The following is a 288,358-nucleotide window of genomic DNA, read 5'->3' on the forward strand; positions in this document are numbered from 1 at the left end:
CTAGAGGAGCACAGGACACAACAGCAGGCGGGAACCCAAACTGCAGGTGCCTGGGAACAAACACCATATCCAGGCCCCTCCTAGGGCTGCCCCAGGAGAGCCTCAGCCCCAGTGTCCAGGTGTGAAACCCATCACCATGAGTCATCTGGGGCAGCTTTCTGGATCACTTTTCAAGTGCTGTCAAGGGATAGGACATATGATGGGATGCAGGGGAAGAGCATTTTGGGATTGCACAGGACATATTATGGGATTTGTTATGGGAGGAACCAAAGGCAGGAAAAGGGGGGGATTTAGGTGATACGGAGGAGGGACTGGTGTGGGAAAATAGGGGCGTTAGAGGATAAAAAGGTTGCATGAAAATAATTGGCTGGTTGGTATGCTTGTCTGTGCTGGATCAGTGCGATCTGTCCTATCTTCTCATTAAATCAGTTTCTAAATCCTTCCTGGGCGAGAGCTCTCGGGGGGGGGGGGTGTTGTGTGTGTGTGTGTGTGTGTGCGCGCATGTGTGTGTGAGCCCGGTAGACCTCCATCCTGCTCAGCCACAGAGGGGAGCAGGATGAGGCTGTTGGTGCTGTCAGTGTGTGTGTGAGTACTCTGTCTGTCTGTGTGGCTGGCCGTCTACATATGTGTATATATATTTATGTATAGAAGTGGTGTAAACATATGCTCTGTGTGCGTGCCCCTACTGGGGATACATCTTTTGTATGTTTTTAAACTGAGCACTAACATTACATCAATGCATTTTCTACAATTATTTTCTGGATTTTATAAGGAAACAAATATGGGGAAAGGAAGGATGTGTATGTAGGACATGGGTAGCCTGGACTTGAACTTTATTTTAAATGGGCCTGACAGAATTTGCTGATGGAATGCAGAGATTCTTGAGCTGGCGTGACAGGTTGTTCAAAGTTTATAAATTGCAACAGTGTTAGATTAAGTCTTCTTAAAATTTATTTTCTTGGAAAATATGCTGAGATCCAGTGGCATTTCTTCCTACTATTTGCCTTACTAACCAGTATTTTGTGTTGTTACCCCAAACGCATTCCAGCACTTCAGCAGTTTTAGAGTCCCCCCAAAACATTTTCCATTGTTTTTTCCACAAGTAATACAAAATGCAGGGGTTTCCATATTCTGAAGGCCTTCCTTTTAGATCCCTGCATGAATTGTTCATATGTATTTTCATCTGACCTCAACCGTAATCAAGAACCCTGTTAAAATATTTATCAGGGAAGCTAGTGAGGTGGAAAAAAGAAGTCGTGCACTGAAGACTCCAAGATCCCTTTCACTTATTGAAGTTTCTGTGGTGTTAGTCCAGTTTATCCCTTTAGCTGTCTTTTCTGCTGAAAAGGCACGCTTTCAAAGCTGCTGAGCTTTTTCAGGCCTGTTGTACTACTGTCTTTTGTTGCATGACAAAGCTGCTTCTTGGCTCACAAACTGTAATTTCTCCTCAGTGTTATAGCATAGGTTCTTATTTTTATCACACTAGCAGCGCTGAGCCATGAGACTGATTGAACCAGTAGACTTTAGAATGAGATATATTAAAATCCTCACAACCATGAAACATACATTTAGTTATAATAGTGGTTATATAGTATTCTATGCAGTTAGTTTGGAATAAAGGTGAGATGGTTTAATACCCTTGATACACATTTAATCAGCCAAAATGCTGCTGTACTCTAATATACCTTGTTAAATTCGTTCAATGGTAATAGTTATGCAATATAGAATGATGGAAAAATCAAAGTAACAGAACCTCGAAAGTTCTGTTAAAAGAATATTACTGAAGTTATTCATAGTATATAGAAATAAAGGATCAGACCAGACTTCTGGTCAAAAATAACAGGTCTTGGAAAATCACATCTGTCTAGAAATTACTGACAGTAACTTTCTATTCGGTGAGGGATTTTATTTATGAGTATGCCAAGATTATGCAAGCATAAGTTCATACAGACATTTCACAGATTTATGGGTATTGTTCCTGAGACAATCATACAGAAGCAATTAGATGCAGTACATTTCTGAGAGGAGAAAAATACAGTGGGTGAGGTTGTTCTGCAATAGGAAATAGTTACAGCTCTGCAACTGTGTTCTGTCTTTCTTTGATCCTCTGGGCATGCATCTGCTGTGGTTTCAAATGGTTTAGACTTTGCAAAGCAAAAGTGGCAAGGCTGAACCAATGACTCTCTTGTCTACAGTCACAGGAGTGCTGGGAAATTCCCATGGTGAGGTCCAAACCAAATGTTTCTGTATGAGAGCCTGTTTGGAAGGTCTGGAGGTTGCTGCAAAAGTACATGGCCCCTTTGTGGATGGATACTGTTGCTTCCTTATGGAACCCTGGTCAGTGGGAAAGGAAGAACTTTCTGATTAATTAACTAGAGAAAGTGTAAGAGAAAATGAATGGAATTTCCTGGGACCTGATCAGGAGCAGGGTAGGTATTGTCCAACATATACGTTCCCATTTTGCCTTTCCTAACTTAGATTACTTGATTCAGTATTACAGATTTCTCCTGTTTTCTTTGTAAATAAATGCATTTTATGGAACAGAATGAAAGGAGAGTCTAAAAATAAATGAAAGGCTACGTTTCTCCTGTTGAGAGTGCTATTAGCACTTGTAAGATATTCGGATGATTTCTGAAGCTTAAACTGTAGATCTCCTCATTGTATGCTTTAAATACTAGACATCTTAATGGCTCATTAAGCTAATATATGTATGAAAGAATAAAGGTTGCATTATTCTCAATTAATGTAATGCAGTTTTAGAGGCAAATGTTTTATAGTATTCAGTGTAATGAACTCAGCAAGATCCCCTCCCCTTTGCTGAGATTAATTCACACACAGAAAAGAAATGAATAGGTATTTTATTCGGCCCCAGCTGAAGAGCTACATTAGAGACTCAAATAGGGTTAAAGACAATGTAGCTGACTACATTATCACCAGCTATGTCCATTGGCACATCTGCATCACTGAGGTGAAACCAATGTTTTACCACAGTGCGTGAGACTCCCCTTAGCAAGAAAAATGGTAACTTGGCATGCTGTATAGCATTGACCTTCGTCCATCTTGCTACCAGAAGCGAATACTTACCACATTTTGATGAAGTTACATGGAATTCTCCTTGGCTAATATCAAGGCATTTAAATCAATTAAACAAATCCATGTTGTTCATATGCTTTAATGAATTTAAATGATCTTTATGGATTATATTTTATGTAAATGAAGATTGCCTGATAAAGATACGCAGAATGAGTCCCTGCATTACTGGCCAGATACTGATCTCTCTGATATACTGAGTACTGACTGACATTTGGCACTGTTTTCTGTGGAATTATCCCTGAGATACAGAATTTCAGCCTAGGTAACTATATTTACATGAAATGATTGTTACAGACCTCTCAGGAACTTTGCGTGTTTAGAAGTCATCATTTATTTATGTGTTGATTAATGTTGCTTAGTGTGCCAGGCACTAGGAACTAACAGCTTTGATAGTGTTCCCAGCGTGTAAATAAGGTCTTGGAAATACCATTTTCTGGCTCCACTGGTTAGCTGAACATTGTATGTGTTTAGCAGACTGGGAGAAAGAGAATGGACTTGCAACAACTTTAATATTGTGAAAATACTAAAAAGATACATACTTACCTGTATATCTGTAAAAGTGACAGAGAAGATGAGTTACAGTTAATACCAGAAAATTTGAGATTCAGTCGAGTGGGTGAAACCGAATCTGGTGATGTTGTCAACTCAGGCTTCCAAATGAAAGGGGAATCATTTACTGTTGTTTAAAATTTAAAAGTGGGAGGTTGGTAGACTTCATTAGATTTCTAACACTCTGTTTTAAATAGCTACTATGACAGGCAATGCCTCTGAACATATGCACGATAACAAAGTAGTTTGCCCTGATCAGACATATCACAATGAATGTTAAATTAATTTGCAACATTAATACACTCCTGGAATTACAATTTTATTCATTCAAAGCTCTGGATACATTGCTGACAGTCCCTGTGATTTAATTCTGCAGAGTCATGATTAGAAATTCCAAGGAGAACAAGACATGCTGATTATCCAAAAATCACTTTCATTGTTACCTGTGGGGAAATGCTGAAGTGAAACTTCTCTCACAGAAAGCAGAGGTAGCTGCATATTTATGCAGTGGTGCCTCTTTAAATTTGTTTTTCCTTTGTTCATTTTCCTGGGTGAGAATGTGGGCTCAGACGTGAAAAACAGTAACTACCCTTTTCTGTTACTGCTTAACGCTATAGAACTGATTTTTTTGGATGTACTAAGCTCTTTATTTCTTTTAATTACTGGGGATCTTATTGTGTCCTCCCCAAGAAATGGGGGTAACTTTTGATTTAGTTTTGAAATATTTCATAGAAAAATTAGAGCTTTTCTCAAGTCCTTACATAAAAATACTTATGGAACTTGCTTGAAGTGTTTAAACAGGGCTTGCTTATATGGTCCTGAGAAGAAAAGAGGTCAGGCAAGCAAGAGTGGGGAATAATTAAAGGAGTAGTTCTACTGTTGCTGCCGTAAGAAACTTCTTGTTTTGGAGATGTAACATTTCATGTCAGAATTAAGTTATTCTAGTCTACGTATGCTTTAATCTACTGCCAGGTATGTAAGTGTCATAGCAATCACAGTGATGTGCAGGTGTTAACACTGCCATTTTTCTGTGTGCGTCGAAAATGATGTCCTGGTATACAACTGCTTTTGGTTCAACTATGAATTAGAGCTGTGAGAACTGTGAGATCCTCCTTTCTGCTGTGCCTTGGTGAACCAAGAAATCTCTTTAGATTGCAGCTATAGTCTAGCACATATGCGAGGTATTGCAGGGTTTTGGTTTGCAGACTACTGTGCTAAGATAGTGCCAGGTTCCATATGTGCTCTGTGTGTGTATGGGTGTTTGTATGTATGTGTATGCGGAGTCACTTGCTCAAGTGTTCATCAGACTTGCCACTGGAAAATGAGTCACAAATACTGGATGTTCCTATCATGTAGCATCCTGGTGAGGGACTGGAGACCTGAAGACACAGTTCCTTTCTAAGAATGGTACAATTATGCCTGCTTCTTTATATATTTTAATGAAACCATTAAACCAACAACAGTAAAAGATTAAAATGGAAAAGGTGGTAAATACAGGCAGTTCCTTGAGTGGCTGAGCTAATGAATTCTACTTCTTTATGGATCTGTGTTTTGTGGTTGGATGCCTTAGTGTTTAATAAGGTAGAAACATTTCCTGCAGATGAGACATTCATAATGGCTCTTTTCACTGTGGATTATCTGGAGTCTAATCAGAGTAAAGTTCACTTTGAACCCTTTTCCTTAATGAATGCACTAAATTGTAATAATCTCTTAAGAAGCTTTTTTAACTTTAATAGCATGGGTATGGATACTGTACTGATACTTCACAGTTGACAGCTCATCTCTTGCCATCTAGTAGAAACAAATTCACATAGGAAGAGGTTAGGAAGAATAACTGCAAATTGCCATTTGGAAACTGTAACATAAGAGAGCAAATCATAAAAATAGATTTCTTTCATGAAGTAAAACAATAGATTCATTAGTAGTTTAAATAACAGTGAGTGATAACATAACTCAACCTGAATTTTTTGCAGTAGGAATACCTAAATGGTAATTTAGTAGAGATTAGCAATAAATTGTTGCTGTTCTTATTTCCAGTGTGGGAATGATGATAATCTGTAGAAAACATGAGGATGAAGAGTGAAAAATAACAAAACAAGTCATGCTTACTTACTATAATTTAATTTTTTTTTCCTTTTGGCACTGTTCATGTTTGACTTGTCTTTACTTTCTGCAAATAAGATGTATTTTGTAGTTATAGTAGTTCAACATGATTAAATGCTTTTTAAGATACAGATTAATGCATCTGAAGGCACATTGGTGACTAACAAATATTTTTGTCCCTCTGACCTTGCTCCTTGTGGTAGTGTCTTCATTGGGATGAAGAAAATACGCATTTAACTACATCTTAGTTCACCTGTAGCAACTAATACCAGATAAAATCCTCATTAAGACAAAGTTAGTTTGTAGTTTTAAGCCAAGTTGGCAGCTTTAAGTAAACTCTTGTTCCCTCTGGGCCCTCTGATGTTGTTGGCTAACAAAACTGCAGACTTGTTTTTCTCATCATCTGATTAATAGTGTCTATTTTTCACTCTATCAAGCATCAGTAACTTTGGGTGTCTAAACATTGAAAGTCCTCTGATAAATTAGTTACCATGAGCCAATAATGCAATTATTTTATATTTTCCCAGGGAGTATATAGCCTTCTTGTTTGTGCAGTACTTCTTCCCAAAAAGCTGAAAAGAAAGAATTTTGTACATGTAGGGTTCAACTTTGAGTCATTTATGTACTCAAAACTTCTATTAAAGCAGGTTCTCAATCTTCATTTGCTCATAGTGCCTTGTTCAGTAGTAGGATTTTATTAATACCTAATGACAAAATATAAAAAGTCCTGATGTGGATAAGGCAGCTATAGTTTTCATAGATATTGAGTCATTATGATTGGATTTCAGGTTGATCAGGGCTTCTTGTATAATGTTGGTTATGGCTTTGGGACAACTGAGTAGAATTCAGTCGGGTTTTAAAAGCAAGCATTGGAAAATGCCCAAATGCCAGGTCTGTGCTGGTGGTCAGCCTGTGCTTCCCTCTGGTTGAGGCACTACGCTCCAGATTTCTGGTTACAGGACCCAAGCGAGGGCCATGTCCCCTTAGGTAATCCATGAGGACAAAAGAATAGGCTCAGTCCCTTCCAACCCCAGCCAACAGCCAGGTAAGCCCTTGCAGGAAGGGCATTAATCGAGGATAGCCTTTGATGTCTCATCTATGGGCTTTCAGTGACAATGTCAAAGTTCCCATTTTTTGTTCTAGTGCAGAACAAAAATATGAGTCAAAACTTCTGTGTTTCTTGCAAGATGCAGTTATGATTTTGATTAGTGTTTTCATCATGAAATGATGAAGAGAAAGTAACTTTACATTTTGCAATTCTGGTATCATTTCAGTATATGACTGAGGAGAAGATAGTGCTGAAATATTGAAAGGTGTCTGCTTACTTACATGAAACTGATTTGAAAATTCAGTGCCTATTTATGAAGGTAAATTCAGTTGTGGATTCTGTGGTGCCCGTAGATTAAGTCTCCTGGTATTTCAGTGCTTGGATGAAAACCTGTAAGTACTAAAAGAGCTGTTTGAAAGGTAATTTGAGTTATTTTACTGGGGGAAGTTTATTGGCTGACAGTCTGAAAATGGGTCAGCTCTCATAACAACCAGTCTTGAGTATATCTGTTGAAAGTTGATACTTCATTTGGAGAAAGCCACAGTTAAGCCAGAGTTAAGTATGCAAACTCTTTTCAGAAGACCAGAGCCTGGAAACTGTCTTGCTGTGACCACAGATAAGTAATGAATTTTTTTGTAGACACATTCACCATTTGCTTATGCAGGCAATTGAGGCCTGTGGTCTGGGAGGTACTCTGAAACCTTTAAAAAAACACCCAAAGCACTACATAATACAATAGTGTCTAATTTCTCCCTTTCCCATTTCTATCTTTCTTTAAGATAGAAGAATGGACATGGGTTTCTAGAGACCAAAAAAGGGTCTGAACAAATTTTCCTCAACTTTTGATTTAGTTTTTTCTACAGTCAATGAAAATTTGCATTCAGAGAGTCAGCAGAAATATGATCTAAGCCTATACAGTAAATTAAGGTTTAACATAATGATATCCTGACGATTATTTGGGTTGTTTTCTTTCCTAATATTTATATTAGAAATGCTTGAAGTTTTCCTCTGAATAGATTAGAGAGGGGTACTTTTACACTAACCTCCTGGCATCTCAGTACTTTGTCAGTATGATCTCTATGACCTGCTCTATTCCTGGTCTGCCAAGAATATTTCTTTCTTTAGGACCTAATCCCAACCACATATCACATTTGTAGCTTGCATAAAATAGTTTGCCTGCTTTCTAGCTACATTTGTGTTTGGCCGCAGGTCAGATTGCACCATTAAAATAGTGGAGATTTTCTGTATTTTATTTTCTTGCTAGCATCAAGTCCATTCCTTTCTTAGGCTGCTATGGAGCTGGGATGAGATGCTGGGGTACCAGATATTTTTTTGAAATGAGCTCCACAAGAAAGAATAGAGGGAGAGGAGAAGATGGGAAAAGATGAAATAGCTAGAACAGAAAGATCTCCTAATCTCACAGCATGATTGAAAAGACTTTTAGCTGCGTCTGAACTACAGTGGTGTATCCTGGTCCCTTGACTGTCCAGACTTAGCGATTATTGGGAAATGCTCCCGCTTTGTTTCTCCTGCGTGGCTTAGTCTCCTTTCTGTGCGGTCAAAATTTGGAGGGTCAGAGGACTTACACAAGGTCCAGGTCTAGCTGCAGGGTGGAACCATGGGGCAGCTGGAATGTGCATCTAGAACTGCAGTTTTGGAGATACTTTCAGGTACCATGGATAGATGTTTGGGCTGCAGACTGCTTGGTTATTGAATAATATATAAAACTCAAAATCCTTTCTTTCAAATGCAATTATTCAGATCAATGCCAAGAAGAGACTGGGAGAAGCAGTAAGAAGGATGTGGGGTTTGTTTTTAAGGAAAGAGGAGGGTTGGGAAAGTGAGGTAGAACAGGAAGATGGAACAAATTTAGATTTATGTACAGTGCTACACATTCAGAGAGGGAATCCTTAGATTAAAAGCTGAAAGGGCAGAAGTTCTGCAGTGCAGTGAACTGTGTCTTGAGGTAAGTGTAGCACAATGGGGTTGTGAAGCTAAAGTGTGCCTCTCAGCTCTCTCATAATAACTATAATCAGAATGCTCACCAAAGGGCCGAGTTTGGTCTTCCATTTTTATTTCATTGTAATACCATTCAGATGTAGAAATCAAAAAATAGCTTTCCATTTTGAAGATGAGGAAATCATGTTCCTTATTTTTTGAAAGGTAGAAATGCTCTATTATGGTTGCATTTGCAGCAAAACTTTGCCTGTAAAAAAATTAGTTATTTCCATGACTCATCTTGAAGGATAATTCCCAGTACAACTTAAATTTTCTCTCACAGTTTTTGGGCTATAGAAAAGTTCATCCACTTTAGGCAAAAAGGTGCTGGGGTCCAAGCTAGCTTGTTGTTTGCTAGTAAGTTGAACAAGAGATTCCACTACCTCTGAATATTAAGCTGAGGTACCTAGGCTTGACTATCCAAAAAAAGGCTGCTGAATCTTTCCATGGTTCTGCTTTCCATCCTGCAGGCAATAATGTTTACTCACCCTTGTAAAGTCATTTGAGGTCTTGTATCTATGACAGTGCAAGTAGTAATTAGCAGTAGTGCTGAACAGAGAGGAAAAAAAAAGGCTTAGAAGCACTGTATTTCATTTTTTTAAAAAATAATGGATTCTGACTTTATTTGCATAGCCAAATGATTTACTTCTGTACACATTGTCTGCCAGAGATCCCTGTATAATATTGTCAAGTAATGAAATCTAAAGACACTATGGATTATTGTTTTGGTATATATGCAATGTTCAATGTAAAGTGGTTTCATGCAGAGAACTGAAATGAGACACAGATGATTCATTTACACATTTATTTACTATCCTGCTTATTCTATCAGACTGAAATGGAGAACAATGCATTTATTTTACAGACATTTGACATAAATTAAACAGATATTTTGATGTTGAACAATTGTACAGACTACAACATGCATATTAATATGTAGATTGGTGCAGAAATATTTAGTTGATCAGCAAAATCTAGTATGACAAAAATAATAATCACATTTCCTTTTTTATGAAGTTAAAATGCGGCTGATATGGAGACATTGATACGAATACCACTACATGTGAGAAGTTGTTAGTCTAATGGAATCAGATGGTTAGCTGAAAAAATAAAGCTATTGTCAAACAGTCTTATCAACAAGAAGAAATTAAAATGTTTCTAACAAATACAATAATAATGGAAAAAAGCATGTTTGATGCAATTACCATTGCAAAATGCCCTATTATTCCCCTGCCCCACCCCCAAATACAAACAACGCATGAAGCAAAAGCAGCATATTCTCCCACAAAATGTCCGGGGCATTTTGTAAAGGCAGATGAATGAGATTAGACAAGATTTATCACATACACTGTTATCTCCTAGTGACAGTTCTTTTAAAGAAAGATATGTTGTTAACATAGCAATTTATGATGAAATGTTGCTAATTCTGTAAAATTGAACAATAGTGAAGACACTGCTATCGCGCCAAGAGAACTTGAAAAAATACTGTTGTGCTTTTTTTGTTTGCAGCATTCAGAGCATTCACAGAGGAATACAAAGTAAAGTTCATTAAACTCAATAAAACTAATAATAGTCATGCTACCATATCTATGAAACTAACACAGTAATAACTTATAAACATGATTTAGTACATATTTTTAGTTGATATTTACAGTGATCTTAAAGCAATAGGCTATGTATTCAACTCTCAGGTTCTTTGTACACTAATCCCTCCACGTTTCAGCTTATCAGCATGGCTCCTTTGACTTTTGAAAGTTATATAGGTAAAACTGCATAACTCTCTGAAAATTTAGAGGTATGAATCCAGAACTCTGCATCCTAGCAGAAGTACCCATGATTGTCCCCAACGGTGTTTTTTTCTTTTTTTCATTTTGTAATACCTGTTAGAAACTGCTCCTTTTGCCTAAAGCTATAATATATTGCCCTATCCTTCAGTTTTATACAGGCAGAATTCCCGTTGGCATTCTGCTTAAGGACTTCAAGAACAGGCATAAATGTTTCGTGTTCTGAACCTCCATTGAGAGATGCTATCTGAGCAAAACTTAGAGCGAAAATATCACTATAAGACATATGTCCTTCACCTTGAAATCATTAAAAAAAGTAAGATAAGGAATAGGCTTTTTTTTTCTTGCATTACCTTTTACAATATATGTCCTAGACATCAGAGCAACTAAGCACACGATCAAAACCCTACTAGCCTCCCAATTTAAATAAATTTCAACTGGTGATCCAAATGGAAAGATATCTAGACATGGTAGATCAGCACAAAATACTCAAGCTGGGCTTCTGATCCTCCATCACTGCTTAGCCGTTTGCTTTTATTCATACCAGTATAAACTAAGAGTTACTGTTAAGTGCAGTAGGGCTACTTGCAGTCAGTTTAATCATTCCACTGATTTAATGATTTTGGAGTGAGAGTTGATCTAGTGCTGCCTGTACTGTCTTAATCAAATGTAACAACAACTTTAGAGTAAATTGACTATAGAAATATGCGTGGTGTGTGGCCCAAACTGCAAAGCACAACTATCCAAGCGTTATCAAGAATTTATTGTTTAGATGATTCCACCTGGGTTAAGTTGGAGAACACGCTGGGGACAATTTCATCTTTGGCTATATATTGCTTTTTTTATGCGATACCACTGATGACAATGGCAAAATTTGCTTGAGTAAGGGATTTAGCCAAGACTACATGGACTGGAGGTAATAACCATGGTAGAGATCATCTGTGTCTACATTAGCAAGAAATACAACACAATAGAAGCAGATTTGTTGAGGAAAACAGTTTGTGCTGACAATTTACAGTATGTGTATCAGGGGTACTGTTTTGGACTACCTCTAGTCCGGTACCAAGGCCCTAGTGCTTCGTACTAGTTGCAGCACAGGAGGTGACCTCATGGAACAAGTTTTCTGGTTCAGCTTCATCTAAAAGTAATCCAGTTTGCATGGCCCAGGATTGCTCTGTGATGTGAACCAAAGCACGAGAAGCGGGAGTAGCTGAGAGACTAACATTAAGGGAGCTCTCCTGATTTCCACTAAGATGCCCGTGTAAACATAGTCATAGACTTCCAGATTTAGAAGTGTACATTATTCTTGCTGATGTTAAATATGTATTTAAATACTTATTTGAGGTAAAAAGTTAGCCTAATGAAATTAATTACCCAGACTGCTCTTAGATTCAGGGTTTACATTAAGCACAGGAATACAGTCAATGTCTAAGGTAACGACATGCCACCATTCTGTTTGGTTCATAGGTATAGTTAGGATAATCTTATCTTTTTGAATTAAGTGTTAGCTAATAGCATGTTCTTTAGCTACTTTTAATTAAAAAGAGCAATAATATTTGTGTGCTACTTCCTTGTTCTACAATGGGATCCATCTGGATCTATGTTAGGTGTCATAAAAGAAAATTAAATAGCAATCAATAATAATATAGAACTATAAGGTATCACTGCTGTTTTGGAAGAAATCTCCCTTGCACTAAAGGGTAATACTTCTTAAATACCGTAACACAACATTTCCGAAAAATATTTAAACCTGCAACAGAACAAATACAAAGACAAGTATGTTAGTGCACCTGCAGATGTCACATGGTGTATGATTACTGAACAAGAAACCATCACACGATGCAAACAATTTTGTCTCTGCCTGCCAGTCACCTAACCTTTCTTCATTAAGGAAAATGGACAGAGTAGCTGCAAAGGATTTGGCTCCTAGAACACCTGATCTGTTTTAGAGTATGAAAGCATTTCAGCTGGAGTTTAAACTGAGTACCACTAAGTAATAAAAATGTATTGGACAAGAGACAAGTATTCACACTTACACTGATGGCTTTCTTAATAGCATTTAGTAGTCAACTGCTTTTACAAAAGCTCTTGCAAAAGCACTGAACAAATGCACTGAGACATCTTGCACTGGAGGAATCGGAGCATTTTAAAACTAGAAAACACGTGAAGCTGTGAGATGGTGTGCCTACAACAATAACGGAGAGAAATGGCACTCAGTTCTTCTTGCTCTTTGGTTCAAATGCAATAGAGTCCATCTGGCCATTTGCACCAGACTAACAAAATGCTTTCCTGATAAACAAGACACACCTGTCATCTCATTTGGTGGGTTGTCTTTTGACTGCTCCCAAGAAGAAGAGAAGGTTGGTGTTTGGAGGGTAATAGGAAAAGATCCAAAGATCAACAAAGATAAGAACACACAGTATCTTCTTTTTCAGCAAAGTCTTCTGAAAAAATGATTACAGATCAGATGTTCGTGTAGCAGGCGAGTGCATAATAACATCACTGAAAATCTCAGTAGAGACCTGTTGGTTCTAGGACAAAAATTAAGATGGGGTAGGACTGGAATTAAATCTTTTGCTACTGGCATTTTTACCTCAGTAAGTGTGAACAAGGACAATTTTATATATGTTTTATTGTATCTCTTGTTTTTATAGTCTATTAAAATATGCCTTGTTTACTTAGTTTTCTGCCTTTCTTCCCCCTTTGCTGTATTTGTATTTCTTGCTTATTCTGTGCTGGCTACTTTGAAAAAATCATACTACTTGCATTATTTTGCTTTTAAAATATTTTTTGCATGATCAAAATGTTAAACTTTATTCTCTATCCAAATGATTCAAAAATTATAAGAATAGAAAATAACCAGTCAGGTAGGCCCTGGACATTTTTACCAGGCTGACTGTATTTGCAACAGGGCTTGAAAAAGACAACGGGCTTTTGTACTGGACTGTGGTTTAGAGATGAGGTTGAAGGATTTAGTTAAATAATTTGAAGGTAAGCATTGTTTCAAATAGACCTAAGGAAACAGAAGCTCAGTCTACATGTTGCAGAAGAGACCTACTTTTAAAAATGTAGTTGCTTTTCAAGGAACAAAAAAATGTTGCTCAGTGTTACCTGTTAGGAAAAGACCCAACTGTCATTTTGATTTATGTATGTTATAGGCAAAAATACAATTTTCTGTACACACTTTTGGTTATGTAATATTGTGCTAAAAAGCTCTTCAAGTCAGTTGCTCTAGTGTTAGATCAGATATCACCTCTCTAACATCACTAATGTTTGAATTTTGAGACCCAATTTTGAAGTGAGGACACAGTGCATTAGATTGCTGCATTAGCACAGAGGCTCCTACGTTCTATACAATGAAGCATTAAAAGGCCTTTTGTGTTTTTATTTAAAAAAGTGTATATTATATAAATTCTGTAGTGCAATAACTTCCTAGACTGTGTTACATTCTTTACATTATATGCTTCCCCTGTAAACAGCTTTCCTGTATGAACTTCCTATGCAGTTTGTGCGATATATTATCCCCCCCCCCCCCCCCAGATTTGGATTAATGTGACTATTTACTCAAAAATTGTTCTGATTACTCTGTGAACATCTTTTGAATGTGTACATTTGGTTTCATCATTGAAAAGGAATTAAAACTTTGATTCAGGATTCTGCAGTTTGTATAAAATATAAAAAATAGATTGATTGCAAAGCTATCTCCCTGAACAATCTTCATTTTCCAGTGATATGAAGAGTCAGACCCCTTTCAAGTGCACAGGGGAGTAACTTCATCTTTAGACTCCTGAAGTTGTTTTGAAATTCCACAACTGTTGGAGACTGACTCCAGAACTCAAAACCAACCCTCCCCTTACTGTGGTGAATGGGTAGCAAGTCTGAAATGGCTTCAAAGTTTTAGAAAAACAGAAAAGTATACTCAGGTAATTTTGCATAATTTGCTACACAGCAGTTCATGGTGAATGAAGTGATCCTGGACTGCACTTCTTACATGGGCTGTACTGGAATGAAAGCTAGGTCCAGTCCTGCAACTGCTCAAGTAAATGTTTTGATCAGGAATTATATATGAGCTAGGTATTCCGGAGTGGATCCCATGTATGCAATCAAGACTGGAAAAAACAGGTATCTAAACCTGTGCTTCTGGAAATAATATTCAGCATAGTCAAAAGTATATAATGAAATTATACCCAAAGCACTTCTAAAGCTTGACCCTTTTGCTTCCAAGATTTCAAAAAAATACATCATCTGTTAATAAAGAGAATTGCATTTCCTTTGCTTGTACAATTTCAAAATAAATGTGCTTCTTTGAAAACATTTAAAATACGGCAGTCATTAAGGGCCTGGTCTTCTCATCTGATTTATATAGTTAAAAATCCTGTTGATTTTAATCAAGAGAGAGAGAGACTCTTGCCATCTTCATCTATATTTCAGTCAGTCCCTTTTTCTGTCAGACTCCCATTGGTTTCAGGGGAAATTCATTTGCACAAGGATCGAGGCTTTGATTTCACCACTATTGAATTAGTGATTTTAATAGGACAGAATCAGGTTTGCATAAAGTTTAGCTCAGGAGAGCTTAAGGAATCAAATTTCTGCTCCTGCACTACATTCCCTATGGCTGGACTCCTCCCTTTCCACAAAGTGGCACAGATCTGAGGAGGCTTTTCCAAAGCGTAAGGGTCACCTGGGAGAAAAAGCACATGGTAGGAGCACAACACAGACCTCAGTCTTGCCAGAACAACATCATTATCTTGAATGGGATTTTTCTGTGGATCCAGAGCATGGGATCAGATCCTATTTGGACGTAATTTGGTCTTCATTAGTTCACTAGGATGTAAAGGCAGATCAAACAGGCCCATGTGATTTCATAAAACTGCACATAGAAAATACAGACCAACACTTTAGGCATATAAAAATTGACTGGCATTTAGTTTTAGTCATTGAAAATATCTAGGAAGAAAAAAATAAATATAGAAGATTAATGACTATAAAATACTCAAGAGCTAAGTTTTGGAACAGTGAGACACAACATGATTGAAAAAATAATAGGTAAAATAGGTAAAACTGAATGCAGCAACAAGTTGCAATGAACTGCAACTGAGGACGAAAAAATTAATTTTTATTTTGAGAATTAATGACCAGACATTGTTCAGAAAAAATAACATTATATTTCCAGTTTTTTAAATGACTGAAGAGACACCTCAAAGTTACCTTGTTATGGAAATCAGAAAACTTTCTTTTTTTTTTAAACTGAAGGATTGTCCTGTGCTCATTGTTTGGCTCAGCCACCAGAATACATATTTTGGGGCTTTTCAAACTTGCCTCTTCCCTGGGCCAAGCTTGGGTGAGGTCTGTGGCATCAGCCCAGCCATTTCAAACAGAGGGCAATGTTGCAACAAAAATGCTTGCTCTTTTACATTAGATGCATTAAGTGCCTGACTTTTACTCATTTAAGTGACAGAAAATGACACATGAGTAAAAATTAACCTAGGTCCACTATGGGAAGTAGACTCCTGCTGTTACAAACCACATGTTGGTTGGTCTAAAGTGCTTTTAAAGCTTCCATTCTTGCTGTCTCAGTGTCTTTGTAATGCTTGTTGTTACAGCGCTGACCTGGAAGAAGCATTCACTCCCTTCTATGCACAGGGAAGTGAGAGGCCTGATCTCTGACAACAAGCCCGTGGAGCAGCGGGGAACTGATGCTAGAATTTCTAAACACCTCCTCAGACTTTTAACTGCTGGACCCTCTGGCTATTAGCTGCGAAGCTGGACTGCTGCTCTTACAAAACTGTTGTAAGGGAGTATCCAATTTCAGCAGAAAATCAGAGGACAGCAAAAAAATACCTGTATTCTGTTTTCGTAAAAAAAACCCAAAAAACCCCAACATTTTGTAGGACATGCCTGTGTAATGGAATACTTTTGCTTATGATTAATGAATTGAATAAACTTTGATTTAGGGAATTAAAGCGTTCTATAGGCTTTTTTATATTATAGCAGAGGAAGCTATTGGTGCTGGATAAGAAACTAATAGCTTTTTTCAGAAGGTGGTTAGATGGGTACTTTGCAATGAAGGCTTTGATTCAGCATCTTTCTGGAGAATATCAGAGAAACCAAAGATGCTTTGGCAGGATTGACATTTCCCTTTATTTAAGTATAGGGGAAAGCCTATATTCCACTTTTGGAACAGCCATGGGTGTATGGGTTGAGGCAAAGTTGGTGAGTCAGGTGATACCTTCTGTCAGTCCAAATGATTGAACTGAAAAACACAGACAAGCTTCAGGGCATGCAAGACCTGGAGCAAGTCACATGTACTTGAAGCATGTTTCTTCCAGCTATACGATCTGTGATAATAAAAGGTACTACTTCCTCCTACAAAGCTTGTCTCTTATGTCCTTACACTATAATAGCTTCAACAACATTGCCATTATTGAAGTATGGGCACTGCGTGTAAAGAAAAGGGAAAGAGAGCTCAAAGATCATGTAGAAGCAAATATTGTTAAATCAAAGGAAAAAAAAGAATGTGGGTAATATTTTTTTTAATACCAAGTTAAAATAAATATTCTAAGAGATTGAGAACTTTTGGATATGTCTATATAGCCATTTGGCACTATTTATTGCCACAGAAATAACCCTATGTTTTTTTATTTTAAAATGGAACATTTGTTTTCTTGGTTATGAAATGTTGGCAGTTTTCTATAAAAATATCGAATGCTTCAAGTTCTGGTCATTAAATCTTTGCTTTTCCTCACAGGATCATTAATTAAACTGACAAATGCACTAACTAAAGTTATGCAAATTAAAAAAAAATCATGATTTACAGCACAGATAAACTAAAATACTGTAGTTCTTAATTAACAGATATACTCATGAGCTTTTTAACAGAAAGCAAGATATGTGAGATGCTTTAAGTAGAAGTTGCAATTTTGCAACATAAGTCTGTACAAATCCTCCAGGCAGCACGCTGTGAAGGAAGTACCTGTGTCCCAGGAAATGCTTTTTCCATAAATCCTTGTTAACAGTAGCTTTCCCCCCAGCCCCAAACTATTTACAAATATATGCATTTTGCAAGCTCAGAGCACCTTGTTTCACATCTTTATGAATGCATGCATTGACATTTCATCCTTTCATGTGCAAATTCTAAAATTCATTGTAACCAAGAAAAGAAAGAAAGTTAAGAGTTCAAAATCTGTCTACAATCATAAGTGAAAGGATCAAAAATGTCAGATGTTGCAGAACACTGGCTCCTAACAGAGCTTTCTTTATTTTATTCACTGTTCTTGAGTAATTTTTTTCCCTTTTTTTTCAGTTTGTTACAAAAAGCAGTCTTTTTTTTTTTAAATTAAACAGTATTTAAACTAAACAACTCTTCATGCCATGCAAAAATAACATTTTATGCACTTTTCTTGAGGCTTTCCATGTTTTAGTTCATAGGCATTACTAACTGTGTTTTAAGAAAAGGTATTTTTATTGCTTTTATAACTAGTCACATGCTAGTTTCGCGTGTGGGACAGTAACCAGTTTCTCCTGGACTTGAATGAATTTCTGGGGCAAATAAATGGTTTTCCATTTTGTGACCTTCTTGGTTACTGTCTTTCTTTACCTCACCCACAGCATGGTAAATGTCTTGGGTACAGTTGTGGCTCATGCTTTTGGGCGAAGAGCTGACCTGTGGCTCTTCTGTTAAATGGTTGCCATCACTGTGTTTATCCCCACAGCAATTTGTCTTGATATCCTGTTGTTTTTCATGTTTTATACCATGTAACTCCATAAACTCTTCTTCTTCTCCAGTGTCTATTTCAGTGAAGCTCTTCCTCTCTTTTGAAGGGAAAGTGAAAATCTTTTGTTTGGGAAAGAGAGGGGATGATTTTTTAACAGGTCCCTGACAAAGCACTGATGCGTCAGCACCAAGTAAAGGTCGTTCACCTTGGGGTGAATTTTCTTCTAGGAGAATGGTGCTGATGTGCTGAGGGGTGGCCTGTGTGAAGTCTGCTCCTGCCATTACTGGCAGCGGCCTTGCAGTGCTCGGTGGAGTTTGTGGAGCACCACCTCTATTGTCTTTAAAATTAACTTTAAGTGATCTAGATTTTAATGGGTTACTACCTTTCAGAGAACTTTTGGGGCTTTCCATGGCAGTGTCTAAATGCAAATGACCATGCAAAACAGTTTGGGATCCACTGCCGTCACTGGTAACAGCTCTGTTGATTGGATTATAGTCAAAGGTGACATCGGTTGGAGAAAACATTCTGTCTTTTGTGAACGGTATGAACTGAGAACTCCTTGCTCTTTGGTTGTCTTCCAGGTTAACAGCATCAACTGGAAATCTCATTTGCAAGTGAGAGCCAGGAAACAGAGAAAGGGGAGACCTCTCCGTTTCTGTGAAGTCGGTCGCACAACTGGCAAAACTGTCGATACTGGATGTGCTTCTCATGTCTGTTATGATGTCCGTAGGTCCAGTTGGCAGCGGATCTCTCTGACCTGTAACTTCTTCCATTTCTATTTCTTCCCCATACACAGGTGGCTTTGCTGACTGGTCTTGGTAACCAGCATTAAGATTAGGCTGAGACTGAGTTTTAGTAATTTCATTATACAACATCTCCAGTTTTTGGGCACTGAGATGCTGCGGGCTGGAGGATGCTGCGGTGTTATTTAATTGCTCCTGGGAGTCTTGTTGACTAACTTCTTGGTATTTGTTCTCATAAGACTTGCTTGAGCTTGTTTCAGACATTGTCCTTCTGGCCCATTTCCACCGGCTTGGGGACAGGTGGTTGTCATCAGGTGTCTCCTTTGGATTGGCTGCTTCTCCAGGCTTACCTGAATCTACTGCTACATCTATCATTTCCATACTGCGAGCAAAGGCGTCTTTCAGGTTCATGGAGACAATACTGCCATTTCTTTTAGCTCGCTCAAGTGCTTCTCTCCTCTTAATTGCCTTCTCCTGTCTTTTCTGCTCCTTATAAAACTCTGAGAAATTGTTCACAATAATTGGTATGGGCAGGGCTATGACCAGCACTCCAGCGATACAGCAAAGTCCTCCAACTATTTTACCTAATAACGTCTTAGGATAAATGTCACCGTATCCTACAGTAGTCATAGTGATTGTTGCCCACCAGAATGATGCAGGGATACTGGTAAATTTTGTGGCATCCTCATCCTTTTCAGCAAAGAATACAAGACTCGAAAATATCATTATTCCCATGGCTAAAAATAATATCAACAAGCCCAATTCATTGTAACTCCGCCTGAGCGTAAAACCTAAAGACTGAAGGCCTGTTGAATGTCTGGCAAGCTTAAGAATCCTTAGGATCCTCATAATACGAAATATCTGAACCACACGTCTGACGTTTTGGAACTGCAGGACACTTTTATTGGACTCCGTGAGGAAAATGGTGACATAGTACGGCAAGATAGCTAATAAGTCAATGACATTTAACGGGCCTTTGAAGAACTTCCACTTATTTGGTGAGGACAGAAAACGCAAAAGGTACTCCATGGTAAACCAAGCAATACACACAGCTTCAACGTGTGCTAGCTGAGGGTTGTCATTTGGCTGCCCAAATTCATCTATTTCTTGAAGCTCTGGCAGTGTGTTAAGAGACAAAGCAATAGTGGACAGTACGATGAACAGAATGGACACAATGGCCAAAATCTGTAAAACAAAATAAACAATGTTTTGGTTAGACTGATACAAGTGTATTTGTCAGGGCTTGCTTAAATCCTTTCAAATGTGCATGTGTCGAATAAACTCAGAACGGTGGAAGCTGCTTTGGCTGCTGCATTCATTTTTTTTATTTTAATGTTTTGATTTTTGCACAGAGAGAAAACATTAGAGTCATCGTAGACATGGTCAAAACCTGATGGTTTTACTGCCTGCAGTAAGCCAACTCATTTCAGAAAGCAAGCCATGACTGGTCTTACCATTTTTAAATTACAATGGGAGGTGATGTTTATTATTGCAAGTTACCAAGTGAAGGATATAAAATTCCTGCTAATGTGCAGAACGTTATTAATTTTCTGCATTAAGTGTAATTATGTAAAACTTTACACAGTGCTGAGAAGTCACTGGGAAATACCATGTGTAAGCTGTCAATTTAGTACTACATAGTGCACACCTTCCTAGCCATGCATAAATTTATGAGCCAAAAGTCAAAGTTAAGAAAAATAAACAAGAAGCATTGTTCAGGAGAGTGGTCCTGCCAAATTGTCACATCTAGACAAATTTCAGGTGCTACAAGAATTTAAGGTATTGGCCCTGAATTAGGTTGAGAGCACAAGATTTTAAAAAATAAGCAGTAGTGTGAAGGTGAACCCAGTTTCTCATCATGATTAAAATGTGTAAATAGACGAATGCTTCCTAGAAATAACATTTCAATTTCTGTTTCAGGAGATAGGTTTTCTGAAATATTTTGTCATTCACTTTGATAAAGTTCAGGCACCTCCATACCTTACAGTCTTCCGTTTAGAGAATAGCTGGTCATTCTCATTTACAGAACCAATATTACGAGAAAAGAAATTAATCTATCAGAGAACCTAATGGTTTTACTACAAAGTTTAGTTATTTATACTGAAAGGGATATGGGCAGCTTTGAGATAGTGTGTGACGTGTTAAACTGATGCAAAAGTTATTATAACACTTTACTTGGAAAAAATACATTGTTTTGGTTAGAAGTCCTAAGTAATTCCAGGTTTCTATTAGAAATACTAAAATAAATTGTTTTCTGTTTTAAAGCTCAGTTTAAGCTCAATCATAAAAGCATTTGCTCTCATTTCTCAGAAATGGTACTGTGTAAATACATTTGGTGATGTTTGGTGTACTTCCAAGGACACACTAAGTCTGACAAAATTGCTGTTAATACCCAGGAAGAGTGAAATGCAGCTAATCAGAATGCAGGTGTGATGAGTATATGGGGAGAAACTGGTCACAGTGGTGATAACAGCTCCAGAGATGGAAAGGCCACCTCACTCTAACTCGGAGAAAAATAGCAGTAAGCCTGTTTCAGCTAGGAGTTACTATGCACATATTCAGCTCTCTAAGCACAAATTTAAATTGCTTATGGTGTGAGGGTCCATATTTGGCATCATCTTGTACTTATGTGCTATCTTTGCCCTTTTTCAGCTAATAATAGTACAGAACAGGTAGCACCTTTCATATTTTGAAATATTCTAAACAGATTGGTATCATCTCTCCCTACCAATGCTGCTTCTGCCTTTTTTTTTTTTTTTAGACATATTTATTGGAGGAATAAGATCCATTTAGTTCTCCTGCTGAGTTGTGGACCATGTGTCTTCATCCTTCATACAGCCCATTCAGAAAACATATTCTGGTTAATCTATCCTATTTAGAAAGGCTATACTTCCCGTTAAAACGATAGTAAAAGAAGCCAATTTTAGTAAAGAATGAAGACAATAACACTAGGCAGGGCTGAATAATGAAATTCGTGAGGTCCTGTAGCTAGGACAGAGGCAGACAAAAGGCAACACTATTGGAGAGCCGTAACCACCTTTCAAACTGTGAAAGTTGCCTGTATCAGATTTCACTGTGAAAAAGTTTGAAGCTTAAATAAAGTATACTAGGTTATCCACTTCACTGAAATGACTGTGAAATAACTAAGGTGTGCTTGAGTTCTCCGACATACTCCTCAGTAATATAAGTATACTTTGACAAGTCAAAGAACAAATAAACATAGCACAGATCTGAATTGCTGAGCTTGCAGTTTTTGTCAAACTGATTGCTTCCTCATTGGGGCCGGCATCACAATGTAAATAACAGCATAGGAAAAAGCTGTACAATACAAGGACACAATTACTTGACATGCATTGTTCTTAAAAAATAAAATAATGAGAATGTATCTGCCTGATTGTAATCAAACTGGTTTTAATTAGGAAACTCTGGCATTTCAGTCTGTCATAGGGCATTTATTTTATGCCTAAATGTTCACCAGCACACAAAAGGTCCTAGAAAAGAGGTGAGTCAATGTGTAGCACCCCTTCTTACACTATGTCACAATGCTAAAACTCCGTGCATGTACAAAACTTCCTGTTCAGAGTTGCCACCCAGGGTGTTTTATTGACAACAACGAACTATCTGTTTGTTCCAGCCATTCATTCATATGCTGGTAACATGCAAGCCTGAACTCTGCCAGCTATTTTAATAAAATCTACAGAATAGCAGGTCTGGAATTTTAGTGTTTTATACACATCATCTATAAGCACGAGACTGTTCTTGGCGAAAAAAATTTACAGCAAAAGAAAGTCTTTTGGTTTCTTCTAATGTAGGAATCTCAAGATTTTATTTGTCTGGGACTTTATTGTGTAATTAAAGTTGTGCATCATTCCACACACAGTATGTTTTAATTATTGCAGTTGATTAGATTTTACAACTCATTAGGCAAAGAATGGCAGGGGATCACTAGGAAGAACAACAGCAACTATGAGAAAAAGAAGAAGGGACTCCCTATTATGAATCTACATAAAGAACACTTTGCAGATAGTATTACGCTGGTAAATCCTCACAGACCAGATGTAGCTTATATTAACAGAAGCACTGAGTTTATAAGAAAGGCCTGTAGCAATCTGCTCCGTTAGCTATGCTGATACAGAAGAGTAAATAAAACCTCTGCTGACTGAATCTTTACCAGCAAAACTTCCAGTGTTCTAGGCATGTCTCTGGAACTGTATTCTGGACTGAAATGCCCAGAAAATGCCCAGAAAATTTTTCATACTCCAGGTAATCAATCTATGACCACAGTTTAGCTATATAATTCTTGACATACTATATTTAAACTTCATTTCAGAATATAACAATATATAAACAATATTCTGCTTAAAGGAGAGATTCTGGCAGTTTATGTCATTTAGCTATGGTTCTACAAAAACATAAAAATCCAACTCCTATTAAACTTTAAAAATATCTCCTTATAAACTGCAAAATGCTTCTAAAAGAATGGACATATTTAAATTCCTTTCTTATGGGCTGGCTATCATCTGCTGCTGATGCAATAATAGTGAAACATTCCTTGAGTTAATGATGCAGTCTTAACAGGCTGCTCCAGGTACTGTTGTTTCTGATTTTTGTGGGGGCAAGAACTGGTAGCAATCTGAAAATGCAGTGGTTTCCCAGTATTAAATTGCTACTAAAAACTGGCTTTTTTTTCCTGTGCATTCATCTCATTACTCATTATTGCCAGCACTGTCAGGATTTCTGCATTAAATGAGCATACAAACTGAGGCAGAAAACAAAGGTGTAATGGAGTAGGCTTCAAATTGCTCCTTGCAGTTCTGCACCAACTGATACTATGAAAAGGCTCCTGACATAACTGACATGCCAGTGTTATTGTTATATAAAGCAGAGAAAAAGTATACATTAGGTTCACACTAAAGTATAGCTACTCAGGGAAAGTTCAGTTGACCCATATCTAACAGCCTGTGCAATATATTTGATTAATATAGGTTTCAATCTGTAATCAGGTAAAACTGTATTAGTGATGTTGTTTTCTTAGTTTTTGTTCCAGGGCAGGATAACAGTTTCTGGAGAACTGTATCACGTTTCTTGGGCATTTTTAGCTATATATTCTCAGAAGCATCTGCTCTTGGAAAAAGGTGTCTAGATGTAGATTTGGGCAGATAGATAGCTGGAGTTGGTCTAGGTTCTTCAGAGAAACCTGAGAGCTACCACGTGCTGTAGCCAGCAGGCCATGCTGTATCTTGCATAAAAGTGTCCGTAGCCTGTAGCACAGAGCTCCCAGCTTGCGCCCAGACAAACCACTGACTCACAGCCACACTGGCAGAGGCAGAAGGTCAGAACATGGAGGTTTTACTTTCAATCAGGGACTAAGCCCATGAAAGTGGAAGACATATTTGTAGGCTTGATGGGAAGTTTATGGAAATCAGTTTAAATCAGGAGCATCCTTTACTGTCAACAGTCTTCAGATTGTGATATTGAGTTTGCAACTGACTGGAACAAAAAGTTTTGCTCACTAGGAGCACTGTCTTGTACATTTGCCTAAATCTGTATGTGTCCTGTTCTTGACACCTGGGACTATCCAAACGAGATGTTCATTGGAGCAGCAAAGACAAGACTACAAATTGAGCTACCTTCCAACTATAAGCATTATCACATGAGGAATTTCAAGGATAGTCAGGACTTCAGTCTGTAGAGATATTTAGGGGAAGGGGCCATTATACTTTCCTTCAGCAATGCAAAGGAGAAGCATATTTTTACATTTGTACAAACTGGATATGTACAAGGATATTTTATCAGCTAATAATAGCACTTATCAGCGCAGGTCTATGGCATTGCCTTCGGCAGCTGCCACCGCCGTTCCTTGCTAGACACTGCAGAAAAAAGTCATGAGACAGCATCTCTGTCCCTGGTCTCTTCATTGTCTCCCTTCATTGTGTCCCTGGGACTTCCCAGTTACAAGCATCACCTCTTGCTCTGGCCCACGATTCTACATTGTGCTGCTCTGCAGAGAGGGCTGTATTCAGCTCGCGCCTGCCTGCTGGCAATTCTGCACTCAAAATGTGTACCTGTGTGTCACAGCTCACATCATGAACAGTCTGGCAGACTTAGAAGTCTGTTACTTTGAATCTGAGGTTTCAACAGGCCACACTGAAAAAGTTCAACAAAGAGGCAAGACATTTTTCTACTGATAACAGGGTACGGCCCTTACTGGCTAATGCTCTTTATTAACATAGGGTCCTTGGCCAGGAGACATGAAAAAGGAGCCAAATAGGGACAAACCCTACTTGGATTTGGTCCAAACTGGAGCGCGATGAAGTTACGGTAAGCCTTAAGCATGCCAGTTCTAGCCAATCTTAATAGTTCTGCAACACTGAAAATTATGTAAGAATAGATGTATTGTATATGTTTGCAAATATTCCTTGTCTTAAGTCATGGAAAAATTAATCGCCAGTTACTAAAATTAGACCTAGGTACCAATGTAAAATTATCCTAAAACTATTACTGAGAAATAAGTAAGACACCAGCCTCCAGGTCAGGTACTCTGACCTCAGCCCCTCCTTTGTCATTATTAGAGCTGAGTCAGTACTTGCAAGAGTGAAGACGGAATTTCATTACATAGTAAGAAAGAAGTTTATATCATTCTGTCATAAAGTCTCAAAACAGACAACTTTTGTAGTTGTCTTATAGGGTCTGCAAACCATCATTACAAGTGGAAAATTGCTGCTACTTATGCACATCTACTTTTTCAGAGTACACCTTTCATCTCTTTTTACCTCTCTAGCATAACCTCTGACTGCAGACTCCTGGCACAGGTCTAACAGCTCCACATAGAATACAGTGTTTAATTTTTGAAAAATAAGATGGAGGAGAGGGGAATAATTTAACAGAATAACATAAATTTAGTTCAGCTTACAGCTCTGTCACAGTTGCCCTTTCAGAAATACATCTGATAATGGCTCTGACAGCACGTGTAATCACTAAACAGCTTCTCTCTGCTACTCTTGATCTCCTTCCTTCATGACATTATTTAGAATTCTGACCTTTCATTTCCATTTTTTCCTAGATCATTATTATTAATGCTTTTAAGGACTCAATTTGAATGCTCTTTATTGGTCTTTCAGGGATATTCATTAAGCCTAACATTAACCTCCATATATGAAGGTTAAGCTTTTAGTGTTGTACTTATCTGGTGCCTAAGTGATGCACTGTCTTTTCTTTTTGTCTCTTTGCACTGGGATGAATGTCACCTTAAAAGCTTAGTCTAGAAATGGTCATTTAGGAGGTTTTCACTAAAGATTTCATGACTAGCTCCATAGACACTCCCTATCATATCTTTAGATATGAGAAGTGGCTACTAGTTCATCAGTAGATGAGCAGCCACTGCTCTGTCTTCAGCTTGACAGACCCAAGTTCCCATTAAGCTAGTGAATTCAAGTACTTCTAGGTCTTTATTCATGGCTCTATGAAGTTCAGTGGTGACTCTACCTAAGTAGTCATTTCTTAAGTGGCATATGTCCGGGGATGTGCTGTCCTATCAAGATCATTCAGACTGGGAACCAGTATGTGTAGTAGTGAAGCTGAGGGCAGGTAGTCAAAGGGACTTCCTTTGCTTCTGCAATGTGCTATCCTTCAGGTCTGTGTCTGAGGAGGCTCAAGGGAGGTAGTAGTTTGCTGCATACCAATTCCAGTATGCATGGGAAACTAATGATGATAACATCAGCATGATCATAATGGAGATAAGTCTAGCGTGAGGGATAATAACAGGTAGTTATGCTGAGATTTTACCATTAGGTCACTCAAACATCTTCAAGCACCGCTGTATCTAAGCAAAGTATTTTGAAAATGGCTCCAGTAGGTTTACCTGACCTGAGAAACTACTACTGCCTTGGCACATCCTTTACTTCAGAAGTTCAGTCATAAAGCCTTTCTGTGTAGCTGGTATTATTCCTGCTCGAGAGCCCTGTGTGAACTCCAGTTTTTTCACAAAGCCTTTCCATATCTATCCCTCTTCCACTTTGTGCTGACCTTCCTATTCCATAGACTATTATTTGCCTTAGAAGACCTAGACTCTCAGAAGGGATAAATCTGCTTAGGAAAGGATCCTACGTTCTTTGAGAGCAGCCTGGTATACTTCTGGCTTAAATTAATAGTAATAAAATACATCTCTCCTTCATTCTGTTATAGGTAAATTGCTGTTTTTTGTATTTATGGTATTAGCATAACAGTAATATAATACATCCCTCCTGCACTCTGTGGTGGGCAAACTGCATTTACTTAATGACTTGATTATTGCTTTAGAGAGAGATGACCTCGGGGTTTGCACCACCTAGAATTTCAGCATCAGGATTTAGTAAAATGTGGGCTTGAGCATTTGATTATAGCTGAATATGGAGGTGGCTTGGTATAAGACAATCTTCCAGTGGATAATATGGGAAAATGAGAACCCTGGGAATGTGGACTGAGTCTCTATGAATCTGAACACAGGGGCCATTAAAGTCTATTAGAACACTAGTAGCACATTAGCTACATAGTAGAAAATCAAGTAGAACATTGCTAATATTTGCCAGAGGTATTTACTAAATATTGTGACCAAAAAGTGGTGAAAGAGATCTTGGAGACCAGAGAAATTGCACTAGGCACAAGTAATAGGCAATGGATTGCAAGTGCGACTATTAGCTGGATCTTCAGCACTACCCTGAAGAAACCTGCTGTAATTAATTATGAGCAAAAGTTGAGGATAATACTGGGGGTATCTGGCAAAGATAGGAGACCTTAAGTAGTCACACATGAAGGCAATCTTCATAGGTTGAGAAGAGACATATGTATTCAGTTTAGCATCAATGAAGACAACCCTGAATACTGTTTATTTAGCACAAAGCTAATGAGCATTACTTTGGGCTTGTTAACAGATTAAAAACCATATCAAGTCAGTTATAATATTTTTTTGTTGAACAGCAAAAGGCTATCTCAGTTGGAGACATGAAATCAATTATTTCATGACAAATAGCAAACTGCCCACTAGCACTTAATGTAGAAGAAATGGCAGATCCAGAGTCAGTGTAAGTGAATTGCTTTATTTTTTTCACTAGGAATTGGATAAGCCCATGAATTTGTCTGTCATGTTATTGACAGAAGCGGAGCTAGTACCTGCTTGAAATTATAGTGTAACTAGTTTAATCAATTAAATCATTTAATGTAATGTAGGTTACAGTGAAAATAAAAAGTATATCTAGCTAAGCTTTATTTGCTGTGTATCAATGGGGGAAATTTAACTCTACATTACAGATAAGCACAAAAAATTAACTTCAAGAGTCATGTTAAAGGCTTTGGTTATAAAATAGCTTTATGTCTGCAGAGCTTTTTGACCTCCCTAAATATTATTTTTAGATGAAGCAATTTGCCCATCTGTGTAAGAAAAGTCAGCTAAATTTATCAAAAATAAATGAGATGTCTTTAATGAAGTCCCTGCATGTCCTCATTCAGAAATTTTCTAAACCTTTTGACGATCACAGCTGGCATGTTTCTTATGTGTAGGTTGTGTTTTGTACTAGCTGTCTACATTTTCGGGTAGTGAAAGCTGATTATTATTACTGAGATGAATATACTAGAATCTTCAAAATTTCTTTCTGAGTCATGACAAAGAGCTTGCAATTTCCAACTCTTTTGCATAGCAGACCATATGCAAGATCTGTTTTGCACTATTTGCATGCACAAAATATTGAATTAATTACCAGGAATTTAATTTAAAAAAAACCCAAACCCAAACACCCCCCCAAACAAGGAGGTTATCTCCAGCAAGCAGCTGGGCTGACTGTCCTACGCAAAGGAAACGAGGGTGGGAGCGGGGCGCTGGGACCCAGCGGGGCGGGCCGCGCCCGGGAGCTGTCCGCCGCCCCGGTGCTGAATGCGGGCCCTCGGCAAGGCGGATGCAGCGGTGCGCTGTCGTGGTGCACCCACATCCACTGTAGAACCCTTTTATCCTATCACCTTAAAGACATGAAGGTATGGGAAGTATACCATTTGTAAAGACGATACTGGCGAAATAAAGATAATGCTGGCACAATATTTGTTTCTCAGACAAAATACTATTGAAGTAGGCTGGAAAATGTCTCCAGAGGTGAGAGATTTCTTTTTACTGCTTGCCATTAAATAAGTTATTAAAAACACCTGGCAAATCATGGCAGAGCTAAACAAGCAGGAGCAATGAAAAACCAAAATGCAATTGTTTAGCTCTGAGAGTTCTAGTATAAGCTGTTGAATGGATATAATGGGGAGAATCAACACACCTGATGTACAGATTCATTCTGATGCAACTCATTTTGATATTAACATTAAACTTAAACCAGAAAGCTGGATGTAACTGACTTCAAAAAGAAATGCTTTGGAAATTAGAAAGTAAATTTCTTGGTTCTCAGTGTTTGTATTTGCCATTTCGTTTTAACGGAATTTGTTTACAGCCAAGACCTCAGATTATTAACCAGGACTGTACACTTGAATCTAATTTGCTGACAACCATATTAAGATTATTGTTTAAACTATTTTCATTCTATCACCTTTTTAACATTGACTGACACTGTCTTTCAGTAATATAATACAGTGAGTAAGGATGACGTCCCACCTGAAGAATGCTGTTATCTATCAAAGAGATTTGCTACTCAGCCTTACTTGAAATTATGACAGGCACAAAATTCAGACATAATCTTTACACACACTTTAAAAATAATTTTTTATCTTGGCTTCATGTCAATTTCTATATATATTTCAGAACTGCAGCTCTATATAAAACATCTACATCAATCTATAAGTTTATATAAAGCTTATGCCAATATTTCCCACACTTGTGAAATCAGAGAAATTGTTAGGGAAATGAATCCAGTCTGTTGATTCCTCTTTTGCAATATCGTTATGTGTAGTTAAAGGCCTGCATATCTTAACTGTCTTCTTTTTTACAAACTGTAAGGTGACTTTCCTTTCTTTCTCCCTTTTCCCTGTAACCATTGTGGACTTCCGCTGGAAATATATGCAATATGATACTTTTTCTCATAACTACATAGGCTCACACTTATGACATTTAAAATATTAACTATAGCTTCAACAGAAACATATGAATCTTTCATATCATACTCTGTGTTTTAGGATGATATCAAATTCTAGCAGACATTGATTTATTAGTTATGCTCAATTCATGCTTCAAAGACTATGCCCATAACCATGGGGACTATGGATTTACTTAATATAAATTAAAAAAAAAAAAAAGGAAAAAAAAGAGAGAGAGATCAAGCTGAAGAAAATAGATAGACCTGTTTATCAGCCTTTAGTTTTTTACATTTCTTGGAGGGAATTAATCCTATCCCATTGGGAGAAATTGCCATCTATACATTTTTCATTCACAACCTAAAAGACTTAATTCTCTGTGGAGTTTTTAGCTCCTTGAATTAATAAAATTTACTACAAATATAACTAAAAAAGAACATTGATTTAGCTTTAGAGTTAAGTCCTGATATATAATATTTTTATTTTATGCCTATTTTAAGTCATTAAACAATATTCAATTCCCCATAATTCATATTTTCTTTTTGATATGTTTTATTAAGAAAATATTTAATATGCTTTAATTTATTTTACAGTAAATTTAATTATTCTAACGACACAACAATCTTACCAAAACATACTGATAGCACAGTCATCAAATAGTATGATGATCACTTGATAATCCATTCATAACTTCCCTATGAAAGAAGGAACTGCTTAATTGTTCAATCTCCTACTGCTATTTTAAAGTATTTTTTCTGTCCATGGTTCACTCCATATTGCTCTTGATTAACTTTCAAATTTTAGAATCTCTTTTCTGAAATAAACCCCTAAAAGTTAAATACAGTGTTAGGGAAAGTTAATTCTAGGGAATGGAAAAATGTGCAGTAGTTTAAATAAGATTCTAGTCTTAATCCAATCAATAAAGAAAGAAAATTGATTTGGTTAGATGTAGATGTGTTTTACAAAAATTTCCCACCAATTTCAGTACCATAAAGACATGTTATTGAGAAGCAAAGCTGACAAGAAACTGAAAGAGAAGAAACTAAGTAGTTAGTAAAGCCAAAGTATTCTGTAAATGTAAAATAAAAGGGTGGATTCACAGGTTATGGCTACACTGCAGACTGGAGCCCTATTTAGACTAGTTCTAAATAAACCATCAAGGACAGCGAAACCAATGTAGTTGTTGCAGCATGGAAATTGTGATTCTTACATAAAATATTTAAGCAACTTAAGTACTAGCATCATCAGAAATCAGGTAGAGAACTTAAGTGAGGGCTGTTTGGAGTAACACTATAGCAGAAAGCAGTCTGCTGAATAAAATCATGGAATTCAACCTCTGATTTCCCCCACCATGATCCAAAGCAGCTGGAGAGCTGATTAAATTAGTTGGGTGAGAGTTAGCCCAACACAAATCATTTGGATGATAGAACTTTTATAACATTTTTGCCTTCATCTTGTTTCTGTTAGAAAGGATGTGGTTCAGGAAGAATGGGTTTTGCCACTGATAGCTAAAATGGCACTCTAGAGCACTAGACAGCTTGGTGGAAAACCAGGATACTTTAAGAAAGGCCTAAACTAGACACAGATTCAGAGAGCCTCTGAAGGTGCAATAAATATTCATCCTGCACATCCTGACCCTATCAGATAATGTAAGCAGCTAATATAATCAGATCTTATTGCTATTACTTGTAGCGAATCCAGTGATTATTAACTTCTACTCTTTCAGCTTCAGCAGCTCCTGGAATTCTAAACATTCAGGAAAAGATGGAGTCAGATTCTTTGAAAGCTGATGCAGAGGATGGCCAACCTTTATTGGAGTGCTCCTATTTTGGACTTTTTTTAACCCATGGGAACACACTGCTGGTAGAGCTACCATGATAAGGCTGGTGGGATGCATCTGGGAACAAAGCTACACATTTTGAGTAGACTTCCTTACTCTCCTTTTCAAATTTGTCTTTCATGTGGTAAGAATGTTTGTTTTCTCCAGTGACTTCGAACGCTATGCTGCTAGGAGTTTTACCTCCTGCTGTGGCTACACAGCCAAAATTTGCAAAGGTAGGCATTAGATTGAGAACAGTTCTTTGGCCAGGTTGGATGCTGAGCAACAGAGTTCAGATGCAGAATTTGGGTTAGAAACTCTTCCTTATGTTAGATGTCCTCCCAGAATTACTTTTGAAACTTCATCTGTAATACTCCAGTTTCAGGCCTTTATTAAGGTATGATGTATTCTGTAACACATCTGCAAAGTACCAATGCTCTTCAAAGAAATATATAAATGTCATCACATCATATTTAGAAAGGTCAAATTGTAATTGAATAAAGATCTGATGCACAGAATATATTATCTATTGTTAAAAGGTACTGCTTATGCTGCTGTGAGCTCAGACTAACAGCATACTAGATAGGAAAATGCCTCTAAGTTATGCAAACCTTCCAATTTAGGGCTGTTATTTTAGACTCCGCTTTTAGCACTAACTTAGGCAGGTGCTGAATAGGGTGTTCAAGGAAAGTCTGTTTTGTCCTAAACTGTGGATTGGCCAGAAGCAAGGCTGCATATTCATTGCCTTACAGAAAAGACCAGTTTTGTCCAGTCACATATAAATGTCTATCAGGCTTCAAACACTCAACGGTCTACCTGCGTCACGAGGCCTGGTCTTGTTCTTAGGAAATCAAAGGGAAATTTGCTGTTGCCTTTAACCAGAGTGCACAAGTGGAGTTTGAATATCTTGGTAAGCTTTATTTGCAATGTGCTTATCACCAAGGGAAGAAGGCTGTCTATGTAAAGTAGAGCAGGTTTTGGACCTCAGCAGTGGAGTGAGGAAGCAAAGGAAGGAAGTCTGACAAGCCTTAGTCTAAGTGTTCCACAAAAGATGCTTTGATATTTTTCCTATTTTGTATTTTAACCAGTAGATGTCTCTGTTTTATCATGCAGTTATTGACAAGGACACAATATTCCTGTTGTCACAACACGTATTTAGTAAAAAACCATTTGTTTCCCACTGAATGAATATACGTGAATGTAAAAATGCCGTCTTAATGCTCTTGGCATAGCCTGCTGATTTTCTGACCAACCTAAGCCCCTCAAAGCTTTAGTGAGAGCTCTAGCTGCTAAGCAACTTTAAAATTTATCCTTATGGAAACGTCCTATAGGATTTTAAAAGGACAAAAGAGGAATTGGTGAGGTTCTATGGACGTTCATCTAAAAATACAATAAATTTAGTATAGCTTCCTTTCTCACATGGGAAGGCTCTCTGAAGCAGCTTACAGAACAGTATGGAGTATTTGATTTCTACACAATGCCTCAGGAAATTCCAAGCTGTGATAGATTAATTATCTTCTCTGCTTCATGAATGTGTAAGATAATATTATTTCTGTATCTATAGCTATCAGGAGTAATAATGTAGATGATTTGAAACATTCACACCTAACTGAAAATATCAATGTGATGCAATTCTATTCATACATTTGTATTTTCCTCATCATTTGCAAAACATATAGTATACAAATTTAGTTTTTCTAAAATCTTCACAGAACAGATCAGCATTTTTAAAATTATATTCAAATTATATTAAATACATATAAAAATAAGATATACAAGTTCAGAAATTATAACTCCTTGAATTTTAGGAATTGTCTAAGAATGTGATAGGTTTCTATTGTTTCTTGGCTTTACCCTTGTTGTCCTATGGCAGTAGTCCATACATTTAGTATCAGGACCTAGTTTTTTGTCTGTTTTTCCTGGGTATCTTTAAATTTGAGATCCTGGATTAGCTCATCAGAGAGAAAAAAACTCTAGATTGGATCTGCACTGAGCTCTGAACTGCATCAGAGCTTTTTGTTTGTGGCTTGTTCCATCCTGGTCAGGTGGTCCCTTGGTAGAAATCCCTACAGAAACTGTTAGGATTTACGGTTGTACCTCACACTAATTAAATTTCATAAGTATATTACCTTAGAGGAGAAAAATATTGCCTAGTTTAGATGATAGCTGTGCCCACAAGAACCAAAGCAGCACACTGCGGCTTTTTTTTGCCATTGAGACCCAGGTCAATGTTGGAAACAGAACTTCTCCAGCTGGAGGGAGCACTACATCAGAGATAAATGATGTGTTACTGAGTTCCCCTGCATGTTCACACTTCCACACATTGTGGCTGTTTCTCCTACTGTTAAGTGGAGCCATAGGTGAGCTACTTTTAGAGCATAAGCGTGGACTAAAATGCACTGTGATGAGAGGCGTGGATGGCCAGTCTCTAAGAGTCATTAGTCCTGTGTCACTGGTTCCACCTCCTCAGAGGGTGGCCATTTCCAGGAGCCAAGCAGAACATGAAGTAGTAGAAGGAAATATCAGGCCTCACCCTGAAATGACTTATTAGACACAGCTGTTCCCCAAATTTATGGACAATGAGGAGTTGATTGTAGAAGGGGAAATCGGTGTTGAATAGTTGCAAAAGAAGGACCAAATTGTCTGTTGAATCTTCCTGATTGCCAAACTGATGGCCAGGCCACAGAAACCCCAGAGGTTTCCATGACTGCAGCTATACAGCAGAGTTTCTACAGCTCAATCAAGCTTAAGACAAGAAATAAACCTGAAAATAAATTTGTCAGGTATGAACAGCTATAATGCAGCTATTTGCAGCAAGGTTATGGACAACAAAATTCATCTTCAAAGAACCCTTGAATATGGAACAAATACTCCCTGAGGCATAGCCAGAGTATAATGTATCTTTCATAGCTGACAATTTCATAATATATATGTTTTTTTCTCTTAACTGCCAGCATCTGGCAATTTACGATAAAGACTTGGAATGGAGACTTTGGGGTATTTACAACTGCTTCTATCTACACACTGATTACATCTACTTCTACTTCCTGAACACCACATAAAAAAACCAACCACCACCAAAACCCCAAAAATTTGCTGTAAGGGCAATGGGATTCTCTATTTTGCATGACCTTTATGATAAGGCATAGCACTGCACGAGAAAGTCATAACGACAAGAATTTGTGTTATTATTCAGTCAGAAGTGCTGATCAAAACAAAGTAAATATTTTTTTAAATATCTTTTACTGTGGAATATATATGCCAAAACCATGTGACTTCTAGTAGTTTACAGATAATCATGGCAGTACTTGAAAAGGACAGTATAATTCAGGCACCAGTCAGTTACACCTAGAATAAACTGGAACCACTGTGTATAAGGAATATATGTAATATTAGTATATACTGTTATGTATGGTTTCTCTGAGATGTAAACATACAGCTATGTTCTTTCAAAAGGATTATTTATTATTGATCTTGCAATTTATAATTGCTTCTGCTTTATTCTGAGTCCTTCATGCCCAATTAGTTTTCTGTGAATAATCTAATGAGAAACACATTTTTTTTATGGGAAAATACCTGTTTTACTACACCTATAAGCTAACTGACATTGATGTATTTCACTGCTATTAATAGAAACATGGCAATGGCACCATGGCTGCAGTTTGGTTTTCTTTGCAAAATGATTTATCTTAGTAGTCATGGAAGTGCATGCTTCTGTAATTGTCCCACGCTCCTTTAAAGGGTAAGAATTGGGAGGGAGGTGATTTGTTGCCTTCAGTACTATATGTTTGACATTATGACAGAGAAGTTAATGTTAGTTTGAAAGCAAGTAAGTGGCAATACTGCTTTTGCTGTCATACAAGATGCAGAAATGCATGTGATGTGGAGATTAAGGAGTCAAAGCATAGGAATATTTAAGGTGCTTATCAAAATTTGGGATCTTGAGTTGTGAACTGAATTTTTCGGCATCTAAGAAAACAGTACTCATCTTTGAGCTCCTGTTTATATTTACCTCTACCAGAACACATAATATCTCATCTTCTGTCTTAATAGTAATATTTCAAAAGAAATCTAGTTTGACATGAGACTGGGATTATTTAGAAATACACAACTCTATTAACTCACAGCGACTGAGGGAAAGATACCATCCTCCATCAGCCCTAACATCACCATCTGTGGATACCTTTATGCTCAAAGGATTAGCTCCCTGCTTCATTTCCAAATCCTGATTCACTTCCAGGCTCCTTCTGGAGGCAGGTAATCACCTCCCTCTGAGATGAGGCCAATATTCAATATCCAGGAGAGCAATATGGACAAAACATTGAAGTCTAAAAGCAGGAACAAGGATGTTTAGCTGTTTCAGAGCAGCATGATTTGGGTAAGAAATTCCCTAAAGACATGAGAAATCGTAAAAGAGGAATACAGTTTCCAAATCTCTCTCAGTGGAAATCAAAGATCCAAACAGTAAAATGGTGCCAGTAGAGAAAGTGAGCAACAGATGCACTTTCATTGTCTGATCCTTCCACTTACAGTTAGTCTTGCAACATGATGAACATCATTGCTAACATGAAAATGTGCAACTAAAAATGCATTGAAAGTGTTAAACATCAGCATGTTAGTAGGATCACTAGCTGCACACCAAATCTGGAAGCTGGGATGAAAGGGATTAGGTTTTTTCCTTCACATCAAAGGAAAACATGTCTCCTCTGAAATACCCTGTCAAACAGAAAAAGCCGCAGTCCCCTCTCCAATACAAAGCATTGTTCTTTTTTTCAAATTCGTTTACTTCCTAACTCGATAGCTGGGAAGAAAAGCAATATTTATTTTGGAGTTCCCAATTGCTTTTGAATTTGACAAATTACTTAAATTATTTACTTATCAGATTTAGTTTAGGAATGAACTGTATATTTTTTCCAGAGGGTGTTAAAATTGCTGAAGAGTTTCATCAATTTTCCATTAATGTGTAAGTCAGTCAGTGATAATTACTAAAGCAGAGGCATCATATTAACCTCTTAGTACCAGAAGTTGGGATTAGCATATTACCACTTAGGCAATGTAAGCCTTGGTCCATTGGTGACAAGAGATTGAACTGCAGCATGCTGTGCCTGCTGTGAATGAATTTACTATACCTGGTCAAATATATTTTCTGCAATGCAAAAATCCTTACCAGATCCACAGAACTCAGTTGGAATATCCTCACTAACTTTGAGCCAAAGGCCCATGTAAAGCAGGTGTCAGGGATCAGAATCCTACCTCAATTTGCTGTTTCTTAAACCAAACTCAAAAGAGTGAGCCTTTAGCTGTTTCTTAAGTTTTCTCTTTCTGCACGCTATACAGTAATTACTGGTTTTTTGCACAAGGCGGTAAATTTCAAGATATTTAGATGCACTGAAGCATAGAAGTTAGAGGTAGATAAGACCTATTAAGCCATGTGGAATACTGCTCTGATAATGTCACATAAAGAAATATGCCTTTTGCTGACTGACAATGCTGGAATTGACCAAATAGCTAAAACAAGAATATATTTGTGTGGCTGTAACATTACCAGCATAATATATACTTTTCTGATCAATAATTTACACATCAAGATATGCTTCAAAATCTGATCACCACAGTAATCCTAACTGTAAGAGGCCCATTGCTTTAAACCAAAATCTTTAAGAAAAAAGACAAACCACCCTTTAAAAATTGACTTGGTAGAATTATGGTAGCAGCAGTACAATTTTAAATTCAGGGACTGAACAATTTTTTTCAGTGAGATAGCTGGCTTAAACAGTTATCATTCATTTTTTTCTTCAAATTATATGCAGACATTGCAAGTTAGAAAAGAAGCTGCAAATATATAGGCATTTATGTTGGCATATATGTTGGCATTTTCTGTTATTTATTAAACATGTCAGAATTTTCATGGGAATAAAATTATGAAAGGAATTTGTTGTTCTGCATTACTATTGGCTTAAGCTTTGATGACCTGTGAGTCATCAAAACTTACAGTTAGGTCCTGAAATTGAAAATTAGGTGGTCTTTCTAGATTCAAGCTGTTTAATTTTCAAGAGAATCAAATGCAAAGAACTCCTGGGGAAGGCTGTGGAATATCATGTCTATGGCCTCCCTTTTCCTAGCTATAAATGTCCTATTGTATAAAGCTTCTACATAAAAATACTGTATAGTAGCTGCCAACTTTACATTGGTCTTATGAGACTCAATTAATTACATTTGGCATTCGATAAACTTTCAGAGGTCAGCTCCCATTTAAATCACAGCATCTTGCTGGCTCTTTTTCTTACACAGGAATGAAAGACAGGGTTATTGTTATTGTTCATGTCCTGCCACACAGGCACTTGGGGGTGTGCTGGCCGCAGTCTAAGGACTTGCATTGATATTCTTACTATCAATTTTTAAATGGTTCTGGGAATGATACCACACTGGACCAACTGTTAGCATTAACCACAACTGTGCTACCTCTCCAAAGTACTGGTTTGCATGACATGATTTTGTGGCATTGGATAGCTTGTTTTCTTTATAATTCCTTATTTACTACTATTTACATTGCGTTGCTGGAAGAATGTAGTTCACTTTGAAGTGGGCTTTTTACAGACAATGGGCAGACTCTTGTCTGGATCTCGATTAAACTTGATACTGAATGAACACAATAAATAAAATGGAAAGATAGGAAGATGGGGATGCTGTTTTTACTGGTCAAAGCTTAGTAACACTTTTATCTACTTTACATAGTTTTTATATGAGTGCCTTTAGAGGGAATGAAGGCCTTTATGAATTCTGGGCACTGCGTAGCAGTAAGTGCTCTTTACATGGTTAAAAAATACAATTTATTATTTTCAATGATTATTAGTTTTACATATGATTTATATACTTAAGACTTCTTTGCAACAGTAAGAAAGGTAATAATTTTCATTTCCTCACAGTAAAATAAATACAATCCTCAAAGATGAGGGCAGGGTTTGACATGGGTAAACTGGTCTAGGGGTCCAGAGTTTCTGTAGTTCAATTGGTTGGAGTGGCTTATATTAACTCTGTTCACTTTCTCCCACATCTCTAACAAATATCAGATAGTATTTCCAACAAATCATTGGCTTTTCCTACTCTTCGCTCCTGAAAGGCACTTGTTTGCAGAAGTTCTGCCAAAAACATGAAAACATTAATAACGTATTTATTTTATACATCTTCCATGGCAGAAAGAAACTGTAAGTATCCCATTTGAAGAAAAGCCTATCCACAAACTGGAAATGAAAAGAAAAAAAATAAAAAATAATCCTTTTCCTCTGCTCTCCACTAGCCTGCCAAGCTGGAAGACTGGCATTATTAGTTATTCTCGCTGGACATGTATTTGTGTGTGGTTATCTATCTTAACTACAGCATCTACAAAAGCAGAAACCTTAATGACCTTAATGCAATCAGGAAAGGAACTTCTGAATCCTTTCAGTACAAATGCCTTATTAATGGCTTTTACAGCTGATCTGCCGAATGCTGAGTTGAAACATATGAGAACAGCTGATATTATGCTGATAGACAAGAGGTCAAATATCTACAGGGTCATGTATGTTACTGCTGAAAGCTTAAGCAATTGCTTGCATGCACGGTTATTTATAGCATTGAAGAGTGAACCAAGAGTATTGGTATCTGATCCATATCTGATACATAAAGCAAACTGAATGCCAACTGAGGGAACAACAGATGCCCATGAAGCTCGTCTGGCTGACAGATGTCATTTGAATAAAGTTTATTAAATATTAATGGCCACTTAAGCAGATTTCCTCTGCTAGTTTCTCTCTGGAAGGGTCACCAAATCCCAACTGATCTGGGCTGCATTATAGTCCATGAAATGTGCCTATGCTGCTTCAAGGTCTAGGGGAGGTTGCATCTCAGGCCCTTCTATGAAGAACCTTCTTCTTTCTAAATCTCCACAGCTGTGGAAGTTAACTCTCACTTGGAGCAGGAAGGGCTCCCAAGTAGCTGTGGGACAGGGATAGTTGGCTGTAAGAATCAAAACTTCATGGTAGGAATAAAACCAGCTCCAGACCATCAGAGGTCCTGGTTAGATGAGAAGTTCGAGTTCATGCATTACTTGTATAGGTTTCCCTTTAGCACATTTTTAGGGTTGAGTATCCTACTTTAAAAAAGGTTACTGGATGCAAACATATGCTGTTTGGTTATGAATAAAACAATAGTAAAAATGCTATGCTTAGTTTATGAATAGAAGTAAAATGACTTTGCTTGGTCCGGGGGTTCTTAAACTGTATAACACTTAGCTGCCATGAAAGATGCATAAATAGTGCCTAGGAAGCCAACAGCTTCCTTCTGTGCAGAAATGTGACGGAACTGCTGCTGTTGCTCCCAGCATTACCACAGAGATGGTACGTGAGAAAAATAAAGTTGGGGACCTCCGGAAGCCTTTGTCTTTTGTAACACATAAAACTATGCAGTTCAGAACAATGGGCAGCATCTCTCCAGGACGCATGCAGGAGGCTATGCAGTGTAGAAGCCGGAACTTTACCTATAACGAGCCACTTAGCATAGCAGATTTTGTGGTAGCTTCTCGTAACAGAGTGAAATACATTCCCCCCGCGTGAGCTTAATTTTAAAAGACATCTGCTTACAACTGTAAGTGATAATATTTTGCAGTGATAGGGAGCATTTGAATCACAGGCAAGAGACTGGAGCATTGGCTGTGACTACCTGCAATTACCATTTCATCTCTGTCTTACAAAGATTTCATTCCAGATGTCCACAGCTGTTCATATATTTGTGTACTGTACAGATGAGGATGACAAAGATATCCGCTCAGACTACTTACCTCTCACAATCTTTAGATACTTAGAGTAATCTAAAATGTACAAAATGTACATCTAAAACAGCAGAACATTGTCTCAAGATTACAGACTGCAGTAAAGTCACCAAATCTCAGATTTACTCTTACACAAAACTGCTGTTCACAAATCCCTAGATTTCATGAAAGCAGCAGATGGTGAAAATACATTTCTAACTCATTTCTGTTCTATGCAGTGGGATGAATTCTTTTTGCTCTCCTCATAAATATCCCTCCAATACAGTTCTGATGTTATTTCCAAATGACAAAATTGTTTATGAGGTTGGCGTTTCTTTCTTCATTTGATTTTTTATTGTTTTTGAAGTGAAGAACAAGTAAAGCTTATCTTCACTTATATTTCAAATGCAGCATGTGTCCGCATTCATTATAAATAATATACATATACACACATATATGAACATACACACACACACATATGTATGTACGTATGTACACTTATATGGAGAGAAATCCCTGCTAAACATCTTCAAATCTGAAAGAGAAAAGCTTAATTTAGGCACATTTAGAGTTGTGGGCTACATTCCTGGCATGGTGCTAAATGCAATTTACCAAGCACTTTTTGCAATGTTTTATTATAAAAAAAATTGCAGATGTGCCCAAAGTAACAAAGCGGATTGGTTTGAAAGATGTAATGAATTTATGTCAGCTCTGAAAGCCTGAGTCAAACATCGTATTCCTGGAGCTTAATTTGGATTGCTAGTGCTTTTTAAAGTAATTAAGGGCATACAGTTAGGAAACATTTGAACTGGGCTGGAAATACTCTACTGGAAAATACAGTTTTGTTACACATCTTTTCTGCATTGTGTCATGGTGGCTTCCTTTCTTTTTTACTGCATACTGCTTTGCCCAAGACTTGCACTTCCTGTTATGTCAATGTTTTCAGCCCCCATGGATTCCTGCGAGAATCCCACCTATGGGAGAATGGCAAGAAAGAAAAGCTCAAAAATAACAAAGAAAATGCATATGTTCTATGTTAAAAACCCATGAGCTCTGAGGATTTCAGGTAGATACTTGTATAATAAATGCATACAGGGTGATTCTTTGTTCATTCAATATGACGAAATACCTGGAAGACACACACACACCCCCCACCCCCCCACCCAGGTTCTGTTGTGTTTTTCCAAAAAAATCAATTCACAGTTTCCCTGATTTGCTTCACCAACCTCATTTCATTTCAACAGTTCTCTTCATGAGGAAGATGGAATAGAGATCTTCTAACAGTTCAGCTCCAAATTCAGTTATACAGAAATATTTCTAATGTAATATTTTACTGTGATTTATACCCATTTAGCAAGGCCAAGCATTAATAGATAGAATCAAGAGAAAGAGGAAAAGAATAAAATTATTACTAGACCTTACACTAGACCTTTTCTTCAGAAAAAGCAAAATAAAAGGGTCTCAAGACTGACTTGTATATTAGAACGGTTATCCAGATAATATTGATAGGTCAAAATTAGGAGTATCTACAGAATATTGAATGAAGCCTGGAGGTACTTCACCAGTGCTTTAATGTTCATTATGAATCATAAATATTGATCACTAGAACAGATGGGTAAGCATTTATTGAGGAAAATTCTGAGTGAAATGAACATGAAATAACTATTTTCTCCATGCCTTCTCTTTTAATGGTAAAAACCCCCTATTTTTTAGAAAACAAATGTCTCAGATACCCATTACAAATGTGAAGATTTTCATTTAGAGGGAAAAGCTTTTCTAAACAAACTTCAAACAGTAAATTTCTGACTCTCTCCATTGGAAACTAAGAATTGAGCCTTAAGTACCTGGAGAAAATACTAGTATACTTCTGGGGGTATTGCATCACTATGTGGACTCTGGTGATCTGAGTCACCTGTTGCAATGGTCAACTTCTACCTTCCCAATTTTACTACCACTTTGCCTCAGGTGGATGAATCTCAGCACACATGTTTAACAGATCCATCACAATGGTCATGTGTTTCAATACACAGCAAAGTAATACCCAAATCCTTGAAAACAAGACTGGCTCAGCACGTCCAGCACATCACCTTCTGGGGCACTTGCACATGCTCAGGTGTGGAGGTACCATCACAGGCACAAAAGGAAGAGTGCCCGTCTTCCCACTACACTGAATTTAGGGGGATGCCATTGTGACAACAGTTTTAAATGAGTTCAACAAAAGGGTGTGAAGTTTAGGTGGAATGAATCTGAATTCTGATGTTTATGACATTCCCTGGTACTACATATAATCACTAATTTGCATATGAACTATAAAAAAATTAAGATTAAATAATAAGCACAGCATATTGACCTTCTCTTAGCTTGTAGATAATCTATATAGAAAGAGTAAAATTAATTTTTCTAATTGCAAGAGAATTAAGTATTATTCAGTGGGGTATCCTCAAGGTAGATACATGCAATGGTTTCTACTGTTGAATCCTTCCCAAAACAAAGTTGAAAACAAAACTCACCAATCTATGTCAGAACCAGGATTTTAAGGATCAGAGAATCCCTAAGGTTGGAAAGGACCTCTGGATATCACCTAGTCCACCACCACCAGCCCCCAGTGTCACAGCAGGTCATGGTCAACTACAGCAGGTTGCTCAAGGCTGTGACCAGCCCTGGGCAACCTGTTCCAGTGTTTGACCACTCTCACAGTAAAAACATTTTTTCTTACATTTAAAGGGAATGTCCTGTTTTTTAACTAGTCCTGATTGCCTCTTGTCCTGTCACTGGCCATCACTGAGGAGAGTCTGGATCCATCTTCTTTATCCACTCCCCCAATCAGGTATTTGTACACACTGATAAGATTCCCCTTGAACCTTCTCTTCTCCAGCCTGAACAGCCCCAGCTCTCAGCCTCTCCTTGTATTACAGATGCTTTAATCCCTCAGTCATCTTTGTGGCCCTTTGAAGAACTCACTCCAGTCTGTCTGTGTCTCTTTTGCACTGGGGAGCCCAGAACTGGATACAAGACTGCAGGTGTGGCCTCACCAGAGCTGAACAGAGGAGAAGAATCACCTCTCTCAACCTGCTGGCCACACTTATCCTAACACAGTCCAGATGCTGTTGGCCTTCTTTTCTGAACAAAGGTACATAGCTGTCTCATGTTCAACTCGGTGTCCACCAGGACCCCAAGTTCCTTTTCTGCAAAGCTGCTTTCCAGAGAGTCAGCCCCCAGCATGTACTGGTGCCTGGGGTTGTTCCTCCCCAGGTGCGGGTATTTGCATTTTTCTTTTGTTGAACTTCATGAGATTTCTGTTGGCTCACTTCTCCAGCCTGTCAAGGTCTCTCTGAATGGCAGCACAACCCATTGGTGTATAAACCACTCCTCCCAATTTTTTTTCATCCACAAACCTGCTGAGGATGTTCTCTTTCCCATCATCCAGGTCATCAATGAAGATGTCAAACAGTATTGGTCCCAGTATTGACCTCTAGGGTACACCACTTGTGACTGGCCTCCGGCTGAACTTTGTGCTGCTGATTACAACCCTTTGAGCCTGGCAGTTCAGCCAGTTTTCAGTCCACCTCACTGCCTGCTTACCTAGCTTGTACTTTATCAGTTTGTCAGCTAGGATGTTATGGCAGACAGTGTCAAAAGCCTTATTAACATCCACTAATCTTCTCACATCCACCAAGATAGTCATATCATTGTAGAAACATATCACAGAATCACTAAGGTTGGAAAAGACCTGTAAGATCATCAAGTCCAACCATCAGGTTAGTTAAGCATGATTTTCCCTTTGTAAATCCATCTCTCAGTCACCTTCATGTCCTTATTACAGTCGGAAACAGCTTTCAGGATGATTTGCTCCATGACCTTCCTAGGAATTGAGGTGAGGTTGACGAGTCTGTATTTTCTCCTTCTTGCCCTTCTTGAAGATATGAGTGACGTTTGCTTTCTTCCAACCCACAGGAACCTCTCCTGATCACCACAACTTCTCAAAGATAATTGAGGGTGGCTGCATGGTGACATCACCTGGGTTCCTCAGTGCTTGTGAGTTCATCCCATGAGGTCCCATTGACTTGTGCATGTCCAGTTTGTTTAAATGTTCCTTTATCCGATTCTCCTCCACCAAGGGTAAGCACTTCTCACTCCAGACTTTCCCAGGGTTCTCAGAGATCTCAGATTGCTGATAGTTGATCTTATCAGCAAAGGTCCTCTGTGCTGGCTCGAACTGCAGCTTCAATGCTGCTAATGTGAATTGCAGTCTTTCACTAGTAGTGGATAGGTTGGAAGAAATTTTTCTTGACATTTAAGTTCTAGGCTCATTTTTTATAGCCATTAGTCAGAAAAGCTTTATTTTTCCCTACCAGCAGTGATTTGCATGTAGAACTCTGAAGCATAGCACTGAAGATGTGGGGCTATCAACCTCAGGATATACAGCAACTTTGAAGGATTGGTTCTTTGGTAAACCTAATACCATGCTACCACATCTTCAATGCTATTAGTTCTGAACTATCTAGGTTAAAACCGTCAATTTCTATACATGTGATAATAACTTCTACTACTTTTCAGAATTCCCCCAATAAACAGATAAAAGGAGGAGGGTAGCTCATAAATAAATAATACAACATGTGGAAAGCAGTTACCATAATTTTTGGGTTTTAGTGCTGAAGAATTTACACTCTGAAGACCAGTTTTATGTTCCATGTAGAAGAACATCTTGTTACCACAAAGTACTGGAAGTCACACCTTCTGACTTGCTACATATGGCAGAAATTGATTTTAGCACAGACAGTAAAAAGCCATAGCAAAATTATCATAACTATAAATTGTATCTGAAGACCACCATTTCTCCTTTTGTGTGTCAAGTGGTAATACAGATAATAAATTCAAACACACTTTGGAATGAAACAATTTAGCAGATAAGATGCATAACTATTGAAACGGTTTCCTGGAACACAGAATGGCCAGAGTGAAAGTAAGAATGAAACACAATTATGATAAAAAAGACTACTCAGGAAATTACTGTTTGGAATTTCCTGAGACTCTCTTACAGCTTTTTCCATGCTGTGCTAGGCTGATTGCTAACAAAATTTTTCTTTTTCTTACAGACGCCTTTCTCTCACTGTTGTTACCTGAAAACTGATAAGGAGAATATATTATATCAGGCAATGAAAAGTCTCTTCACCAAAAAATATTTCCCAAAGATTTGTTTTGAGCTTTTCTAAGTTTAAACAAGAGAACAAAGTCCTACCATAACAAAATTAACTTCTGCATGCTCATTTTTCATAAGTTTTATTCATATCGTGGAAATAAATCACTGATAGGCAAACCTCAAAAAGATTCAGAGGCCATATCCAAAAGGATACTTAGAAAGTCATGAGGAAATCAACTGAATGAAGACTTTCCCAGTATGCAGACCTGTGGCAAGGATGTGGGGCAATTGTGCTCACAGTACTTGTGCAGTGGGATTATCTGAGTGGGTAGGCATGAAGGGAAGCAATTGGGTGCTAGGCTTCCGCACAGTCACAGAAAGCTTTTCCCTTTCAGCCCTGCTGTCCAGCAACAGTGGTTAATGCCAGCAGATAACAGCTATTAACGCAGACTGGGATGAGCAGAGGGGTTGACTGTGTTTGCTGAAGGGCAGAGACAAGTATGAGCTGGGAACAGATGAGGCTCAAAAGAGAAAAAAATAGGAAGAGATATGCTGGGGCAGAGAGATGGGGTCTTTTAGAACAATATGCCATTCTTCTTTGAGATACAGACATTTTTGTTAGAAAAATTGGGGGCTTGATTAAAGCACCCTGTGTTTGAAGCAGGGCTAAAAGCTACTTGCTTACCACCGTATTCACTAAACAGCTCCTTTTAGTAATTTCTGGTTAGAAAAATAAATAACTGACATTTCTGAACTGTCATTAGTGCAGTATGATATTTCCCCATGATGGCATATGGACATAGAAATGAGCTTGCTTGCCATTGGCTGGAGCATACACTTCATTTTCTAAGCCTTTGAATATATTTACCTTGTAGGACTGTCACTCTACAGCACATACCTAAAGCCCCAAGGTCATTAATAATCTGATATGAAATATATAAAGTTACTGGAATAGAACATTGTCACCAGCCAAATTACAGTATATTTCTGACCTTGTGTCTTAAATATTTATCATTGCTGTAAGTAGATTTGCAGGGCTGCTCTTTTTGAGAATATGAAGAAAGCTGCAATGAAGGGAAGCTTGTCACTTGTTCTATGAATAAATAGAGCACTTCAAGATCCATCAATCCAATGCCTTCCCAAAGCAATAAATTCAGCTTCAAAAGGAAAAACCCTTCCACCTTCATTGCAGATTTAATTTGTCATCATTGTACATGTATGTTTGGTTTGATGGTTTAAAAGCAAATTCTTAGTGACACAATTTGGCATTCAATAGCATTAAAAAATTATCTTTACAAAATACAATGCTATGCTTCACTTTGAAATCTATGTCTTTTTGCTCACATCTATTTCCAGACTTTATTAGGGTGTGTGGTAGAGAAATCCCATCAAATCAATCAGAACTTCTGAAGATAGGTTTGTCACAGTTGTCATTCATCCTGCTTGGTTCTGACTCTGTTTCACATACCCCAGAGAAAACACCCTAATCCTTCAGTGAAAACACCGTCACCCTTCTCCTCTTGGTTGCTTCTTGCAAGAACAAGAGGTGTCTCATACTTTCATGCCCTATAGTACATCTCAGATATGAAAGACCACTGAGTATGGTCATGAGACAATACACTGCAGAGGTCAGTCCCCATGGGAAGGGAGTGGTAAAATAATTAGAAAGGATAGCATATTTTTTGCAAGGGATTGTCTGCAAGAAAGCCAAGTCTAAGCTGAGGAAAGGGTCGCATGAATCCTATGAGATTTTCTCCTCTCTCTGAGTTGAACGACAATCTAATTAATCAGAAAGCCTCCTCATAGGCTTGATGGCTATTTGGATGGCTATTTGGACTGCTATTTGAAGCACATCATTAACATTTGCCAAAAAAGACATGCTTAGAAAACCTTCTTGCTAGCATTAAGTTTGAATACAGCTGTGTACGCCTGTTACAGACACACAGACACAGGTTCTGCTCTCAGTCACGCTGCAGCACAGAGGCTGTGGATATTAACAGAAGCAAAACCTGGTTCCTCATAATAATTTGTAAAATAATCTGTAGCTTTGGTTAAATGAGAGCTCCACATGGCTCAACACCTCTGAAAAATACAGGTCCATAACATGTCACATCAAGCCATCATAAAAGAATGCAGCTAGGAAAAGAGGAAGGGGGAGAAAGTGATGTTGGTCAGCTGGTGAACAGGGTGCAAGGGACAGAGTGTGTGTGCGTGTATGTCTGTCTGGGTGACTTGGTGAGACTGCTGATGAGATCAGAAGCAAGAGCAGGAAGCGACAACAGTTGCAGGTGGCACTTAATGCAACCCCACGGTCCTGTGAAGGTCTGGAACTTAAAGCTTGACTGGCTACAAACATGACAACACAGGAGAGAGAAACTGGAATGGCTTATTACTACGCACACCAAAGAGGCATTTTGTGTGATTTACATGTAATTGATAGAAGCATATTGTCTTTTGACAGCCCACGCAAATCATATGGATCTTCCTATGTCTCATAGTTCGCGATTCAAAAGCACAAATAAACAATGTAATATTAACAGTCCTGAAATACTGTCATGGAAAGCGCAGACGTGCACAGTCAATATAAGACACGTAGTTTCACAGAATATCTTCACCATTCAATAGCATGTACATTTGCTGGGATCAGACATTTCCTCCAGGCTTGCACTAAGCACAACTGCAGCAAGGAGTTAATTGCCAAAGTGATAAACTATGTTTTTAAAGTCTTACAGAATCCGAAACATCATCCTCTATAATACAATACAATGACAAATTCCCACCCCTCGTGTCTTTTGAGTACTCCCTTTGATGGTTCCCTCCAATGCTGAGTAGTATTCACAAGCACATTAGTTGGTGCATTTTTGTACGCATTTGTGTAAAAAAACAGTAAGTTATATATGCTTTGCACTGACACCAGTGAGACTCTTGTCCTCCTGTGCTCTGTTCTCTTGTGCTCTATCACGGCTTTAAGGTGCTATGCCTCATTACAATTTTAGCCTCATCAGATCAGCAGTTGATCTTTTCCTTTGTCATGGAAAACTCCATGCATATTCCTGGAGCTATACAAATGATAAATAAAAATCACCTAGTCACTAGCTGGTGCACAGCAGAAACTCTCCATGCTAAATTTTCTAAAATTATAATCTGCCCCTAGGTATTCATTACTGTCAATGATCAGGCCATAACCTGGATAAGCTTTGTGGAAGGATGTATTTTAAGAAGTTGAGAGTAAATACATAAATAACTTAACTTCCAGGTTTAGGTAATAGAAAAATAATCTGTACAGAAATCTTGCTTTACCTCTCTAGCTCTACCTCTATCCTTTTAGGCTCTGTTTCTTGAACTTTAAAAATTCATCCTCATATCCATGATCCGTGTTTGTTTTAATGGCTTAGTATCTAATGCATATCATTTAATAAAGTAATAATGTAATAAAGCCTAAAAATGGTTCTTTTCTAAAATACTCTTGAAGAAACATCAGACAGTTTATCATCCTGTACTAGGAAAGAATGAGTAAGTGCTAAAAGGGGCTCCACATCCTTACTATATATAGAAATCCTATTACAATTACCCTTAACTGTCCTTTGCCTCCCTGTAATAGTTTCCTCTGTGTCCTCTGCACCTCCATAGGTAAATACAGTAAGATGCCAAGGTTTGTCTGTGTATATAGAAAGCAGAGGCAACCCCAATCCACTTTTAGTATATAGTTCATTTCCAAGCAAATAAGTACTATCCTTATCCTCATCTTCACCTTTGTTTCACAGTTTGTATGTGCAGTGACAGTTCTTTATGCTCTATCTGTTTTTACATTTTGTCAGCTGAACTGTTGCTCAGAGTATCCTCCATTGACAGATCTCATATTTGGAGTACAAAGCATTCAGAAAAGAGTCGGGCAGCATTAATACCTTCAGAAAGCAAATCTGTGCAGAATTCATGGCCTGCATAAGGAATGAAGGTAGTTTTTAGTGAAGGAATGTTAGCACATCCCACAGATGGATAATGGTTATAATAATCATCAGTGCATCTAATCACATTTTTAGCAGTTCTTTAAAAGCCTTCTTTGTTGCCAAAATTTTTTCTTCCCCTCGCTGTAAGTGCAGAGCCTGTCCCTTTCCTTCTGAAGATTAATGGTCAGTTAACTGCTCATGGCTGAGCAAGGCTCATTAAAGCAATATTCTCTAATCATCCACAACACTGCCAGTCTCTCCTTATTCTAAGCATATAATTTTGTGGAAACAGGATCAGAGATTAATTGAGTCAATTAGCAGCTAGATTTGCAGACAGTTTGGGAGACCTGAGATTTCCCACTTACTGTATTGATTTGTGTGCAAAATGGCATCTAATTTTCCACACTTCTAGGACTGGCAGGCATCCAGTCTGTTCTTTTTCCATCCTAATGGCTAAGAAAATGTCATGTGATCTTTGCCAATAAATTGAATTTTTTTAATCTCCCTTCTGAATCCAGTCATTCTATTTAGGTACTTGGGGGTTTGTTTAATACATTTTTCAAAAATCAAGCTCTGTTGCTAAAATACACGCCTGGCCAAGCTTAAATCTAAGACATTAGCTGTAAATCAGCAAGTTACATTGCTTTTCCAACTAAAAATGGGCCAACATTTGTACTAATTGATAACCTGTACATTTCTGGTGAATCATTGCTTTTTGCAGAAGAGGATTACGTAACATAAAATTCCTCAGTATGTAGATATATTTTAAAAGTTTTGGCTTGGAGAAAATACGCTGTTCTTTTTCCAAGCTTCCCTCTGCTCTCTCTCCCCAGATCTGGTCTCTGTTGTTCTTTCTCTCAAGGCAGAGCTGACACAACTGATGGATTGCTTTCAGCCATTGACAGATCATGACCTGGGACTGGGTTTCAAGCATCCAGAAAAGCACTGCTACTGTTTTCCTGGTGTGCTTAGTCATGTGTAAGAAGGACACAGAAATTGTTCTTACACACGTACAGCTGAAGGACCCTTTCCCAGTTCTCCATAATCCAACCCCATGCTGTCTCAGGGACTCTGTTAATGCTGTTTTGCATAACATACTAACCTCCTCACTGCTGAGGAAGACGATCCCAGCCAAACCATATTCTCCTCTTGCACAGGCAGAAGTTGTACACTTACTGATGACTCTGCATTTCTGTAGATTTGTTTGACCTGATGTCTCAGGAAAATGGTTTTGGACACAACTTTTCCTGTAAGCAGCAGAATATTGTGAAGACCAGCTTTTTATGTTAATGAGAAAAGGAGTGGACATTCATGTGTTTCTATGAGAGACTGCCACACTACTCCATTTATTTCTAGTGAAACAGAAACGAAGGAAGGAGTAGAACAAACTTCAGAATCTGATCCAGATAGTATTTACGTCATTGAGAAGTGGCTGACTGATTTGAATGGCCTTTCATAGGGATGAAGTAACCTTGACTACAGAACTGAAACACCTCCAAAGTCATAGAGCATGACCACCTGCTACACCTACAAATGGGACTATGCTTCATCAGGCCATCAGGCTCCACCTACACCAGGTCATATTCTTTGTTCCCCTGTTCCTTCTGGGAGGATGTTCCCGAGCATTACAACTCTGGTAGAAACGTTCTTCTAGTTTTCAGTTTAAATTCATTGTGAACAAATGTATAGCAATTCGTTCTTGTGCCAATATGGTTAAAGTAGCTGTCTTCCTCCCTGATATTTACTTCTGTTATTTGCTTATAGATAGTCTTGGAAGGCTAAGCAAGCCTTTCTGAAGCTAGGCAAGTCCTTTAGTCTGTTGCAATAAAATAGGGTCTCTATTGCTCAGATTGTAATAGTAACACTTCCTTGCCCTTACTTCAATTACTCTTGCTTGAGCAAGGAATCAGATCCTCAGTGTCCAACATTTTCATCTAGAAGATTTTTGCTGTTCATGTATCTGAAAAGAAATTGAGAGTTTTAATCTGCTTGTTTAGTAAGGTTCCCTAACAGCCTTATTATCCACCTCCTCAGTTTTCCACTGGCAGGTACTATTATTCAGCAGAGTGGAGAACAAACAGAGCTAATTGCTGGAAAGAAAGAAAACAGAAATAATGCAAGATTGCGTGAGCTGGTGCATTAGTGAATTTCCTCATCACTTCCAAAGTGCAATTCAAAGCTCTGGGCTGGTTACGCACATAAGTTTTTGATTCCTGGGGATTATTTAGTGAAGGTGGCGGGAAATATGCCATTGTAAGAAAGCACAGCTTTCATTTACTTAGCGGGTATAACAGATTCTCAGCTACTTTGTGTAATCAGATTTGCTTCTTTAGCTAAATCATGATATCATGTTAGCTTTCAAAAATACGTGAAACCTTGTTTCTAACCCCAGCAGTTTTCTGCCTTTTCCTCACCTGTTAGAAAAGATTACAAGCTTGCCATTTTCCTTTCAGGCCTGCAATAGGAAAGCATCTTCTGTGCCAGTTTCTTTGAAAGAAGCATTTGTAACAGATTCCTTCTTTGTCACCTCTTACTGGCTTCTGTTATCAACTGCCCTTTTGCTCCATGGCAGGCAGGTAGGTACTCTTTAAGGTGAGAAAGCACTGTAAGAGGAGCACTAGGGAAATGGGAAACTTTCAGTGGGATGAACGAACTAGAGTCAAGTGCAGCAGAAGTTCTGGTGAAAGCTGACCCCAGAGTTGCCATATGACAGATAGTGCATAGCCACTTATTAAAAATAGCATGATTAGCCTCTGTCTTTCTCAAAAGAGAATCAGCAATGCTATGAAGGTATCTGAAGTCTTGGCACTATACTGAAGAACAGCAAAAAGTAAACTTTTCCAAAATTATGCATCTTCTAACAAAGTTAAAAGTTTTCTATTCAGTGAAGCTGACTATTTTACACAAGATTAAGGGTTCTAAGGATCAGGAATACTCAATTCTGTTTTTGTATAATATTGGGGACACAGTAGACATTCAATATTACAGGCAAAGAAGAGAAGATCCTTTAGGTAAAAAGACCTCAGTGTATGAATAAAGGTTCCAAACAAAGTGCAAATTCCCCTTTCAGCCTCTTTAAACTACTCACACCCTCCAAAGTTGTAGCAAAGACCGTATGTCTCAGGTTTGTAGCTTTCTATCTCTGGAAGTGTCACTTGTCTTTTATTTCTAAGCTAATCTTTGCTATTGTGCTTCACTGCTAATGGGGTACCAATTCAGTAACACACTTGAGCCCATCTGGTGTAAGGGAGGTGCATAAACCTCTCTCAAATCAGTGGGATGTAAGGATTTTTCTGAAGTGAAATGCATTCAGGAATTTTACTCAGTTCTACTGTATGAGAGTGGATATTAGCGGTGAATTAGAGCACATGGCCAGAGCCAAAAGAAAGCACCTGCAACTGGATTGAGGTAGACATTAGTCACTGAAGTCCAAAATGATTTAAAAAATACACTGCTTAATGAACTAGCTGGAGGTACCTAAACTCTTTCGGTGTCTTCCCTTCCACTTCAAAGTCTCCTTGGAGAGACTGCACATGGGCAGAATGAGCCTGTGTGAACCACTACGCTAAGCTGCCTCTAAAGAAACTAAGCAGACCGAAGCTTAAGACCAGCAAGACCAGGATGAGAGTGTCACAACGTGCACTGCTGTCCTGCCTCTCTGCCAGCCCTGACTGAGAGACCTCGAATTTTTCTTCTGGTGGAAACCAAGGCACAGGGGACCTGTGACGCAGCGGGAGGGAAGGCTGCGGGCACCCTGGTCTCATCCTGATACATAGTCAGGCTGTAGCTGGGATGCACACCTAAACCTGAGGGCAGGACACTGCTTTTGCATTCCATAGCTGAGTTGCAGTCTGAGGTCCGGAGCTGCCAGGCAGTTTTTCTTTATTCTAACAAGAGGCATCTCCTCTGATATACAAACCCTATAAAGCAGCAAACCTGTGTCCTTTGTCGTGACCTCTCTGTTTAAGGGCCTCCTGTTTAGAAGCTGATGAAATTGTTTGGGGTAGCTTGTCATTAGCTTTGATTTTCTAAACTGAACCAACCTCTTAGCAACACAAGGAACACAAGGAATTCAAAATTCAGCTGCACTTGTTTGCCCATCTTAAAAGGTATGCTGCTAAATACACTGTAATGTAAATGAGAAGACAAATTAGCATATCTGACCACAGACAGTCATTCCCCTAAGAGTGGTGTGTTTAGATACAAATGATTACTCAGTAATGAAGTAGCAGCAGTAGCGATGAACCTATTTCCTCAGTTCCAATTACATAGGCTCCAAAAAGGTGTAAGCTATGTTTCCTGAAAAGCTAATTATTCTAGCAAGAGCACTTTCTGCATTACAAATAACTTAATCCCTACAGCAATAACTGAGCTGAAGTAAATGTGACAATGTTTTTCCCACAGGGAAAGGCATTTGCTCCAAATTTTTAACCATTCAAATACTGAAAAAGCTCATTTTGCCCCCTTGAAAATAAATGCATTTTGATAAGCAGTTCAGATTTTGCAAGATCCTTGACCTCTGTCTATTTAGTTATACATTACAATGACCATTTTAATCACTTTCAGATTTTTCAGAAGATACCGCTTTTGATTTTTTATCTAAAGTTAGTTACTCATTACCTTTAAAGCACCTTAATAAATGCTTTAATATTACTTATAAAAGGACTTTAAAAAAAACAGTCTTAAAACTGCAACAGTTACTGGACTGAACAGTTCTTCATGTAAACTTAATGTAGCAATAAAAATTAATAAAGTAAAAATGATCCAAAGTACATTGCTCTGTTATAGCCTATTTCCTAGAAGTAAAAGATATGCTTACCGAGAGCTGAAAGGCTCCCCAAAGTCAAGAGGTACAAAGGGGAATCTGGCATTGTGTTCTAAGCCCTCTGTTTAGAGGCACACTGCACAAGACTGGGCAAAGTTTTAAGGCTGCTGCTTTCCAAGTGCTGCTAAAAGGCAGGATGCTGAAGTAGGGAGATGTGTCTGGGGTCATATGGAAGACATTGACAAACCAAAGTCTACAGAAACTGAAGAAGGTATTTTTGTCCCAGCTTGCTTCACTCTTGAATGCTAAAATAAGGTGTAATTGATTGTATTTATAAAGATATCCTCCCTCTTTCAGCTCATATGCTCTAGCCCAGGCACTCAAATGACTGGACAAAGTGCCATTGTGTGAAGAGCCCGAGTATCCTTATAGCGCATGCTGAGAAACAGCCCAGCAGCCTCTTCCAAAGAGCGAGATCAGTTATATACAAATCATCACCACGTCCAAATTCTCAGAAGACTTGCCTGCCAGCCTACAGAATGAAGTTACCAATTACCAGAGAGGGAAAGAAAAATGTTTTCTAGTGGTGTGAGTTCAGCATGAGAGATAAACTGTGCTCATCTCATACAGTAGCTGCCACCAACCAAAATCTCTAAGTATTATTCTGTTCCCCTCTAGCATTAGCTCTCTGGTTTTCATCAAGCCACCCAAACTGTTTCCCACTCTGCAGAGCACAGATAGATACTCTTTTATTTATATCGCAGAGATGCTGAGAGGACTAATTAATAAAACTGTTTACCAATCAAGTATTTTTAAGGTGAGGAGCACAAGGGGCCCTTATTCACCCTCTCAGCTATACATGTTCTTAGGTTGTCTGGTTAGTTTATATTGCAAATTAGGAGTAGAGACTATTTTAAAATAAGCAAACTAGCTTGTGTGCAGCTTTTCTTCCTAGGGTACTTACTATGTAAGTATTTTCGTACTTAGCATTATGAAGAGGATTGATAGAACTAATCCAAACTCTTCACATAAAATTAAACAACATGAAAATGAGACGACATACGATTTATAAAATATGAAATTATGAATAAGGTTGGAGCTTTATGCCTAGGGTAATAAGCACAAGAAATACTGAATTTTAAACAGAGAGGACCAAAGGGCATGATGGAAAAAATAAGAAAATGAAAATAGTTGGGAAAAGAGTTCGGTGCTCCTTTGTTTATCCGACATACAGTCCTTATGGATCCATCTGGGATATTTGACATAACTGCCCATGATAAAGAAAAGAAACAGCAGTTTGTCGAGAGGTTATAGCCTTTTCATAACATTGGCATGCTGCACTTGGTTTTTAGTATTGCAATTTAACCAATGTAAAACTTGAACTGAGATGGATGAGACTTTCATTTAATTTTCTCTTTTACAATCTGATCCCTATTTCTTAATCGAAAAACAGTAAAAATAAAGAAAAACAGAACAATATAATTGTTTTGCAAACCATTAGATGAAGAAATATGTATGCCATTGGCTAGGTAATAGCTTTCTGGGTACTAATGAATACTCAAGATTCAGTCTGGTAGTGATGCAGCATAGGAATATGGCAAGGAAAGAAAATACTAAATGCAATGTGGAAATCAAAGACTTGAGGTGAAAGCAGAGGGAATTTTAAAAACAATGAATATGTTAGTGGAATGGCAGATGCAGCCTCCTGTAAAAACAAACTTTCACTGGTTAAATTTAAGAGCGTATTTTAAAATCACTTTACTTAAAACAGTGAAAACCTGTGAGGAAAACCATACTTTGATGTGCTTCAGGCTTGATCCAACAAGGTGTTTAAGTTAAATCAGTGCAAGTTTTTGAGCAGACCTAAGTGCCATGCTTATGATTTACAGTCCACCTTCAGCTTTCAAGCCTTCATTCCCCACAGGCCCTGACTACAGAAATGCCTGATATCTCCATAACAAGCTTTAGCACTGAAGGATGCCAGCTAAAGCAGGGTGCAGAGGCAATGTTTACCTCAGCATCACAGCCACTGCAAATGTGTCAAGCCTGGCCACTGTGTGTTACACTGTACCCTGCACAAAGCAGAACCAAGTGAAGGTCCCAGACTTCATCTTTTCCCAGCAGAAAAGGACCTGGGGATGTTGATTGACAGCCAGCTGAATATGAGCCAGCAGTGTGCCCAGATGGCCAAGAAGGCCAATAGCATCCTGGCCTGTATCAGAAATAGTGTGGCCAGCAGGAGTAGGGAAGTGATTGTACCTTTGTACTCAGCACTGGTGAGGTCGCAGCTGGAATATTGTGTTCAGTTTTGGGCCCCTCGCTACAGGAGAGACCTAGAGGTGCTGGAGTGTGTCCAGAGAAGGGCGACAAAGCTGGTGAGGGGTCTGGAGCACAAGTCTTATGAGGAGCGGTTGAGAGAGCTGGGGTTGTTCAGTCTGGAGAAGAGGAGGCTGAGGGGAGACCTTATTGCTCTCTACAACTACCCGAAAGGAGGTTGTAGAGAGGTTGGTGCTGGTCTTTTCTACCAAGTGACAAGTGATAGGATGAGAGGAAATGGTCTCAAGTTGTGCCAGGGGAGGTTTAGCCTGTGTATTAGGAAAAATTTCTTCATCAAAAGGGTTGTCAGACATTGGAACAGGCTGCCCATGGAGGTGGTTGAGTCACCATCCCTGGAGGTATTTAAAAGACATGTGAATGAGGCATTTAGGGACATGGTTTTGTGGTGGACTTGGCAGTGTTAGGTTAATGGTTGGACTTGATTACTTAAAGGTCGGACTTGATGATCTTACAGGTCTTTTCCAACCTAAACAATTCTATGATCTTCAAGGCATCTCCTCACTGAAAATGAGTATTCAAAAGTTGACTTAGGCATAAGGTTGTAGACCACAGCTGGCAACTCTTCTCCTCAGGTGGAAAGGAATAATGTTGCTAAAGCTCATCTCTGCAGATAATAGGACTGGCACATTCAGACATTTAAATAAGAGTATCAGACACCTCCAACCTGAAATAGAGAGCACACTTTTTTTTACCTTGACTTCTTACATGGGTATTAACGACATCTCTTAGTTAATGTATATGAGTTTTCAAAACAACACTCTCAAGTACTCACTTCTATCTCTGGGGAAAGGATAGGAGAACAAACACTGTCTGTCAGGCATTAGATACAGTGCTTAATACAAGATAATAAGGTATTTCAATAAATGATAAACATAGTCTGAAAACCTATAGAGAGCCAACACAGAGGAGCTTAAGATGTAAAACACTTGGAAGAAAATAACATGCAAAGTTATTGGGATGGAAGAGGAGGAGGGCAGGGAGGGAAGAAAAAGAGTGAAGGAAGGGATTGAGACAAGCATTTTTAAATAGTTTCTCTGTATTTCTCTGATTTTCTGCTTTCTCCATTCATTAGCCTTTCTTTTAATTGACTCAAGAAGCATTTGACTGCGCAGAACATGGAATGGGAGGAATGAAGAGAAGTGCCCTTGAACCATACTCAGCTGCAGAAATCACCTATGTCTGTCTTCTGGTTTTCAGTATCAGTTACCAAGATCAAGTAGGTAGTTTTTTGCCATCTCTGGTTAGACAGCTCTATTTAAAATGGCTTGTTCCTTTCCTAATGTATAGTCCACTTTCCATAAGAAAGGGCTGGATGGCTCTGGACAGTAAGCAATTCCACCTTAACCTTGAATGTGTTTTGTTACTAGGGCAAGGCAGATTGCTAGTCTAGCATTATAGACAAACAAAAAATTGTTTGACAAAAGAAGACACCTCTTTTCCATGGTGCTTACAAGGGGACCAGCCTTGATAATTAAGGAGATGGCAACTATCCCTCTTCCGAGCTACTGGTAGAATTCCTCCCAAAACCCTAGCTTCTGCATGGCCACCCAACAGCATGCCCAGGGGCTGGGAGCCGCACATCTGTGGGACAGAGCTTTTAGCAGAAGATCATAATCTTGTGCTTTGTCCTTCTTTGCTATGAGGGCATGTAAGGTGATCTTTGGCTTTGGCCAGTGCAGACTTAGAAACTGATTCTATTATTACTGACAGAGAAATGACAGGGAATGCACGTAAGATTTATTGCAGGTCATTAATTCACTTACATATGACTGTGTAGAAAGGTACTCAACTTTTTTTTTAGGAAAAGACCAGTATATCACCATTTGGGAAGATCTATGGCATTACACTGCATCTCTGAAGACATGACAGATGAAATCTAAAGTGATTAATATTTCCCAACAAGAATTTATCACCTTAAGCAACAGTTACTGAAGAATGGATGAGGAAAAAGAGAAAACTATACTGATTCATGAAGCAACTTCTCTGGAGGAACTTGTGATTCATCAGAGGTTAAATCACTGAAATGACAGGGATCCTGTAAAATCTTTATTCCGATTGCTTGCTCCCACCAAATTGTGATAAAAATCTGACAGTTAAAAGCTTTACAGGATGGCTTTAATGGAAGAACAGCCTCTCTTCCGATGATCTCACATTTTAAATCCAAGTTCAACAGTATACAAGACAGAAAATTGTTTTTCCCCAGGTTGCAGCAGTTTTAAATCCATTCTGGCTAACTTTAACCAGGTTCAGCAAACTTTTTAGTCCAAGGCTTTCCAAAAAGTAGCAGCAGAATTGAGTGGAAACGAAAGCAGTAGAAATACTTCATGAGCATCACTTTTAAGTATTTTGGTTTCTTACCTAAGATGCTGGAAAAACGTGGAAGCCAGTTATACGAGGCAAACGAATAAACTACGGAATTGCTGGAAAATAATTATTTCTGATAATAAATTGTCTTATATTGCCTCCCTTGCAATTGTAGCACATACACGCTTTCTACTGTAGTAGCCAGTTCTTTGCTTTGATTAATGTCAGCAAAATTGAGCTGCCAAGAACTTTTCCTCAGATAACTGAACTTACCATTTCAAAGCGGCATTCATCTGCACATGTTCTGCTCTCTGGCTTTTTTGCAGAAGACTGGTAGGGTCAACAAGCCACAGGAACACCAGGGAGCAGCTGCAGACACGTTGCCTGGGCACGTTTCTGCCCAGCGCAGCCTGCTCTGTGGGCTGTGCTGGCTCCATCTCTGCTCACTCCTGGCCCCCTCAACCACCACTGGAGTCTCCCCAAGAAATTCCCCAAGCATCCCTGCTAGCACCAGCTGCTGGGGAACCAAACATGTTCAGGCAATCTGTTCAATTACCAGAGATTATGATTCATTTAAAAGCACAGAGGTGAAAGGCAATTAGTATTAGTGGTGACATTAAAGTGAAATTCTTCTGGAGAGGGAACACTAAGAGAGAGACACATTTTGGCTGATGTTTTTCAGCTACCAATACTATTTCTAGATAAAAATAAGTGATTCACTCTAAGCATTTTTGTCACTTGTTATTTAAAGGGAATTATTGTGGCTTGGCATTAGTTCTGAGGTACAATTAATAATGTTTAACATAATAAATACGTAAGATCCTCTTGGAAAACAGATCCATAGAAAGGGCAGGCAGATGGAGGTCTGTGCTGTTTTGTTGTATGTCCAGCATTACTTACATTTGGTAACTACTGAAACCCTTAAGCTTTGAATCTGCTCTTTCTCTTATGAAATACTGTGAGATTAGGAGGGTTGCACTAATCAAGTGCCAACACTAAAAAAACAACACCCATTGTGAAGCATCCCATGAGGGTCAAGTGAAAGATGAAGGAATTGCCCCAAATCCTCAAAGACAGATCATAAGTATATTTTTCTCTGGTTAGTAAGATTTCTAAAATATCAAGGTAAAGGTGTTTCTCTGTACTTCAGTAACTGATCCAAAAGAGAATAATGCATTAGTTAACATGAACAAAAATTTGGAGACATAAATTGTTCACACATTTTTTTAGACATCACAAAGCTTTTATCTACATCCTTCTGTGCCTAAATACCTTTGCCAGTTTTCTTATATGCCAAGAAATACAGCAACAGGACTCTTGAAATATTCAGAGTTGAACTGGTTTTGTAAAAAATTCAGTTTTCACTTCTTGAAAACCTTTCTTTGTGTCATTTTCGAAGGAAATGCTTTAATTTGGTATTTGGAAGTTGTTACACTTTAAAATAATAAAAAATATACTATGAGGTGCATCTTTTTAAGGAGAACAAAACATCTCTTTCATTCAAGATGACTTTTTTCACTTTAATATTTTCAAACATGAAATTGAAAAATCTACAGCTACTAAATTTATATATATATATATTTTCACAGAGTCCCAATGACTGTATTGATATTTACGCTTCTAACTTGCTTGGCTTAGTGGAAAATCTATATCCTCTTTCTAAGTTCTCCAGAGATAAAAGAGAATATTGCTTAGAGAAGTGCTAATGTTAGTTCATTAGAGTCTTGTGACTTAAGCTGAATACGTGGTACATTTTACCTTTGAAAAGATTACCCCCATATTAATAGAATTTCCTAAACAACCTTTAAGGAATATCACTTCTATCACTATTATCTTACCTCTTTATCGAAGGCAAAGCCCATGAGTGGTTAAAATGAGGCCAATTTTGCTACATTAAGAATAATGATTATCAGCTGTATTGAGGATAAGACTATGCCACCTTATATTAGCTACTTGAGAAAGAATAATATAATTAACAAAGCTTCCTCTTCTCTGAGCCTAATTATGTCAATATAATATAATCTGATTTTAAATGACCATTTTTTTTAATCTTATGAGCCAGAGGCTGGCTGGGTGACTGGAATTTGGAAGAAAAATCTTTAGTGTGATATATATGCCATAAACGGGATGCATTGAAGCCAACAGGAGCTCTGTATCAGACTCAACTGAGAAGTGTGCTCCAACTGTGAACAAAGTTCAAGGTTGTTTACTGGCCTCTTGGCTAGTAAACATGAGCTAGATTCTGCCATGTAGCGCGGTATAACATTCCGAATATTACAGAAGTCACCAAGGAAAAGAAGTACAGCACAGAATTGGTCATTGACTAAACATTAATTTCGGTTTTGGTTTAAGCATGAGCACAATTAAGATGTAATTATCAGAACAAAGAACCAGAAATGGAAAATAAAGATCTTGAACCCGCCTCATCACTCTCCTGTGCTCCCCTCACTACAAAATGTTCTGGGACTGGAAGTCAGCTATAAGCAAAAGTTACAAAGCAAGAACTGATTTATTTTTTTTTCACGTGAATGATTATCAAGACAAAATGGAGAAATCCCCAGAATATCTCCACCCCTGGCACACTCATTTCAGCAGAATGCTAGAGGGCTAATGGAAGATGGAGGTGAATGAGTTTGTAAACCCACTGTGGATTTTCTTGTGTCTTTTACAAAAGTTGAAACAGAATTCAGTGGAAACTTCAAAAGCCAAGACTCATCTGAAAGGCTGACATTTTGAAGGCAGGAGTATCCGTGCAGTTACAGTATTTCAGAATCTGAAAGTATAAAAGCATATTCTCAGTCCCCCATAAAAACCACCGATTTTCAGAGGTACAAGCACTTTCATCTTGCTTTTGCAGTTAAGAGACCTCAGCAGCTCTGAAATTCAGAAGAGGGGATTTTGTATTGGGCATGAAACATACAAGAAATGAACCTTTAAAATGCAGGTTCAGAAAAAGACCTTAGCAGGGCTGGATTTGAAACCCATTTACATTAATTCCTGATTCAGAAACACATCTCTAAGACTGTTCTCTCATTTGAAATCAAGGGTTTAGAAGCGAGTGTGTGATGGATATATCACAGGAATAGTTACAGAAAGCTTTCCACAGAGGTCAGCTTTTAGGCCTAACAGTCTTGAAACTGTTGCTTTGAGCAGCAGGGATTACCAAACATCTCAAGATATTCAATGTAAAGATGCAGTTTTCGAGGCCAGTCAAATAGATGCAAGTGTCAGCTTTTAACCTTCACAATTATAATGAATAGTTTGGAAATGTGACAGTCACAGCATGATTCAGTGACCTCAACACAGGCATCTAGTGTCATTTTGGATGCCCTACAAGACCCTGACTGGCCTGCAGCTACTGCTCCACAAGGGCATGGGTCTTCTGTTGCTCCAATGTCACGTCTGCAAGACTCATGCAGATGACCCGAACATCCCCCCAGGGCCTCTCAAATGATACTAGATATCTATATTTAGGCAACTGAATGGAGTCTTCTGTGTGGAAAAAAATGCAAGCAAGAGGACCGAAAACAGATTCCTCAGATCCACAATTATTTTAAAATTGTTATAATTATGGGAAGCTCACCAGTGATTTCAGAATGCTTCAGCTGGCAATACTGGAGTATGCAAAGCAATTTTTCAGATGTCTGCAATTAATTAGCCACTGGAAGTATTCAGCAGTCTTCCCTTTGATGAACATTTATAGAGAGGATAGCATTTTGGTGCAATTCTTCCCCTAACAGTCTGCTTGGGAAACTGCAGGGTTTTGTGAAAATTTTGGACTGACTGCTTCAAAACCTTGACAATATGTTTAGTCTGCATAAATGAGGGAAAACATATTTTGTTTCGTTCAGCATGCTCTGAACTTTCACAGTTACATAATTATCTGCTCAGATGGTCCCACAGTCTTATTTTGAGTGAAAGGGAAACTGGAAATGTTGATAAAATAAACCCAGGCTGGAAGCTTGGCAGCTCTGCCATTTGTTAGAGAGAGAAAGACCGAGGTTCAGGACTTCCTTTAGCGTGGGATATTTTTCACTGCAAACCTTTCCCTGACACAGTCACAGTTAGCCGCTATAAGGATATAAGAAATGGCTGGATTATGCTTTTCTGGTCTTCTCTTGAGGAGAGGTATGATGAGAGGGTTGAGTTGCATCCTGTGGGGCATGCTGAAATGCTGGCATTTCGTAATGCCCATAATCTGAATCAAAGTGCTTGATCTGACTTTCGAAGTGAAACATCCCAGGATTGTGTTTCAAAACTTTAAACTCTCAGAAATTCTTGTTTTCTCTTTCCCAGTACCTTGTACGTAAAACTATGGTGACAATGATTTCCTTTGCAAAGCACTTAGGTGATACTAATGCTATGGGCTATTTAAGACACAGGTATGATGAGTCAAAAGGTACAGGTATGATCTGAGTCAAAACAAAATGATAAAAATAAAATTGAATTAAAACATTCAGATGCTTTCCTGTCAAATATTTTGACAAACCTAGTCCATGCCCATGAAATGCATTTCAGAATTGCCCTGTGGGAAACCTTCTGCTGGCAATTCTCTGAAAATTATTTCACTCGTTTGTTCTGCACAAGTCCATACGTTAAGGTGCAGTTGTATAGGAAATGAAAGGTTTTCCTCTCCAGCTCTTTGTCTCAAGACTGGGTTACAGCAGAGGTGTCTAGTTTCATATCAGCCAAAACAAATACGGTCCGAAAGTATAACTGCTCTGCATCTGTAGTCATTTTACACCCTCGCAAAGAGTGAAATCTGCCTCTGAAACTTTGGCTGTAAAAGCATTATCTTACATCCCTTGTCCCTAGGTGTAAATGCTGTCATGGCGCCCAAGGCAGCTGAGGCTTGCATCATTCATTTTTTGTGTGTGTACCAACAAGTCTAGTCTTGCTGTTTACAATTTCATCAATGGCCTCTTCACAGACAATTTATTCACAGAAAAATCCAAACTGTCTCCTACTGAAGCAGCAATACAGAGATAGGCTTTAGGCAAATCTAGAAGGGAATGCAAACACTGTATTTTCCCTTGCACATACACAGCAATGTGACTGCTCAGTATTCATGGGTGTGGAAAGTGCAATTTGATACAGGCTTCTTAACTTCTAGGACTGCTAAAGAAATGCATTGCTTTTGGCTCCTTGCGTCTTAAGTAAGTTTCACAGTGAAACTTCTCCGCTTACTTCAGATTCTGCCAGTTTCATACCTCCTTCCTTATCAGAAAGGCTGAATAAGACTGTCAAGGCCGTGAGGCACCGCCAGCCCTGCCGGTCCCTGCTCAGTCTCCCCAAGACCCACACCCTGCCTATGGCCCCACTTCAGCCCCCCGGGGCTCCCTCCGCCCTGCCCAGGGCTCGGGACCCCATGTCAGCCTGCTAGGGCCATCAGCCCTTGCCCCAGCAACGTCGCAGCAGGGGTGATCTCCGGCTCCCCACAACCCCGCCATGGGCTCTGCTGAGCCAGGCCCACCCGTGGGCCCATGGCTCAGCCTGGCCTTGGCCTGTCACCATCCCCAGGGAGGTGCGTGATGTCTGGGGCTGGGGCTGCCCCCGTGTCCCCCCGGCTGCCCTGCTCCTGGCTGGGGTGGGGTGGGACGAGCTGCCAGGCCCTGCCCTGCCACACCTGCGGTGCCCTGACAAGGGCCTCTAAACTCTTATTAGTGGGTGAAACCATGACAGAGTGAATCAACACCTTCATATGGTATTTATTTGGAAACTCCTCATTCTGGAAATGGTTTAAGATGTAATGGTCCCAGTGGATAATTACTTCAGTCACATTACTGGAATACCAACCTTTTGTGCTGTTACTCCATGTCATTTAACTGAGGCCAGGAAATAAAGTCTACTTTCTCTCAGGGCCGCAAGAACACATCAGGACACGCTTTCGCAGGACACTGCCCTCTCCTTAGAGCAGGATAAAGTTAACTTTAAAAATACAATCTGTTTTCATGCTGCATAAGGCTCATGATTAAACATGAATTTCTCATATTTGTTAGAGCCTGGGGCAGTCACCAAGCCCCAATTGATAAATGTTGCTTAAATGAAAAGATATTTTTTTGTTCTGCTCCTGGCAATTAAATAATGATGTGGACAAATCTCTGGCAGGGTTATTGCCAGACCCTACAGACTTTCAAATAGCATTTTTTTCAAATGGCAAGATAACAATAGGTCAAATCACTAATTTTTGGCCCAGAATCATATCCCACAAGGATAAAGCTCATTTCTTTATAACTCCTACATGAGACTGAAAAATTTTCTGTTTGATTTTGAAAAGCATACCAGGAACACACAGAGCTGAATTAAGCAATAGGTATATAGACCCTGATACATGGTATTACTGATGAGACATTTTGTTTTGTGAAAACGCCTCAGGGCCTCTGACAGGACCAGGTCCTGTGGTGCTACGTGCTATGAGCATGTAGCAATATAATCGCATCTGCTCGAAGATTTTGCAGTCAGAAAAGGAGTTCGAAGCACAAAGGACAGTATAATCCCTGTTCCACATCCTGATGAGTTAGGCCTAAGAAGTGCCTTGGGTTAGGGTGAGAGGGGAATAACTTACTTCATTTTTGTGGAGGCTCTAGTATTATATTATAAATGCCATGTCATGACACAGGATGTTATGTAGACAAGCTCGCTCGTATTTCCAGTTGCTGGAGCTGGGAAAACTCTTCTTGATGAGTAAGTTAAATTCTTTAACAGTTTTAACTTTTAGTATTAATCATAATGGTAACGATAATAAAGTTCATGATAATAGCAGCATTCTATAATTTACGGATCTAAATATAGCAATTTCCTGAGGCTCTGACAGTGTGAGGTATTAGTCTTTCCTGACTGGTGTACTGAATGGGGCTTTCTGCTGTGAGCAGTATGAATCATGGATTTAATATATGTAAATTCTTTAGTGTAAAATCTTTCCATGGTTTACAACCTGGCTGCTTAGACTCACAGTCCACATTTGATGTGGCTATAATAAGGAGTTATGCAATATTCTTCATGGTGGCATACCATAAAGGGAAAAGGTTGTTACAGAGGAAAGGTAGAAGTTACATGTTCCTCTTTGTAATATGATATTAATGAAAATGAAAAACAAAAGCAATCTCTACAAGCACTACCATTTTAAATTTCTGAGTCATTAGCTTTCTAGTACAATAAGCAATAAACATAATTTAATAGGCAAAGCATAACAAAGCAATCTTCCTGATACATGTTTAAGTGATTAAACAGAGGTGATCAGCAGATTTCAAAATGAGAAATCATCTTAAATAATAATGTAAACAGAATTGCTTCACTTATTAGCTTAAAATTTCTATTCCCAAGAAACTATGTCTCACTTCCCAAAGAAGACATATTTAGAGAAGATATACATCCTGTTTCTGCCACAGTGAAAACTGGGAAAAAGAAGATGCCCAAACCTCTGCCTTATGTAAAGGCTATTGCCTAACCAAAAAAAGAACAGACTGTTTTTGTAACAGCTGTAATGTGCTGTTCCCTAAGAGGTGACAGGAACATGTTTGCAGAACACACAGCATGCCTGTGGAAAACAATAATCCCCTTTACTTCTTAATCTTAGGGAGAAAGTCTGGAGCTAAGAAGGCATACCTAAATTTAATCAGACTCTAGAATTTAATCAATTTTGGGTAAGTTTAGATCTCCCTCCGTGTAATCTGGCATCAGGGTGGTGAGACAGCAGTCTTATGAAAGGACATGGACTACTGAAGTAATGAGCTGGCGACCACAACTTGACCTCAGATTGCTTCTACATGAGCGACATTCTCGCCTGGATGCTGGTTTCTGTAACACAGAAATTAATCCCACAAATCTCACCTCCAACCTGCTGTTCACTGTTCCTACCCGCGGGCAGTACAGGGCTTCTCACCCTTCAGTCCCAGGGAGGGACACAGACACCATTGGGGCAAGCTCCCTGCACTGCTACCCAGAAACTGCTCAGAGGTACCCCAGAGTTCCCCAGTGTGCAGTGAACATTGACCGGTTCCAGGGTCCTCCTAAAAACAAATTTACAGACATCAGCTCTGCAACTGCATGGCCTCTTTCTCCTTTCTTACATGCAGAAGACAATTTCTCCATTCCACTATATCCTTTTTTCAAGAACCCGACCCATCTTCACAGACTATTTATGGTAGTAATAACAGCAGGCATTAGCAGCTTTGCCTGGATGCTCTCTGGATAACAAACAATGTATGGGACTCCTGTTGGCAGGCTTTTGCTCCTTACCCAAGCGGAGTTTGTTCACAGTAGTCTAGAAAGATGCCTGTACACGGCACAGATGTACCTGTTTCTTTAGTACGCCGTAAGTAAGATAATCTAAACAATGAAGTTCAAAAGCATTTTTACTCCTGAAAAGGGGTGGGTCAAGTGAAAAGTTGAAACATTATTTTAGAGTTATCAAAAACCAAATGTAGGACTGGACTTTTGAAAAGGATCAAATCTGAAGAAATATGAACTATCCAAAGTCCTGATCTAGAACTGAGTTTTGGGTTATGAGCCAATTTATAGAAATTTCTATTTCTCATCACCATAAGTAAATTACAAATTCCCCTTTCTTTTAAAAAGGTCTTTTTTGAGAGAGAGAGAGAAAGTAGAAGAAGTGGCATAAAGTGCTTTTCTTCCTTCTTTCATACAAATTTACCAGAAGTTACAAAGGACAGTTTAGGTGTAACTACACTAGCATGCAAAATCTTTTTATCATAATCATTATCCTCTCCATAAAACACAGTGCTTTGTATCCTTCTGAGGAATATTATGTGAAGTTTGCAGGACATAACAGTGCTACATCAGTCATAACCTCAATACAAACGTCAGAACTCAGTTTGGTCTAAATTGTCTACTCTAATAACATAGCCAGTGGCATTTTGCCTGAGCTACACCAGGAATATGTGTTCTTTATGATTCAATAACAAACTGTTTTTTTTCTCTTCTTTTGTCAGTGATGGGCTAAAGTGGTTGATAAATGGAATAGAAAGCAGTCTCTGAAGTACTACTGTGATGGGACTTGACAGATATAGCTGTGGAATGAAGTCAAGATCGAGTGAAGAGCCTATAAATCCAGTAGATTTCCAACTTCATATTAAAATCTCTCCATTCACAGATGAGGGCTAGCACAACTTCAGAAACAGGGAAGCTTTGTCTGTAGGCAGAAAATGTGTGGGAAGCGAGTGCCTCAGAGAGTGTGTACCGGAGAAATAAGGCAAGGTAGAGAAAGTAGGAGGTTTGGGACAATGACACAGCTGACTACCTAATCCAGGAATGAAGCTCAAAGCACAAACATTTGGCTTGAAGTCAGCCTCCAATTACCGCTTTGTGAATGGTTTGAGCTTTGCCATATTCATTGCTCTGTTTTATGTGAAACCCTATCAAAGTCTTCTCAGCGGCTGTGGGCATCTGAAGTGATCAAAAGGAGCCCAGCCATGTGAAATAAGAACTCTGTATTCCTTTAAGAATACATGCTTCTACCCTGTGATCTAACGCATCGTTGAATATGTCATCCTTCACTTTTCTAATGCTGGTTTTAAGTTTTAATTTAAATATAATTAAATTTTTAATGTAATTTACTTCAAATATTCTTAGTAGCAAAATGAGGTATAGGAATGATGATAGCAATGTGCATTTTGAACTGAAAATAATGGGGTCCTGTTACATCAGTCTATGCAACAACAAGAGAATAATCATCAATCCTTACTACAAGGTCGTTACGGATCTGTGCCATCTCTAGCATCACTTTAATTGCTTGTTCTGAGCAAATAGATTGGTTTTACTTCCACTGTAAAAAATAACAATGCTTACAGTGTGTTTTCTTGTTGTAACTAATTTTTCCATATACCTTTATATCACAGCCATCTGAACTGCTCTGTGGGTGCCATTAGTCAATGCTGGTAACAAACAATAATCACTCTCCTCTATTTCAAGTCATATGGGTGATTAAGAATGGTCCTGATGGTCTTAGGTCCAGTAAAGAATAAGAAAATTACAGGTAGTTTCCTTTAGTTTGTGTCATAAAGACCTGTGGCAGGACAAGAGAAGTTCAGTCCACATGGTTGCTATGAAAGCTACATCTCCACAGACTATATGATTGAAAATACGTCAAAACCTGTTATATCCCAGAAGTAGGAATTTATTCTAGTATTGTTCTCTAAAAACATTTTGTGGAAGCAGCTTCAGCAGCAAAGGGATTTTCCTTCTAAACTATGACAAGCAGTTTGGGGAAGCAATTCATACGTTTGTTAATACACCTCCTCAAAAAATAGATGTTCTTCATTTTCTAGAACTTTTTATAAGACAGCACTCTGGTACCAATGCATCAACCCTGTGTCCATGGAAATGCATGGAAATCCTAGCTGAATGAGTTTTAACTGGATCAATGTGTCTCTGTGATGTCTGCAGAGAAGACACCTTATACCTACAGAGCCTCAAGTGCCCTCACCCCAGCAAATGAGATAAGAAATCACTGCCCTGCAAAGCAAAAGGCAAGCCTGGAAAAACAGGGTCTTTGGGCAGGGTGGCAGTGTACTACATGAGTGCCCCTGTTATAAAGGCGTTTTAGGCTTTAATTACAAACTTAACATCTGCTTCCTCCAAAGCTCACTTGGGCTTTGCCTGACTTCATCCAAAGCCAAAACCCACCAGCCCAACCTCCCCTTTGGTTCTAGCAACAGTAACTTTCTCACATTTTCTTTCAGGCAGACAAAATGGGAAGTGTCAGACAATGAGCTTTGGAAGGAAGAGGTACTGCCTGCTGAGATGAAAAAATTCAGGACAGAATGGCGCCTCTAGCCATTAAGCCCAGATAGTCCTCTACCCAGTAAATGCTCTAAATTCCTAGCAAAAAGGAACACCCCCACCCCCCCAGTTCCACACCACTAAATCACTTCTTGGGACAGTTTATTCTGGGGTATTGCAGGCCTGAAATCATTAATGTATTACATGACAGAGCAGTGGTGCTACTGTAGCTGTGACAGTCTAAAGATACATGGCACAGGGTTTGCGGGGAGAGATGGTATCTTCTACTAGATCAACCAACACAGTGTGAAAAAAAGGATAAGCTACTGAGTGAAAAAATTGCTTTTTCTGATGACTTGATATAACCACTTTTTTAGCCTCTAAGAACTGCTATAACTGAAAAGTATTTGCCTAGGAATTATCACCATTTCTTGATATTTGATTACCCTGTGGTCATACAATAATTATTTCTACAGATCATTTAGTAATATATCATGTTTTAATGACAATGATAAGAACAAACATTTAATGAAACTTTAAAAATCAAAGGGAGTGTTGACATTTATCCCGATATTGCCAAGATTTGCTCCAGTTTTCCACTGTTCTTACTAGTTCCAAAGGATTTGTTCAATGTTTCATTATTTTCATACCTCAGACTGTGGTTCATGACTGAAGGATCATGAAGAGAATAAAAGAACAAAAGGGGGAGGATAATCTTTTTTGAAAGAGGAGTCAATTATTCATTTGGGTCAGCTGTTGTAATGAATGATGTCATGTATATCTGACTTAGCAACATGATACAAATAGCAAATACTGTTCCACAGAGTGCAAAATACTGTAAATTGTGTAGATAACAAGTTTTTAATGACTAAGTTCACTTGGTGCAGCAGAGTCTTAGAAATGTTCCAGTAAATGTTGTTTACATCATGAAAAGTGCACATTAAGTACAGTACAGTTTACCACTCTGTACTCACTCCCTGCATTTACAGGAACACCATTAGAGAAGAGATTTGAATCCTGTTCTAATTACCTCACAAGTAAGAGACGATTTTTATCAACGTCCAGTGAAGGGAAATTTTGCTAACAGTGTAAAGTTAAAGTGCTACAAAGGAGCCTAGAATTTCTTAAGCATTTTGTCCTGCACTTGAACATAATAGGCTGCAATTTAACTCCAGGTTAAAACTGGAATTGCAGCTATATAAACCCCAAAATGTTTCATTTTGTTTGACCTTCGATTTGCTATTATAGAGCTAATCATGAATATTTAGTGCATTTTCTTCAGAAGGAAAAAAAGAACATAAATACAGAAATATGCATTTTGTTAAGAATAAGACAGAAACATGGAGAACAGAAGTAAAATTCTGAGTCACCACACTATGACAGTAACTTTTAACTTGTTCAGTCAATTTTACACACGTTGTGACAACGTAACTATGATGGTATGGTATCCACATCTACTACCTTTGGAAATCAGGAGCATTTTATTGTGATTTCAAGGGGATTCATTACATATTCCATTCTGAAAATGCTATGTGCAGCCTGAATACACTGTGATTTATATAACTTAAATTCCTTGTTTCCAGAGAGTATTTGCTGATGAAGTGAATTGTAAAAATCTATCAATTACAGCAATGGCAGGGTCAAAGTACTAATTATACCCTTGACTAGAGAGTGACTTTACAATTGCATGCTGATAAATATGGCAGCATCATTTGAAATATTTTATTTAGACAGAATTAAACCATTTTTGTTTCACTTCTACTTCTTAACTTCATAATTTGTTGTATAAAGTTTAAAAAAATGAATAAATTAATTTTGAAATAGAAATCTTTTCCATTACTGAACAGTCGAAAAGTTAATTTGGGGGTTTTTTTGGTTTTCTGTTAAATCTGTATTTTTCAATGGAAGAATGTTCTGTCTGAAATTTCCTAATTAGCTTCAGCAGTAGGTAGAGTACATAAAAGTTGCATGGCAATTAGTACCCTTCTGAGGAAATTTTGCATGGCATGACTATTTTATGTTTCCTAGTATATTGAGGAAAATCAGAGAAAACATTTAATCCTAATTATATTTCTCCCAGTAAATTATCTTAAAGTTTACAGATGACTTTGTCTTGGCTCATTATCACAAACCCCATCCTGCATTAAATGGTTAAAATTCTTCCCAGTGTCTTGGCTTTCCTGATCCTGGTTTCCGAAAGTTGCTGTTAGTCTGTTTTCACATAGCCTTGTTATCTAGTGATCACAGGTTGCCTTCGCTGTGATTTTTCTCCACTTCCCTGCCAAGCATGTTTATCCTTAGACAACACTTCACCACTGCTCATTGCCACTTTGTCAGCAATTTGCACATGCCCATTCAAGCACTAAAAAGAAATCCAAAGTCTAAAATTTTGAATGAAACTTTCTCAAACAGCTTAAAATAAGCAGTAGGGTGCCTACACTGGCTACATAAAAGAAATTGAGAATTAACTCTTTATTGATTGCTAACGCATTGATTAAATGTTTGCTAGCTGTCCTTTCACCTCCACTCTATCCCTTTAGCCATGGCTGATTACTTACTCATCAACCTTTTGAACCCAATCAGCCACCACAGTAATTATCAGCAGTCCTCATAAACCCCACTAACTTTGTAACAATACGCTAGGGACATTTATTATGGACCTTGCAATGATGAGCAATACACACAGCGGTTTTACCCCACACTTGAATTGCTTCTTTTTGAATGCAGACAATCTGAGCCACAAAAGCAATTTTGCACGCAAAATGCCATTATCACCGAACTTGTGTGGAGAGCCAGGGCTGCAACAGGGGTGTCATCTCTGTGCCTCTGGGTGACTTGGAAATCACATTCCTGCAACAGAAAACTCAAATCACAGAATCACTATGGTTGGAAAAGACCTGTAAGATCACCAAATCCAACCATCAACCAACACCACCATGCCCATTAAACCATGTCCCTCAATGCCTCGTCCACATGTTCCTTGAACACCTCCAGGGATCATGACTCCACCACCTCCCTGGGCAGATAATTCCAGTGTTTCACCACTCTCTCAGTAAAGAAATTTTTCCTAATATCCAGCCTAAACCTCCCTTGGCGCAACTTGAGGCCATTTCCTCTTGTCCTGTCGCTAGTCACTTGGGAGAAGAGACCAACACCCACCTCTCTGCAATACCCTTTCAGGTAACTGTAGAGAGCGATGAGGTCTCCCCTCAGCCTCCTCTTCTCCAGACTGAACAACCCCAGTTCCCTCAGCCGCTCCTCATAAGACTTGTGTTCCAGACCCCTCACCAGCTTCGTCGCCCTTCTCTGGACACGCTCCAGCACCTCAATGTCCTTCTTGTAGTGAGGGGCCCAAAACGGAACACAGGATTCGAGGTGCGGCCTCACCAGAGCCGAGTACAGGGGCACAATCACCTCCCTACTCCTGCTGGCCACACTGTTTCTGATACAGGCCAGGATGCCGTTGGCCTTCTTGGCCACCTGGGCACACTGCTGGCTCATCTTCAGCCAGCTGTCAACCAGCAACCCCAGGTCCTTTTCTGCAGGGCAGCTTTCCAGGTACTTGTCCCCAACCCTGTAGCGTTGCATGGGGTTGTTGTGACCCAAGTGCAGGACCTGGCACTTGGCCTTGTTGAACCTCATACAATTGGCCTGGGCCCATCGATCCAGCCTGTCCAGATCCCTCTGCAGAGCCTTCCTACCCTCAAGCAGATCAACACTCCCACCGAACTTGGTGTCGTCTGCAAACTTACTAAGGGAGCACTCAATCCCCTCATCCAGATCATCAATAGATATATTAAACAAGACCGGCCCCAAAACTGAGCCCTGGGGGACTCCACTTGTGACCGGCCGCCAACTGGATTTCACTCCATTCACCACGACTCTCTGGTCTCGGCCATCCAGCCAGTTTTTTACACAGCAAAGAGTGCACCTGTCTAAGCCACGATTCGCCAGCTTCTCCAGGAGAATACTGTGGGAGACAGTGTCGAAGGCTTTACTAAAGTCCAGGTAGACAACAGCCACAGCCTTTCCCTCATCCACTAGGCGGGTCACCTGGTCATAGAAGGAGATCAGGTTGGTCAAAGAGTTGATCTATTTTATACTGGATGCTATGAAGTCCAGTAGGTTGAGAAATTACAAATTTGTGTTGATTTTCTACTCCTTTTAAAAGGCTCTACCCCGAGTATCAGTGTTATGTGATCTTTACATTAATGACATACTAGTTTTTATAGCCTGTTTCTATCCCCAACATAAAAAAAAAAAAAAAAAAAGGCCACAGAAAGAGCAAGCCTGTTTGTTCTATACCACAGAAGAGACTGTAGTCAATAGTTTGACTGGGCATGTGAAGAGTAACACAAATGAGATTATACAAAAGGCAAAGATGCCACTTGATAAGAAGGTAGTTTTGTAAAACAATACACAACAGGTCAAATCCGTTAGGAAGAAAAGGAAGTCACAAGAATTGGCTGGGGTGAAGGCTTAACGGGATTCATAAATTAGCTGATGCTTAAAAACGTTATTCATTATGCTCTATTTACCAGCTTGTAAAGGCTGTCATTTTAATTTATAATAACACTCCTCCTCAGTCATCACCCTTCTGCCTCCTTTCATTAGATTAGAAAATTCGGTTTTGTATACCCTGTTCTCCCACAGAGAAGCAGAAGTTTATTTTCCTCCTCACCTTTTGACTACAATATGCATTCTTGCCTAGATCCTCCTGACTTTTAGTAGTGTCATAATTTACCAGACAATTCCCCACCATCTCAAGGATGTGCCCATGAACAGCATATTGCATCTTGATTTTTCTTCCTGACGGTAGAATACTGAAATCAATTTCAAAGTTAAAAATGCTATCCAGTTTGATTCACCAAGTAGAATAAAGCCCTCTTGCTGAGGAAGCCATTTGAATGCGGGTTAACTGTGACCTGTGCTCCTCCACAGTCCTTGGAACATCTGGCCATATGGGCTGTAAGCAGATTAATCCAGTGCTTTGCACTCTTCTTCTTTAAACAGCTTAAAGGTTGCTGTTTAAATAGCACGGCATGCAATTTTTTAAAAAAACATCAGCAAACATCTAAAATAACTGTTGCCAGATGAATAACCCCTCTCCACAGGAAATTTTCAGAGGACCTGAAGAAGCAAAATATTTGAAAATTACTTGCTTTTGTTGTGGTTTTGTGTTTTAACTTGATATATCTAAATTTAATCTTTCCCAAAGTTGTCAAATCCTATTTAGCTTACATGATTGATCCAGACATACAACTTCCACTATTCCTGCTTCTGACAATTGTAATAGACAGTTTTAAAGTCTGGCTAACCAGGGAGCTATGGGTAAGACGGACCTGTAGCAACACCAGCTTGTCTGAATGAAGCCTTTATGCCTAGATGAAGCATGCCTCCCAGGGTGCTGGCAGCAATGTACTTGAAACTTCAGCTGTAGCTCCAAAAAGCTGCAAAATACACCCTCACAGCACTGACCACCCAGCTGGTGTCTGTTAGTGCCCAGAGCTATGTAAGCATCTCACTTGACATGTCCTCTGTGGAGCGTGTAGGGAGACTAGGCTCTGGCTACCTTCCTCACACTTGCTGATGCTTTTGGCTGCAGGAGCAATTGCAACCAGATTGTACTGATGTGCTAGAGGTCATGTAGAGGACACTGACGCAGAGACTTTTTTTACCACTTTTTTTTCACAACAGTGTAATAAATACTGTGGTTGCTCAAGTAACTTGTATTTTAATTCAGCTTTCTTAAAATTTGTGTTTTCTTCTTTTTCCACTGAAAATGGCAAGCTCCCTGCAGTGGAATTTTGATTGTTTTTGAAAACAGGAAAAGAAAATCCATTTTATTTCTTTTAAAATCTGATTTTATTTTACAGAAATAATCATTTTAAAAACAAGTCAGGTTGAGGGCAAGTTCCAATAAATCTGAAGTCAATACCAGACACCTTTTATCCCCATCTCTCTTTCTAGGATATTATTTGGTAAAAGCAGAAGCTAAACCCCCCAGCATCAAACCTTTGATTGGTTTGATGTTGTACTTTCAGGTTTTGCATTGCATCTGAATTCATATTTTTCTGTTGATTTCCAACCATTTCATCTCTCAGTTGTTGTACTTCATAGTTAATACACTAGTGATTTAGCCTCGGATGACTATGCTTTATGTGTGTAGCAGAATGAGCCCTGGCCAGAATAGTTGTTTCTCTATGTGAGTTTGAAGAAGTGGTGGTCTTCACAGGAGCTGGGGATCATTGCTGCTCTGCAGACAAGATGAAGCCTTATTATCTTCATTTTGCATAGCTACTAATTTTAATGTTGTCCATCCAGACTGGTTCTGGGACTAAATCCTGTCGGTTACCAACCATGGTGAGTTCAAGAGGGTCTCTCTCAACTTTCAAGAGAGGAACATCCTTGTATAATGGTAGCTACTGTTAGGAAACTCTGCTGATGCACTTTGAAACAGTACTAGAAAACAGCTTGTAATGGTAGCTACTGTTAGGAAACTCTGCTGATGCACTTTGAAACAGTACTAGAAAACAGCTTGTAAAGTTGGAAATCTTATTAACATGCAGAGCAGCACATTGCCTATTACTCTGCATTCCTAGTTAATGGGGAAATTATTAGCAGACAGCACTAAATTAAGAAAAAAGAATATTTTGATTTAGTTATTGGACTGGCTCTATTAAAGACGACTCCATCACTGCCCTGACAATCCCTTCCTCTCATTCTGTTGTGCATCTTCTAGGAGGGGACCTGAATGAGAGCTGATTGCCAAAGTATCCACCAGAAGCAGATTACCACAGCTAAGGTGGTGTTTTAAGGTCTAGATCACACCTCTTGCTGAAGTTGTCTGCATTGTGTACACCAAAAGGCCAGCTTCAAACAGAAAAGTTGCAGCAATTCACAAACTTCTGGCCTGATCCTGCCCCTGGCGATACTCCACCAGCCAGTTCAGGTCAGATGAGTGCATGATCTTTGCTGATAATTAACAGTGGACTTTGTGAAACACTGAAGTGGTAAGCAATTCTTTCTTTCAAATAAAACATATGCAGCACTGACATATGAATTCTCTCTTTCCTTATAATTTGATTACGATTATTCCTAGAGCATGGTGGAAAATAATTTTCCAGCCCTTTAAAAGTTTCTGATTTTACATTTTTCCCATTCCATCTGGGTTGAAACTAAGACCTTTCTAGTGAAAGTCCAAATCTCAGGATATCATAAGAGGTTAGGATTCTCCTCTAAAATGGAAGGTAACCCACCTGAACTTCCTTCAGCTCCCAATTTCTGTCAGAGATTTCTATTTTAGCAGCTCAGTTGGGATTCCTGATTACTAGATTACAGACCTGGTATCTCTTGCTGTGCCCTAGTAACTACTCAATTATTTAAACATGGAATAGCTTCAACAGATGCTATTGCAAGAAACACACTCTAACGGCACAGTCAGGGCATTCATCTAGGACATTGGAAACCAAGGGTCAAGTCCTTGTACCAGAGTTTTAAAATCTTTATACAAAGAATTAAATTTATGCTAGGCAAACAACAATATCACTGGGTCAGGGGAACATAAGTTCAAATGCCTGTTCTGGGCTATATCCTATCCTAGCATGGAATTAACTCCATCTCTGGTTAATGGGAAAATAATCTATCTGTTGAATTTTGGCAGAAATGAGCTCTTACATCTTGTATGACTGCACTCAGTAATGCAAAAGTCTAATTGGCAGTGTAAGAGACACTCTGATAACTATGGTGTATGAAAAACAGCTATTTTGTGGAAGTACAGAAGTTTTATTGAATTGATTAGGTATTAAACCGAAGTTCAGAGTTGTTGCTGATCGTTCACTTTCTCAACAACTCAAAAAGAGGCTCTGCGGAGAAAGCTGCCTTGGAGCTGGGTATTAAACCCAATGTTCTGTTGGGGAAGGGACTCCTTAACAGATGTAAGTCCAGCAAAGGTCCATGTAGGTCAGTGGAGCTTTGTGGCTTGACACCTGTTAGAAACCCAGCATATAATCCCTTGGCAACCAAAATCAACACCCTAGAAACATAGATATAGTCAAAGCATCTTTGATTGGTGTGCCACCAGGGGAAAGGCATTTGCCTTCAGCTCGTGACGTGAATGCCACCATATTTCCAAGGCTGCTAGGAAGTTTTGTGGTGTAACTCCCCTCACTTTGGTAGACTTCCATCATGCTGATGTTAGATCTGCAGGCTTTGTGGGGCTCTCAGGGTCAGAGCAGCGGTGGTAGCACTGGATGGGGCTGGCCCAGCGTTGAGGAGTTACTGACCATCAGCGCAGCCACTGCCTGCCCTGACACAATGGGGCTGCACCTGCCTGGCCACACCTGGGGCCCCTGAAATCCTTATGAGCTTAGCAGAGCAGGGGGATGGAAAGCACAGCATTATCCCATATGAAAAGCACTGGTTCACAACAATTGGTCATGATTTCCTCTTTCTGAAACTCAGTGATTTTGTGGTATGAATAATTTTCTGACTACTGCTATGATAATGTCTTTGTTCAAAGTGATGTCCTGCAATAATTTATATAAACATGGTAAATTACATATTTGCACTGTAAATCAATTTTATGTCTGTGCCCACTGATTTCTCTTATAAAACAGAGAAATAAAACTTAACACGCTTTTCAGATACATCACCAGATGCCTGCCTGATTTCTCAGAAGCGAACAAAAACAGTGTAGGTGACAGTCAAGATAGGCAAACTCAGGCACTCCCAAATCATATTTAACTTCCATCACTGCCTTTTTCTTTTCTGATTCATCTGTAATGAATATCCTCCTCTCTTCATTAGATTCAGTTACTGTTTCTTTGTCTACAGTAACATAATCCGCATGGTTTAAAAACACAGTTCAACTCCCTGTCTCTATTCCTTTCCCCTTACCATTAGTATAATTGGGATGGAACTTTGCCCATGAGACCTACAGATAGAGTTCCCAGTAATAAGGTGTCAGATGAGGTTAAAAGTGAGAGACCTTTAAGGCAGAAAGAAACGTACCAGAGCAGCTGTTCAGCGAACAAGCCTGGGTTTTGTGTGGCTCTGAGCGCCTGCTGCTGCCGCATTACACATGAAGAACTAAATGCAATGCTGAAAGGCAGAGTAAGCGCATTTGATAAGGTAGGATGCCTTCCCCCTGCCACCCCTTGCCAGGTGCTTCCAGACAGAACAGGAGCAGGGCCAGCTCCTGAAGGCCACATTGCAGCAGCTTCTCAGCCACTGCTGCTGCTGACACTGGTTTTCAGGAGAGGACGACAACACTCAGCGAGCTCCTCACGGTTCTCAGAAATATCGCTGCAAGCTATCCGGGTGCCGCAAGAAAGACAGAAAAAGATTTGTACAAGACGCAAATTGTACAACTTCTTTACTCTTTAAAATAAATCTTTCACCCTGCACAGTGACTTATCTTTTCTGGGATTATTTTTGCAGCCATGCATTTCCCGCACTTCTTCCCTAAGTGAATATCCAAAGTAAGACTTTAGCCCTAAGACACATGGAAATCAAACAAATCAAGATTCATATAAGCTGGTGTCCTCTGGTTAACCTGTCATGTGTGGAAAGCAACTTAATCCTCTGATTTTGGAGCACATCCAGCCTACAAAAGCATGTGGACTGGGAGGCAGGATGAGCTGTAACAGGCAATAGGTGCTGCTGCTGCTCAGCAGTGCCCTCAAAGAGCAAAAACCCTGCAAGTCTGTGGGTGCATCCCCCTTGGGTGCTGCTTCTGTCTGGTTCTGCTTGTAACGGAGAAAGCCTTATGACAAAAAGAGCAACTCTGTGTGCTGTGAGATTAGAACTGCTATAGCCTATTGAACTGGCTTAACGGTAAAGTGCAACCTTCAGGTCTCGTCTCTCACACTGAGGGTTAGAGATGGCAGAACAGCACTATAGCACATGTTCTGGTATTTGTTTCTGCCAGAAGTGCTCTATTTTGTATTTGGGGGAAAAAAGAGCAAGCTTCTAACTGGAGTTTATTTCAGTTCCCTTGTCGTTCTACAACAGAATGCAGTATGAACAGTAAGCATCATTTGAAAGGTATTTAATAGGAACATATTACAGTAAAGTAACAAGTGATCCCTTCTCAGCATAATACTGGCTGCTATTTGTCAGTATTTTATAAAGTAGTAGCTGCCCCTCTTCTGTTGCAATGTATGTGCCTGTATCCTATCCTGTTTGTTACAGAGGGGATGACAGTGCCACACTATGTATTGACCACTGACTGCCAGAATGAACCAAAATGCTGCTGTGAGCATCAGAGGAACATGTCAGACACTAGCCAAAGAAATCCTTTGTAAAATGGCAACGCTTGATTCCTCTGAATCCATCCTGCTGTGCGTGCTGGCGTGGAAGCGGGATGCAGATCAGAGCACCCAGCCCAGGGAGCGCAGCAGCACCAGGCAAGCCTTCCCAAAAGCTGAGAGCACTGGCACCACGAGGGAGATTTGCTCTTTGAGCTGCGCAGCTTGTCAGTGGGTATCTCCCAGCCCATGGGCCACCAGGCACAGAAACTGGAGCCAAGTGCCAAACACAACGAGAGCCAGAGCTGGCAGCTGCTGAGGGATGCACTGGTCCAGAGTCCAGAAAAGCAGGATGAGGCAAGGCCTGGCGGTCCTGTCCCCAGGAGGATCAAGGGCAAGGATCAAGGAGCAGAAACAGGTGACCTGAGGGAAGGATGGGGAACAAGGGCTCAGTAGCAAGAGGGGTACACAGCTACTGCCAAAAGAGAGTGCCAGCAGACAAGGCCAATCGAGGAGATTGTGTTGTCTACCAAATGAGCGGGGCACACATTTTAACTAGTTGGGTTTAGCAGTCCATTTTAGCTGAAGAGCTGGGCTGCTGGGCTACTAGCTCGGGCAGAGCCTGTTACCTGACCCAGAGCCCATCCTGCATTAGCAGAGAGCTGATGAGGTAGTGAGGGAGGAAGAATACAGCTTGAACAACTTAGTTCTCCTCTGCTAAACTACCCTTGCTTACGGAGAGCTGGAACTTGCAATTTTTTGGCAGCAAATGGATGAGATTTTTTTTATTTTGAATGCTAAAGCATGTTTTCCCAAAGAGTGATTACCACAGGATTTTAGGAACATGATCAGAAAGCTGGAAGGAGGCCGAGGGTAAAGCACACATGGCCACAGTGTTCTGTAGACATGGCAGGGCTGGCTGGACCGCGGTCGCAGGCAAGGAAGCCAGCCCGCACCACCATCACCTCCAGCTCCCACCGCCTCGCTCCGCAGCCCTGCAGCATGGTGAGCATGACCCATCGTAAATGAGGCTGTGGTACAACAGGGTCTTAAACGAGGCCACATTGCAATTAGCTTTCAGAAAAATATACTGGTGTGTGGACCAGTAGCATACAAACACATTAGGACCAGTCTTTTAAATTAAAAAAACTCACTCAAACTCACCTACATTTTTTTGCCTCTTGATACCTAACAAAGCTCTCAGGCTCCTTTAAACCCTCATTCCTGGTCTCATAAGTAATAGTCTCTCACAGGAGGAGCACAGGAAGGAAAAGGTTCCTTCATTACAGAAATCCTGCATAAAACAGGCAGGATTTAAATAGCTTTTAGGTAAGATATTAATGTAGCTGAAAATGGCTAAATTATATAAGGTCTAGTATAAAATTTTTCACATTTCATGGAAACACAAGTACAAAACAGCACATTTGTTATTCATGACATGAATCTCCATAAAACCCCAGTCTTGTAAAATGTAATGTCAGGAAAAATCTGATTAAATGGCGCTGCCCTCCCTCAGGGAAAACCTACTTCAATTAGAAGAAATTGTGTTAAAGTCTGCATTTCCTGCTCCATTTCATCTTATTTATCATTTCAATAACTTTCTTTATGTTAGGCTAAAACAATGCAAAAATCAGTGAGTGGCAGGTTGTTGTGGTTTAGTCCCAGCCTGCAACTAAGCACCACACAGTCACTCGCTCACTCTTCCTCAACTGGACAGGAGAGAGAAAATATGATGAAAGGCTCGTAGGTCGAGACAAGGACATAGGGAGATCACTCACCAATTACCATCACGGGCAAAACAGAATTGACTTGGGGAAATTAGTTTAATTTATCACCAATCAAAATCAGAGTAGGATAATGAGAAATAAAACCAAATCTTAAAAACACCTTCCCCCCACCCCTCCCTTCTTCCCGGGCTCAACTTCACTCTCAAATTCTCTACCTCTTCCCCCAGAGCGGCGCAGGGAATGGGGAAGGGGGGTTGCGGTCAGTTCATCACACATTATTTCTGTCGCTCCTTCCTCCTCACACTCTTCCCCTGCTCCAGTGTGGGGTGCCTCCCACGGGAGACAGTTCTCCACGAACTTCTCCAACGTGGGTCCTTCCCACGGGCTGCAGTTCTTCACGAACTGCTGCAGCGTGGGTCCTTTCCGTGGGGTGCAGTCCTTCAGGAACAGACTGCTCCAGCGTGGGTCCCCCCACAGGGTCACAAGTCCTGCCAGCAAACCTGCTCCAGTGTGGGCTTCCCACAGGGTCACAGCCTCCTTCGGGCATCCACCTGCTCCTGCATTGGGTCCTCCAAGGGCTGCAGGTGGATATCTGCTCCACCGTGGACCTCCATGGGCTGCAGGAGGACAGCCTGCCTCACCATGGTCTTCACCACGGGCTGCAGGGGAATCTCTGCTCTGGCGCCTGGAGCACCTCCTCCCCCTCCTTCTTCACTGACCTTGGTGTCTGCAGAGTTGTTGCTCTCACATATTCTCACTCCTCTCTTCCCCAGCTGCTGTTTCCCAGTTTTCCCCCCCCTTCTTAAATAGGTTATCACAGAGGTGCTGCCACTGTTGCTGATTAACTCGGCCTCAGCCAGTGGCAGGTCCGTCTTGGAGCTGGCTGGCATTGGCTCTATCAGACATAGGAGAAGCTTCTAGCAGCTTCTCACAGAAGCCACCCCTGTAGCCACACCCCCCCCCCACCCCGCGCCCTGCTACTAAAACATTGCCACGCAAATCCAATACACAGGTGAACATTAAAAAATATATGCATCTATTATACTCGTCTGTTTAGACTTAATGCTATTCAGTTGTCTAGTTTCAAAGCTTAAGTAAGGACTTTCTTTGGGTTTAGTTTTGCCAGCTTGACATTTTTAATAATCTGAATATTTAGCTACCTCAGTCTCTGGCATAACTGGAGCTAACTGCTTTAACTGGGAGCAATATATTTGGTCAAGAATAGCCCTTCAACTGAATAGTCAATGCTATTTCGAAACTACATTTAAGTTTTCTCAGGTATTAAATGAGGGGTCTGGCTCTTGATTAATAAAAAACTTCGGTGACTCTTCACATTAATTGCATCAGTATTCATTTAACTTTGATTTAAGAAGACAGTTGTATTGTGAGTGATTAGATGATTACTGAGAACATATCTGAAGATTATCAACTGTAATAGATATTTTGTCTTTTTCCGCCTCTGATTTGAGTTTGTGTCTATTATGCAGCTGTGAATTCCAGTGATTATGTTCTTATTATTCAAGTGAACATAGTTGCCAACATACAACCAGCTTAAAAAACGCTAGCTAAATTCATACCTTAGACCACTGACACATATGGCAGAGGTATTGAGAAATGAAGCATGATACTTGGCTCCTTAAAGTACTGATGTTGACTGCTTATTTTCTATTGCATATGCTAAACTGCAAGGGAATATGTTGCACCATATGAAGTGCGTGACATCTGCTACGGCTAACAGATATTAACGAGCTTGCACATCTGTTCTCCTTCGATTCATTGGGCTCACAGCAAAACTGTGAAGGCTGATGCAAAGGCAGCTTTCATGGACTACTTCATTTCCTATGTGCTGGAGGCAGCTAGGGACAGATACTGGAGCAGCGCAGGGAAAACGTGGGCGAATTGTCTTCTGATGGGGTAGGGGACACTATGCAGCCAGGTGCCACTCATCATATCAGTGTAGCGGTCTCACTCAGTCTGTCCTTCCTGATTACTTCAAACTTTGTTCATGTTTTACTGGTGGTATTTTTGGTTGCTTTCTAGACTGTCTGATGAATCAGCTGTAGAGAGAGACAAGGGCAAGCAATACTTGTGTTGATGCAAGTAAGACCCATTTTGCAGCTTTAAGTGATATCAGGAATATACACTTCAGGGCGGTGATTTTCATTATTAGAGTAATTTCTTAATTTGATGAGTTTTTGATAGACTTTCAGCTTCTTTTCTACCTTTTTGAAGAGCAGGAAAGGACTGTCTGAAAAAGGACATTTTTGTAAAAAGCCAAGAGGTGGTTTATTCAAACACTTCTCTTTTCAACTGAGTTTTCAACAAACAAAAACCCACAAAAAAGAAAAATGACACATGCACTTTTTCTGTTCACTCATTGGTAAATATAGGAATTCAATAGGAAATAAAAAAAAATCATTCCTCACTTCTGACTTTTCAGAAATGAACTTTCATCACATACAGAGAACGTGGTGTTTAGCAGAATATCACAATGCAACGAGCAAAGTATTAATCCTATACTTTCAATAAAATTGTTTGCTGATGCACTGGATTTTACTAAGAACTTTCTCATTCTAGATGTTGAGCACTGGGGATGAGACTTAACCTAAAGGAAACCTTAAGGTCTAGAAAAGGACAATTTTGGCTGAAAGCACACAAAATTAAGGTTAACAGTTAGAATAGAACTTCTGAAATAATAAACAGGGCAGAAAGGATAAAGCAATCAGTATACCACAAATAGCAGAAAGTTGATGGAAGAGGTTATTACAATACATGGAAAAAAAATCTACAGATACGTGATGAAAAATAAAAAAGAAGAATAGAAGAAATTTAGGAGTGGCACAGATCCATTTCTATGTAGATGGTGTATAATGCTGTGGCATAGAAGTGTTTACCACATTTTGTTCTGTTTTCACAAGGCTGCAGAATGAAGTATTGTAAGAGCATAATGAAGTACTTTCTAGCACTTTCAAGAAGGCTATCAAACAGCATGTACAGGGGATAAATATTTTTCAGGCCTCAGCGCTGAAAAACTTGCACCTAGGAGTTCTTGTAGAGTTGTCTGAGAAACATAAGCCTAACTTGCAATTTTAAAGATAGCCAAAGACTGGAAAAGAGTTAACGTGCTAATATTCATTCAAAAATGGCAGTGGATGACATGAGCAACTATACAGATATAAACCCTGGAAAAATTAATATGGACACCAACTGATAGGGAATTAAATGATAGGGTATCATTACAGATAGTCAGCATGGCTGTGTCTCAGACAAATGCAGCACAGCATCAGATGAGCATTGAAGAAAATGTTGTTACATACATGATATGATAGGAGTGAATCAGTAGATGAAAGAACTTGGTCCTGGGGCTCCCACATCCTTGTCAGATGTAGTTGAAGGAATTTGTTTTGAAGCAGAGTTTGTCTGGTTCCTGAGACTCAAAGTCTTTACCATGCTGGGGCTCAAAGCTGTTCAAGGCCAGTCATTGCTTTGGACTCTCCCCTCAGAGCTGGCATGCACTGATGAGCACTTGGAGGGGATTTTCCAATTTAGCTTCCTCCAAAAGAAATTTAAAATCCAAAATAGTTTCCTAACTGAACCAGAATGTACTAAATGGACATGATAGAGGGATTTGCTTCAAGCCGACCAAAACCGTACTACAAATGTAAGCATCCAGCTAAAGTAACAGAGAGTTCCTTGTTGTGCCACCATTCACGTCTCATCTCCACTGATTCTTCCTAAACCCTCCCCTGTATTTAAGAGGGGTAATTCATAACACAACCAAAGTGTTGCAAGAAAAAAAAAATCAAGTTACATCACTGTATGTCTCCCCTGAAGTTCTCCAGGGGATTAACTCTCATTTTGGCAGTGCTAGTTCCAGTTAGCACTCTGTCAGCTGGTAGGCTGAATAAGCACTTGTGAAGGTATCATGTGGCATGTCTTCTTCTGCAGTTAATCTAGCTGAAGGGGAGAGTAAAAGCTACAAATCATTTTGTAAGGCTATAGTATTAGAGTTATGGCCAGTGCTGGAAAGCTTTACTGCCTGAGAAAAAAGCAGCAGGGCACAAAAGAACGAAAAGCAGGAACTTATAAAAGTTCTTCAGGGCTAAAATGGTATCTCATATTTAGGAGGTCTTGGCATCAAGTATTCTTAGTTACCCATGGAAACTAGGCCTGTGTGAGTCAAAAACACACAGCAGAACAAAAATAAACACAACTGAAAATTTTCATTTGAGTTGATGCAGACAATAATTCTTCAATGTGTCTTCTTTGGCAAATTGAGAAGAATATTTGAGAATTGTAATAATTTTGGGGCATTTATGACAAAAGTAAGGGAAGTAAAGAAATTCTGGATTACTTTCATAATAAGATTCAAATGCCTTTGAAACACCAAGGAAGATGCAGCTATGCAAACCATGCAAACCATCATACTCTATAACTCAAACTCTCCAACAATGAGCAGGTCATTTCCTAGGCAGATGCTCAAATCTTGTCTGACTAATTCAGTGCAGTAATTGAAATTTACATCTCTCTTTTCCGAAGGCAGGACTCTAGCCATCAGACTGTATGTGTAGTATAGGCAATGAGGAGTCTCCCTCAGTCTTTCTTCTTGAAGCTGCCTAATTTTGGCTAAATTATTGCAAATCAAACTAAACTGAGTGTCAATTATCATGGAGAGAGAGAACAATGCTGAGTCTGTAGCTCATGTGCTAACAAGGAGGGGTCACCACATTTCCAGTTAAATCCAAAAGGTTTTAATTTCATTTTCCTAACAGCTTTTAATGAAAATAAGCTTTTAGTGATGAGAAAGTAAGGTATTTTTTTCTAGAAAATGTTTATCCTTTCTTCCACATCTTCCGACTACTCCATAAGGGACATGGATGTCAACTTCCTCACTTGCATCTGCATAACAAAATCAGGATCAAGATGCTTCTGTGAGTGAAATTATCAGATAGATGCATGCAAAATGGAATATGTAAATTACAAATTGAACATCTGTAAGGTAATCATCTGGTGAAAATCAGTAAGCCTCCTCAGGAAAATACAAGAGTTTTGGTTAAATTATTCTGAGCTGCAGTAATTTCTACAGAAATGGCCTCTTGGGAGTCCCTGTGTGTGTGCACATATAAATAGACACACACATCACAATCCCAGTTCTAACAAGGTGAATATGCGGATCTTGTCTCATTACTCAGTGTTATGCTAATAAAACCAGAATAAAGAAATATATGTCACATTCCATTTTCCACATTGCCTGAAGTATATTTAATTACATCCCAGCATGGAGTATCTTTGAATTCTGGTTTGGAAGGAATACCCACCTTTCAAAACTCTTACCTGGTTTACCTCTTTTCAGGGGCATAGCTCTCAATTCCCCTCCACATGAGGAGTACAGTATAAGGAACAATTTGCCAGTCTATGGGCAAAACACTTTTATACAAAGAAATCTTCCACAGGTCTGTTCTGTAGCATGAAGGCAGCTCTTTGGATCAGCACTGAAGACTTCTTTTGCATGTAACATTAATGGCTTGACTTGCTAGCACCTTCCATTTTGGGGACTGTAAATCGTGATATATTTACAGTTGATAAGAAGCAAGTATTAGGGTATTTTTAGACACTTCACCCTGTGTATACTGTATGTAAAGAAAACAACCTTACGCGCAACTTAGCCTTCATATTTCACATTTAGTCCCATATTCTTTTAATACAGAATGGTTGGGCATATTTTTCTTCAACTATATGAAATTTCATGTTATGACTTGCCAAGTTATTTTAAAGAGATTTATAAAGACAGCTCATAACATCTTCAGAGGCTGAAAACCCGTTATGTCTGTAGGAGGGAAGGAAAGAGAATCTGAAAACCATTTTATGGAAGGGGCTAACGGCTGAGAGCATGAGGAGAACCTGAGAACAATTTCAATGATATTTGCAAGAATGTATTTTTCATTTAGCTCTTGGAAGAGGCTCTCACATGGGTCAAACGTGTCTTGGCAATTCACCAGTAAAATGCAATTTGAGTTTGAAGCACTCTGAATTAAGATTTCCAGAGTCTCAGTTTTGGCCTAACAAGGAAGATTTCATTTCAGTAACTGTAGACCTGATTCTCTACTTCCTTCCTCAAACTGCTAATGTCACTGACTCAGTGACTACATTCCCAAAGTGCTATAAAAATCAGTTGCTGAATGTCAATACTAGGGCAGCTGTCACCAGAACAGCAGGCTACAGGACAATGGGGGAAAACAGTGGCTGGATTTCTGTCGTGTCTACAAATGGGAAAGGACAGAGGCAAAAGCAGAGATGAGACAATCACACCTTAGACTTTTACTGTGTGACCCGTCACTGTGGCCTAGGGCATCTTGCTCAGTTTCAGGTTAGTCTCCAAAGGCAGCTGAAGTTTGTGGCTGAATAATCTATGCCAGCTGGTCAGAAGAGTTCCCCGCTGAACAGGCTGTACTAAGTAATGACCACAAACAACAACTAATGAAGCTGGTAGGCACACTGGGTTGGAGGAAATCCAGAAGCATTTAAATGCTGACACAAAGGACAACCTTAAAAAAAATCCTGCTCACCAAGATGATAAATCTCTTTACAAACTGCATGACAGTTGGTGGTACATCCACTACGCCTGTTTACACATTCTCTTGTGAAACAGCTGCTTTTCAGTCACAGAGAGGATGTTGTCCGTAACATGCCACACCTCACTTTCCAAGGAATCCGTATGGCAATTTTAATGTCTGAGCCCCATCTCCAGTAAAATATAACTTCTGTGCAGTTCTAATACTCAAATCCTAAGGAAGGACATTGCTCCCTGTTCATAGCAATTTTGGGGAACCCCTCTGAACAACACAGCCTGTTGATGTACACTGATGACAGTAGGAGTGTTCTATATAAACTCATGGCTGTATTTTACACACATCCATGCAAAATGAAGCGCCATTGCTTTTTTTCTTCAGTAGAAAGAAATAAAATTTAATCCTGGTTCAATGGAAGAGCACCTAATAAAGTATAGTTTCTACTCAGAACGGCATTTAAGTAACATTTCTTTTTGGTTCCAACAACAAGAAAGAACAATGACAAAGACTCTATGAAAGACATGGTAAGTTTAAATTTCCATATAACAATCCTTATTAAACTGAAAATTATTTTCCACTATCACTGAAAATGATAGCAGGCTGCCCAAACCTCAGGACCTTAAGAAAAAAATAACTACACAGTGGAAAGGACATAGAGGTAAAAATGCTATATTGGACAATGCATTTACATAAGGATAATACATTTAAATTGCTATTGTTTAGGATAAAGACAATCTTTGTTAAAAAAGAAGAAAAAATGCCTCTGAATGTTACTATGCTACTATGTAGACAGTTGGTGACGAAATGTACTATTACTCTTTCAGTCAAGCACTGCTAGTAAATATATCATTACACGGAACACTGCAATTAGACAGAACAGTGACTTCCACAAAACTCATTTTAGACTGGTCAATTCTAGTAATTTATGCCTACCATCACCATAAGCAAATGAGACGAAGAATTCATTTTGTGATTGCTAGCTGAAAGAAGATACAAGAGTATAGGAAGTATTGCCTGGATCAACATTTTATTTATTTTATCCTCATTTATAAAATGGTCTGCTAGTGCATCTATAAAAACATAAAAAAAGCAGAACACAGTGCATTGACTACCCAATGTTGACAAATGCTATGCTATAGAAGAATTTTATAAATGTCTATATATCTCCAAGTGGTTAACTGATAAAATGCCAATAGAAAGTGCTAAGAATAAGTAGCGGATTTTCTGGGGTTTGTAAAATCAGTAAAACTCCTGACTGCATACTGCAAATGGGTTCTTCTTTCCAGTCCTTGACCTGGAACTCTTCTCATGCTCTGTATAGAAATGACTGGTTTGTCCAAGATCACCCACAGATCACACTTAGAAAAGGAAGGCATTCTATAGGATTTGGAAAGTTCAACAGCTCAATTTCTAATCAATGCATTGCCTAAAGTCAGGAAGTCTTTAAAGCTTGTTGAGCTAGTGAGATGCAGAGAGTTACACAAATAGCAAAGAATTCATGTGTAATTATTAAGATTGCTCATAGGATAAAGGAGGATAAAGGCAAAAAAATTTACGTGATAAGACTCCCATATGATTATCGCTTTCCCTGGGACTGAAATCTTTCCAGCTATAATGTAGACAAGTATACCTATTTTGAACATGACCAACACTACAGAACTGGTTAGAAAAGAAGGAAAGAAATATATTACATCTTTCAGATAGATAAAACTCCAGAGGGAATTTCATAGATGGGATGCAGAAAAGCCAGTTGATTAGTACCAGATAACCTTTTTGACTAATTCTACAATACTTTTAAAAACTTCTTGCCATTATATGCCCAGCTTAGAGACCTAGCTGAATGACTCACAAATATATTTCTGAATATGTTCTTCAATGTGTTCCATGACATTTTAAGTAAAATGTACAATGAATACATTTGTCCAGTTCTCAGATAATTCAAGTAATTAAACAAAATTGGGATTTGGCCAGGACACAGGGACTAACAAAATTACTCTTACGAAAAATGTCATGAGATTTTTTTAATGACCCAAGAATTATAATACAGCTTCCACTCTGCTGCCTGGACTCATGGGGGAAGATTAATTGGGTGCAGGCAGAGAGAACATAGTCTAGTGAATGAGCAGAAGCACTGTCTGTGGTTAATTACTGGTAACCTCCATCCAAGCTGCAATACAACTACCTTAAAGTGGGAGAGCTGGTGAGATCTCAGTGTGACATGTCAGCAAGGAATATGGGGCAGGATAGGCAATATGAAATGTGGAAAGTAGGCATGCCTGCACACTCTCACTCCCTGCTTCATTGAAAGAATTTTATAAATTTAAAGATATCAAGCACTGAGAGCTTAGGAAATACTAGAATTAGTGGTTTCTATTCAACATTTGTCCTCATTTACCCTTCCCCCTCAAGCATTAGAATAGTTTTTAATGACTTGAGCACATATGATTTTTTCCATATGCCTCCTATCTCATTCAGTGCATGCATTAAATAGCACTTGATGTTCTGTTTTCTCCTTGCTCAATATATTGTGTACACTTCAGTAGAGAAGCTCTCTCCTGAATATAATAGATACATTCCTGGGCTGTTCTGTGGTACACACAGAACCATCGGGTGACTTGCAAATTTTATTTATATATTTTCTTGACCTGTAATGTGAGGGGATATGTATCAGCACCATTTTACAGATACGGTACTGAGGCAAACAGAGATTAAAGTTAAGAGTACATATTAGTTTTAAGCTCTCCTTTTGAGATGCCCTAGGACTGACTTTTCAGCACAGGCAACATTTGTACAGTGGTTAATATATTTTGAGAACAGCTCTCCTATGTTCAGCTGTGCCTGGCATTGCCCATACTGCTCCAAATTAGAACCACGCTGCTCTCGGGCTAGGCACTAATGTATCAAGAACCCCACAATTAAAGACTGTGCAAAGTCTGGTTTATGTGACTTGCTCACTAAAGCATAGGAAGCAGCAAGAACTAAGGAAGGAATCCTATTTCCTTGGACCAGAGTCATCTTAACTACAAGAGTATCCTATCTCCTCTAGCAGTCCCCTGCTCCATGCACTACACACCTCAGCTTTCACAGTGATGGAAGCAGAGTTATACAAACAGCAGTCATCTTAATCATACTTAATACTCCATTTGAGTAAATGGCAATGCAAAGCAACATTCCCTTATGACACTCCAAGAGGATCCCCTTCCAAAGGTCGGGAACTTAGCAGGACTAGTTTGACAAAAGCTACGAAACTGTTGTTCATTAAAAATATAAAATAAAAAGAATTTGAACAAAGTATTCTAAATCTTGTAATAAATACAAGTAATATAGAACCTGATTATCTTACATAGTTCATGGTGCATAGAAGAGGGGAACAAAGTGGCAGCCATCTGCATTAAACAAGGGATGTGTGGTTCATGTAGCTATTTTGACACGTATCTTTAGCTTCCAAGTATGATCTCCAATATATGGGGAAGCAAGCCTTACCCAGGTGAATTCATTAGTCTGAGCACCTGAACTGACATATTCACCCCCAAATTTATGATGATATCAAGCAGCTGCAGTTTACCACTCACTTCCAGAAATTTCATTATTTAAAAAGCAAAATATTTTTTTAACTTTCTAATACAAACTCAGTATAACATAAAAGTTATTTTCTGCCATTTCAAATAACTTAGAGCAGTTGAAGACTGCTGCCAGCCTGGCTCCCTGTGTCTCACAAAGCATTAATAGAACTATTTCCTGAGCCTCATACCTCCCTAGTCTTAACAGCATAAATCAAATTATAAGCTCAAGAATCACACTCACAGCCTTGGTAGTACAGCCTAGCTGATTTTCTGCAATATCTGAGAACATTGTGTTTTTCCTAAATACACTGGTAGCTTATTAGACTTATCAGGTAAATGAGTTTCTTTCAGCCTATGAGATGAATGTTGCTCTGGAAGTAAATCAATACGAAGCCTTGTATAGTCAACAGCAAAGATACCAGACTATGGCTCTTTTTCTGCTGCAGCATTTTATTCTGAAATCAGCGCAACAATTTTCACATCTAATGGACTGCGCTGGTGAGCATTGCTCTGTTCCTGTAAAGATCTGTGTGTAAGGCACTGCAAATAGGGCTGATGAGAGCAGGTGAGGTTTGTCAAAGGCAACTCTTGATTCAATTGACATTGTATTCTGGTGCTGACAGGTGAAGGCTAAAGTTCTGATTAATTCATTTTCCTTTCACTATAAACATTTTCTTTTTCCCCCGAAGGCCCATTCAATCTAGAAAATTGATGGCCCTTGGCAGTACTGGTCATACTTATGTGGTCACTAAATATGCAAGAGGGCTTTGACTTGTAACTTCTCCCTGAATTTTCAGATCTGTCTGGACCCTGTTCAATGAGTGAGCAAAAGCACAAAGTTTCAGCAAGCCAATAACTGACGTATTTCCAGCGATGAACAGTTCTGTTCTCTGATCTGTTTTTTTGTTTCCGCACAGGCAAACAAATAACTTTAGTGGGAGTTTTGACTGTGTAATGAATTTAGGAAGCCTTCCAAAACAGGACTAGGCTGTGAGGGTAGTAACAGTGCAACAAATAGGCAACTTTTTCCCCAACTAGCTGCAGAGAAAGAACAGAGATGGGACTGAGCAACAGAATTTGGACCCAGATTCAAGTTGGATTCAATCACCAGTGGAATGAAGATATTCTGAATTTTAATTATTCACAACAGAACACATGAAGATAGATCCCTGTTCTGCAAATGACAGGCATGTATAGAATCTGTAAAGAAAAATTCCAGATGTGGAACTAAATCTTTCCTGAGTTGCAATCATATTTTGTCAATATTTACCATTTCCCAGATTACTGGCTTTTTCCTGGGTTTTGTTCTTTGTTTTGCCACTGAAAAAATACTATGCAGTGAAACTGTTTATTAATCCTGAGAACGTGTTCTTGAGGAGAATAAATTAGGAAAAATGCTGCTTACTCAGAAGCAGCATAAATCAGGCTTGAGGGAGAGTATAGGACAGAACTGTAGTCTCCTTCATCCTAAGTGAGAATCATAATTATGGGCTCTTGGGTAAAATCAGTACTTTTTTCTCTAGGACTCTTGTGACTCCAGCTTGTTTTCCTATAGGCTTTTATGGCAAACACAAGAAAGCACATGCTTCATTTTCAGTTGAAATATGTGTTTCCTTCAGCTGGAAATGAATGGAACCAAGAACTCTGTCGGGGTGAGAAGATCTGAAATGTCTATCTGTCATATTGATCTGCCTGGCGTTTGGTTTTGATCTGGACACTGAACAACAACAAGAAAAAATAATCCATTGTTACATTGCCTTAGTGAACAAGAATTAGATCTAACGGAGGAAATTTTTACTTTGTTTAATGCAACAGTATCCACGGTGATGCCAGTGATCTAAGGTAAGGATCTGGTCAATGCTAACCATGTCAAGCCAGTGCTTTCGTGCTAATAAATGACGTTAAGAGGCAAAAGTAAAGAGCCCTGTTAATGCAGGTATCTGATCCTGGCCCTGGGTGAAGCTGTCAGTGCTGTGCCACACAGAGAAGCCCTCCAGGCTGAATTTGGACACTCATGTCCCCATACTCTTCAGCTAGTACCTTCCTTTCCCATGATAAACTCCATTAGGTATTCCATAGCGTGTGACAAGCCTCTGCACGCCAGCCCTTAATGGAATGGTTGCTTAAAGCAAGAATTTGATTGTTTGGAACAAAGGCTTTTGGCCCAAACAGTATGACTCTGTCCATTTACATCATGAAATGCTATGTCCAATCTAAGAACACGTTATCTTACCCATCCAGCAGTCATCTGCTAAGTATACTAAGTATACTATGAACTAATTGGTAACATATTTGAAATAATGACTCTGTAAATAGAGCAGGCCTTAATTTTACACAGTTCTGAGGGACATCCGCAGTCTCTCTGAGGTCAACACTCTACACAAACAAATACTCGTTTCAAAGTGACTTATGGAAATATAACCTCATATGAGCTCTGTTTAACAGACAGATTGGAATATTTGGGACCTGCATGTTTGGTGTTTACCTGCCAAAATACAAATGACAGTGGAAAGTGTGACAAGTGCTAACAAGGAGTGTAGGAAGCAGGGAACCTTTTCTCTTTCCCAGTTACATATTCTTGGGCTGGCTGGGCAAAGCACTAATGTGCTGTCTAGACATTTATACAGAAACTGATTTGGTTTGTATGATGGTGAGTTATATAAATGACTAATTACCCTGTATCTTACATGAGCCATCTTTGACTGCCATATATTTTATTGAGATGAGCATATTAAGAGTCATAAACGCTATACGGTAAATTCAGAAAAGTCCCATGTAACTTAATTTTCATAGATAAGAAATGCAAAACAGTCTTTCCAGTGTACCATGATTTTCTTCAGGAAGTAAATCCATTAGGAAAAAGAAAGCTTTCTAATGCAATGACAGGGAGCACAGTATAGTCATCTGCATGTGGGACTGGGACGCACAAATTGTTCCAGCTGCCACAGGGCAGCTCTCTTTATCAGATCTAATTTACCCATCTTTTATCAAGCCATGTGAGAGACATCTTAATTGTGAAGGGAGGGATTCATCCTACCAAATGTCAGCTGTCTGAAGTTAGGCAGATGGTACCAGCTAGTCCTCAAGGTGGTGCTTACAATCAGAGAAGAGGGGCACCTCTTTGAGATATCTGTTGTAGAACTGGGTCAGTGACCCTCTGGAGCCTCCCATCTCTTGCTGCTGACTATCAAGAAACCACAGATATCTGGCTTAGACCTTGGTTTTAGCTTCCTGAAGTGGGGTGGGCTGAATTCCATATTTCTCTCACAGAGTATTATTGACACAGGTGAACCAAGGTTTTAAAATTCAGATCTGGAGACTAAGTTTTTCCCCAAATCAGGGTTATGTGATGCCTTTGATTTTGTTCCATCCATTACAGAGAGAGGATCTCACAGGTGTTTAGACTGGTACTAAGCTCAGTCAGGACAAACTGAAGAAAATGTCCCTGTGAGATATGAAACACCTGGTTGATATGACTGACTGATCCTGAAGGCAGATGAAAACACGAGACACCAATACAAGGTTTGTGACTTTGCTATTCCAACGCGCTGGTAAGCACAAAACATGACATGAGAACAATGCTATCAACCTGCAAACAACAGATTTTCCTTATTGTCGGCAGGAGGTATTCCAGACTGGATGCCTCATACTTATCTGGTGCTTTGCAACACAATTTTGAATCCAAATAGACTGAAATAATAATAATATGAAGGCCTTCAGAGAGTTACCTAGATCATGCTGGGTAACTCGGAGTCAGCAGAGATAATGAGGAAATGATTGGGTGAGAACATGAAAAAATGTTTAGTTTAAGCATTAGGTATGATTTTTGACAAGAATTTGTTGAAATCATATTCTCATCTGGCCTTCCTTAAACAGCCTCCTTCTTGAACTTTGTTGTGCCCTTGAAATCAAACAGGTTGAAAGCTTCTTTAAAATGCAAAGAATCAATAGCACTCAAAGATGCTGTGGTTAAGATGGAAAGCAGTGCAGGGTACATAATGTTACATCACCAGCCTGCATTGTTAAATCCTCATTAATACATATACAAAAAAATAAGGTTACATTCTATAATACTGGTTAGGCTAAATATACTGAGATCGGGTTTTATTATTCTGAAATAGAAAGCTCTGTGTATTAAAAGAAAAGTAAATGCATGCATTTTACTAAAATATGTTTGGGAGTATACTGACCAGCTTCAGTAAAATTACACACATTGACCTCGATGTGAGTCAAGCCATCTCCACAAAATGTTCTTTTCTTATATTTTCCATTTTTCTTTCCTGTAAATCAAGTTAATCCAAATATAAATAGTGTAAAATATAATGAATAACTGCTGTGAGGTCAGAAGTGGGTCAAAGATGGATAAAGAACTAATCTGAAGACCAAAGGCCATTGTATTTCAGATACACAGGTTTAAAGGTGGAGGAACCCTATAAAATGTAAATTAAATTTGGCAGGCTGAGGCTGGTGTGACTGACATCCTATTCTGGCCATCACAATCTGAATTCAGTTTGCTGCTATGCGCATCCACCTGTGTGAGAAACACTACTGAAGTGAAAACACAACATGCTATCTGGGAATTGATTTATTGTCATCATCCAAAAGAAATCCATTAACTCATCCAATTTAATGAATTAGTTTGATTCAGGTTCATTGATTTTACTTAGTTTTCTGGGCTAGGTATTAGTCTTACTTCATTATAATATGCCAGAAAAATACGTCCAAATATCACATACCTATACAAAGTTTGGTGTAATCTAATATTCTCCAGCCCCAAATAATTGGGACACCTATTTTTAATACAGTGACAAGACATACAACTGCTTTTACACATAACAGTATCAGGAATTCCTAATATGATTCATCTAAAAAATGTATTTCTAAATACCTGCTGATGAAATGTAGAAAACTTATAAATTTGATTAAACCTCATCAGAGGTCAGAGTCCTTCTTTTTCGCAAAGTTATCAGAGCCCAGTATTGGCTGCCTTGCTAAATGTGATCTTCCTCTCAGTTTGTTGTTTTAATTTTCTTTCCATTTAGATATTCAGTCTTAGGACAGTAATAGTAAATACAATGAAAGTACAATACTGCTGGAACACTGCTTACAGGGCTTTTGCAGGGGACGAGCCACAGCAGGGTATTTTACTCTAAGCCAATTGCTGCAGATTGATCCTAAGAAAGACCATAAAGGCAAAACTGGTGAAAGGCTAAAAATCCAATCTGATGCTCCAGTACACGTCCAAATATCTGTACTTTAATGACTTCAATTATGGAGGAAATGAGTGCATTAGAGATAATGCTGCCCTGGCTAATGCAGCCTCTTCTTCCTCAAAAAGGCATTCAATTGACTTTCAGGACTCTCAGTTTTTTTACAAGAGTTGATGTCCTGGATTTACCTCACAAACCATTGTAGTGGATGAGATGTCCTACATCCTCTAATAAGTGGTTACTTTAAGTTTTGTGAGTATCATAAGAATATTTCACAAATTTATCTACTTTTCAACCTTCCTTTGCCATGTAGCCGGCTGAACGGCAGTCACATTTAAGGCCATATCCGGAGAAAGCTATTTCTTCTGCTTGATTTTAAACCCCTGGTTTTTAGAGGCTTAGGCATCTCACTAAATTTATTGGTAATTGGCCCTGAAAATGAAGTCCGAGATGAATGGAGTTCAGCACGCAAGTACTGGAACTTCACGACAGCAGGACTACTTCAGAGCTGTGGCCTGACGTTATTCCTCACCTGGGGCAGTGGTTTCAGGCATCTCCACAAGCACCAACCCATCAAGAACACTCTTCCTTTATGCAGCTGAGAAGATCCTGTCCATTTGGAAGGTCCTTCTAGCACTGAAAGAAAGTAGCCATGGGTAAAGCACAGGGTCCCACTGTTTATCCAGAAGGTGAAGACCTGGTGTTTTTGTGGCAGAATAAGTCCGACAGGGGAGATGCCCACCAGACCCTTCCCAGGGACATCTATTAGCTTCTCAGTAAAGTACTATCAGGCACAACACAGCTCTAAACTGGCTTCAGGTCTACTGCTGACTCCTTTTCAGCCAGTGTGGAGGATGAGCGGGAACGTTTTGGTCCACCTGCTCCAATGTGAGTAGCCAACCCAGTCTCTGTGGGACTGATTCCTCTGTCCAAGCTGTAAGAAGAAGGAACCAGGATTTTGTCAGCAGTTTTATATGCTTCAGATTACTGGACTGGATCCTCAGCTGGTAAAAAACATCATTAACCAAGCTGATATTTTTTGGTCAATGTACACCACTTGAGTATGTGATCCACTGTATTTTCCAGTGTTGAAATACCCAAAGTGAAAGGATTAAAGTATTTGTCATCTTGGTGCCTCAGTTCAATCTGCTGCAGAGTTCTGACAAAGTTATAGAGAAACTTCTCTTTTGATCATTAGGTGATAGACATAAAAGCAAGTGTCATTTTGAAAGTGAAGATGAAAATATAAACTATACAAACAGTTCTGAGAATTTATATAGTGCCACAGAACATTTCTCCTGAATTCCTATTTAGGAATTAGGCTTTTCTAGGGTGAGTAAGCCCAGGTGCACTGGCTGACGTCCATTTGACTAATTACATTCAGCTCAATATGAAGTTCTCTTTTCAGAGGAGCAATGTATTCTCTCTTCATCCTGACACGTTGTACAGTGGTGGTGCCTATTATTTCAAAGCTGCACCCAGCCTCAGAGACAGCTGCACTTTACTGATAGCTGAAACAATCCTTGTACCCATAGTTCATATTCTCTTTCAGACTCTGCTCTGCTTCACAGAACAGACTTGCATATTGCATGTCTTGTGTAAAAGTGCTTAAACTCTTTTGCAAACAGCTTTGAGAGGCACAGAAAAGCAAGTGAGTCACCTGGGTGATAGCTAGTCCTTCCATGACTGTAAGGAATGAAAAAGTATAAGTGGGGAGGAAAAGAGTTCAAGATCCTAACAGCCAGCTTCTGTGTCCAGAGGCACCCTTTGTAAGCTTGCGTGGAAAAGTAGAGACTAGCTCACATCTGCCCCAGCCATCAGTCAGTGAGATGTGCACAGAACATTAAAATACCTTATTTTTCCCAAAGACAACAAATTTCCCTCTGTCCTTTTTCATGTCTAGTAACCCACCTGGAGTAAGTACAATGTAGCATCCTTATTACCCAGTCTACCCCTGCACTGGGCAAACTTATGTCACCACAAAGTATTGGCTAGTACCCCTAACTAATGTGTGAGACCTGAGGAAAGTCAAAGGGTAAGACAAGAGTATGATACAAGAATGATCTTACTATTCATGACTGTTCTCCTTTTTTAAGTCTTCCACTTTGATCTGTCATCCTCCTTAGATTTTTCCTTCATCAGCTACAGCCTTCTGTCTGAATGCTATCATTTCCTAACTTGGTTTCATTACCAAGGGAGGTTTGCTTCTAAATCCATTAAGTGTCTTAAGATGTTTAGCCACGAGGTGTGGAAAAGGGCACTTTGTTTTGCCATGGAAGTAGTAGCACTGTGCACTGGTGTCTGATGCCATGCCATTTAAAACAATGGGCGTGCCTCCATCCTCTCCTTTAAATAGGTGTCTTCCACTTTTTAGTGTTTTCTTTCTTTTTTTTATCTTAATTCATGTCTGAACCAGGTTCAACGTCTTTAAAATGATACCAAGACAGAGCCAAATTCTATTCTGGTACGTGACTGGCTGCTAGTAAATCGTGACACACTTAATTTTTACTTCATTAGGAGTTTACTAGACAAGCTGTCATTACCCATGATACCATCATGGGGCATCAAAAGCTTTTTATGAGAATAGCATACGGGAAATGTTGTTCCTACAAAAAACCATTAACAGATATATTTATTTTATTACCATTCAACATATGGGAGGGAAAAATAAACCCAATGGTGTATTTGCCAAATGGAAAAAGACCAAGTTGGTTAGAGAGGAAAAATTAGTTTCAAACTTCTGACAAGATTTTACAATTAACAAAGAAATGTGAAATTAAATTAAACAAAACACAAAAATACATAATTGCACTCTTTTTACCATCATTGTTTATTCCTCCGAATAGTCCTGTTTACTCCTTTTCTGCCTCTTTTGCTCTGACTCGATTGAGCTGCCACCCCTTTCTCTGGTTTTCGTTGTAATCTCACACTTGGCCAAAGAACAGAGGAACTGAACAAAGCTGTTGATATGTAAATAACAGCTTTGAAGACAGAAGTACCAGATTGTTCCTAAAAAGAAAAAATGCAATTGCTTTTTTTTTTTTTGACCAGATTAAAAAAAATCCTGATGTATAATTCAAATGGTGCCTGAAATCAAAGATTCCATTATCTCTGAAGAATAATCATTTCAGTCAAACCAGTTATTTCCAAAGAGCTGTGGAAATTGTATTAAGAGTTCCAAAAGTTACATTCTAAATGTTGTTGACAAAATGGCTTATTTCAACCCTATTTCAGTTTCCATGTATTTCATTACAAGTATCTTTTGATAGGACATTTTAAGAGATGGGATGATTTTTCCCTACATAAAACCAGCTGAAGGCCAGATTCTCATGGCTTGGCTCCCACTAGGTGGTATCTGAATCACAGAGTCATAGAATGGCTGAGGTTGGAAGGGATCTCTGGATGTCATCTGGCCCAAGCCCCCTACTCAAGCAGGGTCACCTAGAGCTGGTTGCCCAGGACTGTGTCTGGATGACGTTTGAATATCTCCAAGGATAGAGATGGGTCACCATGTCCTTGGGTAACCTGTGCCAATGCTCAGTCTCCCTAACAGTGAAAAAGTGTTTCCTGATGTTCAAACATCCCATATGTTTCAGTTTGTGCCCATGCGTGGTTCCTCTGATCCCAGCGAGAGTCTCCCCCAGATCACAGAACTCATTATGGGTAGGCTCCAAAACTCACTGAAGTCAATGGCCAGTAATTTCTAATTTCTGGGCTTTGAACAGGACCCTGTATAACTAGAAGGATGAAATTATGTCCATTCTCTGCAACTGCAGTCTAGTCTCGTGTGCATTATTAAGGCCATATTTCTGTATGAAATCTGTCCATGGAATGATTTACAGGGATGACAGGTTTCATTTTTCGGTGAGATACCCTAATGCTTTAGACCCAACGTGCAGTTGGTGCTGTGCAGATAATATGCGGATTATGAATTGCACTTGCACAAATGTCATAGAATGAGCCTTAATAATGGAAGGGGCTTAATGCAAAACAGCCTCAAAAGGGAGTAATTGCTGTCGATGCATGCTGGCTCCACGTCTTGCCCCACAATACCCAGCTTGCCTGTGAAAGCTATTACCTCTGACGGAGGAATATGTTTACAGGTAAGAAGGGACTATTTGTAATTATCTCATCTACAGTGAACAAAGAGAATGCTTGTGTCATTTCAACATCCAGACCACTTCCGTTTCACAGAATCACAGAATCACAGAATCAGTACGGTTGGAAAATACCTGTAAGATCATCGAGTCCAACCTGAAAAAAAAAAGAAAAAAAAAAAAAAACAAAAAAAGCAACACCAAAAAACCCACAAAAAAAAAAAAAAACACAAAACCCACGCCACACAACAACAATAACAAGCCACAACCCACCCAACACCACACAGCACCATGTCCATCAAGCTACATCCCACAATGCCACATCCACATGCTCCTTGAATACCTCCAGTGAGGGTGACTCTACCACCTCCCTGGGCAGCCTATTCCAGTGTTTCACCACTCTCTCAGTAAAGAACTTTTTCCTAATGTCTAGCCTGAACCTCCCCTGTCGCAACTTGAGGCCATTTCCTCTTGTCCTGTTGCTAGTCACTTGGGAGAAGAGACCAACACCCACCTCTCTGCAACCCCCTTTCAGGTAGTTGTAGAGAGCGATAAGGTCTCCCCTCAGCCTCCTCTTCTCCAGGCTAAACAACCCCAGCTCCCTCAGCCGCTCCTCATAAGACTTGTGCTCCAGACCCCTCACCAGCTTCGTCGCCCTTCTCTGGACACGCTCCAGCACCTCAATGTCCTTCTTGTAGTGAGGGGCCCAAAACTGAACACAGTATTCGAGGTGCGGCCTTACCAGTGCCGAGTACAGAGGCATGATCACCTCCCTGCTCCTGCTGGCCACACCATTTCTGATACAAGCCAGGATGCCGTTGGCCTTCTTGGCCACCTGGGCACACTGCTGGCTCATATTCAGCCGGGTGTCGATCAACACCCCCAGGTCCTTTTCTGCAGGGGAACTTTCCAGCCACTCATCCCCAAGCCTGTAGCGTTGCCTGGGGTTGTTGTGGCCGAAGTGCAGAACCCGGCACTTGGCCTTATTGAACTTCATCCGGTTGGCCTCAGCCCATCGATCCAGCCTGTCCAGATCCCTCTGCAGAGCCTTCCTACCCTCAAGCAGATCAACACTCCCTCCCAACTTGGTGTCGTCTGCAAACTTGCTGAGGGAGCACTCTATCCCCTCATCCAGATCATCAATGAAGACATTAAACAAGACCGGTCCCAAAACTGAGCCCTGGGGGACTCCGCTTGTGACCGGCCGCCAGCTGGATTTCACCCCATTCACCACAACCCTCTGGGCTCGGCCATCCAGCCAGTTTTTTACCCAGCGAAGAGTGTACCTGTCTAAACCACGGGCCGCCAGCTTCTCCAGGAGAATACTGTGGGGAACAGTGTCAAAGGCTTTGCTGAAGTCCAGGTAGACAACATCCACAGCCTTCCCCTCATCCACTAGGCGGGTCACCTGGTCATAGAAGGAGATCAGGTTGGTCAAGCAGGACCTGCCTTTCATGAACCCGTGCTGGCTTGGCCTGATCCCTTGGGTATCCTGCACGTGTCTCGTGAGCGCCCTCAAGATGAGCCTCTCCATAACCTTCCCCGGCACCGAGGTCAGGCTGACAGGCCTGTAGTTCCCCGGATCCTCCTTCCGGCCCTTCTTGTAGATGGGCGTCACGTTGGCAAGCCTCCAGTCATCCGGGACCTCCCCCGTTGACCAGGACTGTTGATAAATGATGGAGAGCGGCTTGGCAAGCTCTTCCGCCAGCTCCCTCAGCACCCTTGGGTGGATGCCATCAGGCCCCATAGACTTATGAGTGTCCAGGTGGCATAGCAGGTTGTTAACTGCTTCCTCCTGGATCATGGGGAGCCTATTTTGCCCTCCATCCCTGTCATCCAGCTCAGGGGGACGGATGCCCTGAGGATACCTGGTGTGGCTATTAAAGACTGAGGCAAAGAAGGCATTAAGTACCTCAGCCTTTTCCTCATCCTTCGTGACAATGTTCCCCGCTGCATCCAGTAGAGGATGGAGATTCTCCTTGGCCCTCTTTTTGTTGTTAATGTATTTATAGAAGCTTTTTTTGTTGTCCCTCACGACCGTGGCCAGGTTGACCTCTAGCTGGGCTTTCGCCTTCCTAATTCCCTCCCTGCATGACCGAACGAGGTCCTTGTACTCTTCTTCACTTGCCTGCCCCTTCTTCCAGAGGTGGTAAGTTCTCTTTTTTTCCCCAAGCCTCAGCATAAGCTCCTTGTTCAGCCAGGCCGGCCGTCTTCCCCGCCGGCTCTTCTTACGGCACATGGGCACTGCCTGCTCCTGCGCCTTCAAGATTTCCTTCTTGAAGAGGGTCCAGCCTTCCTGGGCCCCTTTGCCCTTCAGGACCGTCTCCCAAGAGACCCTCCCGACCAGTACCAGAACTGTAACTGTTTAATGATGTTGCCCTGATACCGTGGATTGAGGACTATTCATGATGCCTAGCCACAGGGATCTAAATGTGGTCCAAAGTCATGGTTGCCAGTCCTTCTACTCTGAAGGGGAGGGTGCCACTTTTGCTAATACTGACTGCCTGAGCTCTTTGCATAGGGATTTACAATTTTCTGGATGTTAGGCAGGCCAGATTGTTGGACATGACAGGCAAATAGCTGATGCAGATGTATGGATAAAGTGCAGTAAGATTAGAGAGTCTTGGATGTATCAAAGTTGGTTTAAATACACAGTATATAACACTTACCACTTTTAGACCAGCTCGTGTTGATCAGTCTTCTTGCATAGAAAAGGGACAAAGGCAGGGCTCTCGAAAGGGCCATGAAGAGCAGGAGTGTTCCTCCTCCCACTGATAAACAGCGAGACTTGGGTATCAAACCTAGCTGGGAATCTACCTGCATCTGTTTTTTTCCTGGAATTGCAAATATTCCCATGCTCCTATGTGGCTTCAAGGGTAAAAATGAGCTCCTACTTTCTCTTAACTTGTCAGGCACAACCTGGCAGCCAGGTACTCCCACACTACCTTGTGCCCCTACTCTACCATAACCATTTGTGTTTGCTTTCTTGCCACCTCTCTCATTCAGTCTTTCTTTTTCTTGTTTATGAGTCTTTCTAATTCACCACATCTTTTTGTGAAAAACTGCACTTTTCTTTCTGACCCTGTATCTTCTTCATCTACGTATGCTGAAAGACCGCAAAGATATCTTAATTATTTTCCTATTGAAAACAGCATTGTGAAAAAAAATTATATTATTGCTTGCCCTGCTATAGTCTCATGTTGCTGGCAGTCACTAAGAACAAGAAAAATCAGACTTTAAGCAAAGCAGAACTTATCTTTTCTACATCTGTATCTTAGAAACAAATCCAGTTAAACAGTCTATGTGCCAGATAAGGAAAGGTAATCTTATGTCCCTATTAATTCTGAACTGATGCCAACTTCATCTGGCAATATGAGCTATTTATTTTTATTTACCTTTTGTCTATCAGGCACCTTGACTGTAATGCTCACCCATCACTTACCATCATACAGAACTGTAACCCTTCGGAAAACAGAACTCACCATCACTTTGGCAGTTTTCAGAATATGGACAGAATCAATAACAGATCAAACTGTCTCCACCAAAGTGTCCTGAAGAAGAGGGAAACTGGGCTGTTTAGCAGAGGCCAGTACATAATTTTTGAACTACCTGAACTTCACCTGAGATCCTCCTGAGCTTCCCCATGGTTCTCTCCAAAAGGTGAAAATTTAACTGTTTCTGAACACTGGGAAGGAGTCTCTGACACACACTTTCACACACTAAGGCACCTTATGTAGCTCTTAGACGACAGATGGCTGCAATAGTGGATGTACTCACTTCCACTCATTCACTACTGGGTAGAAAGATTTAAAAACAGGACACTTGATTCAGTTTGGGTAGTTCAAATAAATAATTTCTGAATCACGTTAATTTTTATTCACGAGGAGAATCAATAGTGCTCTCCCAGAAGCCACCAAGCTTTTTTTCCTTCTTCTACAGGAACTCAAGTGTTTTCCCTCTGGTATATCTAGTGCAGGTCTTGTACTAGCACTGGCATCCAAGACAGTTGTGCTTCTTTCAGGCAGTGCGGAGATTTACATTTCACTGTGGAATTCTTTGGCCCTGTGTGTTCACCCACTGAAGAAGCTCAGCACACTCCATCCCAATGCAGGGGACAAACGCAAGGTGGAAGCTACCATAAGCATATTCTGCAGGAGACTGTTTGCACCAGAGCATCTGATTACACTTTTGTTTGAAGGTGCTGCAAAACTAATGTGTTCAAGTGCCAGGCTGAATCAGTGCCTGAAATGAATTCGCCCTCTGAAGCAATTCAGCAACTCTCTAGTGGGGTGTTGGGTTTTTTCATCTTGTCCTTGTGCTGTAAGAATGCCCTTGGCCACTATGAAGCAGTTTAGAAAGGAGCAAACCACTTCTCACAGGGTTCATTTGACTGAAACCAGAATAAAATGCTATTCGCATCTGACAATCTCCCGTTGTGTCCAAGTCCAGGATAAGAATAAAGAATCTGAAGTCTATGCTCTTCAGTGTAGATCACAGTGACCAAAATGGAAGGTTTGAGAAATTTCAACTTGCTGACTTTCTTCCAGCATGAGCTGAGTTAAAATAGGCTTAAATCTCTGCACTTTAAACTCATCCGCTCACACAATATATATGTGTGTGTATATATATAAATTTAATGGCATATAATGGCAATAATCCCGTTTACCTCTGAGTAGACTGGAAGATTAAAGCTTTTGCCAAGCTACTGAGCAAACAGTCAGGCTGCAGCATCGTGCATGCCCTCTGTATATTCCAAGGCAAACAGAGCTTGGTTTTAATTAAAGCACAACTTGGACAAATAACTTACGGAGCCAGTTATTAGTCACACATTAGGTTGCCCCCAGAAACTACACAAATTAACCTGAAAAAACAGTGGGTTAATTAAACAGAAACTATACAACCTTAGGCACAGACTGTATTTTTTCTGTCTGTGGATGCGTAACACAAAAGAATCTCAATCCTGATGTGGCTTTCTGTGCTACTATGAGATAACATTTACTACTACTATGAATATCATTTTACACATATTTATTTTGATTCATCCCAAAGCTATTTCTGTTACAGAGGCTGGGGTCTGGATTATCAACTATTAGCACCATCATGATGTTATCATGTACAGAAAATACAGTAATTTGCATCGAAGGATCTCAAAATACTTATAACGTATTCATCAGAAACCTTTAAAAGTTTTTAACTGCTTATCTGCAACTGCACATCTGTGAGATTTTTACCCTTGATTAGATGGATTTCCTAATGTATCTATCATTCTTTAATTGAGAGAAAAACGTGAGTGATTGTAAATATTATACTTTTGCTTTGAACTTCATCCTTCACGAGAAATCCTTACAAGGATCGAAAATGTGATGACTTCTTATTTATTTAATCTGATTCTAGTAAGTGCCAAAAATGGGTGCAAGCCCACTACTGCCACTTAAGATTTGAAGAGAGCCTTTTGTGAACCTTGCTATTAAAATGGCCATGATAGTAGGAAGCAACTATAATTTGGCTATGAATCATAGAGCTATTCAGAGGAAGGCTCCTAGCAAAGACAAAGGCCCTGCTGTCCATTAAAAACCCATGAATTGCCTTCAGATAAATGCAGCTTGTCCTTCGATGTAATGCTACTCATCGCAATCCACCCAGCAGCCTCCATTGTTCGCCCTAATGAAAATACAGTCTATAACAGAGAAGCTCTCTAATTCTTTACAGCAGAGACTGTTTTTTCAACCACTTTGTACTGAAAACCATAAAAATCCCCAAAGCAAGCAGAAACAAATTTTTTTTCTACACAAAATTTAACCTTCATTTGCAAATGGCAAAACCTCCTTTTTCTTTAAAAATAAGTAAATAATAACAGCGTTCCTTTTGTATTTAGCAAAAAGGTAAATCTCAAAGAGCTTTCCTCTATACCATCTTTAAAAAGAATCTCTTCTTTCTGAGTTTTACGCAGAGGCTTTGAACAAGAGGAGGCAATTTCTTTGGCTGCATTTATCTTCCTCCTGGCTCCTTTCAGTTAATATTTGTCTAATATTTGTTAATTGCTACTAAAGATGCTGTATCAGGTAATGCATTTAATTTACCTACTGAGCCTGAAACCACAGGATGGAAAGTGTATTTATGGATATGCCACTGTAGAGTAGCAACAGTAGCTTTGGGCTACAGCTGCTAAAAATAATTTGCTCTGTGCTGCAACTCAGGTATGAGAGATTCAGACCATTCACAAGAATTGCAATTAAAAGCATCACATGGGATGGAAATGCCCTCCTTCATCACTCTGGCAATTCATTCTTTATGAGTGTGCAGTGGTGGAGTTTCTCTCTTGTTTTGCATGTTTTGTTTTTTATGAAAGGCACAATATCTCTTTTGATTTCTTTGCTGGGAAACAGTATTTTTAGAGTTTAAACAGAAGTGGGCATCATTTTAATTCCAGACAGACTGCAAGGAAGAAGAAAAGATGATTTTTCAAGGCCACACAGTGTTAGACTGTTGGCATTTTCTTTTAACAAGGCAATCAAAACAGTAGGCCTCATAATAAATAAAATCCCTTTAGAATTTTTTTAACATGTGGCCTCCTGCATATATTTAATTAGCATATTTTCCTTTGCATAGTCTCTAGGGGCAAGCTTGATCTACTCGTACTTGTATTAAAGCATGCGTGGTTGGTAAGTAGTCCCACTGAAGCTGAAGAGATCGATCATGCAAGTAAACCTCTCATCAATTGGGCCTCATAATAAATGCTGCAAAACGACGGTCAAATGGCGAGCTGAAACCCTGCCTGACAATCCTCCTGTGAAACTGGCCTTTAGGAACTCAAGCGAAGTCAACAGCGGTAACTCCTGTCACGCACTCGTATGGTCCTGGAGCCGAGGAAAGTGGCTCTGACACGCGGAACGGTTGCACTTGGGCAGCCGAGGGTTTTCCTCTGCTTTCTTCCTCCTCAAAGAGCAACCGCGAAAGGCACAGGGTTAACACAGAGCTGGAGCAGCCACTGATTTGCAGCAGCTTTGGCTGCTGACTTTCCAAGGAGAGGTGGGCAGAGCCTGCCCCTTTCCGTGCAGTCCAACAAGCACCGGCACAGCCGTGCGCGAGGGCAGGTCGCTCTCGTTACACAACAGGCAGCAGCACTCCGGGGAAGCTGCCAGCCCAGGATTGTGCCGGGGATGGCCGGGGAGCCTGGCCCGGCGTCCCACGCAGAGGCAGGCGGTGAAGCCGTGCTGGCAGGCCAGCTGGCCACGAACCTCCCTGCAGCCCGGGCTATGGTCCACTGCTCTGTGCTGGAAGGAAGAGGCTTAAATCAGCCCCATCCTTGCACAAGTTATTTGCCCCCATGCTCAGTCCCCTCTTTACCTCTTTTACCTGTGCTTTGGCCTTTCCCTGCCTCTCATGAAGGGGACAGAGCACCGGGATGGTGGCGGCGGCTGTCGCTCTACTGTTTTCTTTCTGAGGGTTTTCACTCTGAAAAGGGGGAAGGGGTCTTCTCTGTTCCATGTTAAGCAGCAGCAGCACAGACACAGGCTCAGCTGTCCCATTAATACCGATGATCTATGTCAGGATTAAGAGTTCCAATAAAAAAACAATTGTTTTTTTCTTTATTCCAGTTAGAACGAACTGAACAACATCTTTTTTTTTTCCCCATTTTGTTCTGCCAAAGTAAAACAAAACAATTTTCTCATCAAACTGTTTCTGCATCAGAACATCTCTTTAATCTGAAACAAAACGTTTCATCTTGTGGCAGACGTACAAGAAACAAAAGGGATGAAGGACCGGCTGCACGTATATCGCTGCTTCCTTCTTCCAGAACCGCCAGTGACAGGGACACTTCTGGGACCTGAACTCCAGGCTCCAGCCCCAGCTCTGCCTGAAGGGGTTTCAATTTGCATCTCCTGCGAAATGAGCTAGCCACTGCGCTGTGCCATTCTCTCGCTCTTGACAGCTGATGTTTTAGTGTTTATAAAAATGTGTTTCAGAGCTGTAAATATCGAGGAAACACATATTGGGATTTTTTTTACCCTGATGGTTAAGGCACTCTGTTGACGTGAGAGAATTATAGTTCAAATCATTGCAGGCAGCACTGAACATAGCTCTCCCAAGTTTTTGCTTGACAACATTAATCACTGGACACTGAAAAAGCAGAAGGGACATTATCTGTCCCTCTGTCAAGATATGTCTCCTCCTCAACAGCCTAAACATGTTTGCAACTGAAAGCACTTGGCAAATTTGATCCAAGTCCATGTAAACGTTGAGCTGTATGAAACCATGTTTTGGCAAATTTTCTATTTGTACTACCTGTAATTTTAAATCCCCTTTTGCTGTATTGTTGTGCAAGAACAATAATTTACAAGGAGTCATTAAAAAATAAGCAGTATATTCATTCACATTTTTGTGAAAACTGAACACATTTTGCTTGTGAAATATTTCCTGTGTTAAATACATTCTCACAGTGCTGTTTTATACCTAAGTTTCTCCATACTAATCAGTACCCAGTATATTCAGCATATTTAGACTGATATATCCAGGATGATAGTGGTTTAGTACGACTACTAAATTATTCATGTGAAAACGTATGTTGCACTAACACTGCCAAAGCGTTTATAAGCAATATGTCTGGAAAAAAACAAAATAAAAAGAGGAGAGAGAAGAATGATCCACAAATTAAAACCAAGACATCTTGTAAAATTATCATTAATAAATTTGGCACAAGATGTAGTAGCGTGCTAATGAAAATTGCTGATTACACTAAAATAGGAGGCAATGTCCATTGGGTAAGAATCAAAATATCACGTTGGAGGAAAGAACTCAGCGTTGTTAAATAAACCAGGGATTGGACAAAAGGGAATATGACAAAGCTGAAGGTTATGTTCACAGGTTGTCTATATGGCCAATTAAAACAAGGGGCAGGTAGAAGAGCCTGTGATTTATACAGGCAAGAAAGAGACAGTGGGCAGAAGCAGTGACACTAAACAATGAAGTGACACATCCAAGCTTGCATACTAAGCCAGGGGAAGCACCCAGAACACAGACCTATGCAGCATCAGGCCAGTGAGCTAGGATCTCAATGTGGCACCTTTCCTGGTGATCGCATTGCTATCACAGGACAGAGTCTCTTGTAGATGGCACCACGCAGTCACGAGTTTCCTGCTCAGGAACTGTTCTTAGGCATACCTTACACTAACTTCAAGAGCAAAACCACTGCCAGGGTCACTTGTTCTTCATAGCTATCATGTAGTCAAGGGTCACTGCTGAGAATATTTTGTGTCATTTCTAAACTCCTCTCTGATCCATCTTTTTCAAGAACTTTTCAGGTCAGCAGAGAGCAACACACGCCGCACACAGATTTAGTGGGCAGATTAGCTAAGCGACCTCAGAAAGGGAACAAAGTGTGCTGTGCTTTCAATCAGCATCTTTTTAAGTCTCTGTTAACTAACATTGAGATATTTGCTTTGACACGAGAGTTTGCTGCAAGAGTTTCCATGGTAAATCTTGGCCTCTCGACTGTGGGGACAATTTCAGCTAGTCCCAGTGGGCAGGATGGGCTTAAGGATATACTCCCCCCAAGTCCAGTGGCACTGTATCAAAGAGGGACATCTAATATAGAAATGCCCTCCATGTGTTTATGTTTTTTTCAGCTCTCCAGACAATTTGCTGCACAGAGCCCGGGAAGACCTGTGGTACGGACGTGGATGGGGAAGAGGGTGTTCAGCACCCTTGGCAGGCTGCAAGCCACAGGGTGCCCTGTGGTGCTAAGGGCAGGAGTGCAAATGTTCCTTCCCGTTGGTAAATCTACCCCCAAATTGGATGCTGCTGAGATTAAAGACAGGATATGCAGGACGGTGTTTCTCCCAGATTATCATGAGCTCTGTCTGTAGCTGGAGCACAGCTCTCAGCGCAGCAGCTGGCTGCTGGCTCCAGCTGTGGGCTTGCAGCCCATTCTCCACAGGCCTCTCGGGACCTGGCAAAACCACTGCTCTTGGACAGCCTTCTGCTATAGACAGCACGAAGGTGTCAGGCCACGCGAGCAAAATCCTTTCTTCTCATCGCCGACTGTCAGTTGCTCCTACAACAAAAACTCTTGTCCACCTTTTTAACCATCTGAACTGCATTTGCTAGTATTGTTCCTTGAAATACCTCTACAGTACAGCTATATACAAATAACATCTGGTCACCGGTTTGTGCAAGTAATCTGATTATATTTTATACACATTTTTAGCAGTGCAGTGTTTTACTTTCCTATAATTGGGAAGAATTGCAAATACATAAACAATATGCCTATAACTATTATGCAGATAATAGTACTACAATGTAAATATTGCATCTATTTTACAAAGTATTATATATGTTAGATATGATATTATATACACGTATAAAGATGTATACACCTGTGTACATCTATACAAGAAGATTATGGAAAGGCTATGAATTCTTGTTTGCTCTAATAATGAAGCAAGCAAACACTCCCTTTAATTGCATCTATGGTGCAGAGTGGCACAGAAATAAGGACCCTCCTTAATAAGTCTGTAAATGTTAATGATATGAACCATCTCTGCACCATTGAGTGCTTTTATAGCAGCGTGTCATCGTGACATATAACACCTCCAAATTTCTATCAGCATATTTCATACTGAACTTGCTTATATGTCCATCAGTCTCTGGTGTGTAGTACTTGCTCTTTCTTTTTTATTCTACTGTTTTGAATTGAGTGAAAGGAACTCAGAACAAAAGGCCAGGGTCAAGTTCGCACAAATATTGAGCGTATGCTGCAAAGAGCATTTCCATTTTGCTGTCATCAAGGCTGCTGTCAGTTAGCACAAAAGCACACCGCAGGATACTTATAACACCCAGCCCAAGCAGGCTTTACACATGCGACCTTACAGCTCTGATGGGTTCAAACCGCAGTTTTGTGTGATGGGACATTCCTCTTTGTGGGGTTATTTGCACCCTCCACCTTTGGGGTGGATACTGAGAAGTGCCACACAGTAGGAGAAGAGGCAGGAATTCACACCACCCCCTGCCCCCCGAAGCAAAATCTGTCCTGACACTTTTACCAACCTGAGCACAACCACAGCATTGTCCAACAAGAGACAATAACTGCTGTGAGGCTAACGAACCATGTCACGTGGCTACAGCTGCAAGAAGAACAAGCAGTCCCCGCTTACCTCCTCCGTCATGCTATGGGGCTACCCAATGCCGGTCCTCAGGGGCACGTGCCACTCATCCTGCCAGTCCCTGAGAAGGGTGCCGGGCATCCCTGGGGCCACATGCAGGGGAGCACCCACCTGGCTCTCCCACAGTGTTCCTATGGAGCTCTTGGGAAAAGGTGATGCAGGGCGGGCCAAAACTGCCCCTTGCATACCTGGGACTGATGAAACCAAAGGGAGACATTTCTGAAATCTTGCCTTTCTCTGAGATTTTTCTTTCTGATCTCTTTAATTCTACTGGGAGTGGATGAGCTGTGATTTGCTTGTGACCTTCACAGGCTGTCTTGAATAATGTATTTTGCTGAGATATAATCAAATACGGCAGCCAACAGGACTCTCTGGCTCCCTAACAACTTGCTCTGGTTTCTTTTTCATCCATGAGGTAAATAGTTTATTTGGGTTCTTTTCTTGAAACAAAGGTATTTTTTTCTATTATTCATCTCTAGACATGAGCTACCACATATTAAATAAATATTGAGTCTTAAAGTCTTCTCTGAGACAAATCTCTTGAAGGCTTCAGTGTGAGCTTTGTGTAACTCCTACAGAATTATTAATGTACTTGGAGATTGAGTTTTATTTCTGTTTCTAGCCCTCCTATTTAATTTAACTACTTATATAAAATGAAAATGAAACTTGCAATGATCCTCAATGGAAAGTTTGAAACCTTACCATCATGCCAAGACAGCTGTCTAATATAAAGCTGAAGCAATAGGAGGAAATAGGAAAATAAACAAGTCCAACACACGCTTGAAGGATGATTATACCTAGCGAAACAGATGCGAGGAAAAGCATCATCATTTTTCAGGAAGTTATGCACTAAGAAGAGCTATTACAGACAAAATGAGTTGTTCCTGTTGTTTTTATTCCTGGTTGGAAAGAAACAATAATACTTCTGGCTTTGAGATGTACCATCATTTCCTACCATGACTGTTTTTACTAGTAACTTTTAAATACAAATAATTCTTGTTTCTTGTTTAAGAAATATTTTATTTCAGTTTTGTTTTGCTCTCCTTTGTAGTTCCAATACAATAAAGAAATAGGACAACGAATTTAGTTAACTTATCATGTATGATGTTCTCCATCAACAAAAGACAGACACCAGGAACAACCACACCAAATTCCAGTCATTAATCATATTGCTTTTAATCCTTTGATTTTACCATTTATTTATAGTCTTCTTAGATTTTGCAGAAGTTTATGACAGAAATATGGTTTTCCTTCTACCTGCTAATTTCAGGCTGACAGACTCACTACAGCTACTATAACAACAGTTGTGTTTAATTAGAACATTCTTGTCAGCTGGGGAAGATGGGACAGAAATTATTGGGTAAAGTTTCCATATAACATGTCCCTGGTGGAGGTAAGTGCTAATAATGAGAACCTCAATTCCCTGCTTTAATCCCTTCTTCCTATAGTTGTTTACTACTGAGAAGGGACTCAAAAAACAACACAACTGGTTGTCTGGGAAAACACCAGGAAAGCATCAATCTGAGCACGTGCCAAAGGAAGAAGAGGATTTAGACTCTCTCTTCTACCAGCTACTCTGGGCTGCTGATGTGGCCAGCAAACTCTGGGGAGGATTGGCTGTGTTTCAGTGTCCTCTGGGCTGCAGCAAACTGTGTATTCCTGAAGATGCTAAACCTGTGTCTTCTGGGGGTTACAAATCAAAATCTGTCCCATGTCTCTCTATATTGCATTCAATTACATTAACCTTTTTGTTGCTGCATTGTATTGCATTCCAAAACTATATATTAACACTGGTTAATTTGTTACTGGATCACATCTGTCACTATATTGGAAAATCATTCAGCTTGTACTACTCACAGGTTTATGAGGATTGAAATTGATTTAACATACATACATGTGTAGCTGTGTGTGTGTATGCAGGTTAATATATAAAAGTGATCTCTAACCATCCTATTTAAAGAGATAAAAAGGTCTATGTGTGAGTACGCATGCACTTGAACATATTTATGTGTTTGTATGTAACACAGTACATAATGTGTTCACAAATACAAATGAAAGATATAACTATTTCAGAGAGTCAGTACTTGCACCAGATTTTGCCTTTCACTGGCGACTTCCATTTTGTTTTGTAACTGAGCAGTGAAAAATGGTCACAGTACTGGGTGAAAAAAACCACATCTACTTTCAAGTTATTTTTATCTGAGGAAGTATCTAATACGGCTTTGGAGGAATAGGAAGACTGAGGGGAGGACCAATATTAATAGAATGGTTAGAATATAAGTAACAGGGAAGACCGAGAGGAGGATGATATGAACAGGAAAAAAAAATAATCTCTCTTTCTCAGGAGCTCTAGTATCTCTATGTAAGATGTGTGGCTCACTGAATCCATGGGATTGAGAGAGCCAGAGATAACACCCTGAAAACAGAGAAAAAAGAAAAGATGATGAAAAAAGCTTTGGGGGAAAAAAAAAAAAATCTATCCCCCAAAACATCACAAGCCTAAACAGTTCCATGTGTAAATATCATATGTCTACTATTTGTCCAAGATTATCTGAGTTTTCATGAGGGATTTCATCCTTAGGCTTTTCTATTCAGATCCCAGAAAGCTCAGTCAACATGTTATTAGACGGAACTTGGTTTAGATTCAGGCATGTCTTCCTGGAGATATAAACACTTTATGTAAACTTTTCAAATAAGGGTGAAGAAAGCACCCTTATTTATGATGAAAGCAATCCTTACTTAGTTGTGGACTTTTTCTAATATAAGATACCATAAGATTTAATGAATGAACACAGGATACAGTTTTTTCACAAAGCTGTAATTTCGGGGCTCTGTTTTGTCTTTGAACACAACACATGATTAATCTCAGTGTAGGATTTACAAAATCCTCTTTTAGGCATAGGCTATACTCAAAAAGAGGAAGTAAAATGTGGCTTGTTCTAAACAGCAGTTCTGCCAATTAATCAACTTTATTCATTGATTTGGTCAAGTGAAATAGTTTGCTAGATAAGTATAGGAATTGTTACTGCAATTTTGAATACTACTATGTATCCAGCCGAATGGGCTTTAGAATAAAGAGGCCAGTGTGATTTATTTGTAATCCCTTTAGTTGCTTTTTTATTTGTTCTTTCAGATTGCAGAGACTAAAGAATATGATACTTACCCAAATCCTTAGATTATTTCCATGCAGAAGATTTGACCTTAATGCTCTGTCTATGTGTGTAATAAAATCAGATGGGTTCAAATGATCCTGGTACAGTGACGCATTACTGATACTGTCTACTTATTTGAAGCATGCTAGTGTGGTAACTTATGTCCACTCTTTATCTGCCTGCACATGATCGGGCTCACTTGAGCCTTTAATAAAGGCCAACATTATGTTTATCCTGGGAGCATGATCAGCAGGGGAGTGAGTTGGTCAAGCTCCCCTTCACTGCTCTCAGTGCATTTTAGCTATCCTTTCATCTCAGCATCTGCCTTCAAATGTATTTCAATTAAAATTAAATGAGGAAGGGACCTTAGAATCCCATATCGTATATTCTTCACCAAGGAGGAACCCAAATTTCAGTATCCCATTGGGAACAGTCTCCAGCCCAATGCAATTCCTAAATGAGTCTTTGTCTGCTCAGATCCCAACCCCACTGCTCTCTCCTTTCTCATGCCATCATTTTGACATTTAAGAGCCCTGAACCTCAGGAGGAGATCTCTGATGAGACCACACTGAGGAAATACGTGCTCCCAGTTGCTGCTGACATTCCTCTCATCTATTTGGTGTGTGGGTAATAGACCAACTGATGATATGATATTTGACTTTAAAACCTGGTTTTAGCAGAAGCAAGCAAAGACCCTCAAGTCTGAAGCCATCTGAATCCTATGAAAGACAGGCATAACCTCCCCATGTCTTCTGCAGCATCATATACTCAAAATGCTATTCTACATTTTAGAGTACACTTCTCACCAGTGGCTTTTAAACTATTTTACAAAGCATGGCAGCATCACTGCTCATGTTTTACTGGAATATGTGGGACCAGAAAATTAAACGGTTTGCTGAAAGTCACTTCGGGTGGGCACTGGTCCAGATCTTATTCAAGTGCTTTACTGTGTCTCCCCTGCTTGTGAGATTATGGTATTATTGATTATCATTACCTCCTGCTACATTCTGCTGTTCTTGTCATCCTATAACTTAATGTGCAAAGCTATGCTGAAAAATAAATGAAATGCTTAGGATCACCTGGCCACAAGGCTGAGTAGCAAGTACTTCTGCATAAGAATGAAATGCATGGCTGTCTCACAGTACACACAGACTGATCTAGCAGATTAACAGTTACTCAAACTTACTTCTGATGTCAAAATATTCAGAACAAGTCCAGATGCAAGAGCTAGTCAAGGGCATCACTAATACCAGCTGCAACATGAAGACTGTCAGCATGTTCTCACACACTGGAATAAAAATATCTGGCAGGAAAATCAGAAATAATGGCTAACTTTGGGTCAGGTCTTAGAGTCTCAATGTACCTGAGCAATTCCACCCTGATCTTTGCAGAAACATATGTACCAGAGGTCTTTTGTTCAGACTTGAATTCCTAATCCTTTTATTTTCCTCTTCCAAATTAAAAAGAGCTTTCAAGAGTAGTAATTAGCTAGAAGCAAGAAACACTGCACTGTGAACTCCACTGCTGAAAAATTCTAAGTCAACTCTGAACATTTTTATTCTTACTATCATTCATTTTATTATATTGGGGCTTGCACTTTTTGAATTATATATTTAATTATACATAGCAATCCTGCACATAGCGTGGTTCTCTTCTTCCCACCTCTTGGACTAACATTTATATATGCTTGTAAAGTGTTACTAATTAGGTACCTGGATCCTGACTATGCATGCTAAGGGCATAAGGTTTCTTTTTAGAGCCTGTGCCTCAGATTAGTATTCTTTTTTCACTAGATAAAACAAACTCTTTCCAAGGTTATCCAGTAAAAACAAAAAAATAATACTTGTTGTAAAAAATGAAATCAGTAAGATATAGCAGAAAGTACAGCATCAGCCAGAAAAAGCATCATTGCTTATTATCAGACAAAAATATTCAGTGACCAATAAGCCACACTTGCTTAGGTAGATGGAAGGAAAGACGAAGACTGATTCCATAAGAACAGAGAAATTGGTGAAATTAAGCAGTTTATTCAATACTTTTCCACTATCTGAAAGCTACTATTATTCTTGCATGTGATCAAACATGGAACAGCTGCAGCGTAGGTCACTATAAACCTAAACAAAATTGGCAGAGGTCATTTAAAGTAACCTGTATAAATATTACGAGGAATTGCTATTTCAACAGCACATGGCACTTGCCATTGGTTTAAAAGAACAACCTGTTACGTTGTATTATCTTGGGCTTAATGTTTTTCTAGTCATGCTCTGCTACAGTTGCTCATTTCTCATGAAGCTCAATAGCAAATGCACCGTTTTAAATAATTCAGAAGTGATCATTTCACTTCCTCCATTGCAGAGGTTAGGTTGTTGTTTGGGTTTTTTTAAAAAATATTACTTAATATTGCTGGACAAGGCGACAGGGATCAAAACGAGTCTGAGTAATTTCCCTCAGAAATTGTCCTGGTGTGTACCAAAGGACTACAAGACAAACAGATGCAGATCCCTTCCATACAAGTAGATACTCTGAGGAAACGTCGCTTTGCTCTTTTCTGAGTGAGAGCAACATATACTGGTCTGTTTAATCGCTGCATGGAGGTAGATTAACGTTTGGGGATGGTAGCTTGCTCAGGCTTTTTCTGGGGTAGATTCACCACTTGAGACTTTTGTGAAGCAACAGAAGTAAGCGTACAGACTTCTAGCTCTGGTGCAAGTACTGCTAAAATCAGAGAAAAGGTTCATTTTTCATGAAAGTTGTCTGAAAATATGCTATACGCTGTTGGAAGGTGATGGCCATGAGGTTCCCCTAACTGCCTTTCATCGCGCTGTTCTGGGTGTCTGCAGGTTGAGCAGCAAGGGCTGGCGGGGCTGCCAGGCGGTAGCTGCCGGTCATTAAAGCCAGCTGGTACGGCTGTCCCTGCCTGCCCACCCTTTCACTCCTGGGGCTCAGCCCTTCATTGCCACAGGGAGACGGGAGACCAGTATCCAGCTTTGCCGTAGGGTATTCCAGCTTTGCTGTAGGGTATTTAGTCCCCTCTGGCCAATGTTTGCGATAGTCTGCTCTACGAGCTGGTGTTTCACCACACAAATCTAAGCTAGATAACTGATTAAAGTATTTAGGTCATACAATTTATTGAGTTACTAAATATTACCCAAGGCCCAGGACCAGGAAGAAGAGGCAGCAATATTTTGGTATCTGAAGACAGATCAGAGAGTCTCATACAAGGAAAAAATAAGATCTTTCCTGGATATCGTGAAACAACTCTTTAAAACAAACCAGAGCACTGTTAAGAGCTTTAGAAATCCACCCAAAACATTGAATAATAAATGAGTACATTTATAAAAACTTTAAATCAGTGTCATATTTAACATATGTGATCTCTGAAAAGGACAGAGACTTAAAAAATCTCTTTTACTTAGGGCTACTTTCAGGGCCCATCTGGAGAAATGCAGTTATCTAGTATATACTTCCATTGTTATTTACAACATTCTTTTTCCAAATACTCAAAGAAACTAGGTAATCCCAGATATTCCAGTATGTTAGTATTCACATATCCTAAATCAAGTTAATCTGTTCTATAACTTCTCTGACTTCTCAGGGTTGCCATCAGAGAATAAAACGGTCCACTGTAGCACGTGAAATCTTTTATAATTTGATGGTAACGATCCTTCTTAAAAATTCTCCTAAAGCATCTACCTCAAATTCAAGAAGTGAAATTGTCCTAGAACAGAACTTCAGGCTATAAAAATAAATCTACAACGTAATTATTTTAGGGAACAACTGGCAATTAGGAAATATGAAATTCAAGGACACAGTCAGGCATTTCATGACTTTGCTAAAAGTCAGAGGTATGATTTACTTTTTCTGTTTGATTAGGTCATCAGATAAATAGCATAATTAGGAATAATAATAAAAATCTCGAAGTTCAGTAGAGACACCAGCCAGCTTTCTCTCACAAAGAGGTAACATATGTGCCTTTGAGCAACCTATAACATAAAATATGTTTAAAATGCCATATGCTATGTTTCCTCTTTGGATCCCATCGTAGAACCCGTATTCCCTCAATACTTTTTTTCACCAATTGCTTCTTTGCATCAGTCATACTCACATTTTTTAGTCGTAAATTTGCATTTTGGACATCATTTTTTTGTGAGACATGACAGGATCATAAAGGCAATTCCAATGAGCTGTGCAAAATTAACAGATGAAATGGTGTGTTAGGTTTGTTTTCACCACCATCATCATTAAGTACAAGGCTGGCTCATTATGGGGAGACAATGTTTAATCATCCTCCAAATTTTGCAGATGGATTTACGTCTGTGCATATCCTCTTCGGTGATGCTCAATAGCCAGGCACAGTCTGTTCCAACCGTCTGCAAACAGGACCCAGTTCAGCAGGCTGCTCCAGTTAAGCAAAGCGTTTCAACATGTGTTTGTGTCTCGTTGGTTTAAGAGAAGTTTAAGCCCACACTTAAAGCTAATAAACCCACACTAAGGCCACATGCTAACAGAGATTGGTCTTCTGCATGTGCACCGATGCTTTTGTGAGCTGGAGTTCACCAGGAGCTACAGAGGGCTATACCGAGATGTAGCAATCCTGACAACTGCATCTTGATTAGCCAGTGCTGCTACTGCAAATGAAAGGGTGGGAAGAACAAAAAACAGAAGAATCCCTAGAGTATCAGAGGAGGAACAAACAGTGAATAGCCATTTTCTTCACAAGATTAGAAGACATTCTAAGAAGAATTAAAAATATATATCAGCCGATGCTTACCATTTCCTTGTCACATTCCTGGCAACAACTTAGTGTTAAATTATGCTTAAGGGAATCTTATTTTCACCTAATTTCTCAGCACAATTATTTCCCTCCCGAAGGGATGACGCGTGGGGGAGGCACTGCAGAGCTCTGAGGTTCTTTCCCTCAAACGAGACAAATGAGCAATGACGCCCAGGATTTTGCCAGGGGGACTCGGTTCCAGCCTTGCCCTTCAGCTTCTTGGCTGAAGAAATTGTGAAAAGCCTAACCTGGCTTCTCACAAACAGGAGCCTCAGTGATACTAAATCTAGCACCAAAGCTAGTTCTAAGTTTTCACTTACTGGTAGCAGATTTAAATGGTGACTTTAGGAAAACATACGCAACTCATCAGACAAAATTGTTGGCTAGTATAATTCTACTATTGCTATTTGAGGTATGCAGAGCATGGGGTTAGTTTTCTTTATTTGACTATATTATTTATTAAAAAAATATTTTTTTTTCTTTAAATAATCCAGAAAGAGTATCAAGATTAAGAAGCCTGTTCTCTCTCTATCATTGGGTGCTTGAAATTGGTCGGATCTATCACACGGCTATGAAAAAGAACACAGCAGCTGCTTAATTTCATGGCAGAAAGAGGACATCTGGTATATGGTTACCACTGGCTAGAAAGAAGCAATCAGAAAACCCAAGCTCTCCAGAGAATAGAAAACAAACCACAACAATGAGGCAAGAGACTCAGGTTCAGTCTCAGTCCTCAATGGGCCCGTTCCTTTTCAGGGCAGTGAGGTCTAGACGGTGTTCATATGACATTTGGGCCACGCATCATACAACTGATTGTTCCAACGCTTTATACTGACAAAGCTATTTACTGAAAGTTAATGCTTTTTTAAAAAAACATTAAGATAAGCCATTTGGTAGGTTCAGAAAGAAGAGCTGATAAAAGGTGAGATAATAACAGTGAATGATGATGGGGCGGGGAATCAAACAGGGAAATACAGCGACTAAAGGAGATGTCCTCTTTCTGAGAACTCACACATACCTGATCCAGGGCCCACCGTGAAGAAGAGTGACTTAGATCACAGAATCACAGAATCACTAAGGTTGGAAAAGACTTGTAAGATCATCAAGTCCAACCATAAAAAAACAAACAAACAAAAAAAAAACCAAAACAAAACACCACCCACAAACCACAAAACACACCACAACCCACACCAAAACAACCCACCCACACCACACAGCACCATGCCCATCAAGCCACATCCCACAATGCCACATCCACACACTCCTTGAATACCTCCAGGGAGGGTGACTCCACCACCTCCCTGGGCAGCCTGTTCCAGTGTTGCACCACTCTCTCAGTAAAGAAATTTTTCCTAATATCCAGCCTGAACCTCCCCTGGCACAACTTGAGGCCATTTCCTCTGTCCTGTCACTCGTCACTTGGGAGAAGAGACCAACACCCACCTCTCTGCAACCCCATTTCAGGTAACTATAGAGAGCGATAAGGTCTCCCCTCAGCCTCCTCTTCTCCAGACTGAACAACCCCAGTTCCCTCAGCCGCTCCTCAGAAGACACGTGCTCCAGACCTCTCACCAGCTTCGTCGCCCTATGAAGTACTGCAAGGCCCTTTTACTGGGTATTAACCAAGAAATACAGACTGATCCATTTTTTACACATAAACAAAGATTGTCTCAGAAACCAGGCTACAATGTTGTTGGAGCTCACTGGAAACTGGGGATGTAGAACAGGCTATCACTGGTGTCAGTAAACAAAAAAAATATGGGCAAGTGTGGATCAAAGATTAAAACTTTTTCCTAAATGAAAAATGTAGGAAAACCATCCAACAGAGGAGAGCAAATAAATGATACACTACTATTTGTATCCTCTGAGGATGGCAGATGTGGAACATCCCAATGTAAACACAGAAATCCTAGATGAATGACAGTAAGATGATCCATGTGACCCTGAAACTGGTACTGTTAATGAGACTTCTTGATCTCTAATCTTGCATAAACTTAGTGGCAGAGCTATGAGGCAAATTATTATAAAGAAAACAACTCATTAGTCTTCATTTGGTCTGACTTTTTTAATATAATCTACCATATATTAAAAAAAGGAAACTAGTTGGATTATTTTTTAACACTCCCAAGTAACATGCTTTGGGGGCTTTTTCTGGAAGGATAAAATTGTAAGAAATTATTCAAGCTTTCTTCATTTGAGCCATCTTCTAACAGCTTGCTGTCTCATCTCTTTCCCTATATTCTTTAGGAAGGGACTAGATACATTTAATTCAGGATATAAAACTTAGCAGGGCCTGCACCTTTTCTTATTCTGCATTTAAGAGACTTGCAGATTCATAGTCATGCTCTAAATACAAATCAGCCAATACATAAATAATGATGCATTATTATTTAATTATCATTAATAAATAATAGCAACAACAAGAAATTTTGCCTGAGTCAGAACTCCACAGTTTGACTCCAAGACTGGAGTCTATTCTCTGATGGGAAGAGAACCAGTAGTGATGGGATGATACAGACCAGAGTATGAGAGGCACCCATTTCATATTGATAAGCCCATTTTTCCCAGTAGAGTGTTGCAGTACAAGGAGTGACTTGATGCAGGAAAGCCATAGGCTTATGTGAGTATACCTGTGCTGTAGGCTCACTCTTGTGGACATGCAGAGAAAGCATGACTGCAAGTTATATGGAAATAAACACACTCTTCTACTCCCTCGCTTCCCAGGGAAAAGATGGTCCTTTAAATAGACTTGAAAGCAGGGCTTTTTCATGCTGAGGGCAAATTCGCAACAGTCAGGGACTAGTTAATAATGTGGGCATCTGAGAAAAATGCCTTGTTATTCAGCTACAAACAAAAGTAGGGGATGGGCAACGTCCGTCTGCCTGTGAGTACATAACGACAAAGATTACTGGCCACAGCACAAGCTAGGAGCTGAAAAGAGGATTAATGTGATGTTTTCCAGCAAGACAGCTTTTTTCCCCAAGCCTTAGAAAAGCTCCATTAAGAGTAATCTAAGCTTTTATTTCTAACAATGCCAGGAGAAGGTTTCACAGCCAAGAATCCATTTCTTCTATCCTAGAGTGTGCCAAAGGAACTCGCATCGCTTCTCCACACAGCACTGTCTACTCCTTTGCAAAACAAGTACCAGGTTATCAGATAGGGACAATAACCAGAGTTATTTCTGAACAGCCACCATACTTAATCATGGGATTTGGAGGCGTACCTACTGTCGTATCAGGGCAGGAGAGTGCTGCCAACTCTGCGACTACTCCAGCTGGCAGCGGCACTGTTCAGGGGTGGCGCAGGCAGAACTTGCTGTACTTCATGCACTGAGGTGCTCCTGGGTTTTGCATACAAACCTGAAGTGTCAGGTTCTGGTTAGGACTTAGAGGGTGACGGTCAGAAGCCAGATGCAGCTGTACACGTGTGTGCCAAGGCCAAATACCAGGTGTTTCAAGACAAAAACTTCTCATTCAACTCCCATGCAATTTTGCTTTGTAAAAAGCTATTCTGCTGGCTTTGTCTGGGAGCTCAGGTTTCACCGAGGGTGCTTCTTTATCACTAATGTTAACAGCAAAATGGCACATATGGGATAGTCAACGAGACTGCCAAACTCAGTCTTCCACCTCAGATGCCCCTCACCATTCAATGGTTCACCTGGAGAGCATCCAATGTGAAATAAACATTGAGAAAAAGAATCTGGTTTCCATGGGACAGACGTCCCCTCCCCAAAATCCACCCCACTGTGGTCCAATTCCACAGATAAAATGACCTCTGAAGACCACTGTTCCTTATCTCAGAAGTCCACTGCATGATGTCGAGGCTGTTGTTAGGGCTGCTAGCCCTGATGAGAATATGCCATACATACAGGACTCCACGTATATACAAATATGCACATATACAGGACTGCCTAGGCATAGTGAAGTGCTTAATAATGAACAAAAAAGAAAAAATACTTAAAATAACATGATCAGGAAAGTCTGAGCTCTGGGATTTTTGAACCAAAATCCAAACTCTCCAAGTAGGGATATGTTGGTGCAGGACCACAGTTTGCAAACAAGTACAGACAATGTACTTGCACAGAATGAATTTGTTTCCTGCATTCAGAGAGATTTTTTAATAAAAAGAAAGAAAACAGAACGTACTGGGGAGCTTAGGGAAAGCTTAGAGGGGTTTCGGACATCATGTTTGCATTATCATCTTTGCCTAAGTTCATACCAATAAGTCAAAATAATACAGAAAATGGATGTAGGAAGAAAAACAGGAGGTAAAGGAATACCTATAAAATTAATTTGATTCTAAAACTGTACACTAGTTTTGTAGATTATCCACATAATAAACACAGGTTGAATGCAACGACCTATACTGCAGTAATCTACTGTCCACAAAGATCAACATTAAAGACATGGATCCAACAGAATAATCACGTCACTAGTGACATAAAACATAAGTAGTAACTTTGTTTATGTTAGAGGACATGATTTAGCAACATCAGGCATGAAAGCCGAATGCAGACTAGTCCTAAAATGTTGAAAACTCATGTTGAATCTTGTAATCAGATGCTTTATAAGGTTAAATTTCAGTGAACTGTCAAGACTTTAAAAAGCGACTGCACTGCCTGATAGTAACAGAAACCAAGTGATCACCTCTGCGTTGCTGTCCAGTTTATACAAGCAAATGTCACGGCCAAATCTCAGACCGGCTTATTTCACAGTGACAAACAACAACTCTCTTCAGACAGCTTGTTCAATGCCTCCTTGGAGGAAATGGCAGGTCAAGTTTGAAACTGTTCTAAATAAAACAGTACAGAAAAGTGAGGGGAGGAATAAAAACATATATTAGGATGGTCTGCTTTCTATTACATTTTTTTCCAGGCCTATTACCAGCGTTAGATCTCCAATGTCACCCAATGATGTATTGCAGAAGAAACCCTCCCGCACTCCATGGCTCCGGTACTGTCATGACAACGTGTCACCAAAATGCTGAGGGATGTGTAAGGGAAGGTTTCCTTTCAACCAGTCTTCATGGTTCAACCTTCCTATGCTGCTCTATATTGTCACCAGAGACGCTGGGATCTGAATCCCTACACTCATCCAGTTTGAAACAGGGATTGATAATTAATTTCCACCGAGGGTTATACACCCTTTCAAACCTATATTTAGCCCCTTCGTTATAGTGTTTTGGTAGACCACATGATCTTTAGGCAGCTGAAATGGCCACGATTCTTCCAACTCGGCTGAACAGCACCCATTTGCCCCCATGAGCAATGCGCAGGGCAGCTTCCGCCACGTGCCTTTTGCTGCCTCATGTGTGACTGATGCTGTCAGGCACAGGAATGTTCCTCATGTACCTCAAGTAAAATTAAAGGGCTTTTACAGAGGATTTCAGCTAACCTCCCACACTAAGCTGCAAATTCTGAAATAAGCTCAACTTCTACAAATCAAAAGGAATCCAGATGGGGAGCTCGTTAAATGAGCAGAATCTGAATCTGAGGTGGGCTTATGGTTTTGGGGCTTTTCCTTTTTTTTGGTAAACAATTTCTATCGCCTATTGCAAATTGACTGTCACAGTAACAGATCGGGTGCTTCTGCATGGAGCTTGCTAGACATTTTAGGAGTAGATTGATTATTTGTGCATACTGCATTTTGCAATTCTTTATGTTTCTGAGTTATTAGCCTAGTACTCTGAAAGATCTGTCATCCTCTCTTAGAAAAACATTAGAAGATGTTACATGTAATAACACATTATGCTAACAATCCCAGTCTGACTACTTTTTGAGAACAATTTTCTTCTCCTAAGATGAACTGAATTTTATAAATGTGGCTATTTTCCTCTTTAAAATGCAAAGATCCTGCTGTTTTCCAAGAATATATATTCTAACTCTTCCAAAGCTTAATGCCAGCATTATTCCACCAGGGTCCTGTAATGACTTAACATTATTTAATCATTTCCTGTCGGTTCTGACTTGTCTTCAGTGCAGTAAAAAAATTGCTTCCGTTCAGGAAATCTCTTTCATTTGTTTTGATGTGATTGATTTAAAAATTATTAAAGATGGAGGATTAAAAGTGCAGGAATAAGATATTCAGGGCCAGATTCTGATCTTTTTACTCATAAGAGTTCATTGACTTAAAGGTAACTAACGTGGGAAAATCAGATGTTAGAACAGGACCTGGACTCCAGTGGTCATCAGAAATCCTGTGACAGCATCCAGCACTCCCTGTCTTCATTGGAGCTTCTTCAAATTTTGCCTTCCAACGTATCTATGAGGTGGGTTTGGCCTACTGAGGCTGAAGGTCTGTAAATTTAAATAGATAGAGGAATTTAATTTGTCATATTTGAAATGCTTATTTGCAACAAGGGTCTAACTGATTCTTCATCTGGTGCTGTGGATTTCTGTTTCTCCTTTTGAGCCCTAAGAGTGTCTGCCAGGGCTTCAAACTTTCCTGAGACCTTCATCCCTAGAAAGCTCTCTGTCTCAGGGTCTGTGTGAAATGACTTGCTCTAGATCCTTTGGCTCAGATATACTGCTTCTGCTCCCATGACCTGGAGCTTGTGTTAGGTCCAACAAAGGTCCAACACAGTGTTATTTGGTGGATGTCAATACAGGCAAAACATTAGTAAGCAGTCAGGAAATGGGAAGCAGGGCCTTTTAAATACAGAATATAGCTCAAGAACTGGCTTGCATCCAGTCTCTTACTTCCTCCAGACTAATCTTCCCAGTCGTAGTATGAAGCCTTTCTCTTCAGAGCTCCCAAGGGTTTCATTAAAGAATGACAAGATCCTTCTTCTAAAATCAGAAATGCAATTCTAAGTCCAACAGTCAGAGTTGGTCACCTTGTTTGGACTCCCCTCATACATAATATTTACTTGTGTCCATACTGGGTACACCATCTCTTTAGAGAAGCAGGATATCATTTTGAGGCTTCTTTTAAAAGAGGACTGCCAACACCTTCCCATGTTTACTGAAATGTTTGGAGGCTTTCCAGTGTGGGTGGCAGCTCAATTGCGCTAGCTAGCAAGTCTTTTACAGAACTTGGCACCACTGCTACTAACATGCAGTGGTATGGAAGAAACATCAGTTAAATGTAATTCAGAAGCATTGTAAATACTGTACCACATTGTTTGTAAACAAGTCTCAGCAGGTAGAAAGTTTGGACTGGAAAAGTCATTCTGGGAAATTGGTCACCAGTGAGAAGACCTGGGGAGAAATAATGTGAGTTTCTGAGGGTTTCTTCTCTGTGAATGGGTCCTTTTTCAGCCTGCAACTCCTCTGCAGTTCACCAGAACTAAATGTTTTTCCTTCAGTTGTCCTCTGTGCTCTCTTCACTTTCCCTGGCTGCTGTTATTCTCTGTGCTCCTCCAGTTCCAGCCTTTTTCCCCTTTTCCCACCACAAGGCCACTTCTGCATCATCTGCTCTCTCTGCTCCTGCTCCTCTGTCATGCCTCTTGTGGGAGTCTGAGCTGGACTTCGTCTCACCTGGCCTCTGCTGAAAGATAAAGGTCTGACGCAAACTAGTCATCCACGCACCCTTTATAGGCAATGGGGAGCCAGGCATTCCCAGAGCATGGGACAGTCCATCCTAAGAGATGGATCTATCCAAACTCTCAGATTAAAGGCAAATTCCATCTGCAGCAGCTATGGTTCTACCACCTCCTGCTCTACCACTTCCTAGCCTGCTGCTACGACACAGCCAAAACTGGCATTGAGGGATACTCCCCTGGGGCCAGTCTCTTGCGCCTCTTTATTTAGTCACTGATTTTCATAAACTTCTAGGGACTCATATTTCCTTGGCAAATTTGTTCAGAATTTCTTTGCAGTGAGAGTCAGGATAATGGGACTGATGGAGAGCAGGATGCAGAAAAAGACAAATAAGCGAAGTGACTGCCTTTAGGCAACCCAGACAAGAAGTATTTTAATTTTTCTAAGCTACTCCTTACTTTAGCTCTACATTAATTGATAATTCTTCATCCATACAGATAAATCTATACTTTATGTCTTCATCATCTCATATCTCAGCATTGCATATATTTTTTTGCCTTTTTGACCCAGCAAGTCTCTCCTTTTCTGGTAGACATCACAAGCTTTACCACAAAGAAATGGTTTTCTTAACACTTCGAGTATGATTAATCTGCTCTTAACAGCCATTCTCTCACTCTCTCTTCTCCAACACATGAAACATACCCTGCTTGAAGTCTCATAGCCCCTCCCCATCCACTGCTAATCCTTTCACATATATGCTTCAAATGCTGATGCATGTAGAGCCAATGTCACCCAACACATTCAGTCTGCTTTCAAAGGGGCACCTTCATCCTGCATCTTTGCCATGAACTCTTTAGAACCTTTCCATTACACTCAGTTCTGTAGAGGCTGCAGTTTCCCACATCCTCACTCAGTGCTCTTGCCATGTCCAGTTTTGGGTGCCAGGAGGAAGCAATACAAATGATCAGGTGTCTAAAAAACATGACCTATGAGGAAATATGTACTAGTTTCTCAGTCTGAGAGAAGGCTGAGGGATGACAGTATGCAATTTACATCAGATCAGTGAAAAAGGACTGCTGCAATCAGCTCTCCACATCTACTGTGGAGACGACAAGATGTAACAGCCTTCAATTTCAGCAAGGAGCACGTAGGAAAATCGGAACAGATTGCCTGGGAGGTCTGTGAAGATGCCATCACTGAAGGTGTCTAAGGAAAGATCAGAAGTTTGTCAGAAGCAAAGCAGGTGTATTTGATTCTGTGCCCAGAGGATTTGCTAAACACTTTCTTCATGTCTTCTCTACTTTATTACTGCATGAATCAAAGATAAACACCTGTTAAGTAACTTCATTGTGCTTCTTCAAATATCTCCATACAAACCTCATTCACTATAATCCAGGAGAAAAAAGGACCAGTGCTTATCATTAATTGTGCTCTCTTCTTCTACCTATTCAGGCATATTAACCCATATCATTTGGATCACCTTTCTCTTATCAGCTCAGTGACTGTACTGACCACATTAATAAATATAAAATCCCCAGCCCTACACTGAACAGTACAACTGGCATTCAAGACAGACAGACATGAGTGGGATGGTAGTTCACCTTGAAGCCAGACATACTCTTCCCAAAACAGGATACAGAGTATGTAGCAGCAGCAAGTCAGTTCCAAACCCTCCCCCAATGCACTTAGAAGTGCTTGCTGTCCTGCAGGCAAGTCTGGCTTATGGCAGCAAAGGTGTTCTTTATATTTTTCTTTTTCGTAGTCTCTTAACTATTCATTAGAGAAAAGAAAATTTTATTGTTTAACATGATGCCTGAGTTCAAATTTTGTTGCTGAGCTATTTGTTCTATGAGCTGTTTGGGGGAAATTTAGGAAAAAGTAATTACCTTTTTTTTCCTAATTTTATTTTTTTCTTTGAAAATGCAGTAGTAATAGCAGTGCCATAGCAGTGAAGGACTTCTGTGCCCTCAAACATGTCCATTTTTTCCAGCTAATGTCATCTGGTCTGATGCAAGACATTATATGCCCCTAGAACTTCTGCCTGTTCTTAAAAAGTTTTTATTTTTCAAGCATACAACCAAAACGCTGCACCAAAAATTGAGTTGAGAAGAAAAATGTTGTAATTCACTGAAAGCCTTTTACCACTGAGAATAGGACACAGGCTTTTTGGGACATCTTTCATATTGATAGAGATAAAACAAACTGAACTGCTCACAAATAATGATCTTAACTGACATTTCTTACAATACTAAAAGCTCCAGGACTCCTACCTTGTGTTTTGGGAACAACCGAGGCTTTTTTGCCTGGCGAAGCCTGCTGAAGGCTGCCTGGTAGGATACGGTAAATTAAATCATCCCTCAAATGCCTTGGATGTCAGAGGATGCTACGTGCCCTTAGCACTGCAGTGGACTCCTGTAGACACCAAGCTGCTCGCTGGCAGTGGGGAGGTGGCCAGGAGTCTCCAGCACTGCCTCTCCTTCCAGCAGAAGCTCTCTGATCACAGCCCCAGTATGGGACTTACCCTGATCTTCCTCCTCATGTGGCTGAGCCAGGGCCGCTTGTCTCATCTAATCTTTTGCTACAGATAATATCCAGCCTTCCAGTGTTACTACTGTTTCTTCTACCCCATCCCTCTTTTTGAGATGATCTGGAAGAAGGGTGGCTTGGTCTGCCAACCAGCAATGCTTACTGGGGTGAAATATGGTTTCAGAATCAGTTAAGTTCAACTGGAATTTGAATTCCAGGTTTGATTTTGCACAATTCAATTTTCCACATTGTTTATTTTACACAATCAATGCCAGCAAGAGCAGCATGAAGTAAACAAAAATCAGACTACAGTGACATGCCCAGAGATCATACTACCAGATATCAGAGTGTTAAATGAGACTCACTGGAAAGGAAATATGGCCCAGTTTTCTCACAAAATAAGGGAAATTCAAACATGTCCTTGTGTGATAAAAAGTGATACCTTAAACCAGGAAGGATTGAATACACTGTGTGAACAACACAAAATCTTAATCTTTTTGACTAATCCCTACCTGAATCTCATTTAAAACCCCTTCAGTTTTTTCTTTACAATTAGTATGTTCTTACGAGTTTAAAAAATGCTGCTATTTTGCAGAGTGATTTCTATATTGAGATTAGAGCCTTTTATGCTTGCCTTAGAAATATTTCCTAAACTTGGGCTGAACAGGTATTTTGTTTCTTTCCACAGAATCATAGAACCAATGAGGTTGGCAGCAACCTCCTGAGATCACCTCGTCCAACACCTTCCTGCTCAAAGCAGGGTCAGCTTAAAGAAGGTTGTGCTTGACCATGTCCAGCTGGGGTTTGAGTATCTCCAGTATGTAATATCTCTTTTAATACTCTTCTTTTTAGCTCTTCTTACCTATCATTCTCTAGCTTTATGTTTTTTAAAGTTACATTATTTTGCTTTTAACTGCATCTAGCAACAGCCACATAGCAGCTCCCCAAGAACTAGATTTTATCGAGGAACACAGCCCATGACACAACTGGTCACCGAAGTCAGTACAGTCAGTACAGTTCCACTTCAAGAGAGTCCTGTGAAGACTGGGTGGCTGGGACTCCAACTGGTCTCTGACCAGTTGTTTCAGCAAGAGAGCTAGTGGTATGGCAAATGCACGTATTACCCTGTCTCTGAACTATGGGTTTGGTAGTCTGAATTGTTATAGAAGAGCTTGCAGTGTCTTACGCTTAACTTGCAGAGCTCTACCATCCATCCCACAACCTATCCTTAGGAAATGTGTCCTTCTTAAATTCCTCTTATTTAATCTCAGTCTTGAGTATATTAGCATATACTTTACAGTTCAGACATAACATTTCTACATTAAAGGTAAGGTTTCAAATTAATAATATATTGGAAGCAAATTTCTCAGCGAATCAAAATAACCAAGGGCCAAGGGCAAAGTTAACATTTATTGCTTCTATTTAGGTGCCAGATAATCTCACTCATCTCTTATTTGGGAAGAAATACTTCAGCTGGGTATGGGATGCCCACAAACAGCTTCATTTTATAAAAAAAGAGGAATTGCATCCTGTCACTGCACTGACATTAAAACATGTATATTGATCTGACCAGAAGGCCCCAGAAGTCCTTGGACATCTTTTATTTGGATTCCATTGATTTGGGATCAGACCTCATTGAATCCAAAGAGGGTTTTTTTACAATTTGTTACACTGGTTTCCATCTCTGAATACGTGTTTTCTGCACTGCTTTGTCACTCCAGTTAGAGAATAGATTCCAGTTAAATTAGAGAACACATCTAACCACAACTATAAGGCAAAACCCATTTCAGATTAAGGAAGGCATATAGTCTTCCCTGAAGGCCTTCACATAATTATTGTAGATATCAATTACAAAACAATTAAAACAACTGTAGGGATGATTTTATAAGGGAAAATTTAAAAGAGTAAATAGGGCTAGCTTGGCCAGATACAGACTAAGTTATTTGTCTTTCAACCACTTCCATAGGAGAAAAATATTTAATGTGTCTGCTCTCAGGATTAGAATGAAGTGCGTGCTCATGTGCTTGCAGGTTTGGATCTCAGGATCTAATCCTGCATTTTTTTATACAAGTGTTCTCAATATAATCAGCAAAACTACTTCCTGCTACATGAGTCTTCAGAAACGTATTCCCTAGGGGAAAAAAAAAAATGGTAACAGCAAACAAATACTGATGGCTTTGGGAACAACAACGTGCAAGCGGATTTTTAAGAGCTCAGGACTAAAGATTGTGAATAATGTTTGATGCACAACAGAACAAACAAGTAAACATTTGAGTGGAGATGAAGTTCCATTAAAATGGGGGTAGATGTGCAATCATTTCCCTGACATGATTCTAAATTACATGGCATTTCAGTTGCACCAACAGTCATCAGATTGTCTTTCGCTGTTGCTGCCTTTAGAAGAAATATAACAACCCAGTGCTAACTCAGTAAGACTGGAGTTTTAATGGCAATGTAAGAACAAAAATGTCAATGTTTTTATAAATTGCATGAAGTTCAAACCAGCACAACTTCATGAAAATGAATGAGAATTATTAACAATCTCTTTTAGTTTGTGTAATCTGAGGTTTAATAGTAAAGAACTGCTTAAAATTTTTATGTTGAAAAAAAATATGAGCATCTATGGCATCTGATTGATGCTACATGCACGTCTGTGTTCAGAGACTGAAATACCAGAATTCTATCGTCACAGACAATCCCTTTGCAAAAAAAAGGCAGGTTTCAGGTAATAAGCTTTTCTCACTCTTCTTCTAAAGTCTGCTTAATAATAAACAGTAACACTTTTGCCTAAACTGGAAAAACAAAAAGAACAAAAGCTATATTCTGTTCATGCCAGATCAATGTATATGGAAGTTTTGAAGCCTACATAATGCCTTTTGTTTGACCTCCTATTTCTGACTGCAGAAAATTACGAGCACAATGGAGACAGAATATACTGACTGAGCAGGCTAAACTAAAGGTTTCTAATGCATGTACAGAAATAGCCTGTATATATGTAAATAGCACCTACATACATACATAAAGCTTTATTCAGGTTTCCTGCATCAGTGTTGACTTCATTACATCCTAAAAATAGCCTTGCAAAAGCTTTCTCCTTATAGGAACATAAACAATACTATGACTGTTCTATTATGGGCAGTGGTAGGCTGGTGTGCTTGCACAAGCCTAAAAGAAACTGATGTGGCCTTTGAAATTTTTGACTCTAAAGAGCCTAAAACCAATAATTAATTTATGAAATGGTTATCTCAAGGAAAATAAAAACTAATAAACAGTTATTTAACCCTTAGAACACTGGAGCTCTCCAGGCTGCCAGCAAAATCAGTGCTTTGGAAAATACATGTTGACATCTACACTACATACTTACTCTCTAAAGGGTTACTTTAAGTATTATTAAGCAAAACTGTCAGCTTGAATGATTGCAGCATCAACAAACAGGTTCTCCTTGGCAGCTGGGAAGCCTTGTATTTCATGCCAAGATGACATCTGCCATTTATAATTGCTTGAAAAAGACAAAGAATCTCCACTGCAGTGCTGTAAAGTCATGTCTTTTATCTTTTACTCTGATATCCTGCACTTTGAGCTTCAGAGATATTTACTTTTAATATATGCAGAAAGAACCAAGTCTAGAAATGACAAAGATAGACCTTGGCAAGGTGACAGCGACATTTGGTGCTTGCTCTTTTGCTACCATTTGCTACATTTTTAGGCACAAAAAACTCTCAGGATGGAAACTCTCAGTAGGAAATTATGTCTTCCAGCCAACAAAATGGCCCAATGAACACTGCCTTAGTATATTGGCAACATAGCCATGATCTAACAAGCTCTGACAAAGCATGCAATATTGTCTTGTTTTCCATTTGATGTCTGTTGATCAGAAATAACTCACAAAAATAAATAATTTGGCCTCAAGCCATTCTAGCAAATTAAAAAGAGAAAGATACCTGGACGTGCCCATTAAAAATAAGTGCTGTGCCTACAGGGAGTGGAAGAAAAGGAAATCTCTCTTTTAAAATGCCTTACATATTGATGTTTGTGTTCACACCAGCTTTGGAGGCCTCTGCAGTACAGGTGAGAGCTTACTCATGGATGAATTAGAGAAGCCTCAGCTGCTTTTCTTTCACGCTCACATCTGCCATTCGGTATGAGCACCGCTAACGCGTACAGCCCCGTGCATATTGCCTTTATGTCCCCTCCCTGTTCTCAGTGTGCAGCTGCCTTGGGTGGAGGAGGACCCAAAAGAACGGTTCTGCCATTTTTTTTGCCATGCACAGACCTTCCTCCAGCTGCTGTATTGCCTAGAGGCAGCACATTTATTTTGAAGGATCACAGTGGAGCACTTGTCCTGGTTCTCTGTATGCTACAGACATATATGATAAACTCATGCTACTTGTCCTAAGAAGTGTTAGGACCAGACTAGAACAAATAAGTATATGATAGAAATCCATACATAATACATATTTCCAGGTAACTTTGCTGAATACCTGTGCGTTAAATGTATCATCACTTCATCCTGGATTTCTCTGTAGTTGCTTGGCTCAAGTTCTCTCCACATCTTTCTCTGCTCTGTTGTGCAAGGTTTCTTTGCAATTAAAAACCCTTCCATGGTTTATCCAGGAGCTCAGTGTGATCATTGGCATGTATGGCAGTTTGTTCGTGACATGACTTCCTTAAGGATAAAAGCCTTGCCTGTTGGACTCTAACACTCTGAACGACTGTTAGAGAAGTCGTCTTCACAACTATTTTGCTGTCTTCTTTGGTAGGGGTTTTTCTGCTCGAAGAAAATTGGAAGCATGAATGAACGAGCTCAGTATTGACTGTCACTGTGTGTTATTATGTACCCACCTGTCTGAAACAGATGGGCTGCAGGAAGAACTGGTGATGAAGTTAGATTCTGAGTGCTCTCTGATTAGGGGATTGCTCCCAACAGAGGTTTAGGTTTGGTGCTGTGTCTGGCTGAAAGGTAAACAGTCACCACAGAGGTGGCTGCAACTGTTTTGGTTTTATTCAGTTCAGTTGTTGCTTTTAACAGAAAACATATTAGCTAATTTGCAAAAAGCAGGGGAAATTCTGCTTCCTGTGACTGCAATTTTGTTTTGGAATTACCATAAAAAGCAGCCCCAAACTGACTTCTTCTCCAGGGTTTTTAATTTAATTACAAGATCTGAGACCTACTGAACTTTCCTGTAGCTTCCACACAGATGATAACTCATTTCTATTCCTACTTGCTCTCCTAACAGCACTGGATGTGTGAGTGTGAGGGGGAGATCTACAGTTGCTGGATGCTTGTACACAGCCTGAATTCTCATAAAATAATAACAACAAATGAAAAATGCAATAAAAGACATGACATGGCTTTTACTAGCTAAATCTAATTTATAATCCAAAAGCTTCCTTTAATATAAAATGTCATCACAGTAAAGATATGGTTATAAAGCTAATAGCAAATGCAATGAAAGGAAAGAGAATGCGGAGACATATTGTTTAGATCTTGCCAGTCACTCATTCTCCCCATAGAACTATAGCGCAGAATAAAATTAATATTTGCCTTAGTTTTGCTCATGTCATGGAAAATTAAAATAAACTATGATCTAAAAGGTGGAATTTTGGTGTATTTTTTGCGGAAGTTTGCACTGGTGTTAGCAAGAGGAGGGGTTCAGCTTGGTACCAGCTCACATCCTGCATAGCTGCCATAGCCACAGAAAGTCAGGAGCCAGGTCCTGAGAAGAACGCAAGTGCCTTAAATAGGATTTAGACAGATTTCAGTTATCAAAATTCAAAACAGCAATGCAAAAATTTCCACTTCATGGGCTTTGCAGGAAACTGTTCTTGCTAGGCACCCTCCCTTCTTGCACATACCCAGTGCTCCCTCTTTCAGAGCAATCTCTGCAGTGGTGCAGACACAAGGTGACGTGCAGGAACAATACACACCAGTGTCCCTCGGCTCCCCTGAAGGTATCACCCAGCACTGACAATACTTTTTCATGCGAAAAGTGCTCAGACCCATCTCTCCTGCCCCACAGAGCTACCCGCCTGTGGGCTGGAGGTGCTGCCCAAGGGCTGACACGGGTGTGGTGCTCTTTGCTCTTTCTGAAGAGGACACAAGACCTAAGTCTCTTGACTCTATGACTGTTGACTAGGCTGGGCTACAGTTTGAAGACTCATCTCCTAAGATTACTTTTTTTTAAAACAGGAAACACTCTTTTTTTTCAAAGAGCATGCACAGACCCCTCCCTCTCCTTAGGGGAGAGGCTTGGACTCTGGCTCCTTCACGGAGAGGCAGCCCTGACTCAGACACAGAAGACCCAGAGAGGGCCATGACTGATGCCAGTGTCCAGGGTTTCCGACTGGTAAGCTCCAAATAATCCCTGTTCAAAATGGGGACATTTTGGATTGGTTTTCCAGATGTCTTACTTTCTCCACCAACTCCATATGGACATCAGGGACACAACTCTTTCAGAGCTCAGGAGTTTTAGGATGAGACAAAGTTTTGTAGTCCGCTCAGTGGACTAAGCTGGCTACCCAGCCTCCTTAAAATGGACAGCCACAGCATCTGCTATGGAGGCAATCTCCTTGAAGGACTCACGAGGCTTCGGAGCTCATGGGTCATCATTAGAAGTTCTACAACTGTTCTGTGCCTCAGTTTCTCATCTGTGGAAAGAGGTCAGGTATATTTCTCTTCTCCAACTTGTTCTCTGCTTTAACTATTTTGTGCCATATTGAGAGACTTTTATTCAGAAGAGTGAACTGTGATATTTTAAATACCACTGACTTTACAGAAACTATCCATCAAACTCCTCATCAGCCTAAGACAGGGTTAATTATAGTTTTTCAGCTCTCTGAGGTGAGGGACAGTCTGTTCTTATGGGTTTCAACAGTATTTAACAAAATAAAGACCTAATTTTCATAGGTTCATTTCCTGTAATCAAAACACTAACAAATCCTTTGCAGGTTTTTACCCCAGGCACTCGTTTTCTGACCAGTCTATGCATGTGACTAGCCTTGAATATCACTTTCTGTAGGGTCATTTTAACAATTTAGCATATCAGAGTAAATGAACAGAACGGTTCTGTGGAGATGCAGATACCCAGTTGACTGTTTGCTCTCTGACGTAGACATTTCAAACTGGAGATGAGAGTATCCAGTCAAATTTGTAGGTCAGCAATATTTGTGCCTTCTGGCAAATCACAGTTGCAGTTTTTATACCACTGCCAAATCACCACGTGGTTGCTGGTTTTATACCACTGGCTTGTGCGGCTCAGAGCTGTCTTCATTGACTTCAGCAGGCACAAAGGTGCTATGGATTGCAACGTTAAGGAATCTTTAACAGCACGGGATTAACGAGAAATGTTAGTACTGGATGGTAAATACCTCAATCCACAATTCTCCTTCACATTCACAGCTTTAGTATGCCGACTTCCCTGGAAGTGAAATGTAAATTTTGCAGAACTTCCCAAAACCAAAATACTTTCCTCTTCTTTCACTAAGTTGCTCCTAAGCAGATGCATTTGCTATGTATTAAGTTATGATCCTCTCAATCGAAGGCTGAATGAGTATTAAACAAAAGCCCTAGCCCTAAGCTATTGCAGATGTGAACTCTAGGAGAATGAAAAGAAACATTTCAAAGCAGAGAGAAATATCTTGACTCAGAGGTAAACATCAGTCTATCATTTTTGCTTTGGATTTCAGAACGACCACTGTGAACAAGCTCCTGCTCCCCAACTGCTTCTGCTAGTCTCATGTCATAAATATTCTAAGCTGATGGAAGCAGATGTTCATTTTTACACAGAGGTCACATACAGTTTCCCATGCAGTGCTTGTCTGCAAGGCAAAATAATCTGATTTGTTATATAAACAGAATTGCATTTTATTGCTGTGTTTCCCTGTCACATAACCAGAGCTCAGGTACATATGAAGTTGAAAGGCTATAAATATGACCCTGTGACATCAGCTAACCTTTTGGAAGCCCCTACGGAATGGGGAAGTAGCAACGAATTTCAGGAAACAGCATTACAAAGCAGGGTTGGAGAAAGATAATACAAACAAGAGAAAACACTATTTTAAAGCCATTGACTGTCCTTTTTCTCGGTAAGTTAGCTGCAATAATCTCCAACAAGAAGTGCCCTGAATAATAAATGTGAAGAATTGGATGGTACATGGAGTATATGTAATAGGGAGGGGGTGGAGATGCAATTACTGATAACTACTCTGAGACTGTACAGAATGCAGAGCGTAGGCTATTTGGGCACTTTGCCATGATTCTGAGTTAGCACTAAAGTTTTGCTAGTAAACCATGACAACCACTGTTTTTATTAGGTTCAGCAATGGAAATGTATCAGCTTGCCACACAGCATTAGGATGCAGAGCACATGAAAATCTGGGATGCTGCTGCAGCCTGAGGGTGGGATGAAGTGGCTGGAATGAAGAATTGATGCTACAGGAGAGGAGGCTGTAACACCCTCGGAGGATTTTTAACACACCGGTCAAGTTGCATGAGTTAGCAACACTTACTTGGTCCCGTTCTGAACTTGCAACACCTGCAGCTCCTACCCTGGCAGCACAGCATCAGCACCTCCCTTCTCCCAGGGGCATATGCACGCAAGCGGAACTGCGTGGCCCAACCCAGCAACTCCAGCTGGCCCAGGGGGACCAGACTGGGCGCAAAGGGGACTACACTCCTGCCAGGATGCCGGCCCATTGCATGGAGGCTCCACGTTCAGAGGCACCAGAGTTGATGGCGCTCCTCTAACTCATTCCCCAGTGATGCTGGGAGGCTCTGTCTTGTAAGCCAACGCATGGGTATCTCCACCTCACGTTCTCCGCATCTCCTCTTCACCGAGCCCCCCAGGGGAACTCACCCAGGTTTATCCAGCCATGCTGCTGGATAACTGAAAGCACTTGCAGAGTTTCCAGCCTGCCTGGAACAGGCAACCTGAACCATTTTCACTTTTTACCTGTTGGACATGTATGGGTTCTTGCTTCCTAAAGAGAAAGCCAGATTCTCAGAAGAAAAACTACTGACAGTAAGTTACAGAGTGAAATATTTCTCACTGAACCATGCATGAAGTAGAAAGTACAGTAACCAGTCTCATATGAAATACTCAGTAAGCGGTATCATGATGGGAGTTTAATTAGCATCTATCCAGCTGACTACTGTACAGGAACAGAACCTTTTCAGTTGGCATGTGTCAATTAGGACAAAATTCACCAATTAAATGACTGTTCTAATTAGAAGCTGAAAAAAATTAGCCACCACAAGCAAACTAATGACCAGGTAACATGCCATTTTGGGGGAGAGTAACCAAAGATGACCCAGTGATTTTTGTAAGCAATACTAAATTCTTGGAAGTTTCTGCAAAGCAGGGGTGAACAGCTCACCTGGGACAAAAGATGAAATATTGCTCTCACTCACTCTTTTCCAAAACAACTGGTAATTCTTTCAAAGTATTAAAGTCAACCTATCCTTGCAGCCTGGGATAGCTAAATACTCTCCAGCTCCATTTCTGAATATGATAGCACTTCCCAACAGAAGGAGATAGATACTGTCAATCTGTATTTCCGCAGTTCCCCAGACAGAGATGTGCCAGATAAGCTGATCTAAGAGCTTGTTATCACAAACGCGGAGTCCCAGTGCACTCTTTTCCCACCTTTTCTGCTCCTGATTGGAAGCTTCTGCTGTTTCTTTTTACAAGGCCTGGTGCTCACTTGACCTCACTGTAAGCTGATTTCATTCATTATTTTTGGAGGAAACTAGAATAACAGGGCAAAAGAAAATTAAGAGTTTTCTTCAAGGCTGGGTAGTTGAATTGGCTCTCCGTAAGGTCTGATGAGGGCTGTAATAGAAAAAGCAGGATTGTATGGCCGGGAGCAGGGATAGGAAGAGAAGGGGAAGAGGGTCAGAGAAACAGGATTGCCCCTTTCAGCAGCAACCAGCCATCAGACTAGATGCCATCAGGCCTCTAGCTACACATTCATTGTCTCTTCAGCCAATAGCTCTGTTCCTGCAGCAGGACTGAAAAACTGCAGCAATTACTGGCTTCAAGTATTCCCAGTGACCAGGGAACTGCTAACTACCTTTAATTGCTGGCAGAAGTTCAAGTGTCAGCAGAGGACCAAAACCAGACATCTGAAACAGTAGCTGCAGATGGCTTCACTCCCCCATCCTGGCGGGGGGATGAACCTCTGCTAACTCAGGTGGTCATGCATGTGTGTGCCAAAAGAAGTTTGGGAAACATGCTGTATATCGCACTCTCAAGCACACATGGCTCTACTGCACAGAGGCGAAGTCAGCTCTGGCATTCAGCACTCTCAGTACAGCCACTTTTTATTTCATGACTTGCTTCAAATAAGCACTTTGCAGCCAAGCCGCGCACACAGTGGTAAAGCCTTGTAAAAATGACTTGAAGCAGAGCTGATTCATTCAGTTGCTTTATGGGGCCAGGGCAGCTGTATGAGCCGAGGTTATGCCACAGAAGCACTCAAAGGACACAGCTTTGGAAGAACCTGCCATGGAGAGGAATAAGTTGTGTCATCTACCTGCCTGCAGGTAAATGCAGTAGATGCAATGCAAATGGCATTGACTCCTGTTATTTCTGAGGACCCTTGCACTGTTAATCAGGATGCCAGTTACATGCATCCATTTGTGCGCACCCGTAGGCTGTGAGGTGTTCAGGGTGGAGTGCTCGTAATTGGCTTCTTGACAAATAAAATCTGCACTCAGATAACTGAGTGCACTGCGTACATACGCCTATTTCAGGTGTTTCCTTAGATTATAAAGGGATCTATTTTATCATCTCAGATTAGGAAAAGAACAGATACCCAACCTGAAAGGGTAACTCCACTGCTTTTCATTTCATAGTTTAATTTGGAAGGTACAGTTAAGTTATTGCTTTGCTATGTACCACAAACACTATTAAACATAAATACTGACACTAATTCTGGACTGGGAAGATCTTATAGAGGCATCACACAACTCCCATTGAACAGCAGAATTCCTATTGACTAGTCCATTAACAATGAGGAAATTAAGCCCTGTAATCAGTCACAAGCAAGTAACAATATTTAGATCATAATTACTTGGTTAAGAGTGTGGGTAAAATTTTAAAGTGTCATTAAGAACATGGTATCCATCCAGAAGGACAATTCCACTTGTTCAACTGGGGGCCAAACTCAAAATGAAGCAAAGTACATGGTTTTTAGGAAAAGATAATTCCAGCAACAACTTCACATAATGAAGACATAAAATAAGGGCTGCTACTCAGCAAAGTTTCACCACATCCAAGAATGCCTTGCATTTAACATTAAGTAAGGTCAGATGCATTCTGAAATATGAGGTCCCTTCCTCCCAGGACAGACAAATAGGTGTAATAGTGCATACTTCTCTTAATCAGGATGTGCGTAATCAGGATGGCGCCTTATTAGGATACGTCCCAGAGAACCTGTTTAGCTTAATGACAGTGAATGATAATGACAACTGCTTAACAGGGATAGTATCAGCAAAAATTTCACTTAATGGGATAGATGCAGATCGTGTCAGGGGGTTAAGTGGTGTTTAACTAAGTGTGAAATTCTAAGCCCATGTCCCTTAATAAAGAAATTGTCAGATAATAATTAAAAGAAGAAACTGAAATGAACCATAATGAATAAAATTTGTAGCCTTATGTTTATAGACAGCAGTAGAATGCTATGTACACAAAAAAATGTACTTCAGAAAAATAACTTCTTTTTTCCTTCCTGAACAGATTGCTATTTTTCAATTGTTTTCATTATTTGAAGCAACTGATAGACAGTTTTGCAAACTAACTCTTTAGCTGAGGCTAATCTGAAGCAGTTCATTGCAAGGGTTAGCTCTTCTACATGCGAATGACTTTACCTGCATAAAGAGCCCACATGATAGGTTGCTGGTCTTTGGCTGGATGGTCATAATGTAGAATTGCATTCACAATGAGAAAAGCCGATATAGGAATTTCATTATCTGATGGTGCTCTCCAATATTGGCTTAAGAATTAAAGTTCAGTGAATATTCGTCAGTAAATCCATTTGCCAACAACCCTTATGATGAGAAATAAGCAAAGCTGCACTGGCAGGCAAGAAGCATTGTATTTTACACTTCAGTGGCATTTCACAGAAAACTGTTTCTAATATTAACTCCGGGGTCACTGCTACCTCGTGACTGAGGTAACGGTTAGGCTCCACACCAGGGAGAGCAGATCTCGCACGTGTCATCCCCCAGCCTCATCCCCTGCAGGCAGGCACCCGCAGGAGGACCTATAGCTGCTTCCAGCCTCATCACATGGGGGTGCAAGGTATCAACGCTCTCAGTATAAAGCCGGTCCTGAGCATGCCCCTAAGCCAGGCCACCCACTGAACGGGGAGCAAGTCAGAAAGAAACTGAGACTGCTGCATCTGGGGTAGTGATCCAATGCCCTGTCTCACGAACAGGACTCGTGGGGAAGCCATAACAGAGCCCTTTGTCCTAACCAACATAATAGCTATATGACTTGGCATCCTTCAGACTTCCTCTTTTAATGCTGCTTCAAATCAGGACAGCTTAACGAGGGAAACAAACGGTTGATAGATGCCCTCATTAATGAAAATTTAGTATACTATTTCTACCGTGATATGCCTTGCTTTGGCATTTTGGAAGAAGTTGGCATTTAAGATTGGCTGTCGAGCTGAAGACTCTGAAGATTCCCCAGCAAACTGCCCAGATTAATATTATGGGGCTGCGTGAGGGATAGCTTGCAAAGTATGTGGTCCAAGTATTTCTTAGCTGAAGTTAGCTGTTCAGCCTGTATGACTGCTGCCATCCACTTTAAAAATGCTTCCATGTCACACAATTAGTTGCGTAGTATAACACAGAATCAGTTTACACAGGTGAAAGCATACTTTTGGAGACTAAATTCCATGCCTGCTAGGGTTTTTACTCGTATAGCTGCAATGTTCAAGGACAAACACCCCTGAACATCATAGGGACTCGTAGCAGGGGCTAAGCTGTAGTCAGGCATCTGTCATGAGACGTTGCTTCTCCTCCTTAATTGAATGACTAAACATATCTATGCAAGATCAAGGCTTGGACAAATTACCATTTAAAAACCAACATAAATATATGTACACTGTTTTGGTTTTACTTTTAAATTCCATGAGCATCCTTTGACGAAGAAGGATTTCTGGTAAAAAATAAATAAAGAGATTGTTAATGCTACTGAAGAATAAAAAAAGAGGTTTGCAGTTTTTTAGGGTTTTTCTGAATGAATCTTGAAAGTGAGTTTTCTAGTATTTTGTATGACCTAGTTATAATCATTAGCAAAGTAAATTACAACATTATTTATTGATAGGGAATACAAGGACATTTGCTTGTATGGATCCAAAAATGCAGTGTCTTTATTATAAAACTCATTTTCCCTGATGAATTTGCAGGTTTATGTCAATGCAAATAAAATGTTGGCTGTTGTGCATCATTCCTATTTTTTATCCTTAAATGGATGAAATTGTTTCATTCCAAATCCATCCAAGCCCAATTATTTTATGTGGACTTTCTGATTCTATCAAAATATAATCAAGTTATGTATAATGATAAATGATATATAAATTATAAAATATATCAAATTATAGCAATGTATAATTGAATACATTTTGATAATGATATATCACCAGTATTACACTGCTTTGAGATAATAAAAAAGCAGTGCTATATTGCTGCTTTCATTCATTTCCTTGTTCTTACTTTTTGTTCAGAAAGAAATTGTTTTCTTTATGCTTTTCATTCTGGTTCAGAACTTCTTGAGAAATTACACATCATTTGTCTGACTGTCTCTTCAAACTGTACAGCAGCAGAGTTATTTCTGATTTACCAAGTGGAAAACCAAGAGATGTGATGAAAAGGTCTAGCTGTGGAACTGCTCCTCACGCAGCAGGAGATCTGGATGTGGCCCATTCATCACTGGGCATTATTTGTCCCTCTGTGCTCTGGCACACAGTGGATTTGAGTTTGCGATAGCCCTAGATATGAACGTATTGAGCCTCTGACACAAAGCCTGTCTCTTTAGCGGGCAGCTGCAAAGACTAAGACTAATAGCTCTGGAGTCTCCAGCTCCCAGTGTTAGCTAGGGTAGCAGACATCACAAAAGTGGGAGATCATCCAGGAATGAAATGCATTTACTATGCAAAAAATATAAATTATGTATGTGAAAAATAATGTGGATAATAGAACATTATTGCATAAAATAATAATTCACTGCAAACAAACTTGTGAATCCATGTGAATCCAATTGTTTCTTCTCCTGTACTTACTGCCAATTTTTGTGGTGTTATTGTATGCAGAGCATCTTCAAATGCTTTGACACCACTACAGTCATATACATGTCCACCAAACTAAATAAAACGTCACACCAACAATCAGCTATGCCACAACTGTACACTGCCACCTTACTTTTCTAAGTGCAACATCACAGCAAACAGACTCAGTCTGTCTGATTTTCAACTGTATTTTACAAGAATAAGACTTCTTAAGCTTCTTGTAGGATAAATACAGTAGGTCACAGTCAAACTGTGGATAACCCTGTGGATTATTCAAGCATCCAGTCTATTTTCCCATGATACTTCCTATTGTAATGAGCTTCCCCAATGAAGTAAACAAGACACATGTCTCTTTCCGCTAAGACAATTCTGAGGAATATCTTGAACCGTTTCTGGATTGCATGGGAAAAAAAAACCCCAAAACCAAAGAGGAGACAGGACTGATGGAAAGGCACGCACATCACAGCTGTGCAAACTCCAAAGCCTCGTAATCTACAAGGGTTCTCCTCCACGCTGGTAATCTTCGTTATGTGTTGGCTGAGTTGCACAATCCTTGGATAAGCCAGCCCTAGGACTGCGCCTGTGGAGGCAGGCGCTGCTGGGGCGGCAGGGGAGGGATTGGTTCAGCAGCCGACTCGTAAAGTCTGATTAAGTGATCTGCTGCCGGTGAAGTCCTTCAGTGACCTGCCTGCTATTTCTGTGTCTAAGTCATTTGTGAAACAGCCCCAGCATGTGATGCCCTTGCTGACGCATGCACACACCAACTGGGCAAGGTGGTTACTGGCTTTTGTCTTACAGCAAGGAAAAAAGCCTATGCACACCTATTTCCTCTCATTTGTTTCTAATCCAAGGATTGAAAACGTCATCTTATATTGGAATGGGAGCTTCATTAACCAAAAAAAAAAAAAGGGAAAAAGACGAAAAGAAAAATTAAAGAGATTTCAAACGAGTTTTCAGATTCTTTGATTAAACTGAAATAATTTCCTTCCCACAGCAAAACTGTCAGCCCATTTAAGAGAATCAAACTAGCTTCAAACATGGCACTCAATCTCTCTGATTTTTCACTGCTTTCTTGTGTACATTTCATGGAAAAAGACTGACAAAAAATAACCTATAGAATAGCTAAAATGTACTTCCATAAGAAAGATGTTCTGGGAAGGAGAGGTCAAAAAAATCAGTTAATGACAACTTTTGTCAGTGCCACACCAAAACCTGTCCTTCCATTCTCAGAAATGTGATCTCTTGCACTCCAGATGATTCAGTAGCTTGCAGTGCTTCATCTTCTCTTTGTGAAGTATTTATCTATTATTTCAGTATCGGAGCTGGAGGTCTGTTAGACATAATTAAACCAGGACCTGCACAAACAGAGTAATTCTTTAATGAAGATTCTCACACTTGAAAGTACTGACAGAAAATTTTCCTTCAGAAAAAGGAAAAATGAATGCATTTCCTGAGGGTTTTTAATTATTAACACGATTCATTAAAAAAAAAAAAGTACTTTTGCTTATCTGAGTAAGTCACTAGGCACCATCAGAAAACCTTCCCGGCAAAGATGAGCAGTCTGATTTTCATTATTCAGTGCGTTCTTGTGCCTGGTACCTATCTCTGTGCCTTACACAATTCAGCAATAATTATGCTTCCCATTGCTGTCTAGGTTGGGGGCATCCTTATGACAACGATGCCAGAAGCACATGTTGACTACACTGTGCTGATGCCATTCACGTTTCAGCCTGCCAGAACGACGGGCTGTGATCGGCAGCAATAACGTGAGCGGCAATGGCTGTAAGCAGTAGGGTTGGCCTGTGCATCCACTATTACATATTGAAAATCCTTCATCACGGGATAATCTGGTGGGCAAAATAAATACCCTTGTGAAACAGCACACTGGAGAAAAACGTGATCCCTCATGCTGTTTTGCTTTAAACTGTAGCTGTGGCTTTTTTGTACTCTAATACAGATTTTGCTTGTTACCAGATTTTGGGAAGCCTCTTGTCACCTTTGGAAAAGGTGAGGGGAATCCTCCTCTGTGAATAATCTCCTACTCCACATTGTCTACACTCAGATTGTGTTAGATTTGGTCAATTTATAGGAATTGCTAAAATGGGAAAACCCTTTATTTCTTTGTCAGTGCCATTGCAAGGTAGGTCTGACACTGAATCCCTTTTGATGGGATTTCCAAGCACTGTAAGGTAGCTGGGGACACATACCCAATATTTTTAGGTGCCAAATCAGAGGTGGTGGAAGATTTGATTCTGAAATTTTAACTTTAAGCACAAAACCACAAAAAACCTACATGTTGCTACTCTTTTGGGATAATAAAGCCTGATGTTTGTTACCAATCTACCCTTCATGTAACTACAATCAGTAGAAACCATGTCTCTTTCTCAGAGTACTGAGAAGACTACTCTTGGAGCAATCATATGGCCAACTTGAAATAAAGGAAATACACTGTCAGTATTAAGCTTATATCAGGATGAAACCATCAATTCAGATCTGACAGAGCCTCTCTCAGAACTGCTCATTCACAGCAGTTTAAAGCTGACAGACACAGGCAATGCTCATGCAGCCAGGGCTATAAGGAACACACGTTTTTATAAAAGAGACCTGAGCTGCTTCTTGACCTCCTGAGATCTGGCCTCACTCAGACTAATATGGGAATAGACATCGGCATACAAAATCAGCACTAGCCTTTTGGAAAGGAAGGGCTATCATGGAGCATATTTCCATTATCAGCAACCTGGAAATGGATATCAGGAGATGCTCTCTAGGACACTTTGGCAACTGGGACCCAGTTCAGCCTTCACCGATGTCAACTAAAAGGCACCCATGGACATAACTGGCTGTAGACCAAGTCCCCCCTGAACGGAAGACAGTGGTCATTACTAGCAGGAGGGCAGTAAGATATCCTGTAGGACACCAAGCTGGAGCGGGTGGAAACTACATCTTATGCTAGAGAATGATAATGACACTTGTCATGAAACTTTTCTTATCATACATCTACCAATAATTTCATACTGCAGAAAGCTATAGGTATTTTGGAAAGTGAAATGAGAGCTGGGAGACAAGCTGAATAACAAAACTAACCTCTTCAGCCTCTGCTTCTCTGTTTGCATTAACAGAGTAGGTTCAGCAGCTTATTTCAAGCACTGAATCTAAAAATGAGACAAGCTACAACATCAATTACAATACAATGAATTGCTTCTTTCTGTTGCCCCAGACAAACACACTGTCCACACTCCTGGAGGGTATTATGGAGAAAGCAGATGACTGGAGCCAGACTTGTCTATTCTGGGTGCTCTGTTGCATAGTGGCTACGGCTATAAAACACCTCCTTTCAAGTAAGCTCCTCTGCAAAGGTAATTATTGCTCCTGCAAATTTCTCTACAGTCTGCCATTCTGATGACACTGAGTGACATTCTGATGATGGCAGGCTGATACGTTAAAAAAACAGCGTCACCCACAGTGTCACTCAAACACCTGACCAACATGGCAATCCATGACACAATTAAATCAATTTTCCATAGAGTGCACTCTGAAGAATTAATTAGATACACAAATTCCATTAACAATCGCTTAAATGACTTGCATTCCTAATTTTCTGCACACCAAGAGAAAATGTATTCAAGACAGCAAATGACTGTATGTCTTCTGGTATCTACTGTAGTGCCAGTAACCACGCTCAGTTTGATTTTTATGTAACTATGAAATGCAATCTTATAGGCTCCTATAATAGTTCAGCATCAACTAATATCCACTTTATGCCAAGTATTCCTTGACTACTGCGGGTAGATCTGAGGGCAGATCACTCAGAAAGATCAGTCAAAAATGAGGCAAGGGTTAGGTGCCAGGATGTAAAAGGCTGAAACTGATATTTCTAGCAATCACTTTTTAGAAAATGTGAATGCTTTCGTGGTCTGCCTCCTACCTAATGCCGCAACCTTGTATTCACCACCTGTACAAGAAAATATCCATAACGTATGTTTCAGATCTAGTTTGCCACACGCTGTGTGTGGACATCACCATCTCAGAATGCTTTTAACCACCCTGTGAATAGTGGCACCGCCAAATCAGGCTAGTTTATCTAGAAATAAACCCTATGTCTTCAGTTTGCCTGTATATTTCCTTGCTAATGGGTTCCAGGTCTATGAGGCCACAAGCAGCTGAAGGAGACAGAGCTGGGGAAAAATGATGTTAATCCATTTCATATAATATTAGTCCTCTGAAGAGCAGGCACCTAGTTTTCTAGGCTTCTCTATAGTTAGTGATGATACTTCCAAAGGGCATTTCATCCCTATTTTAGAAAAAATTACCCTTTACAGTGGATCACTGAATATGAGGCAACAAATTCTTTTACTTATTCCTTCATCCAGAAGGAGACAGATACCAGAGTCCCAAGATTTCTGCTTCATTCTGCCTTGTTCTTTTGAAAATGAAGTAACTTCCATTCCCAGGCTAGTTAAGAAGCACAAACAAGTTAATATCAATGTTTTGCATAAATGCAAAAGCCTTCTTCAGGAAAATCTGCCTTTCCCAGATTTTCGGTTTAACTGTGCTAATGTAGAAAGAGCACGTGTAGCTTTTCCTTACTGAAGATCAGGGATCAGTGGATGCTCAACAGAACAGAAGGCTGACCGTGAGACAATTTCACAGGCATCCTCTCAGCATTTCATTTGCCCTAATGGTGACAAATAATGTAAAGTCCGTAAGAAATCTAATGGTAAAGGCAGCCTGGTTCAGCAGGGGTGCCAATTTAAGACACTCCTTCCCATCTTACACACGAAAAGCACCTGCATCCGAGGCTGAATGCTACAGCAGAGTCCTTTAAGGCACAGTGTCTGTCAGATGGGATTATACTGGATTACACTGGTTGAAGCAAACATTACCTGAGAAATGACTCCTTATGCTACTTAAGACTAGATCAACTGATTGTACACTAATAGAAGTAATTTTACACAGAAAAAAGTCTTTATTTAGAGGATGATGGAACCTTAAGAAAGATGCAGTACGCAATTATGAAGAAAAAGTCTTGTGCAGACTTTATTACTTTGTCAGGTAGATTAATAAAAGTAACGAATGAAGGGAGCATGGCAGATGCTATTTGAATTTTATTGATGCATTTCGGAGTCTCTCAAAACAAGTCTTACTTTCCTAATTAATACAATTTACCCTGGGTATAAACATTATCAGGAGGATTGAAAACTGGCTGAAAACATAAACAAAAGGTGATGATGAATGACAACGTAACAAATAGTGAGAATGTGCCTACTGAGGATGGCATGAATCGGAGCAAGGCATGGTTATTGCTAAGTATCTCCATTAGAGGAAGGAAATACTTATAGTAATGAGATTTGCACATAATGCAAAACAGAGAGGAGTTGAGTAGCCAAGTGTTGATAATAAAGTAACACAAAGGGGCCTTTAAAAGATTAGAAACATGAACAGACTGATGGTGAATTATGATTTACTCTGGGAAAATGCAGAGCCATACATGAGTAGGAATGTACTTTAAGGCTTGTCTAGATGTGAAAAGTTGCCTATTCAGCTGTACAGAGTAATTGCATTGGTAAAACTACCAAGATATGTCCCATTCCCCTCTGGAATAAAAATGATTTCTTTACTCTCAGGTGAAGTCACTTTTATTCCAGAAAATCACTTCCCAAGGGAAGTTATGCTGGAGCGACTGGATGCAGCTGAGCACTGGAGTGGGTGAGGGGGTTACGCAGCAGCTCTGCCGCCAGCGCGTGCGGTACGCCAGCAGGATGCTGCAGCCCCCCGTGAATCTCTGTATGGCGGACTCTGCCTTCTCCTTAGCTATGCTGGCAGGTCTTCTCCATTTAGAAATCCCCTAAAACCCAGCAGGAGAGAAAGCCAGGAAGGCAGAAATGCTAAGGGGCCTGCAAACACCATAGGCGGTAGCTCAGACATGATTTTGCAATGCAAAATTGCAGCAAAACTGCGTTGGAGGGTGCAGAGGAATCGCAGTAGGAGAAAGGGAGGTGGGCTGGTGCTCCCTGTGGTGTTGCCTTTATGTAACATCCTAACGTGGCTGTCCCAGCAAGGTGACACTGAGATTTGCTCACTGTCAGAAATACTCGGTGCAACGGAGGGACATTTGAAGAGAAGCGGTAGAAAGCGCTGACTCACGAGGAGAGGCCAGAGGAGTTAAACATGTAGCTGGCTAAAAGCAGGCTGAGTGGGGAACCCTGTAGTACTTTATAAATATATGAGTCTGGAGATGAATTTTCTTGGAATGACACTAGAAATCATAGCATGCAGCTAAGAAAGGAAACATTTAGAGTAAGAGCCAGATAAAACTTCCTGACAAGGAACAACATTAGCCTTGGCAACCCCAAAGGGAAGAAGAGATGAAAACTCATTTAATATGTGGGAGATCATGTAATCTGATTTTCCTGACTTGAAGAAAAGGTGAATTCACAGCAGGAACCACAGCAAGTGGACAGCAGAAATGGGCAATATTTAACTCTTACTATGAAGACGTCATGAAGGTGAGCCAAAAAATGGCTCACAACAGAAAATGGAGCAGAGAAGGACAACAGAGAACAGAGGGACCGAAGAAGGGAAAAGCAAGAAATGCCAAAATACGAGGAATGTGTTTACATAAATGCTACATGGTTACCCGGCCACAGCAAGCTAAAATGAAAGCTAAGGTGCTAGTTCTTTCCCTTTAGCTTCAGGGGGCTGTGCAGACACCACGAGTTTGAGGAGTCCTTTCCCCAGAAGGGCCATACTGTACCCGGACCTCTCCTGCAGCACAGGGAGCCCCAAAGGCACAGTCCTGGAGCAAAGCCTCATGCAGAGGCATGTCATTCCCTCTGCCTTGCACTATTTAATGTCGAATACCTAGTGTGGAGACAGTTCTACGATGCTCAAATAAATTGAAAAGCATCAAAGTTTAGATGCTAGCTGCTATTTCTTAACTGAAAAGCCCGGATGACCCTTGAGACAGCATTACCTCTGTCATGAGATAAACCATGAGCACAAAGTCTTTCTGCTGCTCCTCAGCCTTAACGTATGGCAGGCACACAAAGGCGGGTAGCCCCCTGCTATGGCAGACGCAAAACTAGGGGATTACACCTACCTGGATGATGAAGTGGCACTTCACTCAATTTGTCTCGCTAATATTGCATGCTGCAGCATGGAAACTGTTCTCAAAATAGGTTTCTAATTTCTGTACAGATTAAATGCAACCAAGCTACTTTACTTGCTGATAATTTATCTAATACCTCTTAACTGTGCCATCACATTCACTACAATGAGTTGGACAAGGAGATATCAGGTGTCCTGTAGAAATTCAGAGAATTACTAATAAAGGAGCAGCCTGCATGGATTAGACATACATTAGTACTGCTCTTCCAGGCTGGCCCCTCTAAATCCTTATTCTCTTGCTGTCGCAGCTACATCCTGCCTTGCCTGTCAGCATCCATCTCGTGCTTGTTAAATTCCTGTGCCTCATCACATCTTAGCTTAACCCCCCTGAGAGAAAGGACCAAAATATGTTGTGAAGGATCAGGGTTTGTGTCACCGTGAAGGAAGGGAAAGGCTAGATCAGCCTGCCCAAGGAACTAGCTGAAGTGTTACCTAAAATGAAGCAACAGGGACCACCAGGAAAATTTCCAGCAGAAAAAACAGAGAAATAATGTTTTGTGTGACTCATTCAGTGGATCCATGATCTTGTATGACTGGAGTCCTTACTTTTCGGGCAGCAGTGAGTCCTTTAGGCTCACAGATCAGAACAGCGTATGCTTTGACATTCTCCCAGGATTTCTTTACAGGCACTTATTTCTACGAGGAAGAATGATCTTGCTTTTAGGTTTAAACCCTACAAAACAGAAATACTTCTTTACTAGTTTATAATCTCAAGTATATCTGTGTAAATGAGAAGTAGGAACATTTTTACTTCAAAGCCATTACTCTGAACTTACACAACTGCAACCGGGCTCAGAAACAACTTGCAAAGAACTCAGGAAATCAGAAGTGTGTGAGACAGAGAGAGACTCAGTAAGTGTTAATCTGCCTTTTGTATTTCAGAAAATAAGGAGCATCCCCAAAAGGGAAGTACCTGTCTCAGTTTCTCAAGTATGTGCTTCGTGTCCCTACCATTGAGAAACATAAACTAGAAAAGAAAACCCAAACAAGCAGATACTTCTGGTTTGTTTCCCAAAATGAATGCATCAACACAGAAAAATGCATTAATAACCAAGTTACATTTGTCAGAATTCAGTGTCCAGAAATCAATCACAGAGGTCCTTCCCTGCAATAAAATAATTCAGCTACTGAGGCGTGTTTTCCAAAGTGTTGGAAGGACTTTGAGAGACCGGTAAAGCCGCTTGGTCAAGCTGGTCCTGCCCCAGACCTTGCTGGTGGGGAATCTCCACAGCTGGGGCACAGGAGAAAAACAGCAGGTAGAATTAAAAGCCCAAGAGAGTCTTCTGCAAGTCCTTAAGTGGAGGCGACAACTGGTCAGGAAATCATGCTTTTGTCTTTTTTGTTAAAAGCACTACATAAGTACTGTTACTTACTTTTCCTCTGAATCCCCCTTGCTCCCCTACTTCATCTATGATGGAAATTTTCTTTTTACACAGTACGTTACTTTCTACGAGAAGTGACTGAAGTTAAGTTGTTTTAGTGTGAGAGAAGTACCTAGAGATCATTCTGAGTCCCCTTCTTCTGTAGGGCAAGGCAGATATAGGTAGAGAGGAGAATTGAGGTATGCTGACTGTGAGAACTCCATGTGGCTCATAATTATCACTTAGAAACAGCTGACCATATTGTCTTTTAATTCTATTTTAATCTGGTTTATCTTATTTATTATGGCGGTCTTTATTATTCTAGGCATTTCACAAAATGAGCAAAGACATTCTCCCAGTAAGCATTCCGTCTTGCTTATTAGGAAACATTGATTATTTCAAGTAAAGATGGTGCTATTTGTGATTTAAAGAAACGTGAGCATTGTTGGCCAAAGCCTGCTTATACAGTAATGCCCAGAAGATGTGATGGTCTGGTGGTAAATACTGCTTGCAATAGGCACGCCTGTTTAAGGAATAATAAAATAAATATTAGAGGGTCAGACATGTGGCTGGAAGCTAACACATGCTATGAACAGATGCTTGTTAGTAAAGACTGGTAGTTCATTCACTTTGAATTAAACTGTAAATCAAGGAACTATGGAAGTGTGGGAGGAGTGGATTAAAAATTTAACAAGAAAGCTTTCGGTTTCTTAATTCCATGATCTGTCACATCCCTCCATCTGTGCAAAATGCGTGGGTGTTGTAGAAAAAACCTGAAAGGGTGGGATGTTAAAATGGTTTACACCGAGATTCCTGCACAGCGTGGCTGACTTCTATGCTTCCCAAATGGCACCATTTCTGAACACCTCTGCTTTTCTACAGAATCAAGCCAGACATATTTATCAGCAGTCAGACAAGAAGCGATTTAAATAGCTGGACTGAAAATGGAAATAAAGGCCTTATCATGCTTGAAAAATGCCATTTACTTTAAAGTGAAGTTTTCTACTTTGTGAACACTAATTTGAGTAATAACAGAAAACGATACTTGATATACTATTCTGCCATTTTTGCATTGCAGGCAAAACAAAATCCACCCTTTGAGAACCAACAAGAAAGACAGATTACACGAGATGTGTCTGAGAGAAAAACGACAAATGATTCTGAGGTTTTATTTTAGTTTTGCTCCAAGAATGGAACTTACTTTTGCTAAGCTCCAAATATCAATTGCTACACATCTCAGTAAATGACAAAGGGAGGCTGGTCCTTCTCAGTGCTCTCTGACAATCAAGTACACTGCACAGAACCTGACAACATTAACTGAAAAGTGAATATATTTAACAGTCAAAGGAATGGTTTTAAGTGCAAACTCCTGAAATAATACCATATAATTCACATATCTTCCTTAGTTGCTGGATCTGTTACTTATTTTAACTGTCTGCATACTCAAGCAGGGAGACACGCATCGGAAAATGCAAAGTAGTTCATCCCTAACTATAGTGCTAGTCTCTGTGCAGGGAAAGACCACAGGAAAACTCCTCTCAGCTTTGAACACAGCATGTTTTGATGCAAAGCGACTGGCAGTAACACAGCTGGCTAGAGCAACAAAAGCAGTACCAGCGGACTCTGTACCACAAGAGGTTCCCACATGCAGCTCTACTTCTGTCATGCATGATCATCTCCATGTCCTGAACAACAGCCCATCTGGATGAGAAGAACAAGGCAGTAAAAATCATTGCTGTATTGCAAAAGTGCAGAGCCACACCAAACTGACTCAGAAGTTGTCCCCGCTACACGGGGGTCAAAGTAAGAAAGATGGGATGAAGTGTTCTCGCTTGCTTCAGCGCACATGTACCTCCCTATTAATAAAGAAAGGTATTATTAATCACTATCTCCCACTATATCCTAGGTCAGATAATTCAAAATTCCCATCTGGCTGATGTTTGGGAAGTTTCATTACAGGCCTTTCATATTTCTGGTGTCTCATTATCTCTGGAGGAGTTTCTTACACTATTGGCAGCCATTCCAGCTTTTCTCTGACTGTGAGACTACTCACAGCATCAAGGAGGGAGTAAAATAAAATAAAAATTCACTCAGCAAAAGGAAATGATGATAACGAGAAGAAGCCTACACTGAAAATGAGAAAAGGAATCACAGAATCACAGAATGATAGGGGTCAGAAGGGACCTCTGGAGATCATCTAGTCCAACCCCCCCGCCAGAGCAGGTTCACCTAGAGCAGATTGCACAGGAATGCGTCCAGGCGAGTTTTGAATATCTCCAGAGAAGGAGACTACACAGCCTCTCTGGGCAGCTTGTTCCAGTGCTCTGCCACCCTCAAAGTAAAGAAGTTCCTCCTCATCGTTAGATGGAACTTCCCATGACCAAGTTTGTGCCCGTTACCTCTCGTCCTGTCACTGGGCACCACTGAAAAAAGACTGGCCCCATCCTCCTGGCACTCATCCCTTAAGTATTTCTAAGTATTGATAAGATCCCCCCTCAGGCTTCTCTTCTCCAGACTCAAATGACCCGAGTCATTCAAGATGTGGGCCATGTGGGGGAAAGTTTGGTCCCTGGGGACCTCACTGGCTGGCTGGAGGGTGGGGAACTGCAAAATGATACCTACCAAAGAAATACAGGCAGAATCAAACAACAGAGATTTTTCATGACAAGGGAAAAGCAACCGTAAATGCAGATGATAATTCTTCTCCCCCTCTACCCTTTCTCCATCCTCAGTGTTGAAAATGCTGTCTCAACCCCAGATATATTCACCTTTCCTGCTCTGTGAGCTGGATCCAAAGCTTCCTGAAGCCAGTGATTTCAATGGGTTTTACTAAGCTCAATGGTGTCTAGGACCTGATGACTTCGTTTTGTGGCAAAATCCTTTCCAATCTCATGAGCTATCAGAAGAGAAGAAGGAAAGGAGACAAAGAGCCCACCATCCTCTTTCCTCCTGCTACGTGACAGAGTCAGCAAACACATAGTACCCTTTAGTCCTGACTGTACAGATCAAGATCTAAGAAGATCCATGGAGATATGTGGAAGCTCTCATTACGGGTACTCTGCAGTCCCTGTTCACTAGTAGGGACAAACCTGAATTGGCTTTTGCAGAGTGGGTGGAGCAGCACAAAAATCGTCCCAGGCTGCAAAGCACAGAAACACAGAATCACAGAATGGCTGAGGTGGGACGGGACCTCTGGAGGACATCTGGTCCAACCCCCCTACTCAAGCAGGGCCACCCAGAGCCAGTTGCCCAGGACCATGTCCAGATGGCTTTTGAGTATCTCCAAGGAGGGAGACCCCACAACCTCTCTGGGCAACCTGTACCAGCCCTCGGTCACCCTCACAGTGAAAGAGTGTTTCCTGATGTTCCAGTGTGTGCCCGTTGCCTCTGGTCCTGTCACTGGGCACAAAATGGGCAAAACCCATTCAAGAAGCTGGATGAAACTCGAGTACCAAGAATTTGAGCACTGACTTGCTGCTTCTTCATTCCTTGCAGTTCCTGAAGTGGTTAATTTAAGGTTGGCCTGGGTATGCATTTAACCCATTTCAGTCCTATGCAAATCTAAGGTCCGTAAGGTAATCTACCTTTTCTGGTTCCCTTAAGCAGTAAGTCAGATCAAAAATATACTTTTTCTGATCGTTACAGTACTTCAGTGTGGTATTGTAGATAACAGTGTCCCCCAAAGTTACCCTTCAGTTGCAGATGTGTTGCAGTCAGACAAGCATAGCCAAAAAGTATGATATAATAACATTACCTATGAGAAGACTCCTATATATTCATATTGCACATCTGTGAGGCAGTGGCTCTTTTAACTATATCTTTGACCATAACAGTAATAGTTTTAAAAGAAAAATGTTTGCATTTATACTTCATTCATGAATTTGTTTTCTATTATGTTAGAAGTTTTAGGCTTGCTGTATCTTGTATCCAAAATACTCTTAATAGGAGCAGTCAGGGAATATTTACATTTTAATTAATGAATATTCCAATAAACTGGAGCTTATTATTGGCAAAAAACAGGGAGAGAAGAGCGGGTTACTGCTGTTTAATTTAATGGCACCAATCACCTCTTTTCGCTGTGGCTTTTCTACAGACAATTTACTGTGTAAAAGTATTTTTTTGTCATGCAAATAATTCTGAACTAATATTATACAAATTTATTCACGAAAGACTGCAAGTGCTTTTCAGAACAATAATAAGCTTTAAGTGGCTTGTACAAGAAATGGTTTTTCCAAGCTTGGAAACCACTGAAAGGAGAAACAAAGCTCAGAAAAAGTTTGGTTCAACAATATCACAATCTGAACAAAACAGGTCTACTTCTCATCACTTTCCACCACTATGGCAGCGTTAAGGATTCCTATAGCATTACTATAAGCTACATTCCCAGGTCCTGTGAGGCTGCCTGATCACATGGATGCTGGTAAAACAGCTTCGATGTAAACACAAATCTCTTTCTCCATGTTTGTAAATTCCTAGTAAGATCCATTTAGTGAAAACGAAAGAAGAAAATGGATATCCCAGTATGGTGCTTCCAATTGCTTCTGTTCCAAAGAAGAAAATGGAGGTAAAATTGGTAGAGGTGGCATCTGTCAGGCTTGAATGACGGGAGGAAGGGAATGCTTGTCGAGAAAAGTCAGCTTACAATATCAGTTGGTAAAAATACCTCACAGGGCTAGCATTTGATGCCTAGTCCTGATACAGGATATAGGGATGCAAAATGTATAAGCCAAGCCAAGTGTCTGAAAACATCTAACACAGTACATAAAGTAGACCTGAGAAACTCAGAAGCTGCGAGAGCTCTGAGGGCCCTCTGGACACCCAGGAGGTCCCCCCCCTCAGCCCAACAGCTATAACAAGCAGTAACTCTCCAGTCCAGAGGAGTTTGCAACTCCGTAGGAGCCAAGAGCAGGCACACTTGCCTTTCTCCAAGGACCAAGTTTCTCAAGCTTGTATCAGTCGTTTCTCAAGCTTGTATCAGTCTTGTTGCGTGCCACGAAACATGAGTCAGTATGCTGCCACTGGAACCTGGGCTGAAAGGTTTACAATAAACGAGTGAGCTAAGGACCTTGAGGCTAATCCTGCATTGTCATCACGTTTTCATGGGAAACAAGAAGGTAAGCCATTATCTCAACCCACCAAAGGCAGCTTCAGCCTGGAGAAAGGGAAATGTGGGGTTAATATTGGAGTGGAACCCAAGTTCCAGACAAACCTCTCAAACTTACTCTAAAATGACTAACTGCTGAAGAATGACTCAAAGAAATTAAGCAGATCTTAAATCACATTAGTTTCATTTCTTTCTGAGTACACTTCCCATTATTCCCCAAAAGAAACTTTAACTGATGTCCCTCAGGTGCTGTTTGGGAAGCTGTACAGAGCTCCACCTCTTCTCCCCAAAGACATTCCATTTGCTGAGGGTTACTCAGAAGAAGCCTGGAAAACACTGGGTTATAATTCCAGGGTCAACCCTATTCCATTAGAAAAGGAAACCTACCTTAAGGAGCAGACAAGCCCCACTCAGAATATGGGACGCAAGACACGTACCAGAACTTAAACATGTCTGGTATCATAAGTATCGTATTTTCCTGCTCAGATCTGGGTTTAGAACAGACACATTTTTTTCCAGTTAATTAAATCAACTTGCAAGTCAACCTCAAACCCTCCCAGAAAATGTAAGGTGGGTTTAAAAAGAAAATAATAACACGTTTTAAAGAAAATGGATCAGCCTTCCAACTTCTGTGCGTTTGGGCCATGCGTTTAAGTTTCTTCCCACAAACATGACAGCTAGAAAATCACTTAAAAATTACAGCAGAGATTCTAACTATCACTTGTTTCTGAGCTTTTCACATTGAGTATCATAGGGTCTGCAACCAACTGTGAAGAAGTGGCAACTCTGTATGGAGCACAACTTCTGGATTTCCCCAAACTCCCCTCACGAGTCTACAGATTCTTTGGTTCATTCCTTAAAGGTGCAATACACAGGAGCTACCCGGATTTGCATGTGGATTACAGCTAGTTGGCTATACTTTCTGAAATACTTTTGTTGTGAGAGGCAGTTCAGTGTCCAGAGCAAATCGCTGCTTCTGTAGCTGCAAAGTAAGCAAAAGAGAACAATCCACCATTCCAGCTTGGTACAATGCAATATAATGTATATTTTTCAAAAGCATCACCTCAGCAAACAATGTCAATCATTTAAACGTAAAGTTAAATGTTTTAAAGTAAAAAACTTTGTAAGAAATGTTTCACAAGCAGAAATATGAGCTGAGAGCACATGCGGGGTTAAAAGCTCAGCTACGAGAAACATGTATGTAATTTTATACAATGGCTGCAATTTCATATACAGTAATAATAGCTGGATTATCAAATGGCCAATTATACATCTAACTGGTCATTTGCATTGGCAGCAATTATGACTACAACATAATCATAGTAACTAGCCTTGCTATTGTCTCCCTGTTTAGCTGAAAAGCTAGGTCTACAGCTTTGTATTTTAAAACAATCTATGTGGAAATCAGGATTTTATTTATCCATCTATCATAACTTCGGTCCAGGGACCACATCTTTCTTTTACAGCATCTGATGCTGCTGTTTACACTAAGACAAGGCAAAGTGACTGACTTGAAATATTTTTGCCTGTCAAGATGTATTGCAAGAAAAACCTGGAAAGCTTTTAGAAGAAAATTAAGCTCTTTATATGTACTAGGAGGACTGCCATTCATGTATATTTGGAGAAATACATTAGTCACCAAGAATAGAGCTTCATTGCAAATTCAGTCATATTACTTCTTGGTTATTAGAGATGATAAAATACAATGCCAGCATAAGCTCATAGGAGACCATAGATTTGATTCAAATTCCACCAGAGTCAAGGGAGATGTTGCTGTAGGGCTTGAGGAAGCTTTGGGTCAGACTTTGCGGCATGCATGCACAGTTTCTCAATGTGCGGGTCTGACTGGGAGACAGAGAATGGTGCTCACCAACACAACCTTCTGTTTCAGCATTGCAGCAAGGTCAACGTGTGGCTACGGGGATGCATGTAGCACTTCCATTTCCCTTGTGCTGGGAAATCCACAGTATTGGGGCTGTCTGGGAAGGAGACCACCTGTCCGTCTGATGTCAGCTATACTGCCTCAAGGCACTGGGAAATACATGGTGGGTGTGCCATGGCTGGCCCACATGTGCCACGGCTGGCCCACATGTGCCACATATAGGGCTAACTTAAGATATGGACCCCTGTCTCGCCTCTCACATGTTGCCAGTACACCCCACAACTCCTTCTGTAAGGTTGGGCTTGCACTCAAAGAGAAGACCCTCAGACAAACCTGGTATCAAATGCAGAATCAAGCCAGCACTAATGTTTGCATTATAGATGTGATACATATGCTGCTCTGCTGGGCAAGGTGGCAATAAGCAGACCTCCTTCAACTTTTCGAATATTACAGGATCCTGCCTTGTAAAAAGAAGAGCTTGAGATGTGTTAAGTGGGAACAAAAGGACCCTATTTATCTCCCTTTTTTTTTTCTTCCCCTTTACACACTTCTGTACTACTTGGTTTTTCTTTTTTTCCCTGATAACTCTCATAGTTATGGGTCCATAGTATAAGAGTTTCTTTAAAAAAACAGAATTTAAAAGGTCATAAATACTGAGTTTTCTTTCCAGTTAAAAATACAGAGCAGCTCAACTTGACATTAAAGGGTCACCCAAAACCAGACACTGATTTTTAGATAGTAGATGGGAGTTCTGCACTCAGAAAAATGGCAGTGAGACCATGGATAATTAACTGTGAAATTGAAAGGATTTTATTGTTTTCCATAGAATATTTAGCAGCTTTGGAAACTGATGTTGCTTTTCTTAAAACTGCAGGAAGCAGGTTAGTCTATTTTTTCTGTTTTCAAAATTTTCTGCCATACTATGCAATTTTCAAACTTTTTGGCAGCTTTTGCAGGATTTTGTGGAACTTCAATAATTTTTATTTTTTACAGAATTTACAGAATTCCTCATTTCCATTGAATCTGAGAGCTGTATTTAAAAGATGAACAACCATTTTAAATACATTTTTACTGACGAACTATTAAAAACAAAGTCTGACATTTTGCATTTCCCCTTTTTTCTTTCAAATGTTTTGGCTAGCTCTGACGATATTATAGCACTTAACTCACTGTAAAGTTTCATTAATGAATGCTTTAATATGGCTAGATGTAAAGAAGTATGTTGAATGCAAATAATTGTAATACAGAAGTTTTATCAATGATGTTCTTCCCCCCATTCTGTTTCCTCTCTATTACTTAACTCTTTGGGTCCTTTGAGACTCTCCTGTTGCATATGTTGCATATCTCTCTTGCGGTAGTAAGAAGACTGTCTAAAAATATGACTCTGCACTTTTTCAAATGTCTGGTGAGATGACATCAGACGATGCTACACTTCATGAGATGCTTTCCATGGAGACTGGGTTAGGACCATATTTTTTAGTTCTATCTATATAAGCCTGGAGGAGAGTGTTTCAATCGTTTTAATACCAAGGCTTTGATGAGGTGCTCAGAGATGGCTGGAGGAAGGTCAAAATATTCAGCCATCACGAGCTGCCAAACACCCTGTGGACATGGGGTGATCCCACACAGCTCCCTGGGGCCAAGAAGAGGAAAAAATATACTTTCGCAGTGGCTCAGCTCCTGGCCTGCAGACGGAGCTGCCAGGCCTTCGCACCTTGCTGCTCTCACCTCCCCACCCGGGGCTGCAGGTGAGGAAGAAATGCCCTTCACTCCTCCGATCTGGGCTGGCTGGAATCAGTCCCCACGCGACTGCCTGCTCCCCAGCTGGTTAAAATACTGGCTAGTGATAGCTCACTTCTTTTGCGACAGTAATTGCTTCCATGCCTGCCTTAAAATACATCTAAATGGAGCCCAAATAAATCTAATGTCCTAATGTCCAAGTGCCTCTGGACTCTGATATCATGAGCCTCAAATAATGACAAAATGATGAATAGCTTCATGTGGCAATTCAAACTTTTATTAAAAATAAATTTCGAAACAATACCCTAGTACAGTCCATTTTTTTATATTGCCTCTTTTTAACTTGGCTTTTAAATGGTTCTCATGAATCTGCAAAAAGGCCAGTTTTACACAGTTATCTTAAAGGGGTCACATATACTTTGAGCAGAAGTTGGGAAATGAATTATAAGTACCTATATACATTTGGTTTAATTAGGTTTAAAAATTATACTTGGGTTGCGGACCTTTTAAAATGTATATTTGATTATTTTTCCCTAATAGAAAATATCCTTCCAAAATGGATTGCAATCATCCATGACATATAACGAGCAAATGAGCACATTTGCAAGGCAGGTTGGAAGAAGGCTAAGGGAGACAGAGAAGATTTCTGAAGACTTGACAGAGCTTTAGTTTAGCAAGAGAATTGAGTTGATAGTTACTGAAGAGACATTTTGGTTATGACTGGAGAAGTATGTGGCACTTAGAGATGCTGAAAATTGCAAATTTTTTATGGGCATTATGCAATTCCTGTCCTAAAACACATCTTTCACTTTTACTGCATTATTTACTAGGCTGGTTGTAAACAATGAAATCTCTTTTCATGTGGATTATATTTAAAACTTACAAACTTAATTTGGCTCTAACATCAGCATCACTTTGCTATTGGTGAAGATGGAACTTCATCCCCACCTAGGAAGTCTCTGAAGTCCATGTGTACAGAAAACCCACTGTCAGAAGGGGGCTGGATGGCCTCAGCCTGCACTGAAGTGCCTTCAACTGGGTACTGCGATGCCTGAAAACCATCGTTCTTGCCCCAGTCGGGTGTCTGACAGTGCTGGGGTTCAGGGTCCAGGCCACCGCCCTGTCACTGTGAGTTGGGCACCTCCCGAAAGGCAGGTGGAGGAGAAGGCACGCACAGCTGGCCGATGGCTTTCAAGTTTATCTGCGCCGGTGCTGCAGTCAGTGGGCATTTAATTGTATCATTAGGTTTATAACACAATGTAAGTCATCTTATAAAGGAAACTGTCTAACTAATCAAAACTCCGAAGGGTAGTACTGGTGCAGCATCCCTGCCCATGCCAAGTGCCCCACGGAGGCGCCCAAAGACTCACGAGGACAAACAGGGGAACTGCTGGTAAGTTTATGGGCTTCCTGGGCCAGGTGCTTGCTGAAGTGTCAGCGTTCTGGGCATCCGAGGCAGAAAATTTCCATTTTTGCCCCTAAAAGAAGTGGTCTTGTTTGCTTCATCAATCCCAAAGCAGAAACGATGAGCGTTTCTATCTGCACGCGTGTTGGATGTGTTGTTTCCTCAATAAAGACATAAATATATTTCCGTATTAAATATTTATACATTTTAAATTTATAAATATTTTTAAATGTATAATATATAGATTTATACATTAAATACATATGCATATATACACGCTTTTTTATGGATACAAATTTTTTTCATACTGCCTCCTTGTCAAGCGAAAAGGATCCAAATATTTTGCCAGGATTTTTCTAATCCCTAATTAAGTATGCATACCTGATAGGCTGCGTCTCTCACTGTATTACAGCCTTTCAAGACTCTGCAGTGCTTTAGGTATCACACAAATACAAGGATTGTGAGGTTGGGCAAAAGCTGGCAACACACAAGCAATGATGCTTCTTTTTTCTTATTTTGGCTAAGATTTCTCCTCAGCAAGAATTTTTTTTCCCCAAAGCTTCTAATTTACAATATTTTCAAGTCTAATTACTTCAGATTGTGACTGTCATATCAAGAATTTATTTACATATGAAGCAGACAGTAATGCATCTGCTTAAGAGCAAGAACCCACCAGTGTTTCCTCAAAGCCAAAAGGCAACTTAAATTTCTTCCCGAAAATTCACACATAGGTCACAGCTCAAAGGCTGTCAGGCTCAGAGCACATTTTAACATATTTTTTATTATAATATGAGACTTAAACAGATTATAGTATTTTGAAACAGGGCAAATGCCCTTTTTGAAAACCACTGAGACAGCTGTGTACCCTATGAGGAAACCGAAGTGGAAATCCGACAGGCTTCACTAACAGAAAGAAATCAAACCCCTTTGGGAACTCGATGTGCCTGGACACCAGGGGCAGAGCAGGCAATTAACAGCCCAGGAAAAAGCTCATTAGGCCTCGGCGCAGGAAATCTCTGTGCCTCCCTTCATACTGGAGGTGCTGGGAAGCCCTGGAAAGCACTAAGGGTCAGATTGCTCACCGCTGACATTGGTAAGCACGTACTCATGTAAATAGTGCAGTAATTCCAGTAAAATCACTTGTGGGAGCAAGAGCTGGTGTGTGGGAACAGGATTACACTGTCTGGCCCTGCATCAAACTTAACAGCATCCTGCACCTTTCCAGCATGTTTTATCTCAGGTTCTCAAATTCAGGTACTCATAATGCTCCTGTTATCATCAGCCACTTCGCACCTGGGAATAAAATCACAGCTGATACCTCTTCCCTTCATTTATTGTGAGCAGCCTGTAAGTAAGTTGCAAGAGTGCGAGCCTGGAAGGAAATCTCAGACACCAAGCGTCAGGTAGGGAAATGAGCAATTTTACAGCAAACACTTCTCAACAGGGAAACTGAGTCACAGGAGAGTGAACAATTTCCTACGGCCAAATGGTGAGTCAAAGAAAGGGTCAGGAAAACTCTGCAGAGTCGTGAGTATGTATGCCTTGAAATAGCAATGGGTGATACTCTTTTGTGATACCGATGGCCATTATTACAGAGGCTGAAACCAGTATTTCAGTTTGCATGCTTGAATTTAAATTCATGTCTTCTTTTATGATTATGACCAGAATCCCAAAGAAGTGACCACACCACTTTTCATTGGTTTCACAGGCAGCCAGACATGTATGCTGTTTAGCAAAGCCAGGCCTTTGCATCTTGTTGCTTCATTTTTGCAAAGCAGGGCTCTTTTCTGGGCTTGTTTTTTGGACTACTGCACATTTACAGTTGCTGGGTAGGCTCTTACCAGCTGGTAGGGTGGGAGTCATGGATCAGCTGCATTTGTTGACTCTCCATCACCACCAGCAGGATTTGAAACACCTCACTCCGAAAAATACGACAGATTTCAATGAGAACACTTTTTTACTCGGTGAGACAAGGGATAGAGAGGGAGTGGGGAAAACCCGCGGCAGGGGCACATGCGTGCCCGCTGCTCCTTCAGAGGGAAGTCACAGTCATCAGAAGTGCTTTTAGGATGTCAAGGCAAAGTGTCTAATGCATTGTGCCACAACTGGGTTGGTGTTGTCATTACTCTTTTATGTGGCATCCTCCTCCCTGCCCGCGCACTGGCATCAGCTTGTTGGGGGGTGCTGCAGCAGCCGCTCGCTCGCGGGGGACCGGCAGCACCCGGCTCAGGGCAGGGGTGGCCCGAGTGGCGATGCTGAACCCACTGCATGGGGCACAGCCTCTACCGGGGGATGCAACGATGAGATGTGACACAGTGACATGCACAGCTGTGCGGTCCCCTGCTGCTGTAGTCTGCTTGTAAAGGCAAACTCGGGCCAGGTCTGGGAAAGGCCTGAAGCGGCTCAGCAAGCCTGTGGCTGTGTTTGAGAGACTGGGGCTTTGCACTGAGTAACTGGATAGCACATACTAACGAATGAGGGCAACTGCATTTAAAAATGGCCTTGGGGTGGTATGTGAATCTCTAACCTACCCAATAAAAATCTGGTATTTGTATCTAACAATAATCTAATACTGTGCATTTATGAAGTCTTTTTCTGACTCTGAAAGCTCTTTCTGAAGACAGTTAAACATCATGAGAAATGCACAGCACTCCCTTCCTTGGTGCCAAATCAAGCTATGGTTGGGGGAGTTTCAACTTTGATGTCACTTAGACGTTTTTACTGTTCCTTCAAACCCACATAATGTCAGAGGGCCAACACGCTCACAGGGACCAGAACCACACGCAGATCTTACACCGGTCCTTGTGTGGAGGCGCTGCAGACTTCCTCACAGTGCTGCTGTTCCCAATTTTAAATGCACATCTCCACCACATGCTCTTTTTAAGCAAGTATTTCTCAAACTCCTGCTGGAGGTTAGATCTAAAGTGCTCTGAACTGATTAAAAATGTCATGTAGTTGTTTTAAAATTGTATGATGTTGCCAGAGGAATGGCTGCATGATGAGACAGTGGCTTACTTCCTGCAAAAGAAAAAAATTAGGAAGAATTACTTGTGCTGAGTACAAGGTACGCCTTGAAATTTATGAGATTGTCTCCTGCATATAAAGATAGCTAGCAAGGTCAGACTGTTCAAGTGCCTTCATGATGGGGACAGGTCACATATGGATCCTTCTGAGGACTCCTGTCACCCTCAAACAGCCAACCCAATCTCTCCCCTGCACCAGAGGAAAGTCTAGAAATCAGAAAACTGGGTACTCTGACTGTATCTACTGATGTGATAGAGATGCTGTAGAGACAGGAGGAAAAGAAATTAGACAGAGACAGTGTACAAGATATAAATGACAAAGTTACAGAAAGAATAAATCCAACTGAGGCTGGGGGGGGACACACACCAAAAGGGTGTAGAAACTCTCGGAGAAAGACAAAGAGTGGAAGACTTGCAGTGCTGGAGGGAAGACAAGAAACTGGGCTGGTGGAGGACAATACAACCTGAAGAAAGAGGGGAAAAAAATGAACCATCAGGAGATAGGATAAAAAGGAAAATAGGAAAAAAGAGGAAAAATAGGGTAAAACTGTACTGACAAATTCCTGCTACTCAGAGTATGCTTCCATGATTCCTCAGTGAATGCAACTGTTTTCTGAATGTGTGCTAGACTTAATTTGCCATGAATGATAGATTTCAGAAGAACTTTAGATTTCAATATGTACTGTGAAATGTTCCCTGCTCAGCCGTTCCTGTAGAGTGGGAAAATGGCAGGAAATCATTGTGAACAACAGCAAGTGTTATTTTGAGGGAGACATAACGGCTTGTTTGGTTTGACATCCAAAACAGATATAACTGCGACAAAAGCATTTAAATGCTAATCTGTCATTTACAGCGGGTAAACAAAAACTAACGCGCATAAAATCTGTGGTGCTTGTGAGCGAGTGCTCTAGAAGCCTGAAATACTGCTTCATTTAGAGAAGACAGGCGTCTCTTTGCAGGCAGAATTAATACCTGAAATATATGAATGTCGAGAGCAAAATTTAGGTACTCAAAACTCTGTTTCCTGGTGGTGGGTTTGGATCATACAGTTAGAGTCTCAGAAAGGAGTGATTTTTCATTTGCAGTGTATTTCTCAGAGATGGAAATATGCAGGCAAGTATTCTCCTGGAGCAGTTAACACCTGCACAGTCACATCAAAATGTACACCATATATGACCACGACCAAATTCGATAGATTACGTGGAGATCCTAAATTCTTCACAGTTGTCTGCCTTTTGTATATCCTCATGCCCACAAAGCAATGGTAACTCTGATCAAGAGCCAAGGAAGTAAAAGGCAGCTCTGGATGAGTCTGGAAGAGGTGTGTTTCCTTGATCATAGGCCAGTCTGTTTCCTAAGACGCTTCCCTGAGCAACTGAGAAAAGCTTGGAGAGCATTTCTAAAATCACAGTGCCTGCCACCAGCCTCTAAAGTGTCATACGCAACCAGAGGTCACTGGGAACGATGCTAATGTGAAATGGCTCACCCCACTGCAGTGGTGGAAAGAAAGGGTAGGTTTCTTTCCACTCTGGGATGAGTCTCCTTAGGTCAGCAACTCTAGTGGCAGCCTCCAGCCATACTGCAGAGCAGCAGCTCTAGGTCTTCAGACATCATCTTTCTATAAATAAAAGGAATGGACCTGAGATTTATGTTAGTATCACAGGTTTTATCTCTGTTGCAAGGAGGTCTCTATGAAATTATAGTTTCATCAAAGCTTGTAAAAAGAGGAGAACAGAGAGGCAAGAGTAATTTAATGCAATGTATCAAAAAATACCTTGAAGTCCTTAACGCAGAGATTTCCATTAACTTCTACCAGGGCTGCCATGCTGTGTGGATACACAGGCAGAGGGGAAAACCTCAGACTGTGTTGTGTACAAATGGAGCTTGAGAAGGAAATACACAATTTAACATTCACCTAGTAGTTTAAAATTTACTTGAAAGCTGTATTAGTCTCACTAGCCTTCCTGCTTTCCTCCTATAAAGTTTCTTATTTATTCTGTTCTGCCCAAGTTTGTGATTAGCTTCACTGTACCTATATTTGCTTCTTTTTTTATATACTTTTCTTTTTATTGTGCCTGCTTGTATGTGGAAGTCTTCAATACACACAAAGACAAATAATGAAAAAAGTCTCTACAATGGACAAAATGTGGTCATATAACTAATCTCAAGTAAGCAGACAAAATGACAGGAACAGAAAGAAACTCAGCCACCTGCTCCTTCTCCTTGTAACATGGTGTGGTTTATCTGCTTATTATCTACTCATGTGGCTTTTGTCACGCAAGTCTCTGAGCTCCTGATAACTGCTGAGTAACTTGCACAGAAAGCATGCTTCTATAGAAATAGAAAAACATTTTAATTTCCAGTTGATGAGTGGCTGCCAAAATACACAAAAATAAAACATACTGCAGTTAATAGGACATTCTGTAGTGATCTATCTGGATCTGACCTTGACATGGTGAGACTATTTGTGGCAGAACTGGTTTTAGTCCTGGGCATTCACTTCTTAACTTTCCTTTGTCTTTTCCCCATACGTGCTCTTCCATAATACAGGAAAAAGCTATGTGTCCTCTTTGTATGAAGAACTGCACTTTCTTGTAATCTTCACATGTCCTGTTTTATAAATACATAATATATAGCCCTGGAGTATAAATGTGAAACTTCTGTTGAGCTGGCAACTTTCTCAAGCCCCTCAAATGGACAGTCATTTGCTCTGTGCCATAGGAAGGTGCTGGTTCATGGGAGGTCTCCTCCTGAACATCACTTGTCCAGTGCTTGCTGTTTGTTCTGTGACTGAAAACAGTGAAGAAGCGAAGGCTGTGCCTTTTCTACACAGAGCCTGCGTCGAAATGCACATTAAAGACACCAACCTAGAAATCTTAGATCATAGTTGACAAGTTCAGAACCAAATCATCCTCCACTTATCTTGAGAAGCTTATCCACAGGAAAAAACGTAATCATTCATTTGACAATCATCACCAAAGTTTGATGTTCTTTGTGATATTCTATTTGTGTTTCTGTTACGCATTTGAAAGCATTGATGACAAAAAATCTGCAGAAACTTTATTCTCCAAGAAAGTTTCCAGCTCAATTTCAAGTACAGAGTTTCAAGGTATTCTGGAACTGCCTTAAAACTATTCTGTAGGATAAAGAAGCCAACACAGTATTCAATATTACATTTTGAGAGTCTGTGAAATTACTATATTGCTTCAAAATGTTTAATTATGCCTGTGTGGGCTTTGACATTGCTCTTTCAACTGACAAACATAATCTCATAGCGTGTCTAAGCCTCTCCACATAGATTTTACAAGCTTTACTCTGTTGTCAATATCCTGCCTTGGGTTTCATGACCTAGGTTCAGTGAATACCTCAGGACATCCAGCACATGGCATCAGACATCTTGATGACACCAAACCTTGCACACTGCTGTTTAATGACCTCGTGTATTATTTTTGTCTGTTGACTTTCTAAACCCATCAAAGCAGATTACAGCCACTTACAGTGTTCATGTCTTCTGAGTCCTCTGCTCAGCTTAAGTTAGCAAGGAAATCACCTTATCTGTCAGATATTCACTGTACCCCAAAATCTCTCTAAAATACATCATAATCCTTCACTTGTACTAAGAAAGGATCCCTTTTCAAAGATAATTACACAATCTGTTTTAAACATCTTTTTTGTTCTGATATACATAAATTTCACTTCTTTTTCATTCTATTGTGTGAGCAGTTCACTGATGTCAATGGTGTAAAGTATGAATGCAGATGGTAGACTATCACTTTTAGTTACATAGTTCTTGTTTGAAGTCCCACATTTGTAAAATTACTCCAAAGCAATACAACATAATAATATATAGAAACTGAGCGCAGGCAAAACAGGTACACACATTTCTCAGGCATAATTATTGATAGTTTTGCATACTTATACCTGGGATAAAATTTGTTGTGATGAATACAAATGTGATTGTCTTGCTTTAGACAGCCACTTCTTTTTTAATTGGAAAGGCGATTACAGCAGGATTTGCTGAGGGCTGTTGTTGCATCCCCATCCTCTGTTGTTGCCCATTCTCAGGTGAAGAAAAATTAATAGCAATAAAAATATACGTTAAGGCGGCAGCAAAGTCAATGCTTTACCATTGCCAAGTATTATTTCAGAATATGTGATCAGGATTGAATGGGACAGGGGGAAAATACAAGAAGTATTTTTTTTTTTCCCCAACCCTTTTCCTTGCATATATCTTTGCTCTGGATGTATAATCTATAATCACCATTTCATACTTGTGAAGAGAAACTGAAGCTAAAGAAAATGTAAATTTCTTTAAGTAGCAGTCGATGTTCTGCATTAGCAAAGAGGTTAACTTGAGCAGTATATTTAGTTGTTTTGTTTTCTCCTCAAAGAAAGATGACATGCTGCATTTATGAAGGAAAATTTACTGCCACCTGACTAAAATTAGATAGTCCACATTTATGCTTTGAGTTTATGTCATTATCCCAGGAACGGTGTGGGAGTTTAAACCTATAATCTCTGCATACACAGGGAAAGGATGAGGACTATTCTGAATAAATGCGACAGCCTCAGAAATTCAGGTCTTAGCATTTGACTCATTTTTTTAATGAACTTAAATCATAGGTGCTGGAAAGCAAAAGTGGAGGGGAGAGGAAGTACAAGTAACCAAGTGTACCACATGGTATCTTTTTGGTATATATTTAATGTATCTGCCAGCCTGCTGTTTAACCACTCTGGAGTCTTGTAATAGTATTAGCTGACACAGACGTGTGACCATGCTTATCAGACGTCACTCATGGGCTAAGAGACATGCTGCGGTGGTAAGCCCCGGCACTGCAGTTTGCATTGCACGCTGCTCTGAGTGGCAGCTGATTTAGCTCCTGCTAGTCATACTTTCAGATGTCCAGCTACTCAACAGATAACAAAACACTGCCAGGTCTAACAACTCTTGATAGATTTTCTGATTTTTCCTGAACTTCTGTTGGCAACTTCTGCTTCCCTGTGTTGACAATTTTTTTAAGGCCAGCTCAGAGCCCAGAGCCTTTGCAGTTTACCATCGGCAAACTGTATGGGGTGGGGGGGTGGCCACAGAAGCTCTCCGTAAATGACACCAGTTGTCAGTACATTAGTTGTGTGGATTTGTCAGACAATGACAATTTTCAAATCTAGCCCTCAGAGCTGTCTTTCCATGGCAGCTTTGCCTATTGCAGCATATTGCGTACTATCTCTGCTTCCTACAATAGGCTGTAAATTCAGAGGCAGGAAGTAAATACCTAATCCAAACCCAGCATCAGTGTTATTTCGTTTGTTACCTCACTGCACTCAGCTGTACCGTGTCTTTCCACAATCGAGCTCTTACAGTGAGCTCATGTTATAAAAACAGGTGCAAGGCAATATTAAAATGTAATGGAAAATATTGACATTTCCTTCAGATGCCTATTTCCCATCAACCTGAAAAATTAAAGCACCCTCTCACTTACCTGACACATCTGTCCACCTGTAAACCTGATATCCTATGTTCCAGATCTATCATAAGCATGCTGGTTTGGATCATGACACAAAACCATGATAATGAAGATACCCCTTGAACAGCCTCAAGAGTAACTCATGAGCCTATCGAAAACTACCTGCTCTTTTCATTTGCTCAAACTTCTGTGTTAAATTCTTAAGAGAATGTTTAATGGATGTAAGAAAGTATTCAGAAATTCCTGAGAGGCTGGATCACATCTTAGAAAAGGAAAAGCAACTATTATCCCAGGGAGCATATAAACAGGAATCATTCATCTAAAAGCCAGAATACAGCAAGACTCCATTATGAGGCCAGTTTTGGATTAGTAAAGCCCTAGTTTCTCCTTATTCTATGTTATTTCTCCATTATCTTTCAGTCGCTATAAAGCCAGAGTAGACCAGATACAGTGATTCCTTTGTTTTCCCATGAAGTTATTAACTAAGTAGGCAAGACAACAATTGTGCATCATTTCTGTACACATCTAAAGTCATGTGTGTTCATCTTTGTGCCTGGCTAAATATGTGTATATATGCTCATGACAAGGCTTTTCAGCAAAATTAACACGGCAAGCCCTGCAGGGCTAATTAGTTTTATTCCACAAAACCTTGGCAAAAAGTTCTCATTTCCTGCCATTTAACAGTTTGGACTTGAATTGGCTCCATTTCTATCCGAGTCAAAATCTAGCTTAACTGTTTTCAGCCACAATGGGAATGCTAGTCCACAATGAAGGGTATTTCTCTGATTCAGTGCCTTGGACCCATCTTTTACTGTGGAGCTGGTGCAAGGTCAGAACAACACGCTTGAGTTCAGTAGCTGGTCCTTATCTAGTCAGAATAGCCGTGAGTAAGACAACTTGCAAAAAGTAGTAATTTGTAAGTTTTGTCCAGAATTAGAAAGATACAATTTCTGGGATTCTTCTGCTGTCAAACCAATTGCCATTCTTTCCTTCTGTCAGGTGCCCTTTGATCTTTCTTCACCGTTTTGCTGTTTCCTTTAGCACAGTATTTTTTTTCTCAGGTTAGATGTCAACATGAGAAGCAGACCAAGGTTTTCTAGTTGGAGTAGAACTGTTTCTTCCATGTGCCTTATACTGCCAGTTCAATATACAGCACGTGTTAAGTCCTGACAATACACCTGATCTGAACTCTCTCATGGCTAATAAAATAAAGTTATAGCAATGTGATTCACTTGAGAAAAATATAGAACACTGTCTGTCCCTATGTTGCTCAACAGAAACAGTAATAGAAAAGTTTATGCAGACTAGCAAATTATTCTCACAGCAGAAGACATATTTAGAGACTCTGAATTAAAAATGAGCACATATGCTTTTATTCCTGGAAGCGTGACATCCACAGTATTGGCAGTTTGGGACCCAGTGTAACAGATTCTTAAGCAGTTTCCACCCTTCTGGAGTACCAGATTAATTCTCCACAGATGAATATGATGTAAATATGAAACACTTGGCTCCAGCTCGAAGCAGTCAAAAGTGATTTGCTGACTATCCCACCAGCATTTCAGCAGGTTCTGAGCTACCTTTTTATTCCTGCCAGCAAACTCTCAGACGGCCAATGCCAAAAGCTTCTGCTCCCTTCCCAACAATGCCGCAACTGCTGGTGAGATACTCAGACAAAACAAAACTGATCCCCAAAAATCAATTAAATATAGCAGTTTAATTTCAGATTCTGTGTCACTGAATCAAAGACAACCACCTGATGGCTGTACTCTCGAAGTATTTAAAGCGCTGCATCAACTGGGACAAGGAGCTTTGAGAACAACTGTAATCAGCAATAACATTGTGCAGGTATGCTGCTTACGTGGTGTATGTGCAATGTAACTTTTGAGTAGTAATTGATGAGAAGAAAATAGTATTTTCTTTATTTCCATTACCAATCCATGCTTTGGTCTATAAAAATACCCTACTAGCTACTTCTGGGTAGGGCAGATTCATTACCGAAGTTGATCACACAACATAAAGCTTGGATATTACACTCCTGATACAAATGAAGCACTGCAAAAATGACCAGCCTATAATGTCACCAGTCTTAACCAGAGACCATTCATATATATGAAGAAGCATTTCAGTATGTTTTCCCTTAGGCATAACACGTACATTATCACACTGTCACAATGTCTTTGAATCTGTTCTAATTTTCCCAATAGTGTGATAAAACTCTTTGACTTATTTTCTACTTCTGTTTCTGTGCCTATAAAGAAGACCATTTAACAGCACTATTCTCCTGTTCAGAGTAATTCAGCATGCTTTGACTTAGTTGCTTGAACTTTGAAACATCTTGATGTTAAAGGCAGACGAATTACAAAAATCTATCACATCTATATGAAACTATCAACAAAACCAAGTCTGACCTGGGTGAGATTTCACAGATTTAGAAAAAAGATGGTTCACTGTTTGCTTATTTTACAGAAGGTAGATCAGGAGACAAAAAAGTGCTGTATCTCATCTCTGTTTCAGCAAACCAATCACTGTAGTCAAATGCTGAATTTTAAGGGATGACTTGCCGTTAGGTACATGCTTAAGTTCAGACCAAATAATATGTACAAAATATAATCCACAAATAATATAATGTGATGAAAAGAACAAGGTATTCCCTATTTATTCTGTAGACCACGTGATCATGAATTTTAACATTAATTGTCATGGTTTCAAGGAGACTGACTATGACAGTTTCTAAGAAGTGGTGTGTTGTATGCATGTGACCAAATTTATTGCTTTGTTGATATAATGCAATGGAGCAGCTCTCGGGAAGGAGCCTGCCTTTGTGTGACTGGCTGCAAACTTTTTCTTCAGAAACTAAGGACAGTTCAAAATTAACAAAACCCCAAAGCATAAATATTTCTTTTGCTGTCTTCCAATACCTGGCTAAGTTTCTGTGGAACACACTTTGTTTGCTGCTGTGAGTTTAAGTAAGAAATTGTAGTCCATTAGATGATGGATATCCACTGAGACAAATTTAACTCCCATTTATTTCAGCACAAATTGAAAATGCTGTTTGCAAAGAATCCTCAAAGCTTTGTGCCAAATCCAGCTCTTCCCTATCAGTATTTTGGAAAAGCTGCAGCTTCTATCCAAACTGGAGAGGACACGAGAAGCTATGCAGACAACCGACCTTGCTGCCTCACAGGATGAGAAAATTGAGAGGTCTCTTGAACTAATACAGTGAACGTGGGGCAGGACACCAAAACCTGCTTCGTCTTCCCTTTCTGCTACCTCTGGTGAAGTCAGGCATGCTGCTGTTAAGCTTTTGAGAGCTGCATTTGGTGATGCAGTACTGGAGGACAGCTTGGCAAATCCTTATCCGTGCCATGCAGGTGCTCTGCCCGAGATCCGCACTGTCGAACCAAGGCATCTACCTGAGCCTTGAGCAACTTCTGCAGTCAGTAGAGAAGGGCATGTTACCTAAGGCTGCGCTCAGCCCTGCTGAGCTCCTGTTTTCCCTGGCTCTGGATGGAGCTGGAGACAACCAGACTCCTGACTCGGGCACCTCGGTTTGGGTGCTGGAGGCAGAAGGGATGAATCCTTATCTCTCCTGCAGTGGGACTCGGTCTGGAGAGCCAGTTCAGCTCCAAGTAACAGGACTCCTGCTGACATAAAGGATGGCTGAATTCAATCTTAAGGCTGCTGCAGATTTTGTATTTAGCAATGTTGCTGAGTAATCCAACCAAGCCAACATTTTCAAAAATACATGGAACGCCTCAAAATTAAAGCTCAGTACCTAAATGATTTAGACACCTAAGTAAAATTCAATTAATATAAATTAATGTAAATTAGTTCGGGGTGAGTTTAGATGGTCCACCTCTTCCTCTTCCACTCTTTACAACTTTTTACAAGTCAAAAAACAAACCTTGGAAGAAACACTCCTTCCACGGACTGCTAGCTCAGCAGCAACTGAAAAAGCTGGAGTAAGAGCAGTTCAGCTACCAAGCACTCAAGGAAAAAATATTACAAAGTGGGACACCTTGGGACTTATGTCAAAATAATTTCTGAAGGAACTGCTTATGTTTTCTCTTCGTCTCTGTAAGATAAGTGCTGGAAACTGCTGACAAGGATTATATCTGAATATATACATATACATACATACAAGCACAAACATATATATACATGTGTATAAAAAGACAGAACTCATGCTTTCAAAGCTGGAACTGATGGGAACACATGGCTCGTGTCAGGACAGGGCTGTGGCTTCTCTCCTGGGCTGGGGCTCTGGGGGCCACTGGTGAGATGCTGCTCAGGGTGTTGGTCAGATCACCCACCCCAGCAGCACCACTGCAGAACTGAGACCATGGTATCGCTCTGCTTCTGGGCTCGCTGTAGGAAACTTCTCATGCCTTTTATAGCCCTTTTGTCTCCTGAAATTATATCTAAGATCTCATTGAGGGTTTTTCTGGCTTTATACAATGTCTGTAGGCGTTGTGAGATTGTAAAATATTGGTAAATGGGATTACTCCCTATCACACGACCTGCTGACACTTGAAACGTTCTTTTGATTCCCCTTTTATTTGCACAAGTTGTTAGACTAAAGAGCCAGACACCGTGTCATTTTCCCTCACACAGATCAACTTGTTGCCTATTGTTAGAGAAACCAAACCACCACATATTATGTCAAGTGACATTTCTTAAATGCTGTAAGATATAGAAATAAACCTGTTCTTTTATGTTTTTGATTGATACCTTGACTTCTGTTTCATTTCATTGCACTAAAATACGTAAGTCTACTGGATAATAAATATTCCCTTACTAACCCTTCTAAAAATCTCTACACAGGGACTAAAATTTGCTCCGAAGACATATGATTCTAAAGGACAAACAACTGAGAGATTATTTTTCTTTAGCAGATTTCCTAATCACATATTGCCTTTGCTTCACTAGCTGAGTATATAATGAAGTCCTCTAACAACTGCCATATTTCAGTATCTCTAGACTTCTGGAATGGAATTTTTATGAAGTCAGTGGCAAGAAAGAAAATATGAAATGCAAGAGTCCAGAAACAAAAAATACGAGCTCTACTTATGGTATTTCAAGCATTGCCATATTTCTACTTACAGGATTTATTCTACTCTAAATCCGGAACAAAATAATACAAATTTTATTGATGAAACCATTTTGAAAAATGCGGGGTTTACCTCCTGGTACAGGGAGTGAGGGGGGAAATTACTGGACTGTAATATTCTCTCTAGTTTTGAACTCGTTCTCTATGGTTTTTATCCAGTCACACATCTGTCTGAGAAACTGCAGGGATGGAAGCAAAGGGGTAATTGCCTTCCAAATGAATCTTGCTTTTTAGCTAACCCTTAATGAAATCAGCATCCGTAGGCTGGAACAAGTGCTACTGCACAGTACGACAAGGAAGGCTTCCACATCAGCCTTGCCTGAAAGCAGACCTGACATAAGACACTCCCTAACATGTGCCTGCTTAATATTTGCTTTCCACAAGGACTGTTAATGAGGGCTCATTTCTTTCCTATTTGTCAATGATTCACACTCATATTCAAAAGAAAAAACATTTTCCTTCATTTCTCAATGCAAACATTTTATGACCCTGAGAAAGCCTAGTAGCTAAATGCTTTCAAGCCACAAAAAAAAAACCAAAATATGAAAACACAACAGACTCAAGAGATCAAAACCTGGCTTTACCAAAGAAAAACGGTGTCCTGTGTAGATCCAGCGATGTTGCAGAGATGCTAAGCAGCTGTCAGGGAGCAGCGCAGCATTGTCTTCTGCGTTGCTGGAAACGGGCCCCAGCTGTGCTTTGTCACTGGCCTCATAACAAGGGGAGCTGCTGTGCTTTGCTGGGGGACAGTGTATTTTTCTTGACATTTCCCTTGGGTGTCTTTTTATAACTACATTTCTGCTAATTAACTTCAACTCCGAGCTGCACAGGGTAACTGCTTCCCCTTCAGGTGACAAAAAGCCCCTACAGTCACACCTTGTTTGACCAACTGTTTGGGTATGAACAGCACAAGGACACAGATTGACTAAATAAACTCAAGCTACCGAAATAGCACTGTTAACCAGAAACAAGCAAACAAACACAAAACTCACCTCAGGGGCCATTTGACCTTGAAATATCCAAAACACACTCAGCAATGCCCTCTCGCTGAGAAAACTCCTAGCACACGGTGGCAGCGGGACATGGAAAAGGAGGATGAGCTTTCCCGTAAGAACAGAAGCGAAAATGTCCATGCCAGGGCAGAGCAATGGCTCACCTAGCTCTTTATCACACATCTGAAAGTGCCCAGTGCTAGGGAAAGGGTATAAAAGGGAAGAGCTCAGGGGAAGATTTTCCTCAGTATGTACTCCCAACCCCAGCAACCCCTAGCTGGGGACTTCCAGAAATGGAGGTTAAACCCATCTCGCTGCCTGTAGCAGCATCCTTCCCTGTGCTTATGCTCTCTGTTTTCCCTGTTTGGACATGAGATCCACTTTCTGAAGGCTTATTTATTTGCAATAAAACTCTTTGACTAGCTGTTTTACCATGCCAGCTTGTAGGATTTTTTTTTTTATAAGTGCTAACATTATTGCACCAGTTTTGGTGGTTTGGGTTTTTTCCCTATCATATTTGCTCCTTTAAAGTTGATTCCAGCAAATTTCCTCAGCTTTCTGGAATCTTTTATTTTGAAATTAAGTATTATCATACTGGGTCCTTTTTATTTTTGATTTTTAAATGATGACAAATTTCCAAACAATACGCTAATTTTTAATAGCTTTTCTATGGTTATATTTTGAAACATACATTTATGGGGTCTAAACATCTGCTCTTTATATCACACCTTATCATGTGTTTTTTGCCTTTGCAGCCTCTTAGGTTTCCTTCAGCTTTTCACAATCCCTGTCCTCACCCAGATGAAGCAGCAATTAGTACAGCTGTAAGATTTCATTCTTTCTGTTTATATCTGGGATTCTGGGTTCCTCCTGATAGTGTGAACTCTTCACTCCTAATGTATAGGAGCTTTCCTCCAATGGTGGGACTTACTCTGCCATTCATACATACTTTGTAGCGTGATATTACAGGTTGATGGGTTTCCTTCCATCAAGGCTCTGAAACACTTATTTGGCTAATATCCTCAAATAAAACTAGGCATTTCACTCTATTTGCCTTTTTTTTAGAGTTATATGATTTACATAAGACCTTACTATATATTGATCTGTCTAGTTTTACATATCTGGCTTAATTAGGACTTTGCCAGCACTGCTTTTATTGATCTTTGTCCTATTAGTTAAGGAGAGAGCTTTTTTTACTTTCTCTCTAGTGGATGAGCACCCTGATTTTGTGTGCTTCTTCGCCTGCATGTTTTCCCTATTTTTTGTTTGAAAAAAACTTCTATAATGTCTTCAGTTCACTTGTTTGTGATATAGAGAAATGACTAAATGCATTGTTAGGTGAAGACTTTATCCAAGCTTACGTACTGCATCAGTTCTGGTTTTCAGAATGCCCAGCTCATCCTTTTTCTGAGCCATGCAAGAGTGAGAAATTGGAACAAGGTGAAGAGAGAACTAAGGAAAGTTACCTCCATTCACAGAAGATTTATACATGTTGTCTAAGAAAACGTCAGGCACTACTGAACCTCCAGAAGCCCAGCTGGCATGCTCTAACAGCACTGACTATTGTAACCACGTCCCTGCTCAACTCCACTTGCTGCACCCACATGTTTTTCCTCCCTCCTGTCCATCACCTACTCAGCCTACGAGCTCTTTGAGATCGATGTGGTGTACACGGTGATTCTCTACTGGCTGCTGCAGCACTACTGTAATGAAGATTAATTGTGACGACAAGTCACAGTGGAAAGGAAACAAATGTCCCGTCCAGATAGCAACTGCAGGATAGATCTAATAAATTATTTACTGTTCTGAATGTCAAAATTGTTGTCTTGACTCAATATGCAATAGCCTTAGCCATTCCCTTGTCCAACTGCAGTAAACTTTGTTTCTTCTCTTTTACATGTTAAACAAAAAATTTGGAAGACACAGATCTGAAATGATGGAACTTCATGCTGAAATCAAATATCACTGAGCATGCTGGTCCATCCACAATGCACAGCAACACTGAGGCTGTCAGTGTGGTCCTGCATCCAAATTAATGAGCCTTGCCTCTTACCAAGATGAATTAATATGAGGGTAGTACCAAAGGGCGATGCAGCAATCCAGCTGCCAGTCCTGGGGTAGACCAGCTGGAATTAGCTTAGGAATTTTTGCCCTGCAACCCATTTCAGAATCCGGAGGAAGCTGACTGCACCAATTATAAATTCAGCTTGTCCAAAGTATACTGGAAGAGGGGGCAGGTTGCAGCATCTCAGGGGAGATGCTTCACATCTTTTTACCGAACAACAGGAATTTTCAAGCCAAAAGACCAGGACAGAATTAAGAATCAGTGACTACAGATAAATATCTAAAGCAAAATCTGGATGCATCTGAAGACTTCCTTACTCTTTTATCTCTGCTCTTAGCATTTCTCTTTGTTTTCCCATGCACAAAGTCTTTGTTACTGACTTTAGATTAAATATTAATTCACTTTTCAAGCTACACTGTAGAAATCTGTTCAAAGGCAAATGGTTACTATGATAAGTAGCAGTTAAATTCCATAAGTGTAGTGTAATCTATAAATTTTCTTTTAAACAATAGAACTGAACTAAACATGTCAAAAGACTCTGGAATCCACCGACACGTACAGCATTACACAGATACACCCACAGTATATTGGCTAAAATAGCTTATTTCCCATTAAAAGGAACAAAACTGAGACATCTGAGTCCCTTAGGCTTGTAAGCTTGAAAATCTCTGCCAGCATTATTAAATGAGAACATTATTTAATTAGTAACGGTAAGAGAGGATAAACTCTGCCTGCCTTATGTCTAAAATATGTAAGACCAGATTTCCACAGAAAGAAAAGATGGTCCAGATGTAGGGGGCTGTGCGGGACATGAAAGATTTGGATCCAGCTCCCTGCTTTGTCATGGACTTTCTGTGTGACTTTAAAGTAGCTGTAGTGTACCTCAGATCCCCGTTTGTACAACAGGGCTTCTCTGCTATGTCAAACGACTGTAAATCTCAAATCACTCAATATTACAAGGCACTCAGTACTAAAACAATGACATTAGGGACAGATAAGAACATACATCTACTTGTCTGCATTTAATTTGTAAGCAAGGCTCATTAACTTTACTCCCCAAATACTATAAAATGTTCATGCTTTCTTTAATAGATGTGTTTTCACCCCAGAGGTGAGCTTGTGACACTAAATCTTTACTAGGAGTGATTTACACAACAAAAAAGCTGACAATACTATATTAAATTTTTCTCCAGCACAACGTATACCCCTCTCTGGGGTGCCTTGATTTTGGGCTGGTGTGGTGACATGCTTTTGTGACCTAGCACAGCTGCAAAGCACTTCACTTTGCACAGTAACTTTTATATGCATATGCCTAACACATACGCACGAGCTGTCTGTAAACATGAGGGAACAGCTGTCCCCTGTTTAGTTTAAAATTCTGTCCTACACAGCTGGAGAAAACACTGCTTTGCTTTCACAGAAGGAATAATCTCACTCACAAGTAGGTTAGTCGTCGGACCTCCTCTTCCAGTAGATGGCTGTCACTATGCTGAAGTTCTGTGCTATGAATTAAGACCTGGCAAACTGGAGAACCTTCGTATGAAACCATATGGTCACTACCTTCTCTTTTTGACCAAAAGGTCTGACAATAGGAACAAAAAGTTACGTGAGATACTGAGCTAAGGGTTTTTAAGAACAATTGAGTAATATTGCCATGGCTTTTAGGTGCCCAAACCTTAATATGCAGTAGGACTTCAGCACATTTAGATATTGGTGACTATTTTTCTCTTACTCCCTACCTTGTCCTTGGTCTTTTTTTTCTGCTGATCTCTTCTAGCCTTAGGGAAATTATCTGGTGATTTAGACTGCCTATTCCATTTTTCTTGAGCCCTTACCACATGAAATAATGTCAGCCCTACAGGTCAAATATTAGGTTACTCATACAGGATGCAAACATAGCTATCTAAATTTCATGTGTTATTCCAACCAACACGCATCTTGCTGCTGATACAGGTTTCCTTCCCTTGACACATGACGAGCCGGCCAGTGCACTGACACCCTGATCTGTCCCCAGGGCAGCTTGTCTCCAAAATGGGCTACAGCTCAGCTGCCCCAGAAGCAAGCCCTTGTGCACAGCCCTCAACTTGCCCAGTGCCTTTCTGTGGTGAGGCTCCATGCAACACCAGCTGCTGTGTAAACGCTGAGCTCTCAACATCACCAAGCCTGTTAGCCTGGAGGGTTTCCTATGGTCAAAGGACTATATATACATATATATATATATATATATACACGCACACTAAAAAGGTACAAAAGAAACAGCATTCACTGGCACAACTGTGACTACAGATTTTGCATGGAAGGGGAGGAAAAGACTGCTTTTGCTGCCCAGACACAACCTGGCTCTGTGTTTTATGTCTTCATTTTGATCTATTATCTCACTCCCATTTTTTTAAAGTACTGTAAATCTCCTTTAACAGCAACTGTGTTTTAAAATAGCACCCTTAAGCCTAGGAAATCTACCTTATCTGTGACAACTCACCAAACAATGAATGCCAAAGTATTTGACATCATTGTATAAATTTATCAGGGTTTTTCATCCACTGAAAAATGTATCTTCTTTTTTTCTTACACGGTAGATCAATGTTATGGCAGTGCACACTAGAGTCAATGGGTGTTTGCCTTTCTGCTTTAAACACCTCAGGAGACTTAGGTGAACATCTCTCTGGAGGGGAGGTTTCACTTTAGAGAATTTTTAAAACAACAGTTATGGTAGTATTAAAAAATAAACATTTTAGCAAAAACAGTAAAAATTGTGAGAGTCTTCTTTTTAGACCTTAGGAAAACAGAAAGGAATCACTGTGGGTTTTTTCTCAACTCTTTTCTAATTGACTCCTTCATGCATGTATAATAGGAAAGAGAAAACTGTATTTATACAGGCATGGGGAATGAAAAGGGAAAATCCAGCTGGAAAACTCCATTCTTCTTTTGAGTTTTACTCGTGTACCTCTGTGCAGGTTCAGTGTCATTTCTGTGCCCATAAGTGCTATTTGCCTACAACAGAGCAGTGGAGGAAGTGCGGGAGAGAACTGCTTCTTCCATCCATCATCAGACGGTTAGATCGAAGAAGGAACGGTTACCATGTGTATGTACTGTTGTAGGCAAACTGATCTGTCCCAGGGATTCCCCAGTTAGCATATGCCTTTGAAGCACTGCCCCTCCTGGAAAGACGACTCTTGAGTTCAACCTAGTTCTTGATGGATAACACTCCTTTTCACATAACTGGAATACAGGGAAAGGTTCAGAGCTTTTGAAAGTTTTCTTCCCATCTTCCCTTTTAAAAAGGGAGGGGGGAAAAGCATCAAACAGATTTGCAGTTGTGCCTCCTGTTTGCAGTGGCTGACACAGGCTCTCCTGCAGCTTGCACGCCGACTTTCAGCTTGACTTCACAAGCAGAAGACATCTGTGCCCGCACAGTGCCCTTTGCAGCTGCACCGTCCCTTTCCAGAGAAGCCCTGGGGGAGGATGCCTCAATGAAAGATTGGCAGCAATAAAACCCTGCTAGCAACTGTGCTCTGTTAACCACTTCTCTGTCACACACAGCCTCTTTCTCAGGAACATGGGCTTAGGTAAGGGTTGGGTTTTGGTTTTAAATCAAATTAGGGAGGAAACAGATGATGCTAGAGCTATAAATGCTGAAGTTATGTTAATGTGAATGTGGTTTTGCTGAAATGTATCTGACACATTATCAGGGATTCACTGCAATAATGGATAATTCCAAGATTAGGCTTATGTATGTTTTGAATTTCATACCTCCATAAACTAAAAACTCCATTTTCAAATAATGACAGAAATCAATCTGAGAGAAAAGGACGCCTGTTGAGTCAGACACACCAGCTCTCTTCAAAGGAAATTCATCTGCTTTCAGAAGAGCTTATTCTTCATACAGGCATTACTAACATCAGTGGCACAATATTGTAATAAGACTTGTCCTGCCACCCCATCACTGCTGGTGTTAAGAAGTATTGAGAATGCTTCCTAAAGAGCATGTCTAACCCTCACCTATTTTCTCTATAATACACTCACAAAGCAGGTTATCCTTCAGTCCGAGATCTCTCATCTCCAATTAGCTACTCTAGTTAAAAAACTCTCTCTTCAACATACGTATTTCATCCAAAACTACACATACAAGTACATAACAAACTGCACTGATTCTTCCTGAATTCAACAGACTGAATAAGCTACTGAAAAGCTAAGAGGAATTATGCATCATTTCACTGTTATTGCAGCAGCTACAGCATCTTGGGTTAATTTTCCTTATGTAGTTTAGAAGGAAACCTATGCACACCAACCTCACCATCGGGCAGCAGAATATACCAACCTAAAATTCAGATTTCAATAAATTAGTATCAGGTTCACTGAAGCATGTATAAGGATTAACCTGAGGGTCAAATGTTGGCTAGCAAAAGTAGTTCTAAAATACAGTATTTACCTAAGAAACTAAATGCAACTAGCAATTAAGAAATTGCTCCTATCTGTAAGTCTGTGATCCTGGGTTGAATTTTCCCACTTAAAAATGGCCAAACAGAACCACAACAAATGTGGGTGATTTGACCAAGATCACATTGGAGCAGACTTCAGGCTGGTTGAAATTTGCTATGGATATTTTTTTAGCTGAACAAGTTGTTTTCCATTAAAAGTATCTTCTTTTTTTCTTTCTTTCTCATCTACTGTTTTTTCAGAACTTCACATCTTCATTTTCCTCTCTGGGTGAGAGTCCTCAGTTCATTTTTCATGGTGCACCCACCTCCTCTTACGAAAATACAGTCATGAGGAGAAGCAGGAAACTCAGTGCATAAGGCTAAAATGGGACCAGGACACACATCCACTACCAGAGCTGGTGGAGTGAAAATATTTCTGGTGAAAACGTTTCATTTCTGACTGTGCACTAGGATGTCCTAATATTCAGCTAAGGGGACAAGGGGACTTTTTCACCAATAACTGCATCTAATCCATCCTCTAATCACCGCACCTATTAATTGACACATGAAGAGAAAGTGCAAGCATTTACACCACTCTCTGCAATTTCCTAACAGGCCTCTCCAGTGGCCTTACAGATCACCTTACAAAGGTTTTTTTTCCCTTTGTTTCACTATTTTGAAAAATCCACTTTTAAGTCAACTTAAAAAACATTTTAAAGACCCAGAGAAACTCTATTACTTAGCATTCAGTTCACAGGATTTAGCTTGTACACCTTCTAAAATAATTGGTCAGCTCTGTTCAGCTTTGTTTCCCATATAATTTATTGACCTTTGACAGAATAAACAAAAATAACTGGGACTTTTCTCAGATTATAATGTCTTTTATAATGAACTTCACTCTAGCATGAAAACACACGATACTTCTGTCTTCAACTTCAAGCCTTCATGTATCATTTATTAAAGTAACAGAACACCAATCTAGATTTCTAATCCTGCCTGGTGAAGCATTCTCTTTCTTCCCAACACACAAGTTGCTCATCAAGGTGGCCCACAGGACCTTCAGTCTCATGGCTTACCTCCTGAGGAACCAGCTCTCTCATGGACTTCATGCCACTCTCCTGACCTTCGCTAAACACCATTAAACACAGACCTGCAGACCTGCAGGTAGGTAAGAGACTGTAAAATGACATAGAAAATCTTGAATCATAAGATGAAAAAAAAATGCCAACCATATGCAGGTCGTGGGCCCAAGGGAAGTCATGAGAAGCCACCTGTGCTCAGTGTGAAGGATTATTAAGTGTTCTGCCAGGACACAGGGGAAAACAGTAGAAGCATCTCAAAATGACTCCAGGCTTTTGGTCCTCAGTTTGGATTCATGAGCATGGCCTACCCATCCCTAGAGCTTTAAATGGGTTTCCAGCCACCTGAGTTGGAGATGCAGAAGTGGCTAGTTATAATTCCTGCCATGGTATTGCAAGTGCTCGCCATTCCTGCAATTACCTTATGTATTGCCAGTAAAGAGACAGAACTGTACCATGCTGGCCTGAAGGGCTGCTAAGTACAGAACAGACTCCTGATCAGATACAGCTCAAATTTACAACCTCAGCTCTAAATGATGTCTAAGTCATTTGTCCCTCCTGCTTGAATTCTAAAAAAGGCTGTAGGGTTCAGTCAAACAGGACTGGCCCTACACCTGTGTACTGGTTTTGTATTAAATGTTTTGCCTTTTTGTGCTGAATGCTGGTAGGAATGGTCTAAAGCTCTTTGAAGTCAATGCCAGTGTTTCAACAGAATTCAGGGGCATTAGCCAAGTTTTCCTGTGCTATAACCCCACAAAATGTATTTGCATACATTCATAGACCACAGACCAAGATACTTTTGGAAGAGTTTTTTCAAATGGCATTTAACTTCACAAGACAATTTATATCAAAATTTGTAGAAGATAATATATGAAAATATAAAGGCTTTGTGAAAATAACAGAAATGGAAATGAGTTTACAGTTCTTCTCAGAACAAGCCTGTAACACTTTTAGATGATCTCTTGCAGTCTGCAAAAGAACTACCTTAACTACTTTAATTTAGCAATATCCACCATTCTCCAGAAAGCCCTCCCCCCAAACCAAACACAATGGTAGATGTTTCAGTAAAGCAGAACAGACAGGTCACCTGATGAGCCTTCAGTAAACAATCCAAAAGGAGATTACAGTGCTTGGGGAAAAAAAATATGTGAACGTGAGTTTGTAAACAAAACTTGATGCCATTGTTGTCTGTCACAGAAACCTGACTGACTGGAGAAGTGCAAAAAATGGGACCATCTCAGGACTTCACCAAAAATACCATCTCTAACAATACATTAAATCAAGGCAAGCTGGACTGTCCCAAAGCATGCCAGCAGCCACCCCTCCCAATGGGGCATTCTGCAAGTGGCCAGTGACACCCAAAACTGTCACTGCAACTTGGCTGTCCTTGGGATAGCTCTGGCGTGTGCCATACCTGAGCTATTTAAAGCAGTGTCTAACCCTTGCGGTTGCATCAGGAGGGACCCAACGGAAGGTGAGTGAAGACACTGAACTCCGGACAACAAAAGTGCCTTCTCCAGTGAAGCTCATTACACCTTTGGCGAAAAAAAGATCCTCCTTTAAGAGCTGTTTTGTGAAGAACTTCGCTCCTGTTGGACTTTTATTTAACTTGCCTTTTAGAGGCTAGAACAGAAAAGCTTAGAAAATCCTGGAAGGTTTTTTTTATTAGTGATGTGCCAGTTTTTAGGCAGGAGCTTAGAGGAACAGAATACCATTTCCCACAAGCAGCAGGCATAAAAGGTTTGCAGTGAGGAATGAACCTGAGCCTCAGAGATCAGGTAAGACTTGCCCAACCTCTGGAGTTCACCTTGTCATTCAGATAAAAATTTCCTCAGACTTCAGGTTAGCATCCTGTATTCTGTCTCCTGCCTTTCCCTACATTTTAGAAGAAATCCTGTATGAATATTATGAGCTAAAAAAGAAGGCTCATCTGTCAATACTGTATATACTTACACATAGGATACGCATGTCTAAAAGCTCCAACAACACCAAATACACTTTTTGGAAATAAGGGCTAGTTTGTTAATATGTAGAATTAATGGTTACAGTGTCTAAGTGTGCTTATCAAAGACAACTTGCCCCTTTCCACTGTTGCTCAAAAACGCTGTCTCAGGTATGGTATGTGGAGTACAGGTATTCACTCACTCAACATTCACATGGGAAGGATACTGCACACTTAACCAAACAGCTTCAAATGTAGGGCTGTTGTCAGGGTCCCAACCAGTGCAAATCAAATACACTTAAATGGAAATACACTTACTTATCCCACCTGAAAACCTGGCCTTATTGCATGCCTCCCCAAAGAGAGAGTTACCAAGGCATGTAAAGAGCAGACTGTGGTGGCTTCATAAAAGACTCTACGGGGATACTTTTTTGATCTCAAAGTCACTTTGAAACAGCTGTGCCAGTGTCACATGCTTGTTTTCAATGTTCCCTCAAAGGACCTGGGCTTCAGTGCTCTGTGTCAAATATTCACATATCTTCATCAAATAGAAAACTCATGAGTCTGCCATATGTCATGATAAATACCGTGCTTTTTTTCTGAAATAAGTAAAATGCGGAAATCTCCTTGGCTTGCTGGTCACTTGGGAGCAGTTTTTTGCTGTTCTACGTCTCGCAACAAAACCAGAGACTCGAACAGAAAGGCCAGTTTTCAGGTTATCACATAGATTTGTTATGTTCTCAGCTTTACAAAAGCAAGATGGAGCCTGTTCATCCAGACAGTAAGTGCAGCCCTTTGCTTCCAACAGATTTGGTCTGGATAATCCTTCAAATAACATCACCTTCACATAATTTAATTTATTAGTGTAGCTCCCTTTCATCTGATTGTTTCTAAATATCTTATGTGAGAGAAGACAATGCACTGGCAGCTGCTTATGAAAACACGGAACGGAAATGCAACATTTTTAGGACATATGATCTGCCTCTGGGTGAAGGGAAAGGCACAACACCCCAGTCTGTCCCCTCAGGCATGACACAGCTTAAGTGACATGTCACAGCTGAAAATCCAGCTCGTGAGATGCCTCTGATGTTACTGAAGGGCATGCCGTAATGCACAAAACATTACCATCCTAACCAGAAATACTGCAGTACATATTTTAAAAGGTATATGCAATTGATGCTGGTCTATACTCAATTTATGGTAACAACTATAATAAAAAGGATATGAGCAGTGGTAAAAAAAGCAGTCATCTTAGAGTTAAATTGCTCTCCTAACTTAAGATGGACACATGGGGCTGGGGTAAATTGGAATAATGCTCTCTATCCATTACGGCAAAGGATAGCTCTTCTCATGTAGCTTGTACCTGCTGGTAATTCACTGTAATCTCATATATTCTAAATCCTAGCACGTTTCTCTGTGGAAGAGCTACTGTGTGATTCTGTGAATGGTGTCACAAGTGCAGGCACACTCTAGTCGTTACTGTAAAGCTCTGTTTTGCAAAACGTTACCAATTAGACCTTATTTCCAAATACGGAGAATGGATTTCCCCAATTTTTAAAGTAATTATTCTTGCCTTTTTCCCCCCTTTAACAAGACTCATCATGAATTCTCTTTAATTTTCCTTAATGTGTCCATAAAACCAGAGTCAGCGAAGCCCCTTCTCACAGCTCCAGGAAGGAAAGATCACTTCCGTCTGTTCATACAATGAACAGGGCTATTCCCTCGTGCCAGTGCTTGAAGCCAGCGACAGACTGTTTGAATACGACTCACTACATCTTTGCCCCTGGCACTGCTTCCAAAATTTAAGCATCTGATTTACTAAGAATTAAGTGTCAATAATAAACAGGTCAGTTCAAAGGACATTTTACTCATTTTATTCCAATACTTTTTGGCAAGTTCTTTCAATAAATTTACAGCAAGACCTTTCAGCACACCACAGATAAGATCTCAAGGCTGGAGGGAACCCGTATGTAACTGAGGTATTAAACACCTCTGGAGCAAGACAGATCAGATGGTAGCTCCGTTCCCATGATACTCAGGCTGGCCAAAAATGCTGACTCATGGGTTACATGACACTTCATGTAAGATGTATAAAGAAGGTAAATAATCTTTTAATGACCAACTCAGCAGTAAGCATATAAAAGCTCATAAAATAAAATCAATTAACTACTGCCAGTCTACTGTGTTCCTTGATATAATATCTATTGAAAAAACAATACATTCACTTATCTTTCAAGACATTAAAACACTTTAGTTATTAAATATGAATCACTTGGATCAAATATAATCTCTTTGTCTTACAGTCACATTGACTGACTTTAGCATTTGGCACAAAAAATAACTTCACCTTAAATGCAAAGGGTGGTAATAACTGTCCTGGCCAGAAACGATGATGAGATGAAGATACATACTTATTACCAGTGACCATCATCTGTGCTTTACCATAACTTAGTTTTCAGCAGCCATTTGTCTTTGAAGTATTGGGAGTGACAATGCAATTTATAACATTCCTGGTAGTACATTCAGATAAAGGCTCATAGCAGGATTCCCCCCAAAATAAGCTGAAACCTGAGGTCAAACAGAAGTTCAACTCACACTAACCTTCAGTGAATGCTACCATGCTCCGAGGTATACTATATACAATACAAAAACCTGTAGGAATTATAGTGGTACAAAAGCCATTCCTCACACTTTAAAAAAGAGACAGTTTTAATTCTCTGTCATCTTCATCCTTGGTCTACAATTAGATGGGAAAGCACGTAGAATATAAGCTTTTGTAGGGAGAAACATTAACAAAATCAGGATGACCCAGAACATGTAAACCTAAACTGAGAAAAAGACGTAAGAAAGTAAAGTGTGTTGTTCATGTAACATAACAAAGCATGTAAACATAAGAAAAAGTATTTTTCACTTGAACCTTTAATATTCTCAGTGCAAACATTCAGCTGTTGACAGACACTTTTCTTATGTGTGATAGCTCTTCTTTGCAATACAACCAACCAAAAGTTTTCCTAAGGTCCTCTGAGCATATATGATGTATTCTTCAACCCCAAAAGAACCAGTAGTGTATCATTGATTAGGGTTCGCCCCTGAGTGAACACTGTGTGCCAATCTAGGAGACAATTTATAAGTACTTGCAAAAGAATACTGAAACGTCTTATATGACACTCAGCTCTGTTCTGAAGTCATGCATAATGACCCCTAATTTGTGCTTACCTCAAGACCACTCTTAAGCTGCTCTACAAAGTCTAAATAGGAATGAGAGTCCGTGTGAACTATATATAAAACAGACTCACAGAAAATAAGAATCAAGCCCGTAACGTATAATAGGTGTGTCCTCTCTTGGCAAGCCATTCCACGCAACACTACAGGCGTGGGGAAGAGTGGCTGGAAAACTGCCTGGCAGAAAAGGACCTGGGGGTGCTGGTTGACAGCCGGCTAAATACGAGCCAGCAGTGTGCCCAGGTGGCCAAGAAGGCCAACAGCATCCTGGCCTGTATCAGAAACAGTGTGGCCAGCAGGAGCAGGAAGGTGATCGTGCCCCTGTACTCAGCTCTGGTGAGGCCGCACCTCGAATGCTGTGTTCGGTTTTGGGCCCCTCACTACAAGAAGGACATTGAGGTGCTGGAGCATGTCCAGAGAAGGGCAACAAAGCTGGTGAGGGGTCTGGAGCACAAGTCTTCTGAGGAGTGGCTGAGCGAACTGGGGTTGTTCAGTCTGGAGAAGAGGAGGCTGAGGGAAGACATTATCGCTCTCGACAATTACCTGAAAGGGCGTTGTGGTGAGGTGGGTGTTGGTCTCTTCTCCCAAGTGACTAGCAAAAAGACAAGAGGAAATGGCCTCAAGTTGTGCCAGGGGAGGTTCAGACTGGATATTAGGAAAAATTTCTTTACTGAGAGAGCGATGAAGCATTGGAACAGGCTGCCCAGGGAGGTGGTGGAGTCACCATCACTGGAGGTGTTCAAGGAACGTGTGGACAAGGCATTGAGGGACATGGTTTAATGGGAATGGTGGTGTTGGGTTGATGGTTGGACTTGATGATCTTACAGGTCTTTTCCAACCTTAGTGATTCTGTGATTCTGTGATAACGCACTGGTAGCCAAATGAATGTCAGTGGCCTGAATCTCCTCTTTCATTCTTCCTTTTTTTTTTTTCCCAAAGGAATTTTTTCACCTAGGGGATTAGTTACTGAATGCAACACACAAACTCCCCACAACTTCCAGTCAGGCTTTGGATAATTTTATCTTCTGTAATCCATAGTCCACTAGTTAGCTCATAAATTAGTGTGGTTTTCACAAAGGAGGAATACTCATGTTATAGTCAGTAATGCAAAGCAAAAAAAACACAACAGAAAACAAACCCCAAGAAAAAAGAAATCAACAAAGTAAACCAAGGACAAATGAGCCATGCAGTGAGACAAACAGAATTAACAAAGAATGCTTTCAACCACATCAGGTTTCACATAACTTTAAAGAAGGTAAACCCCATGCTGCAGAACCACAAAGGCCAATATTTTACTCTTCTCTGTATGTACATCAACAGGGATTATGCAAAAAATCAAGAACAGAGTGTGCCTGACTAGTAATTTTTTTAATGACTTAACATATTTATACTACCCTTTATACTTGATCAGTTAATAGTCACACTGAGCTTTAAGGAAATATTCATGTGAGAAAGAATGACTTGCATAAGAAAGAGCTGTAGAATCAATCCCAAGCAATTACTCTCTATTTGTATCCAAAGGGCCAACCTGTGATATGAAATACCAAATGGAAAATCTGAGTGATATTTATTGATAACATTACTGTAAGGTACTTAAAATAATCTTGTAGATGAAAGGGGATTGAGTCAGTATCTTTAGGCAGACATAGGCTCTCCATTTCTCCTAGATATTCCACTTATTTCTGACCTGATTCACTCTATATTTATAGTAGATCATCTGCACTAGAAACATTCCATATTTATTTAGGATTTAGTCCAAATGAGTTTCATCAGTATAAAACAAGTGTGAGAAAAGAACCAGGCTCTTGGATTCTATAAACAAGAATGAAAAGAAGAGCTCCTGCATTAACACTTTGAAAGAAACATTAAATTTATGGGTTTGTTTGATTCACAGTTGTTCCAAAGTAAGGCTCCTCTGATTTTAAGTGCACTGCACAGAACAAGATAACATAGATGGAGTTAAAAAGACATCAGATCAGCTAGGTTCATCCTTAATATCCCAGTTCAGCAAGATGCTGAGCTATAAGCACCTACGATATCCAGCTGCAGTCAATTCACATCCACTGAAATCAATGCTCTTTCTGGTATCAGTTGAGGACTTTCATACTACTGATGGTATACACTCATACTACTGTTGGACAGAGCTGCTGCTGCTCTAAGGAAGCTATTATAGGTCCAGAAACTGTAATTAGAAGACCAAATTATGACTTTTTACACTTCCCAGCCAAAAATTCCAAGGTGAAAGACAAGACTTTTCATGAGAAAAATGGATGTACCGTGACCCCACTCTGGAGAAGGTCTATTCTGCTTCAGGCCTCTTTGCCATAAAGTTTCAAACTATGTTTTTGCTTTGGTTTTGCTTCAGTATGCATTGGTAAAATAACTTTTTATCAAATGGAGTTGTCACAAAATACTGGTTACACATTAAGTACAATTAAATGCCTGGTCTAAAAACTCAGATGTTACTCTGGAATCAAATAATGACAGACTCTCGCAAAACTCTGTGGCTTTGGGACCAGGCTTTGGGACTTCTCTGGGATGTTGAATACACAAAACTCCCATTCTTCCTAATTCCCAGCACTGCTTCTCATTTCATATCACTGTGCATGTCTGAAATAGCCAAACTTTTGGCAGTCCTTGTCTTAATCCTACTTAAAAAGCTTATGAATGAGAACATGGGAAAATGGAGGCATATCCTGTATTCCTCAGTTAAAACCTCTACTGAATTCACAGAGAGCTTTGCTGAGGTGAGGACTAAGCAAGAACTGCTGTGCCTAGAAGATACTCATTGGTGACTGAGATGAGGTGCATGCCTGCATTTACTAAAACCAAAAAAGCTCACACGGCAAAGTGTGCCTGTATTGTGCAACAGTACTTGACCTATAATATTCTTTTCTTACTAGTTAACCGTAGTTTTTATTTCTTGCCACACATACTTCTTGCTCTCTCCTCTTTATTGTCACAGAACCTGTAAAATACCTGCTGTTCATACACTGTGACCTTGTTGTGTCTCACCTTGCTGTAAGTGAAGTCAATGGCACGCCGTCGCTGACTTCGAAAGGAGCAGGATTTGTCCTGAGATGCCTAATCCGAAGCAGGACTCCCCTTTAATTCAGTAAACTTCGGATCAGATCTAGAAGGGATCTTAGCAGAATCAGGAAGCGGCAAGACACAGCCACATACCGAATCCATACCTGAGTGTTTATCTAGCATTCCTAATCTCTTACGTGAAAGGGATTAGAAAGCAAGCTGTTCCTGTCAACCGCCTGGGTGCTACGCAGGATCTGAGTGATTGAACAGGCATCTGTAGGATAGCTATGCACATTGACATGGTTTCATCTCTTTCTATAGTAGTTCGAAAGGTAACAAATATTTGAATTCGAGGCTTCACAGTAATATTTCCTCACTTGGTTCCCAGCTTTCCACTCTCAAAATCCCACCATCTTTTCCACTCCTACAGAGGAAAGAAGATGGTTCTGCCTCTTGTTTCAGGACAAACTAGCAATTTACCACATAACGGAAGAAAAGACGAGAAATCTGAAAGTGATGTTATCCAAACATTCAGATAAAACCTTGCCACAGAGACTAATACAGTCTGTGATGGCTCCAGAATGTTTGCAAGTACATCCAACTGATTCCAGCATATCTTGTTTTACATGCAACTCTGCTTGTTTGTTTATGTTCCCCATGTCTGAATGTGCTGCGACAGTTTTTGCTCTCCTTTATGTCATTCAGCCAAGTTTCTACGCTGTCTTTGAGATGCCATGGGTGTATCTGACTATAATTTTGGCTCATATATATATTTACAGACTGAGGATCGACAGAAAGAGAAAACGAGTGCATGTAATATGGTGACTTCCAGCTGCTAGAATCACAGAAATCACGTCAAATGGCATTAATTTAGACAGAAGGCAATTGAAATAATGAAAACCATTGCAATGTGCATACAAGTGCAATGTGAAACTCCCTGTAGCAAGAAAGCATAGAACTATAACATTCAATCAAACCAAGAGATGAGGGAAAAGGGAAATAAAAAGGTAAAAAATAATGAAAGAAATGGTGACTTTCATTTGCAAAACCTGAGGAGAAATCTGGCCTGAGTGGCCAAAGGGGGATTTTCTTAAAAGCTCAGAATTGGCCTAACTCCTTTCAAGAAAATCCATGATGGGGCACTGTTAAGTCATGAGAAGAGTTTGGTCAATGGCAAGCACTCATGCAAGTTTAACCATCCTATATTTCTGCATTTATCCACCAAGCAAAAGAATGATCAAATGCTAATCAGAGACATAAGCAAAGAACCTAAGAATCAGTATTTCAGTTTTGCCCTATTCATCTGGTCCATCTTACTGTGTTGACTCCTACCTAGTCTTAGGAAATCACTAATTAAGCATGTGTCTCAAGCCCTATAGGCAATAGCCTTCTTTTCAATGTTAAAAAAGAAAATGAGAAAAGATTACACACACACTTGGGTTTTCTCTCCCTTCAAATCTGCCTGCTGGGTACGGTGTGGGATATAACTAAGGCAGCGCCTACGGCTGGGCGATCTCCCAGCTCGCGTGCAGCTTGTCCCAGCCGTGTGGCTCCAGGAGAAGCTCCTCCTGCCTGTGTCCAGGAGGAGGAGAGGTCTGTTACAGACCACATCAGTGTTGTTTCAAGCCGTGCAGGACTGAGAAGCTGGTCCCTGACTCCTGCAGGCTGAGTAGCAGCTGTGTCACAAAAGTCCTGGGGGGGCTGATGGATGCTAGTTTGTACCAGGGGATCACGGTGTGTAACACGGCCTCCCTGAACCCTTTTTGGCACAACTCACGCCCATCTGCTTCCCCTCTGCTCCTTCTCCTGGAGAGGAACATATGGCCCAGAATATGTATCTCAGAAGCAAAAAATGTATTCATATCATTTTCTGAAACATTCTGAATACCTTCTTTTTTCTCCTACAAGCTTTTATTCCAGTCATGAACCTTATATTCTGGCACAATAAGTAATTTTTTTACAAAAATAAGTCCTTGCTTAAACAGGCAGCCCAAAATGAAAAACTAAAATAAAAGAATTGTGTATTGCACCTCAATAGTAAGAAGTTGCTATTGCAAGAAAAATCTTTGCCAGCATTCTGGTCTTTGTCCATTCCACCATCGTATTTTAATACTTACCTTAGTCCAATAGTGTTGCATCCAATAACAAATCAACAACAGAAGAAAATAAAGAAGAAAATGAACATCTGAACACCAAATGTTTTTGCTCTGAGTGGTTCAAACTGGAGACAAGCTTCCACAATTTTTCTCACATTAAATAGTACTTCGCATCACAAAATAGAACAATGAAATTCCTCAAGAAGCAAGAAAATCTTTCTTTTAAATAGAAGTACCAACATTTGTGCATGCAGTCCCACTTCCCTAACAAGGGTAAACTTTTCCACTGCATCAGGGAGACTTTTGCCATCTTGCCTGTTTGAGGACAGCCATACTGGAACAAGGCTTCATCTGAATGTTTCCTCATGTCTGCCTGAATATATACAAATTTTACATACATGTAGATGTATGTGTGTGTATATGTATATAAAATATACTTGTTTATGTACATATACATGTATACATACAAATATATATACGTAAGTGTATATATATGCTTTAATATTTTAATACTTTTATACAGAACACTCCAATTCTTGATTGCAAAAATGTAGTATGAGAGAAAACATACTGCAATCCTTGCCCAATGTAAAACCATGCCAGACAGTGGCTGTTGACACTATTCTTTGATAACTTATCCAGCACACCTTTTGAGACACTGATACCACACCTATGCGATGCCTGTAGTAGGACAAGTAGCAATACTGAAATGTATGTTTCTCATAAACAAATGCTTTTCTAACAAAAAAGCAGGTAGTGTTCTCTGGCTGTATTTTAATTGAATAGTTTAATGTGAAGTCCATTAACAATCACACAGATGTTTCTGATTATATACAACAAAAGTAAAGTACAGCAGTTGCCTAAAATCAACTGAAGTCAACAGGATTCCTTCTGCTGATTTCAGTGGGTTTTAGGACAGATTTGTGTGTATTCACTTCATGATATGTAGATTTTTAGATTCTTCTTCTCTCTAAATATTTTAATGAAAGTTGTTGATTCATGCATGTCAGATGATACATGGCTCATGACTCCATTTTCTACTGTCTTTGTGGTAAGCATACTCTTTATCCTACCTTTGCTGCCACAGATGAGTTGGGTTTCTCCAGCAAGTCCCAGAGCTTCTTCCTTTTCTCTGGGCAGCAGGTATTATCAAACTCTTCCCCTTCTCTCTCTCGCATTGTCTCTGCCTCTCTCCTTAGCTCCTCATTCATCTGCTCTTTCTTTTGATGGTATCTTGCCTGGCAGCAAGATTCTAAATATATCTCATCAATCCCCCAGTAATCAAGCTCCTGGCCAAAAGAGAGAGCACACATTTCTTCCATCATATGTAGTTTCCCTGTCCTGTAGAAATTCAAAATGGAAGTGAAAGCCCCGGGGTGTCGATCAAAAAAATACTCGTTTTCATTTAGATTATAGTCATCACATACTTCTAGCAGAGATTCATGAGTATTGCAGTCTCTGAGCTTCCCTAATCGTGTCCTTGGAAGTCTGTCCAAAGTCCTCCACAGCACTTCGTGGTTAAGCCCACCGACATTTATTTTAACTCTCCGCGAGCAGGCTTTGCTCCTGATGATCTCCACCGGTTCTGGAGGCAGAGAAAGGGTAGACCTTGAAGACTTTTTGTTGATCCCTGGTGGAGCCTTCTCAGCCATTCTTAAAAGGACGCAGTTGTAACACCAGAGTCTTTAGGAGAATGAGCTTGGAGACTACAAGTATTTGGGGTGAGTCCTCTTCAGATAGACAGCTCCATTCCTGAAGCTGAAAAAGACAAAAAATTATAATATTGCAATGTACAATATATTCCCCAATCTCTCTCTGTCCCTCTCCTTCCACACTTTCATACGCAGATGAAAATTTTATGATAGTAATTTGCTCTCTTTACAGTGAGACTTTTGTGGCAGTATACAGAACCACTGGAACAACTGGAACAGCTAAGAGCACTATGTTTAAGCAAAGGAAAATTTAACTGGAATTTCTGCATTCATGAAAATCAACCGTGACAGTTTCTACAGAGGACTTGGTTTTCTGCTGTTTTGTGGTTTTGGTTTTTTTAATCAGTTTCTGATGCAGCCATGTTAGCTTAATCTGATTACTCAGCAATTAATTTGTGAGGTGTGCTAACTGAAAGATTGTAGGGACATCCATAAGGAAAAAGTGAGACAGAAGCTAGCTTTCCTTTTATTGAAAAATTTAAATTTGGGAGATATGTTCTGAAACTGAATAAAACAATTAGAGCATATCAAAATCTCCTGTGAAACCAAACTGCTTCCCTCCCCCTCCCAACTCAAATCTTGATTTGCTGTATTATTTCATGGCCAGACGTTACTCACCAAGCAATTCAATTGCCATCCTGACAAGTCCAATTTTCTAGCACCAGACAATACTGATTTCTTTACAAATAGGTCAAAAGAATCCTAACTCTTCTGCAGCCAACTGAACAGTAATACGTGTTATATAGGCAAGAACTGTGCATACCATTCACTGGCTCCTCAGAAACGCTCTTCTCTGTCCCACTTGTTCACCTGTTAAATTGCTGCAAGGACATGATTGCGTGACAGCAATCAGCAATCTCAGTTTTAATAAACCACAAGTGCATCCTCACTCACTGTGCCTAGTGCTTCAGTGAACTCTGAAGTGCAGCTGTTCGTTGCCAAATTTGGAATATCAAATCAATATGGAGCAGGAAGGAAACCCACCCACCACATCTCCTATGGTCAATTATCTGACACAGTGCTTAAACAATAACCTAGCAATGGTATCATGGCCCAAAGGGAAGAATATTAAGAATGATTAGACAAGCTTCTCTTCCGAAGTAGGAAAGTCCTCCTTAGTAATATACCTGAGTTGACATCTCCTCCTCCCGTTCTCAGCAAATCAACAATACAACAGTCTGGTCTTTTCTTTTTTTTTAAAGTGAAATAACTCCAGCTTTAAGAAAGTATTTGATGTGAACAAGAATTTGATCCTCTTTGCAGAGTAAGCATGAAGGTTGTGATGAGAGGGACTGTTACCTATAAATACATCATGGGTAAACACCAGGGAGGGAGAAGAACTATTTGTACTAAAGGATCATGATGGCACAAGAACAAATGGGTACAAACTCACCATGAAAAAAGGTGGAATTTTGAAAGGGAATTAGAAGGTCACAAAGACCAGATCCTCACCAGAGCAGTGAGGATCTAGAATAACCCTTTACTAAAAGTACCAGGAAAAACAATTATTTTAGCATGTCATCTGACATGCTTATGACAGGGTTGACTATGTTGCTGGTATAAAATTAAAATCACTAGACCTCATTATATTTAAACTTCCAAAGTTCCTCCACCAACAGATAAAGTAATAATAAGGCTCAGCCATGTATTATACAGGTATTAACAGACTTCCATGTCCAAAACCATCAGGGAAAAAGAAAATTACCCATCACTGTAATATTTACATTTACAGATTTTTTTGTTGTTGTTGAGTGCATAACTCACAGTCTTGTTAAATCCCATGATGGCAACAGCCCAAAACACCACCTTGTTAGCAGTTTCACTGTCAAGCTGAACCTACTTCAAAAACACAAGGACCAAAATATACTGCCTCTTCCCATCCTGCCTCCAGCCCTGCACTGTGAGGCTCCCTCCTGATCTCCCAGAGCACCTCTGTGCCTATTTACGTAAGGGTTTAAGCCTGTTAACATTTACCTTCATTCATGAAAAAGATAATCTGATAACTTCACTTGCAAAGATAAATGTCATATCAAAATCAAAGCCCTGACACCAGTAGGTTTACATAATATATAACCCTTTCTGTTGTGTTTGTTTTGTGCTTTGCTTTTTTTCTTCTTCACCTTAGGCTGATTTTTTCTCTTGTTTTACCCTCCTTCTCATTGCCTTAGATGCAAGGGGATGATGGGGGGTTGCTTCTGAGAAGGGAGGGACTCCGGTCTTAACAAGGTCTCCTTACTTAAGCATCTCCTAGTGGTCTGTGATACATTTATCAGTCTTCTGACATAGAGACAACCATATAAACATAAGCAGTTATGAGAGGATATTCCTCCACAGAGGAAATATTTATAACCTTTTTTGAAAAAATGCTTTTAGACTTTAATGCCCAGTGATGTTTCTCCTTTAAAGGATGTCTTACATAACAAAACACAAGAATTTAAGAAAATCATAGAGAGGTTCTGTCATTCTCCATGAAATCAGTCAAGTCTTCAGGCAATTTCTACAGAGGTTCACTAGTTTATTCACTATTGAATCTCAGGAATTTCTTCTACTTTTAATTAATGTGTTCCCTAATATTAGCAACACCGAGTAAAACACATTAGAAATCAAGCAGTTGATCTGATTAATCTTAGGTTAACCATATCCTCATTTGCTGATACGAAAGCTAAAGATACGCAAGACTAAGCATTGTTTTAGCTGTTATGCAGTGTAGTTACCACACAGATTTGTTAAACAATGCAAAATTATAGTGTCACCAAGACTGGTCTAAAGCTGATAAAACATCTTCTGATTTGTCAGTATAATTATTGGTTGCATCTTCCTACTTGAGGAAATGTTGCTTTTCTAAAAAGCTTTAAAAATCCTGGTTAACTGTGGTCATACTGAATTCAGCAGTGAAACACCATTAAGTTTAGTATTGAGAAGACTGGATCCAAGGCGCTATGTATCTACGTATGTACCAAGGGATGAACCAGCATTCACAACATGTAGCACTCTGAAAAGATCAAAAATAAAAAGCATTTTCCCAAATGAAGAATCTTGCAATGTGAGGGCTATTTTTGCCTTTTTCGAGCACTCCTTTCATTGAAATACATACAAGCAGCGGACTACTTAACTTAAAAAAAATTAATTCTTTTAGTTTGCTTCCTAAGTGCCTTTCTTCACACCTTCTTTTGTTTTCTGCTGATAATTTTTAAAAATCTCTTCCTGCGCAGCTTTTCCCCAAGCCTGGACTACAGAGCCTGTATTTGACTGCATCTTTAACAAAAATGTAATCAATCGCCTCTACTTTAACTACGTAACATTTTTAACTTTATAATCCACATCATAAATTTCACACAAAATCACCAGATCTTTCACTAAAACAAAATTATGCATGTGAAGTTACCTTTACAACTCATTAAATAACCTTTCTGGGTTTTAGCTACTGCAACTAACTCTTCAGATACTGCAATTTTTGTCCTGAGAAGGCTTAAAATATTTTTCAGTTTAGTTTATTGACTTAACCTTTTGGCTGTGTGCAACTCCACCATGCACTTTGTCCACCGTGGGCTACTGAGAAATGCGACTACCCCTGAGCAGGCAGGCAATGCTGGCCTGCCGCTCACCAGCACTGATTAGCAATCAATAGAGAAAGACATGGATTCTAACGACAGATACCTAGTAAGAGTAACTCCAGATAAAAGTGATTTTCTTCCCTTGCAATAATAAAATTACGTCGTAGGAAAATACCTGTAATATTGAATAAAACTCTTCCAAACCAAAGCCAATTCTTTGCATTAAAAAAAAGTCAAAACTGCAAAGACTACTACTCAAAAAGCTAGGGAAAGCCAGAACGAAGGTTAAGTGTCTTCCCCTGCACCATATCCATGCAGCTCTTAATGGTGTGATTCCCCTCACAACAATCCCTTCTGCTTCAAGTGAATGGGTAATTATTTACTATGTCTTTTAATCTTTCTCATTCAGTATTTGGCCTCTGATGTTTTTCAGCAAGTCCTACTGCAAATCGAACACTACAGGCAAAGTGATGAATTTCCCTCAGGGAGCTCTCACTACCCTGCCTGAGTGCTTCCAGGGTATCCCAGAGTTTCCCTTCTCAACATCACTAGGAGGCCATTATTACCATTGCTTTACAATGGAGAAATGGAGGTCATAGATGGCTGAAGTATCCAATAATTTTGGCTGCTCAAACTGAGATAGCTGCTTTCTTCAGAGTCCTTAGCATTTTTATCACATTTAATGGGCATGCCTACATGAGCAGATTAAACCCCAAGGCAGAGGAACTCAGTTGCCTGTGCCGTCACATTGCCAGAGCGTTGGCACAATTAGGACTCTCCCAAATAATTTGCAGGGATGGCTGGAGAGTCAGCATGCTTCAAGGTCTGCTCCTAAGAAGTGGTTTTTCTGCTCCTAAGAAGTGGTTTGTCTGCAGCCATCTGCTTTGGAGCCTAGGTGAGTTTAACCACATGCACAGAGGTCAGCGTGCCAGCTGGCCCGAGCAGTACTGGCCCCTTCCATGGACTGGCCCAGCTGTACTCTGCATGTGCAAGACCTCGCTCTGAATAGATTCACGTCCAAGCTACTTTTGCATCCCTTAGTCATAAACTTCCCTCCCAATCTTTGCCATACAGCTTGCACCAAGGAAGGTGGAGATGCTACACTACATAAGCACACTTCACTGCTGGAGCACGTCCTAACTGTGCATTTCACAGAATCACTAAGGTTGGAAAAGACCTGTAAGATCAAGTCCAACCATCAACCCAACACCATCATGCCCACTAAACCATGTCCCACAATGCCTCGTCCACACGTTCCTTGAACACCTCCAGTGATGGTGACTCCACCACCTCCCTGGGCAGCCTGTTCCAGTGTTTCACCACTCTCTCAGTAAAGAAATTTTTCCTAATACCCAGCCTGAACCTCCCCTGGCACAACTTGAGGCCATTTCCTCTTGTCCTGTCACTCTTCACTTGGGAGAAGAGACCAACACCCACCTCTCTGCAACCCCCTTTCAGGTAGTTATAGAGAGAGATAAGGTCTCCCCTCAGCCTCCTCTTCTCCAGACTGAACAGCCCCAGTTCCCTCAGCCACTCCTCAGAAGACTTGTGCTCCAGACCCCTCACCAGCTTCGTTGCCCTTCTCTGGACACGCTCCAGCACCTCAATGTCCTTCTTGTAGTGAGGGGCCCAAAACTGAACACAGGATTTGAGGTGCGGCCTCACCAGTGCCAAGTACAGGGGCACGATCACCTCCCTACTCCTGCTGGCCACACTATTTCTGATACAGGCCAGGATGCCCTTGGCCTTCTTGGCCACCTGGGCACACTGCTGGCTCATCTTCAGCCGGCTGTCAACCAGGACCCCCAGGTCCTTTTCTGCGGGGCAGCTTTCCAGGTACTTGTCCCCAAGCCTGTAGCCTTGCATGGGGTTGTTGTGACCCAAGTGCAGGACCCGGCACTTGGCCTTATTAAACCTCATCCAATTGGCCTGGGCCCATCGATCCAGCCTGTCCAGATCCCTCTGCAGAGCCTTCCTACCCTCGAGCAGATCAACACACCTGCCCAACTTGGTGTCGTCTGCAAACTTGCTGAGGGAGCACTCAATCCCCTCATCCAGATCATCCATAAATATATTAAACAAGACCGGCCCCAAAACTGAGCCCTGGGGGACTCCGCTTGTGACCGGCTGCCAACTGGATTTCACTCCATTCACCATGACTCTCTGGGCTCGGCCGTCCAGCCAGTTTTTTACCCAGCGAAGAGCGCACACGTCTAAGCCACGATTTGCCAGCTTCTCCAGGAGAATGCTGTGGGAGACAGTGTCGAAGGCTTTACTAAAGTCCAGGTAGACAACATCCACAGCCTTTCCCTCATCCGCTGGGCGGGTCACCTGGTCATAGAAGGAGATCAGGTTGGTCAAGCAGGACCTGCCTTTCATGAACCCGTGCTGGCTGGGCCTGATCCCTTGGTTGTCCTGCACATGCCCTGTGAGCGCCCTCAAGATGAACCTCTCCATAATCTTCCCCGGCACCGAGGTGAAGCTGACAGGCCTGTAGTTCCCCGGATCCTCCTTCCGGCCCTTCTTGTAGATGGGCGTCACATTGGCAAGCCTCCAGTCGTCTGGGTTCTCCCCTGTTAACCAGGACTGTTGATAAATTTAAAGCACTGTGAGGAAAAAAGTATGTGGTACATAAGAAAAGGCTGTATCATAAGCCCCCCAGGAAAGGGGAGCAAATTTGCTTTGTTCTGACTTTTAAGAGACAAACTTTCTCCATTTTTGTCAGAAGATGTCCTTTTGTCAAAACTCATCAAGTCGTTTGCAAGCAAAGATTGTATTAATTCATTTCCTTGCTTTGGAAACAAATGGAAGAAGTTTTCAGAATTTGTTGAAAGTCTGTCTTCAGCATTTTTTAAACAAAACATAGATTTCCGGTTCTAAGTGTACTGATGTTTAATTATTTTTTTTTAAAGGTTAAGAAAGCCCTGGATCAGAATAACACATTTTGAAATTTTTAAACAAAATAATTTGGGTGATCCCATTCAACGTATTTTCTTTTCAGGTCTGGAAAATCTAAGATCAATGTTTTTTCTTTTTCCCAGGCAAAAACTCTCACTGAAATCCAGAAAAATCAGGGGAGATAATAGTTGCATTGACTAGTTTGGCTATTAAAAATGCCTTATTAAAAAGTGTGACAAAAGTCAGATCTGTAGTCCGTATATCATGCAGATACGTAACACTTTCTGGAAAAACTAGCTTTAGCTTTTTGTAAGCATTAACATCATTGGAAGTTCGGATCAGACATTAGGAAAAGGTTTTTCCCTGAGAGGGTGGTCGGTCACCAGAACAGGCTCCCCGGGGAAGTGGTCACAGCAGCAAAACTGTCAGAGTTCAAGGAGTGCTCTTAGTCATATGGTTTAGCTTTAGGTAGTCCTACAAGGAGCAGGGAGTTGGACTCGATGATCCTTATGGGTCCCTTCCAACTTGAGATATTCTATGATTCTGTGATTCTAAAAAGCCCTAGAAAGCCTGTGCCCACCTCAGCATCTGACTCTCAGAGTCTATAACCTGGGATACAGCAAGCTATTCAAGAAAAGATAGAGCAAGTTAGTTGTGACAAATACATGTCTACTGAGTAAACAAATTTTTAGAGCTTTACATGCTGGCTTATTTGATTGTATGATTCCAATTTTTCCAACTTGTGCTTTGCTGTAATATCTCTGCTACCACATCTCAGCTATCAAATGTCTGTTCTTCGTTTCAAAATATGAAGACCGGCAGTTTCTCAATGGTGAGCTGTGGGATCTTTATTAATAGCATTTTCCCTTAATTTCAGTTTTTAAAAAAATGACTGAAATGATAGCTAAAACTCTGAAGAAAAACACCCTGCTCAGATGAGGTGCTCGTTATTTCCATTTCCCACCTTTACAGAAGTCACACCTCATACAGTGAAGGATTGGCAAGCTGAAGGCAGGAAGTGTCAGGAAACATGTCGAAGTATTCCTGAGTGTCGTGTGTATGTCTCAGATTCATATCCATATGCAGAAACACATGCATGCACGCACAGGAGAGAAGTAGCTGAGCTTTGATTTTCCAAACTACCAGTTTGGACAAGTCCTCAGAGCCAAGTGGCTGAAACCACTTGAAGCCCCGTGGCCTGAAGGGGCAAAGCTGGAGCCTGAGCCTGTCTCCCCTGTGACAGAGCTTCCCTGCAAGCAATGGCTGGCTCATGCCAGATCACAACGGTGGTCAGAGCCATTACTGGTGGGTGGCATGGACTGTAAGAGAGCTGGGTCCTTCCATGAGCTAAGACTAAATCACACCTACAGCCTTGCGAGCTCTGCTTACAGCTATAGATGGGTTGGTCTACGGAAAGTAAGATCTTGTTTTGAGAATAAATCCTGCAAAACCAGCTCTTGGGGCATTGCTTTGGCTAACCGGTCTAAAACGATGACTATTTCTATTTCATAACAGAGCTCACAGAGGATTTACTTCTGGTGTGTGAAAAATTAAACGTTGGCTGCACGAAGTCTCAGAGAAACACTCAAAAAAAGATGGGACCTTTTATAGACGAACTTTTCAAATTGACTAAATCAGTCTGTCTGCTAACTCCCTGTTCTCACCATCTTGAGCACAGAAGTGTCTTTTAGATGGATGAGCTGAACTTCACCAAGGAGCAGCTTTATGTATTCCCTAAGAGCCTTGGATAAGAAAAGCCAGACAGAAATACGTAAGGAGACAGAAGACAGAAAAAGAGGGAGAGTATAATTGATAATACGTTTGTAAAATCTTGCAGTCACACAAGCTTGGCAGTTTTGGCCTATTTGAGTTTTCTAACTACCCCAATAGCACTTGCAAGTACTTACTGGAGCTCTTACTCAAGGTAAAGCCTCGTGGATGGGCCCTAGACTCCACCTCAGGTGATGTCGACAACTTTAAACCAAAAGGCTGAATGCTCTTGTCAGCATTCAGTGTAATTTTACCTCAAGACTCGTAGGGAATTTAGGATTCAAGTGGCCTTTTTGAGTAGGAACTGACTGCAACTCTGGAGCTGAGAGCTGGCTTTGGAGCACCCCCTCAGACTGCACTGAGGTCTCAAGAGAGCAATGAATGTGGCTTCGCAGTCTGTCCCAGCGCTGAACTAGGATCACCACCAGCCTTTATTTCAGACCAGCTCTGGGTCTCTGTCTTTCCTTATTAGCAATGCTCTGCTGTTGGTGCTTGTGACAAGCGTGGCTATATGATCCTTACAAAACAATCCTGACGCGTTCCCGCTTGGTTTATAAAAGCAGTTGCATTTCCATTGCAGCCCAGGTTGAAGCATCTCTTGTTTAGGATGTAATTGTCTGTGGTGTCTGCGCTTTACTATTTATGTTTACAACTGGTTGCTAAGGGCTGAGTTACTGCTTTCGCCAAAGATACTTCTTTCACTGCACATTTAGCCTTCCCTGGAAATTTCAGAGGGGATGAGCTGTCACAGAGCAGTAGAAGGAAGAATGGCAGATCATTTTCTTTAATTTCAGACAAACAGATATTACAGAAATGTGATTATGTAAGATCCTCATTTCAGGGCTAAATCAGACTACATATTTAAATCCTGGCTAGCACTCAGGATCCACAGTTTTGATTGGTGCTTCCGTACAATTCTTGGAGAATGTACAGATATTATATATACAGAATACAGTAATAATAGCAAATACACTAATATTAAGAAATTAGAGCTTTAAATTGCAGTTTATTAATCCATGACTTGATTTTTTTTTCTAAGTGCATTGCAGTGCATTAAGATGATGGAGGAGATTGTCAACACGTCATTTGTTCTTTGAGGAGGCACTATTGTAACCAGTTGTCCTAAAACAATTAGTTTTAGGGCTTTGCTAAACATGTTCTCTTCTATAACCCTTCAGTCGTCCACTGCTCCCTACCAATAACATTGCTGCCAACTCGCTGCAAGCACTGAAGAACTTCACAGATGTCTTTTTGTTCTCCTGAACAAAAACTTGCACAGTGTAGTACTGAATAATGATTCTAGGTTTCTAGGCAGGGAAATATTACACAATGTATAATATTATACTATATACATAGAGAATGATGTGTGAAGCAAGAAGGCACGTTGAGAAGGGTCAGATTTTATCCCTCTTTGAATGAAACTGAGTCCATAACTCTGACTGTGGCACTTTTTATCCAGAATCCTAGTATAATGTTTGAATTTTCTAATAGAGGATAAACATACAACCCCACCATCCTAGATCTACAATTAAGGAAAGCATGGTCATATTCTTAAGTGACTTCTTTGGAAATGAAAACATTTGGGTTCAATTTCTGCCTCTGTCATAAATTTAATTTTGAACCCTTTCTAACTGGACTGTTTGCTGATTCAGTCAAGGAAAATGGTAGGCCTAGACCTACCTAGAAAACGGATAGGAAGAGACATGGCCAAAGATTTCAGTTTGAGATGGGCAGATTTACTCAAGGGATGCTTGTCTCAACCCAGTGACTCCACCCAGCAAGAGTACAGCCTACGTTCCTATCTCTGGTGCTTCACAGAAGCACTGAAGCTGGAAGGAATGAATCAAGGCCTTGATTTTTGGGTGACTCAGTTCTGACAAGCACCTTTGTACACAGCTGGAAATGTCCCCAAGGTCATAGCATCAGCAAGTCTTCACAAAAAGCTTTTATCATTAAAAATTAAGACAAATTTCAGCCTAGGTGTAATTCTGGAGAATCCAGAATTTTGATGTCTTAAACTATGGAATGCCTCAAAAAAACCCCCCAACCTACTACTATAAATTGTCGCATGGGGCCTATGACAATCTGTCATCTTATTTTGCCCATCTGAGAGAAGCAGTCATCCAGAAAGCAGAAAACTTTGATTCCCAACCTGGTCTGAGGTGTTTTGGTTCCACATCCAGCACAAAGGTACAGCTGGTTTGGGGACTGGGTAAGGGAGTGCTGTTCTTGGGAACTCCAGTTTAACACTGTAGAGAAGAAACTACACTTCATTTTCATACTGATTTTTAGTCCTACCACGAGTGGAGACAGTGTAAATTTTGGAAAGCAGAATGTCAAGCCTAAAGGCAGCTGATACCAGAAGTATTGATATTTTTGACCCTCAAACTGACCTGACAAAGAAAAAAGTGAGGACTCGCTATCATGCACAACCCCATGCTACTGTTTCTGTAATTCTGAAATCAAGACAGCCTGAAAGGAAAATTTTTATAAAACTGCCACTATAAATTAATTTATTTACCTCTATCAAGCCAAAATGTATTTTTAAAAGCCACACCATCCTCTTAAAAAATGTGCTTCATCAGATCCATTAGTTCAGGGTTTCTAATACTAAACATGCAAGACCCTAGTTCAAAGAAGGGTGTGGGAACCTCTAAGGCAGGATCAACATGATACCTCATGGTCAGAAAGAAGATATTCTGAACTCCCATCCAGGCCCAGTGCATAGTCAGGATCAAAAGGGACACAACTCACCCACATGATATTCTAAGCCTGGAAACCTCCTCTTACAAGAGGCACGTAAAACACAGTCCTTCAGAAGAACTGAACAAGGTCCACTCTTTTCAAAACGTAGCAACCCACTGATGTAATTGCCTGGTTATTAAACATTCACCCAGGGACCACGTCCATCCCTGGGGACTCAAACCTGTGGTTCATATTTTGTAGGCTACTGCTGTTACTAGTAATCCCCAGGATGGCTGCGGGGATGGAGACCACGCTCCCTGTTCCTACTGAGCAAGAATGAGGCAGCCGGCGCTCAAAAGGCAACAGGCATGAGTCTGTAGCTGAGGGGTATGAGCAATCCTTTGGCTGGGGGGAATCTTGGATTACAAGAAGTGAAATACTTGTTTGCATCATGTTAATCTAAGAAAGGCCTAAAAGCTTGATTTCTTACTTCTGGGTCAGTATCCTAACCACAAGGCTACTGAACAAAAGCCAAACATTTTCGCTTCTACTAGGTGATATATAAATATGTCCTCATCTTCAGCGCAGCCGAACATTCTCATCCCTTCTTTAGTTCAAGGGGAGCAGAAGATACCAGCGCTGCTAGCGCTACTTTAATGAAATGCCTAAATAGGGACTCAAGCGACTAACTATCGGTAGCCAGGCTAGTCCTAAATATAAATGCAAGCACAGGGCCTACCCATTTAAGAAGTTTGCTCTATGTCTGCAATAATAAGAATTAAGAAAGCATGAGATAGAAATGTTCTAGAAGGCAAGACCTTCTAGATGGCACTACTGTCAAGGTAGATCAACTTTGTGTGCTATTAATCTCAGCAACCACTGGATGAGCACATACAGTAGTGTCATTCATAGCTTTGTGATTTCAAGGCTAATTAGACCAGTTCACTGTTTTGAGTCTGCTTAAATACATTAGTGGGTTTCTTCTAGCTGCTGCAGCCTGCCAGCGCTTTCTGCTGAAACTGTCCCAGGATGTCCCTGATATATTCAAATTTACACTAAACGTATGGCCATAAATTATAGCAGGATTATTCAGTCATCTGAGAGTACATCCAGCTGAGATGAGGGCGTCAACCTTGTAGGGAAACCAAAAGCTCACACTTTAAGAGAGCAACAGACACAACTGAAAGCTCTGTAGAAAGCAGCATTATGGCCTCATTTTGAATTTTGAGTTTGGTTGTAATTTTTATCTCTATATATTTAAAATACAGCTAATTTTCTAAAAGTTAACTATTGATGAGGTACTGTGAAAAACTATTTTATGAACTGCCTTGAGATGTCTTATTAATGCTCTGAGGCAAATGTATTCTGTATTTGGACTGTACTGCCATAATTGATTTCTATTTCTTAACTTGTTAGGCAGTCAGGGGGAGAAGCTCATCTCCAGTGTCATCAAAGAAGATTACGTTTGAGAGCTTTGTTCAGTTAATTATCAGCACAGATTTGCATTCATTTCCTTGTTACATGGTTTTACCTAAAGAGCTGATGTTTATTTCCTAACAAACTAATACCCAAATATGATGGCAGTATGAAGGATACCCTGAAACAGCAAGCATGACTTCCCGGGGAGAAGCACTGACCAGCACAGAGGCTTCTCGTGTATCACATGCCAGTGCTGTGATAAGAGAGCTGCTCAGCCCCGCCGTCTAGGCTCGGACAACCTGCCCTCATGCAATTTCACAGTCTACCATGGTCCCCCTGTCATGGTATCATGAGAGGTAAATTGGTAGATTGCCATTGTTCTTTGTAAAGACTACAATTGCAGCTTATCACAGCCCACTCCTAAATACTCAAAGATGCATTATGCCAGTGTGACATATATTATTTATTAGCTAATAGATTGTTGGTTCTGACTCTCTTGCTGCTGCCAGCAGTGATGCTACTGACTAGTCTTTATAGTCATCCAGAGGAGGAACAGAGCCATATAGAAGCCAGACACCTAAGTCACAGCTGATCTGCCATTACGGCTAAATATAGATTTCCTGCATTAGAAACAAATAAATTAAAAACCCCACAGATTTTAGTGGCCTAAGACTTTTCCTTTATTGCTTCCATTTGTTCATATGGACACCCTAATCCATGAACAAGTACATTCCAAACAATATTCATTATTTACTGAATATGCAGTTAACATCATCATACTTTCCATGCTGGTGAAAAAAGGAACTCCTCAGTTTAAAAATGGCTCAGTTTACTCTAGCCCTCCAGCCTTGGAAGAAAGCAATGTATTGCACAGTAAACAAGTGAAACTTCAGGAGGATGCCGATGCCCGACTTGCACTGAAGTTTCTGCATGTTCTGTAGTGAGCACCAGGAAGGACAAAAAGCAGAATAGCCGTTGCAGTCCTTCCAGCATGGAAGTATATACTCCAGTGGAGTATAACAGGCGGTTTTAAGCTTAATAGAAGTTAAATATCTTGACTGATGCATGTTATATCTAAGGCTTTTACGGTATTTAGTGACCTGGGAAGCTATACTGGGACTTTCTTTATACCTATAGCTACCCAAGATAAGAAACTTCCAAGTTCTGCTCAGGAAAAAATTGAATTGTTCAGCTTCTCTGATCATTTTTTATATTTAATCATAAGATTTAATATATATGTATTTTACTTAGTTGAATTTGAGCATCACTAAGCTACCTATTTATTAAAGCATGCAATATTATATCTAAAATTGCATAATACTCAAGAAAAAATTCAAAATAATTAAATTCTTTCCAAATCCTTTCCATATAGGCAAAGAATTATAGATAAACAAACATGGGAAACTACAGGATTGCACAAAAATCTACATTTACAATAGGAAAAAAATCTAGTCTATAACATCTCAAGCAATTTATTTTCACAGTATCCCATAGAACACTGTTGTACATCTTAGAGATCTCTGCAATTAAAATTTGGAAAGTTTATTTTGATTTACAGTTAAAATTATTGTTAGGATGTACACACTCATTTCTACCTGCTAAAACATGAGTTAAAACAACATGTCCCAAAGATTTACTACAAAATCCAAGAAATTACATACCCAGTGCCACTACCTCACCAATAACCATAAGAGACAGATGACAGTTACTTATGAGAAATCAAAAATACTTTCTCTTAGGATGCTCACATCCTGGTAAGGGTAGAAACAGTACAACGCAACAAAGTAAACAACAGCCTGTTTTTATCATGCATCCAAGTTTATAATATTCAGACATCTATTAGGTAAAAAAACTTATTTCTAAAAATGAAAAAATCTCCCATAGCAATACGCTAGAAAAAGGGAAAGTCCTTTCAGAGGTGATCATTATTTAACTCCAAGAGCTGTGAGCATACTGTTGCTGGGTCAGAAGGTATTACGCAATAACATGGTGAGTTAATAGAAATGACCCCTGAAAACATCAAAAAAATTCATTTTTAGAATACACATTTTAAAATATATGTCTACTCTGATGAAGCTGAAGGGGCTCGCAACTTCACGCGCTTCCCTTTCTGGCTCCCGGCTTTCCCTCCTGGGCTCTGCCTGTCAAGAGCAGTAGGTCTGTACTCTGGAAGAGCAAATGCCTTCAGAGGGGTCTGCAGAGGAATCCCACAGCACTGCAGTGCTCCCAGTCACTGCCCCCTTCTCCGGATACCTCATCTCTCATTCACTAAGACTCCCTTCCTTTAAATCATGCAGGCTCGAGACCAGACAGCCCCTCCCCAACGTGCTGTTTATATAAGAACAACATACGGAGTAAAATACTGACTGAAATGTCCTCCAGCAGGTAGCTTTAAATAGAGTAGCACCATGGAAAATGTTTTACCTGCGCATGTAATGACATGAAGCTCAAGGAAGTCACACAAGATCAAGATTTCCTTCTAAAAGTCACAGTAGTAAGCTGTTTGGCAAAATCCCGAATGTTGGCAAGAAAGCTATTGCAAATCTTGACTCCTCGCCTTGCCTTGAATGGCAAGCCAGAATTTGCCAATTAACTTGCACTTAGAAAAAAAGGCTGAGCATGAATAAATAAATACATATGATATGGCATCGTTACGGCAACGGGACATTTCAAACTGCTGAAGGCAATGGAAATGCTCAGACTGAAGCGTGCTGCTCCAAACAGCACTTCTCCCTCATCTCAAGCTGAAGATGTTTTCGTTTTTACTGTCTGCACATGTCTGAATGAGGCCAACCTGCTGAGCCCCAGTGACAGCGTCCAGCTGAGAAAGAAGCAGGCGAGAGCAATTCGAACGCTGTTGTGAGAGCTGCCTGTGGAAGCATCATTTAAAAAAAACCCAAAACACAACAAGGCAGCTCTAAGTTCCAATAAGGCTGAGGGAGGAGATGGTTTATCAGCTGTTGTTTGAATGCAAAAGCAGCGTTAAGAACCAGCAACAAACTTCTTTTGTGTACTGCACCTCATCTCTCCGGCAAAGATTTCCAGAGCTTTGCTAGTACATCTCAGGTGATCACAGAGCAAACAAATCTCACAAGCGGCATGTACTGACTGCCCCTGCTACCCTGAAAGTTTCTAGTAAAACTCCCTGGGAGGAGGATCGCGCCCCAGGCTTGGTAGGACATTTGGTTTCTCAGAGCTTGCCCAGCCTCTAAGGCTCGGTGCTAGCTCTGCACTAACTTGGATACGACTTGCCAGCTGAGCAAACTTGAACTCCTGGTGTTTTTAAAGCAAAACTTCACCAGACAGGCTTTTCCCACTCTCAAGCCTGTCCAACCTCACTGCTATTTTTCCTCTTCTAAACCAATCCTGGCAGCTCTTCAGAGCTACAGGATGGGGTCACTGAAATCCTTTGCTTAGGTGTCCTTTTAATAGCAAGGTCTTGATGACTGTGTGTTTGCTAAGGAATGTTGCCTCCACCTGATGCTATTGACACTTCCCTTTTTACACAAACATTTAAAAAGCGACAGTTTTGGCAGTGATGCTAGAGACGGTCTCATCTGCGATGAATTAAAATGCCCAAGAAACTTCAAATATACTGCTTATTTAATCTTAATCATTATGTAACCTGAGTTGAATGAAGTCCAAGACCTACTATAAATATGGACAGTACATACATAGGGTATAAACAAAGGTCCACCTTCACCCGGGCAGTGAATTCTGATGTAAGAAACATAGTGAATGGTTTGTAGAAACCATGCAGTGAACATGCCCATTTATAAAGACACTTAGGTTTTTAAATCTCGGGGAGTGATAGCATGCTATGTATCTACAGAAAGCATATATGCCAGTATATTTTAGACTACCACAATGCCACAGTTTTTCTTCGATAGAGGGGATTTTTCAGTCCCCGGGTACACGGGGTAATGCAAATGACAGCTATCTACCGAGAACGCTGAGGTTTTGTATCATCAGGTTCCCACAAGCGCTATTAGAGCATCGGAAACAAATGACGAGCCTTTATCTTTAAAGCTCACCCACGGCAGGAGGTAGAATACTACGAAATGTCATTTCCCCCCCTCCCTTTAGCAGCTCTGAAGGAACAAAAACACAAGCCACGGTTTCCAAAGCGCTCCAGCGTGAGGGCTGCATTATTCTCCCCCAAACTGATCCAGGCAGCCGGGGAGAAAACCCCGCGTCCGTCCAGCCCCGCCGAGCGTGGCCCCTCTCCCGAGGGGCGCTCCCCGCGCCGGGGCCGCCGCTGCGCAGCGGGGCGCGCCCGGGGCACCCCGGGACTCCCCGCGGGAGAGCCGCGCTCCCGTCCGGCCCGGGCGCCCCGGAGCCCGCCGGGGGCCAGCCGGCAGTTTTCGCCTCCCTTGCAACTCCCATCAGTGCGGGAAGGGTGGGGGACTCCGTCTCTAAATAAAAAATACACATGAAACCGAAAGGCAGCCCTCGGCGGAGGAGAGATGCCCGCCCGCTTACCTTGCTCCGCGGGCGCCCGGGGCACCGCCGGGGGCTGGAGGAGGGATTCCCCGGCGCTGGCAGGGGCTGCTCGGGCTTCCCCGGGCACTGCGCGGCCGCCAAAGCCACGGCGAGAGATTTGTTTTGGTCGCTCCTTCCCGGGGAGGGTTTTGCTCTACATTCCCGGCTCCACATCACCGCCCCCCCGCCACGGAGCGGACTGGGGGTGGAAAAACCACGGCAAAGGCATCTCCCTCCTACCCCCGGAGATGAAAAGCCGCCGAACGAGCGGCGCGGCGAGCGGCTGGGGTGGCGGGCGGAGGGGGGGCCGGGGGGGGCGGATAAAAGCCGAGCCCGCGCAGCCCTCGCCCCGCTGTAATCCCCGGCTGCATGCGAGCTGCCGGCTGCCGGCGCGGCCGCCCGTGTCTGCGGCTGTGCGCGGCGGCGGCGGCGGCGGCGGGGCGGGGGGGCACGGCCGCTCCCGGCCGGGGCACGCGGGGCGCCCCCCGCCCCCCCCCGCGCCCCCCGCGCCGCCCCCCGCCCGGCTGCGCGCACACCCGCTCACCGCGCCCGCACACGCTCCTCGCTCCGCTGCCCAGGCAGGCGGTGCGCGCACAGGCAGGCACCCCGCACTACCCCCCGGGGAGGGGTGCACACACCCCGCATTAGCACCAGGCAGGGGACTCACACCCCCCACACCCCCCCCCACGCACGCACACACACACAACCCACAGTAAACCCCCCCCCCCCCTCCCGGCAGGGGATCCCCCTCTCAGACAAGGATGCACCCACATTAACACTCCCATACAGGGAATGAGCACACCCCCTCAGACCTCCCCACACACCTCCCTCCCCACACACCTCCTTCCCAGAGAGGGAATGTGCACACGCACACACACACTTCCATGTACTACCCCCTCACACATACACACACACCCCCCTACACCCTCCCCTGGTCAGTGGTGCACCCACACCACGACCCCTCCCTTCTTTTCCTTTCCCCTTCCCCAGCCCAGGCAGGGCACGGGCACACAACACAGGACACATGGGTGTTCCCCCAATCTGGCTGGCAACCCGGCAGCCCCGGCCCAGCCTCGCTGTTGGCATGCCGGGGGCCTGCCAAGGGCTGAACCCCATGGCAGAGGTGTAGTGCCTGGGGAGTCAGGACCCCTCGCGGGATGGGGACTCACACGCTTTTGTTGTCAGGTCTTGATGGAGTAGCAGGCTGCGATCAGGACTTCTGTTACTCCTCCTTCCTCTTCCTCCATCCCACAGGGTTTAATAGGTCTTCTTTATTGCTTTTTAATGGAAAGTCCTTTATCATTCCTGATAATGGGAGGAAGTCTCTCTTCCTCATTCAGTGATGTCCCTCTATATTTTAGGTATTGGATTAGAAAGCTCTTCTCCTTGTCAGGCTCTCCTCTCTTTCTCGGGTTTCATAACAGTTCCTCTGTAGCTTTGTCCGCTGCATTGTGTTGCTCAGGCTTCATCTCATCCTATAGCTCTGAGATTCTGCCTTCAGTGTTGCACGTTTTGCTGCTGGGATAAAGGCTTTCCAACACAATGTTTATCAGCTTCCCTTTTTTTTTTTTTTTTAAATTCAAAGACCTCTTATTCTTTTGAAAGCCATCCAAGAAACAGATCGGGCAGTATTGCCACCATGATTTCAATTACAACCAACTAAAAATTAGGTTAAACTTTGAATGCTCATTTACTGTGTTAATTTCTCCCCCATTTTATTGGCTTCCTTGCCCACCAGCTTGGGAACATATGGATGTGTGATTTTTAAAAAAAGGAGTGGTTGGACTAGATGACCTTTAAAGTTCCCTTCCAACCCAAACTATTCTATGATTCTATGATCTTCTCCTGGCCTGCCTTCCAAAGTTTTCTGAATGGGTACCACAGTAGTGGAAGTCCTAAGTGGTCCTGATTTCAAGGTTAGTTTTCTATGGAAATAATGATTTCTGTTGAAACCTCCAGCAGAATGCACTTTGTCTGAAATCTGGACATCTGTGACATAGACATCCGTGCCTATGCGACTCAGCCTAGTCTACCCTTACGGTCAATCAGGGAAATTCTCTTCCGTACCTTATACATGATAAATGAAGGCCCATAGCTACCCATTCCTCTCCCCAACTACTCTCCAACTGAAATGTAGGTATCTATGTCTTCCACACGTTCCAACCCTTGTGTGTGCATGTGCCTATGGGTCTCATTCCTAATTTTTGAACCTGCTGATCAGTTTCAGCTGAAAGTGAGAGGTGGGTAAAACTCTCAAAGACAACTAAATTCCTGCAAGTTTAAGAAAAAGAAGGCAGCTGGGTGAAGAGGCTTGCTATGTATCCCTTTGTGCCCAGAGCATGGCAAAGGTGGCATTAGGAGTTCATGTGTTGTTACATGCCTCAAAATCTGCACGTATATGTCACATCAGTGAGAAAAGTTCAACCGGAGCTTGTGTCTTCTTAGCCATCGCAGTCAGTAAAGCCCATGAGACAGAGCTGTAGTAAACCAGAGTTCATTCATTCAGATGCTCATGAAATCATAGGTTCTCAGGAGCTCCGGTGCTCCTCTTCTGCTTTTCCTGTTGCAGCAAGTGGTTTTGAAGGCTGTAACTGTTTTATAGAAGCAGACTATGTTTTTGTGAGATTTTAATATTTGCTTTTTCAGTACTTTTGATAAAGGAGACTCTCGTATTTCTCTTTCATACACACACATACACAGATACTAATAGAACTTGTTTATTGATAAAACTGACAGAAAGAGTAGTCGATAGACGAGGTCCCGCAGTTCTCTGGCTACGCTGGTATGCATGCTGTGTAGACACTGCACCAGAATAAGCAATTTATCTGCTTTCAAAAAGCAGGAGTTATTCTGGAATAAAATTTCTTTATTGAGCTAGTGAGTCCACTGTAAAAATAACTTTATTCTGGGAAAGAATTTTTGCACATAGAAGTATACTATCATACCTAGATACTGATTACTTCACTGGATTTACATTATTCGGTTTTCCTTCATAAACAAAATGCTAACTGTTCTTGGCTCGCTCCTTTTCTAGGCTTAGGGCTTTTCTGTTCACAAACACTCATCTTCTGCTTTTACACCAGTGTGTTTTGAAATTGAAGGGAAGCCTTTGTTCCTCTATGTGATTACCAGAAAAAAAATGCAAAATGTATGGCCGTGCTGATGGCCAGTGTCTTGCAGACCGTGTGGGAAAGATGAATTTTGTTTCAGTTGGTCAGATAAGGGGAAGAAAGACACAGCTTGAATGAAAGAGAAATCTCTTTCCTAACAAGCTTTCTGTTGCAGGACTTTTCTCCCCCATTACAGCGATGTTTTTCAGAGCATCTTTCATCAAAGACTAGCCTTGTAAACATGCTGGACCTCTTCCTTCTCACTTCGTGCCTGGTTTGCATAGATGAGCCCACTAGGTCTCTGTGAGGCAGCTCTTCCCAAACGCCTCCCTGGAGTGAGAGAAGAGGGCGGACAGAGGAAGATGTGGATGGAGGAAGATGGGCAGACATTTGGAAAGGTATAGTTAAATCTTGATATGCAGCAGGAGGACTATTCAAACTCACAATCTAACTGTTGCAAGAAATAATTGTCTTCACTGCTGACCTTGTTGACCACACTAGTGAATTCATGGGAACGACAAATTTGCTTCCTTTTGAAAAAAGAAGAGGGTATTTGTGTTTGTCAGGGCCCTAAAGGCACTATCAGGGCTGCTGCCCCTCCCCTGGGGGCTCCCCCACCCCCTGCCCATGGCCCAGGACCCCATTTCAGCTCAACCCAGGGCTGTCAGTTCCTGCCCCAGCAACACTAGAGACACTCCCCTGTGGAGAAGGGAATGATCCTTTTATGAGCTGGCTTCATGGCTCTTCCTCACTTGTAGGAGTGGAGGTTACAATAAGCAACAGCAACAGGAGGACTGCTGTCATCAGCACCAAAGTTGGTCTGTCTGTCTAAATAAATAGTTGATCATTTTCATGAGTGTAATCATCTTACTTACTGCGACGCCAAAATGTAATGTCAGGTGGGCTGGAAATGTCTCCTAATTTCCCAGTGATGAGTCCAACAAATGGCAAAAAGAAGAAGGTTCTGTTCTAGGAGAAAAGCAAACCCCATCCCAGTGCCCTTTCTGTCACCCAAGACTGCCAGATAAAAACAAGTCAAACAAAGGCAGCTTCTTGCCAAGTCTAATATTCTTTTAAAATAAATCACATCGGAAATATCATTTGGCAATAGCATAGCCCACCACAGTTCAGTCCAAGTCTTGTCTGGATTAGGGACTTCCTGAATCACCAGAATAGCTTTCCATGCTTCCTAATGAGTGGTTTGGGGTGGGTTTTTTCCTCTTTTTCAGGTTTTGGTTTCCTTTTAGCAGATTTCTGCAACTCAGAAGAATATGGTTTTTATTCCTTTTGCCATTCCTTTTTATTCCTTTTGCCATTCCTTTTCATTCCTTTTGACGGATCAGACACCAGCACACTTCCGCCAAGCCTCGGGTTCTAGAAGGGCACCTGGAAGGTGCTTCAGCTCTTGCATAGGATACAATGGGACAGCAGGCTCATTAGTGTATAAAGACTGTCTTGTAGACACATCTAGGAATGGCATGCTGCTGCACACAGGGACAATAGTGGCAGCTCTGTCCTCTCTAGCACAGTAAGTGGAAATTTACAGGGATGGGTATCACAAAAGCAGCAACGGAGCTGAGCAAGAGCATAGCCAGGAAGGACAGGTCATGGGCAAGATGCCATCGTCAAATTAGCCACAAGTTGGATGGGTTTTGAGGATTTTTTTTGGCTGTTCATAAAAATTGATTTATTGTTCCTTTCTTCTCTGGGTGGATGATTTTTTTTTTTTTTATTCTTGGATAAAGCTGCACAAGAAAATAGTAATTGCTGTCACGGCTAAAATCAATTGTAGACACAACATAATACAAACAGAAAACAAACTTGAACTCAACAAAGGCATATCAATATGATTACAGTTGAATCAGAGTTGTACAAACTGATTTATTTCAAATTTGGGCATCTCCTCATATGTAGAAGTCTCATAGATAAGATTTACTGGCTGGCTTTTTTGTCAACCAGACAGAATGCCTGCTGAGTGGCTCTTGGAGCTCCAGCCTGCAGCATTTGGATATAGGGCTCTACTTGCGCAACATAAGATGGTGATGATTTCCACAAACTCAAAAGCCTTTTTTAAACCTTCTGCAATGGTTTACTTTAGCTTATGTTTTGCTAAAAAAAAAAAAATAAAATCATATTTTGTAATGTAATCTTCATAGATTTGTGGGGTTTTTTTAAAACATGAGCTGAATGTTAATCCTCTCTGTCAATTAAAATGTTAGCTGGTGTTATTCACAGACCTTAAAACTGAGATCTCTTATTTTGGCCCCATGCCAGGTCACAACCTGAGAAATGATTCAGCTTTGCTGATGAGTCCCAGGTAGGGTATATCCCAGGCTTAAACTTGCTCTACTATTGCTTTCTAGAAGTTGCAGTAGCTTGATCGAAGTTTATGACAAAAGAGCAGTCGAATAAAACCCAATCCTGTCATTCTAAAGATGTGGCATTTCCTGGTTATATCATATAGGGGAAGCCATGGGATGTTTATAGCCAAAGGTATACTTAGCTTGAGGCTTGTCTAGGTGATCAGATTCTGCCTTCTAGCTTTGAACTCTGCAAGCTCAGCAATGAAAAAATGTATTTCCTTAAATACCATCTCCGAGGAGATGGTTTTCGTGTCTTCGGAAGCATCGACTGCCTCTATTACAGTCACTCGCTGCTGCGGTGCGTAGCGCTGAGCAGGCAGGTACGGCTGAGAGCACTGGCTTCTTCCCCGTCTCCGTGGAGGCAGAGCCACACAAACGGGGCTCTCTGTTCCCGGGACAGCTGTCGTGGAAGATGTCCTTTCCGAGCTCCTTTGAACATTAGCAGTACCTGCCTGGGGTTTATCTAGCAGGCAGCAATTTGCTTGCCTTTCCCCAGACTGGTGAAATGGGAGTCAGAATTTTCAGGCTTTTCACTTCAGATTATTTCTGCTCTATGTCAAATATGATTTAATGATAGATTAATTAAAAGTAATCTGTCACAATAGTTTAGGCATAAGCAGAAGGCATTTTCTGCGCAGGTCAAAGCTGAAGGAAAACAGCAAGGACTGGAAGGGGGGATGTTTGGCAGCCACTCAGAATTACTGCCTAAATGCCTCTCTTTATTAGCAAGGGAGAATGAAACATCCAGGAGCAGAGGATTTTGCAATGGGAAGAAGCCAACTGCAGAGAGAGGAGGATCAGACTGTGATTAGTCGTCAGAGGTATGAAGCTTCTAATTATAAGGGCAATCCCCATGCTCCTCCCCTGCAGCCGGGTAAAAGAGGATAGAGACTCCAAGAGGAGAGACAGGGTCTGGCATTTGGGAGGACACCTTCCTCCATATCTCACACCCTTAATAGGCTCTTGGGGGAACTACAGGGAGATTAATTTTCCCAAAAAACATTTTGAGGCTTTCCCTGAGCAGGGCAATTCTGCAGGTACCTGGGCACTGAGCTGTGCGCAGGCAGCGTAGTCCTGCTCTGGCGTTGTGACGGGAATGGGGGGGTGAGCTTCCCAGAGATTAGGCTGAAGCTGTTGTCAACACATGTGGTAAACTTGTGCTGCTGATAAATATGATAAATTTAACGTGGATAATTTGTTTAAAACTTACTGTATTCATAAGTGAAGTGTTGGGCCTTGGAGCTCTCATTCCCATCATTATTTTTCATTTTCAACTTGTTCCTCACGGATTAAATGTCAGGACTGAGATGCAGAAAACCTGCAGACATTACCTTTGTTAATGAAATGTCTTGGTATCACTGGCAAACCCTGACCTGATATTAAGCCCATGTTTCTCCAGCTGTGAATAACATATTGCACAGAACATAGTCTGCTCCTGGCTCGCAGCACAAAACAACCAGCAAGCTAAAAAACTCCACAAATATTTTCAGCTATTTTTCATGGTTTATGCAGACTTTTTTTTTCCTATGGGATTGTACACGAATCTAATAGAGTTAGATAACTCTATAATAAGTTAACTTAATTGCTTCTTTCTTTAGCTTTCACCCCCAACAGTTCCCTACAGCCTTTTTATCCTTCGTTATGTCTGGAAGAGAGTACTGCGGTGATGTGTAAATGGGGCACTTAGCCCAAGTGGAACCTCCTTGAAGACAAACAATAATGAAGTTGTTACCAGGTAATGGTTTCAATTTGTAAACTCTTTTTGGGAAAGAACCCTGTTATTTCTTAAAGCTGTCTGAAAAGCAGAGTTTCCTGTTCATGAGAACTCTTGAGTTTTCCAACTAGAGTGGCAGCAGCTTAACTAACAAAAATGCCAGCTTCCCTGACAAGCTGCAGATGAAATTCGGTGGTGGAGGGTGACCCCTGCCTGGACACTGGCACAGTGAGCCCATGTGAGGTTTTTCAGGCCTCAGGCCCAAGATGTATGAGCTTGAAAGCTTGGGAAGTGAGGGCTTTCCCTGACTTCCACCTCACTGCTGCAAAACTGGAGGAGAGCCCTGATTAGGTGGACAGTTCCCAGGTTTCCACGGTCCTGCCTCAGAGACATCTGAACATAGACCAGTATATGGGGGTCAGCCCTAGCATGGGGGACTCCAGAGAGCTACCAAGCAGATTGCTTGAGACATGGCAAGCCAGGCTTCTGAGCAGCTTAGATGATCTTTGGATGAAGTGGTCCTTGAAGAGCAACAAGGTTCCTCGTTCCAAGGCAGCCTGCCAGGAAGTAGAGTTGGTTTGGAGCTAGGCTCTGGGATCATAAAAGTTCACCAAACCGAAGTAAATTTAAATGAGCAACTTGATACTAACACACTGGCTTTGCTGGAACATTTCAAGCAGCTCTACGTTCATAACTAGCTGCAGAAATAACAACCAGTAAGGGACTGACTTTTTGAAATAATTTCCTGAGTGATGCACAGTTTTAGAGATTCTTACTGTGCAAGTATATGTTGCTGCTCTGCCTTAGGTTCTGCATACCTGAAGATGCTGGCTCTGTGGGGTTTGATTAATACCATGGGGTGCTATTTAAGTCAAGGTAATCTAACTTTTTTAAAATTACATGTCAAATCCTCAGGCTTCCCTGCAGTATATCAAATCTCAATTGACAGGTTACATGCCATAATCTCTTCTGAAATATTTCATTAGACATTTTTGTACTTACTGTAGCTATTTTTTAAATTCCTGTACTGTAGGATAAATGGCACTATGTTTAAGAAACCCCGCCTTGGAGGTGTAAATTTATGTATTCTCATTTTCCTAAATTGCCTAGAACATATTTCTCATTGTTCCCATTTAAAAAAAAAACAAAACACAACACAAGCCAACAACAAAAACTAAAACTTATTCTTAAATTGCTTATGTAAGTTCTTTGCAAATCAGTGGAAGAATGCAAAAGAAACCTGCATAGATACCACAGTGAAACACACTGTTTTGAGGAGTATGAACTAGTATGGTGACTTAAATGTGGAAGCTGATTAGGACTAGAAGCAGGGTTGTGGAACTTCATGTTCTTACTGTAGGTTAAACAAGTCCTTTTTGGGGTGTGTCTTGTTTTATCTTTTAGTGACCTTTATTTCTAACTACCTTCAATTGTACTTGAAATTTATTCCCACAAGCTCTGCCACTTCACACTTCTGAAATACTCCTTACCCTGCACAGGTACACTCAGTGTCCTCCATCCATTGTGTCCCATTCCCTAGCTGCTAGAGACATATGCCATGGGTGATTCTGAACTCTATGTGCTGAAAGGCCAGTGTTTCCACCAAATTAAGCAAATAACAGTAGAGGTTTATTGCAGCCTCAGCAGAGACACTAATGTGGGTTCCTCTTCTCTCCTGTCACTATTTTTCATGAAAGTTGATGTTTTGAAATGGGCTAATGGATTTAGAAGCAATGGGGAGAGAAAATGGACCTGAAAGGCAAAGGCATAGATTTTTCCCTAGGAAGCCAGGCTGAGCTGTCATATGCAGAGCTGAGCAGGCAGAAGTGTTCAGTGGACCCTCTTGCTCACTGCCATCTGAAAGCTTGCTTGTATCGCTTCAAAGTGACTTTGAAGAAGGTGGGAAATCCTACAAAATCTCCTTTGAAAAATATTACATTCATTTTGCATGGATCGAGATGACTGCTGAAGATGCAAGTAGCAGGAAATCAGGCCCCGTACTTTGCTAGTGACTTATGCACAAATAGACTTGTGTGATTATTATTAATTTGCTTATTAATTGAATTTACTTGCAAATGACTTAGACAAATATCCCAGTTTATGAATTGTTTGCCTGGTGCACAGTTCTTGCTTTAAATGTTCATTATTCATATTTGCTATTTGCATAGCGTTATGGGATCATGGTAGTGCACTGAGCCTCATGATACAACTTCGTTCCCTCACCAGGCAATTCTCAAACCTGCTGAAGACTCAGGATGGCAACATGATCCCTGCACTGTAACACCCTGCTTTCTGCCACTTTTCTGTCCATCATTTTGATGTTCTGTTGTTGCTCATTCAATAGACTGCTCTGCTAACTGTTGTCATTACCCTGGTGTTCCATCTTTCAGTTTTCCACCACCCATTTTCCATCAAAAACTCCCTGTCATATTGAAGTGTGCCGAGTCAGCTGTGGTTGACATCATGGAACTGCTTTAATTCATGGATGACACATGAATATCTGCATGTTTATGGCCTTTTCAATGTATTGGCAAATGCATGTTTTCTTCCAGTATAATATTTATGTAAAAATAACTGCTGCAAATGGAAATACAGTAGTCTGCAGTTCCATATTTTTGACCCTTCAGTAATAAATCACAGTATTTAGACATCACACATGCTAGTAGAAATGCACAGGATATACTGCATGTAGCTATGAAGCAGCAATCCTCTTGCCTTTGCTCTGCATTCACGCCATTGGGAACTCACCTCTACTATTCTATGACTTTAATTGAGAAAACATCTGTGCAAGTAAGTCCTGTCACAAGTTCAAAGCATTCCTTGAATGATTCTAGCAAATCTGTTGCTAAGAGGCCACGTAAATTTACTTCAAATGTTAAATTAGATGTGCTGTGTTGTATTGGTAGTGAGCATGCAGTCCAGATTCATAAGAGTACCAAACATGCCACGCCATTGATGCCAAAGCAAATTATGAGGCAGAGCAACCCTGTGATAGAGAAAATGGTACATTTGCATTTGGTCTGGATTGAAGACCTGAATAAGAAGGCTGTGCTAGTAATTCAGCTCGTCGCAACAGAGAAGGCTAAAAGCCATTTGATGCAGAAGGAGAACGTGACTGTGGAGAAGGAGGAGACTTATGACAAGTCACTGCTATCTTGATCCACCCACAGAACGTGTTGCGGAGGGACAGAAGCAAGCCATGGGGGGATATATCTCTTTTTCTCTGTCTTCCCATCATCATTCTTTCCTGGCTGTTATAGTGAATACACTCTCTCTTTTATTCTCAAAGATAGATGTTAATATCAGGTGTGTTACATAAAGTGTGGCTAATCTGTTAGAACAGACTCTTGGACATGAATCTTTAGTTTTGCAGGCAAACACAAGATTCTGACAATAAATGGGTTCTACTATGGGTACTGCCAACTGGATAGACATCAACTTCAGACTGATGAACGGCTGTGAAGCAAGAAACCATTAGGTCATGAACTTGTGCAATCAAGTTAGGGTATTCGGGGTGAGCCCCCAGCATACATTCTCAAATGGACATTTCTATCTCTCAAAGAACCACTTATTTAGAGAATTGGACCATTATTCAAAGGAATTCCTGTCATCATTCACAGACATAACCATCCATTCTATAAACTGAAGAATGAATTGACAATTTTCGTCAATTCTGAGGTAGGAAAGTACTTTCATCTCTTTCTTCTCCTGCATAAGAGACTGACTTTCTCTGAAATAAAGAATAAACCCAAGCAGACCAAGAAGTAGAGCAATAAGATCTGTTTCTAATTCTGTAAACCAGAGGTAATTTTAAAGTCCACACTTGTTGAAAACAGAAGTGGATTAGCTGAAGTCAATATCTGTAATACTGGACTTCTGTTTGGATACCTCAATAAGTACACAGTCCTTTTCTCCTTTAATTTCCTGGTTATTTAGTATGGCTAGGAGCAACATTTCAACCTCTTTATAAGGAGAATGCTTCTCAGAAAATACTTTATCTCTTTCAGTTATTACTATTGAAAATGCCTAATGGTTCTCACCATCTGAATATTTTAAGCAGGCTCACTCAGAGTAATGCAGATCTGCATTATTCTATTTAGCTCCTTTTAGCAGAATAATCCTTTAGTGAGTGAAAAGCCCTAAGGCAGCAGCTGGTTCCAATTTTATAAGAAAATCTTGTGGTTTTCATCAGGTAGTGGAAAAAAAATTTCTGTAACTATGGAAAAAGCTGCAGTGTGAGCTCTTAGGCACTAGAGAATTCACCCCAGAGAAGCCCTTATAAATATCCAAGTTACAGAAAAGACTTTTCATGAATATTACAGCTTAGATTCAACACTAACGATCAGATGCAGATCTTTAGGAAATTGGGCTTCATTGGTTCTGGTGTTTGAAGAATTGCTGTTTGCTACATTATCTCTAAGTAAAAAATGTGCTTAATGCCACTTATGCTTTTCTTTCTGATACAAAGCAGAAATGCCTCCAGTTGTCTCCAGAAGAGCAGTTACATATCTAATTTGGCTGGTGTGCAGGGATTTGGCATTGAGAGCTACAAGACATCTGGGACTGGGCTGTTGTAAGGACTGGGTCTACCATGAGGAAACCTTCACATCCCTCCACCCCTCACAGCACCTGCATTCACCTGAGATGGGGCTGCACTGGTTTCCTTTCTCTTACTGCACAGACCATCTCATTTCCACTGGGAGTATAGTTACATAGTGCAGTGAAAGTACCAGGATCACTAAAATCACAGTGCTCATCTGGACAGCTTTCAGTATGGGGCATAGCTCTGTTATTTTATATATCACACAACTATAATCTATAATGTGGTTTCACACTATGTCCCTGCTTCAGAATAAGTATGAAACTCAAAGGTAAAATCTTACTGAATCATATTTTAAGTGATGGTGCATTTATTTAAATTGATTTTCAGTGAACAAGAATGTCCTCGGCATAATACTGTCACACTGTAACTGAGACTGCCACCACTACTAGTCAGATTGGAGCTATCATAAAACCATTTATCAGACCGTGACTGAACTCCGAAATAAGAAGCATTACTTGCCTGCCTTCCTTTTAGCATGCAAATTAAATGTTTTAAACATGATGAAAATATGTCATTTTCCAGAATCCTTTCTTGGCTACACTGTTTTGTTTTTAGAAATAAATGTGCCTATAAGTGAGAACTATACGAGCAGGACAGAGCATATAGACTGCAACAAATGAATACCTTAATTAAATGTACTTAAAGAAGTTCACCATCATGATTAACGGTTCTCTAAGCTTTCAAGAGTGCCCCGACAACCACGTATTAAACTAAGAAGATTTTTTTGAATGTGCTATATTGGCAGATGTTCATTAGAAGTATCCAATTGTTAAGGATGTATGTATTTTCAAGTTCTTTAAAGATTAATGGCTACACATACACATCTGCCTTCCTACAGAAAAAGCCTCCTTATACTGCAATAGTAAATATGGTTTTGGTATGTTGAATTTTGTAGGCTTCTTGAGTTGGCTCAGTCTCACTGCTGGACTTCAACCTACAAAAAAGGGTTATGCTTTTCTATATTTAGATAAGCAATTCTGCATAATCTGGCTCTCCTCCTAGATTACATGCATTATGACTCTTTTGAGCTTCCTTATTACATTAACAGTCTAATGAACTGTGCCAGTATATTGGTTCAACGTGACATTAAATCAGTGCAAAAATTTGTTAGTTAGGGCCTGAACCTTTGGCTGTGCTCCACCTGCGTTGCATCATGCCATGCTACCAGCTCAAAGCCACTCTGCAAATGACAGCAGTAGACACAGCACAGGGACAGCTTCCAGCGGGGGAAGGCTGTCGTGCTGGCTCTTAGGGCACTGTGACAGGCATTAGACACGCCATCAAAGGACAGAGAACATGTGTGTAGCGTGATGAGTCACAGATGTCTTGAAGGTTTTGATGAGCTACATAAGTGTACATATGTCTCAGCAACTCTAGTGTGGTAGAGACTGGAAGCGTGGAGGTTTCAGCTGCTAAAATTCATGCTGGCATGCTCATGCATGCTTTCACTAGAGTCGTGTAGTGCACTCCTTGGAGGTAACTGGGAAATGAGCTCAATATGTTTATCTGGGCATCTACACAAACATTAAATTGTTTTGTGAATAATAGATTAGAAGAAAGTGCTTACTTGAAACCCAGTTTCTGGAATTTTTTTATTATATAGGGAACAGTTGAGATATATGAATATGAATTTATGATGTATGATATGGTTTATGATACATGAAATGTTTGGGTATCACAGGAATTAATTGAATCTGACCTGTGATCCTTCTAAGTGACTTCTAAGTGTCCCCTAAACTGTTATAGGTGCTTTAAAATTTCTTTTGTGTTCAGGAAAGTGATATGTTAGCACCACTTATGACTTTTGGACCTCTTTTAAAAGACCTGCATCTTGGTCCCTACTATTGCACTCTATTGGCTGAAGAACAGATGGATGATATCATGACACAGAAAAAAGGCTTAATTACAGAGAGTTTAATTTGTGGAATGAATCGTGCTAGCCTGAAAGCACAATAATTTGATTAATTCTACAATCAATACTGTGGCCTTACAAGTGTAATCTACATGCAAATATAGGTGCAGTCTGTGAAATGGCAGGTACTGTTAAAGATGTCAACTTCATTAGTCAAACAATCTAAGAGTTCAAGGTTAGTAATGAATCATTTCCACCATCATCCTTCATATCCACTTCTTGGAGTATCACAGGAAATTAGCCTCTCTTTGAAACAAAAGAAGAGGTCACAAAAATAATCCTCCAAGCATCACCAAAATTCCCTTTTTTCCTACTGATGCTCAGAAGAAGCATCTCCTCATCCCATTCACACATGTTAACAGGGGTTGGCATTTATGTGTTGATGGGGAGTTTCTTTGTTTCTTTTTTTCTTGATTTGGCGTCGGGGAATGTATTGCTGCTTCACCTAAGGCAGAACCTGTTGCACATGTGCCTTTCTTGGTGCTGTTCTTGTTACGTTTGTGTCTTGTCTTAATGCCTTGGCTATTGTTGCAGGCCTAAAACAGATTTTGCTGTGTGGTTTTAACCATTTTACTGCAGTTTTGTGGGAACAGTTATACACATTTTCTCTCTCTCGTTTTAAACCCCTGAAATGAGATTGCAGGCAGTCAGCTGAATTTGCAGAGGCTGGTGTGGTATACATCTACGCTCATGGCTCTGTGGGAGAAGTCCCTTTTGGGTTCACTTTATATCACTCAAAATGCTGTCTCAGTACAAGACATCAGGAGATCAAAATGCAAGATGTGCTTATTGTGTTACTCCCATCACATCATGAATTATGGGGAATTATTGGTGCATGCCTCCAAATAAGGTTCTGTGGATCAAAAAAAACCCCAGCATGTTATATTGTGTAATTCCTAGGATGGAGGCTGCAAAAAAAGGAGATATTTTGCCATGGACATTTCCCCTTTTTTCCTTTGAAAACAGGAGATGAACTTCAAGTGTTTCATAAATTATAGTTTTTCCTAGTTGCAGTGAATATTCGCTCTTTTCCAAAGGAAAGAGGTAATGCCCAGGGAAACCATGTTTTCAGATTCTAAGAGACAGATTATTGGACTGTTGTCACGGTAATAAAATTCAGTACATCAAGTGAATGACTTATTGTTTAGTGAAACATGGCACAACATCGATTGAAGCTACCCATTAAGTCAAGACATCAAACATACCCTTGTGACACTGTACTAGGAATCACTGTTGAAATTGCGAAACTTGCTGGTAATAGTAACTGAGCTTAAGATAAACATTGTCTTTAACTCATGGCATAGTGACATTAATGGCTCAGGATATCATGCAGTGATCAAAGCCTTCTGGGAAGACATAGACGCAAAGGGACAATTTCCTGGTGATCTATATCCATTTTTTATTGAAGAAAGTAGACCAGATTTGAAATTGGATGGATGTTTACCTTAAAACATCTGGAGAAATCCAGATCTGTGGGCTCTATTATTGTCTTTTAAGGCTTCGCAGAAACCTAACCACTGATGGCTCTAAACACAAGAGCCATCAGAGTGTTTTGTCAATTAACTGTTATATCAAGAAAAACAAATAAATACCTTATTATTCAGTACCTCTCAAACTGGAAGAGTTTTTCTGAACCTACATTTGTAAAATGCATCTATAAATTCAGACTGGGATCAGGGCCCTGACCTTACAAGCCTTATTTAAGTACTCCTTTACACAAAGTTTCTTCTTGTGGTAAATCTTCTTGACTGGGTCATTAAGAAGGCAAATATTCAGAGTCTGATTCCCTTCATGCGGATGCCAGCAAAGTGCCAGCTGCCCTGTTGTGTCCCTTGGGGGATTTATCTGATGGCTGATGGGCTGTACTGTCACCACCTTTCCTCCCTTGTCATTCTTGTCAAGAAAAGTCACATTTAAATTCAGCTTGGGATTTGAGGACTTTGCATATACACCCTGCCTTTCTCCCCATCTGGCTATCACCATCCATCTACTGGCTGTGTTTATGTCTTGGGAACATTTTGGCAAGCTGGCAACCCACACCAGATATCGCATCCATAACAGCCTTCTAATAACGTTCTCACAATCCTCCAAACCAGCCAGAAGGGATTCCTCCCCCTCCCAGGTTTTACAGCTGGTACAAATGTAACTTTGACATGACTCCTGTGGTAATCAGATTGGACCTTTCTGTGTTATTTAATGTGTTTCTAATACATACTTCTGGCTGAAAGCAAAGATTGTAGAATTGGCACACGGTAACATCTGAATGCTGTATTTAGTCACAATGCTTTTTATATACCTGGTTTCTCAAGTCAGGTGTGCAAATTTGGTACACCTAAAATGACCAGTACGTACATACTTTTTGATAACTGTTCATTCATTTAATAAATAAATACTGTTTTGAGGCTTTACTCAGAGCCCTCAGAAGCAATTTACTTGCCTCAGGGGAGAGCCCTACCATTAAATGCAACTCTGCTTCTCTATGGAATTTGTAATGCTTTAGGGAAAAACATATTACAAACCAAAGGAAATAATAAATCTTCTTTGGACATGAAAGACACTGAATTATCTCCTTACAGTCACTGAATTTAAAGTTGTTCTAAGTAGGAACTTTCTTTTTCACCTGCCAATACTTCATGGAGGGTCCAAACGTTCTATTAATTGAAATATGTGATAGATAAAATAAGCCTTAAATTCAGTGGGAGAAATAAGCTACACATATGATTCCCTTGTTTATATATATATCTGAAGCAGTATGGGAAAGGAACTGTCCCTTATACATTTGTAGAAGTGCCAAGCATCAAACTTGTCTGATGGTATCATAAATAACACTGTTACAATACTGGTAATTTTCAGGGATACTCCATATCTAGGACACTGGTCAAGTAATGTCATTTTTTTTTTTTTGCAGTCTTGTCACTCTTTAACATCGTCTCATTTGAATACTTCACCAGCCTAAGTATTGCTATTTATTAGAATCATCTGAAGAGCAGTTTGCTAAAGAAGATCTCAGAGCTCTTCAAAATACTTGATTTCCTCTTGCAAACTGGAAATGCAAATGTTTGCACAGAAATATTTGTCTGGAGATAAATGCAGTTTCCTAGCACCTTCTTTGATACATCATCTCTGGTGCTTGGTAATAGCAAAGTACAAGAAGTGCCATGGGAGATGCTATGATCTAAATGAACCAATAACAAGAGCAATCTGCAGGGAAGCAGCACAGTAATTAAGACACAGCGAATTCTGACATTCCCTTGAGCGGCTCATGAACTGGAATAACCACTCCGTTTTCCACATGCAGCTGAAAAGAGGCCATCAATGAAACCACAGAATGAAAATGTCATCACATCACCCATTCAGAATCATTTCTCAGTACCAGACCCTGCAGGTTACATACAAGCAATGGAAGAGCATTCCTAGCTTTGGAGAAATTTGTCTTGAGATGAATACCTGTCTGCTTTTTAACTATTTTCTTCAGTATCTCCCCATCTCCCTGCCACAAACACATGCACACACATTGTGATTAGTTACAAATAGCTCCATCCTATTGTTGCTCAAGCAGACCATGAGTTTAAAGAATAATTTATTTACACCTGCTTCTTCTTTTCATGATTGTCACTTCCACAAATAGTTTTCTTATTTTAACACACACATGCTTTAATGTACTGAAGCATTTCGAAGGCACATCCAGGGACCAAATATGAAAATGAACTCTCACCAAGTAATTCCATCTCCACCAGATACCATCACGGTAGAAAAACATCATCAGCCACTCATTGCAGTTCATATTTTTCTGGACTTTATCTGGTTTGTGCTGAAGGCATTGCAAATATATCTATTAACACTGAGTGAGTAAGCTGACACTCCAAATTATCATCTGGGACATGCAAATATTACTTTGGAAGGAAAAAAACTCACATCTTGGTTATATAAAAATGCCTCCAATTGGCACTGGAAGAAGAAATGATAGAAGTGGCAGTGATTAACATATCTGGAAGATGGCTAATTCTTTATGATATACAATGAAATCCCAGAAGAAAAGTGAAAAGAGATTGAGAACTAATATGTTTTGAATAGCAAACTGAAGATATAATCTATGACATGTATGTAAGACGCAGAAGTGTTTTATGAAGTATTATGCTTCTGAGTGTGGGGTTTTTTAATGTCAGATCTCAAAAGTTAAGGCTAAAACACTAGAGGTTTTAGGAGGTGTGATTCTGCATTGACTGATAATTCATATAGTAATTTTAATTCCCAGTCTCTTGATTAGTGAGCAGAGCATAGCAACATTCTCTGGCATTACCAGGAATCAGTTCATCTGTGGGCCCTCCTAAAGCTCAGCCAAAAAACCCATTTGTTATTGTCTCCCTTCAAAATCAGTAAGATTTTTGTACCAAAAATGATACATACATTAGAAGACATGGTAAATTTTCCGCATGATAACCTTAAAAAAAACTATGAACTCAAATATATCTAAGAACATTTTTTTGGAGGCCATATCAGGGTTTTTTTGGCATTTCAAAGTCTTTTGACATGGAAAAAAAAAAAAGCCTAATTTTGAAAATGTTACTGCAAAGCCATATGGAAGTTTTTGTTCAAATACGCTATTCATACCTATACTCTCAGCCCTAGCAAAAAGTCTTGCTAGATGGACTCCACTTCCCATAAAATGTCTCCAACTTTGCTGATCTACTCAAGTGCATTAGCTCTCACAGTGCATCATGGGAGCTGGGTTGCCCCACTTCCGAACGAAATAGGCATATGAGATCTCATAAGTACGGGTTTTCATTGCATTGTTGATTTTCTGGGTTTGTCCAAAAGTTGTAATTTGCAATACAAAATTGTGAAAGATGATGATTGGAAAAGAAGATATTCCCTAAAATTGTCAATGAAAATTTCCAGTTGACTCTAACATTCACGTCATCATGGATCATGTTTTGGGAGAGAACTTAATGCGTGCTACTTCCTCTCTGGGAAGTGATTAATATTTTTTGCTAATGGACATAATGCATCCATAAAATACACAAAATCCATTCCAATAACTTTAGATTTTCACTCGCTGAAACCAGACTTGAATTTGGCCCATCACTCTTTTCAAGTTAAGAGAAGAATAATGCCTTATGTTGTCATATGGCATTGTATCAAATTGTTTCTAGCTATCAACACCGAAATCAGCTGCATCCACAGGGATTTGGCCCAATGCTTATTAAACAGTAATATTTTTGTCAGTAGATGGATTTTATACTGCTGATATCCTGACAAGTCACTAGAATGAATCTCAAGATTCCCAGCCATAACAAAATCCTATTTTAACCTTGGTTATTTTTAAAAAAACAGTTTAAAAAACATGACAAGCATCGATGCTTAATGCAAATGCCTAGCAATGCATGTTACCTGGTAACCAAATGGATGGTGTGTTGGAGAGGGAAGTGACAACAGCAAGTGAACATATGCCAGATCAGCTCCTAGCAGATATAGAGGTGGTCACCATGGATTTTGCCACATTGAAAGAAAAGATCGTCATGACCTAGTATTATTTCATGGGAGAAGAAAACAGGATTTTCCTTCCTATGAAGGCAGAGGATAGTCATAGTCTCTGGTATCAGAAGCTGCTGGAAGTGTCACTTTTGTCTGTCCATGAGGGAGAAAACTTCCCACAAATAGGGAAGAAAATGTACCACGTTCGTCCAACAAAACAAGCTTGGAAAAGTGAACTGTAGCATCACAGGAGAACCTGCTCACAGTGCAATGTTCCTGAGTGACTGGCAACACTTGTTCCGCTTCATTTGCCAAAACAGCGAACTATTTCTTGGAGAGATCAGGATTTATTTTATTTCAGTTGGTTCAAAGATACGTTTCTTTGCCCTGGCCTTTCGTCAAAAATAACAGGCAAATCTGACTTGCTGGAAATTCATCATCTCAAAAACACAAGGCATTTATTTTGGTTGGGAGAAGCAACCTGAGAGCTCTGTCACACAGGGATTCACCAGGGGTCATATTCTAAAGCTAAAGTAAAAGCTTGAGGTATGATCATAGTATCCAAATAGATTGTTTTCTGTGAAAACAGGAAAAATAAACAATTTTTCTAAAGAAAAATTTTGCTTTAAAATGTGTTTAAAAGGATTGTCAAAATAGTCTATGAAATAAGTAGAAACCAAAATGATGCAGATAGGAAGTAAAATATTGGAGCATCATAGAAATATTTCTATTTAGGGAGGCATCAGTGTATGTTTTTTATTTCCCAGTGATATACAGGACAACCACAGTTTATGCTGCCTTTGAAGTGTTTGGGTTTGCAAAGCAGTCTTAAAATAGCTTCCAAAAATGGCTGGTTTTCTGAAGCTGTTCTTGGCTGATGCCTTATGTTGCATCATTTTAGACTAATGCAGGCAGCAGAAGTGTCAAAGGCCTAGGTGAAGGAAACAAAAATGACGAGTGCCAGACAGTCTGACATACCTTTACAGAAGTGACATGAAGTTCTGGACTCTCATAGTTCATTTTTTAAGTCTGTACCAAGTGGCATAGTCTGCATTTTCATAGGAGCTGCAGAATCCAGCCCTTCCTAGAATCTATGGTATATGTCAAATGATCTTTGTTACTGGCGAACGTGCTGCAAATAGCCAGCTTAGCAATACTGTGATTTCATCTATGAAACTTCAGGCTTCAGAAGGAAGAATGAAGTCCAGCTGTTAGCAGAGAAGGCACTAGATCGGATCACTAACACAATTAGTGATAATTAGAAAAAGGCCAAAGCCTGGAAGAAAAAACAGTGCCTGTTCCCCAAGGAAATGCTTTTTCACAATGAATGCTTTCTGCTTCTGTCTCAAAACCATGGGAGCACAGTTTGTGCTTGTTCAAACCACAGTCAGAGCAGCTTACTTCGTTAAGATCCGTATCTATCTGTTCTTCAGTTATTTTCCAGATTTGTCAGTCTGGTCCATTTATTAAATATATCCCAAATAACTAATCAAAAAGCTTTTAAGAATGTTTACATGCAAAGACAAGAAATAAATTATTCAGTATATGAAATCTGATCATACACAAATTTCTGGAAAGTACTTAACTGCATGCTTACATCCTTCCTCAGGAAAGCAGTAGGCATTCACCGAGGAGGCATGGGGCTCATGCCGTCCGGCTCTGCTGTACTGACCGAGCTACGGCCCCGGCCTGGGAATCGGTTTCATATTGCTAAATTGCTAATTTCCAGATAGGCACTGTGGGAGGAGAGAGGCTGCAGTGCTGCAATTTGCAACAGCCATGGCATTGGATGCTGTGCTACATAAATCAGCACACAGGATTTCTCCTTCCCTGGCCTGCTCATGTGTTTCATCATTGATGGTCACTGGATCAAACTCGGAACAAATCCATGGAGGAGAGCCTTGGAGGCACTCTCTCCTTCCTTTCCTGGACCGCTTTTGCAGTGCTGCGATCCTCCCATGCTCCCTTTCCAGCCTCCCCAGACTCTAGGAGCACTTCTGTCCAGACCACCCTGCCACCGGTGTTCAAGGGTCCTCTCTTGAGCACGTGAGTTACTGGTTCCATCACCCCATTGTCTTCTATTTAGGCCTGGCTGGCACCTCAGGCACCTAAGCGATTGACTAAATGCCTTTCTAGGTACATATTTGATAATATTTAAGCACTTGAAATCAAGTTTATGTCTACGTCAAGCCCTGTACTGAGTGAAATGCTCTCTGTTCTTTGGTTTTAGGAGGGAGGTCCGAATGACGGACCTGCCAGAAGAGAGTGTCTGCTATTGGAAAAGTTTATAAAAACAAGCAGAATGAAAAAACAGGTGTTGCTTTTTCCCCAACATTTGGAAGATCAGCACCAGTTTTTTATGCCAGGTATGTTCAGCAAATACTGCGATAGCAGGGCTACAAATGCTTGCAATAATAAGCAGAGAATATTTGCAAAACCTTTTTTGTCTGGAATCTGTAGGCAGAGATCTTGACCTGGTAAGTGTACGGGGAAGATTTATGTGCATGCAGCACAGCAGTTTCTAAACATGTTCCCAATGTTATTTAAGGAAACTGTGTTACAGCTCCACCATGGTTTATTTAATCCCTGTATAGATTCACTCTGATCTTAGCACAGGAGGGTGTTTTTGTCATTGCACGTTAAATGAATGGAGTTGCTTAATATTTTTGCTAATGAGGACACCAAACACGGAACTTTGGCCATAGGGATTTGTTTCTAGCAATGTGTCATCTCCACTTCAGTTCTCAGTTACATTGATGGCATTACTCAAGTGACAAAAATAGCAAGATTATTGCTCATGTATGTATGCATTGGAGTTATTTGCATGAGATTGACAGGGAATGCCTGCCTGTCCTCAAAAACAAGCCAAAAAAGGAAAATACCGTATGATGTTGCAAAATGGCACGTGAATTACCTCACTTTCTCATCTCAGTCTGTCTCTCACTACAGCTCATGCTATAGACACAGTGGAATACTCTAAAGCTTGAAATGGATCTACCACTTACAGCCAGAGGACTCTTTTAAGCTTGCTAATCCATTGGAAAAATAGCTCATTCCTTTGGCCAGTGGACACTATCAATTGAGAACAGTCTCAACACTGAGATTTTATAAATGAAAACATATATATACATACAGAAATACACATATTCATATATATGTGTTTAAATGTTTTATATTTATATACATAAACACACTTGTGTGTATATATATTTTGTGAATGTGTGTGTATCTTATGTATATACATGTATTAACATACGGAAACAAAGAGGTATTCCTACAAAATAATTTGGATATGAAGAAAAATCACTTTTCTGCAATAGTTGCAACCAAGTATTATGGAGCTGCCAGCAGGAAAGTTAAAATGCTTATACAGAGTTAAAATAATTTGCTTAATTTTAATGTTCTAAAGTGAGGGAAAAGCAAGGGAGTATAAAGCAGAAACCAACATATAAAATTTTATTTTTAAATTACCTACCAGTTAAATAAAGCTGGGCTTGCATTATTATCATATACATACAGTCCTGCCATCTGAAAGGTTGAGTATCTTCTGTGAGAAGTTCATAAGATACAATATTTAATATCTAACTATAAAGGGGAAAGAATCTAACAAATTCCAAGCATTAGCAGAGTTGGGTGCATGCCTACATGCATGCGTATGGGTGCACATGCATATGCGTACACATGAGGACCAAAAGTAGGAATCAAAGAATTGGAATGATCTGGCCAAAAGAAAGAGATACTTGTCTAATTTTTGTTTAATGGCAGGTTGCTAGCAGCAAAATTTACTGGCAGTCTTTTGAAGTCAAAATCTAAAGGAGTCGCTTTATTACATACCGCTGCGAGAGCTGAAGGCTGGCCGCTTTCTCTGTGAGCTGTATTTCAGCTGAGGTCATGAGAAATCCTAGCCAGTAGTAAGTATTAATGAGAGGCTTGCTGGACGTTTATGGCATCGAGCTCGCAGCAGTTGAGGAGAAGGCAGAAGGTATTAGTGCAGGAATTATTTACCAACTTCTCAGGCATATTCTGTTGTGGTTCATTTCTGAGTATCCCTCTGATTCTCTTCATTTTAGCTGTGATCTCAGTGTAGAATAGAAAAAATCATGAACATCTGACTGCCAAAAAAACTCTCTTCTGTCTTTCTATTGCCTTTTGGATAAATGAGACACACAGCAGAAATAATTACTCTGGGTCAGTGCTTCTGTTCCCGACTAATCATACTTTCTAGAAGGCTGTTAAGAGCACTGAAAACTAAATGTAACGTTTTCTTTGGGTTATCTCTGTAATTGTAACTTCTCAGACATAGCAATTTCAAAGGCTTGATGTCTTAGATGCAAGAGCATGCTAGTACACACAATCATTTATGGAAATTTATGAGTTGAGTATTTCCTTTCATGCCCTCTGGCACATGAGACTTCGGCTCATACATCAGTTTATTTTATCCTTTCCACAGCTCCCATTTTTAAATAACAACTGAAGCAGTACTGAAGGCAAAGACTTGGCAAGCTTAAAAAATGTAGTAGATGGTTACACAGGCAGCAAGAATAGCCATTTATAAAAGCAAACTCTAAGAAAAATAAAGTGGTTTAGATGCATAAACCCCTCAGGTTTTATAGCTCAGTTGTAATGATATTTATCAAACGATCTGATACATTGTCTTAGAATAAATTCTGACTGTGGCGTGCCCAGGAGCAGATTACAGCATCTTCCACTGCCTCTGTATCTGCCTGTCCTTTGCTCCTAATGATATATTTATTCCTCTTAATGGCTTGGATACTGAGACGATTTTCATGGGGGAAGGGAGGGCGAAGAGACACTCAGTGTCCCTGACACATAGTAGTGAAACAATTGAGATATAAACACGCAAAAATGGTACTGGCAAGGACAGGCGCAGCCTGCTACATATATTTTTCCAAAGTCAGTCTGAATTTCTCTTCACCTACATTGGTAGCTTAGCCAGAAATGGTTTGGTAATGTGGCAGGACATGAAATTTGTAATTTAAAAGAGATCAATCATACCAGGACTTTGTTACTCTCCGACACTGACCAGGATAACCCACTTCAGATGACTGTAGCATGAGTATTTTCCTGGTCTGTCGTTAGCGATACAGACTTTTGATCCTTCACCTGGGACCATCTAAAGCAATTATGCCCATTTTTATTTATACACATGTCTAATTCTACCGTTTCAGACTCATTTTCAGTTTGTGACAATGTGCCTCTCAGGTCACCAAGCCTGAGACTTTGAGTTAACCCAACCTGTTATGGAAACTCAGAGCTTCATGGACTGGGTCAGGGGAGCACAGCTTTGCATATTGAATAAACCACTGCATATTCTTACCCTCTTAAAATCAATTTCCTTTCATTTCCATGACTGTCTGTGCTTATATATGTTTTTATATAAGGGTCACAACTGATTAGCGTATTAATTACGAAAAGAACAGTTTAGCAATGCTTTTTTTTTTAAAGGAAAAAAGGACTCTTCTAAAGTCTCTTTAAAGGTGTCTCAAACACTTCAACATACATTGTTTCTGAGTGTGGGTTAATAATTTTGCTGGCTCAAATGTTTTTGTATCCCCAAACTGCCACATTTAGAAACAATGATCAGAGGAAACTATGAGAGAGTTAATTATGTCTTGTCTGCCATCCATGACATATTAAATACTTCCACTGGACACTACAATTTTCAGATTAGATCCAACATCACCTACTGTGGCAATTACCTTTAATTTTACTTTGCTAGAAATACTACTGGGATTGGGGAGATTAAATTTTACATAACCAGATACATTATGCAATTAGGTGTATTATAATGAGGGTTTAAAGTAACAAGCACATCTTACTAATTTGTTGTTAAGCAGCTTTTTTAATGATTTATTTTTTAACAATTCTGTGGGATTTTTTCCTGACTGAACTGAAAAATCAATGCTGATAACAACATTCATCCAATTTCATGACTTCTAGCTCCAACATTTATGCAGAAGCATTGTCATATATCCAGTGTTATTTCAGCATGAATATCTGTTTTCTTAATGAACTAGACAATGTATTTCCATGTGATCAGACAGAAATAATTATCAGCAAATCCTGTTCCTATAAGAATCATTCATTTTCTTTCATTCTCAGATAAATAATGCTGGAAATTTTAGAAATGCTAGATATATGTCCAGTGGCTGAAATTCTTCCAGAAGTCTCCCTATTGATCATTATTTTTACGACAATGATGTCATGTGTTTGTCTGAGTCATATGGAGTTCAGTTAACACTCTACAAACATAAATATTATGTTTTATTTTTAAATTAAATTCAACTGGCTCATGTATGTACAAAGACAAGAATTATGAAGAATTGTTGAAACCAGATTAAGCTCAAAAGCCACATAGTTAACCCACCAGTTCTGGCAAGACTTTTGTTATTGTGTGTTGCTGTTGTATTTTGCAAAACAATTCAAAGGCTGTTGTCCTATGATAGCCAGTCTGGAAAAATATGACTTGAAAGTTTCTTATCATCAGAATCCTGAATAAGTCCTTGTACAAGAGCAGGTGCCTTATGTTCAAATTCAATACCGTAAAGTTCAATGCTATAGTTGACATATACAATAAATACTATAAATTCAGTGCTATAAAATGATAGGAGTGATCTCAAGCCACTCACTAAGGTACCATATTACTTCAGCAGCCCTGAAAAGTTAGAAGTAGTCATTTGAACCTAAATCTATTCTGGTTTTGTTGCAAAGCTGCTTTTTGGGCTGGGTTAGCATTTATCATGTAGTGCTAAACTAGACCAGAATTTCCCCTACAGTAAAATCAAAACATTGTTTTCAATAATTTGCTTTTCACTATTCAAAAAGCAAAGCCTCCAAATAGAAGCCAGCTGGTGAGCAGCACCAGTTCAGCGCTTAGGATAGCTACTGGGGTGCCAGAGCTCCCACATGTGTCCGTGGTCCTCTGTGCAGCCAGGGGGTCTTTAGGCAGCAGTGAGAAGGTCTCAGGCCACTGAATCGTTTAATGTTTCAAAGGTGTGTCAAGGGAGATTCAGATTTGACATTAGGAAGCATTTCTTTACAGAGAGGGTGATCAAACACTGGAACAGGCTTCCTAGAGAGGTTATTAATGCCCTAAGCCTGTCAGTGTTTAAGAGGCATTTGGACAATTTGGGCAGCTCTTAACATGCTTTAACTTTTGATCATCCCTGAAGTGGCCAGGCAGTTGGACGAGATGATTGTTGTAGGTCCCTTCCCACTGAACTATTCTAGTCTAGTCTAATCTAGTCTATTCACTGAAGGGCTTCAGGGAATGCTGATTCTCAGGATTGGTTTAATGGTGAGACATGGATGAGAATCCAAACTAGCCAGTTCACAGAAGTTTGGGGGTTGGTTTGGTGAGTATCCCATAACCATCTTGTAGTTTAGTTCTTCTGAGCAGATTCTGCTTGATTCCACCTGATCAGATTCCAGTCACACTACAGAAAAATTAGTATTTGGAAACACAGCAGCAGTGTCAGATACTCAGACTCTAGTTCTCCAGGGTGTGATCTGCAGCTTCACTGAAATTCATGAGAACAGGATTTAAACCAGGCTGTGATCCCTACCGCTGCCATCTTGGGTTACCTTTGAACTTGCAGAAAATAAGCCAGCCTCTTTCAACATTCAGAAACTGCATATTTTACATGAATATCTATTGTAAGGATGATATTAGAACGACAAGTCTAGAAAATATTGAACAAAACCAGACCTTTATGTATGCCATAAAGGAAAATGGGAGCTGTCTCCTAAGGCTAAAACTAAGTATTAAATATGACATATGAAAAAAAATCTCCATTAAAATGAAATTGTGCAGTGGACTGCATTATTAATACTGAAATTAAATGTGAACAAATAAGACAAGGAACTGAATGAATAAATAATCCATTTATAAAGGTCATTTGAATAGTTCAGAACAGCTCTATGGGATAATTTGGGAAGGAGAAAGTATTTTATATTCAAGCTGTATTGAAATAAAACCATACTTATAGCTATATGAATGATAACTTCATGTGAAAGTATAATGCGGAAATGTAAGTTAGAGTGTTAACAGGTTTGAACTCCCTAAAACTATAGACTCTAGCACTGGCAAAGTGAACACAGACCTTCTATCTTTCTGAAGTCAGACCAGTTAAATTCCATACAGTTTTCCAGATGAGACTTCAGAGACTTCAGTTCTGGAATTCTGGACATGATTTTGGTACTCAACAGTCCCTGATTGCGCATGCATATTTTGTTGTGTGGTATTTCTTATTGCTTTGTCAGTAAGAAAAATAACTTCATACACACAATTAAGACCACCTTTACACAGTACTGATAACTGAGATTTATTGGCTGAATATTTAACATGTAAGGCAGAGCTGATTATATTCCTGTGATTCAGCACATGGTTTACTGTCAAACCTTTGTGAATAAACATACATGTGTGTGCATGTGCTTGTGCTTGTAAATTAATAATATGACAAGAATATTTCTAAATGGTCACATAGTTGTTTGGTTAGTCTAAATGGCAGGATGGAGTGGAAGAGTTGGACAGAAAATAACATTTCAGCAGTTTTTTGGAAGGTGTGAAAATCTTGTAGAATTCAGACTGATGGTATCAAATTAGCATATCTCCAGTTACAGAATACCATGAAACTGAAAACATTTTTTTGACACACTCTGTTATATTTCTACAAAGATTACTCATTCACAGCTCTACCCTCTGTTTCCATTTTGCTACCAGCTTTAGGTTACACGACCTTACCAAGGAATGTCTGGCTGGCTTCCCTTCAGTGAAGCTAAGCTGATTCACACTGCATGATTTCGGGAACATGAAACACTATGCTTTACCTACATAGGGATTCAACCCCCTTACTGAACTGAACCATTGCTTCTAGTGGCAAATGCACCCTGTACTGCAGTGGGCTCTGCCCTGTTGGGCATGTGGAAATCCCAGGCAAGAGGCTGCAGTGCCAACACAGAGCAACTCTGCGGTTGCACACGCAGGGAAGCTGTCGTTCTCATACATCCAGGGTGTACGGGACTACCTGTTCAAATAATATGTGAGAGCTATCATTTTTGGACTATATGATGCCAGTAGGTCTGCATCAGCATGAAAATATAACTGAGCTTCATTTAGAGGTTGCTCCCTCAAGAAGAGTCATGCCTTTCTTTGGCTTTGATGTAGCCATGATCACATTCTTAAACAAATTTGATGTCCCAATATTAGCTGAAAACTCCTGTTAATTACTTAAATAAAATATTTTTCTCCATGTTCCAGGATGCCTTCAGACTACCCTCCAAATTAGGGTTACCTCACGGAGAATTTACAAATACTGCAGTCTTTTTTTCTTTTGTGGATTGGCTCCCTAGGTATGCCATGATGAGTACAATCACCTGTTTGTTGCTGTCCTGTCATAAACTATGTATACAGTTCAATTGCCAAAGGCCCAAAGCTGCTACCACTCTGCAAAAAAAAATTTTCTGATTATTTTACTGACATTTCTGCCAACTTCATTCCTAGAGGACTGGATAATTGAGTCCAAGTCAGTCTGAAATTTGGAAAGTTCACATAAGTTTGGATATGGAACTGGAGTCAGGTCCTGACTTGGTATAAATTGTTCCATAGATCTAAAAAGACCCCTTATGGATCTTTTTAACAGAGCCTCAAGCTTCTGAACATGCAGAGATTCTCCCATAATTGATCTCAACTGGATGCACAACAATGAGTTGTAATGTTACATTGGAAAATTCTTAAAACACTCCAGATGGCCGTAAATCAGGAAAGCTGGTGTTGACTGCTGGCACCGAAAGTGAATATTTGACTTTAGGACAAGTATTAACCTTTTAAATCCATGTATTAAATAGGACTAAACTCACCCAGACCATTGGGATTTTGGTAGGCTCAGAAACTCATTACTGTTTACAAAGTACCTTTCAGATTTTGGCAAGAAAATACTATAGAACTCTAATATTATTATAATGATATCTTGAACACTTTCAGGTTCTTGAATACCTAAAATAGTTGATGAAGATGAATGAGCTGATTAAACAAAGGGAAGCTTAATATAGCTCTGTGGTGAACAATCACCAGTAGTGGAAGAGGAAAGGCACAAAAGTGTATAAGATTTTAATTGAATGTTAGAAAAATATACTTTTATTAAAAGGTTATTGTGCCTGAACATGCCAATGTTCTTCGCAATTTGTTACATCTTTTGAATAGTCCTCTAACAAATGGGTGTTATTGCAAAATGCTGTAAGAAGAGACAGCAGATTTTACTGATTTTTTTGTGGTCCCCACTGTGGTACCCATCATTCTAGAGAAACAGGAGGGATGAAACAGGCTGCAGAAAACAAGCTAAAGAACCGCATGTTCTATATTTTAAAGTCTCAGAGATACTGGCCCATATTCTGAGCAGGTTAAGGAAACCAGCGAACTATCACTGGGCATCTATTTCCAGGGATTTTTAGGTTGCAGCTTAATTTTTCATTCCACACTTACTGACAGAGCTATTTGAAGAGGTATTACTTTTAAAAACTAAACAAACAAACCAAAAAAGCACTCTTTTACGAGTTGTTGTCACAGAGGTTGCAGCTGATTTTGAATTTGTGGCTAAGGCCAGCAAGAGATAAAAACCAGAAGCAGATAAGGGGGCCTGGGACAACTCCCTGGAACAGGAGACAGCTGCTACCTAGACAGGAGCACACAGACACTGGATATGATGGAGCACAAGGCGCTTCAGGAACAGAACATCTGGTTGTGGCCAACACAGCTGGCAGTCCCAGGAGGATGGACTACTGTCCTTGAGTTATAAAGAGGTCTTCAGGTTTTGTTGATAGTGGAGTGAAAGCCATTGCCAGAAGGAATGTGGCGACCCAGACGGAGCTCCCGCCCAGGCACGTGGCTGTCCAGGTCTCCGGCTGCCAGGAGTGCCTGAGCCTGTTGCTGGCGCCGGAGGACCAGAGAGACAACGCCTGCGTGCGGTGCGATCAGGTGAATGGTCTGCTCAGCCTGGTGGCAGAGCTGAAGGAGGAGGTGGAGAGGCTGAGGAGTATCAGGGAGTGCGAGAGGGAGATAGACTGGTGGAGCCATGCCCTACCGTCCCTGAGGCAAAGGCAGAGGACGGAGGCTCCACGAGAAGCAGAGGCCCCCTTACCCTCTTGCCGCCAGGCAGAAGGAGGGGACCTAGGAGGCGAAGGGGAATGGAAAAAGGTCCCTGCTCGGGGCCGCAGGCAAATCCCCTCCTGGCCTCCCTCACCCTCACCTTCTCAGCTGCCCCTACATAAGAGATATGGGGCTCTGGAACTTGAGGGCCAGGCTAATGAGGACATGGACAAAAGTCCATCTGCGGGGCTGCCTAGGGCGAGACAGCCTGCCCCACGCATCACAACCACCTCTACCAAGGCAAAAAGGAGGGTGGTTGTTGTAGGTGATTCCCTCCTGAGGGGAACAGAGGGCCCAATATGCCGGCCTGACCCAACCCACAGGGAAGTCTGCTGCCTCCCTGGGGCCCGGGTGAGAGAGGTCACGAGGAAACTCCCCAGTCTGGTACGGCCCACCGATTACTAGCCACTGGTAGTTTTGCAGGTTGGCAGCGAGGAGATAGAGCAAGGAAGCGTAAAAGGGATGAAGAAGGACTTTAAGGCGCTGGGGAGACTGATTGAGGGATCGGGTGCACAAGTGGTGTTTTCTGCAATCCCTTCAGTGGCGGGGAGGAACACTGAAAGGACTAAGAAAGCAAACATGGTCAACGCGTGGCTCAGAGACTGGTGCCACCAGAGGAATTTTGGCACCGGGCCTGCTGAGTGCAGACAGTGTTCAGCTGTCCCCAGAGGGGAAAAGGATCCTTGCCCGTAAGTTGGCAAACCTCATCAAGAGGGCTTTAAACTAGACTTGAAGGGGGAAGGGGATGAAGCCAGGCTACCCAGAGATGAGCCTAGGGGTGACGTGCCATTGTCGGGGGCAAGACCGATAGCCCAGCTCAAGTGCATCTACTCCAATGCACGCAGCATGGGCGGCAAACAGGAGGAGCTGGAAGCCATCGTGCAGCGGGGCAGCTATGACGTGGTCGCCATCACAGAAACATGGTGGGACGATTCGCATGGCTGGAGTGCTGTGATGGAGGGCTATAAGCTCTTCAGGAGGGATAGGCAAGGAAGGAGAGGCGGTGGGGTGTCTCTGTATGTTAGGGAGTGCTTTGATTGTATAGAGCTGGATGATTGTCACGACGGGGTTGAATGCTTATGGGCAAGGATGAGGGGGAAGGCCAACAAGCCGGATATCCTGCTGGGGGTCTGTTATAGACCACCCGACCAGGGCGTAGAGGCCGATGAAGCGTTCTACAAGCAACTGGCAGAAGTCTCACAGTCGCAAGCCCTTGTTCTTGTGGGGGACTTCAACTTACCGGATGTCTGCTGGAAGTACAACACAGCTAAGAGGAAACAGTCCCAGAGGTTCCTCGAGTGTGTGGAAGATAACTTCCTCACGCAGCTGGTAAGCGAGCCTACAAGGGAAGGTGCCCTGCTTGACCTCCTGTTTACGAACAGAGAGGGTCTGGTGGGAGAAGTGAAGGTCGGAGGCCGTCTTGGGCTTAGAGACCATGAAATGATAGAGTTTTCAATTTTTAGCCTAGTAAGGAGGGGGGTCAGCAATACCGCTACCATGGACTTCCGGAGGGCAGACTTTGGCCTGTTCAGGACACTGGTTGGGAGGGTCCCTTGGGAGACGGTCCTGAAGGGCAAAGGGGCCCAGGAAGGCTGGACCTTCTTCAAGAAGGAAATCTTGAAGGCGCAGGAGCAGGCAGTGCCCCTGTGCCGTAAGAAGAGCCGGCGGGGAAGACGGCCGGCCTGGCTGAACAAGGAGCTTATGCTGAGGCTCGGGGAAAAAAAGAGAACTTACCACCTCTGGAAGAAGGGGCAGGCAAGTGAAGAAGAATACAAGGACCTCGTTAGGTCATGCAGGGAGGGAATTAGCAAGGCGAAAGCCCAGCTAGAGCTCAACCTGGCCACGGTCATGAGGGACAACAAAAAAAGCTTCTATAAATACATTAACAACAAAAAGAGAGCCAAGGAGGATCTCCATCCTCTACTGGATGCGGCGGGGAACATTGTCACGAAGGATGAGGAAAAGGCTGAGGTACTTAATACCTTCTTTGCCTCAGTCTTTAACAGCCACACCAGGTATCCTCAGGGTATTCATCTCCCTGAGCTGGATGACAGGGATGGAGAGCAAAATAGGCTCCCCATGATCCAGGAGGAAGCAGTTAACGACCTGCTATGCCACCTGGACACTCATAAGTCTATGGGGCCTGATGGCATCCACCCAAGGGTGCTGAGGGAGCTAGTGGAGGAGCTTGCCAAGCCGCTCTCCATCATTTATCAACAGTCCTGGTCAATGGGGGAGGTCCCGGATGACTGGAGGCTTGCCAACGTGACGCCCATCTACAAGAAGGGCCGGAAGGAGGATCCGGGGAACTACAGGCCTGTCAGCCTGACCTCAGTGCCGGGGAAGGTTATGGAGAGGCTCATCTTGAGGGCGCTCACGGAACACGTGCAGGATAACCAAGGGATCAGGCCCAGCCAGCACGGGTTCGTGAAAGGCAGGTCCTGCTTGACCAACCTGATCTCCTTCTATGACCAGGTGACCCACCTAGTGGATGAGGGAAAGGCTGTTGATGTTGTCTACCTGGACTTCAGCAAAGCCTTTGACACTGTTCCCCACAGTATTCTCCTGGAGAAGCTGGCGGCCTGTGGTTTAGACAGGTACACTCTTCGCTGGGTAAAAAACTGGCTGGATGGCCGAGCCCAGAGAGTTGTAGTGAATGGGGTGAAATCCAGCTGGCGGCCGGTCACAAGCGGAGTCCCCCAGGGCTCAGTTTTGGGGTCGGTCTTGTTTAATATCTTTATCGATGATCTGGATGAGGGGATTGAGTGCTCCCTCAGCAAGTTTGCAGACGACACCAAGCTGGGAGGGAGTGTTGATCTGCTTGAGGGTAGGAAGTCTCTGCAGAGGGATCTGGACAGGCTGGATCGATGGGCTGAGTCCAACCGGATGAAGTTCAATAAGGCCAAGTGCCGGGTTCTACACTTTGGCCACAACAACCCCAGGCAACGCTACAGGCTTGGGGATGAGTGGCTGGAAAGCTCCCCCGCAGAAAAGGTCCTGGGGGTGTTGATCGACAGCCGGCTGAATATGAGCCAGCAGTGTGCCCAGGTGGCCAAGAAGGCCAACGGCATCCTGGCTTGTATCAGAAATGGCGTGGCCAGCAGGAGCAGGGAGGTGATCATGCCTCTGTACTCGGCTCTGGTGAGGCCGCACCTCGAATCCTGTGTTCAGTTTTGGGCCCCTCACTACAAGAAAGACATTGAGGTGCTGGAGTGTGTCCAGAGAAGGGCGACGAAGCTGGTGAGGGGTCTGGAACACAAGCCTTATGAGGAGCGGCTGAGGGAGCTGGGGTTGTTCAGTCTGGAGAAGAGGAGGCTGAGGGGAGACCTCATCGCTCTCTACAATTACCTGAAAGGGGGTTGCAGAGAGGTGGGTGTTGGTCTCTTCTCCCAAGTGACTAGTGACAGGACAAGAGGAAATGGCCTCAAGTTGCACCAGGGGAGGTTCAGGCTGGATATTAGGAAAAATTTCTTTACTGAGAGAGTGGTGCAACACTGGAACAGGCTGCCCAGGGAGGTGGTGGAGTCACCCTCCCTGGAGGTATTCAAGGAGCGTGTGGATGTGGCATTGTGGGATGTAGCTGGTTTGTTGTTGTTGTGTGTGATGTTTTTTTTTTTTTGTTGGTTTGTTGGGTTTGTTTGTTTGTTTGTTTGTTTGTTTTTTTAGGTTGGACTTGATGATCTTACAGGTCTTTTCCAACCTTAGTGATTCTGTGATTCTGTGAGAGAACTCTGGTCTGCAACAGTGAACAAATAGTCAATAATCTCTGAGATATGACTTCCCTTAATTGCTATATAATGTGAAGAGAGCAATGCACTGCATATTGTGTCTCTCATCTTTATAATTGACGTGATAACCTTATCAGGGATAAAAGCAGTGAGAAAAGTAGTAAATTTTATCAAATTATACCTTTTTATACTTTTAAAAATAGAGGTATCATGCCCATATCCACAGTATGTTAGTTCTTTTTGATATCAAAGCACTACCAGTTGACACAAAGCTACTTGAATAGATAGTCCTTGTTTTCCACTGAAATATTGAGTGAAAAGGAAACAAACAAGCTGATAAATAATGATCAAAATGTCATCTCTGCAACAAAATATTTTCTTATGTTGATTTCCTTATTCTAGTTTTGATTCAGCTCTATTTTTCTGAGTTTTCAAAGATTTTCCCAACATGAATTCCACTTTGCTGAACTGTGAAAACCTTTCTCTGTGTGTGGAAAGTATAGGGTTCTATTAACTATTGCAGATTTTCAATTTTTTTATTAAGGCTTGAATGTTTTGCTACCATGAGACTGTGTTGTAATAAAGTTGTCCTGTCATAAAACATGTAATTAAAAATCTTATATCTGTAGAGGGGCACACTCTGCCTTTCTTTTACAACTTTAATAATTTACTATTTTTTTGCAGTCACTGGGATTGTTCCAATTTCCATTGGTGTAAACCCAAAGAGAATTTGACCTAATGGGCCATATTTATTCCTATTATAATTCCACTTAGTTTAGTGGCTTAGCTTAAGGGTAAATTTATCCTTCAATATAATAATGTTTGCTTTTTATAGAGAGCTGAATTTTGGAAAGGTATTCCCAATAACAGTGTTTCTTTTCACTACAGCAGACAGTAGCTGAGATGTCCCTACCAATACCAGAAATAACAACAATTTTGCTTGCTCTTGCTTCAATGCATTTCAACTTTAAAACAGCTTTACCATTCTCAGAAGGAGGCTTTTTCATAATCTGATTTATAGTGATTCCAGGCACTTGCCTGAAAGCAAAAGGGGGATGCGGGGAAGCAAACAGAGTCTAAAGGGCAAAATCATCTAGGATTCAGTTCTATTTATAAACGGGAACACTATAATAAGATGCCTTCATTGGTAGTTGTCTCCATGTTGAAATGACGTTATGAGTTACAAGGTTTGAAATTAATTATAAAACATTCAAAGGAAATTAGCCTTTACTGGTCCATTCAACTAGATCAATTGCTACAGCATTTTATTTCTATGGGGTGATCTATACAGTAGCTTATTCATGTAGGACCAGAGTGTTAATGACGTTACCTATCATTTTTAACAAGGATGTGCCAAGATAAACTCCTGCTCTATGTTACAAAATGAATAGGAGTACTAATAAAACACACTTGCCTGGCGTTCTTCACCTTTCATGTGCTGTACAAAGAAAAAAATGCTGAATTCTCACAATGCTTTTGTGAAGAAGGGAAATACCAATTACACTATTCCAGGAAAAGGAATAGCTGCAACTACGTGTACTTTTAAGGTGTGACATTGTTAACACCTAGTGGATCCTTAAAACATCCCCCCCATCATCTATGTTGTTATCCAGCCAACAATTCAAAAGTGCAGGAAAACACTTAAAAATACAGAAATATAAAAGCCTTCAGAAGCTTCATACATGGCTGTCACAAAACCTCTAGAGCAACCTTCCAAAACCTTGCTAGAAAATACGAAAGTATTCTTTTCTTAGAAACAAAATAATAGTGTATATAATACAGATTGTCTAAGCTGAAAGTATAATTAGTACATTCATAAATATAGGCACTGATGATCTGGTTGTGATTGCTACAATTAATAATCTGTTTTCAACCATTTCCAAACTGCAGGTAGAGCAGGGAAAATTTTCAAAGCAGCTTTTTACTTGCAGAATACATTGTCTTCATATTGTCCAGTTTCTCCCTCCTGAAAGGGCAGGAGCTTCCATCAGCTCAGGGTGATATTTTCAAATGCTGTAGGTGCATATATGTGGTTAGTACCTTTCTGTGATGCAACAGGACAGATCAATTCAGGTTACAATATCTTCCCCTCTTTCATTGTAACAAAGGCACCCGAATACAGAGCCTATCCTAACAATATCAAAGAGATTTCATGTGTAGGAATTGGATGTGTGTCCACATGGGAACTGGATACTGCCTTAGCAGGAATAAAAAAGTAGAACGCTGTTAGATGTGGAAACAAACATTTGCAGCTTCTCCCAGGTTTTTTACCTGAGGTTTGTAAAGTATGTACATCTTTCTCCATCTGTGAACCTGTTCTAGGTACACCCCATCATAAGGGGATTAACAAGGGATAAAACCACCAAAATATTAAATGTTTATGTGGGTCATGAAGTCCAGCACCCCTTTTGACAGTGGAATAAACTGGGTGCCTGGAGAAAACAGGACAGTATACATTGTTCCAAGCCCTCTCCAAGACTCCAGGTCCAGGCAGCTCGAAGACTTCCTAATGGAAGATGTGGGGTTTGTATATTCACAGCCCTCAGTGGAATCCTCTACCAAGAAGTTGCCCATAAACCTGTGTAAAGTCTAAACACTGCCAGTTCCTAGGAACAAGGAGATCCACAGCTTACTTGTGTTTCCTTGTGTGAAGAACAGTCTCCTCCTGTTCATTAGGGACCTGCCTCCTCCTAGCACCACTTGAGGGCCCCCGGCTCTTGTGCTGGAGCAGACAGTGAACAGTGAATAGAGTCCTCTTCTCTTCCCTGCCATTTTACAGACCTCCATCATATCCTCCTTCTCCAGACTGAAAAGATTCAGTTTATTTAGTCATTCCTCACATGGAGAATGTACTGTACCTTTGACCATTCTTTCTACTTTTCTCTGAAGTCTGCTGTTGCTATTATACCTTTCTGGAGATGGGAGAACCAACCATAATGGCCATAGGAAAAACTCTCTTCTATGCCATAGCCATTGTATGCACCAGACCTCACTGATACACAATATGATACTGTAGAAAGCTTAGACTGGGCTCCCATCAGTGCAATCCCTTCTTCAGTGCTGACCAGCTTCTGTGGGTAGCCATCATGAGCAAAGTCAGGTATAACATATCACAGCTGCTTATGTGAAGGTGGCAAGTACATGGATCATTATGATCAGGTCTTCGTCTGGGAAAAAAAGACTAACAAATATGAGATGGAGAAATTAATTTTTGCAAAGTGATATGTAATTGAACAAGATAAATGTGAAAGAACATTACATGCAATTAAAACCAGGTGGTAGTGTTTCACCTCCACTTTGCACAGATTTAAATGTCCGTAGATGAGGGAAAGCAGTGAGAATGATGTGTCTAGAATTCCAGAAGAGGAACCATAGACCACAGGTTTTGGTTTGGACCCACTTCTGTATAAATGCACTAATAAGGCTGCTTTAGCTCTTAGGATATTTTGCCTGCAATTTTTTTCTGGGATTTCTCTTCAGAGTTTGTGAAAGAAAGAAGAAAATGATGTGTGAAAGAGGAAAAGCTATCCAAAGTAGTGATAAAGAAGACAGAGAAGATTACTTTATACCAACTTTCAGTCTAGTGCCATATCTTATATCCTTGTTATTGTGATGCTCTAAATGTGAGAGCTGTTTGAATTTTGTAGTGATAAAAGTGATTAAGTGTGCACTGCATTGAAGATTCTTAGATTCAAAACCAATGGAGTATGTTCTAAGTTCATCCCCAAGAAAACAGCCAGAGAAATGCAGACAGCTGTTTACCTGACTGCCTCACATATCAAATATATTGACTTTGCAAATAGTGAAAGATATCACACTCATGAACAAGTTGCTGAATAGGTTCATGCTGTATGACAGTCACTAACAGACCACTTAGAAGATCACAGCTATTCCAGCATTTAAAGTAATTTGTGGGAACCTTAGCTGATAAAAGAAATTTCAGTTGGCTGACATTTATGGAAAATAATATACTTTCAGTATTTCATACTGATAGAACAGAAGATTAGCTAGAATTGCATGAAATACTCCAGAGGAACTAAGTAGAGATATAAAAGAGTTGGGCTGCTTTCCTTGTCTTTTCCAGAGGCACATCTTAAAAAGGGATGCTATGTCCAAGGAAACACATTTTGTGTATATTAAGACTTGAAATTTCTCTGTTTCCCCTTAGAATACAAACATACACGAAGCTTTTTGCCCTCTTCATGCCTAGCATGGCAAACACATTAAGCACTTGTATTCTTTACAGGATGCAGCATAATTTTCTAGTTGCAGCATAAAATACAACAACTCCTTGTTAGTCAGGCTGGAAGTCACACACTCAAGAAAGAAACGCACCAACCTGTAGGGATTAATTAATGCTTCTGGTGCTAGGGTGCTAGAAGTGCAGTCAGTATAAGATCCCTAAAAAAGTCTGTACAGGTCCCAGATTTTTTTCTCTAATTCCTTAGAGTTTAATAGCCTAATTCTAAGACTGATAGCAATGTAATAGGAAAGAAGAGATGTTTCACTTGTGCATCCAACATTAGTCATTCTGCTGGAAGCATCCACAGATTATGGGGGTAAAATAGGCATCTCTCTAGGATATGAACAAGTAATGGGTATGTTTCCAAATAAAAGGGGAAAGCCAATTCTCAATGCCAATGTCTACAGTATCCCAGAGGCTGTCCAACTTCCCCCCTTTCCTTTAGGAGGGACTACTTCTACCTCCTTCAGGTTTTCTCTGTATACTTTATCCTGTGAGCCCCTATGCCTTCTCTCCATCTATGCCTGTATGTAAAAAATAATTGACAAAAAAATGGTAAAAAAATTAAAGAACTGCCTGAACGGAACAAAAGCAAACCAGGAATGGCATGAGTAGGTTTAGGTTAAACAGTTACTTTACTGAAGCAGGGAAAGCTACAGCTCTGACAGCACAAAGCAGAGAAGGGAGCCATTTGAAAAGAATCAATAACCATGAGGAGGAGCTGAAGAAGTCATGGAGAGAGAGAAGTATGAGGATACTTCCTATTAGGAGGTGTAGCTATAGGTACGCTGGAGACAGCGACCATGCATCAACAACTTGTTAACAGGGTAGAGAAACAATATTTTTTTTTACGTGCAACCTGTTCCAGACAAAAGGCACTTTGGGTTTCTCATTACAAAATGTGACTTATGTGATAGTAGAAATAATTTGCACATGGTCAGGAAGTGTCTAAGCACTAGAACTTTATGTCCCACTCCCAAAAAAGACTGGAATCTCTGGTAGGAGACACATCTGAGACACCACCAGTAACTGATTGGGGGGGGGTGGGGGGGTGGGGAATGGGGCATGCCCCTGGGGATCATTTCTACATCAGTTTTAAATAAACCCCTCAAATGCTGGGTAGTAAACATTTCTCTCAAATGGGAATCTCTTCAGGGTAGGAGAGAGTTCAGCTGAAACTGCCAAATATATCAAACAAGGTTTATTAGCCTGTAATGAATGGTATATGTGAACTGAATCAGGTGAGAAGAAAAGAGCTACACAGCAAAATGGGCACCTACTGTACTATGAGCAGCTGTATAGTTAGGGAGCTTATATAAATTATAGCATATTGGATTTCAGACAAGGCCACCAGATTTACCCAGCACAACACTGATGAATTCAGAAGGAAATGAGAAATACTTCTACAATGCAAAAAACACTGCAATCCAACCTGTGCAGACCTTCCCCTTGCATAGAGCTGATTGAGTTACTCATTTAGTCAGGGGATTTCAAAGCAGTAACCAGGTGCCACACTCCCATTGAAAGTATCTCCCTTAGAGCCCTTTGACAATACAAACCCTAACAATTAATGTGGCTTGATTTAACAAAACCCTTTTTTTACATGTTTTTTTCCCTGCTGAGTTCTGGTTGCACAATCCTGATCTGATTATATTACAACATCTGCTTTCAAACCTGTTTTCATAGTTGATGGAAGGAAAAGCACTAATATTACACAAATGGAAACTGCAGGTAGAGTTCTTCCATTGCCAGTTTTTAATTGGTTTGTGTTTGGCCTGAATGGGTATAATAAATACCTTACGAGAAGGAATGGGCTGGATAGCACTTTCTTGTTTTAATTCACAAGGCTTGATTTGGAGTTAGGGGAGACTAGACAAAGGGCTCTGGTCTATCATTTTTTTTTTTTTTTTAATATATATTAAAAATGAAGGTAGTAAGTTTCACAGCCTGAAGAATTTAATAACTTAAATAAGATCAACAATGTAACTAAAATTAAGAGAACTCCGAAAACTGCCCAAAACCTAAAGAGGTGACAAGAAAGCAAGAGAAAAATGCTTCTGTCTTTTTAATGGACAGTTCAGAGCTCTGACAATCTAAACAAATGTAGTACATTAAACAAAGGGGCAGTAGAGTTAAACCCACTGTCAGGTTTGTGTGTTCCTAAACTACTCATGCATGTTGCTTTATAGATGATCATAGCATCAACATTTACACACAAAAGACGGGTACTTACTGTTTTTTACAGAATACCTGTGTGCAAATGGGGAATTTTTTCAGATTTGCTGTGAAATGGACATTGTTATGAGATGTCTATGCTCTATCCAAGCCTTGGGTGCCAGAAAGGAATTATTTAGCTATCAGGAGTCTCCTCCAGCAGGGAAGCAGCTCAGTACATGTGTGTTGCATGGTCAATAGGCCATGAATAGGAGATACACATTCCCCTGAATCCCCAAGGTAGCTGTCCCATTCATCTCAGCCTATGAAACCTGCTAGTGAGAGAGATAGCTGCGCACAAAAACAAAGACATAAAGTAATTACCATCCTTGATACACTAGGAAGTGACAGAAGGTTGCAGGGCCTGTCAACCTTCTTTGGTGAGCCATCAAACACAATGGTGCTCGACAGCCCTGCTCGCTCCGTAAGGCTGAGAGCAAATCCCAAGGTGCTGCGGAGCCTGCCCGGCTCTGCTCTTGAATGACATATTTTGCAACACCAGAATATTTCCAGCGCCGGTCGGCCCTAGGAAATGCTCTGTGCCTTGCCACATCTTCCCCTGGAAAGCAAGTCATTGAGTCTCACATAAATAATATATTTGGAGATTACTTTTATAGAAGAAATCTGTTTTGATCAAACTGAATTTTTGCATTATGACGTATTAGTTCACAAAGGGATTCCATTTTTTCTCAAAACTTTTACTCTTCATACTTCATGTTCTTCAGAGGTCACCTTACAGAAATATTTTGGTACTCTGTTATAAATGACCTAACCTGCTTTTTCTGGGTCACTTTAATGGAGCTTAATGAGAATATCTCTTCACCTATACCTGGCAACACAAAGCTGTCTATCTGGATTTATTGTTCAACTTATTTTGGCATGCAGAATTTATGTGGAAAGAAGGAGGTTCTTGCCTTTTTATCAGCTCTCCTAAATCACAAAACCACTATTAAACTGAAAAAGCTTAATGAAGTCCAGACTTGTCTGTCAGGTTCCAAAGTGGGAAAAATGTCAATTGCTGTTACTTAAAAATGTCATTAGCACATCTGTTTAATTATGTATGAGGGACATGGTTATCAGAGACCCTCTTGGCTGCCATAATGTGAGCAAAGGAAAATTTTTAAGAGTGAGGCTGGAAGTCCCTGACTAACCCCCTGCCCCCTCTTGCTGCCTCACTTGTGTGTGTGCACATGAACACACAATATATATATTGGTGAGTTTGAGTTCGAAAGATATACATAGAGAAAGTGAAAAAAAAAAAGGATTCATAATGGAATAATGAAATAAAAAAGAGGAATGAACTGAAGAGTGCACAGAAGAGAAAATGGGAAAGAAGCCCAGGGAGGACCAATTCTTGAGAGATGTGAGAAGTGGAGATTGGTTATCCTCTTCTGTAGCTTCTGAACTTCATCTGCCTAAAACTGGGGCTGACAGATGCCAGACCCTTACCCTGAGCCTGATGAATATGTATAGCTTTCTGACTTCTGTGAGAGCTGCCTGGGCCAGCTCCTTCCATTGCCAGCTGCTGGGGACCCTAATGCTCAGGAAGGACAAAAATGGCATTGGACAGTACAGGGATTTATAACCATGCTTTATGGTTGGTCATTTATGAAAAATGTCAGATATGTTTGGAAAAGTACTGTTCAAAGCTTGTGGCTGGAAATGGCCGTTCCTCACAATTTTGCATCTGCTCTCAGAACAGAACATGGGGACTATGAATCCACTGGGACTAAAGCAGAAAAATACCTACCTGCTTGATCTGGCTAATGTTCCTTCAGATTTATCCACCTCGATACACATGGGCAGTCAGTACCATTTCCATGGAAGACTGCTCACCGTGCATAGCAGCATTAGGCTTGCAGCTATTGATGGGTGTTTCTGTCTTAGATTTGCGCAAAGCAGGAGGGCTACCTTTCTGACTGACATGACATCTTGCCAGCAAACGGGTTTTGTTTTTAAAAGTTTAGTTTCCTTACCATAGGAAAACAAATGACTTTAGATAACAAGACCACAGAAAGGGATATTACCCTTGCTTTGGAAAGACATGACTTCCTAATTATTCAACAATTTCAGTCTTTGGAAGGCTTCAGTGCTTTTTAAAGATACTGTGCTGTTTTTCAGCTTCGCACTACTATGCTGCTCCCCTCACTGTACCAGGGGGAACAGTAGCAATTCCTTGCTTTGCTGGAGCCTGGGTTGTTACCTTCCTTCATGCACTAGAAAGCATGGTTTACCTCCTGTATCTAAGCAAGGCTTGCAGACTTTAAACTGTATTAAGCTAAAATGTAAGGAGCTGCCTGTAGAAGTATTTCTTGTCAAATGCAAGATTTGAATCCTGACTTCTGTCCTAGCTCCAGATGATGTTTACCAGTATAACTCCGCTTTCAGTTGCTTTTACTTTTACCAAACTTAAAAGACACACAATGAATAAGGCTGAAAATGTAAATCATCTAGCCCAGATGCTGCTAATTATAAGGATGGCTTAACAGGATTTTTTGGGTTGTGACATCTGTGTAGAATTGTGGTTACTGCTTGGGGCTGTAGCTGCTGTCAGCCCTGTGAGTCACGGTGACGCTGCTGTCGGTACAGCGGAGCTCTCTCACTGCAGCCCACGTTTGCACTGTAGTTTACACACATTCCTAATGTATTTTCTGGAATGGGCAACAGGCACTGATCTGCTGCAAGGATAGCCCGTTTGTAGCTCTTGAGTTGGCGCAGCTTGCAAATGGTGCAAGTGCACCTCCTGTGCCATCCACGGCTGTGCTGCTCGGCTGTGCTCACGCAGAGCTGGCTGCGCTGCTCTGAGCCCTGCCTACGGGGTACAGCACACCAGCCTGGCTGCAGAGGGGGATTTGATCACTCACCAGGGCATCCTCTGTGCCTAGGGTATCTCCAGTCCAGACTTAGCCCACATTAGGGTACCAAATGCCTTCTAGGGTTAGGAAAGTTGGCTACAGATACAAGGTAGAGAGAGCGATGTTCCCAGTGAGTTATAATTTTCACTTAAGCTACTAGAATCACATACAGTCTTTTTTTACAGACTCAATATTGAAATAGCTCAAAAGGTAGTCTTCTTTATGGAAGAGAGGATGAGGGGGTTGTCTTCCAAAGGTTGATATTTCCTTTTACCTCACTGAAGAATGATCACAGAAATCTACTATTTTTCTTTATAATTTCTCTGTTTTAGAAAACCTGGGTGACTATAGGGTCAGGCTATTCTTCAGTGACAGCTGGCTCACAGGATCACCATGTGATACTACCCAGCCCATTTTCTGCTAGCGATCAGAAACCCTGAACAGGGTAATAGGAGTCAACCATTGAAAAATTTTCATTGTAAATTAAGAGAGCCATTTCAGCTTTTCTATTGAATATACTCATCTCATCTCACTGGGTATGCTATGAAAATACATATTGGCCTGCTTTTTTCTGTTCCAGGTACCCACTCTTCCCCTTTTTTGATTATGTTTTTCTAAGGAGAAATTTTATGATATAGGCTAGCGTAGTGTACTGTAGTGTAGTATAACATTATTTTAAAGGCCTCTATTTCCCAGCTCTTGCCACCCAGCATATCTTTACCTTTTAGTGGTAGAAAATACATATTTTGCACTTATGCAAAATCGGTATTCTGTCTCTGAAGCAAATTTGATGGTGTCTCTATAAGCGGGTGTTCTCTTTGAGCAGAATATTGGAATCTTTGAAGCCCCAGATTTCCATGACGTTAATACTTGAATCTTTGTTAAAGTGGGGTTGCAGTCTGAAGATCAATATATGGAACCAGTAAATGTCTTAGGCAAAGGTGGAAAGAACACCAGTTGCCTGAATACCAGATTTTAGCAAAGAAAATATGGGTAATAAACACCAGATTCTCATTCCTCCCTTTCACTAATAGAGTATTATGCACTGCTCAATAGCAAATCTCACAGACTTACATAACAAACAGCATAGATCTTGTTGTGATGACAACATTAAAATGAATTATATGCCATTAGTTAAAAACACTAGTTCAGGCTTTCAGTGTTTCAAGGTTTTATCCCTTGTCTTCTCTAGAAAAGTTCAATTGTTAATGTGATTGCACATTAAGGAGAGAAATTATGACTCCTGTTATTCTCATAGTTCTGTTTGTTCTCACCTCTTGTATTTTCTGGGAAATCTACATCACATGATAACTGCAGCACCTCCTTTTCAATAAGAAACAGTCCTTTTGAGATTCCATCGTCAAAGCATACAAAGGAGCGGTGTGCTGAGAGTTCTCCTCTTTCCATCTTCAGTTGCTATATTTGTCTTCTCAAGTCCTTTGGACATCAAGGTAGCAAAAGTAAAAAATTATAGAAATAGGCTTTTCACTTTATCAACTCAACCAGCGTATGATAACATGCATAGGTTGGGTGTGAGTCCTTTTCTCTCTTTCAGTGCTCCTGTTTGGGGAAGAAAATGTTCCTGCTTTAGGTAATAACTATTTTGAGCTCTGGCACAGAACTCAGATTCTTAAGAGATCATTTATATTACAAAGGCTCACTCTGTACTTCCTCAGTGCTTGGAGGCACATTTCAGCTTCCAAAACAAAATCTTTTTATGTTTTTTGAAAACAGATTAGGGGGTTTACTTGGGCTTTTTAAAAAGAAAAAAAAAAAATGAAAGCAAAATTAATATACCATTCTGTCTGAAACAGAAAGTAAGTTAGTCCATCCTTCTCTATTTTTCAAACTGTTCTCTGAAATATATTTGACCCTTACACAGTGTCTGTGTAGAAGGGATTGTATTTCTTAAAGCCAAATGGGAAAATGATTCATAACATCCTATTCACGATGACAACTGGGCTGATCGTCTAGCTAACTACATATCTATTTCCAAATGTACTAAATTTAAATGGATGTAATCATAGTATTTAGTACATACGTGATGTTGCATGACGGATAGACAGATTACATGCATTCTTGCCATAGAAGAGTCTAGCACATGAGGCTGGGTATATTCACACACTTTAGACCTCCTATCATTCAGCCTTTTTGCATAGATGTTCAGTCCACTTGTAGGCCAGGGACTGTTCTCAATGAAGCCAATGAAAAATTCACTCAAAAATCAAGGCTGCAATATAGTATACACCTCTTCATATTATGAAAGGGCTTTCTGTTCTATCGCCTGAAAGCAGAATTTTGTTCGTCAGTATTGGTTTGGTAAATTTTCAAGTATTCTATTTGACCTTCTATAAAAGATCATGTATTGCTCTGTTTGAGTTGGTATGTTATCAAGGTGGAAGTCTGTTTGTCCTTCTTAAATAACCAAAGGAAAGAATGAACGGATAAATATAGTTCAATGGGACAAAAATAGGAGGAAGGAAATCAGTTTGGAAGTATTTTAAGACATCCTTTCTTTTCCGTTGTTAGTGTTTGATTCCCATTATTTTAATTGACTTAAATAATTGATGAGTATCCAGTTTGACGCTTTGAATTATGTTTTTAAAGTTCTTTCTTCATGCTCTTATGTACTTTCAGTTTTTGAGAAAGGCACTTGACTCTGCCAGTGAGTACCTGGTTCCCAATGAACTATGTGAGCTATGCTTGCCATGGGAAACTGCCCCTCACTGAGCAGCAAGCCCTGCGGCTCTGCAAGATGTGACTGAAGATACAAGAAGGGAAAAGCAAAAGCAACACAAGAAAAGGAGAATAAACCACCCAACAGCTATTACATATTACCCTAGGGAAAGGTGCTTAGGGAGGAAGCTGAGCTGCTACAGGAGCCCTTTCAGGGGAAGTGAATCAATGGAAGTGATGGATAACTTGTCTCCAATCTATATTTAGGGAAAGAGAAAGTGTACAGATGAACTTAGCAAAAAAATTGTACAAGTAAATTTAGTCTCTCTAATTAAACTGAATGATCACTTCATAGGTTTGATTTTGCCCCCCTTTATTCTGGTCAATAGTTCCCTACTTTGAGTATCCCATGAGGTTCAGTGTGACTGGAGTTCGTGAACCCAGATGGCCCAATCAGCTCTATCTAGCAGGTGGCAAGTGAAATGCCAAATATAATTTTGTATTTTTGCATGCAAATAATCAGAATCATCCTGCCAACAAGGAAACAGCTACCAATAGAAATATTTAGATGTTATACAACAAATTTAAAATAAGGATGAGCTTTTCTCTTTTTGTATCGACACACACCTGTGGCCATTTCTCAGGAGTGTTTTAAATAATACAAAAACTGTGTGTTCTTCTGGGTAAGTCTTTCCTACTGTTTTCATTTTCTACACCTGTTGTCTAAGTGACTCCTACCCACTGTTCTCATGCATCTAAAGAGCTGCATGTGTGGGGCAAACCAGCACATTAGATGCCTGCAGATCCCACTAGAACAGGCTCTGTACTTCCAGCTGAACTAGACTGAATGGGGTGTGAATTATGTTTCTAATATTATTAGTTTATTGACTTCCACTTGGGAACTGTCCGTCACATCAAGACCACCTGAATGACAGTAGAGGCTTCGTGCTCCTGGCTGATCTGAGAACCTGTGCAAATCATCTGCCCAAGCAGATGGGAAACTGAAATGGTACCGGTTAAAGAAATGTACTGCTGGTATGCGCAAGGCATTGTAAAACCTGTGCCTTAGAAATTCATTAGTGATTCAAAGTCATGGCAGGAGGGAAGTGACAACAGTTGTTCAGGCTATAGCACTGAGTTGTCACAAACTGGTCCAGAAAAACTAGTCTGGTTTTCTCTATTTCTGTCTTAGGCAACTGTGTGGGATTCCCTCCCACACACACAGTCCTTGCTACTGGTGGTGGCTAGGTAGGAAACACAAGTGGAGACACCTTTGTGTGAGAGGTGGATGCAGCTGTAAATGTGTGACTGATAAACCATCTGCACATGACTCATCACTGCTTAACTTGGGGGAAGTTTGGAAAGAAAACTCTTGGTACAATTAATAATTTTCTTTTTACGTTACTCCTCTCTCATTGCTTGGGTGCTCCACAGTTCTGCTTATTCTACATTTCATGGGCAAAAGGTATGCTGAGGGGCTTTCCCTTCTGAAGACAGTAATTTTTGTGTGAAGTAATCTGAATTAAAAAGTCCCAATTTTGTTAGGATTTTGATATATGGGGATTTTGCCTTCCGGTGTTAATTTGCATGTATCCTGAATTGTTTCTATCTCAATTTTGGACCATTTTATGAAATGAATTAAATGTAAAAGGTCACTTGGATCACGAAGCTGTCATCTAGCATTTCAGATGTGCAAATTCTAAGAATATTTTAGAAATATGTTTGGTGGTTTAGTTTTTTGGGGCTTTTTGGTTGGTTGCTTGCTTGCTTGGTTTTTTTTTTTTAATTTCAGCACAGGTGTAGTGCTGCTAGCTGCTTTGCAAATGTCTCTACGGTATTTGGCAAGGTACCTAAACACTGGCAGGTGCAAAACCATTTTTTAAGATTACTGGGTCCTTAGAGCACAGGATGCTGTTTAGCTCACAGTGTATGGCTGTTGACTGTGGACACGTATTTCTAAGGGAATAGGGAAAGACCACAGGGAGAAAAGATTATCCTGTAGCAGGTGTGCTCCAAAACCAGTGGGATATGACTGTAAAATACCTGGATCTCATCCAGTGTGATATCAGGCCAAGATGCTAGATATCAGAGTGTTGATATCAGGCCAAGATGACTACATGGGACCATGACAGAGCAACATGACACTTCATACTGTTTCTGAAGTCTGAAAGACAGACCTGTGCTTACCTACTTTCTTTAAGTCCCATCAACGTCCACTTTGTCCTGCTGTTAGGATGATCCATCTGTGATACTAGCTCATGCACAGGTAACAGAGAAAATGTAGCTGTACACCTGTGCATCAGGTGAATGTGAACTCTTCTGCATAATCTACACAAATAAAATGTGACATATTCCATCTCAAGTTAGATACGTCCTTGAAACATTAAGGTCAGTGGCAATATTGCTTTGTGCTTCATGTATGATCAGTGGAGAGGAACAATCATCTGCAGGAGGCCTCTCTGGTCTTCATGTCTGAATGCCCTGCAGAAATACTTGTCTGTCCCCCTTGCCAGGTTCTTCATTGCCGGTAATTTAGGTACTCCTTTCAAGAGATGTTACTTCAAGAATTCAGAGGCCAACCGGATCACAAAACTTGAGGAGCTGTTGCGGTTGGAAATGTCAGCGAAAGCTTTCAGCAGTGCTTTCTGAAATATTCAGTGTATTTTCAGTGACTGATGTCTGACAATTGCAAATGTTGATTTCTAAATGGTAGAAAAAGACTCAAATAACTACCCCTGTATTTCAAGTAAGGCATCGTTCTCCTCCCTTAAAAAGTCCTTTCATACTGTTCTTTTTCTGACTTCACTGGAAACAATCATCTGAGGTACTTCAGTAGAGAAATGAGAAGTGGAGTGCTAACTAACACATTTAAATGAAGATATGCTAGATACCTGCTTCCCTCTGATTCAGTTGTAGCTGTAAGAGAACACTCAGGAGACATTAGTTTTTCTGTAGATCACTTCTATACTACAGTATGTTACTCCATGTAATAGGTCATTTGAATAAACGGGATTTTGTCTAAGTGCCTGTTCTTGAATGATTAATAGGAAGGTATTAACAGTTTCTTTGGCACATTATGCTGCTGGATATGTGCTTCTCATATTGCACGTGTTAGGGAGTTGCTGAATCCATCAAGCTGGTAGAGGCAAAGCTGCCGCAGCTCCATGCCCCCAGGTCCAACTAGTAATGAGGCCGAGCACCTATTTCCAATAGGCACACACAGAGCACATGTATACAACACATATATGCATATATACACCACATATATGCATATATACACAGCTAGCCACACAGAGAACACAGACATAAACACTGAGCACTCACAGAGAGAAAAACAGCACCAATGACCTCATCCTGCTGCTCTCTCTGGCTGAGCAGGGTGGAGGTCTGCTAGTGAGAACATATACATATGTATGTGCAAGGTGGGTCCTCCAGCAGCTGGACTCAGACACTCAGTCTGCCCAGCAACTGCCCCTGTATCCCAGTCTTCCCAGGTGCTGGCAACTGGACATATGAGCTCCTAAGGCTGCAGCCCCACTCCAGTTGCTGGTACAGACCATCACAAATACTTTCTTTCTCTCTCTCTCTCTCTCTCTCTCAGGGTCTGGCCACATTTATTCTTTTATCCCTCTATTTTCCTGCTCATTCCTCCCTAAACCCCCTTCATCTCTCCCTTTCCCCACCTTTGATTCCTCCTTTAACCATCCCATAATAAGCCTTGTGCAATTCCAAAATGTTTTTCCCAGCATCTCGTAATGTGTCCCACACTCCCTAGGCATCTCATAACCCCCCGCAGTCATAAGGTGCTCTGGAGACCTTTTTGGTTGACGGCTGGTGCTGCGTGTGCCCCCAGCCTGTGGGGCTGAGGCTCCCCTGGGACAGCCCTGAGACGGATCAGGCAGGGGAGACGTTTCTCTGACCTGGCTCTTGGGGCTTCCCTGCCTGCCCACGTGCCTCTAGGCTCCTCTGTGTGTGCCGGGGTGGGCCTTTAATCACAGAACCTAACGGAAGGCAAACAAAAAACTCACTATGGTAACTGTAAAGCACGAAGCGGCAGCCTTCTTGTGGAAGATATCCCAACCCTCGCAAGAATTAGGTAAACTAGATCTTGCCTGTTCTGGATACCCACATTTCCAAAGAAAAGCATGCATCTGCGTACAGCAGCTGCATGCAGTCCTGGAGCTACCAGAAGCTGGGAATGGCCATGGCAGCGGCCACATCCCCCAGTAGTGATGCAGCCCCCCACTCCCGCTCCGCGTCCCACGCGAGGAGCTCTGCCAGGCCCCGTGTACCCGGGATGGGTGGCAGGTCAGTGTATGAGAGGCAGATATGGTGCCAAAAGAGGTTGAAGAAAGAGTTTCAGCGATCAGGGTTTGAGATGTGACAGGTCTTCAAGCCTGATGGTGCATCCTCACATATGTTGTCATCCACCTTCATTAAGTAATCGGCTGCTGACCTCCTTTTAGCTCCGATTTATTCGGTCATCACTCTGGCAGGGATTTCAATATATGAGGATTTGCATAGACCATGCTAAGCAGAACTGATCAAATAATGAAAAAATGGCTTGGGAGACGGCTCACTGAACAAGAATCTGATTAGCCCGTATCTGCCCTCTTATTATGCATTGCTTGTATATGCTCCAACAACTGAAAATGTGGTGCATATAAATATTTTAAGAAAGCAAATTTCAGGCTTTTACTTGTGACTACTAACTTCAAGGAATTATTCTTTCATTCATGTTTTGTTGAAGCAGAAATAAATTGTTTTTTAACAGGTTTGTGTAACAATACCTACTGCTGCAGGTGGTGAAGAAGCGTTACCTTTTCTTTCAGTTCTGGTGCATGAGAACCATCCAGAAATGGGAAGCCACTTCCCAGCATTACCAAATTAAATACTTGCAGCCATACCTCCAGTGATAAGGCAACATCAAGTGACTTTTTAAGTGACTAACCATGAAGCAGAAGTGCTTTGATTAAATCCAGCTTTGATTAAGTACTTGAATAGTTGCTATGATCAATTTATGAATAATCCAGGGATCAAAGAGAATCACAAATATGATTGGTCTAATCCTTCCAAATAATGAATATATTGGTAAAAAGCACTATCAGGGACAATTTGTGAGCAGAGAAAAGTGTTAAATCTGTCAGTTAACTGGTCATAGTGAGTAAGGTGACCAGCTCCGATAACAGAGCAGAACAGACAGAGCTCTTTCAAAATAGAAAACTCTTTTTCTGCAAGATCTGAGAGACATCTAAGAGAGTTGCGCTAAAAAGCATAGTTGAAACAAGCCGGTGAAGAATGTATCAGTACTTCTTGCAACACTGGCAGCTGATGGGAATTACTGAGCAGAGGTCAGGAGTATAGAGCTGGGCTCCAGCAAAGAGCCGCAGGGCAGAGCTGCCAGGAGAGCCTTCCTGAACAGTCCCACCGTGGCTCTGGCAAGTTGCAGGGCTGCCCCTGAGCCTGGGGAAGCATAATGCAAGGCTTTTGGAGCTTTGCTTGGGTTCATCTGGACTTCACTCACCCTTACACAGCGTGCTTTTTATTCCCCATGCTCTTCCTCCAGTCTTAACTGGCTTTCAGGGGTACTGATTAGTAATGAAACTATTTTCTTTCTACAAACACCTCAGACATTTCCACTGCTTTGTGACAACACAGGACACACAGTGCAGTAGGCAGATGAGAAAATCATGGACAAAACAGAGTGTGTGGTAGAAAGGCATAGGTGAGGCATTTCTAACTTCTGAGTTGATTTTCAAATGGGTCGGTGTACCTGGACTGTCTACAAACAAGGTTGTCAAAACTTTATTTCTTTGAAAAAACCTTCTCACTGTAAGAGGAAACATACAACCAACTAAAGGGTGAAAATGCAGCACCAGTACTGGATAAATCATCCCATAGAAACAACAGAAACCCCAACTCAAACCATCCCCAAAGCAAGTTTTACCCCAGAAAGGGAGGAGAAGCAGAGCCACCATGAAGGCCATTAGGGGAAACTTCTGACATATGCAAGCACGCAGATAACAGCTCATGAGGTCTGAAATTGCCAGCAGGTATCTCTGGATGATATCAGACACCACTGAATGAATGATACTTCCGGATGAAAGCGTATAACTACAGAAGAAATATGTACCAAGATAGATCCCTGGCAGGACTTTGAAATTACTTAGCACTGGAAACGTTGTAAGTATTTAGTCACTGAAACAAAAGCCTTAGGTCAGATGTCTAAGATGCCTTTGGGAGGTGCAACTGAATGAGGTTAGGAAGCAAAAGTAAATCACTGGTCAGCAGATATAAACAGATCGCTTTGGACCCCACCAGGACAGTTTTACTGCTCTATTACAAACCTGAGATGGGCTCGTTTTTATTGTAGGTTTTGTCTTTTCAAGATCCAGGTTCAAAGTTTGCAATTGTAGTTTTGTCAGAGTTGAAAAGCCTTCTGGAAAAAATATAAACAAAGTTCCTCTTTTCAGAGACTGTGAGAATCAGTTTCTATTTTATTTCTGTAAATTTTTTTTGAGTCTCTGAACAGTTAGTTAGTCACACCTTCCAACCAAGGCTAATTGTACCCTGACAAAGTTTTTCATTAAAGGGAAGGATAAATGGCTCCTTAGCCTCTTGTTTGTCTCCACAGATGCAGCCAACCTGCTTTTCACTAGGCTCTTTACAGACTTCCACTGGGGTCTTTTGGCTGCTATTGTACCTCTTCTCCTAATGAATCCTGCCCTGCACTTGGGCCATGTATTTACAAACAGTCTCATTCTGCTTAGTGGCAGTCCTTTCCCCTCAATTAAAATGTGTGAGACTGCCAAGCATGAAGTGCTGCTGAATTTGTGTTAGTTTTTAGCAATCCTCGTTAAAAGGAGCGTGCAAGAGTTAGAAGAATTGATGTATTACTTCCTTCAAACCTTAAAAAAAATTTGGATTTCTTTGAGTCGCCAATACATTGAAAACTATGAGAAAAGGAGTGTGAGGCGGTGTGGTTAAAAGCCTGCCCATGGTTCCCAATGTAAGTGACCATCCAGTCCCCATGGGATGGGGGACTGCTGGGGGACCAGCACAGCACAGGGAGCTCCACTCCTTCTACGAGCATCTGTGAGAAAAGTTCTTGGAAAGAGGTCTGAGGATATGGACAAAACGAAGAGCAATTGCTCAAGAACTGCCCCAAAGTTACACTTCTACACCAATAATACTGCCACCATCGTGGCTGTTCTGTGGCTCCTTTTCTGCCCCTCTCATTCACATTGTCTGGGTAGCTGCAGTCTCACCTGCAAGCATAACCTGGCCTGCACAGGAGAGGAGATCAATGATGCTGGGATATGGTGCATCATGGCATTGTACTGCATGTCGGCTTTACATTAGTAAAAGCATCATAGCTTTAACTCACACGGTTCAAAACCTGAGAGTAGTTGCAACCTGCTTTTCTAGTCAGAAAAATAGAATGAAAATGTGAACATAAAAGACCTCCTAGACTTCAGTAGCAGGTACGTGACTTTTTTCCCAGATACAAGAAGAAACAGATATGACTGGGTTTGGTACGCCGGGACTTCAGAACTCCCTCACACACAAAAAATGCTTGTTCTGTTTGTGAGATTTCATCCAACTTGCTTTTGCTTACTCTAGGACCTTCAGTACTGTTCAGCTTTAAAACTGTACCTCCTCCCTCCCTCCCCAATCCCCCCTGCATAAACACCAAGCAGAGCCCGAGGAACACAGGAACACAGCTATTTTTGTGTTCGTAAAGACGTAAAGCCTCGTTGCAATTAGGTAAGGCAGAATTAAAAAACGTGCTGACATATGCACATCACAGCAAGTGCCTTCTCCATGTGATCCCAACGCCTCCATTAGCAATTTTTGACCTTCAAAGGTTTAACTACTTTTATCAGATTAAGAATTATCCCTGCCCAATGAAGGATTTACACTAGGAAAGGTTTATGGGAGCACAGACATACTTTCTGTGAGTTTGCCATATGTTATGATATGTTGCTTACCTGGTGTGTCAGGCCAGCTCTATACCAGTTATGTGTGTTTACCACTATGTGACTTCCACCTTCTATCTCTGTTTGAAGACAGATATCTTGAAAATACATCTGCTTTTTTCAATTAAAAAATAAGCTTGTATGACAAAATGTTAAAATCATACCTTAAAAGTACATGCAGATATACTAACTTTTAGTAGGACTCACAAAGACTTTCAGGAGCTTTGAATAGGATGTCCTGAGACCCATTTCAGCCTCTGTGTCAGTTGCTCTTGCAGCCCTTTGGTGACTCTGTACCACCCTCAGTTTCCAATTTACTTTGAAAGTTTATTTCTGCAGTTGCAAATCCATATCAAACAATAAATTGCAATTGCCTTCTTCAGAGCACAACTCAAACAAGTCTTGATTCAGTAACGGGTTTTCTTTTAAAATTGGCAGCAAATTTCACTTTGTTTTTGCCTCTTCACCTCTGCTGATAATCAGCATGATGATAACATGATTGCAGGTGTGTTTTTAAATCTGCTGATCAGGCTTGACTTTGCCTCTGCCTCTGTTTTGCATTTCTTTGCAATACTTTTTGGTCAGCATAACCAACTGACTAAATCGTGAAAACAGAGTGAGGAAACAGAGTGCAGGAAAAGCACAGAGCCCCACAAACTTTGGCCTAGCAGTATTCATAGCAACAAGCCTTAATACCAAATATAAATGACTGTCATGGGAGTAAATTACATTATCTTTTTGCTGAGGTATTTTTGGAGATATTTCCTTATGATCCTATTTTACCTACAGTCTAAGGATGCTGACATCTGAAACTAGGTAAATATCCTATCATCTGATGCACTGTTCTTTGTAATTAATCTGTATAAACATGCTGGAGTCAAAGCAGTCTCTGGTTGCTCCTAACCACGCAATCCTGCCACATTTGTATCAGCTTCAGTTCTAACGTCCTCTGTTTTACAGCTGTGTGAGAAGAATTAGATGAATTTCTGAGAGAGGGAGATTGGGAATTAGGGATTTAAAATTTTAATTAATCCAGTTTGAATATAGAGCAGAGCTGCAGAAAGAGCAAAACACATTCTTATTTCTGCGACACAAAAAACTGAGGGACAGAAACGCTAATTTAGGTAGGGCATTACATTTGGAAAGAAAATGGAAACTATTGATCTGCTAATAATATTTTTGCCTTAGGAATGCTTTGAGCATAGTGTCCAATTACATACCTAGTATTTCAGTTCGGTGCCATCTTCTTCACTAATACGAATGCATCTAAATGAAATGAAAGAACGACAGTAACAAATACAAGATTTGTTCACTATGTCTGAGTGCTATATTTGCTATCAACACAGCAACTCTGAGAAAGTCAAACCATGACTCAGTGGGTGGCATCTTAGATGAAAGATAGTAACAGCCAAAATAAAGACATCCAAAACCCAGTGTGCAGTGCATACCCATAGCAGCACGACTGCTATGTTATATACCTAGAATGCTCTGTCTACTTTATTGAAATGGGCTGAAGTTCCTTGCTAATTTTGGAGCTAGCAACATGTAAACCAATTTTTTTTTATTTCTTTTTTTTTTAATGATATAAGACAAATTATGTGAGCTGGTTTTGTAAATAAAAAAAAAAAGTCATCACCATGAGAAAATTTGTTTAACAAATTACTTGAAATATGGAGACATCTGTAAAATGCAATCTTTTCTGTGATCAGAGAGGTTTGAAAATACGCACAGTTAGAATGACATCAGCAAGAAGGAAAGCGGAGGTAGATTCAAATATATCTAAACTGGCCTAATTGATTTAGCAGAAATTTATTTGCTTCTTCATTACATGGCGCATTTTCCTTATCTATCTTTCTCTCTACCCATCTCATGAGCTAACCATCAGGACTCCCATCATCCAATGATACACCTCACATCAGAAAAATAACATCAGAAAAATAACATCGCCTTTATGTAGGACAATCCTCCAGGTTCAAATACATGATCAACTTAGTTTGGTTTACAGAGCTATCGCGTGTCAGCTCAGCTCTGGTAGCTGACTGCATCTAAGCTCTTAACTTCCAGAAAACTCAAGGTAAGAAGTACAAGCTTAAACCCCGAGCAGGGAGACAGATACTCTGTGTTGAGTAGAGAAGAAAAGTTCCTCACATACTAATATACACACTTGAAAGACCATATAGAGTAAAAATATCAAAAAATTGTATCCCCAAGGAATAATTCTAATATTCCTGGAATTCCTGCCAAACTTGTTCAAGTCCCATGAAGGTGACCATGGCACTCTAAAGCTCTTGCTAATGTAGGAATCAGTCTGGTGTCTAAGGCAAGTTTGCTAGGCTCTGTCAGACATCAGTGGTGGCAGCCTTTTGCATGATGTCAGCCTTTTGCCTCTTGGAGCACTCATCAGGACACAAGAAACTTCAGTTCTTAGACAGTCACAGTGTGGAGGCAAAAGCAGTAGTTTCAAGTTTGTGAAATTCTTGTTGAATCTTTGATGTTGGGCATCTAGAAGTGGCAGACTCATGCAGGCAAAATGGAGGAAATTACTTTATAGCTTGGACAAGGAAGGATAATAGGGTTTCAGTCCCTTCTGCCTTAATTATTTCTGCTTTCAATTTTTGGGGGAAAATTGTTGTTTGTAGTGGTAAACATGTTCTTTTCTATTTTATTCTATTCCTTATACTGCCCTCATCAGCACTACATCTGAGCAACAGAAGTGCATCATTTGGTGCAGCCACTGCCAGTCACATGCAGTTCCTTTTTTCCCAGCTGGTTCCTAAGAAAGAACTGTTTGCTGTGTCGTGTTTTGTTCTATATTGCTCTTCCTTCTAATGTGCACTTACCAAAGTTTGCAGACTGCAGCCTTTCTAAGTGCTCAAGTCTCTCTTAGATAGGTTGGTGTATACCAAAGTCCCAGGATAAATATCAACTATAAAAGTGCTTTCACTGAAAATGTTAGCACACTTGATATGCACTTGACAAGCAGGTACTAACAGCTGCCACTCTCTAAAAGATGGCACATTGAATAACAAGGAGCTGAACTGGCCCTTGCATAGGCATTTGGACTGGTTGATTCCAGTTGCCTACAGGAGCATCAGAGGCAACCCAGGAGGTCACACTAACATTGGTACTCCAGCTCTGTTGCCATCGATCCCAGGAGGTTGCCTTTTTTTTGAAAGTGGTGGTGAATGACAACCTCAGTGGCTCAATTACTGAAATGAAACAGATTATCTTTGTCTCACGTGCTTAGACATGAAAAGTTTGCTGTTCTTCAGTCTTGTATTTACAGTACTTAGCTAGATAACTTCTAATTCAGCACCCATAATTTGCAGATATCTCATTACATCAGCAATAATCACTCCTGAATCTCTATTATTTCTAGCCTGTTTGGCTGATGATGTTTGAATCAGTGCCTTTAGATTAGTTAATGAAATACTAAAACTAATCTATAGAATAATAAGATTTATCTAAAGAGGCTTTTATAGGAATATAAAAATTGCAAAGACTCTGGCTTCAAGGTTGATTTACACCATGGGGTTCTCCCCATGCAAAGGACAAGGGTCTGCAAAGAACAGCAGCTGCAACAAGGAAGGTCAGTGGGGTTGGTAAAAGGCAGTGAAAATGAGTTTCAGAGTGAATCATTCAGGCTGTGAAATAGGCAGTATGGCCTGGGACAGAAACCATGGGGTCTCTTTGCCAAAGCATATATAAAGACCACATCTAGGTTTCAGCCCAAGGACGAGTTTAAGCTGATACCAGCTGCAGAGGAGGAGGTGAGAGGCTGTTAAAAGACTTCCTGCCTTTCCTGGCAGAGGGGACGTCTGCAGGCTGATATAGCCCTTCATACAATATAGGGCAGCTATAATACTTAAGAGGTCACTGTATCGATGAAGGCAGTGTAGGCTGTACAGGACCTATAGCTTCAGGGCCTCCCTCATTTTTAATATGCACCTAAAACCACCTGGTCAACCGAGCAAATGTTCCACTCCGGTGAGATTTCCAGCGTATTAATGTTCAGATGTTCTTGAGTCCTTTTGTATCACTGAGGCACAATTTACAAAAAAACATACAGCAGATGTAAAAATGGTATAAAAACAACCATACTGTTTTTAAATGTATTAGAAATGTGGTGAGCACTGCTGCCCTATGGAGAAAGGGTATACAAGTATGTCTGCATAGCAGAAGATGTAGTTACCAGGGGGTAATTGAGTATATGAAGCCTGCAGCCCTGCAGAGTAACATAACAGAACTGCAGTTTAAAAGGAGAAATACTTTTTGTGAAAAAGAAACATTTCAAATTGGGCAAGCCACCTTTCTTCCACTTGCATCTTATTATTTTTAGCTGACCTTGGTTGTCATTAGTCACGTGATAAACACATCTATAAACATAGCTAAATCTGCATTTGATATGGATTTTACCTATATAAGGCTCAAGAAGAGATGTATTTTCTTCCCTTGTGACGTATGTGTCACTTCACCAGTTTGGAGATTGCTCTAATGCAGTTTGGGTATAGATTTGAAATGGGAGACAAGTGGAAGGTTGGGGTTTTTTCAGGGAATACTGCACTTTTCTATTTGGTTTCTTGTGCCCAGAAAGGTAATAAATATGATGGATAGACTCTCTCATTGGTAGTTTCCTCTCCATTTCTCCAGGCTAAGTGCTACTATCAGACCCCAGTGCCACAGCCTCTTCCCTTGGCAGTCCTAGCTAATCCGGGAAACAGCAGGTGATTTAGTACCCGGAGTGTCATGTGCAGAGTGGACCAAAGGTGGATGTGTTAATCTGTGATTCTCCTTGCGGTGCCCTGCCAGCTACTGAGCTATTCCTGTCCTCCTCTTGCAGCGGCTGCTGTTGCTGGAAAATGGACTGAACTGAGATTCTAGCGTGTTTCTCCTGTTTAAATAGAAAGCTCATTGCTTGGGAAGTGTATCATTTTGCATGTCTGAGACACAGCCTTGTAGGAGGTGACTTTGAAGTCGCTTTTTTGATAATTATCCTTTTTTATCAGTCTTTATTTCTGAGTTGAAATAATAGTCAAAGAAATCTAATGACAGCTACAAAACAAAGCCTGTGATTCAGGCTTTTTAAAGTACTTGTATTTTAGTTTAGATTTTTTAAATTGTTTGAACAAGTAGACCTTGATATACATAAAACAGTCTTTGAAACTCCTTTAGTATCTGTATTGCTTTGTTGCCATCAAGTGGTTTAAGGAAGCATTTCACTGCATCATGGTTTGATAAGCCAAAACAATTGAAGTTAATGTATCAACCAAAATTAGGAAAGTGGATTTAAAATACAAACAGAACTTGTGTGGTAGCTTTTCTTTGGGATAATACTGAATGCTTTGAGGAAAGTGAAATATTTGCACTCCAGCCACAGTGATTATAAATTACTGCTGTCAAAAAGGTGTTAAAGAAAATGCCACTTATTTATTCTAGCTTTCACTTTCTTCGCCAAGCACAATATATTTGCAAGCAAGCGTTATAGATAAAAGTTACCCAGCACTGTAACTAAGTCAGTGATTTTTCTGAAATATCACAGTGTTTTGTTCAGTGTCTGAATTCTGTTAAGGCAATGCTGATGTGGTTTATGTTTTTGAGGAGTTTTTGTTTTTCTGCTGATACTTGTTCCTTACAATTAATCTTACCCTTATTTCCAAACTCCTGTCATTCTCATTATGTTGACAAGCCATGCTTCTTAAAGCACCATATCCTCATAATTTGCTTGTATTGCCTTGCATAATTTTAAGTACAGAAGAGTTTTACTCACTATAGAGGTGAAGAGATTCATATTTTCAGATTGTAAAAGCCCCTTTGAAAAGCAACAGGAAGGCCTGTCTACCTATCAATCTTGTTGATTGTTTTCCAGATCACCAGTGAAATTTCTGGTGGAGTATATTAATAGCATTCAATGGTAAGGCATCTCTTTCATTATTTCCACATTTTTCCCCAAATACAGCACAATGACGACTGCTAGAATTTTGCTACAGATGGAACTGGGAACAGTCAAACTTGCAAGAGAGGAGACTTAAAGGAAATAATAAAGTTCTTAGTATAATCCAGCTTTAGACTTTATGTAAGCACTACACAGACCTAACTTAAAATTTCCTATTTGTATGTAGCCTGACAAAGAATAACATAAAGGAAACCAAAGGAAAATTTTGTGCCTCTAATTCTAATGAAGTTATTTTTCTAGTGATATAATAAAAGAGCCAAGGATGATTTTAAAAGGCTGAATGCTTGCATTGGCTGAAGGCTGGATAACTAATTTATACAATAATATTTTATTTAATGCTTAGCTATTTTTGTGTTCATAAATCGGGCACTAATAGATTTAATGCAAAAAAAAAATCCTTTGGCAATTAACTGCATTGATCTGTAGAGCACTGTAGAGTACTTGAAAATAGCTATTTGTAAGCATTTGATATCTGATATGTGTTGTTTAGTTTGAACAAGAAAAGTGAGTTTGTAGTTGTAGTTTCTGATATGTGGCAGATTGACTAGATTTGATTGTTAGAATCAGATTTCCAGCATGAGGAAGCCAATTTACAAGGCCTAATGACTTCCCAAGAACATGTACTAATAATTGCCTAAAATGTTTTTTTCTCTACAGACAGCTCCCAAAGTCATCCTGTTCTGTTTGCTGGTAAATGAAATGAAGTGGTCCAGATGGAGGGGTAGCTCATTTAATTTTTTATCTAAGCAAATTTTAGCAAAAAATATTTTGTTTCTGTAACCTCAGGTTTAGTCTGCTGTTAGTGTGAGAACTACCTCAAGCAGTCCTGGCTGGACTAGCTGGACTGTATATAAGTGTCTCAGCATTGTCGTGTCCTGAGACTGTACAAATGCTGCCTTCCGAGCAATGACTCAAGAGAAAAAGTAAAATACAAGAGAGTACTGTTTATGCTGTTTCAGAAGAGCCCCTTATTTTCTCAGCAGTACATCAGGTGAATTAAATCACAGAATCACAGAATAACAGAATCATTAAGGTTGGAAAAGACCTGTAAGATCATCAAATCCAACCATCAACCCAACACCACCATGCCCACTAAACCATGTCCCACAATGCCTCGTCCACACATTCCTTGAATACCTCCAGGGAGGGTGACTCCACCACTTCCCTGGGCAGCCTGTTCCAGTGTTGCACCACTCTCTCAGTAAAGAAATTTTTCCTAATATCCAGCCTGAACCTCCCCTGGCACAACTTGAGGCCATTTCCTCTTGTCCTGTCACTCGTCACTTGGGAGAAGAGACCAACACCCACCTCTCTGCAACCTCCTTTAAGGTAATTGTAGAGAGCGATGAGGTCTCCCCTCAGCCTCCTCTTCTCCAGACTGAACAACCCCAGTTCCCTCAGCCGCTCCTCATAAGACTTGTGCTCCAGACCCCTCACCAGCTTCGTCGCCCTTCTCTGGACACACTCCAGCACCTCAATGTCCTTCTTGTAGTGAGGGGCCCAAAACTGAACACAGTATTTGAGGTGCGGCCTCACCAGCACTGAGTACAGGGGCACAATCACCTCCCTACTGCCGCTGGCCCCACTATTTCTGATACAGGCCAGGATGCCGTTGGCCTTCTTGGCCACCTGGGCACAATGCTGGCTCATCTTCAGCCGGCTGTCAATCAACACCCCCAGGTCCTTTTCTGCGGGGCAGCTTTCCAGCCACTCGTCCCCAAGCCTGTAGCCTTGCATGGGGTTCTTGTGACCCAAGTGCAGGACCCGGCACTTGGCCTTGTTGAACCGCATACAATTGGCCTGGGCCCATCGATCCAGCCTGTCCAGATCCCTCTGTAGAGCCTTCCTACCCTCGAGCAGATCAACACTCCCGCCCAACTTGGTGTCGTCTGCAAACTTACTGAGGGAGCACTCTATCCCCTCATCCAGATCAACGATAAAGATATTAAACAAGACCGGCCCCAAAACTGAGCCCTGGGGGACTCCACTTGTGACCGGCCGCCAACTGGATTTCACTCCATTCACCACGACTCTCTGGGCTCGGCCATCCAGCCAGTTTTTTACCCAGTGAAGAGCGCACACGTCTAACCCACGAGTCGCCAGCTTCTCCAGGAGAATACTGTGGGAGACAGTGTCGAAGGCTTTACTAAAGTCCAGGTAGACAACATCAACAGCCTTTCCCTCATCCACTAGGTGGGTCACCTGGTCATAGAAGGAGATCAGGTTGGTCAAGCAGGACCTGCCTTTCATGAACCCGTGCTGGCTGGGCCTGATCCCTTGGTTGTCCTGCAAGTGCCCTGTGAGCGCCCTCAAGATGAACCTCTCCATAATCTTCCCCAGCACCGAGGTCAGGCTGACAGGCCTGTAGTTCCCCGGATCCTCCTTCCGGCCCTTCTCGTAGACGGGCATCACGTCCATGAGCCTCCAGTCATCCGGGACCTCCCCTGTTAACCAGGACTGTTGACAAATGATGGAGAGTGGCTTGGCAAGCTCCTCTGCCAACTCCCTCAGTACCCTTGGGTGGATGCCATCAGGCCCCATAGACTTGTGAGTGTCCAGGTGGCATAGCAGGTCATTAACTGCTTCCTCCTGGATCATGGGGAGTTTATTTTGCTCTCCATCCTTGTCTTCCAGCTCAGGGAGCTAAATGCCCTGAGGATACCTGGTCTGGCTATTAAAGACTGAGGCAAAGAAGGCATTAAGTACCTCAACCTTTTCCTCATCCTTGGTGACAATGTTCCCCCCCTGCATCCAGTAAAGGATGGAGATTCTCCTTGGCTCTCTTTTTGTTGCTAATTTATTTGTAAAAACTTTTTTTGTTATCCCTTATGACCGTGGCCAGATTGAGCTCTAGTTGGGCTTTTGCCTTTCTAATTCCCTCTCTGCATGACCTAATGAGATCCTTGTATTCTTCTTTTTTTGTGGTGGGTTTTTTTTTGGGTTTTTTTTTTTTTGGTAATGGTTGGACTTGATGATCTTACAGGTCTTTTCCAACCTTAGTGATTCTTCAGTTGCCTGCCCCTCCTTCCAGAGGTGATAAACTCTCCTTTTTTTCCTGAGTCCAAGCAAAAAATCTCTGTTCAGCCAAGCCGGGCATCTTCCCTGCCGGCTCTTCTTATGGCACATGGGGACTGCCTGCTCCTGTGCCTTTAAGATTTCCTGCTTGAAGAACATCCAGCCTTCCTGGACACCTTTGCCCTTCAGGACCGTCTCCCAAGGGACCCTCTCAACCAGTGGCCTGAACAGGCCAAAGTCTGCCCTCCGGAAGTCCATGGTAGTGGTTTTGCTTTTACTTACTTGGCCAAGAATTCAGAACTCTATCATTTCATGGTCGCTAAGCCCAAGACGGCCTCCGACCTTCACTTCTCCCACCAGTCCCTCTCTGTTCGTAAACAGTAGGTCAAGCAGGGCACCTCCCCTGGTAGGCTCGCTTACCAGCTGTCTCAGGAAGTTATCTTCCACACACTCCAGGAACCTCCAGGACTGTTTCCTCTTGGCTGTGTTGTACTTCCAGCAGACATCCAGTAAGTTGAAGCCCCCACAAGAACAAGGGCTTGTGATGGCGAGACTTCTGCCAGTCGCTTATAGAACGCTTCGTCTGCCTCTTCGCCCTGGTTGGGTGGTCTATAACAGACACCCAGCAGGATATCTGCCTTGTTTGCCTTACCCCTCATCCTTACCCGTAAGCACTCGACCTTGTCGTCACAATCGTTGAGCTCCATACAATCAAAACACTCCCTAACATACAGAGCCACCCCACCACCTCTCCTTCCTTGCCTATCCCTCCTGAAGAGCTTATAGCCATCTATTGCAGCACTCCAGTCATGCGAGTCATCCCACCATGTTTCTGTGATGGTGACTATGTCATAGCTGTCCTGCTGCACGATGGCTTCCAGCTCCTCCTGTTTGCTGCCCATGCTGCGTGCATTGGAGTAGATGCACTTGAGCTGGGCTATCGATTTTGCCCCTGACATTGGCATGCCACCCCTAGGCTCATCTCTAGGCAGGCTGGTTTCATCCCCTTCCCCCTTTGATTCTAGTTTAAAGCCTTCTCGATGAGGCTCACCAACTCATAAGCGAGAATCCTTTTCCCCCTTGGGGATAGTTGAACTCCATCTGCCTCCAGCAGATGCCATGTAAACTGCGCCGTGGTGAAAAACCAAAACTCTGCCGACAGCATCAGCCTCTGAGCCACGTGTTAACTAGGTGCACTTTCCCGTTCCTTTCAGTGTTCCTCTCTGCCACTGAAGGGATTGCGGAAAACACTACCTGTGCTCCTGATCCTTCAACCAGTTGCCCCAGTGCTCTGAAGTCCCTTTTAATTGCTTTTAGACCTCTTTGCACAACCTCGTCGCTGCCAACCTGCATAACCAACACAGGTAGTAATCAGTTGGCCGTACCAGACCAGGGAGTTTCCTAGTGATCTCTCTCACCCCCCAGGCCCCAGGGAGGCAGCAGAGTTCCCTGCGGGTTGGGTCTGGTCGGCATATTGGGCCCTCTGTTCCCCTTGGAAGGGAATTGCCTACGACAGTTACCCTCCTTTTTGTCTTAGTAGAGGTAGTCGTAATGTGTGGGGCTGACTGGCTCACCCTAGGCAACCCCCTGGATGGACTTTCATCCATATCCTCCTTAGCCTGGCCCTCAAGTTCCAGAGCCCTATATCGTAACGGAACATTGAGGTGCATGCTTAAAATCCTGAAGCTAGGAACAGGCAAATATGTTCCAGGACTCAGTTTTTGACAGAAATTTTATTCCGGTAAGTAATGCACATATATAACCTGTAATACCTAGAGCATTAAGACAGTCCCTCAATTCTTAAGGCTTATAATTTGGTAGATTTTTGTAGTATAGTTCAAATTAATCAGGATTGATGTATCCATCTGTCCATATACGTGTGTGCATACATATACACATACTATGCATAAAATTACACACGCTCTGAAGAAGAACCAAGGCTAAATTAAAGCAAGTTGGAACTCCATGGGCATTCCCGTTCATGTCAGCTTACCATGGCACCCATTTCATGCCAGGGCTATGCCCATTTCTGAGATACCACAGGATGTTAATGTGAAATGTTAGTAGGCCTGTAGCGATAGGACAAGGGGCAATGGTTTTAAACTAAAAGAGGATAGATTCAGACTAGATATGAGGAAGAAAATTTTTATGCTGAGGGTGGTGAAACGCTGGAACAGATTGCCCAGAGAGGTGGTAGATGCCCCATCCCTAGAAGCATTCAAGGTTGGGTTGGACGGGGCTCTGAGCAATCTGATCTAGTTGAAGATGTCCCTGCTCATTGCAGAGGGGTTGGACTAGATGATCTTTAAAGGTCCCTTCCAACCCAAACTATTCTATGATTCTATGAAATACCTTTTGAATCTGTTGCATAGGTTGCCTATAGGCTCAGACAAACACTGGCAGACATGTGTTGGTAAGAGGCTTTTATTTGCCTCTAGCCATTTTCTACATGTACAGACTGAGTTTCTGATCTCACATGACTTTAAAAGGTGGGAAAGCCTCTTTCTAACCTAGTCTCTACACATACTCTTTCTTATATACAGTGGCTTACACAGTTACATTCATCTTCCCTTTCCTTCCTAACTTCTATTTTAAAATATGACTTGTAGTACAGAACTTTTTGACAGCTAATGAGTGCAATAGGAGATGTAGGGATTAAATATATGTTTAGAGGATAGACTGGTATAAACAGCAAATAAGGGGATGAGACTTCCATCTTGAAAAGACACATGTATTGAAAAGGCAATGCTGTGGAGAAGGCTGACTAGCTACTTCTGATTAATCTCCTCCTATTCAATAAAAATGGGAGGACTTTCCAAGTCAAAGGTAGCATATTTAAAATGAAAAAAAGCAAATGAACCAGGTGCATAAACAAACCCAAGTGATGCACTGCCAAAGAATACAGAATAGAAAGCAGAAGACCTTAAAAGTCCCTAAATCCATTCCCAAAGAAGGACCAGCTATTCGTAAGAGAGAACTGAGGTAATGAATTTATCAGGATTCAAAGGGGAATAGACATTGTTATCTAGATAACAAAAACACTCCCATTTGTGTTTGTATTTTAGAAGACCAGTAGGCACAGCTTGTGTTGAATGCTACATTAGTAAATACTATTTTCTGTTCAATTTTTTTTTTTAATTTATAGAGCAATGAAACTGCATAACTGAAGAGAGGCACCGAAAAGCAGAATTAGTGAAAAAGATAAATTAGGCAGCTGAACTGATAAATAAGCAGGCTATTTTAATAAGAAAATAATCATCTGCAAAGAATGGCAAGATTTTTTTTTTTTTTCCCCACAGTTAAGAATACCTATCCGGTTTAAAGAACTGCCTCCTTCTGCCTGTCATCCCAGAGCATCAGTGCAGAGAATGAGACCTTCACTGAACAAGGTGTGCTTTGTCTCATGGCTCAATGCAGACTTCCATCACCTTCAGTAAGACCAGGCATATGCCTGGAAGTACATAGGTACTACCTATGTACCTAGTACCTACCTAGTACCTACACTGACAACCAAGTCTCCAGTCAGGAGTGGTGTGATCAGATCCAGAGGTCCAGGTAGCACTTTGTGTTTGATTGATTACTGAGAAACAGTGTAGGTTCTCTGGAGAGCCACTGAACATGGGCTGCTCAGCAGAGGCTGAACGGGCTGGGAATAAGGGGTTTAAATAAGAGGACTGAAATTAAAACCTTAATTTCAGAAGTAGTCAGAAGAAAGAAGAAGCTTGAGTGTAGAGGGCATGGGATTGGTGAAAAGCATCTGCTGGGCTGTCATCCAGAATGGGCACGCTGGGAACAGGGATGAAGAGAGGCAGAGGGATTCTGCAACACTTGGGAGAAGAAGCAAAATGTGTTTTGGCTACCATCTAGTTGTACTGATTAATCAGACTAAGCTGCAGTGGGGGACAAAAGGCTAAAACAGGAATGCATACTATTAATACTACTACTTCTACTATTACAATTGAATGGTCCCTTATGTTTGAAGATATGATATGAATTTTTTCATATCTCCACAGGGCCTTGGAAATTAAATCGCAACAGAAGGCCCAAATAATCCAGAATCTTTCACCCAAGGTTTTCAGTATAGTGCTCCATGAAAGATTATGCAAAACACAGAGTAGTTGTGTGAGGCCTGTAAATTACAGCTGGATGCACAGAATCAATGTAGCATGGCTGGCTATGTTTTTCCAATCAATCTATATTGTTCTCTGCTCTGTGATGGTCAAATATGGTACACAGACCTTACACATGTGTGAAAGAGAATAAAAATGACAGAAACCAGCTTGATTTTATTTATGTAGTCATTTAAAAACTGTAATAGGCATTTGTATTGCTTATAATTAGAAATATAAGCATAACAAAAAAGTTGATACAAGCAGTAAGAGTAGTAGATAGGCTAGTTCAATATGGGAGCAGTTTCTTTTGAATTTTTAAACTTTATTTTACCACATCAACACTTCTAATGCCCGTCTATAAAAGGCTTTGAAAAAGAAAAGGAGATTTGAATCACAGAATGGCTGAGGTTGGATGGGACCTCTGGAGGTCATCTAGTCCAACCTCCCTCCTCAAGCAGGGTCTTCTAGAGCCAGTTGCCCAGGACCATGTCCAGATGGCTTTTGAATATCTCCATGGCAACTCCACAACCTCTCTGGGCAACCTATGCCAGTGCTTGGTCACCCTCACAGTGAAAAAGTGTTTCCTGATGTTCAGAGGGAACCTTCTCTGTTTCAGTGTGTGCCCATTGCCTCTGGTCCTGTCACTGGGTACCACTGAAAACAACCTGGCTCCATCCGTTTTGTACCCTCCCTTCAGGTATTTCTACACATTGACAAGATCCCCCTGAGCCTTCTCTTCTCCAGGCTGAACAGTCCCAGCTCTAGTCCTGTCATCATCTTAGATAACAGGGTATTACCCAAACACAGGCTAATTTTTCACTGTCCAGGAGTGTTCATACTCATTTATGCCAGGAAAAAATAACTACCTTACATCTTTCATGACAGTAATGACTCTAGAACATGGAGCCCGATGAAGAACGAAGCCTAGAGCCCAGTCTTACAATCACTCTGAAACAACCTGGCATGAATTCTCCTGACAGCTAGCCTGTTGCATAGTTCTGCATGTTTCCATGTGTATAGCCAAAAAAAAGACAAAAAACCACCTGAAATACAAAATGTAAATGAGAATGCCAGTTAAAGAATTACTGCAAAGAAAAGAGTTGCCATAAAAAAGCCACAATTTATACTGAATCATCCAAAACAAGTCTGCAAGACTAACTAACTCAAGCTTGCTGTAATTTAAATGTTTTATAACAAAATATGTTCTGGCGATCATTTATACCTATAGTAAAATTAGGTATTAAGCATCAATATTATTACCAAATGTAGTAACAATTGGGTCATCACTGAAGTCCTGAGGCTGGCAAAACTCACCGTGAAAGCGATGGGACGTTCTTCTGAGTGAGTTCTTGAAACAGGCAGCTTCTACAGCTGTAGTTGCTGGAGGATGATCAGGGCCTTATTTTTCATTTCACCCATTTCTTAATTTTGGAATATCTCTCTTTGGATTAAAGACCTAATATGTAGGGAAAACTGACAGATTGCAATGGATGATCTCCATCAGGAAAACAAATGTCCTTTTTTATTTTGTTTTGGAAGGCAAGTTTTATCATATTGCAAACATTCTTCCAGACAGATGCAGACTTTCTTGAGAGATAATCTGATGATCCCTGCTCTGGCTTTCCTCTTTTAAATACAGCTCAGCTGATGAGTCACCTGTTCCATAGTCTCTTTTCCCATCTGTTTTGATTTAGAAATTAGTTTAAATTACAGATATGATTTTGGTCCATTCTTCCTTCTTCCTGCTGTTTTTAAAGGAATGAATTTCTAGTAGGAAAGGAAGAAAGAGAAAGGACCATTTGATTAGCAAATGTCAGTAAAAGATGTAATCATTTACTGCTGTCAAAACAGCTTGATTTGTTTTCCTTAGAGCAGTATTTGACTACTTTTGATTTCATAGAGAGTAGCTGTTGGGGTTGTTTTGTTGGCTCAGCTGGACAACTGTATAATAAATGAGAGAATATTGAATGAATTCTCAATTTCTAAAAAGTCAGACCTAAAGTCAGTCTAAAAATTCAGAGAAACCATCTAACTGACAGGTATTTGTGCCAGTATATCCTTGTAGCTGAAAAACATATCTTTATACTTAAGGAAAAGCAACTTTTCTCACAGTACCTAACAAAAGCAGTATGATGAATTTCATGACAAGGGTTAGCTGTCACTACTCCACTGATTGTGGACAACCTACCACCAGAAGAGCTCCACAAGATCTCACAGCCATGTTTCAGGCACAACACCTTCCGAAAGCAGCGTTTGGCGGTCACACATTAATGGCACAAAGCATTTGTGTTGGCACACCTGCGTGCAGAAGCAGCAGACAAAATACAAGAGGTCTGCGCAGTCTGTGTTGCTTGTCCCGGGAAGCTGTTCCAGTCACTGGGTTCAAATGGACCTCCACCTTTTCCCCTCTGCAACATGCAGCAGGAAATAGTCTAAAACTAAGTCGTATGCTTGTGCTTGCAGTCTCAGACTTTTCATTATATATTTGGTAAGATCTACAGACTCTGCATGGAGAAACTCCACACTCGGCAAGGAGCTATTTCCCATTTCAATTTTAAAAAAGGGGCACGCACAGCTATGAAAATATGAAGCCAAACAATGGAAAACTTGTTTGTTCTGTTCTTCTCACAAGTCTTACTTGTATTTCCAAAATATAATGTGTGTCTAAGGCTCACAGCCATGGTGCAAGATTCATACACAAACTTCAGCATTTGTCTGACAGGTATTTATGCTAGAATGTCACTGTAGTTAAAGAAAATGAGTAACATGGGTAGGGACAAGAATCAGAGTCTCAATAAACTGATCTATGATGCTATTGTACACTTCTCCACAATACTCTCTCATAGATTTCAAAACTGGAAAAACCACTGCATGTATTTCTGTTTCCATTCCCACTTATTTCTTTGCTGATGATTTCTATTAAAGTTATTTGTAATAAGCACATCTGTTTTGTTGAATACTTAAAAACTGGCAAATCTCAGAAGTTTCTATTCTTCTGGAGAAGTACATATAACCACAATGATGTTTTTATGATTTGAAGTAACTTAGAACTGTAAATTCAGGAACAAGACAAGAAGATGATGTTGCAACACCAATTTTCATGGCTATATATCTTGCAGCAGTACCGTAAGCTTGTTTGTAGGACTCTTTATTTTGGAAATAGATGAAGGAAAAGTATTAACTAAAGATCACGCAGGAGATAAAGAACATGTCCACAATGCGTAAATGAAAAAAATACTGACTGATAGCTAACAAATTCTCATATACATCACATCATTATTTATGGATGATAAACTGTTCTATCAGTTGCTAAGCTTTTAGTTGGCAGCTGATGAAAAAGAAGTCTGCTGTTGATACTGGCACAGAAACCTAACGTTACTCAGCAACATAGTTATAAGCATTGTAAATACCGCATATGGAAAAACGTACGGGCGGCTGTTTGGGTGTGTAAGTGATTAAAATTCCATGTACTTCACTGTGTAAGGTCAGCTGTAAACACTCATTAAACTTGAGTTTATGTCATATATCTCAGCTGCGCAGCCCTTGCTTCTTTTCTTGGAGTATCTCCTCTTATTCTTTTGAGAAAGAATCTTTAAAATAGTCCTCAGATTATGTGCTGGTAGAGGTCAAATGCAGATCCCCAAATTGTCATGCCCTTCTGGCTCACTTTTACCTGCCCAGATGGCAATGGTCCTGTCTAGAACATGAAATGGAGTGAATTATCAGCTGAGCAATAGTCACGGCAGCAAAGGCCATTTGTATCTCAGTCAGATAAATGTCTGTCTTTGAGCATTGTTTTAAAACAGAATGTGCTAGAGATGGCTGTGAATGTAGAAAGGTTATCTTAACATTGGGCGTTTTTTATTTGGAAAACGAAAAAAGTGGATGGTGGAAACGAAGATAATTTTTTTAGTATCTGCCCCTTTAAGGGAAAAACTCTAGTCAATTTTGGCAGGGCTGGGATTTCTTCCTCTTCCATATGCCCAGACACCCTGGTCTGGTGCAGCCACCAGCAGCCTCAGAGCACAGGGAGACCCATCCCGGGGCACTCCATGCCCTCTGCTGCGGCTGCCACTGCTCCCACCACCATCAGCCCCACTGCCTACGCGTGGCAGCCCCACAGTCCCGGCTGCCCCATTCCCCACTGTGGGCACACAGCTGCCAGCGGGGCTTTCCCCAGGCTCATGCCTTGTAAAAAAGCAAAGGGGAAGAGGAGGAGTCAGGCTGCCATTGGGGAGTACCTGTAGCTGGGGCTCCTGCTTGCCTACTCTTTTTTCCTCTTGGTTCTTCCACCACACACACACATTTTAATTTTTTTTTTTTTGAGAAATGTGGCCTGCATTTCCCCACTCCTGTCATGGCATGGCTGGGATTCCTGTGAAAGCACCTGGGCCATGATTCAGTGACCAACTCTGTCATTAGTTTGTAACATCATTGCTTATGTGACAAATCGGCTATAAATATTATATGCTCACCTGAAAATTAATTTCATTTTAGGGTATATCTCTAACTGGAGTGGTTTTCTAGCTGAACAAATAGGTATTTCTCTTTGATTGAAAGTCTGTGTTAAAAGAAAACAAGCTCAAATTCTCTGAAGGGAAGAGGAATGTACAGGGCATCTGTAACAGCCATCATAAGCCCTGGCAGTGTGTGACACTGCCTGCTGCCAGCAAACCTCACCTCCACCCCACTAAAAAGAAGGTAGCAGCACTCATGGAAGAGTACAGGATTGAAAAAAACCCAAAAAACAAACAGTAGCAAGTTAATAAGGATATTGAATTTATTTCAAGCCTGCAGTCACGGTACTGGAACAAAAGCAGGTTTAACTCTGGTGTAACTGGTGGCTGCTACACCGGAGTGGATCCGGGAACACATTAAACAAGGTAGAGACGTGCCTGACAGTAGCAGGTGTATGGGAAAAGTGACTTGAGGTGCTGTAGCACTTAGGAGAGCCATAGCTCAGGCATAGGGATAGGGGAAATGCCATGCCCCTATTTATTAGTCAAATGTTCTGCCTCCAATGGCTAATACTGTGTGCTTCAAGGAAAGGAAACTTGTGGTAGAGGATCACTACGCTGCAAAGAAAGCTTCTGTCCTGTAGCGAAGGACGAGTTGCCATCAAGCAATAGTAAAACTGTATTATGCAAGTATACATATTCACTCATGCTGTGGATTATTATTCTATTATTTTAATTAACATTTATAAATCGGTAATGGCATAGCATGACAGGAGACAATAATCACTATATACAGCTGTATTTAGCGTTGAACTTCATGCACAGGGCCTGTTCCCTCACACACATGAGAATACCCAGGTGTTCCCAGCTCACATAAAGGGCACTGATCTCAAAAAGAGGAGCATGCCTAGTGTTACCACAGGAGCTGAATAGGCCACATGTTTTATGGCTCCATTAGCTTTAACTGAATTTGCCCTGATATCAAGTGAGCATGAAGCCTGGCTACTAATGAGGTTTCAGACTTTCATCTCCTCATTTCCCCTCTGTTCCCCAATACCTGCAAAAGTGGTTAAAGGAAACCAACATTCATTTCCCTTCTCAACAGGTGTCTAATAACCATTTCCAACTTTCTGATGACTTCAGCATCTAGCAGAGGTGCAGACGTGGTAAGGGGTGGAGTGCAGGAGCGCCACTGCCCATCCTCCCAAGTGATCCTCGCCCAGAGGAGAGCACGGAGTTCAAGGCTCACTACGCTTTGCAACCCGGGCACCCATCTGGCAGTGACGGTGAGAGGGAGCTGGGTCCCTCTCCCTCCTCTGAGAGCTGCTCTGCCTCCTGCAGTGGTTAAAAAAGGGCAGAACCTGCCCTCGACTGCTTCTCCGCAGCTGTGTGAGCTCCGGGGAGGTGCCCTGGGCCAAGACCACGGGAAGATGGGGTTGAGGAGTGCCTGCTATCCAGAGCTCGCTTGGACGCGGACATCAGCCCGGCCTGAGCTTCTTCCTCCTGTCAAGAGAGGGATTCACCCACAGGGCAGTAATTTTTTTTCACAACTTTGCTTTTCATGACAGCAGAAATCAGGGGTGGTGGGAGGGGGCTGCCCCACCAGGGCAGGTGAGCTGGGGGCTGGCAGGACACCGAGGGGGCACCGTCCCCCCATGCCCAACTGCGAGAGCAGGGCAGGGCTGGTGGCGGGGACCAGGGATCCCAGCCCGATCCCTCGTCATGGGGCAGGTCAAGGCTGCAGCAGGACCATGGTGGGGCACAGGCTGTGTGGGGCATGGGTCTGTGACACATGGGGGAAAAGTAAGGGCTCATGCCCTCTCCTTAAATGCAGCTCCCGAGAGAGGCGAGGAGGGACCAGCTGAGGTTCTCACAGCTCTTCCTCCTACAGCTGGTCCCGCGGCCATGCGGTAGCAGGGCTGGCCCTGAGCACAGGCAGCCAAAGCTCTCAGCAGGGGTAATAGGCTATTTCAAGTACCCCAGGGCTCTGGTTTTGCATCTGGCCCATTGCCTCCAGTGCTGCAGAGTGGGACTCCCCATGCCACAGACGCCCTTTCTGCTTCTGCACTTGCCGAGCTTTTCCAGGGGCAGGGTGATGGCTGGAGGCCTGCAGGACTGTTCCCTGTCACCTTCCCTTTTCCCGCGCGTCTGTGCCCAGGCAGGCGTTATTTGCTCTGAAATATTTGTTTCGCAAAGTGACATCAGTGAGATGACACTGGTTGAAAGACACTGCAGTAGGCACTTCAGAGTAACTCAGGGAATATTACTAAGATCTTAAGTAAAGCTCTTTTTGTTAAGTAAAGTAGTACAAGGAAAGGAAGGAATAATACAAGAATAATTGAAGATTAGAGAAAAAGAAAGACAAAGCCCCTGAGCTTTTTATAATACGTAATTAACTAGGAAATACTTTTTTCCAATAATATTCTCCTACCGCATAACTAAATTGTGAAAATAC

At 40.7% G+C, this 288,358-nt stretch overlaps 1 protein-coding gene across 1 annotated transcript; it reads right to left on the minus strand.

Annotated features, from left to right (window-relative positions):
- Positions 1–18,055: 18,055 nt before the first annotated feature.
- KCNB2 (potassium voltage-gated channel subfamily B member 2) lies at positions 18,056–197,462 on the minus strand. The gene is made up of 2 exons (XM_059815456.1): positions 196,884–197,462; positions 18,056–20,218 (listed from the first exon to the last, which is right to left on the minus strand). Exons 1-2 carry the CDS (start codon positions 197,460–197,462, stop codon positions 18,056–18,058), a joined length of 2,742 nt encoding a protein of 913 aa, XP_059671439.1.
- Positions 197,463–288,358: the final 90,896 nt, after the last annotated feature.

The sequence above is a fragment of the Gavia stellata genome, chromosome 3, assembly GCF_030936135.1.
Source record: "Gavia stellata isolate bGavSte3 chromosome 3, bGavSte3.hap2, whole genome shotgun sequence".
NCBI classification, from domain to species: Eukaryota; Metazoa; Chordata; class Aves; order Gaviiformes; family Gaviidae; genus Gavia; species Gavia stellata.

Excerpts from the sequence above, each read along its gene's own strand:
- KCNB2 (XM_059815456.1), bottom strand. The coding sequence starts at position 197,462 with ATGGCTGAGAAGGCTCCACCAGGGATCAACAAAAAGTCTTCAAGGTCT. Across the intron at positions 20,219-196,883 it reads ACTCATCTGTGGCAGCAAAG|ATTTTGGCCATTGTGTCCAT; the intron begins GTAGGATAAAGA and ends TTTGTTTTACAG.